Genomic DNA, 243,793 nt, shown 5'->3' with positions numbered 1-243,793 from the left:
TATTAACCCATTAGTTAGTTCGTTAGTTAAGGTTAAAAGGATTACATGAAAACACAAGACTGTGGTAAAGAGGGGAGAGACTATTTGTGACCATATAAGGCTTAATAAGTACAGGAAACATCCATCACCTTCATTTACTTCCAGCTGTATACAGGCTATATAAGCTTATGGAGCTGCTGGTTGACTGCTAACTCTAACGCTAACGCTTATAAAGAAAACGAAACTTAGTATTTTCCTCATTTCTCCGCTGTTTTCCCGCGCTGTTAAATTTACCGAGCAGTGTGTAATATTCGCGCACCCTCAGTGTAACCCGAGTGGAGCGATTTCTGCTGGAGGAAAAAAACAGTCAGGAGTGAAACGAAGAACCTCTGCTCTTCTTAAACTCCTCTCACCTCGACGCCTTCAGCAGAGCTTCAGAGCGCAGCACAGAAGATGGCATTCTACCAGCAGGAGCCCTTCTACAACCCTGTAAGTGTTTACAGAATTTACCAGCTCTCATTTTGTTTCATTTAGCTGTTTTTAAAATAATTGTAGGCCTACTCAAAGCATGCAACGTTATACGTGCACAGATACGCAGCTTTTAATGAAAAGTAATAGTTTAATACTTTATACGTTTAACGTTTAATTTTTCACAACAAGTTGCTTTAATAATTGATTTGGTCACGTCACTTTGTTGCACAATTTCCTGCTGCCACAATTCTTAAAATCTACAGCTCTGGAAAAAAATAAGAGACCACTTAAAAATGATGAGTTTCTTTGATTTTACCAAATTGAAAACCTCTGGAATATAATCAAGAGGAAGATGGATGATCACAAACCATCAAATCAGTGGCAAAAAAGTTATCCAAAAGCAGTATGTAAGATTGCAAAGATGCAAAGATGCAAAGATGCATTAAAACTGTGATAAAAAAACAGGGTTATTCCAATTTTTATATTTTGAATTTGGGAGAATAAAACAACAAAGTTGTACCTATAAATAGCAAAATCAGAGAAACTTATTCAGAAACTGAAGTGATCTCTCTCTGTATTTTTGTTGTTTTAGCTGTATGTAAAATATACCTGTTCTGTATACTTATGGTGCATATAGACACTCTAGCTATACCTTTTGCAACATGCAATGACATAATGGTGCTTAAATAATATAAAAAGCAGCAAGAATCAGGAATGAGCAAATTTTTTTAATGCCCGCACATTTCCTCAGCTATTTACAACTGTTGTTTTTTTTATTATTAAACAGAGAGTACCCTTTACTGGCTCTATTCAAGGAGGTCTGCTGGAGGGAAAGAGTATTATTATAAGTGGACGAGTCTTGCCAGGAGCCAACAGGTAAGACGCAAAGCAGGAATTGCATTTTTCATGAACACAGAACAGGTGACAGAAGTCAGGCATTCCTGGAATTGTTTGTGTAGTCATTTGCGTTGCAGAACAGAGGTTGAAGGTTGGAAAAAAAATTAAATATTTCAGAAATCTTTTTTTTTTAATCAGAGTAAATTTTTAAACCAATTTAAATGCACTCAATGAATAGAGTTGGACTGGATTATTGATCAGATAAATTACAATATAATTATTATGAGTGCAGGTTAACACGTCAAATGCATAAAAATCATGCACCTCAGTGCAACATGTAAGGGATGGCCACTTTAAAGCAAATAGACAATAGACTAAATTCATGATACATTCATTGTTAGATTTTTTGTGACAGACATTTTCAAAACCAAATTCCATGAACCTCACAGACTTCCAACACTATAACAATGCCTTTTATACTAAATTTGTTGGTCTATATCCATTTAAACAGGACTAAATCGTATCTTTGTAGTGAATCATGAAGTTGTTTTGTCTTCTTTAAGTACTGATGATATCCACATTATGCTAAGAAGTGCTAAGGAGAGCATGTTGCTTATCATGAAAACAACATTATCGTTGTATAGCCGACCTCCGTGCTGAAGTCCATGAATTACAACACATAAATGCTACCGCTTACTACTGGCTGTGACAGTGTTGAAAAGAGTATAAAAAGCTAATAAGCGGCTGGCACACAATACAATACACTTCACTTATCAGTTGAGCTTATGAAAGTCGCTGTACTTGATATATTTTTGTAATATAGTCACTTGCAGTCCTTTTTATATATTTTTTGTCATCTTCAACATCACATTTATGCGCTTTTTTGTCTTCCAATCCACCTGTTGTATTGAATCTGTTGATAATGAATTAAACGTCCCTTCAGAGTGGCTGTGTGTGTGATAAAGCAAGAGATTCACTAAAATGTGCAAGTCATGGTGCCTCCAGGACAGTGTTTATGAAACACTACCATATGGGCTTGAAGATTAAGGTTTTATACATGCCAGTTCGAGTTGTTCCTAAGAAGTAGAACTTCCGCTTGTTGGTTGATTAGGTCAGATTTCAGGTTTCATTTTTGCAGAAAAACAGGTCTCAGACTTGTAGGTATTATCAGCAGTGCTGGCACTCCTCCAACGGAGCTTTACGCATAGGGCACCAAATGCCTTGGGAGACACCAAAAGAATCAGGCTAATGAAAAATCATCATCATAATAATGATTATCATAATAACGCCATGTTAAATATAAAAAAATATGCAATCGTGTTCATAGATATAAGCACTACAAAAGTAACATATGTAGAACAGTGTAACAATTTGAAAATGCAAACCATTCTCTTATTAAAAATTAAATATAAATTAGTTTTCAGGTTAAATCCACTATATATTAAACATTTTGTATATGTTTTAAGTTATATTACTGTAAAACATTTGGAGTATTAGGGAGCCAAAATGTCTTGGGTTTTGCATAAACCAAATTTTGGAGTCCTATAAAACCATCAAATTAACGGATCATCAAATGACACCATAAAATCTTTGAAGAAGCCTTTCTGTACTATTAATGGCATAGGTATTAAGTGATATTACTGTAGCAATTTGGAGTAATGGGGAGTCAAACTTAGAAAAAATGTCTATTCTGTTTTGCATAAACCAAATTTTGCAGTCCTATAAAACCAACAAATTAAACGATTATCAAAAGATGCCATAAAATCTTTGAAGAACCCTTTCTATACTATTAAAGACATAAGTATCACATGATATTACTGTAGCTTTTGGGAGTAATAGGAGGTCAAACATAGGAATAATGTGTGCTTTGGGCGCCCTAATGGCTAGTGTTGGCCCTTCTTATCAGTATGCCACCTGCATGATTAATGGATCAACACAATAAGAGAAATAAAAGAGAATATAAAGAAAATACATATGCTGAAAATATACTTCAATACAAATAGCATAAAGATTATTTGAAAAAATACTTGTGTGAAGGTGAATTACAGCTATTTTGTTGTAACTGAACTACTCTGAATATAATGTTAAGCCAAAGGGGCTGGTAAATGTCTAACAAAAAGTTAAAATAAAAGGTAAACAAGAAAAAAAGCCTTGAATTGTAAGTTGTCTGCTATACAACATTATGTTTACATACATACATGTTTACATTAGTCAATCAACACATGATAATGCTAGGGGCAGGATTTATGAGTTACCCATGTAGTAGTTATACTTTTAATAAATAGGAAATTAATGCAGGACAAGGCCTAAGAGGGTAGAGCATGTCTCCATGTTGTTCCACTTTGCGTGTCACACTTCAGTGGTTAAGGACTTCCTGTTTCACACCTTACAATCATCTTAGATACTAACACACTTAGGTTCCTTATTCTGATGACTGCATAACTGCAAAACTCCATATTACTTTTATAGTTCCTGAATCATTTGTAGTAGTTAATAAAGCAGAAAGATTAGTAACTAAATATAAGTGTAGGAATTAAGGGGCTTAATCAGAGTAATACAAAAAAAACAAAAGAAAAGGGAAGTAGTGACATTAAATCAGCTGAACCTGTTAAAATAAAGGAAATATGCCAGCTTTTATATAAAAACAATCATACCGCAGTTAGTTCCGACCCTACAATGTGATTGGCTGAGAGGCGTTTTATGAATGCCGTTATCAGCCGGTAATGCACTGTAACCAAATCTATTATTCCGCCACATTACAGTTAACCTAACAATGATGCAGTGCTTACCAGTGCTTTTAACATGGCTATGATTTAACTGCTATTTACATGTTTTTTTCTAACATTTAAGCAGATTGTTGAACGATAAAAATACTTACCATGCTTTTGCGGGTTTGATGTGGAAGTTTTGAAAGCTGACAGCTCTGTCCGACGGGGCACATTTTGCATTGCATGAGGAATTTAATTGAGAAATACTTTTATAAGACTGTTATCATACCACACAAATATCATTATTGCAACACTAATGACAACTTCAGGTAACCGATTCCTCTACTTTCTGTCAATTTCAGGTTCCATGTGAATCTTCAGTGCGGTTCCAGACATGGAGCAGACGTTGCTTTGCACTTTAACCCCCGTTATGACAGCGGGTCTGGATACATAGTGACCAACACCTTACGGAATTCTCAGTGGGGCTCAGAGGAACGGATACATAAGGCTGTGTTGCCTGCTGGTGGGGTTTTCACCCTGCAGATAATGGTTGATCGGGCCTCGTACAAGGTCAGTTTGCTAGTTTCACTTCAGACAAAAGAGAAACTGTTAGGATGTGCATTCATGTGAGGAACCAGAGGGCTTCTGTTTTCATTATGAGATACTGGACCCCACTAAGAAAGTTAATATCCAGAAATATTAAGGATATTGCTTTCAGGATAGTATATTATTATCATTATACTATATTATATAGTACAGCCTGTACTTTGATAAGGGAATATTATCTACCGATTAATTCAATCTGAGCAGTGAATTCAATCACATCTTTTTGGTCACATGTGTTTTCTGTGTGATAGTGTTAACAGCAAAAAATACACTGAATTTTCCATTTTTTTTTTATTTTGAGCAACATTCTTATATGATATTATAAAAAACAATATAGATCTGATACATGGCTGTGCACCATATATACAGCCAGATTTGAGTTTATGTGACTTTTAATATCAAGGCCCTTTTTGAAAAGTAGCAAATATGTATGATACCATTTGAGGAGGTAATATATTTTTGGGTTGCTGACTCTGTTTAATTAAAAGTAGAAGGCATATATCGCATCTGCTCTGTGTTTAAAGACATTTCTTAAGAAATGACCAAACATGGCTACAGATGGATGAGGCTGCAGTGTCAAAGGAAAATAAAACGTTTCCACAAAGTTTACAGGAAGTGTCCATGTATGAATAAATTGTGATTTTTTACAGCAAGCTTAAATTCATTCACTGTGATAAGATGTTTGTTTTAAAATAACAATAAAGATTGAAATAGGACATAAATAGTGATTTCAAATGTATAATTTAAAAAGAAAACTTTGGCTAATTACTGTACACCTATAAAAAAAATATTTATGTTCTGTATCACCCACAATAATTTAATTAATATAGTACTGGTAGATTACTGTAGATAATTTACAATAGGGTACTTAACCCTATTGAGCTTACATAGAAAGGTTAATAACTTCAATACAGTCATTATCACATACCGGGCCTCTAATAGGACACTCAACCCCAGTGTCAGGTTTGATACTTCATGAATTTGTCTTATAATTTTGTAGAGCTTTGGTTTTTTATACTGAACTTATAACAGATCTTCTAATATGTTTGAATAAACATGTCTTTTAACAGATAAGTGTCAATGGTATGCATGTCATGGAGTACAACCACCGTATCCAACTCAGTATGGTGGACACTATTGTGGTGGATGGAATGGTGGAAGTCAATTCCATTGCGTTCCAAAACCCGGTAAGAACAACCTTACACAGAAAATACTGCTTACTTTTACACAAAACTACCTCAAACGTGTCATGGCTCGCTGCGCAGGTGTGCACATATTTCCATTCTTTCGTAATAATTGAAATAGTTTTGTTATATTAAAAAAAATTAGGAAACAACCAAAGTAAATTCCTCTCGTTGCAGCACTTCTTTCCCCAGCCATGTGTTCCAGTAAGTATTGCTGCCCATATGCATGAGACTGGCATTTAGCATGCAATGCCAGGGCTGGGGATAAGTTTCAATTAAGTGAAAGGAAAGGGTAAAAGAAAAATCCAAGAAAAAGTATTTTCCTGTGATTTTGAAAGGAGATACCATAGGCATGCATGTTAAGTCAAGTTTATTATTGAAGTTGATGTTGAAATGTGTTAAAATGGGGATTTTCTGCATGTGAATAACAAGCATTGGCCTGTTTCTGCAGGGGATTATGCCTGGCTTCGCACCAATGCAGGTATGTGTTAACATTAGAGATGCATGAATGCCATGAATAACGATACTGTACTAGTACTGTACTGTACTGGTACCAGCTAACGTACTAGTACCAGTTTGTTCGCACTATAAGGCACAACAGATTATAAGGTGCCCTACCAATAAACGTTTATTGTCTGGTCTATTTTCATATATAAGGCACACCAGATTGTAAGGTGCATTATGGGACACTAGTTAAGAACAGGGGTGACACTAGTAAGGAACAGGGGTGTCGGCATGTTTTCTTTCTAATTCAGCAGGTCTTGCCGCTGGGTGGCAAGTAAAACAAAACTTTATTTCTTAAAAAAAAAAAACATTTTACGCCAAATGAGCGCTGGATGTTAATCTACACAAATTTCTCTCCTGAAAACTGTTTATTTGGGTAATGCCAGGTTCACATTACACGACTTTTAGAGTTGTCAGTTGTAGACAATTTCTCTTCGTGAGAAATCGCCTACTCACCTGGCTGCTCTCCAGGAACATGTATTGTCAAGATAAAAACACCAGAACTAAACACATGAGAGCCAGCGATGCCATGCCCAAGAATCTCTATGCAGGAGAAAATGTATTTGCAATGAGAACAATATGAATGGTTTTGCTCAGTTGCTTCATATGAATGTCTATGTATTTCTATGTTCTGTATGTCCTCAATACAGAACTATATCAAATGTTTCAGTACCGCAGACATGTTTTTTTTGTAGATAAACTGATACTTTTTTAGTAAAATACATTATTCTGTTTTCTAAAATTAAATAAATACTCAGAACAATATTATTTTTACTTTAAAGTTTTTAGCTTTTAGCTCCATTCACCCCATTCATAGAGGACTTACTCATGGGCTCCCTCTAGAGTTTAACAGTCATTTACTGATATAACAGAGGGGGCAGAAAGTGGGCAGATTCTCCATAAACAGCTCTAGTGAGTTTTGGACCCGTGGTTCTCTCGTTCTGTGATCCCATTGGCTGTATGTAGCTCCTGACTCCTAGTCACCGACTGAGTCAGATATTAAACATGTTAAATATTTGCCAGCCATCTGCGACTGGTCGGTGATCAGTCGGCAACTGCTCGGCGAGTGACTTTTAGTTGTTCACACTACAGGACTGAGCAAGCGCTGAGTGATCCCCGATTTGCCTCCGAACAGAGTTTTTGTCGCTGATCAACAAAAAACTGTCAGCGACTGAAAAACTGGGCTAAAATACGTAGTATGAACCAGGCATTAAGTGCTTCTGTTTATTTACAGTAAGCTTAGATTTCCAGATTTCCACTAAGGCTGGGGGCAGCAGCATTACCATTAGCAGCTTACCACTAGCGTAGCGAGTTAGCGGCTAATGCTGTCCGACAGCACTACACTGAGGAACCCTGAGTGTTTTGGTAAACCAGGCTTGATATTAGCTAGTAGACACCTCTGAACGACGAAAGAGCTAGTGTATGTTAACATGCTTACTCAGTGTTCTCCTCACTACCCTCCTTTTTACTTCCCCTGAATGTGTCATCTGAGTGGCTGATGTGGTCCTGACATCACATGATGATGCTGGGGAAATTAACATACACGTATTGAGTAAAACTAATCTCTATATTTGATCGAAGGCTAGCTTTATATTTTTTTTTAAATATGCTTTTTTTAATTAAAGTTTAAAAGATGTGTATATAATGTGACAAATCTCAACATTCACAAATAAACTGTTGCATTGCACTACTTTACACTTAAAACTACACCATTACATAATGCTCCTGATATTGTATATGCTTAATTCTATGTAGGCATCAGTATCATTATTAGCGAGTGCAAAAATACACATACTTGTACTCCTGCTTAGTTGGATAAAAATGGCATTGATGCATCCCTAGTTAAAATATTTCATACTTATTTCTATACATATCTTCAAAACTATAGTGAAATGTTGATTTTGTGTTTAATAGTGTTGTATTATTTTCTTCTTGTACCTTTTGTTATATTTATAGTCCCAGTATGCTTATCCTGTGGGCACTGCAGTAAGTAACTTCTTATTTAAATGTTCACTTTTAATTCATGTTATGTTTTATCTGAAACGAAACTTTAGCAAAAAAAAGTTGTTGCAATTAGACAAATGTTACACCTCATATCTTTACTTTTCCAGTATGCACTGCAATATACTGCAGTGAGATATTAACTTCTCATTATTTCCACTTCATTATCTTTATTGCTTTTATCTGAAGGCACACACTTTACAAGCCCTTGTATTGCTTCTGTTTGTTTTGAAAACGACAGAATATTTTCACGCTAAATCTTTGTGGTGTAAAAGTCGTTCTTCTCCAGAGCTAGCCACAAGCCGATTGTGGTTGCAGCTGTTGTGGTGTGTTCGTGTCACACTAGTCTAATGGGTACCATTGTGTCACCATTGTGTCAAGGTCAGTTATAAAAACTGAGCAGTGTTGAGATGAAAGTGTAGTAGGTAATGATTGACTTACTCCCATAAACTTCTATAGTGGATCACATGCCTCTGAGATGATCACTGTTGCCCTGGCCACAATCTCTGACAGCTTCCTGTTTTTCACTCTCGTTCAGAGTCACATGTCACATGAACTTCAAAGCTGCTGAGTAAAATCAAAAACCCTCTAAAACACCTTGTGTAAAACAACTCTTACTCAGATCATCTGTATCCAGTTGTCCTTATATTCATTTTAAATTAAATTGTCTGTTTTTTAAGTGCCTTAATGATTAACATTTACTATATACAGCTCTGGGGAAAAAAAAGAGACCACTTTAGTTTCTGAATTAGTTTCTCTGATTTTGCTATTTATAGGTTTATATTTGAGTAAAATGAACATTGTTGTTTTATTCTATAAACTACGGACAACATTTTCCCCAAATTCCAACAAATAAATATTGTCATTTAGAGCATTTATTTAAATTACATGAGAAATGGCAGAAATAACAAAAAAGATGCAAAGCTTTCAGACTGCTTTTGGATAACTTTATGCCACTCCTGGTGCAAAAATTCAAGCAGTTCAGCTTGGTTTGATGGTTTGTGATCATCCATCTTCCTCCTGATTATGTTCCAGTGGTTTTCAATTGGGTAAAATAAAAAAAATCTCATTATTTTTAAGCAGTCTCTTATTTTTTCCAGAGCTGTAGATAATTGGGACATCTGTCCATTCATTGTTAATTTAAAATAGAAAAAGAGATTTTACTGCTGTTGTTGGAGTAACTGTCTCTATGGTACAGGAAAAAATAGGAGAACTGCTGTGCAGATTTGATTGCATTCAGTGAAAAGAGCATTAGAGATGTCACAATTCATCCCATCTTATCCGAAGTGTACTGGATAGAGCACCATTATTGTGCCAAATGGTTTATGGTCCCAATGTTTATCTGCTCTAGAGAGTCCTGTTGGCAGTACATCTCTACAGGAACTAGACAAGCTGTGTGTTGGCACATTGTGTCAGCAGTTATTGCAACTTAGCTGAAGTAGCTGAATGCATTTATTAGAAGTGGTGTCTACAAACATGTAGTATATGTAAGTTAGCTCTATTTTGCCCTATTCAAAGAACAAATATGTGCTAACAGTTATCTTTATCACAAAAATGATACCTAAATAATAATAAACTTTTAGAAACTTTGGTACCACTTTAAAATAAGACTACAGCATTTAAAGCATTTATAAATGGTTTACAATTAGTTTATTAATAGATACTAATTAGGTTTTAAATGCCTTAAAAATCATTAATTAACAGTTATAACACATACGTAGAAAGGGCAACAGTATAGATGGCTGTGGGTTCACTTATTGCCAAACAACAGGTCATTGTTGCCCTTTCTACGTATGTGTTATAACTGATTATTAATGATTTTAAGGCATTTACAACCTAATTAGTAACCATTAATAAACTATTGTAAACCATTTATAAACCCTCTATAAAGGTAGTCTTATTTTAAAGTGGTACCGAAACTTTTCATACATCATAGTTGATGCTCAGAGGTTATTTTGATTTGTTTAACACTTTTAAGTTACTACATGATGCCTTATGTGTTCCTTCATAGTCATAGAATGACTTCAGTATTAATTTAGTACTAATGAATGAAATTTTCTCTCTTTTTTCAACACAGTGAATTTTGCTATTCATGAAGTCACATTACTTTTAGGAATATATCCTAATGAAATATTTTGCTTATCTGCAGATGCCTGCGTATCCCGCTGCTCCAGTTTTTGTAAGAACATTTAAGCACTTTGTATGAGTATTTCACATTCTGCTTTACCTTGAATTGATTGACCCTTACTGTGTGCTTTATCAATAGAGCGTTCCTTACAAATCTGTAATCGCTGGTGGATTACAGCCTGGCAAAAACATTACCATCAACGGAGTGGTTAACCATCAGGCTCACCGGTTAGTTACCCCAAGTCTTCTAACTCCCAGCTTCCCAAACCTGATTTTGCTAAATTCCATGCATTCCTGAAAAATGTTTTCTCTGCCTTTTTTTTATATTCATAATTTTTATTTTGGAAGTGTATAGCAAAAAAAAAAAGTTACAAAGCAATCACAATTACACATTTCCATTTTTTACATTTATGAACAATTTCCCATTACTATACTCCACCCACCCATTTATCTCCCCCCACAACACCCCACCTCACTCGTCCCTTCCCGCCCCAACCTACCCATCTCGTCCCACCCCACCCCACCCCACCTTGGTGTTCTACAGCTTCTCGTTTCAGTGTTTTCTCTGCTTTTAACACAACACACATTTCCACTCGGACAGGGAGTTGTTAACGTAGAGGTGGGCGATATGGCCCTAAAATATTTTTTAGGTTTTCAAGTAAAATAAGTAAAATTCCAAGTAAAATAAATAATACTGGACAGATATAATCTGTCTGTAATAGATATATAATGAGAAATGAGAACAACAAACAGCTAAAAACAGCAAAAAAGTATTACCCTAATGTGATAATTAGGTGTGGATGATATGACTCAACATTTCAATGCGATATTATTGCATACGGGATGATAAGAAACACCCCTACTAACTTGTTGTAAATCGTTTTTTAGGACATTTATTTATTACCGTTGTTTAGAGTAATTTACAAAGGTGCTCTGTCATATCCTCAGAATGTATCCCTAACTAATGTGAAGTAGGCTGAAGACACCCCTAAGTTAGAGCTGATACCTACAAACACACACTAGATTCAACGACGCACAATATCCTAGATTACTAGATATGATGATACACATAGTACACTTCATAACAAAATCAAAAGCTAAATAGTGTTTAGGTAAGTTCATAATATTAGTCAGCATTTGACAACACATGGAGGGAGTTAATTCAATTATTTTGGCACTAGGACAGAGAAAAGGAAATGCTCCTTTCAGTCACGTCTTCGGGGAGGTGTAGGTGGAGTTAAGCCATCCTTAAAGCATGTGCTGTGGTGTCATGGGTAACAACGTTGCTCTCCCTGTGGCTGTAGCTAGTGTTAAACTCCCCAGTGGCGCATACACATCAGGCACAGCAGGCACACCACATTACACTAATAGCTTAGTCCATGAGCGAAGCAGTTATTGCTGCATTAGCCTACCTGTGTAACATAATTCAAACATATACAGTACCAGTCAAAATGAATACAGAACAAATAAGGAATCTTGCAGTTAACCTAAATACTCTGTAAAGCATGTATATGAGCTCTGGTTCCTGAAGCTGACTGACCTTCATTTCTTGAAGTAATATTTCTTTACTTACTTGAGTAGTTCCTGCCATAATATGGATTAGAACATTACTCAAATGGAGCCATTCACCGTATACCAACTCTACCTCTTTACAACTTCACAACTGATGCTCTTAAACACATTAAGAGCCAAGAAATTCAAGGAATTAACTCTTGACAAGACACCTCTGGTCTTCCAGGTGACTCCCAAATAAAGCTAGCTGAGAAAATGCAAACATGCAGTAAGCTGTCATCTAAGCAAGAGGCACATACTTTGAAGAATCTAAAATATAAAACATTCTGGTTGTTTAATGTTAACATTGTTTTAACATTTAAGCTGTGACCAAACGTTTGAAAGTTTTTTTTTTATATATAAGGGTGTCAGATAATTTCATGAATGAATTTTATGTATAGATCAGGCTTTGCTCATTTTTATAAGGTAGATAGGGGCTGGTCCACTATTTGGCTTTGTAGTCCAATGTACAGGACACCAATCAATGGCTTCTGTCAACATGAAAGACCTAACTGTGGGTGGGACATGTGTATGGAAAATGCAATAATACAAAAAAAGGAAGAGCCCTTTCTAACCTTTACTGGAGGTCAATATAAAAATATTTCTGAATCCATTTATCCTGAAAATCTGATGCAAAAACTGTCAAAAAATTAGAGGAAAACACTTTGTCCAAAATAATATGTCAAAATTTACATTACCATTGGTAGCACATTCATTACCAAATTGCATACATTAGATTAGAAGTGTGGCTGTCATAGAGATGAGGTGTCTATAGTCTTTTTTTCAAAAGTGGCTCACGAGTGCCACCTGCTGGCCAGAATATAAATTGTCACACCTTTAAGACACACATTTGTCATGTTGTTTTAAAGTGTTTAATTTTTTATGAACTGATGCTTTAAAGTTATTTTTTATTGGAGAATGAACTGTTCTAATATTTACTTTCCCACAGATTCTCTTTTAACCTGCGGCACATGGGTGGAGTGGCCCTACACTATAACCCTCGCTTTGATGAGAACACAGTAGTGCGCAACACCCTAACGGGGGAAAAGTGGGGCTCAGAAGAACGCTTTGGAGGATTGCCTTTTAACAGAGGACAGCCTTTCCAGGTATACAGAGCAGTTGGTAATCTGAGCTTTCACTGTTTTTGAACATACAGAATGTTCATGTTTATGTGTTCCTTAAAGCTAAAACCAACAACAACCTCCAATAGCAATAAAACTAGGGCTGCAAAGATTAGCAAGCATAATCTGCAAACGTTGATTATAAAAATTAGTCGACTACAAATTTCAGTGTTGACTAACTATTCATTTGTAACAGCACTGCACTACACAAAAGTGCTGATGAGAAACAAGTACAATGGGAGAGGGGGAGTAGCTGCTCAGCCAGTTCACACTAAACTTGGTCTCCAAAAGGGACAGACACAACAGATTTACTCACTAAATATCAGTACTTTTCATATTAAAATATCATCCGGGCATTTAAAGCGCACTTAAATCCCACATTCAGCTGTTTCTTTTGTTTAAAGCCATAGAGAAAGCTAGAAACAGGAGCCGTACCAACAGGAAGAGATGAAGGACACGAAATAATTGGCTAATAGACTATTCTTAAAAATAATTATCAGATTATTTAACTTCCAAAATAATTATTAGTAGTTGCAACCCCAAAGATTGAGTGAATTTCGCACTATGAGGCACACCAGATTATAAGGCGCATTTTAAGCAACACTAGAAAGGAACAAAGGTGTCGCCATGTTTTCTTCTAATTCAGCAGGCCCTGACTGGTAGAATTCATACATAAGGCAGACGGTATTATAAAGCGTACTGTTTACTTATTTTATTTTAAGTTTAAGCTTTATAGTGTGAAAAACAGTAAAACTAATAGTAATTTATGTCTGTGTGCTTATTTCAGGTGGTCATCTCCTGCAATCCCCATCATTACAATGTGTTTGTCAATGGCAATCAAGCACATACTTACAACCACCGCTTCACCAGGCTGCATGAGATTGACGTCCTGGAAATTTCTGGTGACCTGACCTTGACCTCTGTAATGGTTTAGTCATTAATTGTTGAGTTGAAGATCCTGTGTAATCGTTTTCAGATCACAGTTTGTTACATTGTATTTGTTGCATTAGAAAGCCATACATTTAGTACAGTTGTGTATTGTATTGTATAACAAATGTAATCTTGCTCATTTTAGATTCTAGGGTAAACGCTTCACTGTCTCTAGTCACACAGATCAGTTATCACATATGCTTATGCTTAAATGTGCTTCTTTTATGCAATACTTGTACGTGTCAGTAGAGGGTAGTAAGTATAAGTTTTAAAAGAACTAGTTGCTGCTTTTCCCTTTTGTGAGACTTTTTCTTTTATATCAGGAAAAAAACACACCAGAAAAAACATCCTCCTCCATGTCATCACTCACAAAATCACTAAAAGGAATTTTTGGGCAGTGTACACTGATATATCCTCTGTTTGAAGCCACTTCTCTCCTCATCTGCGCCATTTCACAGTAGATTCTGAACTTCTCATAGTACTGGATAAAGTTACTTAAAGAAATAACTGAATAAGAGTTTAGAAACATTAAAGTCAACATTTTGTCTTCTGTTGTATAATTAGGTAATATCTGTTTATTTGTTATTTACTTGTAATATGGCACACCAAAAACATGCAGCCCAAAATCCAAATATGAAAATCAGAACTGCCACTGTCACCCACTGACACTGGCCATGAGAAGCAGAAGCCCCTTTCACACATGCACAGTAATCTGGATTCATGTCTGTATCAGTTGTACTGGCAGTTTAGGTGCAAAAAACATTTGGGAAAAGATTTTGTATCTCATAACTTACATTGAACAAAAGTTATACAACAGCATCTGGATATGGAACAAACATTAATAATAAGTGTATAAATAATATATGCACATAAAAAACATTATAAATGATTTAAACAAAGTTGTAATAAGCACGACAATTTTGTGTGGTCAGAACATTTTTTTGTTTAAATATTCCAAAGATTTTAAAATATGTTTTATATGTGAAATATTTTTAAATATGTTTTTGATTATCACTGATCATTATTTCCATTTTTACTTTACTCCTTTATAAACAAAAATATTTTTTTATATTAATACATTGAATGTACACAATTTGTCTTTCACTACTGTCATTAAATATATTCTAAAGTAATGGTAAATCAATGTAAAAACAGTACAGATTTGGCTGTGTAATGGAGCTGTGCTGAGCTGTGAAATAGTAAATGTGGGTCGTGTCTGACCCATGTGGGTAAACTTGATGTAAAAATACAAAAGTTTCTTCATAAAGTAAGCTGAATAAATGAAGATCTGTGCTAAACAAAACAACATGTTTACTGCATATTTGGAACAAAAAAAATATTAATGATTATTTTTTAAAGATATATCATAAAAAACACTCCAGCCATACACGAAGTAACATAGAAAACAGACTTTCTCTGGTAGTTTCTTAAAAAAAAACACTTGAGAAAGAAGTTTAGAATAGATTTTTTCTTGCATATTCAACATCCATGTTGTTTAAGTCAGGGTGGTCTGGCTTGGAAGTAGAACATCTGAACATAGTTCTGATCTCCTGCAGTTACTCTAGAGCCAGGGAACATTAGGTGTAGGAGTGCTGATGAAGAAACAATAGATCCTGTAACTGATTTATGATGTTCAGTCATCCTACACAACTTCCAAAACCCCCAGAGTTCAGGGACAGACTGATTTAGCAGAGAGAACATAATCACACAAAGTTTGACATAAGTACATTGCTTCTTCTTTTTTCTTGGATAGCTTAGTTTTTAAAACAATTTTATTTCAATTTTTTTCCCCATTTTCTCTCCAATTTACATGGCCAATTACCCAACCCACTCACTAGGACTCCCCCATCACTAGTGATGCCCCAACACCAGGAGGGGGAGGACTAGCACATGCCTCCTCCGATACATGTAAAGTCAGACTCCATCTCTTTTCAAGCTGCTGCTGATGCAGCATTGCCGAGTAGCATTACAGTGTGCTCGGAGGAAAGCACAGCAACTCAGTTCCAATACATCAGCTCACAGACGCCTGTGCTGATCGACATCACCCTTTGGAGTGATAAGGGAAGGAAGCACCATCTACCCACCCAAAGAGAGCAAGGCCAATTGTGCTCAATCGGGGCTCCAATAGCCAAAGGCAAGCTACAGTAACAGGATTCTAACTGGTTTAGAATCCTTAATATACCAAAATACGAAGAAAAGGTGAGAATGACTGAAAAAAAAAATGTTTTACCAGTTTAGGTTGGACAGATAGCCATTGTACATCAATAATATTTAAGATACTTACGATACTTAAGAATATAATAGAGAAATGAGTTTCACATACACCATGTTTGTGAAGCCAATGTAGCCTTCTCAGATGTTACTGTGCATTACAGCCCTACTGAAAATTTAGCTCAAGACTTTTTTTAATTTTTCTGAATTCTGGTTTTAGCAGGTTGAAACTGAATTTGGTTATTGAGGTGAGAACATTCTGGTCAAGATGATTAAAGTTGTCCTTAAGATTAACAATTTTACCTCCCAAAAAAATGAATGCTTTCATATGATCCTGACAAACTGACAAAAATTGGTTTAACAATATGACCAACCTGATGAAGCTGGTCATCAGACTGGTCATGATGGTTAACATACTTTGGTAAACACCGCTGACCACTGACAGTGCCCCTACTGGTTCTTAACATATATAACACATCTTGTTCCATACAACCATTTACACATTAACATTACTATACAGCTGCCATGCTGATCAACCAGCTCTAATTATACTGCTCAGTAAAAAGTGGTCATACTGGTTAGCTAGCTTGGTCGGGTTTTAATGCTGGTAAATCAGCTAAACCACCAAGCTCAAAACATACCCTATACTTAACCCGTTTGAACCGACCGCCCTGTTTAATTTTTATCAGATAATAAAAGTGGTTTAATTTTAGGTGGGTTTCTTTTTTCAATAATGTGCCAAAGAACGCAATTTAGATGGATCTATAAAGGTATCCAAATGTTTGGAAGATTTGAGTTAAGTAAGGCTATTTTTGAGATGCTCCTATGTTTCCAGCAGGATAACATAATTAGTTTTTAATGCATAAAAGTGAAAAAAAAAAGATGTTAAATAGCAAAACAAATAAGATAATGAATAAATAAAATAAGTAAATAAATAATAATTATTATTATTTTGAAAGAAAATACAGCCTTTTTTTTGCAAGAAGCTTACACACACAAGATCTACATATCATTTTACCACCACTAATGCAATGAAACCACGTTGATCTCTAATCAGAATGGATTTATTTGTGCACATTGAACGCTTTTATATCTATAGTTTGCATTAAACATAACTTATATTAAATTGTAATATTTTGTTTGTATTCTATTCGTATAGCCTGTACTGTAGTCTTGCGGTGTAGAAAGGGATATTTAAATAATAATTAATAATATTATTACTTTAGGGAAGCACCTTTCACCTAAAACCATTGTGAATGTAGAAGAGTTCAGCTCAACCAATCAAAATCGTCAAAATTTCAACATTAACCAAGGCGCATTAGGCAATGTTAAATTAAGGTTGTCTTAAGGTAGTTATGTAATACACTAGAGGGAGTAATATAACATGTAATATTGGCACTGCTGTGTTGTGGTTGTAGGCACAAGTAAATATGATGTGTTTGGTTACAAACACTCGAGTTAAAGGGCTGCATTGTTGCTAGGTTAGGGTGGTGGCCTCTACATTCGGCCATCAAAATTGTGGAAATCTAAGCTTATAAAAAAACAGTAAATAAAGGTAAGAGCTTTACTCTTTAGACTTTGAAAGAAAATGTTTTTTTTTTTTAAGAATTAAAGTTTTGTTTACTTCGGCGCCCCCCAGCGGCAGGATCTGCGGCATTACAAGGGTCCCCTACTTTACATTCAGCTTAAAATACCCTATATTAACTGAAAAATATATACACTTAATATTTTATTTTAATAATAACAACTCTTAACCTGATTTTAGTGGCTGATAATGTGCATAATAATGCGTAATTTGGAATCGCTCGGCTTATTTGTGGGACCGCGTCTTTGCCTGCGCCGCCTATAGACCACTGAAGTCATGCGTCATTCTGTAGTCCTCCTATGACTTCTGTGTCTAAACGGGTTTTCCCTATGAGGAAAATGAATGGGATTTTCAAAAACTCGCCTCTATCACATTCTGTGCTTAATAAATATGTTAACAAGCCTGGATCCTCTGAATTAAAGATTGTTAGGGTGCTTTCACACCTGCCTCGTTTGGTCCGGACTTTTAGTCCGAACCAAAGTAGCAGGTGAGGAAGGGGCCGCGAACCACGGTCCGGACCAAATGACCAGATTTTGGTCCGACCAAGAGAGGTGGTCTCGGTCCGGATCTTCTGAACCATGGTCCGGTTCACCTGCAGTGTGAAAGCGCTTTTCTGGATGGTTCGAACTTTCGGATCAATTACAGGAAGCTGAGCAGGCGTTCCTCAACAACGGCGCAGAAGAAGAAAAATAACCATCTACTACTGACTGCAGCCTGCGGGAAGGCGGAGTTGGACGTCCAGCGCGTCCAGTCCCATCCACTTTGTCCACGCCACGCCTATACAGCTTGTAGTGTATACACCAGGCCCCCAGCTTTTCCCTTCCAAAACGTGCCACCGGAAGTGTGCTGCTGAGGAATGAGAGGACCATTTGAACCAATAATAAATGTATTTCCAAGCCGTTTTCGATTATGACACGGCCCGTGTTCTTTTCTACAAAGAACGGATTTTCTGCAATTTGATCCATAAGATTAATAATCTGTTCATAGCTTTAGAAAATAACATTTTTTATACAACTATGCTAACGATGACGTAAAAAGACAGCGACCCAAAATACCGTGCTGTAATGTTGGGAGAAGTTGCTCCTCTTCATTTAAAAGTACAGAGCTGATTGAATTAGAGCAGGGTCAAAGTAACCTCTTATTATGAAAATATAATACAACTACTATCAGTTATGGTTATAATGCATTGCAAATAGTAAGATAGTAGTAAATAGAAGTAAGATAGACTATGAGAATTATAATGTATAGATATAACTGTAATTTATATTACACATTTATTATTCTTATTGCTGAGTTTCTAAATGCTTGTTATATAGACAAACTATGAATATTCTTCAGTAAATCCATGGACTAATATTGGATATCAGTAATTCTAGTTTTTATCTGCTGTTTATTCAATAAAAGCCCCATTATGGGACGGAATGGAGCTTTTCTCACTGTGGAGTGAATAGTTCTGTGCAGCTCCTATAAACACTACGGTTGTTTGCACGGCACACGGAAGATTCGCGTCATGCTGGCGCCTGCGCAATCTCTCACTTTCCCAGTTAACGCCCCACGAGAAGCCGATCAGGAAGTGACACGATTGGCCTCACCTGGCTCCGTTGAAATCAGCGGGATGGCTTGGTCCAGTTAATATATACTGTCAATGGTATACACAGAATTTAAGCCGGACGACGCGGCACATTTTATTTAAAGTCCGCTAACTGCCCTGTACATTGTTTACTTCCGTTCAGAGGCGGAGCTAAGACATGATGCTGATAAAGTGGGCGGGACTGGACGGCATGACGCTGACAAAGTGGGCGGAGCTGTACGTCCAACTCCGCCTTTGTGCAGGCTGCAGTCAGTACCCTCTCAAAATAACCGGAAAAACAGGAAAAATGAGCCGTGGATACAGTTGCTTCAGGACAAGCACGTTAGTTTGGCGAATTTGAACTAACCTAAAGTACTGTGCCTGAAGTTGTCAACACCTTTCAGGTGTGAAAGCACCCTAAGAGTCGTAATTAGAAAAATGCTTCAGCGCAGCCGCAGGGATCGACAGGGAATTCTTTTCGGCCAAACATCAGCGCACTCCGGCCGTAACTGCCCTCAGTTGGGCCTTGTGTCTACGACCGCACCACAGCAGTGCCAATATGACTTATAGCACGAACCTATAGAGTGTATTATTGTGATTATACCACAGTTCCATTATCTCTGTTTATTGAAAGATTTTGAGTTAAACAGGACGAGAAAATGCAATCGGGTTGGTTATAAACACTCTGTATGTTAAAATAGTTCCATAAAATAGTTAGCTGCACTGTAAGCTCTTTATTATCTGCTATTTTAGTCTATATTGTGGAAATCTAAGCGTACTGTAAATAAACAGAAGCGCTTTACTCACCCAAATAAACGGTTTTTAGGTGAGAAATTTGTGTAGATTAAAGTCCAATGCTCGTTTGACTAAAAGTAAATGTTTTTTTTTTAAGAATTAAAAGTTTTGTTTACTTCGGCGCCCCAAAGCGGCGAGACCTGCGGAATTACAAGATTTCACCTTTATATTCAGCTTAAAATACCCTATATTAACTCGGAAATATTTACACTTTAGCTTTTATTTTAATAATAACAACTCTTAACCTGATACTGGTGGCTGATAAAGTGTGTAATAATGCGTATTTTCGAATCGCTGGGTTTATTTGTTTGTTGGACTGCGTCTCTGTCTGCGCCGCCTATTGGAGGGATGGTATTTCTGCACTGTGCTTATAGGATCCAGCGCCTCCCAGTGTTGTTTAATGATCTCGCATTTGGTTGGTAAGCGCTGTATCGTTGCTAGGTTACCTGTATGTGGCAGAGTAATACATAGAGAGTTTCGGTGACGGTGCATTATCGGCTAATATTGTCAACGCCATTTAGCCAATCAAATTGCAGGAACTAGTGGTATAATTTGTCCTCCCCTCAGCCAATCACACTGCAGGGTCGGAACTAACTGTGGTATAATCTATTGTAACCCCTGTATCATGATACTTAATTGTTTGGCAATACACAGTCCTGTTTTTTAATATCTGCTTCTACTGTCTGTGAAGAGGAGCTTGAGCTCCTGTAAGGCGGTGGCAGCATTGGCAGCACGAGGAGCAGTGGCAGCAGTTTCATCATATTGCATAATGTTTTTTTCTCTTTTTATAAAACAATAATAAAGAAAATCAAAATTTCCTAAAACTAAACAATATATGGTACTATTAACTACACTTAATATGCACTCATGCTATAACATGGAATATTGATACGGGTGTACTCATCACCCTCTTGTGTATTTTTGAGTTATTGTAAGCTGTTATAAGCATTACATTTAAACTTAGAATCATACAATTAGAATTATTTCCCGTTGCAGATCCTGACATTTTCTTTTAATTTCATATATATTTTCTACATTGTTAAACCTGTCAGCAGTGGCAGCAGCACCAGGAGCAGTGGCAGCGGTGGGGACTGTGGCAGCAGCAGAGTCGCGCAGGCGCAGCTCCAGCCTGGAGAGAAGGACTCAAACTTCCGGTGGTGTGTCATGGCGGCGCGGTGGAGTATGCTTGAAGTGAAAAACTGAGCCCCGCTCCCTCTTTCTTCTCCTCCTGCAAGACTCGGGAGCGCCGCGGGGTGTCTGGCGCGGAGACGGAGGCCGCTCGGAGCCGGGGAGGGGTTGAGCGCGGCGGGGTAAATCCGCCTGACCATGGCGGCGCACAAACCAGTGGAGTGGGTCCAGGCCGTGATTAACAGATTCGACGAGCAGGTAAGAAAGACCGGGGGGACGGAGGATGGAGCCGCCGCCGCTGCTGGAACTGCTGCTGGTGGTGGGGGAGATGCTGGGCTTGGCTGAAGGTGTTTAGGGGGAGACACGGGGCCAGAGGCCACTGGTTAGAGTCGGTGTCAACAGTCAGGAGCCTGGAGCAGCAGCAGCGGCGGCGGCAGCGGCCGGGTATCTGCTGCTGCTGCAGCGGGGTGAGGAGGAGCCGCTCGGCGGGTGAGGACCTGCTCTCGCCCGCGGTGTTTTTAGGGAGCTGAGCGTCGCCGCTGCGAGCCGCCGTGGCTCCAGCTGCTCCATTATAAAAGCTACCCTCTCTTAGGCTGCGAGCAGCAGACTTTACCCAGAGCCGAGTCGCTTATTTGGCGTGTCTTCTGGAGCCTCTCCCGGATGGATGTGAACAAAAGGCGGTCTCAGGGCTGTTTTGGTAGCTAGACACGCACTGGTTTGTTGACAACGTTCAGCATTAGCCTTAGCTAGCTTAGAACCACCGCTCTCTGCTGCTATACACTATTATTAATAACTTTATTTACATAGCTAACACTTTCCATACATAACATAAAAACAATTATAGATATGAATAAAAAGCAACTATATATGAGCGACTAAAATAATATATGAATATATAAAATGAGCTAGACAATAAAGAAAGAAGATTTAAAAAACAATGAGTTTATTTGCAATATAGCTGCGATTCTTTAATCATACCTATATCTGATTTTGCAAAGGAGCTCTTTAGATACAGGTATTAATAAAACATAAATAAACCTAACAATGCTAATCAAAATAAAATGAATAAACCAGATAAACAGATGAGTTAATTTGCAAAAAAAAAAACAGATAGGTGCTATTCTTTAACCATGCCTTTATCTGATTCAGCAAATTAACCTATCAGTAATGGGTATTAATAAGACAAATTAAAGTTTCTAAAAAATAACTTTTAAAATGCTATTTTTGTAACAACACCAATCTAAATAAACGTTGTAATTTGTTTTATAAAAACGAACCATGGAGGTTGCATTACCATTCAACCATTTTATTGGTAAAGTGTTTCACACTTTTGGTAAATAGTTAATCGTTGTTGTATACAATTTCCGGAACATCAAGCCAGCATTGATGATAACCTTGGAACACAATTTGGTACACCTTTTGTCAGATGTTTAAAAATGCATAAAGGTGCTTTAAAATACAGTTAAAGGGACCTACAATCAATTCTAAAAGAAACAGGCAGTGAATATTGTGATGCTAAAATTGCTATAATATCCTCCCTCTTTCTTGGTGGACCAGCTAGCTAACTATGCTAGCTAAATGGATATCTGGAAATCAGAGCAGCGTATAGATCTGATAATATGGGAATACATGCTGGTTGAAAAGTGATGACAGTTTTGTATTAACTAACTGATCCTTGCAAGTCTCCCTTAAATTGTAGCCCACCACTTTGTTATTAGACTCTATATTACACTGGCTAGCTATCATATCATAATGTAGTGTTGTTAACAGGATGTTGCAGGGTATCACATTTTCTCAGCTGTACAAGGATCATACATTATGGTAGTGGTACCAAATCCAGATCTTGCAGGGCCCTCCATCAGCCTTTCCTCAGTTGAAGGACCACTAGCAACAGCTACTTTACGTTATATGTATCGTAAATAGTATTGTAAACATCTGTATATTTCACATGATAATACCTTTTACATTTAAAGTGCAATAATGCTGTGTACAGTGTAAATAAAGTGTATATAGTCTCTATATTCCCCTATTTTTTATTTACCAGGGTTTGGAACCACTGTAACATCCTTCTAAACCTGAGCAAATGTGCTGTTCTGCAATATCTTGTCAATAATTGTTGATTATGTTCCTCAGAACTATATCGCTAATTCTTTATACATTTGTATAAACATAAGTGATGTCCTCTGAACGTTTGTTAATGCTGTCGTGTCTGGTTTCTTTTAATATTTTGCATGCCATACATCTGTTTGTTAACCAAGATACTGAGATAATTTGCTTTATATTTCATTTAATTGGTACAAAAAGTGAGGGTTTCTCTGACCTGCAATTGGATTGGATTGCAGTAACACTTATGCAGCAATAATGCACACCAGCACTCGCATTACTCTATACGTGACTTGTTCAAGAGCATGTGCAGCTCACAAAGCAACTATGAACAGACTAGTCTGTTATTCACATTTGGATTTGAAGCCAGGTTGACTGTACATTAATTTCAGCAGCTGCCAGATCCACTCACCCAGCTCCAGCAGCTAGTGGAAAGCTCAGGTTTTAGTGACCGTTGGCCAGCTCCTGATGCTTGTGTAGGGGCTTAGTGGCTAGCTGAGGCTCATAACAGTTTGATGAAAGTGTAATGAGGGATTTGAGCTGTGTTTATTGCTAAGCCAGTTTAAAGCTCCTTTAAGTCCAAAGACTTTAAACAGTTGTTCCAACTGGAGTAAGTTCATTGGCCGGCCAAGACCCTTCCTCTCTTGGTCATCCACTTCTGTGATTTATTTGTCACGATCATATATCATTTAGGCTTGAAGTGGTGTAATGATGATAAATTGACATTCCATATATACTGTCATACCCCGAAGCCAACTAGTAGGTTATTAATTTTTGCCAAATGGTAAAACAGTAAAAAAAAAAAAAAAAAGTAAACTAAATTAGTCATGGTTGTGTTTTCATGCTGTGAATAAGCTCTCGGTCTGTGTGGATTTGCTCTTTTCTTGCATGTGATAGTCCTCAGCGCTGGTTATTGCTATGTCAGCAGTGTGAATGCAGAGAGCACCTTGAAACAGTGACCTCCCAGATGCCAGTGCATGGTCATGGAAAACCAATCTATCCTTTCTGAGGAAAGCTTAGACAGCTGAGGAATGGGAGCTGGTTGATTTTGTATTCTTTAAATGCCATAATAGACAGATTCAGGATAGGCCTATTCAGGATAGGTGTCCACTAAGCATATTGTATAAAGTTGCACAATGTCCCAATTTCAAGGCATTTACAATGCTATACTCTTTTATTAAACAATTAAATTATTTGTTATTATTGGGGTGAACAATGATTTTGAAATTATATCGTTGTCAGCTGATCTTTTTTTTCTTCTTTTTTTTAAAGAAACATTGACATTGGCTGATTTGGCCAATATTTTAAACTGATATTTACTAATGTGTTTACCATATGCCAGAAAAGGGTAGTTGGTCGCGCTTCTACAACTGGCCAACACTGGCCATGCAACTTTAAAATCTATTGATTTAAGCTAATTTTAAGTTAATTTTATTAGTTTTAAATAAACAAAATTATTTTTTTCTGTTCTCTGCAAAAACATTGTGTTTTTATAGCATAATTTAGTATTAAGTATTATGATGATGTCCTTGGTTTAGAAATTTATGCATTAACATTTATGCATTATGATATGTCCATTTTAACCAAGTGTGACAATTACAGTGCTCTGTCTCTCACTTTAACTCATAAAGTCTCTGAGTGACACATACTGAACATCCTGAGACCATCACAGGATGGTGTGTGAATGTGTGATCATCTGAACTTATTCACATAATCAATTTGTGCAGGGTAAGCAAATGCTTTAATTAAATATTTTGTGTTCTTTATAATATGCAGAACTGGGCTATGCTTATGGGTTAAATTATTCAAACAAATAATATGATATTGTATTGGGTCCCCATGTAAATTGTTTTCTTGGTATTCTTTTTGTTGATGATATGTATTGTGCAGTGCAGCTGCTCTAACGGACAGTGTGGTAATTTTTTTGCAAAGCCTAGAAAACTAAAATCAATAAACAGTATCTATTGGTAGGTGTGTTTTTGTTATATAATTTTTGACATACATATACATTTCTGGAAATTTCATTGGTATAATCAGTGCTTAGAAACACTGACCATTGGCACATTTCTTTATAAAGAGTGTAACTAGTAGAGATGCAACAACCAGGGGTTAATGGAGGCGATCGCATTCTGCTTATTTAATAGGGAGATTGTTATAAAAAGGAATTTTCTCTTTTATTTAGCAAGTAATAGTATTTTAGACATTATTAGAAGTTAATTGCTCTTTAAACGAGTAATTGCATTACTAGACTAGAAATAATGGTGTGACGGGTCTAGTACTAGGTATGGGAATATTTTAATTGCAAGTTTTTATTATCTTCCACTACTGATGCATTTTTATTAGTGATTTGTATTTCTTCATTTATTTAAAGAATATTGAGATTATTTTTTGCAGGATCGCCCAGCCCTAGCTATAGCTATAAAATTTTCATATATTTATGAAAGTGATAATTTGAAACAAATTTTCAAACTGTAATGTCTTTATACCCAACTTTACTACAGTGTATGTACAACTGGCACAATACAGGATGAGTAATATTAAGTTAAATTTGCAGAGTAAGATATAGACCATTGTTGCTTGGGTTCAGCTATACATATGTATTCACAAATTCTATTGTCAGATTAATTCTAATTTTTTTTAAGCAGTGTGATGTGCAGAAATATTACATATGATGTGCCATTCCTTGAACGATTTTGTATGTTCTGTCCATGTAAAATCCATACAGCACATGAGTGTAGCAGACTCTGCCAGAGTGCACATAAGGGAAATGATTGGTCCATGACCTTTGTGGAATTTTAAACCGTGCCTGGGAAACAAAGTGCTCACTGTCTCTTGGCATCCTGCATTAAAATGGATGTCAGCAGGGCCAGGCTCTGTGTGTGTGTGTGTGTGTGTGTGTGTGTGTGTGCGCGTGTGTGTGTATATATGTGTGTGTATATAAGAGTCAGGCCGGAAGCCTGACTCTTCTCTGGTCTTGGGACTTTCATTTGCAGCCACGCGCTTTTCCCTTAGGGCTATGGAGCAGAGGCGCAGAGAGAATGGGAACCCCAGGGGCCTCTCCTGCTCCCTTCCTGACATGTTCAAAGACACACTGGCCATTTCTATAGCTGGCCCCCTCCGAGACCTCCGCTACCCCTATCTCTGTATAAAGCAGATACAGGGCTCAGAATTTGCTAAGGCAAACAAAAAAAAAAGCTACTAGCTTGTGTGTTTGCCAGATGTTCCCAACTTTTATCTGTTAGCTAGATCAACTATTGCCACAGCTGTTCATTTGCTCTGCAAGTGCAGAGGGATCAGCATGCAGAGAGTGGTCAGTTAGTTTCTGTCTCTGTGTATCTGAGATGCTATAATACCTGTTCTGGTTCTTTTCCAAAGTACCAAAACTGAAACCTTGAGCATCAGCTGTTACCAATGTGTTATATGTGTTCACTGGAAACTACCTTCTCCTTTACTGTGAAGTATTTACACACAAACCACAGAATAGCAACTCCCTGACACGTAACAGTAGGCTACACATGGCTACTGTAATCAAAGGGCTTGCATTGTTAAGTGGTTCTTATATTTCAAGCTAAGTTTCTTACAGAATCAGATCAGACACGGTTTACACCTGGCAACTTTATGTGACAAGTATCTGGGTATCCTGTTAAGGTTTTAAGCTGCTTTAATGCTTCTTCAATAATATTGCATCTGCACTGCAATAATAGGACTCAAAAGCATTTAAGAAAACACCATCTAACGTGGTTTGAGTGACCAGTATTGTTTTTTAAATGTGTTTTGGATTCGCTTAAAAAAATAAATGCGATTTCGAAGTGACTTAGGCAAACTCTGATTGGATCAAGTTAATACGTTCAGGGGGCAAATACTTTTTCACGTAGGCCCATGTAGGTTTTAATATAGTTTTTCCCTTAATAAACAATTGCTGAATTGTGTCTTGATGTGGTTTTTGAGCAGTTGCATTTGTGTCTGTTTAGATGTGACCTGAGATTGTTTACACTTGCCTGTTTTTCCATTTCAGATGTAGTGACAAGAATCCCGTTTACACCTGGCCACATCATGTGACCAGTATATGGATTGTATCTACGTCAGATTTTAGCCTTTTTCTGCATTTGGTAGTCAGATACTGTTTTGGTTGGTCAGACTGGAATCAGATTACTGCTTCTTGTGTAGTGCTTATTAATTCTAGTATAGAGTTTTGGTTGTTAAATGTATCTTAGAGAGGTTGAAGGTGTGAATGAATGTGTTCACACTTCTATAATGTGGCTCAAATGCGTCTCAGATCACCTCCTGGAGTGTGATTAGATAGATTTGTATCTGGTTTAAATGCCCATTGGGTGTGTTTACACTTGCTTTACGCTATGCAGATATTATACTGATACTAGATAGATAATAGATAATAGATGTTCGAAGTGATCAGGTGTAAGCTGATTTCTTTTCTTTTATATTTGATCAAGCTGTGTATGCTCATCTTGCATTGTTCTGCATGGTAAGAGCATGGAGCTTACCATACAAAATGTAAGCAGACTGCATGTGCTTTTGATCCAGAAAAGAGAACTAAGTAATGCAATGCAAAATAAACTCCACATCAGGGAGCATTTAGTGGGAAGAAAGTCCCCTCAGACCCCCCCCCTTATAGTCTCCTCCATGGTTCATTAACACAGGCAAGGCCTAGTGTTCTTTCTTTCTTTCTACAATACCTCTGAACTTGCTTTACAGCAGGTCTGGCTCTAGCTCCACATACATTACATCCTGTGTGTGTGTGTGTGTGTGTGTAAGCAGATGTGCTGGCTTGTGCCTGTGCAGCCTTGCTCCTGGGTTGGGAATCGGAAGTCTGGAGCTCTTTGAATTCTTTGTTTTAGCACTTTAGGTGTGGGAGATTTGGCCTGGATTGCATGGGTGGGTCTAGAGTAGTCTCAATGTGTCAAGCACAATTTCCTTCAATTCCATACCTACACACCATGACTCTCCCAGTGTCCAGAGTTATGCACTTGAGCTGTTTCATATGGCGTACTTGCTTTCTTATAGAGACTCCATAGACCCATCAATCACCCAAACATGTGCTACTATGACCCTGTCTCAGATGTTTCTCTTTTCTCGTCTCACCGTCTCTCTTTCTCTGTTTGATTTTTTTTTAGCTCCCCATTAAGACCGGACAGCAGAACACACACACCAAAGTAAGCACAGAGCACAACAAGGAATGTCTGATCAACATCTCTAAATATAAGTTTTCCCTCGTCATCAACGGCCTGACTAACATCCTCAAAAATGTTAACAACATGGTGAGTTCATGTGTTTTTTATGCCAGCTGTCGTTTATGTATTTGTAAAATGAATAGTTCATGTAATATTTATATTTCATATATACAGCTCTGGAAAAAATAAATTGACCACTTAAAAATGATTATTTTACCAAATTTAAAAACTCTGGAATATAATCAAGAGGAAGATAACCAGGGTTATTCCACCAAAGAATTATTACTGAATTCTTAAAATTTTATAAACATGGACTTGAATTTGAGGTCTGAAAGCTCTGCATTTTTTTTGTTATTTTAGCCATTTCTCCTTTTCTGCAAATAAATGCTCTAAATTACAGCATTTTTATTTGGAATTTGGGAGAAATGTTGCCCGTAGTTTATAGAACAAAACAACAATGTTCATTTAACTCAAACATATACCTATAAATAGCAGAATAAGAGAAAATTATTTAGAAACTGAAGTGGTCTCTTAATTTTTTCCAAAGCTATATATATATTGAACCAATATAAATGCCCCAAAATGAATAACATGATTCTCTATATATGAATGTACACTTAAGAGATTAAACGATCACCTCTGAGGCTAAATAATGTCTAGACATTACAAACCTGATGCAACATGATATTTGTGGAGTTTTTTTGGATTGTTTTCATCTCTGATAAAAAAAAAAACAACAACAAGATGAAGGTCTCCAATGTCTAAGAAAAAAACACCTACATGGTTGTTCTGGACGGGAATAAAATCACTGAGGACCTCAGTACCTCCTGAGAAACTAATTCTGTCTGGATAGGGCTTTACAGTGTCAGTTTTGGCTGCATCTTTTCCAGCGCACTGTAATAATTATGCTACAGCACTACAACCAAGTTTTGACCAGCTTGTAATTCCGGCTATTAATATTTAAATAATAATGAAACACATTTGTTGTTGCCCTTGTTTACGGTTTAGACAATCAGCAGGCAAACCCAGTAATACAACTAAAATTATATATATAAAAAAAAAAATATATATATATATATATATATATATATATATATATATATTTAGTATTTTAGTAAGGTAATTTTAAAGACGCCTCAAAAAGACTGATTGATAGATGTGATTATTTTGGCCAATGTAATCATAATATTAAACTTTAATGTTGTTTCACTTAAGTGTACACAGTGTTTTATGACTAATGGTTTGATACATGTTGTTAAGTCACTTTGATTTGTTTGGCAGATTAAAGGCTTTAGTCTGCCATGCAGATAGCATATGTTGGGATTCTGTGCCCAATCCACGATATCCAAAACCTTATGTGTGTGTCTTGTTTTTCCAGCGAATATTTGGAGAAGCTGCCGAAAAGAACCTCTACCTCTCCCAGCTCATCATCCTGGACACTCTGGAGAAGTGCTTGGCAGGGGTAAGAAGCAGCCAGCCATGTTTCAGTGTCAGTTATGTTCATCCATGTGCTCAGCTGGTCATGTACATTCCAACTACATGCAGACCTTTAGATTTAGCAGAGTTTGAGTAGTGTTTAACTAAACTCCACAGTGTCTTGTATCTTCCGTTTTTTTGTCCAAATTCAGGTGCAATCTGTCGTAAATCTTAACTCGTCTTGTCTGGATCTCAGTCACAAAGGTCTGCTGATGCAATTAACGCTTGTGCTTTCTCCTGGTGCACAAAGAAAACTGTGGGCTTGCCTCCGCAGAAGATTACATTTGCAGGTGTTTCCTCGTCTTGAGTTAGCGTTCTCACTGCTTCCAGTGGGATCGACAAACAGGGTTTTCCTGTGCAGATATTTCATTAATATGCTGTCAGATGTGAGACAGCTGCTCAATTTCCTCAACTTGTCGTTTCTTTCTGTGTAGAGTTTAGAGTGTAGAGTTTACTAGGACCCAATTGGACTCAATGTCTTTTTAGGTTCATGTAAATAGCCTTCCAGAATGGTTTACCAGTGTTGTTGCTACATGAGTAGTGATTGATCGGTCAATGCTGGCACAGATTTAGTCCTCTGGCCTCATCAGTGTGAGTGCATTGATTCATTAATGTGTTTGGTGCCCAGTCACTGATTCATTTCCTCTGATGGTCTTTGGGCATCAGAATAGACCTGTTGGCCTTAATTTCAATTTTTGGCTTTTGGTCGCTTCTGCTATGAGAGTGTTACAGTTAAATTTCCATTCGGAATTCTTAAAGTTAATGTTAAAAGTGCTTTTAACAAGTTCATTGCAGTGCAGTCTCATTTTATAGTGGATAAATCTGGCAATTTCTGTTTTTTTTTTGGTTTATTGATGCGTGAATAATCAGATTAAGACTGAGTTTGCTGCTGTGATATTTCCATGTTTGCAGGAAACATTTTCGATTAAATATGAGTGCGATAGAAACTTTTATTAGAAAAATTAGAAATCTTGTTTAACTACTCTAGCTGACTGAGACTACAAACGATGTGTGGATCTCCTTTACCTATGGCTCCAAGCCTTTAGTTGGCATACTGCCCCACATTAGAAGGTAGCAACTGGACAACAAGGTAGACCCAACTAATCTATTATTGAATTAGTTGCCAACTATTTTAATACTCAATTTTAATTGATTTAAACTGCCCTTGAATCAGTGTTATTAGCAGCACTCAGTGCTGGATGCTCAAATAACCAGTAAAAACCATTGTGGCCAAAATAAAATGCTAGGAAAGCCTACCAGACCAGTCTGTTATTAGAATGAATATATTTGGTTTTACAGGGATGGATGGAGAAGCATATTGATGCCATTTATTAGATGCCATTTACTAGTCTAGTCTAGTCTAATGATTCAAATTAAAATGGTAGGAGTCAAAAATACATTCATATTTTCCATGAAAGTGTGTGTACATTTCTGTATTTGATGTGTAAGTGATTTTAGAGTATGAAGCATTTTTGTTTCTCCATTTGATGATGCCTTACATTGGTAACCTGTGAGTACTGCGCTCTATATGCCCAAAAGTATCCAGACCCGCCATCTAATTGATGGCATCTCGGTGTATTTTCTAGTATATCTTCCCTTAAGCAATGTAAAATCATTTCTTTCATATTGCTCATTCATAATCAAATGACTTAATGTGATAACAAACAATTTAATTGGTTTCATTCAGCAAATACCATTGCTTTGGATGAAACAGTTTGAGATAATAAAAATGTCTGTCTGTGTGTCCTGCAGCAAACCAAGGACTGCTTGCGGCTGGATGAGGCCATGCTGGTGAAGCAGTTACTCCCAGAGATCTGTCACTTCCTGCATTCATGTCGTGAGGGTCAGCAGCACGCAGCTCAGCTGCGCAGCTCTGCCTCGGCTGTGCTCTTCTCTCTCAGCTGCAACAACTTCAACGCCGTCTTCAGTCGCATCTCCACCCGGTACTGCCTCTCCTCATGGCTCATGTTGATTGTAAAAGTAACAGTTTGTCAGTTTGTTTAGGAATGGTTTACACTGCTTGAGATACAGAGAACATATCTGCTGTTAACAGGCTTGGGATATTAGGCTACTTTTTGTTCCAAACAAAGCTTAAGTAATGCTGAACACTTTAGAATGATAGAAAGCCACCCTGGTTTGTTTTCTGTGGCTGTCAGTCAAAAGTCCCCTTTCTGTCTCAAGAGTTCAGTTCTTCACCACATAGAATGACAAATCTAATCAGATTTACTTTGTGTATTTTGTGCTTTTGAAAAATGATTGATCTCTAAAAAAACAGCAAAAACATGCATAAAGTACTGTAGTTTTTCATTATTACATTGTAGATTAATACTAAAGACATCTCAACTGTGAAGAAAATTACATTTCTTGCCCTGTTAATGTGTTTGAGAGCATCAGTTGTACAGTGTATACAGTGAATAGCCCTATTGGAGTAATGTTCTAAGAACTACTTAACTAAACTAAAGAATACAAATTATTTTAGAACATAAAGGTCAGTCAATCCAAAATAAATCAAAAGCTTTGAAAGTATCCTCAAGTATACCATCAAAAATGTTATGATTAAAGGATCAGGAAGAGGAAGACCAGGAATTATTAGGAGTAATTTGTTTTTTTAAACCTCTAAGTTTACTACATGTTTTCTTATGTGTTCCTTAATTATCTGTGAGACTATGATTTCTATATCTATATATGTACAGCTCTGGAAACAAATAAGAGACCACTTAAAATTGAGTTTCTTTGATTTTACCAAATTGAAAACCTCAGGAATATAATCAAGAGAAAGATGGAAAAAAACCAAAGCCATCAAACCAAGCTGAACAGCTTGAATTTTTGCACCAGCTTGAATTTTTGTTAATCCAAAAGCAGTGTGCAAGACTGGTGGAGAAGAACATGCCAAGATGCATGAAAACTGTGATTAAAAATCATGGTTATTGCACCAAATATAGATTTTTAAACTTGTTTTCTTGTTTGCATTATTTAAGGTCTGAAAGCTCTGCATCTTTTTGCTATTTAAGCCATTTCTCATGTTTTGCAAATAAATGCTCTAAATGACAATATTTGTTATTGAAATTGGGAAGAAATGTTGTCTGTAGTTAATAGAATAAAACTACAATGCTAATTTTACTTAAAAGTATATCTATAAATAGAAAAATCAGAAAAACTGATTTAGAAAATGAAGTGGCCTCTTATTTTTTTCAGAGATATATATTTGCATACTTAAATATAAATAAAACAAACAAACAAACAATGTTTTCTGTTTAATGGATGAGCTAAGCATTGTATTTACCAAACTGCCACACTAAACTCCCCTGGAACAAAGCAGGAAAAAACACTTGCACACACCCTTCTTGTGTGGTGGTGGGTGAGGTCCAGATGCAGAATGCTTTTGATTGTCTCTGATGTCTTGGACTGGACTATCTTTGGAAATCTATTTGTGTTTGTCAGTGTTTGTGCACATGCGTTTGCTTTTGTCCCCATTTTACTGACTGACGTGTACGTGAGAATTTGGCACACATTCGTGTGGAAGTTATTCACTTAGAGGAGTTAGGTTTATTTGGAATAACTAAACAGCATATATTGCATATTAAATTAATCAAAGCATGTAGTGTGTGCTCTTATAACGCTCCTTTTTTAATCTTTCTCATCTCTATAGGTTACAGGAGCTGACCGTTTGCACAGAGGACACAGTAGACGTTCATGACATTGAGCTGATTCAGTACATCAATGTGGACTGCTCCAAGTTAAAGAGATTACTTCAAGGTAAATCAAACTCATTCGGTTATTATTATTGTAATTATTTTCCAGTAAGTTTTTTTGCATTAACAAATGATTCCTGTATCCCCACAGAAACTGTACTGAAATTCAAAGCACTGAAAAAGCCAGCACAGCTTTCTGTTATAAATAGTTTGGAAAAGGTATGTGTCTCTTGTGTATGTGTGTGTATGTTATATTATTAAAAAGCTAATTAAACTTTAAACATTCATTTTATAATTGATTAAATGCAGAATATGACTAATATGCGTCTTCACTTTTGTGGTGTTCAGGCTTTCTGGAACTGGGTGGAGTTTTACCCTGATGAGTTTACGATGCTGTATCAGAGACCACAGGCTGATATGGCTGGTAAGTGAAATGTTAAGGTTACTGTAATTTCACATTACATGAAATGCTTGATTTTGAGGTCAAGATTTCATTTGTTTTTCTTTAGTTTCTAACATGTTCTCTGTGGACAGCTGATTTTAGCCTTTGATCAAGTTAAAATATAGACCAATTTATATTAACATCATGCCATTTCTCTGTCATCTGCTGAATAGACTCTGCTGAGAAGCTGTTTGACCTAGTGGACAGTTTTGCAGAGAGTGCAAAAAGGAAGGCAGCCGTGTGGCCTCTGCAAATCATTCTCCTGATCCTGTGTCCTGAGATCACACAGAGCATCTCAAAAGAAGTAGTGGAGGACAGCAAGGCCAATAAGGTAAGAGGTCTCTCTAATTCATTGACTTCCTCAGCTCATTTAGTTTTTTTTTTACCATAGTATTGTTTTCTTTTAACTGTTTACATCTGTAGCCCTTGTGCTAATTTACAAAAAAAAAAAAAAAAAAAATCAATTTTACTGGATCAGCTGTACACAATTCATGAGTCTGTTTACACTGTAGTTTTAGTCTAGAGTTATGCTTGATGTTTGGCCTAGCATTTACATAATTGTAACTGTTCACATACTTATGCCAGTGTACTATGAATATTACTAGAGCCTTCCACTAGAAGGCAGACCAGGAGGGGGAAATGTTAAGACCAATTAATACTTCTGCGTCGAACCTACACCGTAGCCTATGTGTCGCTGCTACCCTACGTTGTAGCCTACACTGTATTTCGATGGGTATCTCCCTTGAAATGTAACTATGCATTGTGCGGCACAGACAGCTACAGCTGTGATTAGTCTGCTGGGCCTTGCACCCCCCACCCCCCCCACCCCACACACACATTCACGCTTTTGTGGTTTAAACTGCACAGCCGCTGATGCATGCACACAGAAGTATAAACCTTCTCCGCTGTATAGTGCACTATCGCTGAATATGCGTAGGCTATGTCGTAGGGTCGACGCAGAACTATAAATTGGCCTTAAGGGCTACATGACCCTTCAAACAGAGGGCTGAGAATTACTGGCATCGTGGCGGCACAAGCGACCAAAGAAACCCGCAAATTTGAGTTTTGTTACCATATATACCATAGTATAATGTGTAGTTTCAATGTTTTATGGCCACTGTCTTCATAACAAGCATGAAAAAGTTCTAGTGTTTGGTCTCAGTAAAATAAAAGTTAAATAAAATAAAGCTAATTTCAGCTCCCCATCACAGAGGAATTAAGGAATGGACAATAATAATTAACTGCTGCAACACCTTCCCTCCTTTCTAAAGACATACAAGATATGATGCCCTAAAGTTAAATAAGTTAACCAGCAGGTTATTAAACTTATACAGCACTCCACTGCTATATATCTGTATAGGGTGCTTGAAGAGTTGTCCCAATTCACCCTTTCCCCTTGTAAGTCTGGGGTCAGTTCTTGAAGTTGATGTTATAAGCAGGAAAAAATATATAATGATGGGGAGACACTATGCTGTTAAAATAATGGCATTTCGGTATGTTTTTTTGAAAGCTTGCAGAATTTATCGATCCATTCAACAAATAATTGACCACACCAGTCAAGTAGTTGGTACTAGCGTAGTGACCATTGCAGTGTCATTTGAAAAAAAATGGAGGATAGAAGTGAAAATAAAAATGGGGTTAATAGATATATATATATATATATATATATAAAAAAAATCAAATCAGTTTCAGGTTAGGTTTGATTTAAATAAATGTGTTGTTTTTTTGCAGAAATTGTTTTTGGATAGTCTGAGGAAAGCCCTTGCAGGTCACGGCAGCAGCAAGCAGTTGACTGAGAGCGCAGCCATCGCCTGTGTCAAACTGTGTAAAGCTTCAACATACATCAACTGGGAGGATCATTCTGTCATCTTCCTGCTAGTGCAGTCCATTGTGGTGGATCTTAAAGTAAGTGTGTGAGATCTGCTGATTGATAGAATATTTTTTTTGTTCTTAATGTTGTGGAAAATCTGAACTACCTCTCTGTATTTCTGCCACACAGGCTCTCCTGTTTAACCCAACTAAACCGTTCTCACGGGGCACTGGATGCCAAAGCGCTGACGTGGACCTGATGATTGACTGCTTTGTGTCCTGCTTCCGCATCAACCCACACAACAACCAGCACTTCAAGGTCAGCCTTGCTCTTGCAGAGCTTACTCACCGATGGCTCTCACGGTTATGACTAATATTAGCATAGCATGCTGTTGTGTAGGGACCGGTCAAGGTTAACAAACCTTTGCTGCTGATTTCTTTGTGAATGTACAGTAGAGTGGTGTTCAGTTTCAGATACCTGATGTACAGTTGTTGGTATCACTGTGTGTTTAGTAGTCGTACGTTTTTTCCATTTCTTCTAGGTTTGTCTGGCCTCTTCATCTCCTCCTACCTTCCATTTCGTCCTGGTCAACTCTCTGCACAAAATCATCACCAATGTGAGTACTGAGGACAGTCATTTATCAGTAATCCAATCAATGTGTTTATATGAACATATAACACCATGAAAGCTCCAAACTTTATGCTGCAGCTTTTTTTTAGATTCCACAATATAAAAAAATACATTATTTAATACATTATTTAACTTATTTAAATCTTTCAGTTTTAGCATCACTCTAAAAAAGATTTGTCTCCATCTCACAGGTTCTGTGTTAAACATTGCTTATTATTTATTTTTGAGTCTGAGAATATTCCACTTAAGAGTATACATATACTAGGACTCTGAGTAGTCCTGCGGGCTAAGCGCTGCCACTATGATCAGTTCGAATCCTGTTCATTTAGCTTGCCATCGGCTACTGGAGCCCTAAGGGAACACAGTTGGCCTTGCTCTCTCTGGGTTGGCAGATGGCGCTCTTTCCCCACATCACTCCAAAGGGTTATTTCAATCAGCACAAGGCATCTCTGAGCTGATGTATTAGAACAGAGTCGCTATGCTTTCCTCCAAGAGCGCTGTGATGCTACTCGGCAACGCTGCATCAGCAGCAGTTTGAAAAGAGGTGGTGGCTGACTTCACATGTATCAGAGAAGACATGTGATAGTCTTCACCCTTCTGGTGTTTGGGCATCACTAGTGACAGGGGTAGTCCTAATAAGTGGGTTAGGTAGTTGGCTCTGAAAATTGGGGATACAATTATATAAAAATTAGGGGGAAAAAAGAGCATACATGTACTGAGAAATATAGTTACTGAGCTAAACTCCAGATTTATCTTTTTATTTTTATTAAGGGAGTGCGTAAAGATAATCAGAAGGGTAGAGAGACAGGACAAATCTAATGAGAAAAAAACCTAAACAGTATCTGGTATTACAGCACAGAAATGACAGATAAAAAAATACATAAATAATAGTGCAAATACAAATTTTGGTATTTTTCATTTTTCCACATTTTTCACCCTTTCCCGTTCCATTCCCAAATTCGCTGTTTAAATGATTACTTAAGTAATCAGATAACAGCAGTAATTATATAATTATTTTTATTACCATAAATCGGACAAGGAAAAATGTCCATTTAAAAAAAAACTCTCAAAGAGTTTGTAATCTCTACTAAAGAGTTATAATATAATCAGCACAGCATGCATGCGTTGTCTTTTATTACTTTTCAGGCAGAAATTTAAAACTTAGGTTTCTATATGAGATTCATTTCTGCCTCTTTTTTTTTTTTTTTTTTTACAGTCTCACTTGGACTGGTGGCCAAAAATCGATGCCATCTACTGCTACTCAGTCGAGCTGCGTGCCATGTTTGCAGACACACAGGGCCGAGTCGTCCAGAGCCACAGTGCCCATCAACCACTGAGGATGACCCCGGTAAGGAATGATCTTCTTTTCACACTTGCTCATAAAGTTTAGTTATATTTTAAACCTGTCTTTTTTTCTCACAATACAGTGTATAGTAGTATGTAAAACTTTGGGCAGCCCAGGTCATTATTTGTGACTAGGCATAATTAAACGAGAAGGGTTAAAAACGAAATACTTAAATTAAGGCTGGACTAATTCAATGGATGTTTGTAGAAGGAATGGTGCAGTATAAAATATTTATATTTATAAGAAAAGAAAAAAGACCTCTGTTAAGCACAGTGGATTGATTGTTGTTTTCGGCTTGTGTTGCAGTTAGTGGCACATAGGAACATTTCTCTGCTAGAATGATTGAAAAAAATTATTTCCTCTGTAAGTAAAAAAAAGAGGTTTGATTAGAGGGGTGATTTTGGGGGGGGGGGGGGGCAGTTAGGTGTTCTCTGCTGCAGTCCTGTTAGCCAATCAGAGGTAATATGTTTGCATGTATAAATAATCATGAGCAAGAGCCTGTCTTTATTCAGAGACCAGAAATTCAGTGATCTAAAGCAGGGCTAAATAGAAATACCTGAGCACTGTTTTTTTCCCCCACAAACAATGGCTCACATGGCATTAATTCATACTAGAGACCACAACTAGACATTTTAAATTGAATTTAAAAACGATGGAATGAGACCTTTTAATGGGGTTTTGCAGGATCAAAATGCAAGATCCTGTGACATCTTGCAGTACTTCAGCAAAGTTTGGCTAAAAAAGTTGTACCATTGCTGATAAAAACAAAATAGATTCTACTTACGCTTCATCAAAGCGTGTTCAATTTTTTTTATCAGGTTATGTTTTTTTTTGGGATGAAGTACAGCTTATTACTTACTTACATTTTTCTCCAAACCACTTTTGGATACTGTCTTGCCTTATTTTCCTTAAGATACCAGCATATAGAATGTATTCATTTATATTCATTTATTTCTTTATTTATCTATTTTTTTTTCCACAGAGTCTAACGTTCAAGGAGAAGATGACGACTAGTCTAAAGTTCAAGGAAAAGTCTGCAGATATGGACTCTCGTTCTCTCTTGCTTGCTTTGGTGAAACTCATCCATGCTGACCCCAAACTAATGCTACATGTGAGTACACAGAGTCCTTCAAAGGCAAAAATGTTACTATTACACGTTTAACAAGCACATTTCTTTCTTCAAAAACTTTATTGAAACAGATATAACTTGATTGATTGAAACAGATAGCTTATTAATCATAATGAATGATGCATTTTTAATAGTTAATCTTTTGTTGAAGTTGAAGTTCCAGTTAGGCCTGTGACTGTGGGGTTCGACCACTATAGGTTTCCCAGAGCTATTATTTGGGCAAAGAGCTTAGTGTATATAAGGGGATTTTCTTTAATTAAAGATTTTAAAGATTATAAAATAAAAATGATTGGTGAATTAATAGCAGGGCATGCAAATTGTAAGGAATGTGTTTTTTGTGTGTATATGTCTGTGTTGTGACAGAACCCTGGGAAGCAGGGAGTCGAGATCCAGAGCAGCACAACTGAGCTCATCATCGGCCTGGTCCAGCTCGTGCCCCTCACACACGCGTCAGAGCTCTCTCAGGAGGCCATGGAGGTATCAAATATGATCTGTTCTTTCTCTTTCCTTCTCATTCTGTTTCTCTTGCCCTTGTGGTGAAGATGGGGGATGTTATTTGATATGGTGATGAATGCCTAAGTTGTGTTTAGAAGCCTGAATCCATACCCCTGTGAAATTGCTGTTACTTCTTTGAAGCAATTATTCAAGTAACGCACGTTTACCTAAAACAACTTCAGAAGAAGTACAAAATCATCAGTTCCCTTAAGGCACAAAAGGAATGTCTAAGCACACCCAACACCTGTTTACATAGAAACTACCATTTGTTTGATGCTTTCTGATATTTAGGTTCCTTTTGTTTGAAAAATAATATATGTTTTAACCTTAAAGTGTGAAAAGCAATTCAGAATCTAATCCAGTAGAACAGAACAGTCAAAGGATGGTCAAAACCTGGTCCACACCTAATAGTCCTTCGTACTTTAAACATGTCTTGCCTTGGCTAACATTTCATGATATTAAATGTCTCAGAAATTACAGTAAATAAATTATACATACAGCACTGGAAAAAAAAAATAAGATACCACTTCAAAGTGATGAAGAGTTTCTTCGATTTTACCAAATTGAAAACCTCTGGAATATAATCAAGAGGAAGATGGATGATCACAAGCCATCAAACCAAGCTGAACAGCTTGAATTTTTGCACCAGGAGTGACAAAACATTATCCAAAATGAGTGTGTAAGAATGGTGGAGGAGAACATGCCAAGATGTAAAAAAACCAATTCCACCAAATATTGATTTCTGAACTCTTAATGAAATCTTTATGAATATGAACTTGTTTTCTTTGCATTATTTGAGGTCTGAAAGCTCTGCATCTTTTTGTTATTTCAGCCATTTCTCTTTTTCTGCAAATAAATGCTTTAATCGACTTTTTTTATTTGGAATTTGAGAGAAATATTGTCTGTAGTTTAAAGAATAAAACAACAATGTTTATTATACTCAAACATATACCTATAAAGAGCAAAATCAGAGAAACTGATTTAGAAACGGAAGTGGTCTCTTAATGTTTTCCAGAGCTACCAATGAAGTGTGGTGCTGCTTTGAGCTTAATGAGTTAATGATATGAAGATAATGATTTCTTTGCATGAGCAACAATATGCCCCTATTACTAGCATTGTAAGACTGGAAGCATCGGCTAAAAAACCCTGTTTTCAGAATTCTGGAGGCAAACAAAGGTGGGCTATTTGACAAAAAATCATACTATCATGTTTCAATACACCCCAAGTCCATTTCACACTGCTTTTCTTGTTGTAAATAGTTGGTCCTGGGTATCGTTTGGCTTAAATGTAGCTTGAATTCTGGGTCTATCTGACGTAGCCTTAGATTTTGCAGATGAATGACTAAGCACTTTTATCAGTCGCTCTGGATAATAACTGAAAGTTAAATTGAGTTAAAAAATTATATGACTCTTGAAAAACACACACTTATCCATGCTATTTAACTACATGTTTGCAGGTAAATATAGATGTCTGTATTTTTTTTATCTGCCAGGCACTTTTGGTGTTGCATCAGCCTGAGACCATCGAGCTGTGGAACCCTGATACACCTATTGAGACTTTCTGGGATATCAGGTCAGTCATCAACTGAATTGCCTGATTGGTGTCCCTTATTCCAGTTGTGCATCTGTTTAATCTTTTAATCTCTTTGACCTGCATCCCTCAGCTCTCAGGTCCTGTTCCTCATATGTAAGAAGCTGACTGGCCACCAGATGATCAACAGCACGGAGATCTTGAAGTGGCTAAGGGAGATTCTCATCTGCAGGAACAAGTTCCTCTTGAAGAACAAAGTAAGTACACACCCTCTATCTCACAACAGTGCATAAATTGATAGGTGTCAGCTTTGTTTCCATCACTACTAATGGCACGACATAGTCTGAAAATGATTTCCCTGTTCAAACACTAGTTTCAAGGTTTACTAGGTATGGAATGTATTGACTGAATTGATCTCAGGCCTTTATAACTGAATTTGGGCTCCTCCTGACTAATAGATTTTCTTCTCACAAGACATTTTATATTTTTTAATGACCAGAAGAGGGCACTGGAACACTTTAAATATTCTGTACAATTATGTTTTCTTCTTCACCCATAATGAGATGGATTTCTGTTCTGCTACAGTTGCAATGTTTATATGTACAATCTTTTTTTTGGCAAATAATCCAATTTTACAAACTTATCTCAATTAATGTTACAAGCAGTACAAATCAACATTGTTTCAAAGGCCAAATACTAAACACATTCTTTTTCAGGTTTTCATTTATTTTGCCTCTTCTTTCACTATCGAATTACATAAATAGCCTAGATTATGGCTGGGAGCTTAATCAAATGAATTTAAGTAATTAAAATACTGTTTTACTTACTGTTTTTATAAATAGAAGCTGGCAGCGGGAATCTAGATGGACATTTGCTTCCTTCAGAAACTTTTATGTGGCAGTGATGTTTTTATTATAAAAGATGCTTGTAAGGTTGAAGGGGCTGCCTTCTATGAAAAAAGAGATACATTAAATGTAAAGGAAAAAGCTTGTGTATTAGGGTTATGTAAGAACTAAAAATATTAATCTAATATCACCGAGCCCTAGCCTAAACGTATTTTTTATATTGCTTTATAAAACTGCAATTTAAACATATTTTTTAGGTTTATTAGCAATATGTACAACCATTTAGCTCTTCTTTCTCTACAATAAACCAATTAGCTAGGGGTTGAGTAATTTGTACATTATTTGTATATTATGCGTAACTGTCTATACATGCAAGTATGCAAATATTAATTGATTTGACATTTTATTGGTTTTATTACGAAGATTGTTTGATGGAATTACACACGGGAGGAGTAGCATTGTACAGAGATTTTTTTTTTTAATATTATCTTTATCATCAGGAGAGTGCCACACAGGGGAGTTTGATCCCCATTAGCAGACAAGCACAGACCAAGCTGGAGGTGTGTCTGTACTCGTTCCTGTGGAGTCCGGACGCTGAGGCCGTGCTGGTGGCCATGTCCTGCTTTCGGCACCTGTGTGAGGAGGCGGATATCCGCTGCAGCGTGGATGAGCTGCCTGTATACACTGTCCTTCCCAACTACAACACCTTCATAGAGTTTGCTTCCGTCAGCAACATGATGGCGACAGGTTAGTTTTACAAACAGCACGGAGAGCTGCATAGTTTAGTTTGATGCTCTTGAGATTCTGTTGCAAGTTCTTATGTGATTGTATGTGTGTGTAGGCCGTTCTACCCTACAGAAGAGAGTGATGGCCTTACTTAGAAGGATAGATCATCCTACAGCTGGAAACATAGAGGTGATGTGAAGTGTTAAAAGTTAAAAGTTTCTAAATGTTCAGTGTTTTAATAGTTATGCTGTTTTAATTTTTACTTTAACTCATCTCTTTCTACCATCAGGCTTGGGAGGATACTCATGTTAAATGGGAGCAGTCAACCAAACAAATACTAAACCATCCCAAGAACAAAGCTGAAGATGGACATGTAAGTGATTTCAGCTTTTTTTTCTTCGCTTATTTTAGTTTGAACACATGTTCAAGTTTAGAGTAAATGAAGCTTTTAGGGGGAAGCTGTTGTTAATGCTGATATAATGGATCACTGAAATTGTGCATCGTTCTGTAATCTCTGTTATGCCCATATTTGGCATTTCAGGTCTAATGTTGATTTTTCTGGGGCTGGAGTGATTGGGTTTACAAAAATATAATAAAATATATAAATATTCTAATGTATAAAAAGCATTAAATCTATCATGAGATATAATACAGTAAAAAAGATCTAATTCTGCTTGGTGACTTTTTACCAGGGGAGCATTGAGTGCACACTGAACTGTCATTAGACTACAGTAACTTAACCAGACAAACCAGCAAACTTCCGTCATTGTAGTCAAATGTTGGTACGCTCAGTCTTAGAAGCAGTTGTTTACCACACAATTCTGGGGCTTAAATAAACATGTGATGATTGTGATTTTAGGGCCATATCACCCACCCCTAATTGTGATTTAACATTAGAATCCATTAAGAACTTTATGCCCAAGTGAACATGCTAATTTTTTTAGTTTTCTGTCAGATGTTAATTAATTTTTTTTTTCTAGAGAAATAAATAACACTCACTTTCTTTTGTCCGTCCTCAGGAGTGGATCAGTATGACTGGTTTCCTGTGTGCTCTGGGTGGTGTGTGTCTGCAGCAGCGCAGCACACCCAGCCTGGGCACCTATAGCCCTCCTATGGGTCCTCTGAGCGAGCGCAAGGGCTCCATGATCTCCATGGCCTCGGGTGAGGTGAACAGTGAGACGCCTCTCAGCAGGTTTTTAGAGCGGCTGCTGTCCCTCATGGTTTGCACTCATGAGAAGGTTGGCCTGCAGATCCGCACCAACGTGAAAGACCTGGTTGGTTTGGAGCTGAGCCCCGCCCTCTACCCCATGCTCTTCACCAAGCTGCGTAACAGCATAGGCCGCTTTTTTGACACCCAGGGGCCGGTGAGTAACAACAACTGCAAATGTTTCATTGTTTGTTATAGCATAAAGTGGTTTAATGGGAATTTTCCTTATTTTGTGAGAAATTTGCAGAGCATTATAAATAAAAATATTTTCAATCTTTTACACTGACACATGAAATTTAAGGTTTTTGACCACAAGAGGGCAGAGGAGTTATCATGGTTTCTAAATGCAGCATCACGTCATCAGAAATCTGAAGCCCTGTAATTTATTAAATATGGATTTAAGGTTTCAGATTTCATTTCGTCAGTGATTCTCAGCACACATCTATGACTTCATTTCTTATTTCCTATCTGTGTGTTCTCCTTCAGGTGCCCATCAACGACACAAACACACTGTTTGTGGAGCAGACAATTGCCATCATGAAGAACCTGCTGGACAGTCACACAGAGGGTAGCTCTGAGCATCTTGGCCAGGCCAGCATTGAGACCATGATGCTCAACCTAGTCAGGTCTGGCTTCCTCTCATCCCATTTTTGATTAAATGGATGTACAGTGGTGTTTGTCTCTTCGTTATTTTTTATTTTATTGCATGTTTTTAGCTCTTAAAGTTCAAGTCTAAAGTCAGTGCAGTGTTTTCCCTTCCATTTGCTGGCAACTTTTATGGAGATGCGGATTTAATTTTCCAGCAGGACTTGGCACCCTGCCCACACTGCCAAAAGTACCAGTTGGTCTTATCTAATATTGAAATTTTCTGAGACATTGATTTTTTGGTTTTCATTGGCTATAAGCCATAATCATCAACAATAAAAGAAATAAATGCATAACATGGATCATTCTATGTGTAATACATCTATAGAATATATGAGTTTCACATTTTGAAATAATTTTTTAATGATGCTTAAATGAGGTGCACTAATTGAATTGAATTGGTTTTGTTTTTTAATGTTTGTATTTTCCCACAGGTACGTCCGCATTTTAGGAAATGGGGTTCATGCCATTCAGATTAAAACCAAGCTATGTCAGTTAGTGGAGGTGATGATGGAGCGCAGGGATGATCTCTCCTTCTGTCAAGAGATGAAATTCAGGTAAACATCTTATTTATTGTCCTAAGTATTTCATGTGTTGCTGTTTTTTTGTAATACGATAAATTATTATGTAATTATTTTGTTGCTGGTTTTATAACAAGATCATAATGTGTAGTGTCTTAATGCCCCTTTCAGAAATAAGATGGTGGAATATTTGACTGACTGGGTAATGGGGACTTCCAATCAAGCCGCAGACGATGATGTTAAATATCTCACACGGTACAGTGCCTGAATATCACATTCTCTCCCCAGTTATTTGAGATTTTGTTCACTGTGTTTACACACTTCTTATTGCTTGTACTTGTTACTCAGGGACCTGGACCAGGCAAGTATGGAGGCAGTAGTGTCGTTGCTGGCTGGCCTGCCTCTACAGCCTGAGGAAGGAGATGGAGTGGAGCTGATGGAGGCCAAATCTCAACTCTTCCTGAAGTAGGACAGCCCTTGACACAGATTTAAATCACATAACCTGTTTTTTATTTTAAATGCATTGCTAATATAGCAGCAGGTGGCTATGCATAAGTGGTAGAGATTTGCAGAAGTGACACATTAAAGCCTGTCGTCACAGCTGCATTTTCACCATTTCTCTCTTCATCTTAACTTTTGTTTTATCAGGTATTTCACTCTGTTCATGAACCTGCTGAATGACTGTAGTGAAGTAGAGGAGGATGGCCAGCAGGTGGCTGAGAGGAAACGAGGAATGTCCAGACGTCTTGCTTCCCTGCGCCACTGCACCGTGCTGGCCATGTCAAATCTGCTCAATGCCAATGTGGACAGCGGCCTCATGCACTCCATAGGTGAGTGCCCTAAATCAATTTTAGCACTAGTCCCTAGTCCCTCCACCGTCACTGTGTAAATTAGCTTATTTGTACTTTAACATCCCTAATTCAGTTTAAGAAGGCGGTTGATGGGGCTTCTAAGCAGTGCAGCCATCTAAGCATTGGCCATATTTTTAAGTTTGCAGGTCCAGTCAAACCTAAATGATGCTGTGGAAACCTTGGTGATGCTGTGGAAAAAATGAGACCACTTTAGTTTCTGAATCAGTTTCTCTGATTTTGCTATTTATAGGTATATGCTTGAGTTAAGTGAACATTGTTGTTTTGTTCTATAAACTACGAACAACATTTTTCCCCAAATCCCAAATAAAACAATTTAAAAGCATTTATTTGCAGAAAATGAGAAATTGCTAAAATAATAAAAAAGATGCAGAGCTTTCAGACCTCAAATAATGCAAAGAAAACAAGTACATATTCATAAAGTTTAAGAGTTCAGAAATCAACATTTGGTGGAATAACCCTGGTTTTTAATCACAATTTTCATGCATCTTGGCATGTTTCCTCCACCAGTCTTACACACTGCTTTTGGATAACTTAATACCATTCCTGGTGCAAAAATTCAAGCAGTTCAGCTTGGTTTAACGGCTTGTGATCAGCCATCTTCCTCTTGACTATATTCCAGAGGTTTTCAATTTGGTAAAATTAAATAAAATCTTCATTTTTAAGTGGTCTCTTATTTTTTTTTCCCAGAGCCGTATTAATGGCAGAAAGTCTATGGGTGGGCTGAATGGCCTCCCCCCAAACCTATATCGGAGACACATGCTAGCTTCTGTGCTCGCGGCATTGCTTACATTGTATGTTAGGAGTTTAGACAATTGAGATAAAATACTATGATCACCACTATGATCTGAGGATGGCCAGTTTGAATCCTGGATCATGCTGTTTGCCATCAGCAGCCGGAGACTGAGAGAGAACATTTGTCTGTGCTCTTTCTGGGTGGGTAGATGGCACACTCTACTCATATCACTCCCATTGTGATATCACTCCCATGTCAGCATAGGTGGCTATTAACTGATGTTTTTAAGCCACTTTGTTCTGCTTTCCACCAAGTATGCTGGCTACCTAGTGATGATTGATTCATTGCTGCAGTGCATCACCACTGCATGGGTTTAGATTTCAATGTAATTCATTTAGTTTACTAAACGGATTCAGTATTTCTTCACGAGAGAGAAAGTCATTATTGTGTCTGTCTAAAGGGCTGGGCTATCATAAAGACCTGCAGACGAGGGCCACCTTCATGGAGGTGCTCACGAAGATCTTGCAGCAAGGAACGGAGTTCGACACCCTGGCCGAGACTGTTCTGGCTGACCGCTTCGAAAGACTGGTGGAGCTCGTCACCATGATGGGGGACCAGGGGGAGCTGCCCATCGCTATGGCTCTAGCCAATGTGGTGCCCTGCTCACAGTGGGTAAGTAACCAATGTGCACTTGGTAAGCTGCAGAGCTTGAGAGGCAAGTTCTTACTGGATATTGAGAGGTTGTTTCTCTGGTCTTCAGGACGAGCTGGCCAGGGTGTTGGTGACACTGTTTGACTCCAGGCATCTGCTCTACCAACTGCTCTGGAACATGTTCTCTAAAGAGGTGGAGCTGGCTGACTCCATGCAAACTCTTTTCAGGGGAAACAGTCTGGCGAGCAAGATCATGACCTTCTGTTTTAAGGTAAAACATGTCAATATTGGTGCTTATTTTTACTGTGTTTGCTACAGTTTTTCTGAGACGTGTCTGACTTCAAGATTATGCATAAGCTGAGTTTTTGTAAGAGTTTTTACCACACTTTCTTCATGTAGGTATATGGAGCTGCTTATCTGCAGAAGCTTCTGGAGCCTCTGCTGAGAGGAGTAATCACCACTCCTGAATGGCAGCACATTAGTTTTGAGGTGGACCCCACCAGGTAGGTTTATACGGTTCAATTTACAGATCCTTTATCAATTTTTTATGAAAATTGCTTCTAATGAATGCCTTCAACTACTTTAGGTCACCCACCCCTAATTGTCACATCAGGGTACTACTTTTTTGCTGTTTTTTAACAAAAGAAAAATTCACAATGTTCTACAGAATTTACTACAGAAAGATTGTTTCTGTCCAGTATCATTCATTTTACTTTAGTCCTAAATATATGGAGATATGATATTCTGGATCATTGACTTCTGTAACAAATATGATAAAATTCTTGTATCTCATTTAGGGGTGTGCCATATAATAAAGTTTAACTTTCATTTTTTTTGCAGTAGTGTGTTCTTGAAACAACTTTTTAAATTCAGTGTTTTGTCATATCGCTAAAAGTATCGTAAATCTAAAAAAAAAACATGAAATATCATGATATTATTCATATCGCCATATTGCCCACCCCTACTCTCTTCAGCAGATTAACTTGAACCAACTGACATCATGGTGTGATGGTGATCCATCCAGTACTTTAACTCTTGTTACTGAATGCAATCAGGTCCTCACAGAAATTCAGCAATATCTATTAGATGAGCATTTTCTGGAAAGTAGGAACACCAACAAATGCAGGATGCAAATGCAACTGTTTTTTATATATTATTGATTTCAGAAAAAAACAATGGATGAGCATGTGTCCCAATTTTTTTTCCATATACAGTATTAAATAGAACGTTCCAATATATAGCTACTGATTAGACCCCCCCCCATCACATATAACTTCTGTGGAGTGATTGAGCACCATTGGAACCAGTGAGTAGGGGTGACATTAGTGATGTACGGCATCATTACCCATCCTTGCTAATGTTCCTGTAGCTGAATACAGTCAAATCCTCACAGCATTGTTTTAATAACTTGTGCAAGGCCTTCCCAGAGTAGTAGATGTTTCTGGAGATATAAATATTACATAAATAATAATAATTAAATTTGAAATCTTTAAGTCTGATTGTGTTAACAACATATAAAACTCTCCACTGTAGGCTGGAACAAACTGAGAACCTGGAAGAGAACCAGAGAAATTTGCTGCAAATCACAGACCGCTTCTTCCTGGCCATCATCAATTCCTCCAGCGAGTTTCCCCCACAGCTGCGGAGTGTCTGCCACTGTCTGTACCAGGTACACACTGTTCTCTTATTCACACCGCCTGGACAACCATTCCAAACTACTACTTCACATTTACCGTGCCCCATCACCATGCTACTGCTTGCTCTCACAACAGAGAGAGTGTGTTGAACAGTCACAACTAACTCGTACACTCACACTCCTTTGGCCTTCCTGCCACCTTTTTAATAAATATACAGCTTTGTTTTTATCTGCTTTAATTATTTTTTTTTATTCCCTCATGCTGGAAACACATTTGTCAGTGTTGAATCAGATTGTGAGAAAACAGGCTTTTTTGCTTATCGGTTGCTGCACTGCTCCATCTGGTGGACGTTAATGTTGGTAAAAGCTGGCGCGTTACTCTACAAGTCATTCTGATTAATTGCTGGCTTCCTCCGGTTCTGTGTATTTGAGTAAAACCATCCTTTTAGTCATTTCTGCAGCATTACTGTGTATGTATGTTTGTGTGTTTTGATTGAGGTAAGGAGAGGAGTTTAGAGAAATATTTAGTTAATAATTGATCTTTAAAAAGCAGAGATTGTCTTAAAGGGACACCAGGTAGGACTTTCTTTATTATTCATATTTTTCATTAAAAAAAAAATAAAACTACAGCTTTAAAATCACTGCACCACTCTATTGAGGTGTAATGGGCAGAGTAGCATCCCTCTCATGCCTGGCCCAGCAGGCTCTACTGAGGTGAAACCAGGTGGTGTAACTTCTGTAGGCCGGGCGCGACCGATGCTCACGAGAACTGCATCCCTTTTGAGAACTGTAAACTGCTTTACAGCATTGTAGTTCTAACAGTACTACAAGGACTACAAATATTAGCCATTAGAGAAGCAAATACAGAAAAGGCCGGCTCAGTTCTTCAATTACAGAAGAATTATGGCAGCAGATGCAAATAGACCAAAGAGTGTTCACTAATGAAAGTTTAGATGGTGATAAACACAAACTGTGCAGGAACAGATGGGATTCTGTCTCTGACTCTACATTTACAACATGGGGCAGCTAAGTAAGAATCTAATAGAGTAGACAGTGAGTGTACACAGTGTTTAAAAACTCCAGCAGCACTGCTGCATCTGACCCACTCGCACCAGCACAACACACAGTACCACACCACCACCACCGTGTCACTGCTCTGCTGAGAATGACACCCCACCCAAATAATAAAGTATGCAGAAAAATAGACCGCACTACAGTCTGTAATTTTTAGCACTACAGAGTGCTGTTATATAAGGCTGAGAAGATAGACTATGAATTTAGTAACAAAGGAGCTGGTTTTAATGAAATGGTTGATGTATATTCTTTTACCCCGGAAAAAGTGATTTAGTTGTGTTCAAAAAGTAGTTCTCACACCAAATAGAGATTTTCTGTAAAACATGATGAATTAGGTAAGCAAATATGTTATTAGAAATCTGTGTGGATTAGTAAAATATGGTTTTACAGTGTGTGACACTACACAGTGCAGTACTGTGATATGAGTTTGAGTCGATTGGGAGATTATTTTACTTCTAATAGTGGACAAACTATTTGTGCTTAACAGCATTAAAGTCCAGTACACGTAGGCTTTTTTCATTACTGTTACAGTTAAAAACACAACACTTGCTATATATTTTAATTAAAAAGGAGTTGATGAAGAGCAGATGCCAGTGCATGGCACCTCATCAAAATTACTTGTTGGCCAAGATAAGGTTGTAGAGAAGAGGATTTTGTGTGCGTGTTTGTGTGTGGTTGTGTGCGTGTGTGTGGTTGGGTTTCCTGTTGAATTTTATTTTATTTATTTATTATTTTTATTTAGTGTCCTGTCTCAGTGAACTTCACAGTACGTATTGTCGCTGTCACACAAACCTTGTATCTTCTTTTTCAAATAGTTTACATCAGGGCTGGGAGGTTAATCAAATTTGTTTTAATGAATCGAATTCTGGATTTAATGTGATTTTCAAAATATGATATTCAAGATTGTACATCTTTACATTTAAAAGGAGGGCATCTCGGTAGATAGATATTTGCTTCTGTCAGAAACCTGTAAAAAACTTCATACAGTATATCGAAATTAGAACTGGCTCATTTTTTTTAACATACCGCCATACCACTAGAGGCACTGTGGAGCGCATGCATTTGGAGCACTTGTCTACCGTTATATGTTAACTGGAGAAGAAGGGAATTGTGGCTGATTTTAACACTGTAATGCCATTAATGGCTTCGGGAATAACATATCGTACATTGAATTAAAACTTATGTCTTACTTGTTTAATAGAGATTTGAGAAATATCTCTTTTGAATACTGAAATATAAGGAGGTTATGTAGACTTAAAATAAGGAGTGACCAGTGCTAGTTTTCTTAGACTATTATAAGGAGATTCATTTGACATGGGCTTGAGTAAAATGTGTTGTTTAGGCATGCAGTTCACAAGCACTAAGCTTTCATTTTTGGGAACTATATTTTCCACATAGCTCCAGTATCTCGAAGTTCTTTAGTTTACTAAATTACATAAACTGTTATAAACTTACTACTATTTTGTGATGTTTGGGGCTCTGTCTGTCTGTGTGTGTTGGTCTGTTTTAGGTATTTGTGAATGAACAGATTTCTAGGCTGATATCTGTGGAGCGAGGGTGGAGATTTTGGTTTGGTTGAGACTGCAGGGGAAGGGGAAGTGACCTGGCTGCAGCTGTAATTTCACACAAAGCTTACAGTGTGTGCACCTTGAAAGTAGCTCTTTGTGAGAAGGAAGAAGTGACCCAAGCCTCGCACCTACTGCTTGTTTCCTTTTTCCGTTTACTCTGCATGTGTGTTTTTCTTTGAGCAGCCCACCATCTTCTCATCTTTAAAACACACAGCCACTCGAGTGAGTCACTCATTGAGCTGCTCGCCGCTGTACAGGCCTGTGACCCACGTGCTTTGCATTCTGTCATTCACACTCACCACCTTCAGCTAAACTGCAATTCCACAACTCATACTGTCTTATTATTTTAGTATATAAAGACCATGTGACTCATGACGAATATAACAAATTGTTATTTTTATAATTAGATTTGCTGTAATAGAATTGTGCAACAGTATGTAATTTATAACCTTGTATTGCTGGTAAATAAAGCAATTTTAGAGCCAATTTGAAGCAAATGAAGAGGTCAGTGCTCAGGTGGATACTGTGTGTATGTAGGTCTGAATGTGTGTGTTGTATGTGTATGTGTGTGTGTGTGTGTGTGTGTGTGTGTGTGTGTATATAAGCATAATGGCTGTGTGCGCTATGCTCACTGTTTGTTGTGTAGCCGCTGCTGTGACCTTTCTGTGCCCATCTCTGCCCTGTAGGCTACTTGCCACTCCCTACTGAATAAAGCCACTGTTAAAGAAAAAAAGGAAAACAAAAAATCCGTAAGTCTCCCAGAACTTTTAATTTATTTTAATTTTTTTAGCCATTTTTGGTTTGATTTGTTCGTTATAAAAAACACTCTTTATTTTTTTTTTATTTATTTATTTTTTTTTTTAAAGCTTTTCTGTAGTCTTTTTTGCCTCCAAACATGTTCATAAGCAACTCTGTGCACAATCCTATTTACACCATGGCCTTACTAACCTCTTACTAACTCAAAAGTCATGGTTGAAACAATGTGGCTCTGTGGATCACCAGTTTGATGACTCTCTTTCTGGTCTGGATTGAAATGTGAGAAGGCTAGTTGTGTGGTGTACTCTTGGGACTGGTCAAGCTTTTCCATCTGTCTATCATGTCATACAGATGAGATTACCCTTCTGTGTTTTCTCCATTGCTGAGGAGAGGCCTCCTCTGCCATGGATGTCCTTGCACATCAGGAGAAGAACTAAGGACTGAAATCAAATGTTCACTAAATAAACAGTGTGACTGGGCTTTAGGTGTAAGCTTGTAGACGTTCCGCCATTTGTTGTAGGACATGAGTGCCAGTTTCATCCACAAATGGTTAGTGATTGCAGGTTTTTATTCATGATCTCACTGAAATGGAAACCTGCAACTACACAAGCCTTTTTCTTTTAAGATTAGACAGCTCTGAGGAAATGATGTATTAAGTGTGTTCAGTCTTTATCCATGCCACTACTTTTATCAGTGAGTTTTTACACTGCTTTTTTACTAGATTCACCTAGCACTGTAAGTGACTGCTAAATATGTAAAACTTAACACTTATTGTTATAATTATTAAAAAATTAATTAGCACTTTCAACATTTAACGATGTTGAGTCCACTGTGTACAATCATATACAAATTGTGAGTTCAAGGTAAGAATCAGTTGATACTTATTGCTAAGGTTTGGGTAGAATAGTAATAGTTGCATGTTTAGCATATTTTAACAGTACATCTGTCAAATTTGTAACATTTAAACAATTGTAATAGTCATTTAATTCATGTTAAACATCATATCTGACTGATTTTTGCAGTTAAACAGTAGTAATAGTCATTTAATAAATGTTAAACAGTACTACTGGCAGATTTGTGTAAGTTAAACAAAAGTAGTAGTCATTTAATAAATGTTAAACAGTATGTCTGAACAATTTGTACAAGCTAAACAGTAGTAATAGTAATTTAATACATTTTAAGCAGCAGGTCTGACCAATTTGTAAAAGTTAAATAAAAGTAATAGTCATTTAATGAACGTTAAACCACAATCTGACCGATTTTAGCAGTTAAACAATAGTAATTGTCATTTAATGAATGTTAAACAGTATATCTATCAGATTCGTAAAATGTAACAGTATTAATAGTCATTTAATAAATGTTAAACAGTACTACTTGCCTATTTAAAAGTGTGAATCTTTGACCAACCTTAAATTAGATTTTTTTTTTTAAATAAATAACACAGGTTGGAAGTCACTTAAAACATACAATTCTATGAAATTTGCACAGTTTACACTACTACCCAGCCCCAGTAATACTGTATATCATGGTAATATTTTAGGAGATAAATTATATATAGATTATAATATGAATTTCAAAAAAGCTGCTTAGTGACCTTACACCTGGTGTGCAATGTTGATGAAGCATGCGCTTGTGTGTTGAAGAAGTGGGGATTATTTCAGGACTTTCATTACTCCTCATACAGGATGCATGTGCTGTGCAGGAGTGTTGAACATGCTGACCGTTGCTGGAGTGGTGGTAAATGTTTTTGGTGAAAGATTGTACAGTGTGTTGTGTTTACACTGTTGGGTATGCACATCTTGCCACTAAAAGAAATTTGGTTGCATGATTTCTTTAAAGATAGATGGTGTACTTAATTTGTATTTGTTCTTTTTGAAATACATTTTTATATTTAGTCATTGATGGTTATTTTTATGTATTTAAAAAAAATTATCCACACGTCTTACTGAGATTGTTTTGATTAAACACGTTTAGTGGAGGAACAAAAGACAGCACAGTGATTGGTCAGCATGTGTAAGGTAACATGAATACTGTGCCTTGTGTGAGTAATATGGGAAAGTATTTTCCCATATCTTGAAAAGAATGTGGATGTAGGTTTGGGTGTTTGTGGTGGGCTACATACACTTATGTCATAGCGTCATCAACAAGAGTGATTTTCTTACATTTTTTTTTCTTTAATCATATCTGTTTTGCTTTTTTTACCACAGCTAAACTCATTGTGTTTCAATATTGAAACGTGTGTGTCTGTGTGTGTATTTGTGCTTACAGTGGCTGTGTTGTGAGGTAGTAAGATGGCTAAGATGAGCATATTCACTTGCATGTTTCCCATTATGCAAGGTGATGGGGCTGAACAGAGTGCTTTACTGTGTTTTGCTCATTACTGCAGATTCACTGAGCGGTGTTTCATTTAGGTTTTGAGTAAAACCATACTTTCATTTACAGTCTCTCTCTCATTTTTCTTCCCATGTGTGGGAACATTGTCCATCTGATCTGTTTATGAAGGATTTCACTCATTCTCTTGCATCTTTCTTCATGATTCCTTTTCCATATATTAAAGCCACTTGTACAAGGAAGGCTAGATTTCACAGAACTTAAAGAGAACAGTATTTTGTTATTTTGTTGGTTTCATTTGACACACCTGTCTTTCTTTCTGTCTCTGTCAAGTTGCATTTTCCATGCTTAACTTTTTTCCCCTATTTTCCCTTTTCTTCTGTTCCTCTATCTACTGTTTCTGTGTGCAGGTCGTCAGTCAGCGTTTCCCCCAGAACAGCATAGGTGCTGTTGGCAGCGCCATGTTTCTGCGCTTCATCAACCCAGCCATAGTGTCGCCTTATGAAGCAGGCATCCTAGACAAAAAGCCTCCTCCTCGGATTGAACGAGGCCTCAAGCTCATGTCTAAGGTACGGCATTAAAGCAGCAGAAATCGGATGCATTAGTCACTGTCCTCCTGTATTAAAGGATACTCTGAATACTAGCGAGAAGGAGAAGCTTGGTTTCACTTTTGTTTGTTCTGTTCTTTAGATTCTGCAGAGCATTGCTAATCATGTCCTCTTTACTAAAGAAGAGCATATGAGGCCCTTTAATGATTTTGTGAAAAGCAACTTTGACGCAGCAAGGAGGTACGTGTGTGTGTGTATGTGTGTGTGTGTTTTGCTTCAGCTGTACTGTATTGAAAATTTAGCATTTGTAATTGAATTTGCTTACTGTCCTCTGCTAGATTTTTCCTGGACATCGCATCTGACTCCCCACCTAGTGACTCGGTCAACCACAGCCTGTCCTTTATCAGTGATGGAAATGTCTTGGCCCTTCACCGTCTTCTATGGAACAATCAGGAGAGAATTGGACAGTACCTGTCCAGCAACAGGTGTGGTAACATGCTGGATAATTAAGGATTGGAGATAAAATGCTATTAGTTTCATATTTTATAAGAAGAGAGTAACTACGCTTTTACACTGCCCGGCACGTCAACAGACAGTGATTTATCCCAATTATTTTCAATGGGGAAATCGTCATGTGATGCGATAAAAAGTTGAGCTAAGGTAAACTTTATGCAAATGGATCCATCCACGCGATGCCTCTATCCAATCAGAGAGCAGGTGTTTGCCTGATCATGTGCTCAGCGCACTGTATCAAAATATTTTATTTCTGCTGTCAAGAGATGCATGGAAGAGAAGTTTCAGGATTCTCTGTCTTTTATGATAAATTCCTGCTGATTTACAGGGACTCTGATCAGCCTAATATAGCATGGTGAAAGGTTGCTGAGATTTTTGGGCTCTCTGCTAGGTTTTGAAAATATTAATATATAGTTTAATTGTAAAAGTTTGCTTTTGAAAGCCTATTTGCTGCACACGAGACAGTGTTATAAAGCTAAATTGAACAATTATATTTATTAATATATATATATATTTATATGTAGAAGTTTAGAGGAAATAAAGCTTATATTAAACCATTTCCCATTTATTAAAACTTAAATTTAGTTGGACGACGCAGGCAAAGCTTTTGTGATGCATACATGCGACCAGTTGTAAGGAGGCAGTGCGTTCATTTGCGTTGACGCGTCAAAGCAGTGCAAATGCAGCGTAAGACCGCTTAGAGGAAGTTTACAGCTTTTGGTCTAAAGCTTTTCTCTATTTTTGCACCGCCTGTCTTTAACTTCCCTTAAATGATTGTGTCCTTTCACCCGTAAAGCCTGTCTTAAGTTTAGTTTTTTTGCGTGTGACTACACACTAGACTTCTGTCATTACAGACTATAGATTTGTCTGTCTGATAAAATTAATTCATTAATCATTTATCAATATTCATTAATTTCTGCATATCAGGCCTGCAGCACATTTTCAAACAAAGCTGACAATTTAGGGCTAGTAATGAAATTTATTTAAAGTTATTGATCAATGTCCAAACAGGTGATGGAGATCTAGAGTTGATTGTAATTGTGATTTTAAAACATTTGTTAAGCAGTACAGTGCAGAGTTACATTCACAAATAACACTTAAAAGCTTTAAAGTCTTAAGCCTTATGTTACAAATATCCAGAAGTGTGGTTTTGACTTCTTTAGGCCTGGAGCCTATGATCTGTGATGGACCATCAGGAATAAAATGTGTATGAACTAATCAGTACTCCAGATCTTTTTTTTTTTTTTTGAAGACACTGAAGCCATATAGGTAAAAACTAAAAAGGACTATTGAAACGGTTATCAGCAACCAGCCCAAAAGCCTGGGTCTGTCATAGTATGGTGTTTTTTTTCAGTAAGTTTCAGTGATTCTGCATCAATGCAGAAAGACACATTGATATATTAGAGCAATATATGCTGTCTGCAAGATGATGCTGTACATTTGTCAGGCATGTCTATGCATTTTTCAACAAGACAATGTAAATCCACATGCTGCGCACAAATCATAATGGCTGGGCTTTTAACTGTCTTCAATAGAGAGTGTATGAAAGTGTTTGCAGTAAGAATGAGAAAGAATAACATGAAACACATCATCATCATCATCGTCGCTTTGTTTTGATGGTGCCCAAACTTATTTTAAGAATAGTGAGAGGCAGTGTCAACATTACATTATTAGTGGTAAATGCTTTGGCATCTAAACTTTTTTGCATTGTGTTGCAGGCCTGGAATGCATTTTCTGTAATGTGGTTCTCTTATAGTAACTGTTTTCCGAAATGATGCAAAGATGGATCTGTTAAGCCTTTATGTTTGTTCAGTTTCACCTAATCGCACTGACCTGATCCTGATGAATATCATGACTGTTTTGTTTTTGGCAGAGACCATAAGGCTGTGGGTAGGAGACCCTTTGATAAGATGGCCACCCTCCTGGCCTACCTCGGCCCCCCTGAGCACAAACCTGTAGCGGACACCCACTGGTCCAGCCTCAACCTCACCAGTTCCAAGTTTGAGGAGTTCATGACCAGGTAGATTCATTGTTTTGTTGCTTTGCATTTCTAGCCAGTCTATAAGTCCTGTACAGTTAGAAACTGTTCTGTGATGTTTGTGTTCCTCTGGGGCACAGAAGGAAATTAGCTTGAGATAAGCACAGACTGTGTTGTAATTATTACAATTTACATTGTGTAAATCTATCATTGGATGCGCTTTTTAAAATGCATTAAAAAGTGCACTTACATTTCTTTGTAAATGGATGTTTGTAGTGGAGTTACATTTTATATATACATATTTTTAATATGAATGTAAGGTTCTCCTTCAGCTAGCAGTACTAAGAGTTTTCACCTTCAGTATGCCACAGAGACCACTATAAAATTACAATTATTTAGAAGCAGCTAGGCATGGTTTTTAAAGGTTGGAAATGGGGTATATTTTATTTAAGTGCACTCAATTTCAGAAAAGGCTTAGTCCTAAAAGCTTTTATTACTCCTCTTAGGCACCAAGTCCATGAAAAAGAAGAATTCAAAGCCCTGAAGACACTAAACATATTTTACCAGGCAGGAACATCTAAGAACGGCAATCCTGTCTTCTATTACATTGCTCGCAGGTAAGAACTCATTTAAAGTTTGTCTGATATCTTGAGTACTAACTTGAGTCAATACCTCAAACATCATTTAAATTTTGGCACTCTCCATTCAAAAGGATTTGATTATTGGACAAAATCTAAATAATTGCAGCAGTATTTTGTACTTTTTCTTTTAACACATAAGAGCCCATACGCATTTCTGAATGTTGGTTCCAATTTCAGATTGAATCTGACCATTTTTTATATCTGATTCAGTTTGATGTAACATAAATAGTTTAAGAACTTGTATTTTTTTTTTTCTAGAAACCGAGTCAGAACTAGTTATATGGTTCGTGAAACATTTCATTAAAGTGATTCTGTTGTTAAAATGGTTGGGACAGGGCTGTTGAAGCAGAAAATGCTCTTTTAAAAGGAGCTAGTTGTTCTCCAGCACTAACCACGCAGACCTTCATTATATGAAAAGGTCAATCTATCACAGTTTTACACACACTGTCCTGTAGTGATGCTCTTAGAATGTTCAGTATATGTCCCTTAGGGAATACATGAATAAAAGTAAAGGACAGAGAGCTTTGAGGAACTTTACACAGATTTTAAACAGTCAGTACCATGGGATTTTTTGCGTTAAGACTTCAATAGCATTTAAAAGTGGATATGTAAATGTTATAAAAATAATAAATGTGAAACTGGCAGAATGGAATTATATGTTAGTATTTTCAGTTGCTTAAAGAATGAATTGACTGGAATTTTCTTGTATTTTTAGAATAATAATGTAGTGTGATTGCAAACACACAAGCCTTTTTTTTACTTTATTATAACGCCTCCGGGTGGATTTGATTGTTTTACATTTTAACTTTGTGTTAATGTGCTGAGTACAAGTTTAACATCAGGTGCGTCTGAGAGACCAATATATAGTTATGAGATTTACTTCACTTTTCAGCTTAAATCAGAATTTATATAAAATGTAGCTACCTCCTGAACTATAGCTACCTTCTGAACTCAGCAGTAGCGATGAAGTATTCATTTTGATGAAGAAAAAAAAAATACATCACTAGGCTCTGTCAACTTGATCATGTGATTAATTTGCATTAAGTCATCTCAATAAACGTTACTGATTTAATTGTATGTGTTGACATGTTAACACTGACATCACTCATTGTAATGTCTGTTTCCTTATAGAATCAGTAGAGTCCAGATATTTTTACAGAATGTCTCATAAAAAAGAGAATCTCCTTAAATAATAAATGCTTTGATGTGGGAATATTTTATTATAATTGTTTTAAACAATTAAATGACAGTTAGCACTTTTCCACAGTCTTTTAAAATTTAGATAACATTTTATTTTCTATTTTAAGGTAGTATTCTCACTAATGCACATGTGAAAATGAAAATCATTTAACATATTATATATTTAAAAAAGTTAGTAAACATATCTCAAAAAAGAAACTCACTCAGATATGATTGTGCATGTTTAAACAGTAAAGTTTCTCCTACTTATGTTTAGTTTATTTATTGAACATATCTGTGGCCCTCCTTGATAAATTAATAATTTTAGGCTGTATAACTTGTTCATCTAAAATAGTTATTTTTTTTTATCTTATTTTTTTGGAAGAAAGGTGAGGTTTTGTGTCCTTTAAATAATTCTAAAGGAATAGACCTTTAAGGGTCAACACTTAAGGAAAATTATGCAACACTTAAGGAAAATTCTATAATTAAGAGAATATTTAAGGCTTTCCCTTAAGAAAGCCCTTAAATAACACTTAAGGCATTTTTTCTGCAACATACTCATCTAAGGGAATGTTAAGGGCAAATTTATAAGAAAAAATTCAATAAAGGTGTTTTATGCAACTGGGCACAGTCCCTACTATGTTTTTAAAACCATAAAGTAGTTTATATACCTTAAAGTTACCATTAATGTAGTACCTTGACTGAATTTGTTCACACAGCTTGAAACAAGCTGAAGTTAGAATCCAGCGTGATGTTATTAATATCCTGAAAGTGTCTGATCTTTTTGCAAAGGCAGAGTCCCATTGAATATGGAATAGTTATAAATGACAGTCACTGCATGCTGTATTCAAAACAGTTGTTTTAATTGTAGGTTGTAAACCAGTTGTATTGTTGCAATGATTGAATCATTTGTTGGCAGGAGTGGTTCATAGCAGCAATGAGGTTCATGCTTACCATCGGTATGGAAAGCGAGTTCTGCAAGCATTGTAAGGCTAATTTCACATGCCAGAGAAGGAAGATACCATAAAATGACTGAGTAGATAATAATATCCTCTGCATATGTGTACACTGTAGGATTTTTTTTTTACTGTCATTCACCTGTATCACAAATTGCACAGTTACTTGACACACTTAGCCTTTTTTCGCCCTCTTTAAACAATTATTCTGTGTTGAGCACTACTATAAACTGCTTAGACTGGATTTGCAAGAATTGTTACTCCTTCTTTTTCTGTCCCTAAATCTGAGGATTGGTGGATGACCATTAGCATTGGACGGAGCAGTTTTACACAGGACTGTTTTTAGTTTTTTGTCACTGTTTTCACAAGAGAATGATCTATTTGCTCAAAGAAACAGAGCAGTGTAAAAGCAGTTTTCCTGTACTGTTGCCCTGTTCCTCTTATTCTGTCTATTATTAGCTAGTCCCATGCTGAATGGAAATTGGCTCAGGTATTTTTTTTAGCCAATGGAAAATATATATATTTTTTAGCCTGACTTTTTAGCCTTTATCAAAATGCCCGTCAAACATACTGTACAGATAAACATAGTTTATCATAGTTTATGTGGTGCTCTTATTCTCTCATTCTCTCTAAGCTCCTACAGAACTATTCCCTAGTTCTAAATGCTTGCATGAGCTTTATGATGCTTTCAGCTGATTGGGAGTAGGCGGAAGGCTTTCACTGATGTCAGCCTTCATTTGGTCAGAGCACCAGAAGGAAGTGGCTGGGCAGCCTTGTTGACTCTTGTATTGAGTGAGCAACCACCCAGGAATTGGTCCGTTAGCAGACCCCTGGGTCTTATTTATCACATCCTATTATTGCTGGGGTAAGCACTGCCCACAGCTCCGTATACATGCCACAATCTTCTACAGCCAGGGTCACTGTTTTACTCCTCTCTTTCCTCTCGAGTGACCAGCTTGAGCTTATACGGCCTTGCTATCTAGATCCTAGCACAAATCCACGGCTAATATTTAGAAACATTTAAAAACAACTGGCAGGTCTTTCCTTTATTCTGCTAAAGTTTAAAGACTGGCAATGACTGTTTGTAAATGAGAATCTCTGACACTTGATCTGCAGTCATCTGACTTTGAATGTTTCATTCTCTATTCTCTATAAAATCAAAGGAGACTACAATCCAGAAGTTCCAGTTTCATGTCATTTAAACCAATGAATAAGCATATTACTAGAGAGAACAGCCAAGTGGCCACATCAGGAATACTGTATTGTCTGTAGCATACATGTAGTTTGGGTTTCAATATGAATACGCACAATAGCCACATTCAGTAGAGAGACTGGTCGGTTGGTTTGAAGCAGAAAGAGAATACATGGTGTGTGGAGAATACCCATCGAGGCACTAAACAGTCAGGATATGAGGTTAAAACCAAAACGTTAAAACCCTTCTTTTTTTTGACAATCTTTTGTATCAGCGAGAAAGTCTAGAACAATTGTCTATTCCTGGTCACGAAGTAAAGCATTGATTCAGAAGGTACTGAGGATAAGGGCAGCAACCATAAGGTTCAAAGCGACAGTATGTAGGTTGCCTGTATGAATTTGGATGCTTGTGCTGCGAGCTTTGCCAGCTGTTGCCTTCTTGGCGCTTTGTGTGCGGATTGTTGTGCTTGATTGGGTGGAGAAGATGTAGGGTGTGGAAGTCAGATGCACCCCACCCTTGGTCAATGCTTGCTCACCTGCTCCGGTGCCATTCCCAACGCTACGGTTGTGTGGCAGGTTGAGCATTGCTGATTTGGACAGATACCCCGAGGTGACCGCATGTAGGGGTGTTCTGTGCCCGGAGCCGCGAGTGTCAGCACCCAGTGGAGGCTCAGTATAAGAGGCTGAATGCCAGGTTCTGCTGGTGGCCAGGTGAGCCTCCCCACAAGTGGGTCTGATGTAGCACGGGCAGCCCAGAACTTTGGCGGGGGTCTGATGCACCCAGTGCAGCAGGTGGGTTATGTTTTCCTCGTCCTCACAGGCCCAGGGGTTATCCCCCAGGGTAAGGAGCTGCAGCGATTCCAATCGATTGAACACGCCCTCGCTCAGCGAAGCAAAGCGGTTAGCATGCAGGTAAAATCGCGACAGCCGAGGCAGGCGATCCAGAGAGCCGGGCAAGATCTGCAGCAGGAAGTTGTGGGAGAGGTCCGCCATCTCCAGGTTGTGGGGCATATTTGTGGGCACGGTCCAGAACTTGTTGTGGCTGAGGTTCAAAGCTTGCAGACTTGGTAATGTGTTGTTAATGAAGACCACTCGCTCCAGCTGGTTGTTAGAAAGGTCTAGAGACTGTAGGTTCCAGTGGTAAGCAGTGTCGTTCTTCTCCAGTTGCAGAATGTGATTGCTTGAAACATCGACATCCCACAGCGCCCTAGGCAGACCGGCCGGAAGGTGGCGAAGGCGGTTATGGGAAATATCCAGAGTTCTTAGGTGGCCAAAGTGGCTTAGGAGCCCATCCAGATTCTGCAGTCGGTTGTGTGACAAATTGAGGAAATGGATGTTGTGCTGCAGGCTGTCCGGCAGTAGGCTGAGACCTCGGGCAGAGCAGTCCACTATTCGGTGGCCCCTGCCACAAGAACACATCGGTGGACAGATGGCTAGCGTGGACCCTGCACAAATAAGCAGGAGGAGAAGGCTTGCCACCATCGACGATGACATTGTGTTAGCAATCCTAGGATGCAGAAGAAAAAAGAAAGTTGAATTATAGGTCAATCGGGGGAAAAAAAGGATGGAGGAAGGGCTGGGTAATAATTCAATATAAATGTATGGTGTGAAGGAAAAGGTTTCAATAAAGGTGATACTGTACATATATTATTTACTGCATCCATTACTGATTGGTGTTCATTACAGGACATATTACAGATGCTTGCAGGTACAGACCTCTGTTTTGGGCATTTTCCATAGTTTTTCTGTGGTTATTACATTGTTTATATTGATATCGAAATTATAGTATCGACTGAAATTAGGAAATACATTGATCTATAAACAAATACATTCAACATGCCAGATTTATTTTTCTTCGCAGCCTCTCTACATGACATGTTTATTTTGCAATGTTGACATCAAGCTTTGATATTAGCTACTTCATTCAGCTTCTGTGTAGCTTGTTCCTGGCTCCAACACACTCTGTCTCGGTCACTCTCACTTTCTGGGCAATTCCCTCATTAGAAAATCTTTACTGGCTGAATCAGTGTGTATAACATTAGATAGCTAAGCACTGCAGCACAGAAGGGAGCATATTAACCATGCACTCCCCATCTGCCGTCCTCTAATCGGTTCCCTCTGGCAGTCTTCTGAATGCTAACTCCCCGAAAGCACCAAAGCTCTTCTGAACATGTTCAGTGACTGGTGATATTTGCCAGTTTGTCTCGCATTACATCAGTCTTCAGACCACGTAGTAAAGTTATGTAATTTTACTACTTAAGTATGCAGCTGGCTGACCCAGTGATGTGAGGTTATGTGATCGGAATATAGCTTTAATCATTGATGAGCCATTCTTCAAATATTTACGCTAGAGTAGCTAGGAGAGCTGAGAAAGCTTAGTTACATGCTAAGCTAAAGAAAGAGAGATGTATATGGGATGTATGTGATTTGTCAAATTTGTCGCAAGGACATTCTTTGCGTTTGGTTCTGGATCTGCTGCAGTTGGATAAGGCACTGTGGCTGTACTGTTTGGCACGGCTAGGGTTTGAGTGAACAGAGCCCGCTCAGTGCTTGCTTACTTGCTCCCCCTTGCTTGCGGTGTGGCTGGAGTTTGAGTCCCTGCCAGTAGCTACTCTGCCCTGCTACTGCTGCTAATGCTGCTGCTGCTGCTGTTGCTGCAGTAAGCCGTTAGCCTGGATACGAGCGCTAGCATCCTGTCCTGTTCTTTTCTCCTGTCCCTCATTAGCTGCAGGCTCTGTGGGGCATCTGAGGACAGTCCATATCCATCAGCCACTGATTCTACTGAGATTCTAGAAATTTCCTCTGAATCGTTCTCTGCGTGTTTGATGCCTGGCAAGATCACATAATATAACATAACTGTGTGTGCACAAATCCATGCATTTCTTAACCACGAGGGAATGGTAGCATAAATATAGCACTGTATGCTCTATATGGGATGAATATGCTTGCAGGCTTAAAAGCGGGCGGCTTGCTTATTTAGTATGGAGTCTTAATCCTAACTAAACATGTGCCACTGTTATGGTATTATGTTGAAAGCAACTTACCTTAACCTTTTCATCAGTTCATGAGGCATCATTTCGTTCCTTTTTCTTTTTTTCTTTTATTTATTTTCTTTTCCACTCCTGCTTTTTAAGCCACACTGCAGCCGCCGCTTCTTCTTCTTCTTCTTCTTCCCATGCTCTTCTTTTTATCTAGAGCAGCAGAGGGCAATTTCAGTAGCTACCTTTTTTTCTTTTTTATTTTTTTTATTTTCTGGCTTCTTTTCTATTCTCCTCTTGCTTTTTCATCGTTCCTTACCTGGCTCCTTTCACTCTCTCTTTCTTTCTCTTTCCACTGCTCTCCCCAAATTACCCCCTCCATCAACCTCAGTCCCCCTACCCATCCACCCTGCCACGCACCACCCTGCCACCAACCACCCTCCCCCTTCCTAACCAGTAGCCGTCAGTTTAATAGGTGGAGCTCTCTTCTCTCACTCACCCATGGCCGGGCTTCCCTCCTGGCATGGCAGTGCTGGGGGTGAGTGAGTAAGTGAAGGAGCCCCTGAGCTCCCGATGGCTCTGGCCCTCAGTGCTGCGGCCGCTCTCTCTGCTCACTGTATCGGCACTCTGTCTGAGGCAGCTTGTGGAAAAGTAGGGGAGAAATGAGGGGTACAGGAGGAGGGAGGTTAGAGAGCGAGAGAGAGCGGTAGACAGAGAGAAAGAGAGAAAGCGAGAGAGGGGGGGAAGAGAGGGGAGTGGAGAAATGCAGCATAGAAACAGTGCCTACTGCTGCTGAAAGGGTTGGGTGGGGGGTGGGGGGGTGTTGGGGGTTGGAGGGGGGTGGGTGAGGCTGCTGACTCCAATCTTTTTATAATCAGGATCCGCACACTCAACGAAATCATCTCTCTCTTTCTCTTTCCTCCCTCTCTCTTCTCTCTTGTTTTTATATTCTCTCTCTCTCTTGCACATGTTCTCACGCTCTTGAGTCTCTCCACACATGCTGTTTTTCACTTGTATCATGTTTATGTACACACAAGCACATGCTGCGACTCATGTGTCTGCACTGCAGAGGCAGTGTGTTCAGTGTTCAGTGTTGATGCATCTGCTTTCTAAAACACTGCTGCTTCTTCTACACCTGCTGTCTCTTTTTCTCTTTCAGACAGGGTGACATTGTACCTGTTCACAGCAGCAGCCGTGTGCATGTTGTGCAGTTCATCTCAGAGCCTGCCTCATTCTGGGGCTGCTGAGATCTAGAAGTACATTTAGTAATGTTGTTTTGCTGTAGATTTCCTACTTTCTTCCTGTTCAAGATCAGCACATCGATAAAAGTAAAGCTGACTAATGGTTGAGATTAATGCACTTAGTCGCGTAATGAAATATGACACGTTGTTATAATAGGCATGCTTCAAAAAGTACAAAACTTTCAGTGTGTTGCATGCACTTACAAATCTGTTCATAATCAGATTACAGCATTTATCTGATTCAGGCATAAGTTTTTCAAAATAATTGTAGGCGCAGACATCCATTATGGGTGTACTTGAACGTTTGTCATTCCCTTTTATATTGTTCATGTCATAATTATATTGTATCAACTGAAATCATGAATTATAGTGTTCTATCAATTTGGATTACATCATCCAGCCCTAAGCTAATTGATCAAGTTGTCATGTTAGAAGCATACACAGATATCATAGAATCATAGAAGAAGTTTGATAGAGAGTTGGATTTGATCCCAGTAATCAGATTACTAAATTCATGTTTATTCTGAACTAGAGTATTCTCACAATTCCCAGTTTGCGGAACCCTGGTCTCGGATAAATAAGTGTGCAGGGCTTAAGATGGCAACAAAACACATTTGGATCATGTACGTGTGGCTCGATGTGTTTGGGTATTACTTGATATTAATGTAACATCTTATTTTAAGAAAATATCTGCCTAAATCTGATTATTGCCCGAGTCGTCATATAAATTCTGAGTTTTTCCCAATATCTGGATAAATAAATGATTGTAAACTAGGGGTGGGACAATATGTTTGTTATACAAAATATTGTATCGTTTTCCTTTGCAATATGTTATCAATATGTGGCATCAAATATCAATATGTGTATCTACTAGTGCATTTTTAAAAATAAGAATATCATTGAAAAGATAGAAGTTCAGTTCATAATGTAAAACTCCTATATTATACAGATGTGTTACACACAAAATGATTTATAGTAAGTATTTCTTTCTTCTATTGTTGATTCTGGCTTATAGCCAAAGAAAACCCAACACTCAGTATAACAGAAAATTAGAATATTATAGAAGACCAATTGGTACTTTTGGCAGTGTGGGCAATGTGTCAAGTCCTGCTGGAAAATGAAATGAGTATCTCCATAAAAGTTGTCAGCAGACTCTGGTCCCTTGATTTTCAGATGAAATGCAACATTAACTGATGTTCAGTGATTGTTTGAGAGACATGTCTTCTGCTGGTGTTGGTCCACTGTGTTAAACAAATTGATTATATTGCTTATGAACTCTGATGATGCAGTAATTAAAAATGTTCATAATGACATTCTTTCTCTATGTATATAGATTTAAAGGTTTTTGAAGTTGGCTTAGCAAATATACTGATACTAGACAGACAGACAGACAGACAGATACTTTACTGTAGATAAAGGACCAGCCCTTGCTTAGTTTTAGCTGGGTGGTTGACGTCTTATATCTTCAGTCTTCTATACTGACTATAAAATGTGAAAGGCACCACTTTGCAACCTGTGCAGCCATAAATCGATCGTTTCTCCCTCCTGTAATGATTCATATACCCTCACTTCTCCCTCCCTCTCTTGTTCGGCTCCCTCATTTTCCTTCTCTGGGCCTCTGTCTGGCCATGTTTCTTTGTCTTTTTTTCTCTTCCTCTTTTCTTTTACTCTCAGTATGTCCCTATATCCCCATCTCCCTTCCCTCCCGATGGTGAAGTGGTAAACAACTGTAAAAAAAAAAAAATAGATGTAGCGATAGTTCAAAATCATTTAGGCAAACATTTTAAGTTGTGTTAAGGCTGTGTATTAACAAGAACCAGGAAATAGATTTTTTTTGTATTGATAGCGAGATTATGATGCAGTGTTTTAAGATACTGTAAAAAAAATACATTGTTGCATATTTTTCTTTTTTTGGTCACAGTAGAAAAAAACAAAACACAATTATATATCTAGTGGGTTTAAATCGTTGCCTATAAACTGTAAATCAAAAATAATACTGGGTTTTGATTATCTGCACAATAGCGTCAAGCCAAATGTTGCAATACTTTAATAGCAATATTTTAAGGTTAGATAATCCTTAGATTAAAAACATATTTTATTGGTACCACATAATGGAAACTCACAGATTACAGTGGGGAAATTTCCTTACTCATAGTTCAGACAAGGCAAAGCACATCAAACTAGTGGTAGGCGATATGACCTTAAGTCAGTATCATGATTTATTGGACTTTTTTTTACTTGATGTTTAAGTGTTAAGTTGGAGTTCTCCATGTTGTTTTCATGTCATGGACTGAATGGCATGGAGTCACATGAATACATATACCATAGTAAGAGGAATGTAATTTAAGAATCTGTCAGTTTCACTGTATCAGTTTTTTTTTTTTATTTATCAATTTAATAAAAATCTAGTAAGTGAGAAAATTTGTGACAAAAAATAAATGTAATAATAGTTAAATAGTTAAACATATATCATGTGTATACTGAACACTGTGAGGAGTATATGGTTTGCTTTGCCATTCCTAATGGAAGTCATTTTTATTTTTAAGTATTACAAGTATAGTATAAAAATAGTCATGCATGTTTCATCGCATTAAAACTGACCAGTGAATTTACTGGTCAAGTAAGCCACAACCCAAGTGAGTTTTTTTTTTTTTTTTTTCCTCCCTCTCCTTTCTCCACTCCCCTCTGTTTTAGTGCGAATGTGATGAAATCAGCAGCAGCATCTCATTTCTGTGCGGCAGTGTTTGTTTTCCTGTCTCTTTGTCTCCTAGCAACAGGAGTTTGTTTTTTACTGCTATTTGGTTGTGCCAAATCATTCATGTCCGTTCCAGTATTTCAGTTACCAAATAATAAGTGGTAGCTAGTGAACTTAGTCATAGTCAAGTCCTGCCCACCAGTGATTTCCAGCCAGATAAGACTAGGTAGGCTGTGATATCTTATTATCAATGTGTAAATTTGAAAATATTTAGAACTGAAGGTCAGATTACAGTTTGAAAAAATATATATGTAAATAACTAATTAAATCTTAAATAAAACCTAGTTAGTTGGTTTGGCTTAGTAATCGACTTGTTTTATCTGCTGCACTTGCTTAGATCTCCACATTGAAGGGAGGTTTCTTCACTAGCACTACATTGTCGTCAATCCAGCTTTACTCCCATCATTTATTTATGTTTTGGCTTTTTTGTTGAAGAGTGGGATTGTAAACAGATCCCATTTTGAGTGTTATGAGTGGTCATATTTTAACCACTGGCAAGAGTAGATGCTGCATAATTTTATTGTAGCATGAAATATGTTATTATATGTTATATGTGGACACAACATTTCACATTTTGGGTTGTCTAGACCACAACACTTAATTTTGCTCTACAAGGCCCTGGTGTCCTCATATGAGGCCATTATACTGTCAGCTAGTGATAGATTCAATTTTGTTCAGCAATTTAAATGAACAATAAATACAGTAAATGTTTTTTACTTTATATATTCATGTTGAAAGAACCATATTGCTTGTTGTTTCTACTTTTGTTTTGCACTAAGGAAAAAAAACGCTGCTGTGTTCAGGCACAAAATAAATGTTTTGCACATCATTGCAGTCACAATGTCCGCGGCGTCGGCTACAGTGTGCTGCACCATTTGCGTAGCGCGAGCTTGCGTAGCTTAGAGGGAGGGATCGTCAATCCTCTTTTTGACTTCGAGGCTCAAGACCATGACACAATTTTGATCGATTTCGATAAAATTTCTAAATCGCCCCTAGTGGACATAATTTTTCTTAGAAAACAAATTCTATAAAAAGAGATTTTTTTTGTTTTTACACGAATCAGGTGCCAATTAGCAACTATATTGCTATGTTGTGTTATATGTCACAGAAAAACGTATGTGTCATAATAAGTAATGTGTACAAGTGTGTGCAGAAACAAAATTCTTTTCTTCCTGCTACTTCACAGGATCACACATGCTATCAACACATCTTTTTTTTCCTTTTGTAAATTGAGAGTAAAAGTGGTAAGCAGGGCACATCCACACATAGTTTGCATATTTTATTAGCCTTATTTCCTCTCTATTCTGAGAATTATGAGCAGTGTCGGTCACCAGCTTAGCGGGCGGGTGTGTGAACAGCACTTACAATAAACCTGCATGTTTTTACACATTTACTGTTTACGGACAGCATATTTTCTGTTTGCGTTATTAAACTGTGATTAGCTTCCCATCATCACAGTTTTCATGTTGTAGGTCAGCTGTTGGCAAGTTTACAGTCACATATAATCTTTAAACAGTTAAGATTGGTTTAGTTTAGCTGCCACACAGCAGGAACTCCAGAGGTTATCTTAGGCTCTGGTTACGGTAACCACAGAGTTTGTTTTCGTTCAAGTGAAACATCCAAAAAAAACTCGTCTTGTGCTGCGTTTCCTATTCAACTGTGGCATTTCCTATTTTTGCTCTGCGCCATATGGGCACATGCACTGTAAGCAGAACTTAAAAGTGCATGAAAAAGAAGACGTGTCACAAGTAATACTCGAATGATCGTTTCATGATGTAGATTTTTCAAGTAAATCCAAAATGGCAGTTACTTATCTAGTGTATTTTACTTTGGGAATGCCTAAATGTTTCAGAAGTGATTTAAATATGTTTTTAAAATAATTAATATACAAAAATCATATTATGTTACACTAGCTATTGCTACAGAGATAATAGAGAATATTATTTTATACAATTATATTTTTATTATTTTACCTTGCTTGGATCTGCAGGGAAGAGCAGAGCACAACACCACACTTTTTGTGAAGCAAGGTTTTTTATTTATATTATTTATACCTAATATTTAGTACCAGTGGAAACTTCCAGCACCTACACATTATCAAATCAGTCCTGCATAGATGGAATTTCATGGAAATTCATTGCAACAATCACTAAGAAGCTTAGCGCATCAATCGAAATGCCCTTAATGTATGTTTCACACTATAGGGCGCACTTAAAATTCCTTAAAATTTCCCCAAAATCGTCAGTGCGCCTTTTAATATATGTATGAATTTTAACAGTCAGGTTGTAAGGAGCAGTAAAGCCACTCTGCTAAATTGCAATGTTTTATATAGAAGTTTCAGTTTGGGGCTGGAGTAGCATAAGCATTACAGTCTCTTAAAATCTGCCTTATAATCCAGTGTGCCTTATGTATGAAAATAGACCAAAATTTAGACATTCTTTAACAGTGCGCCTTATAATACACTGAGCCTTACAGTACGAAAAATATGGTATTTTAATGTAGTTTTATGCAATAAATGACCTTTCCAACTAGTCCTGGATGATTTGACTTCAAATCAATAAAACACTTGATTGAGCATGTGTGATGGTATGTTCTTAAAGTGAATTTTTTTGAAAAAAGCGCTATATAAATAAAATATTTAAATAAACTAAATTAAGGGAACAGTACATAAAAATTGATTTGTAGAAAGCTTTTTCAAAATCAAGGTTCTGAATGTCAGTTTGGATTAATTTGTGGTCATTTTTGATAACCTTTTAAACTGCCCATCCCAATTTTAACATAAATTAATTAATATCTGCATCAGAAGAGGCTGAGTATAGACTGTATACAGTATGTCAAAATTTATTTAAACCACACAGTACTAGTACAGTCAAATATCAGCACAAATAAATGTAAACATGTAAATAAAATGCATATAAAATTAATACAGTTTATGTACATGAACACTTCAGAACAGTGAGCCTTCTTGAATTTGGCATTTACATTCTGTTCTACATTAACTTTGTCCATTTCATGTTAAAGTACACACCGGCGAATTAAACGTCCCTGTTTTCTCGTTGACTGACTTGTGTCGGTGGGGACACACTTCCAGAACCGGTGCTCTGGCTGGGCTGTCTGGATCATGAATCACAGGTTGTTTGCTGCTCTGAAAAGCAATCAGATGCTGAAGCTTGTGGCACTGCAGTAACTCACTCAGACCGTTTCAGCAGCACTTCACACATACACTCGCTCACTCTCTCACCCTGTCTCTCTCTCATACTCACTCTCACTTGGTTTCTCACCTGCTTTTGCACTCCACACACACCACACACACAGACACACACACACACACACACACACACACACACACACACACACACACACACACACACACACACACACACACACACACACACTAGGTTCTGGGATTTTATGTGCACTGTCAGCTTGAGGATTGCAGGCTTTCCCATTCCATGAGCAGAAGCAGAGAGTGAGAATAAATTGCAACCAGTATAGAGTCTCTCTCTCTCCAATATCAATCTATTCTAGAGTGTGATGCTGCAGTGCAGTAATCTCATTTTTTTTACTGACCAATACATTATAACATAAAACACATACAATCTTAAGTGTCCAAATAAAATTTAGCATGTTTACACACTTTTTTTTTTCTTTTTTTTTTTTTTTTTTTTTTAGCAGTGCACTTAATGTTCTTAAAGGTCTTAGAAGAAATCAATCAGTAAGTGAGAATTTGCCTTAATGAGTTGGAGTCTTTTATTACTCTTAAGCGGAGAAGGATTTTTTTTTTAAAGGAGCTAATTGACAAAGCTGTTGCAGTTTAATCAATATCCCTTAAACACAATAATACAAATCTTTTTTTTAGGTTACACCTGTTTATGCAACAGGCATTTTGTTTTGTGTGAGCATTTACCATTTAGAGTGGAACGTTGCTGGTTTTGCTTGTTGTAAAAGCAGAAGAGTGTCTATAGATTTTTTTTGTTTGTTTGTTTTCTATTTTCATTCTTTCTATTCTGGTTAGTGGTTGCTGGTGAGGAAGTGGGTTTCCCATGTGACCGAGTTTAGGTTTGTGGAGCAGGCGAAGTATTTGCAGGGTTTGTTTGAGGAAGACTAAGATCTACGTCCTCAAATGGTGGTGGAGTCGGCAGGGCAGCACTGGTCTCTGTGGATGGAGATGGAAGTGAAGTGATTTCTTCAGCAGGTGTAGATGTAGGTTGAATAGTCCCGTTGTCAACAGGAGCAGCAGGCTTATCCACTGTCTCAGGAGCACCTGGAGCTAAAGAAACCACATCTGGAGTATTGGCCTCTGTTAGTTTTTGCTCCTGGCTCTTGTCCTGGTCCTGGTCCTGCTCCTGCTCCTCGCCCTGCTGTACTGTTGGCTTCCCATTCTGTGAATTTTCATTTTTGCCAAACGTGCTGTTTACTACCATGTCGTTCATCTGGACGTCTTCCTCTACCAGCAATGAAAGTCGCTGGGAGAGCCTCTGGGGAAGAAATGAATGGAGGGAGATCCTTTTGGTGTCACGTTTGGTTGGAAAGAGCTCCTCATCTCCCTGTTTCGATGAGTTAGGGTGGATGTCACTGTCAAGGAATGGTGAGGGACCGGCCCAGTCAGGATTGTCCAGTTGTCTTTTCTGCATTCTGCGTTTTCTGAACAAAATTACAGCGATTGCTATGAACATTAGAACCAGAGCACTGCCAATTAAAGATGCCACTATAGGACCAGTGTTGTTCTTTTTGGCATTGCTTTGATCCTGAGTTTCTGGAGTTACTGGCAGGATTTTTTTATTGGTTGGTTTCTTGGTTGGTTGAGTGGTGAGGGAGGATGTGGGTGCTGCTGTAGGTGTTTTTCCAACCATGGTCACACTAGTTGTTACTGTTTCATCTGTGACAGGGCCTGTCGAGGGGCCTGATGAGAAGCCTGTTGAGGAGCCTGTTGAGGGCCCTTTGGGTCCTGTGGTGGGTCCTGTAGTTGAACCTTTGGAAGGGCCTGTGGAAGCCATGGAGGTGTTTGGTATGAATGTGACTTTAGTTGTGGAAGTACTGATGGGAAGAACACTGCCACTTGTTTGAGCTTTGCTTGTAACCTCTGAAATGTTTTTACTTAGCTTGGTTGTGTTTGGTATCGCAACTGTTGTGGAAGCAGTAACCCTGGTTTCTCCGTTTTCCTGGGCTTGTGGAGACCCTGCTGTAGTTTGTACTTTTGTTTGGTGGTCAGCTGACACTTTTACAGGCTCATCTGTAACAACCCTTTGAGTGGTGGGTAACTGGGTGGTGGTATTGGTCTGTTGACTGACTACTTTCTCCGTAGAGTTTGAAATGGTCTGCTGAAGGTTACCTGTGATGCTGTTATTGTCCGTGGACTTGTGATGGACTTCTTGTGATGTTTGATGCTCCTTTTCAGCAGTTGTGGCGTTTATCACGTTCAGTTTAGCTGGTGTGGTTGTGGTTTGGTTGTTTTCTGGGGTAAGCAAGCTCCTTTTTGTATGTTGTCTCAAGGTGGACAAGGAGGAAGAATGTGAAGGTGATTTGCTTTTGCCCGTGGTGATTTGTATCTCACTAGTTTTGCTTTCTGGATGGCTCATACTTGTCATAAGGAGGTTACCCATGATGCTTGTATTCTCCGTGGACTTTTTTACTTCATGTGATGTTTGATGCTCCTCTTCAGCAGTAGTGGTGTTTATCACATTCTGTTTGGCTGGTGTACTTGTGGTTTGCTTGTTTTCTGAGGTGACCAAGCTCCTTTTTGTATGTCGTCTCGAGGTGATCAATGAGGATGCATTTGAAGGTGATTTGCTTTCGCTCATGGTAATTTGCACCTTAGTAGTTTTGAGTTCTGCATGGCTCATACTTGTCATAAGGGCCTGTGAAGTATCTGCGGACTGTTTCGAAGAGGTGACACCGGTTGTGCTATGCTGATTATGATCTCTTGTGGCCAGAATTGTAGATTCTTTATCTGTAGATGGCTCTTGAGATTCAGTAGAGTATTCCAAGCTCCTTTTTGTCTGCACTTTTGAGGTGGCCAAAGAGAAAGTGCTTGAAGGTGACTCATTTTCTTCCCTGGTAGTTTGTATTTCAGTGTTTTTGTGCTCTGAATGACTTGTATCGGTTAGGTTCTGCTTGGTTGGAAAGTGTGTTGGCTTTTTTGAAGATGAATCACCATGTTGAGGTCTCAGTTCTGTGGTGGGCTGATCACTTCTGAGCAATATGGTGGGTCCTCCATTTTTTGAGGAAAACCTTTGACTTTCAGCAGACTGTCCATGCTGACTGGGGGTACTTGGGCTGAGGAAGGTAGCATCGTTAAGTTCACCATGTTCAGGTCTCAATTCTTTGGTAGGATCATCACTTGTGATCAATGTGGTGGGTCCTTCACTTCTTGAGGTAGACATGTGACTTTCAGCAGATCCTCCATGCTGACTGGGGGTACTTGGGCTGAGGGACGTAGCAGCGTTAAGTTCCCAAAGAAGTAGCAGAACTAAGAAACATGTGGTGAGAATGGTTCGCATGATGTGCTCCTCTTGATAGATGGTGCCTCCTGAAACTGAACGACGACAAATGTAGAGACACTTAGTCTTTTTAAATGAAGAACATTGAAGTTGCAGAAGCTGTAGACAGATTGTGAAATGTTCCCCATTTGAGCTTAGCTAATAACAGACAAGTAAAGTGTTCCTTTTCTGTGTGACACTCTGAAGGAGTAATAATCACCAACCATAGAGATTATATTGTCGTTTTTATTATTATTAGAATAAGTAGAATGTAGAAATAAAATGTCAAGTTCTTCGTATTCTGTTGTGCTTTTAAAAAATGACCATTAACTAGATTACACATAAAATAATCACAAAATACACACACATGAGTATTAGACAAAAAATCAAAGTGTTATATGACTAACATTTAACCTGATAAGGCAAAGCAGAGGCTATGATACATTTTTAGACAGATAATACTTGAAATATAACAATTTCTCCAATTCTCCAAGCACATTATCAGTGTGTTTTGCTGTTTTATAATACAATTCCTCAAAAAAAAAAACATATTTTTACTCACCAGTTTTCGAAAAGTGATCTAATGAAGTCCAGACATACTTCTGTCCTGTAGATTTACTCTAAATATGTGTTTTGTTTAGACCTTCTACATTAGTCTGATGCCGAACCCCCCTTAAAACACTGTGTGAGAGGGAGAGAGGCATTGAGCTGGTTGAATACGGAACTTGCGCATGTTTCTCTGACAGGAAACGAGAGCTGTGAAACCGCTGTGTTCTCTCTTCAGCTAATGAGCAATTTATTCTGTCTTAAGTCACCATCCCTACAAGCAGAACGGTTGTGAATGATGAAAATAATCAGGTTTAGGAAGATGTTGCTTACCATAACTTAATTACCACATCTTCCTCATTGTGAGCTTACTAAAGAAAGTGTAGAAATCTTTATTTCCATTTCTTTAAAGTTTTCAGTTTTATCTTTTATGTATTAATACGATAATTGTACTGTATGTGAGCTTCAAGAGATATAACTCTGCTGCATGACCTTGTATGCCACAGTTTTTCTGTTTTTAAGTGTTTCTAATGTGTGTTTTATGTGTGTTGTAGTCAATTTTATAGTTTGTGTGATTGCTTTTTTTAACCATCATCAATCTCCTCGCTGCTTTTGTTGCGCTGGTACTGGTATTGATTCTGATGCCTCTTGATGAGGCTGACAGTGCTGACTCTGACAACACAGAGTTGTATGAAGAACAGAATATACAGCATATCAGAATTACTCACTCCAGAGAGTTTTTACTATCTGTACAGAATATTAAAAGTTGCTGGAAGTCTGAGTGCAGTGTAACAAAAATAAGAAGAGCCCTTGTATTACTTTTTTTGTTTTGTAGGTTTATAGTAATTAGATTGTTGATTTAAAGGTGTTTTTGTAATGAAAAAATCCTTCATTTCTTTGTTTGTTTGTTGTTTGTGAATCCCCAAAAACACTATAATGTAAAACTTAGTGGTACGTGTTTCTCAATTTGGCGTATACTCTTATTTACACTGACTTTAATGATTTAATCATCAACATTTTTTAAAAGCAAAAAGTGCTAAAAATCTTACTCAAGAATCTTCACTTAGAGTTTGGTGATTTAACTGAAAACTCAGAAATGGCAATATGTGATGTGATATAAGGAAAACCTAAAAGTTTACTGGTAAATTATTAGTGGTACATTTTTTTAAAACATAAGACACTTTCACTGTTTGTTACATTTTATTCTCCAAAAAACAGGATTTAGCGGTATTGATTATTTGAAAATAGGGATTATAAAGTTTAATTTAAATGCTAACCAAACCATTTCCACATAAATGCCCATGCAAATTCCTTTCGAATCAAATCACACACCACTGTTAACCACTAAGTTAGGTTTAATAGTATGAATAACTATTACATTTTTTTCATGTTTTCTCAGGTAGAAATTTGAACTGTACTGATGTAAGCTGTTATTCTACTTAATAAACCTTGTAACCTCTAAGGTAAATTGTAATATAGAATTGTTGACTTCTTAAAAAATAGGCTATTCATTTTCTACTCTGCTCATTTAAATCTAGAAATTAAAAAATCTGCATGTCTGTGTTATTGGATATGGTTTGTGTGTATGCTATATAAACAAACATGCTCATTCAGTGCTGTTCTGAAATCAACAAGAAGTTTTTGTTTTGATTAACTGTCCAGTGCAGATTTTCTTCTAGATATTTGAGCATTGCTGTAAGGATTTGGTTGAAATAAGTGACAAGGGCATTTAGTAAGATCAAGACGTTAATGATCAGCTGACCTCATCTTACATGTAACTCCCTGACTCCTCCCTAAAGTGTCTATTCTATTGGCAATACTGCACATGGGTCAGCAGGGGGTGCAATAGAAATTAGCTAAGTGCATTCATCAGAAGGAGTGTTTTCTCAAACCTTTGTACAGATGTATATATGTATGTATGTATAGTGTATGTATGTAGCTTAAATATTGTAAGTACTACCACACAGTTTAGGAAAGCCAATGAGTCCCCTTTAAATAAACTAAAATAAATACAAATACATATCATAGGATAAGAACTATTATTGTGACTCATCAATTTTGGCATGTCCGTGTATAATCAGAAAGCTTCTTACACGTAAGACTTGAGTGTTAAATGAAACACAACAGAAAGATACAATAAAAATACAGTACAGTGGGTTATAATTAGTCTTTAGCTTTATTTGTAATTTGATGGTATACAAAGACAGAGTTTTTGACAAAGAATATTATTTGAGAACAATGCAAATTTACAGTACACAGTAGTACATATTGACATGCACAGAAGACTTTAGGGTGGACTTTGAAACTTTTGTGTCTGGAGGTTTTAACATTAAAAAGTGGTTTCAGGTAATTGGCCACTTTTACCATAATTTTAAAGAGTTTTGTTTGTTTATATATTTGACTATCTAGGTAATTTTGTATTTGTATTTGGAAGAGAAAAGGGCTGAATATGAGATAATGAATAATTTGTGACAAATTCCAATTTGACATTTGAAATTAAGTCTACTAGGTTGATGTCTACATTTTCTTTATGGTGATTTTTTCCCTACTCCCTTATGGCATGGTGTTGCCCTCAGGCAACAAACCACTTTTTGTTTATAACAGCAATCTTTTCATTTTTGGAATAATTTTTGTTGGTTACTAAATATCACAAAATTTCACTTTTTTTGTGTTTTGTTTTGTATTTTTCTTTTCTTGCCTCTTGGCAACATTACGCAGTTAGACCACTTTTCTATGCTACAGCAGTGGTTTAATTGTGCCTCATCATTTCAGTATCCCCAATTTTATATAAGCTTTAATAATTTATGGTTAGTCATGTGTTTACAAAATATTGTAATAGGAATATAATAGGATATACACTTGTTACATGTAAAGAAGTATAAGTAACACCAACATTGTATTTTTTAAACAATCCAGTAATGCATGAGTTTTTTAAACAGACTAATACTATAGTATTTTAGCTCAGTTAATATAACAGTAATTTAACATAATATAAAAACACCATTACAGATATTGTATCTAAAGTAAAATCGTCCTGTTCTAATTTCGTATCAAATGCAATGCTAATTAAAAAAAAGGGGGGGGATAAAAATCCTACAGTTTGTACCTATTTGTAAGGCCTGGATCTTTGACCTGCTGCCTCTAGTCTAAGCTCACACCATCAGAGGCATGTTCTCCAGCTCCTTAGGATCTATGCAGGAATCTCTGGAGGTAGAGGTCTGCATTGTGACCTGGGCATTCTCTGTACCCATGTTAGTGGTGGGGCAGTGGTGTACGATAGGGTCCTCCACTTCTTCAGGCAACTCGTCATCCTCCGCGTCGGTCCTGACTTCCTCTAATAGAAGGTTTGTCTCGCATGGTCCTACAATGCCTCCTTCGATAGTTTCAGTGCCCCAGTAGCCAGTTCCGCTCACCAGGTCCACATTACTGCGGGTTGGGCGTCGGGACTGGCACTGCCGCTTCAGGGCAACAACTTTACAGGCCAGAACCATGGTCGATATCAGCAGAATGATGATGAGACCCATAGAAGATAGAGCCACTATGAACGCCAGTTGAGGGTCAATTAAGCATACTGGTGTGCTGCCGTTTGTAGGAGATACACTGACTGGAATTTCAGTCAGGTTCTCGATATCATCTGTGAAATGTGTGCTGCTCTGTTGAAAACCTGTTGTAAAGCTTGTGGTGGACTCCATGCCTGTTTCAATGTGGAGAAACAAGAAACAAATTAGTGTAGGCTAGTGATTTTATTTACGTGTTTTAGTTTGGTGGATAAAAATAAGGTAAACCATGTAGATATCCACGTAGATCTTAATACATGCATAAGACAAAAATCTCTAAAAACATCTTCACCTGACCAGTAACAAATATACACAGAACAATTTAACACAGTTAACACACATGCTAGTATTATATAACAATATATACTGTATGTTGAATATTTACCTTCGTCAAGCTTTTTTCAGTGGATCTTGAAAGGTGTGCTGAGTGTGATGAACAGCTTAAGAACAGAGCAAGTGAAGCAACAGACTGAGATGTAAAACAGTCACTTCCTGTCCATCGCTGTCTCGATTTATTTGGGGGTCCTTGAATTTAGAAACGTGTCACTTGCAGCTGTGAAAGAACAAACACCAGGTATAAATAACTGAACAAAAGCCTGTGTACCACAACTGTACAGTGAATAACTGTGCTCTTGTCCTATTTAAACTTTCTGAGTTGGTAGACATTAAAGAACCATATATAAAGCAATTTTAACGTGCAAAGTTGTAGCACTCGTATATACTGTACGAATTGTGTCCATGCTTATTTTATTTGGTCCTGTTTACACCTAGTTACTTTGTGTATTTTGAATAGCATCAGAATTAAACTTGGATGAGACAAAACAGCATACAAAAGGTGTAAATACACTCAAGACACATTTAAAGTGGATACATATCTAATTATTTAAACTGCTGGGTGTCTCAAGTGTCATTTTGAACCTCTCCAAGTATCATTTTGGGCCTCACGAAGTGATAATTTCGTTAGCTTCAAGTGTCCTTTTGGACAGGATGTCATTTTGGACATCTAGGGCATCTCATGTTTGGTATATCTGAGTATCATTTTGGGCATCCCAAATTGTCAGTGTCAGTTTCATTATCTCCAAGTGTCTGTTTGGGTATCGCATTTTTGGTATCTCTGAGTATCTTTTAAGCATCTCAAAACATAATTTCGGACATCTCCGGGCATCGTAAGTGTCACTTTATACCATTCCATGTGTCCTTTTGGATATCTCCATTTTGGAGTGCCAATTTCAGTATCCTCAAGTGTCCGTTTGGCCTTCTCATTTTTTATATCACTGAGTGTGCTTTTGGGCATCTCAAAAAGTCATTTTGGATATCTCCAATTGTCTTTTTGGGCATCTCCAAGCGTCTTAAGTGTCATTTTTGGTATCTCCAAGTGTCCATTTGGATTTTTCAAGCATTTTAAGTGTCTTTTTGGTACCTCAAATGTAATGTTGAACCTTTCCAAGTGTCCTTTTGGGCATTTTTTATGTGTTTAATTTCAGCATCTCCAGGTGTCCTATTGGTCAAGATGTCACTTTGGACATCTCCAAATGTCCTTTTGGACTTAGCTTCACTGTAGCTTCAAAAGGCATTTGACCGTAATTGATGCACAATGAGCAAAACTGCTTATTATGTCCCACACAGAAATCAGGTTTGATTTTGATTCACTGGAGATTTAAATGGATGGAATTAAATTCCAGTTGTAAATGCATGTGGGTAAAATCTAATCAGGATCCAGAATGGAGTCACAAAAAGTGAGCAGGTGTAAATAGGATCTTTGACTAGTAATTTTCTTGTAGGACAAATTCAAAAGTTCAAAATTTACTTTTGGTTTCTTACAGGTTTAAAACGGGACAAATCAATGGTGACCTCCTGATCTACCATGTGCTGCTCACCCTGAAGCCATACTATGCCAAACACTACGAGATAGTAGTGGACCTGACTCATGTGGGCCCAAGCAACCGCTTCAAGACAGACTTTCTCTCCAAATGGTTTGTTGTCTTTCCAAATTTTGCTTATGAGAACGTGGCTGCAGTCTTCATCTACAACTGCAACACCTGGGTGCGGGAATACACCAAATACCATGAGCGGCTGCTGACCGGTCTCAAAGGGAGTAAGAAGCTGCTGTTCATTGATTCTCCTGCACGACTCGCCGAACACGTGGAACCTGACCAGCAGAAGCTTCCTGCTGCCACCTTGGCTCTGGAAGAAGACCTTAAAGTTTTTCATAATGCCCTTAAGCTGGCTCATAAGGACACTAAAGTGTCTATTAAGGTACATGTTTCTGAAAGCTTTATGAAACACTACTTTTTTTTAAAGCATTATTGTTTGAAATCTCTTTCCAACTTCCAACTGTTCTCTCTTTTCTTTTTCATTCAGGTGGGCTCCACCGCGGTGCAGGTGACTTCAGCAGAGCGTACCCGTGTTCTAGGCCAGTCAGTCTTCCTCAATGACATCTACTATGCTTCAGAGATAGAGGAGATCTGCCTGGTGGATGAGAACCAGTTCACTTTGACCATTGCCAATCAAGGCACCCCCCTCACCTTCATGCACCAGGAATGTGATGCCATTGTTCAGTCCATCATCCACATTCGCACACGCTGGGAGCTCTCGCAACCTGACTCCATTCCTCAGCACACCAAGATCAGGCCTAAAGATGTTCCTGGCACCTTGCTTAACATTGCCCTTCTCAACCTGGGCAGTTCCGACCCCAGTCTGAGGTAAGAACAGTGATTTTTTTTTTTGTTATGAATGTTTTTGGCATGATTTGCTTTGGATTTTTTGTGCCCTGTAGTCTAACTGTTCGGACAGTCATAGATGAGAGCGCCAATGCATCTCCCAGTTCTTATTGTAACAATGGGCCTTCTATTAGAAAGCTTCTGTTTTTGTTGTTTTGGGCTGATTAGAAATGCTAATAGTGGCCTTGTGTGTCTGTAGTTTAGCTGGCAGGCACTTGAACCTCTTGTCCTCAGTGCAATAAAAAATACACATTTGAGAGCCAAGGATCTGTTGCATTTTGTGCTTTATTGCTTTTGATAAATCTTTTCCATTACTTTTGGAATCATTAAAACTGCACTTCTAAAAAAACTGTCAACAAACATATAATATACTGCTATAAAAAAAATAAGAGACCACTTATAAATGATGAGTTTCTTTGATTTTACCAAATTAAAAAAACTCTGGAATATAATCAAGAGGAAGATTAATGATCACAAGCCATCAAACTGAATCTGAACTGCTTAAATTCTTGCAGCAGGAGTGGCATAAAGTTATCCAAAAGCAGTGTGTAAGACTGGTGGAGGAAGAAATGTTGTCCGTAGTTTATAGAATAAAACAAAAATGTTCATTTTACTCAAACATATACCTATAAATAGCAAAATCAGAGAAACTGATTCAGAAACTGAAGTGATCTCTTATTTTTTCCAGAGCTGTATATGTTAGCTATATTATTTTCATATATTTATTTTCTGCCGTCACCAGGTCTGCAGCATACAACCTCCTGTGTGCCTTAACCTGTACCTTCAACCTCAAGATTGAAGGGCAGCTCCTGGAGACATCTGGCTTGTGCATTCCAGCCAACAACACGCTTTTCATTGTGTCTATCAGTAAGACATTAGCAGCCAATGAACCCCATCTCACCTTGGAGTTCCTGGAAGAGTGCATCTCTGGATTCAGCAAGTCAAGTCAGTGTCATACATGCAAATGTCGAAAAAGGAAATATTGAGATTGAAATGTATCTTTTTCCTGATTGTGCGAATCTGCTTATCTCCACAGGTATTGAACTGAAGCACCTGTGCCTAGAGTACATGACTCCATGGTTGCGGAACCTGGTGCGCTTCTGTAAGCACAATGACGACGCCAAGCGTCAGCGAGTCACTGCCATACTGGACAAGCTCATCACCATGACCATCAATGAGAAGCAAATGTACCCCTCAATTCAGGCTAAGATATGGGGCAGCCTGGGACAGGTATGATTAGTAAACCAAAAGTTTAACATTGAACTCAGTGTCCTGTTTCTATCATACTGCTGCGTTTATTTTTAAAAAAGTACTGAGAGGATTTTGGTCTTATGTACTTTTGACCTTGCTCCTTAACTTAATTCTATCTTCTATCTTTAGATATCAGACCTGCTCGATGTGGTGTTGGATAGTTTCATTAAGACCAGTGCTACTGGCGGCCTGGGATCCATCAAAGCTGAAGTAATGGCTGACACAGCTGTGGCTCTGGCTTCGGGAAATGTCAAACTGGTCTCCAGCAAAGTAAGTCCTCTGCTGCTGAACTGATATGATGTGATGTGTCTAAACTCAGTGACAGGTAACTGCTATCTCTTCACATATAGGCGCAGAGCATGCAGTACAGTTGCTATAATGGTTTTAGGCACCTGAGCTCATTGTTTAAACCCATTTGTCTTGACAGTAAAAGTGTTTACTTGTTAACACCATATATCAGTTTTTAATTCAGAAACAAAGTATTTAAAATAAGTAAACCTATTGTAAAAGTGTGTTTAAAGGAGAAATCCAGTGTGAAATGGATTGTGTAGTGAATCATGATGAGTACAAACAAGCACTTTTAGCCAATGCTCCCAAAAGATTTACAATGCTAGTGATGGGGGCATAGAGTTGCGTATACAAGGAAATTTATATTTTTAAATCAATAACAATTTCAAAGAAGATCCACACTTCATTGGTAGAATTTTAAGAGCCCTGACAATAAAAACGAGGCACTAAGAGCTTTGAAAGTGCACAGATAGTTTACAAAAAACACTGTTAATGCACACAAAACCTTCAGGTACCCCTAGTGTAAAATAAATGCAAGTTTTCATGTGATCATCATCAGCTGTAGTTTAATTCATGCTCATCAGTCAACTTGGACTTACACTGAGCTTGTTAATAGTTTAAAAATTGCCATGGGCTAGGCTATGCCCCTATCACTAGCATTGTAAGCCTGTTGGGAACATCATCTGAAAGCGCTGTTTTTCAGAATGCCGAAAACTGAGGTAGGATATTTAACAAAAACTTGTACTCCTTATCATGTTTTACTACACCCCAAGTCCATTTTACACCAGATGTTTACTTTAATATTTCTCCTAAGTGTCCCCTCTGCCAGCACATGGATTTAATCCACACATGAAATACCCTTAGCATTACCTTTGCTATAATATTACTGTGCACTAATTAGCTAAACCACACAAAAACTACAAATAATAATTCCATCCTTATAGAGGTGTTTAGCAATGATTAAGCCAAACATTTAATCATATAAAACCACTTGTTAGTGTTTAAAATTATTTTACACTAGTATTAGTATTCACTTGTGCAGTATGTAGTACATAAGTAAAGCTGATTTGTCTCAACATTAATTGTAACTGATCCCAGACATACTTAAACAGATGTATCAATCGCTCGTACTTTCAGTATGAAATCCTTACTTAATGGCACCCATCAGATTAAATCTACTTTGAAAATGTTTCTCTGACCTAAAATATGTATTCAATTAACTGTACATTTACATTCAGAAGTCCTCACTATGTGAATATTCTGATCTCAGTTTTATTATGATATAAGCATAACAGTCTGAATGCCTGTAATCTTATACAGATAATCTTTACACTCCCTCTCTGAAGTGCAGGTTGACTTACTTTTGTTGCTGCTTGCCTTTTGTGCTCAGAAACCATTTCTCTTCTAGCTTCACTGAACTTATCCGACCTCGTCCTCCTACTCCATTATCTCTAGTGTTTGTACACAAATGCTTGCTCCCGATCCGTACATGAACACACTCAAACACAAACACAATAGTAAGCCAGCCAGCCACTCTCTCCTATTATATGAACAACTGTTAGTCATTACAGTGAATGGACTGCATTGTCAGACGGCTGAGCGTAAGAACGGTGTTTCTGATTTAAAGTCCACTAACCTCAAGTGTCTCGGGCATTGCGGTCTTTAAGCAAAGGAGCAAAGGTGTTGGGATTCGTCTTCTTATCTACTCATCTCCATTTGTCATGTATTTAGCTGTATTTTCAGCTTTATAGCCACACTGAATGGGTGCTGAGCCCTGTTTGACTAGCATGTGCCAGCCACTGCTGATGTCACAACATGCCAGTTTAGGAGCACAAGGGCAGGCATTGTCCAGTCATTGCATCTGCCTTCTCCCCGTCTCACACAGCATTTGGGGTCAAGTACAGCCCCAAACATAACCTTATATTGAAGAGGTGGTACGTCTCCCTACGTATGCAAGTAATGCTTAGGTAAATGACACAGAGGGACAGTGATACATTGTTAAAACAGTTAATAGGCTAACTTAGAGTTGAAGAAATTGACTGAATTTAGAGAGCAGATCATTCATGGTTTTTCTTATTGTGGGAACGTGACTGTACAAATATTAAGGTTTAAATCCTGATGTGACAAATTACAGCAATTTTATAACTTGTATTTTAACATTTTGTTCTAGAAATCATATCAGACACACTTTATATGAAACTTAATTTAAACAGACCTGTAAAAGCAAAAACAAAATACACTTTTAAAAGAATCTAGTTTTATCTCAAGGACTAACCCAGCACTCCTATATTCTGTAAACAAGGTCAGATTAACAAACGCAGGTTCACACACTGTCCTATAGTGATGCTCTCAGGATGTTCAAGATGTGTCATTTAGGGACATCATAAGTTAATATGAAGTACAGGCTTGCCAGAGTGCTGTACAAACTTTCCACATTTTTTAAATGAAATAAGTAAATATTTTCTTTCACCCGTAAAGTTAAAATTTCTAAGGTATTGTTTTAGACATTTTGTAATTAAAAAGGCACAGTCAGTCAGGTCATAACATAAAATTACAAAACTAACGCAGGACACTCTTTAAATTTATAAACCAATATGAATTTAACATAAAAAGTATCAAGGTAATAAAAGTAGATGCTCTAGATTAAAATGTATGCTTGGCAATATGAAAAGACTTAATTAAATATTATTACATATTTAATTCATGTTAAAATAAACTACTGCAACAAAATGTTAGTATGAAATAACAGGTCCAAGCATTCAGTAGTATTAAAAAAAAATACATATTTTAGAAACATTAACTTAACAAGACGCTGATTTTGTATTAAATAATACTTGAATAAAATAAGAGAAATGTGTTTATAAGTAGAATAACTATTTTTTTTTTTAAAGCCAGTAAAAAAGTATTCAAACTTGTGTTTTTTTGCCTATAACAAAAAAAATTACACATGACTGCTAACTAAACTAGAAATAAAATAAACAGACAGGCATAATATGTACAGATCTGAACATCTCTCTCCAGGCATGCCTCCCTTAAAGCAGGTAGTGCCCAAAAACACACAAGAAAACAAAACAAAAAACTGCTACACGGAACAGAAGCAGCAGACATGCATAGGAAATGATGTAACTGGGCTTATAGCATTAGTGAAAACAGTGATAGCAACAGAATCACTCTTACTGTAAAATATCTTGGATCTTTAACTTTATCGCTAGTAGTAAATGTTAAATGCTCTTTTTGGTAATGTTGGTGTCTGAGTTTATAGCCAGTGTTCTTAGTTGTTGAATTTGCACCCCAGGGCAACAGCATTTTCTTATTACAGGTCATTGGCCGCATGTGCAAGATCATCGATAAGACGTGTCTCTCTCCCACTCCAACACTGGAGCAGCACCTGATGTGGGATGACATCGCTATCTTGGCCCGCTACATGCTCATGCTCTCCTTTAACAACTCTCTGGACGTGGCAGCTCACCTGCCATACCTCTTCCATGTGGTCACCCTGCTTGTGGCTACAGGACCCCTCTCCCTCAGAGCTTCCACCCATGGGCTGGTGATTAACATCATCCACTCACTCTGTACCTGTTCCCAGCTCAATTTCAGTGGTAAGAAATTACACTACATACTGAGTGATATTTCTGTTTTACCAGCCCTGTTACATAATCAACTGATCAGCTAGTATTTGATTGATTTAATTAATATTTTTTAATAATTAGTTGGGGATTAAAATGCGAGAAACTAATTTGGTGTGAGATTTTAAAACACTTTTCAGTAATATACCGTATTTTTCGCACTATAAAGTGCACTTAAAATCCTTTAATTTTCCCAAAAATCATCAGTGCGCCTTTTATTCCAGTGCACCTTATGTCAGATATTAAGGAGCAGTCTAGCCTCTCTGCTGAAGTGAAGCGTTGTATAGGAGTTTCAGTGTAGTTCTCCAGCACCGGGGCTGGGGTAGCATTAGCATTAGCCACTAACCACTATTTCACACCCGTTCAGAAGTGAGTATTATTGGCCTGTAGCCTGCGCCTAATCCTGGCTAGCACTGCTGGAGCAGCTTTAGCATTACCTGCTAACCGCGCTAACTCTTTCCTCGTTCAAGGTGAGTATTTTTGGCTTGTAGCATGTTGCTAATCCGGCTAGCATTGCTGAAGCAGCATTAGCATTACCTGTATACGGTTAGCCGCTAATGCTCTAGCCTCAGTGCTGGAGAAATTTGGGAATCTAAGCTTACTGTAAATAAGCACAACAGTGCTAGTTTAAATTTGTCCTTTATTACTACAGTTTTATTCACTTAGCTTTACTTTACTTAAACTTATGTAGCTACAACGTAGCGTTGAGACCTGCATGAAATAGAAGTTTCTTATTGTATCTCTCAATCTGGTGTGCCTTATATATGAAAATAGACCAATAGACGTTTACTTATAAAACAGAGCTCCTTATAGTGCGATACAGTATTTTGCTATAACTGAAGTCTTCAGTCCACATGGTGCAAGGGAATCAGACACAGCAGTGCTGTTGGAGTTTTTGCTGCTTAGTTTCTCTGATGGGCTGGGAATGGACCACTAATCAGAAATATTTATTAAAAAGTGTCCTGTGAACGCTGATTAACTGGAGGATGACAAACACAAACTGTGCAGAAATAGTTGAGCTTCTGTCTTATGTTCTAATTTATCATCTACAAGGTGGAGTAACTAGATAGGAGTATCTCATAAAGAGGAGGACAGTGAGTGGATACAGTGTTTAAAAACTCCAGCAGCACTGTTGATTTACTGTGTTTGATTTACTTATACACACAGCACAACAGAATGAATGACCCACCACCTGTGGGGTCCTGATCTGTAAGAAACGGGGTAAAATGATAAAGTGTGCAGAGAAACAGATACAGGACTTCAATCTGCAATTAGAGATCTACAAAGCGTCTCTATATGGTCAGTGGAGCTGATAAAATTAATAATGCGTGCAGAAACAAGGTCATAATGTTGTGGTTGTTCAGTTTGTGTATATATAAGTGCTATGTTTAACAAAAAATGGCATCTTTGTTAAAGATTTAAAGGAGTCACTTGGTCTCTGGTAGGTATATAATAAATCAAAGGCTCTTATTTAGAAATGTGTAAAGCACAGCAGTTTTTATTTGCTCTCGTAGGGGAAAATCACTGAATCAGAGCGTGACTAACAGGAGGAAAAACGCCTCTGTATTAGCCCAGTTCTTGTTTAAGGTAGCCTAATGACTGCAATGTATGCAGAAAATGAGATCAAGACAGTGCCATGCATTACTGACTTTATTTTATGTTTATTAAATGGGTTACAGTACATTTGGATGAGCATCTAGAATATACCACCTGGGAATGTTGTATGTGTGGGCAACACAGATTTGAATTTGGAAATATCACCTAACAGTATTTTTATTTCTTATTAATTTAATTTGTTGTTTTATCTAACTTTTTCTTACAACCACAAATCAGAAAAGTTGTGATGTTACCAAAAATGATGATTAAAAAAAAACAGAAATACTTGCATTTGATGTTAATTTTATATTACTGCGAACAGTATGGACCCAAGAAATTTTTTTAATTTGTTTTTATACAACCATTGTTGCATTTCAGACCTGCAACATCAAGATGTTCCAAAAAAATTCTTACATCTTTGTAATGTTGCCATTTCTCCTAACCCTTGCAGATCTGAGTTAGCCGCTAATGCTAATGCTCCAGCCTTAGTGCTGGAGAAATTCAGGAATCTAAGCTTACTGTCAATAAACGGAAGCTCTTTGCTCACCCCAAATAAACAGTTTTCAGGAGAGAAATCTGTGTTGATCAAGTTGATCAGCGCTCATTTGAATTTGTCTCTTTTTATTATAGATTTGTTTACTTATTCTTGCACTTCATGCCTGCAACATGTTCCAAAAAACACCTTTTTGTAATGTTGGCATTTCTCCTAACCCTTGCAGATCTGAGTTTTATTCCAGTGATGGAAAAATATAAAAATACAGTGTTCTGCCTGTAATGCACACAAAAGAAGAATCGAATACCCTAATATGAAGTCCAGTTAAATCCAATTATTAACTAAAATATTTAATTGTTTTTGTCCATAATATTGGAATCCTATGTTTAACATTTTTATTTTATGTTTGATATTGATCTTTTAGCTCACAAACATTCCTACACAGTAAAATAAACATGATTGAAGTGTCTAAATCACATAAAAGCAGCAAAGAAGAGCTCTTATTACTTTGCCTTGTTGGTTTTAGAGTGCTGCCACAATCTAATGCCTAAGGTGCTGTTTTTTTCCAGTGAAGTATGCGCGGCTAAGCTACTGTTCATTAGCTTGTAAACTTATTCATTGGCTGGTTCATGCTATATTCTAATGGAAAACAGTGAGGCTTAATTAGTGTTATGTGCAACACAACATTAAAAAAGGAAATGCGTGATGTTCATTGTAATGTAATGGATGCAGGGCTTAAAAGGGTTAAAACACTTAATTTTGACAGCACAGATTGAAATCGATTGAGTTTTCAGGTGTTTTTTCCTATTTTTTTCCTACATTGTGGTGTTACACTTTTTCTCTGCTAGGGACCGGTTAAGGACTGCAGGCAGGCCGGACATTCTAGTACCCATACCCTTTCCTTTAGCAGCCATGTCTGTAATTTGTGCAGCATGTGGTTTTGCCTGGTTAAACTGTTTTTTTTAAAGACCAGCGTCTGATTTGGGCGTATACATGCCTCAGTTTTGGAACTATCCTTGTAATGTGTGGTCTTTTTCTTGTTCTCTTGTAGAGGAGACTAAACAGGTGCTGCGCCTCAGTCTGACTGAATTCTCCCTGCCCAAGTTCTACCTGCTGTTCGGCATCAGTAAGGTAAAGTCAGCAGCGGTCATCGCTTTCCGCTCCAGCTACAGGGACCGCTCCTTCTCTCCAGGCTCCTATGAGAGAGAGACCTTCGCCTTGTCCTCTTTAGAGACGGTCACTGAAGCCTTGCTGGAGATCATGGAGGTTAGTGTGCATTTTCGCGTGACAGATGTTGCATGAGTGCTTTTGGTGATTTTATCCATATAGGTCACGTTTTACAGAAATTGAACCATGATGGATGATGGATCCCTTTGCTAAAATGCTCAATAATCTGTCCTCAGGCTTGTATGAGGGACATTCCTGGATGCAAGTGGCTGGACCAGTGGACTGAGTTAGCTCAGAAGTGAGTAAATGCCATACAACAGTGATTTCAGTACTAATATTGAAACCCTGATTCCTTTATTAAGGTTTATTGGAGCAATAATTTCACATGTATTTTTGGTGTGAATAATCACCTCTTTAATGATTCTTGTTGTGTTTTTTCTTAGGTTTGCTTTCCAGTATAACCCATCTCTTCAGCCTCGTGCCCTGGTGGTGTTCGGTTGTATCAGTAAGCGTGTGACTCATGGCCAGATCAAGCAGATCATCCGAATCCTGAGCAAGGCCAGTCCTCTTCTCAGCATAGATCGGGTGAGCTGCTCTTACACTTACACTTTGGTCGCGTGTTTCCACGGAGATCCATGTAAACACAACAATGAGTGGAAATGGAGGAGCTACTGAACGTGATGCCTCCTGTTTTTTTGTATTGCAGTCCGGATGGAGGAGTTTTATCACTGAGTAGAAGTGTACAATATTTTTCACAGACGTCCCCTAAAGAAACTAATCCCGTCCGGATAGGGCTTAATGTTATTTTTCAATGGTTACATTTTTTTTTTCTATTTATTGTAATACGTTGTGTACAGTTGAGATAATAGCTTAAACTAACATCACAGCCTGTTGCTACATCCTGTAAATTGTTTTAATTATTTTTCTTGTACTACATTAATGGAAAATATAGTGTCAGTGATTGCTGTTACTATATATTATGCCAGTGATTAAATAAAGAATAAAGTTTTAAATCTAGCATTTAACTAAACGTATTAAGACATCATTTAAGGTAATCTCATTTAAACATTTTAAAGGTTTAACATTTTTTTAGTACAGTTTGTACTTTGTTTTTAAGAAAATATATTTAAAGAGAACATTGAAGTATTAGGAAAAATATTCTCTTTCTCAATATTATGGTTATTTTTTAATCAAGCTTACACACACAAAATGAATGTAGTAGTCATTAGATTAATTGACGAATCGAACATATATTCATTTGGTGCAGCCCTAAATGAAACAGTACAAGTTTTCAATTTAGGAATGCAGCGACTACAAAGCTCCATTAGCAGAGCTCTGTTTTAGTCAATTCAAGCCACTGAATTAGAGCCAAGTTTTCTTATCACTCTGAGTGTGATAAATGGGCTGCAATATGTAGCTTAGGGTGTTTAGTGCTGTCATTCTCTGTGTTTTCATCAACGGAAATACCTTCCAGATTATGCTAAGTCATTATTCTGTCTTTCCTTAGTAAAGCTCAGTCATTTTAAGCGTCTCTGCTCTTTATCTTAGCTTCTGCATCTGTATATCATGGTCCCTGTTTTGGGAGCTGAAGTTTAGACAGCCAGCTTTTTTCCTCTGCAAAGCACATGAGTGTCAGGGAGCCCTATCTGCAGAGTGCAATGTGCTGGAGAGCTGCTGTAGTGCCATTCACTGTGGCTGTGTATCTGTAGCTGCTGCTGCCGCCGAGCTTCACTGGTCAGCCTGATTAATGCTCTTCCTCTGCAGGGGCTGGAGAGCTGCTTAAAGGGACCGGATAATTACAACAGCCAGGTTCTCATTGAGGCCACGGTCATCGCACTGACCAAGTTACAACCCCTCCTCAGCCAGGTACTGTACGGTTATAAACTGAATGGTTACTTAACAGCAACATTTTTTTAAAATTTATTATTATTTGTTTATTTTTGTTATTTTTTTTTTTTTAGGTCTTTTTATTCAGTTATTTTCTAGAATCACCATTAAGCTGAAGAGGTTATTGGTATCTGGCAGAGCACTGTGAATGACTGCAAAGAGTGTGTGTGTGTTGTGTTTAGGACTCTCCCATGCACAAGGCTCTGTTCTGGGTGGCAGTAGCCGTGCTGCAGTTGGACGAGGTGAATCTGTACTCTGCTGGAACTGCACTGCTGGAGCAGAACCTGCACACATTAGACAGCTTACGGGTTTTTAATGACAAGGTATTAATCATGTATACAAGTGCAAAATCCATAATCCATACATAAAGATATACTATGTAGAACTTTTGATGCAAAAATATTATTATCCAAAGTTTCATCAAATTTCAGTGCTTTTAATTTTTTGTCCTATTTTTTTATGCAGAGTCCTGAGGAGGTGTTCATGGAGATTCGGAAGCCTCTAGAATGGGACTGTAAACAAATGGACCATTTTGTGGGGCTCAACTTTAACTCCAACTTCAATTTTGCACTAGTGGGACATTTGCTAAAAGGTAACAGTGGAACAATTAGGGACAGTATCACAGAATCAACAATAGGCAAAATCTGAAGACAGTTAGTGAGGGATTTCTGATCAGTCAGGTTGTTAGGGATGAACTGGTAGTATTTTTAGGTGTGATGTTGAACGTTTAAACAGCTCTGTTATAGTGCTTATAATCCCTCATCCCCCCTTTTTCTCCTTTTTATTGCTTTTATAAATGACATTATGGTCAATAAATGTTGGCTTTTTTAGGGTTTGGTTTTTTTTGTTGGTTACAGAAAGCATGGACGGAATCACAGAATTGAGCAATGAATTTAGATATAAACACGGAAATGCACAGAATTCGAAAATCTAAAAATAAATGACCAGCAGTGACCGGCACATCAGCCCGGTGCATGTCTTGTAATACTTTACCTTGCAATTAATGCAATTAATTAAGCTAAATTGATCACAGAGCATGTAATTAGTTAGGTTATTTTAATCACCTGACAGCACTATTTAAAAAAAAAACGTAAAAATCTAAAATCTGGCAAATAAAATAGATCTGGTTAAAATTAAGAGACCATTTCATTAACAGACAACATTTCTCCCAAATACTAAATAAAATATTGTAATTTAGAGCATTTATTTGCAGAAAATGAGGAGAAATTACTGAAATAAAAAAAAAAGATGCAGAGCTTTCAGACCTCGAATAATGCAAAGAAAACAAGTTCATATTCATAACGCAAGTTTTAAGAGTTCAAAAATGTATATTTGGTGGAATAACCCGGGGTTTTATTCATAGTTCTCATTCATTTTGGCATGTTCCCCTCCACCAGTTTTACACCACTTCTACACTGCTTTTAAATAATTGTATGCTATTCCTGGTGCTAAAATTCAAGCAGTTCAGCTTGGTTTGATGGCTTGTGATCATCCATCTTCCTCTTGATTATATTCCAGAGGCTTTCAATTTGGTAAAATCAGAGAAACTCATCATTTTTAAGTGGTCTCTTCTTTTTTCCAGCACTGTATATAAAAACAGAAAAAAATGGATTTCAAAAGCTCCTCCTTTTTAATGCAAATTCATTTCTATTAACTGACCTAATTCAGCAGAGGTCCAGGAATTGTCTGCTGGCAGTCTGACAGTTGGTGTGTATAGAGATCAGTCAGTATATAATAGAGTATGTAATTGAGGTTAATCAGTATTACTAGTTATAAATACATCATGAAGAACTAAAGAACACTCCACACAACTAAGAGAAAAGGCTATTGAAGAGTATAAATCAGGGGATGGACAAAAGCATCCACTGAAAATCCTCTCGAGTTCAGTTAAATCCATCACAGATCCAGCATCTTTGACTATTCTCAATAATCAATATTAGATTTAATCTGATGCCAACATTATTTGTACATTTTTACTAAAAATGATATTGATCATGATTCAATTTATAAAATCATTTAAAGGGCACACATTCAAGGGGGGTGGATACTTTTTATAGGCACTGTAAAAGACAACAAGGACCCAAATATATCAAAACAAAGTTTTGCCTCCTGCATTTAACATGCTTTCCTCTTCTCTGCCATTTTTTCTCCTGAAGGTTACAGACACCCATCCTCTGCCACAGTGGCAAGGACAGTCCGTATCCTCCACACTCTTCTAGGCCTTGTGGGAAAACATCGCAACTGTGATAAATTCGAGGTGAACACACAGAGTGTGGCCTACCTGGCAGGTGAGTAAAAATTAACATAGCTCACATACAACTCCACAGAGGGTTTCGATTCTTGTTTTATATTTGTCATATAATGTGCGTGTGTGTGCATTTGTCTTTACAGCTCTGCTCACAGTCTCAGAGGAGGTGCGCAGCCGCTGCAGTCTCAAACACAGGAAGTCTTTGCTGCTCTCAGATGTTACTATGGAGAATTTCCCTGTGGACACATACTCAGTGTATCACCCTGAGCCTGGCTGCAGGTAAGCGAGGGGAGGGGGTTAAAAACAGCAGTGGGGAAAGAATTAAAGAGACCTTTTTGTGCTTTTGAGTGTTTTAAATGGGCTCAGGAAATATGTATTAAAAAAAAAGAAATCTTGTGATATGAAAATGAGAAATTCATGTACATATTACTAACTTTACATTTTAACCATGTTATAAAGTTCTGCTCTGGCTTAAATGTAGGTCTAAACAAAATAATCGTAATTTACATGACAATATATTTCATAATTTATATAATAATAAAAACTTCACACAACTTCTTTATCTATAAATTTTCCAGTTCATGCTGTCTCTGTAAAAAACATCAGTCAGTTACATGTTCATAAATAATGTATGTTGTGAAAAATATAAAATTCACTATAAGGAACTATTATTATTATCATTATTTATTATTTATTTTTTTACACACACCTGGTTACCTTTTATAATGTACTTTAATTAGAGAAATACTTTCAATATAGATATATTTCCATAGAAACTATAATATGATTTAATGATTAAACTGGCCCTGAGGTGACATATTGCATTTCATATATTATCTCTGTCCAATGAAAACAATTATCACCAAAAGAGAGAGAGAGAGAAACTTTCAATAGAAGTCAATGCAAAAAGAGTTTTTCAGGTCAATTTGAAGTATTTTGATTGGTCTGTTCATAAAAAAATAATTGGCACAGTGTTAAAGACAGTTTAGTTTGTCTTTTCAAAATATGTAGTAAACTAACAATAATGGAGATTCTTGTTTTTCATTTAACAGCGACGATATATATACATTTGATATCAATTATTTTGTCATTTTTTATTATACTTCTATTCATATTGGTTTAATTATACTGTATAATGTTAATGTTGGTAAATGTGCAAAATTAATTAACAGAATACATAAAGGTAAATAAAAAATTTACATTATTAAAAAAATCAAAATAAATTTTTTCATATTGGATTATTGTCAAGCTGTTCTTAAATGCAGATCATCTTTGTGCTTTATATGCATTTCCTTCAATAGTGTATACTGCAAAATCTCAAGACTGACAGCATGTGATTAGTAATTTTAGTTTAATTAGTCAGTTTATTTTATTTTGTCCAGGTACTACTTCACTTATTTAGCTTTAAAGTGTTGTTGAGCTCATTTCCTGTCTTTTTGTCATTTCAGGCCATTAAAAGAAAGTCAGCCTTGGACTTCTCCTAAAGTATCAGAGCGCTACCTGGCTGCTTACTATCCCACAGTGGGGCAAACCAGCCCCCGCACACGCAAGTCCATGAGTGTGGACATGGGTCAGCCCTCACAGGCCAATGCCAAGAAGCTACTGGGTAAGGAACGCCCAGCGAGAGGAGCTTCTGCACGTAATATTGCTTTTATTAGTCAAGTACACTTAGATAATGATTTACTGTAATGATTACTCCTATTTGTGTATGTTTTGATTATGTTAAATGTTAAGTTTATGAAGTTGTAAAGATCTTTTTTAAACCTGTTAAATGATACAACATACAGACTTTTGTGACCTATGTAAAGCTAAATAGTCCTATTTTTTAATGATTCATTAACTATCAATGTAGGATTGAGAAAACTAAGATGAAGCTAAATTAAGAGATGGTCCATGTAAAGTTTTTTTTTTTTTTTTTGAGTAAACTACCAGGCCTAACTTATAGATAAAAGCTTAGAGAGCTGTAAATTAAGTTAAGTTGTATTGAAGCACTAAAACCAAATTGCTTTTTTTTAATAGGCACCAGGAAGAGTTTTGACCATTTGATATCGGACACTAAAGCACCAAAGAGACCAGAGATGGAATCAGGCATCACAACTCCTCCGAAGATAAGACGTGTGGCTGAGAACGATTACGACATTGGTGAGCGGATCTAGAAAGCACTGCACATTATCAGAGAGAGGAGTGTGACTGGAAAGGGAAGTGTAGACTTGTCAGTATAAGACTTTTTTGTGACTTTTTGTGAACTAACCACACTGATGCTTATTATAGTGCTCGAGTATTTCAGTGTGATGAAGCAATACACACCGAGAAGCCAAAAGTCATGGGATAGCAGTGTTGTGTAGACATATTTGTTCCATGTTCTGTGTAATATGACATTTGGCAAATCAGTGAAGTTCTTTCTGTGTGTATACTGATTGTAGACTGTCACTTAATGACCAACAAAAGTGGCAAACTTAACACATTTTATCCTCTTTTTGTAAATTCTGTACTTATTAGTTTTTATTTTTATTATAATAGTTTTTTATTTTTATTTCACAAAAACTGTATTTTATTCTAGACTGGATACTTTGCTTGAACATGCAGCTGTGCATGTAAAATATAGCCATCTGTTTTTTGCTATCAAAACTGAAAATGAAGTACATGGAATATACAGCTCTGGAAAAAAATAACATACCACTATTATGAGTTTCTTTGATTTTACTAAAATATAATCAAGAGAAAGATGGATGATCACAAGCTGTCAAACCAAGCTGAACTTGTACCAGGAGTAAAGGCATAAAGTTATCCAAAAGCAGTGTGTAAGACTGGTGAAGGAGAACATGCCAAGATGCATAAAAACTGTGATTAAAAACCTGGGTTATTCCACCAAATATGTCTTAAAACTTTATGAATATGAACTTGTTTTCTTTGCATTATTTTAGGTCTTTTATTTTTATTTGCATCTTTTTTGTTATGTCAGCCATTTTTTCATTTTCTGCAAATAAATGCTGTAAATGACAAAAACATTTTGGGGGAATTTGGGAGAAATGTTGTCTGTAGTTTGTAGAATAAAAAAACATTGTTAATTTTACTCAAACATAAACCTATAAATAGCAAAATCGGATAAACTGATTCAGAAACTGAAGTGGTCTCTTGATTTTTTTCCAGAGCTGTAAGTATTTTTTTGGTCAGATAGAAGTCATAACTTCCTTTGGAAATTCAAAAAAAGACTAAATATTACCAAACATTTGTCATTGAGCACTGAAGATGACCTGACAGCCCTCTTAATACAGTGACTAAAATACCCCCTTCTCTTTTTCAGAAACCCAGAGAATTGCCAACTCCCACTTGCGCAAGGTCTCGGTGTCGGAATCCAATGTGTTGCTGGATGAAGAAGTACTCACTGACCCAAAGATCCAGACTCTGCTCCTCACTGTGCTGGTGAGAACTTCTAACCTGCTGTCTTATTTTTCTATCTCCATTGTTTTCTTAGCCTTACATAGTAGCAATATTTTTTTCATCCATTTTTTTTAATGCTATAAAAAGTATCAAAATGTACAGAAATTGTTCACAATTCTTTTAAGCATACTCTTCTTCTCCAGGGTTTCTCTGTTTTGGTCATGATGTTGACAGTAAATGCTTTAAAGTCTTGATTTGTGTGAAAAATGACATATGATGAAGTCTATTATGTTGCAGGCAACTCAAGTGAAGTATACCACTGATGAGTTCCACCAGAGGATCCTCTATGAATACTTGGCTGAAGCCAGCGTGGTCTTCCCGAAGGTGTTTCCAGTTGTGTGAGTGTCTGGGCCTCCAGGCCACGTTTTTTTAACACATGGTGCTACAACACAGAAAGAGCCTGTCAGCCATGTTTCAGCGCGTTCTTATTGGGCTGAGCTTAGGAGGCTGACACTTACTAGTGTTTGAGTTCCCATGAGTGAAGGTTCAGTGAAGTAAGAGAAATAAGGCACTGAGGCTTTTGCAGTCTAGGATGCTCTGAAGTAGAATATTTTAGCCCTTCCTATAAATTTATATTGTCATACAGCTATGACAAAAAATAGTGACCACTTCAGTTTCTGAATCAGTTTCTCTGATTTTGCTATTTATAGGTATATAGAAAATGAGGAAAATGAAAATTGTTGTTTTATTCTATAAACTACAGACAAAGTTTCACCCAAATTCCAAATAAAAATGTTGTCGTTTAGAGCATTTATTTGCAGAAATGAGAAATGGCTGAAATGACAAAGATGCAGAGCTTTCAGACCTCAAATAATGAAAAGAGAACAAGTTCATATTCATAAAGTTTTAAGAGTTCAGAAATCAATATTTGGTGGAATAACCCTGATTTTTAATCACAGTTTTCATGCACCCTGGCATGTTTCTTCTCCACCAGTTTTCCACACGGCTTTTAGATAACTTAATCCTGGTGCAAAAAATCAAGCAGTTCAGTTTGGTTTGATGGCTTGTGATCATTCATCTTCCTCTTGATTATATTCCAGAGGTTTTCAATTTGGTGAAATCAAAGAAACTCATAATTTTAAGTGGTTTCTTTATTTTTTTCCAGAGCTGTATAAGATATATCGTCCATTTGAAATCGCTTCTTATTTTCTTTTTTTATTTTAAGTACCTTTGTTAAATGATAAATATAAGTTTAAATAAGGCACTATTTAGTTTTTTTTTTTACATAAGAACTTATTTCTCCCAAAAGGGAACAATAGGAGATATCTCTTTTTTTGTTGAAAGAGCTCAGTTGTATAGAACATGAGCCAGTCAGTCAGCCAGCAATGGCTGCTGCTTGTGGCTTTAGTTAAATGCGTTCTTTGAGAAGCCTCAAGCTGCTCATCAAAAATAGAGCTTGACATTTTCCATGCTTATCTGACTTCTGCGCTCTACAAGTATTGCAGCATCTGTAACTCATGTATGAGTCAAACAGATCATTTCAGATTGGTGAGAGATGTTTGTTCTGTACTCTGTCATGCAAAAGTTAATATAAATAGTTCTATGTAGTTAATATATTGTCCACTAATTTTAGCTATGTGTCGTGGAAGCGAATGAATGCTACACTGACCTGTGGGATATACCTATGGGGCCTTCTGCAGGGACAGTTGCCTGTCTATTTGCAGACATTTTTAGCCAGATGGTACTTGTTACGTTTATTACCACTCACTGTGCTGTCCACCGTGAGTGGTAATGCCTTCCTATGCCCAGTTCACACACATGACAGTGTGAACCAAGACATTTTACAGATTTGGAAATGGAATGTACCAGGCCTCGCTCAAATTTCGATAATTTCTGTGGCCTTAATGTCAGTACACTAGTCAGTGTTTAAACTAACTTGCACAAAAATAACAGGTGTTAGTGTTTCCAAGCTCTCCCATGAAGTGTGATTTCTTACATTTACATTCCTGGGTATACATTTTGTGCTTTTCTCACAAATTTCTCCTCTGTGGCTTTCATGCTTCAGGCACAATCTTCTGGACTCCAAGATCAGCACACTGCTGTCCATGTGCCAAGATCCCAACCTCCTAAACCCTGTCCATGGCATCGTCCAGAGTGTAGTCTACCACGAGGAGTCACCCCCTCAGTACCAACCTTCCTGCCTTCAGAGTAAAACGCTTATTCTTTCTCTTCTCGTTCTTTTTTATCTGCTCCCCCTGTGTATCCTTGCTTGTAATAAATGCTAAGAAAGAACATGTTTTAAAGCTAAGAAAAGACAATCTTTTGAGTTTGTGGTGGAGTCTTTAACTGTGCCCCAATGGGAACACTTTTGAAATGTAATCTTTGACTGCCGAAGTTCTTAGTATGACTAATAGAAAAGCATTTGGAAAGAAATAATGTTTTTGTCTTAATTGGAGAAGAGGTCAGTGAATCTCTTGAAGTAGAAGGCATGTGGTTAAGTGGCGTTTAGTTAAAAATGAAACTAATTTAATGTCTAAGGTCTCGGTCTGCTGAGAGTATAATTTTTTGGCCCTTTTCCCCTTTCTATTATTTCATCTCTCATTCTATGTTCCTCTCTCCTGCTCTGCCATTACCCTACTGTCACTTCTCTCTCTCTCTCTCTCTCTCTCTCTCTCCCTTTCGTGTTCTCACTCTCTTGCAGGCTTCGGTTTTAATGGACTTTGGAGGTTTGCCGGCCCCTTCTGTAAGGTATGATTAATTGTCCTTATATTAGCCTTTCATTTTCCCCAGGAAGTACAAAATTTAGCCTGCTAAGCAATTGCTTTCCCACTGAGGTGTCTGTGGTTTGCCTGCATTAATCGAGCAAAGCGTTCAGACCCCCTTCTGCTACTCCCCCAAAGCTCCACTTGCCTTTTTCCCCCCCACGTACACACTAGCTCAAGGAAAAGATCTACAATTTATGTACTGCTCATATAATCATGTGCAGTTCAATACTGCTATAGTCTTACTTTTCTATAGGGCCTTTCACTGGCCTGCTGACAGCTAATAGGCTGCAGAGTCATGGCGTATTGTTAGTCTAAAGACAGTCAGAAGGAGTTTCTCATTCTATTGAACCTCTTACGATCAATGATACCATCCATTTGCTTTAGTCTACAACTGAAGCAACAAGTGTTGTGTGCTTGTGTAAGGTCAGCTTGTCCTTTCTGTGGGTCTTGATTTTTGTCTATAATATTTATTTGGCCACTGTGTTGAAGTTGAGTATATTGCTGCGAAAGAAAATTTGAATAGACACAATTAAGAATAAATAGATGGTGCCAAAAAATGATCTAGTGCCTCTGTTCACTGGTTGCAATTTGACCTTTAACCCACCCCAATACATTTTGATAGAAATCTAAATTGCTTTATAATAAAATACATAAACTGTTGAAAGATTACAATTACAGGACAAACTGGGTATCCTTTAGGCGGCACTGTAAACTCAATAAAGGTGGTCTGAGACACTTGCTCTGGGAGAAGGGAGCAGGCTTACTAAATACATAGATGTTTTTGGCTTGGCCTCTGGTCTCTTATCCACAAACACTGGTTGCAAATTTTAAAACATGGCATTTAGTGGTTGCTTCATTTCTATAGAACAGAATAAAATAGAACTATGTGTCTGGGCCGTTTCAAGGCATTTGGGGGCCCTAAGCAAAATGGACATACCACAAACCATATCCCCCCTCCTCAACCACAGAAAAGCAATGGTATAAAACGCACTGTAACCACCATCTTTGCTTAAATGTTATATTGTTATTTGACCAAGATTGAGGCAAAATGCACTGCGCCTTGTCTCTTTGCGGAACTGAACTGGGTTCAGACAAAACGAGACCACAAACATAACTCAGTTCAGTTATATAAACTTAAGATGATGAGTAAGGACATGTAAAGTTAGTCAAATATTGTCAAATATGAAGGATAGGTTGAGGTTTCGGTGTGTTGTTTCCACGATCAGTGAACAGCTGGTGTGAATAGATACTGCTGAACATGTTCCAGTCTGGTTATATTCTACTGTCAACAACTAGTGGGAGGGCCCCCCTTAAAAAAAGGATTCTGATCATTTTTAACAGCCTCTCACACAGTTTGTCATGTTGTCCATTTTTCTGTAGATGTTATCCCATAAAAAGTAGTTCCAGCAGAAAAAGATATACTAAAGGTACAGAAAAACAGGAAAAGTAGTATGTGTTATAATGAGTTTTTGGCCTGTTATTCTTTTCTTTGCAGCAAACCCAGATTCCTGATTATGCTGAGCTGGTGGTGAAGTTCTTGGACGCTCTGATCGACACCTACCTTCCGGGTATTGAAGAAGAGGGAGGGGAGGAGTCCCAGAGAACGCCCACCTCTCCTTATCCCCCTAGTGTTCAGAGCCAACTTAGCATTACAGCCAATCTCAACCTCTCCAACTCCATGACCTCACTAGCAACCTCACAGCATTCACCAGGTGAGCAGATACACGCACAAATACACACACACAGATAGTATAAGTGTGTTAATTATTAACCATTTTTGAGATTTTGATGTTTGTTGTAATGTTGTAATGCTGTGTTGTGTGATGGAGGTTGCTTTTGTGTCCTCTGCTGCACTCTAATGCAAGGCTTTGTTATGCACTTTCACCCATTACAAACTGTAACTGTATTTGTGTGCTTGTAGACTTTTTAAAGTGTGTGTGTGTGTGTGTGCTAAGTTGGGTATGTGTGTTCTCATCTGTGTGTTTGACTCTACATTAACTTCACTGCACTCTCTCTTCTTTGTTTGGGACGTGCTGTGAATTCAGAGGGCCCTATAGTTTATAGACGCTCCCCGACTTTGTCTCATGCCAGGACAACAGAAGAGATGCCCCCGAAAACCGCTGGTACAAGCCTAAACTATAGAGCTGTGATGGGCAATTAATGTCCAGTTCTATAGTTTGCAGACTTTGGTAACTGGTTTAAGTGCCTATGGCTTCTGTAATTTTATTTTTTTTAGTGCTAGTAGTGGTGATAACAGTAACGATTGATTTTCCCAGTAAAAGTAAAACATTTAAGTCAATAATAAAAAAAATAGTAATAGCACTGTGTACTATAAGGCTGTCAATGATTTTCAGTATTTATTCATTTCTTTTATTTTAACATTGGATTGGGTCCATCATAAATTCATAATTTCAATTAATTCCCCTTGTTTACTACTAACTAACTTTTTAACTATTAGGGATGTCCCGATAAGCTCAGTTATTTGATCCAGACATTATTTAATGGATCAGTAAAGCCTTTTAAAGTCCTATCAGGTGCCAATCATTAGTTTTGTTGGAGCAGAGCATCCTCTTGCATTTTCTAGGCACAGTTAAGGAACATGATTTTCAGCTACTGCAGTGAGGAACCTCTCAGACAGTAACAAACCAGTTTAGAGTCTGCAGTGTGGACTATTTTAACCCCAATTTCCACTTGTGGTGAGTCTGTGTTAGATGGCAGCTGGAGCTGGTGTTTGGAGTGAAAGTCGTGCAGTGTATGATGGGCTGAGACTTAATTTTTAGCCTCAAAATTTCATCAGACTTCAGTCTCAGAAAATTAAACTTTTTGGGTGGAATCTGGTAATGTAAACTCTTCAACTGGAGTCTGAACCAACTCCAGCAGCAGCCAATGAAAACCGCCCTTTACTAAAATAACCGTTTATCTATTACAAAAACACACACTGTGGATCATATAAAAAGTAATTGCAGCCTTTTTCCCCCCACTAAAGTGAATTAATTCTTCATATAATGTTAGCACTATTGCAGCACCTGCAGTGACCACTGCTGCATCATATGTAGCCGCCTAATGTTTTGCTTAGCTCCAGCTTGTGGTGTAATGTGTTATTAAAGGTATATTAAAGGTTGTGTAGTTAATCCAGGGCTTTAGACATGCGTTCCTAGGGGTCTCCGGGTGGGTCAGCAGACTGAGACGCTGACGCTGATAGGAGGCATATTCTTTTAAAGCTACCCAAAGTCCAGGTTCATTTGTGACCTATTTATGTCAGTAAATAAATAAAAATATCTTTATTTTAAGTGATTAGTAAAAAGTTACCTATCACTCAAAAAAGAGTGTTTAACTAGTGTTTACCAGTCTTAATTAATAGGACATTTTACTCTATGTTGTCAGACTGTATTATTTGGAGAAACCCAAAGATCAGCATGGATCAGTATCAGATGAACATCATCTGCATTGGGGCTATTTGAACAGATCGTTTAGCAAAAAACAACTTGGATCAGGACATCCCTAACTATTATATGTATAAGTAACAGTAAATGTATTCGTCCAATTTAGTTTACATGCGTTAGATGTATGTTTTACAGTCTATAAAGGATGTAATAAGGAAAGAATCAGCTATCATTTTTGTTTTAAGTTCAGTTTATACCATTCATTGTCTTTTTCTCTCTTTTTTTGAGTTGTGAATGTCACTCATGTCTGCTTTCTTTTCCACCCCTCTTTGTGTGTGTGGATGGCGTCTGTGTGTGTTTCTCTGTGTGAAGCCTCTCTGCCTTGCTCTAAGTCGGCTGTGTTTCCACCACACCTCGTCTTTCCAGGTATTCATCCGTTGCTGCTGTGTGCTTAAAGCTGAATTAGAATTTTTCCTTCTGCTTTTGATCTGTGATCAGCTGCCCTTTCTGCTTAAATAAAATGCTCAACTAAATTGTAGTTTCAGAAGCTAGTCCTGAGGATAGAGTAGAGCTGCAGAGAATAGCCCTGTATTGACAAAGTAACAAGCACAAATATCTTCATTTGAAATGATCCCGAAACATAATCTTAATCACAGCTTTCTCTCTTTCACTTATTCACCTTAACTCTTTTTGTTAAGAGTAATGGGTTGTTGCTTTTTAACCCATAAGAGCCCAGCCCATTTCTGAATACTGATTCCAAATTCAAAGTTGAATCACTTGTACTGTAGGCATAGTCATCACTGGATTTAAAATGAGAATTAAGCCTAAATGTACATTGCAAGCCTCATTAATGAGTTGGAGAATTTTTTTTGCTCAAGTGCGTACACAGATACTCCACAAAGACTATTAGAAATGAGAAGATCAGTCACTGGTATAGGACACAACATGCTATCTGTTAACTGGTAACTCCTGGCCTTTCAGCTTGCTGGTTATTCCCTAACCAGAGAAGGGTCCAGGTGTTATTGTGAAAGCCTTCCTTGATGTGTAGTACCCAGTAGCCAACATTTTGTGAATTATCAGCTAACTGACTACAAATTATTTATTTGTTAAAATTAGGATTTTATCAGTTATTTAACATATGTTTAAAACTGTAATTAGGCTTTCAGTTTTGTGTATTTATGTCCCTCCAGTTCACATCCACAGAAATCAGAACCTGGGGTTCTATATAGAGGCATGCATTATGGCAAAAAACAGATTTGATTCACTTCAGCCTGGTAAAGGGTTATAAGTGATGTTAGACTTTGTGAGCATTTTTAGCGTCTACCTCACTGCATAACTGTTGTATCATGAGCCACCTTCTGGCTGATAAGGGTATTAAAACCAGTTTCTATGACTGACAAGATTTAATTGCAAATTTCTGCGTGATTTTTTTCGTGAAAAGGGGATGGATGATATTGCAAAAAATGATTACTGTGAAAATCAGTATACATTAAACCCACTCCTATTAGGAGCAACCTATTTACATTGATATTTATAATAATTTTGAATTATTACTTTTTTCCCCCGTTAGTAGACAGTGCCATTGTGCTACATTGATTTATGTTGTGGCCTTTAGCAGGTGCTCTTATTGAGAGTAACTTAGAAAAGTGCTTCGTCATTCACTCAGAACATCCAAAGCTCATATTGGTGCTTTAAGATTTGATACTACCACACAATATGAGCCAAGCAACCCATGTTTAATTTCACTGAATGGACCTTAAATTTTTAATGTTTGGCACATATTTAATTGTAATAAAAGTGATATTCAGTTATGATAAATAATGTCCACCCTTTTTACACGAGTACAAAGTTTTTAGATAGGCCAAGCGCAATTTAACTAAACTGTAGAAATGTGAATTAGAGAGATTGTTTTTCTTTGGCTCTCTTCGCACCTCTGTCAGCATCCAGGTAAAAGACTGTTGCATAATATCTAATAGTCTGTATATCTAACTATAAAATCTGTATAGCTAACTATACACTAAATGGACAAAAGTATCTGGATACATTCTCATTTGTTGTTTCTTTTTTCTTATTTGTTTTTTATCCGTTCAATGTTCTTAAAAGAAATTTGAGGAACTGTCTCTAATTTCCAGGGAAGGCTTAGGTCATTATGATCATGTTAAGAGATCACTACCCCACCTGATCCTCTCTCTCCAACTCCCAGACTCATTCCTAAAATACTGGATGGAGCACCATCATTCCAGAAAACACAGTTCCACTGCTCCACAGCTCAATGCTGGATGGCTTTAAACCCCTCTTGCCTAGCCCACACCTGCCAGTAGGCATGATGGCTGTAGGTTAATTTAATTCCTACAGAGAGTCCTATTAGCAGTACTTCTTTGCACATCTGTATTATCAGCAACTTTAGGAGGCAACTTTATGAAGCTGAATGGACTCATTAGAAGAGGTGTCCACAAACAGAATTTAAATTGGACACATTTTAGTGTCCATTCATGTCCTCTTGCTTGGTAGGAATGTGTGGAGTTTGACCTGTATACTTTGTGTCTCCTCCTCCTTCTCCTTCTCCTGCAGGTATTGATAAAGAGAACGTGGAGCTCTCCCCTACCTCCAGCCTGTGCAGCGGCAGCCGAGCGCGTCACGGTTCAGCCAGCCAGGTGCAGAAACAGCGCAGCGCTGGCAGCTTCAAACGTACCAGCATCAAGAAGATCGTCTGAACACGCTCCGAGACCAAGCTGTGCATTCAGGAGGCTGCATTAATTACCTTTCTGCATAAATCGTTTCTGTTGCTCCGTCGACCAGTCTGAGAAGGTTCCTTGCGTTTGAGCTTCATTTTGTTTGTTAAGGAAGCCAGAAATGGAAGAACAGTGTTTACTACCTGTGTGTTTGCATGTGTGGAACAGCGATCTAAGAGGCGAGGTGTGATGGGCCTGAACCTCTCTCTGCACTACAGTTCAGAATCGGCTCTCTTAAGAAGCTTTGACTGGTGCATGAAGAGAAAACGTTGTAAACTGCGTAGTATCTCTGTGCAGTTAGCATCCTTTTTTCCCCTGATGGCTTTTCAACTTCTGCTTTGAAAGTCAGGGGAGCCTGAGGGAACACTCAAGCGAGGATGAAGACACTGTCTGCTGTTTTCTCCTAATCTTCAGCAACGGCACAAGATTGTGTGCAAACTGTATGTATGAGGAACAAGCTTCAAATGTTCTCTACGGTTTTTTGAGACCGAACACTTGAGACTGTAGGCCTCAAGGAAGCTTCTGGAAGAATTTTAAATATAAATATATATATATATATATATATATATATAAACAACCACTACAACACCTGACCAAAACTGACTGTGGAGAAAGACAACCTCAAAGTGTTTGGCAGGATTTTGCTTGGATCCTTTTGTCCTGAGAATTAGCCAAACCTGGTGATCTGAGGATATTCACAGTTAAGCTTGATCCAGGTCTAGACTGGCAATTGGATGTCATTCTAATACCAAGCAGATATGTGTTTGGTGTGTGTGTATATACGGAAACGATAGAGACGACGACGATGATGATTATGATGATCACACATTTTGGGTTGCCGTTTTGTCCATTGTGTGCCTTTGTCAGGATTATCAGCTGTGTATAGTTTGTAATATAAGCTGAGGAAGGGAAAAACAGGTACTACTTATATAGAGAAGTGTTCTTCTTCACATATACATATGTCCATACTTTGCTGCACTGTAAAGAAGTAAAAACGATCATATGTTCTTCAAATATATAAGTGTCATTACTTGCTGCATTTACTGTAGATATTTATTCTGTCCAGGTAGATAACTCAAATTAAATGAAGATAAATAGCTCTTATTCGCTGTTCTCCTATAATAACAACCAATTATCATTCAAAAATAATATTAACAATTAAGAACAGTCATATACTGACAAGAGTGCTACAGCTAACTGACTGTCACATGATTCCTGTAGTCATTGTGACAATGATAAAAGTGATAAAACATGAGTGACTATTTGAGAGCTTTTGAAGATATTTAGCTTCAGCTTAGTCTCGAAGTTATGGTGTGCCACCAGTAATTTATATTTTTTCTGTTTAGTTTCAATACAAATATGCTGTGTATGTTGTTTGGTCTATTTTTAGGTTTATTGTGTTTTCAAAGGGTGGGCATAGGTTAAGACAGAAAGGGAGATGAGGTGGTCTGTGTGCGCACCATTACTGGAGCACAGCATCCATCAGATCCATTATCCATCAGTATTAATCTGTACCAGGCCCCCACCCCCCCACCCTAAGTTCCAGGATATCAAGAGGGAGGCATAGTGATATTGCACCAAAGGATAAATCGCAAGAAGAAAAGAATGGACATGTTGTGAAAACACCTTGTTTCTTTTTCTCAAATTCTTCTAGATCTTCTCATATGTTTACCATTGTAGGTTATATATGTCTATTATGATGACACCTTCTTCTTCCAAAATGGTTTTGGGTTTGTTTTCCAGGCCGTTGTTGCAAAGAAGGTTCTGTCTTGTAGCTACTATTTACACTGCATGCTTCATGTTCATGCCCCCCATCCCTCCACCCATTTCTATGGGTGCATTAAGACTAGTGTGCCGTTTCACTCACATTCATTCATTGTAAGCAAAATACCACTACAGTTTACTCAAAATAACGAACGCACATGACTTGAGGAGGTTAGCTGATGACGTGCAATATTCTCTGTTCGTACACGCACCACTTTTTCTTTCTTTTTCCAGAAGATAAGGTGGAAATCTCATGACTATACACTATCATACTATATTTTTTCTTTATTTTCTCACTGACAGTGTCTTTTTCTTTTTACTTTTCTTTTATTTTTTTTAAAGGGAAATCGCACTACAAAAGAAAAAAGAAGGGGATCAGCCTTCTAATGCGTGAAGCATTACCGACTTCTTTTTTAAGGAAACCAAAGTCACTTATCTGTTGATTACAATTGGTTGTAATATTAGTTTTCTGCCCTTCAACCACTAAACCTATTCCTATATATCTCAAACCACTGCATCTCCTAAGCATTAATTGCCTTAGTAAAGGGTTTATTCTCTTGTGTCACTTGTGATTAGTCAGTCTAGTTTTGACAGTTATAACAGTGCCTCCTGCTTTTCTTTCTTAATTGGGACCAAATCCGTCCTGCTTTCTCATTTTTCTATTGTGTTTTTTGTTGTTTTTTGTTTATTTTGTTTTCCTTTATTATGTAATCCATGTAGCTTCAGTATTTTATGTTTTCCATTTTGTTACCCTGTTGTCTGTACATAAGTACCATTTTAGAGTGCAAGAGTAGTAGTACCGATAGTTCAAGATGGTGACTATGCCGAGGCTGTCCAATGAAACATTGTACAATTTTTTTTATTCACATTTTAATAACACCTACTACACCTCATGCAAAGGATTGATATGTGGGTGAAAGATGAGTTTCAACTAACCAAGACTGTAATCTATCTATCTATCTTGCGCTTTCTAAATCCCTCCTAGTTCCACATTCATTCACTAATCCCAGGCTTTGGCTTGATGGTACACAGCTAAATTAAATTGTGTAAGTAAAGTTCTCAGGATATATGGAAGCCTAATATGTACAGCTATAGATGGAGGTACGATGTAGGGGATGGCCTGCTGTTCTCTGCAGTTCATTGGAAGCATGCTTGCCCTCCTGCCTTTGGAAATGTGTGTGTGTGTGTGTGTGTGTGTGTGTGTGTGTGTGTGTAAGAGAGTGTGTGAGAAGTATGATGTAAGATAAGTCTTGCTCATTTTGTGTCACACCTTGTGGTTAAGGAGCACTGCGTACATTGAAAAGAAGTAAAAATGTTTATTATATAATGCGAAGCTGTGTTTGGTTGAAGCATTTACCACATTTTAATTGCACCAGTCATCTGTAAACAGCACATTTGTCATTTGTAAATATTTTTGTGTAAAATTGGAAGTTATATGATTGTAAATATGACATTGTATTGCTTTTTTGTAAAGCAGTTAGTTGCTGTACATGTATAACATGGCAATTTAAATATACCTGTGTTCATAATAAAAGTTGTCCACCACCCTGTCACAGTAACATTAAATGTGGTATTATTTCTGTCAAGTCTATACTATACTATATGTTACCCCACACACTTTTTTGTGTGAGGCTGTTTTTTTATTGACATTATATAATAATAAAAAAAACAGCTATACTGGCAACGTATTAATTTGATTAAGTTTGGCACCACCTTTCCTCTCATTCACTTTTTAACACAGCCTGGTGAACTATTATCATCTTTATTTAGCGATGTAAACACAGTGATGCTACGGTTACAATCAGAGGTCGATTATATTTTAATTAAGATTAAATAAAATCTGTCTGTATGAAGGTTGGTAAAGCTGGAATATTAAGGAGTTACATACCACAATACACTATTATTATTATTATTTATTTATTTATTTATTTTTTTACCCCAAAAATACTGGGAAGTGCCATTTGAACTTACTTAATGGATTTAATCAGAATTAATAATTTTTTTTTTATTATTCCTACCATTTTTTAACCATTACTAAAAATATGATTTACTAACTACATTAATGTATACATAGTCATGTAATGGGTAAAGAACCACAAAGATAATACAAGTTTAATAATTGTGCAAATGTATTCACTTCTGATGTCTCTATGAATTTATTTATTTTATTTTTATGTATATATTTATTTTTATTCTTATCTTAATATCTGCCCATTTTAATAACACCAGAACAATCAAGAAATGTAGAAAATTCTATAACTGTGTCGGAAATATAATTAATGCTGCATACTCAGTCATGTCTGAGTACATGTTTAGTTTCTGACAGTTTTCTTCAAACACTTCTCAGCAATTTTGTAGTGCTTTTTAAAATCTTAACAATACATTATATTCACTATGTAGTTTGCTAAAAAAGCACCCAAAATGTTGTGTAAAGATGGTTTTGTTGTTTGATCGTTCCCTAATCATAGTAAATGCTACATAATGAATAGTGCGTAAACCATTTCAAACACACTTAGGGTCTCCGGAATGTTTTTCTGACAGCTTTTGCTGGTTAACCTAAGATCCCTGAAGATCTGTGAGGCAGCCAATGGCGCTGATGCAAGATATACTGTGAACATGGAGATATCAGAATGCAGTATTTAGCCCTATCCGGATGGGATTAGTTTCTCAGGGGGGGTGTCTGTGTAAAATATTTTACACTTTTACTCAGTGATAAAACTCTTTCATCTGGACTGCAATTAAAAACAAACAAACAGGAGAAACAGTGAGTTCTTCGGCTTTCTCAATCACGACATCGCATTCAGTAGCTCCTCCATTTCCACTCGTTCTTGTGTTTACGTAGATCTTCGTGGAAGCGCGTGCCCAAAGTGTAATTACTGTGCATGGCAGTGGACAAATAGCTATTTTATAAAACGCAAGGAGACAAAAATCAGAGATGTGCGTCCAGACCGGAATAAAATTACCAGAGGACCACAGAGTGCAGCGGAAAACAGTAGGTAATTCAGCCTGTAAGGACTAATTTCTTAACATCTCTACTTTATTTATTTTACTTCTGCTCAAGCACATTTGTGAGGTAAGGAATGTAGCTACTTCTTACTTTTTTATTATTATTAATTAATGACCTTTAAATACTAATTCCTTTAGATGTTCTATGTTTCATTCTGCTTCTATTGTAGCTAATAGCCAACACACCTTTGTGCTTTGTGAAGTTTGGAAACCTTCTGTGGGAGCCTCGCGAGAGCCAAGGAGTAGCGCAGTTGTCGCGAGATTTGATCAGCTGGTGCGTCTGTGTTTTAGTGTGCTTCGGTCGGTCAACACGTGGGGAGGAGAGCGAGAAAGACACACAGAGAGAAAGACACTGAGCACAGGGACACGGCCGGGGTGTGCTGGGCCCAGAGGACAGAGGAACAGTAGCGGAGCTTTATTTATACGGGTGTGCGGTTCACCGTGGCGGCGAGAAGGACGTGCAGACACGGTGAGTGTGCACTGCTCTGTACGGTGGAGAGTCGGGCTCAAACCGGGGGACACTGGCGCTAGCTAGCTAGCTAGCTGCTTAACATAGCCCGCTAGCGCATTGCTCTTCTGTACATAGCTAGGCTAGTGCCTCAGGGTTGCCCTCTACTTTATGTAGCTGGCGGGGATGTTAGCGAACACTAGCAATCATCATGTTTTCTTTTTTCTGTTACTATTTTCTTATGTTGTCTGTATGATTAGTGACATTTAGTTAGCTAACGCTATCTGTCTTATGCTCCAGCGCCTCTCAGCAGCTAAAACAGAACTGTTAGATAACTAATTATGGCTCCCCAGCCAACACACGACTTGGCTGCTTAAAGCTGTCTCACTTTGCAGCCCAGTCAGAGTGTTAGAGCTAGTTTAACTAATGACAGGGCTTTCTAATTTTAGCATTCATTGTTAGCTAGCTAACCTAGGTTAGCTATCATATATAGGTTAGTTATCCTAAGTTATAATCCTAGTCAAGCTAGTTAGCTATTTAAGCTAGTTTGACAGTTTTATAATTTAATATAACGTTAATATTACCAGGTTATAATTTTTCAGTGTAAAGTAGCCTTAGCGTAGCTAGCTTCAGTTATGTTAGCCAGCTAGCTATGAACAGTCAGGACTCGTTCATTTACGCAACATTAATATTTAGCTATTAAGCTAAGCTAGCCCAGTTCACATTGTGTCTGTGTGTGGTGCAGGGCTGGAGCTTATTGACGTTAAATAATAGGAACGGTAGCTAGCTAATATGAGTAGTAACTTTCATAACCTATATATATATATATATATATATATATATATATATATATATATATATATATATATATATATATATATATATATATATATATATGCTTATACATCAACCGCTAACTTATATAGTTACTTAGGTTGACCTCAACTCGAGTAGTTCACAATATAACAAATGTAACTAGTAAAAGGATAAAGCTGCACAGAAAATATGACCTAGCTAAATAGTTAACTAACGTTACATGGCTAAAATGCGTTTAACGCATGGAGCGACCCTCTCTCACACGCACACACACACTATTACTGCAGCGCTTAAAACTCAAACACGTTCAGCGGAACGAAGCTCGTGATTGGGCACGCGTGCTGCTGTAGGTATAGCTAACCTAGCTAAAAGCTGTCATTTACAGACAGATTTAAGCGAGAATCCACTTGATGGCTGTCGATCATTAGGCTCGTGAAGTAAGTTGGCCATGCCGTTCAAAGTCACGCAGCGCTGTGGCTTTTAGCTGCTTCTGGATGACCTCTCTCTCTGTGCAGCTAATGGCTCTTTCTGCACGGTATTAATTCATCCAGCGCTTTTCGGCCTTCCGTTAGCTACTGTAATAAACACGCTGTAGGTCAAAATGAAGCAGTTAACGTTAGCCAGCCAGGTACTTAGCGCTAGCTAGCAGCCCGCTCATGCAGCTTGCCCCACTTATTAGCTAAAGCTGAACGGCGGACATAGCTTGCTAACATGTTAGCTAGCTAGATAACTATGATAGTCTGTACTCGTTTGTTTTCCATTTTCATGCAGTTTTTGTGACTGTAATGTCAGTCGTGCTTAACAGTAGCCAGTTGGCTAATAGCTTAGCCCGCTAACGCAACCACACTGAAGTTTGCTTCTTGTTCGTTAGCTCGCGTTAACTTAGTTAGCTAGCGTCTTGTAGGAGCTGTTCGGTCCACCTTAACTCCTAGGTTATATTTTTAAAACTCATTGTAACACTTTTTATTTTCTTCTTAGTTTAACGTTAGTTTATTTGTTAGTTATTTGTTGTAGGTAACGTTAGTTATATTTGCATTCTTTTGGTCCACAGTTTTAGCTTCATTTTACTTTTCTTGGTTGATTTTGTTTGTAGGCCTGTCACAATATTTGTTCTCGATTTATGGTATCGATATAAATAGTTAAGCTGCATCATCTATGGTTTATTTAAGTTAGTTTTCTGAAGATGAGCTGGTCAGCACTGTAATTATGGTGTAATTGCATATTGTTGCATTATGTTGTACTACATTACATTAGTGGCAAAAATATTATTATTGTTATTGTGACAAGTTTTTTTTTGTAATTTTGTCCTTTCTTGGACCTTTCTTGTTTTAATAATTTTCACCCTCTTGTTTTGAAGATACATTTCCTTTTTTTTCACATTAGTGGCATAACATTATCAGTTTGGCAGCATTATTGTTTATTACAATAGTGAATAACAGCATGTCGCACGAAAATAGTTATTGTGACGGGCCTTTTATTATAATTTAGGCTTTTTAAACCTATTTGTTTAAAATATTTTCCCCTCCTGTTTTAAATCTGCATTTTTTTAAATCTTTTTGATCATTAGTGACATAACTGATTAATTTGGCAGCATTATTGTTTATTACAACAGTGGTTAACAACATATAACAAAATAGTTATTGTGAAAGGCCTTTATCATTTAGGCTTTTTTTTTTGTTGATAATTTAATAATTTTTTTCTTTTGTTTTAAAGTCACCTTTTCATCTTGTTTTATTAGATAAATCTCAATGTGATATTTTTTCTTTACAAACTCACAGAATGAAATATATATTTTTATTTTATCTTTTTCTTTCAATCCCTGTCTATTGTAAATGTACCTTCAGGTAAAAATCCAGATTAAGTGAGTGAGTGGGTGCGTGAAATGCTGTAATAGCGCATGCGCAGGGCAGTGAACAGTCGGAGGCATTTAAGGTAGACTGGACAGTTTGAATGAGAAGTCAACTTTGGCTTCGTGCTAGTTAGCTAACCTAGCGCACATGTAGCAGCGCAACCTCGAGGTAACAGACCCACACAACCATATGCGCCAGATGCCCGTCTTAATTTCGACCCTGCACAGCTCTATCAGGAGATAGGTTTGTTGTAGATAGGCTAACCTATTTCTTTACAGTCTCTCTGTCTGGTTACTGTTGATGTTGGTCGTGTTTATTGAGAGATTAGCGAAACGATAAGTGTCATTTTCTCCAGCAGTGTGAGGGAGAGCACGGCGGGCTGTGTGCTGCTTGGTGCGTATATTAGCTAGCAGAGGCTCAGTGCGGCTGTTTTGTATTCTAAACGCGGACACGCTAACTGGCTAATAAGCAGCTTAAGACGCTTCTTCCAGTCGCAGTGCTCGCTCGGCGTGTTTGTATCGTGTGTGAGAAGTGTGAAGTCCGGTGACCCCCGCCGTTATCTCCCCCCAAGGTCGTACAGCGGCGCTCCGTGATTCCTGACTCCCTGCGTGCAGTAAAGCGCCCAGGCCCCTGATAACAGCCAAGCCTGCGGCCGGCAGACACTTCACACGCCGTTTATTTAACCTCCTCGAAGGTGAACGGTTTGGCTTTGGCAAAACAAGCACTGGCATTTTCTGTTGTCCAAATTGCGCACGCTCAGGAGTCTCTCTCTGCAGCCTGAGACATGTGACTGCTCTCACACTGAGAGGGGGACTCTCCTGTATGACTGCCATGAGGAGATCCATCCATCCATACATACATACAGAAGAAGGTCCATACATACAGGAGGTCAACGGTGTAGATTAACAATTAAGGATAATCAGGATTGGATGTCAGCGTGAAGTTTTAATTATTAATGGAAATTTAGCTGCGTTCGATTACTGCTTATATAGAATAAATATATTAGACTTCAGCAGTGAGAATGAAAATTACAGGGCATTTTACAGTATATTATAGAGATTTAATGATCTCATGATACCATGATTCTGCAATACTCAATATATTGCAGTCATTCATTCCACGTGGAGTAATGAAGCAGTAACAAAAGACAGAATTAATTTCTCAGGGGATCCTGGGGTAATTTTCTTTTTTTATAGGGGTAATTTTAGTACTGTCCGGATATCTGAGTTTTGTTTCCTTGTATTTAATAAAATAGAATCTGTCTACTGCTATACATCGTAGGTACACTTTGGACATGCGTTTCCACAAAGAGCCACTTAAACACAACAGCGAGTGGAAATGGAGGAGCTACTGAACACGATGACGTGACTGAGAAAGCCAAAAAACTCACTGGTCCTCCTGCAAGAGTTTTATCAGTAGAAGTGTGAAGTGTTTTTCACTGATGTCCCCCTGAGATACTAATCTTTTCCGGATAGGGCTTTAGTCAAATTAGGTGGTGAGTCTTAGGGAGTTTAGAGTGCCTATTTTCAATAAAAACATAGATGTTTGACATCCCATGTAAATATAGTATTACAAACAAAAACAGTACAATGTTGTGTCTTTACATTTGGCCAACAGTTTAGAATGTCACTTCACAAAGTTAAGAATACAGCATCATAATTTGTTTGCATGAAAAAACTGTAAAGAATTGCAACTCCATTTGTTTCTTTGTTTCTCCCATAAAAATACTGGTCATTTTTCGCATTCATCTGCTATCATGAACACAGAGTTAGCAGTCTTGCACATAGGCTTCTATTGATGCATTTTGGTGTGATTGCCCAAACTGAGACACAAAATTTAACTAATGCTATGCAACAGTAGTACTTGATTATGAAAAATAGTGTACCATATTACATGTCAGAGGTTATGTATACTTAACATGTTACAACATGACCAAGCATTTATTAATGTTTTCCAGGCTGGGAACATGCTTTATAATCTGATTTGTATGGATTGGAAACTCGTCTTTCAAAACAAACTGAAACACTTTCTGAAGCAAATGTTGTGGTTTGCACTTAACTATCAGGACCTGGAGCCCCAGATCCAGTAGGAACTGTTTTATGGGCGTTGTTGAATGGAAATGAAGCTCATTGTCTATCAAATATGATTCTCTGATCTTGTTTCTTGTGTCTGGTAGTTATTGTTATATAGGTTTAGTTATTAATATAAAACCCTAAAATCAATGAAATATTGTAATGTTTGTTTATCTCAACAAAGGGTCTAAGCTAATGGCTTCATAAGTATAAATTCAATATATTGATTGAGGCAGCAGGGTTAAGTTTGAAGGTGAAACAAAACTAAAAAGTAGACCCGAACTAACAATCTTTGACCCAGGCCTGCTCGTTGTGCTTGTTTTGTTTTGCTAAGATGATGTTGAACAGGAATGAGGCCAGGGGGGTCTGTTGAGATGGGGAAATTCAGGGTCATTTAATAGACCATCCTTCTCTCTATCCCCACAGTTGAGGCCTTTCTCCTTCCAGTTCACTGGTCTATAAGGACCATGCACAGAGTCAACAGCAACAGAAATTCCAGTCCCTGGATGTGAGGCCTGTCATTTATAGTAAAGCTGTGGCTGATTTCACAGACTGTGTTCCTGGGAATGTTGGTTTAATGGTTTTGTAAAAACTGACCATTGCACAAGCCTTTTTACTTGTTTTGTTAAATAATTGATCTCCATAGCCCTTATTTAAGGAGGGACTAACACATCTTACTATTCAGGCGTCTCTCTTAATCCACCGTCATTCATAGCTGAGCCTCTTATGGGTGTAATCTCGGTAAACAGATCCTTCGTCCATGTTGTGTGAGGTCTTTCATTGAGAAGAGAAGATTGTAGGTCACAAAACTTTCAGGCCAAGTTTTGTGGGCAGTTCACGTTTTTAATATAGGAAAGTGCTCTGCATGTATTTTGAGTGTTCCTTATTAACAGGGAAGTAAATGTGTTTTTTAAGTCTTAAAATGTATTCATAGACATGCCCACCATTAGCAATTTTATACCTACTTGCTGTTTAAACCCTGTGCAATGTACCGGCTCCTTTCTGTCAAGCCCACTTCATTTCACCTTACCTCATCGGACTTGTTATACATATAAGCCCCTGTGTATTTTTGTACTACCTGCAGGTATACATGATGAATATGCTACATGCCCTTTAAATGCACTAATGTCACTGCAATTAACTTGTTGCTTTCAATGTAGAACATCTCTAAAATCCCCTAATTTAATAATTTCACACATTGCTATTGCTTAGCTGCATTTTATACTCATTCTACCGTGGCACATGGTCGGTATCCTTCCATTAGCCAGGGTTAATGGCACTTCCCAGTTCAACCCATCTCTATGGGGTCAAAGTCCAAGTACAAAGTGTATTAGCACTGTGTCCTTTTTTTATAACGTGCCGTGTAGAGAGGAGCCATGTTGCCCCCTCCAATACATTCTTTTCTTTCCACAGGCTGGGCTTCTCTGGCTCAGTTAAGGAAAGGCATGCTTGGGTGTCCTTTTTTAAACATGGGGCGGCTGCTGGCCAATAAGTGCAGGAGGGTCCTCTGCACGTAGTCCTGTCAGCCTGTTAGCTTTTCACTGGAGTCCTGTGACTCCTCCTTTACTGCTCCAGAGTAGTACACAGAATCCTCCCCTTTTCAGCAGGCTTGCCTGTTCCTCATGTCTGCTGTGTGAGTGAGCATAGCCATGCTGGCTCATGTGTCGTGAAGTATCTGTTTTAGGACCGTTCAGAGATTAAACAAGAAGTATGTACACATTTTCATTCATTCATTTCGTTCGTGAATTTAAGGTAATATTTGTTCTTGAGCTCCACTGTTGTGTATTTGTGTAGAAGAAAACGTACTGCCGTGTTTTTAAACCTGTGTGTATTTAACTAAGCCTTTAATACAGCACTTGAGAAAGTGATTTAGATTTTACAAACAAGATTCAAAGAGTGATTCATGTGTGCTTTTACATTTTCAAAGTGATATTCTTCTTATGACAAGTGTATATATTTGAGACATCGTTTATGTAGTGCTATCATTTTTGTTTTATTAATTTGCTGGTATGTGAAATGTTTTATTAATTTTGCTATGCTATTTGTGTCATTATGTGTCAACCCCTCATTTCATGTTGTCCACTAAGGAGAAATTAACTTGGCAAGTGTTCCTTAGCATTCAGTACTACTCTGATAAGCTGTAGCATTAGCTCTTTAGCTTCTTTAAAGAAGTACTTTAAAGCAGTGAACTTTTAAGTGTCGTTGCTAATGTACCAAATCAACTCAAATCAAAGTTTGGCCAAAGCTTGTTTATCCAGATAATTAAAGTATTAATTGAAGTAATGTTCTAATTCCTGTCTTTTATTTTTTCTGTTTGCAGGAGTAGTAGCTAGGGTTCACAGGAGATGCCGCTGAGGTTTCGGTCCTTTGTCCCGTACACGCTTCCTGGTGTGCTAGCGCTCATAGGCTGGTGGTGGTACACCTCACGGAAGAAAGCGCGAATCACAAGCCACAAGAGTGAGGAGGGACATGCCATGGGCTTGCTGGCTTCACCAAGTGAAGGGAGCAATGGAATGGTGGATAAGGGCTGCCCTGCCGCCAGTGTTACTCATGACAGATCCTGTCAAGACAGACCTAAAGCCAAAGAGCAGAGGCCTGTTGAGCAGGAGGTCATAGCACAAGTTCATGTACCAGCCACAGAAACCTCTGTAGAAGAACCAGTTTGCTCAGCAGTCACGGTTACAACGTCCAGAAAATTGGGCGCTCCCCCTTGCAGCAATGCAACTACAGACTCCCACCAGGCCAGCACTGAAAGCATCAGGCAGACTACCCCACTCTCAACATCAACCCCATCAAATGTAGTAGAGAAATGTTTTCAATACAACCAACCAGGGGCAGCTGCTGTAAGCTCTGAGTCAAGCCACCTGCCTACAGAGGAGGCGCTGGGCTCAGCCATGCAGCCTCAGGATCAAACAACTGACAAACGGGAATCTGACAGTAAGAAAGTAAAGCCTGCTGTTGTATCCTCCTGTGTGAAACTGGCCAAAGCGGAGCGCCCAGAGCCTGAGGGAGAGGTTGCTGGCAACATATTGGCTGTGCCTTTTGCTGAGAACGTCCAGGTGGACTTGGTAAAAGACAGCCTTTCCTGCACCAAAGATGACTTGTCCTCCACTACGACCGCGGCAACTCGCACTGTCGGCCCGGAAAGCCCTATGGTGTCCGTTTCATTTCCCCTCTCTGCCAGCACACCTATCTCAGATGCTTCTATAGAACCCCACCACCACGAGAATGGGGGAGTAAGCAGACCAGCTGAGACGAGGGACAACATGGAGGAACTTCAGCGCTTGGCTGCCGGTCTCATAACTGAGGTCATTTCGGCGGCCAAGCAGGAGGTCATGGCGGTGAGCAGCTGCAAAACCTCTGAGGCAGCTAGCAGCAGCACACCTACTTTTAATGGCAAGGGAACCACGGGGGATGAGGATGTTCATGTATCTCATGTGGAAGCCCCTTCTCAAAGTCACACAGATGACATACAGCAACAGGCAGCACAGATTGTAAAGGAGGTCATCAATGGCTGCCTCAGTCCTTCTGTATGGCAGAAGCCAGAGGAAGTGCCGGAATGTTTGGTCTCCTCTCGAGGACAGTTGGAATCAACCCCAGTACTTCCCAAGCTCCAGGGTGAGGAGACCATAACTGCAACAGAAGACTCTGGATGTAGCACATGTCAGTCAGAAGATGGAATCAGCAGCGAGGACCTTCTCCTCAGCACAGGTTTGTCCTCGGCAGTGCCGGAGAGTAAAGAGGACCTTATTCAGATTTCAGGGATCTCGAGATGTTCAGAAGAAAAGGAAGACGGACTGCAGGAGAGTTCAGATTTAACAGAATTGGAAGAGCCAACGCTGACTAGAGAGCATGTTGCTGCTGTGTGTGAGGCAGCGAGGCTCAATGGGACAGGCTTCCGGAACGGAACCAGTGAAGCAGAGGCCGACCAGTCTGGAGGTGAGTGCCATGATTCTTTAAAATATTGTATGTGGTGTTCACAGGAGAAGAGAAAAGACTGATAGACATTTAGATCTGTGTTTTATTTTTTTCATCTTCTCTTCACTTATTGTTTTATTTATCTTGTTTAGTATCTCAACAAGATAAATTGATGAGGCTTTGTTTTTGTTAATTATACGGCCACGTGAATTATGTAAGAGAGGCTGCTAATTGATACGTTTATACTGAAGTTTGTGGGAGTAGACAACTTATACAATGGGTCTATTTAAATAAATGTACACAAATTTACATGCATATATTACTCTGTTACAAGGATATATTATAATAGTGTGTGAAGTTCTCATGTTCTAATGTAAAATGGCCTGAACTGTGAATTTCCCATAAATGCATTTAGAATTATGGAATGTTAAGAACATATTAAAGTGTTTCCCCAAACACCATCAAGAATTTGCATCTGTGTTGGAAAAGCACTGCTAATTAAAATCTTAACCACCAATTTACACACAGTTTCTTATGTATTTAATTCTTACTTGTAGATCAAAGTATCATCAGGAAATAACTGTTAAAATATTTGTTTAAAAAAATATAAACTGGTATAAAAACATACAATGTATTTATTATTTAAATCTGTACATGACCAAGTTAAATTCTTTTTCGTTTGAATTGTATGTTTGGATCTCTGGGGGGAAAAAAAATTATAACTACATACTTTTTCAAACTAAGGACCTTCACAGTGGGCGATATGGCTCTAAAATAATATCACGATATTTCCGGGTATTTTTGCGATAACGATATACTTGGCGATATAGGAAAACTAAAATATGAGGAATATATAATAATATATAATATAATAGGAATATAGTATAATAGTATAACAGTATAATCATAATGTGACAAAATAAATAATATAGCATAAAATAATATAATGCAGCAAATAATATTGCAGAATATTGAGTGCATGCACATAAACCACAAACTAAAACAATTATACAATAAATAAACCTAAAGCTTCACAGTAAATAATAGACTACTTTTAAGACAGAACAGCCCTATTATCATGATATTTCTCTCACGATATATTGTATACGATATAATATTGCCCACCCCTACTAGGTACTAAGTAATTTAAGTTGGTAGTTTTGATTGCACTGGATGTAGTAGAGACATTTTACAAATTTATGCTAACGAATATAAAGGTACTTTTATTACCTGTTTAGAACACTTTAATGACCATTCATAGTGGATACATTACATCACAATAGAGCTCCCTCTATTGCTGTGTGTGGGTAATTAAATTTGAGTGTACTGTTCTTCAGTGTTCTCACAGCCGCAAGTGTAGGTGATACAAAACAGTAAAATAAGTAGTTTATATTCTGACATGTTGCCTGTCTGCTGTCTATTCCACTTAATATTTCAGATGAGTAAGAGCAATCAAGCCCACATTTTGCTTGTTTGAAAATAGCCATAAAACGTAGACAGCCATAAAGAAGTGAAAGGTTTGGAGGACATGAAATGTTTGATTTGTGTTCATGAGTTTGAGAATGAACCAATTTTAGGACTGTTATTCATTATATTTGATTTTTTTATGTACTTCAAAGTTTTAAATATGTTCTATTACAAATTGGGTTTCAGTAATATTTCTTATCAGACATTTAACCTTTTATGTTAATAATGCTTTAAAGCCTGTATAGAAATCCTCAAGATATAGGCGTGTAATAACAGGCAGAAAATGTGTTTTTGTTTAATTCTTTTGCAGCAATGGTAAAAGAATTTACTTGTCTCAGTGTACCTTGAATATGTCTATCATTGTTTGTAGCACATTGTATGTTTTACAGATCTTAAACCACTTGAGGATATATACCCCATGCCCTTTTTTCTGTGGTAGAGTGCGGATTGTCCTGAGTTTACTGTATGTGTGTAGTCTGTGGAAACAAGATCTCTGGTCTAAGGGCTACCCCTTTTACAGTGGGCCAGTGTAGTTCATATACCATCAGACCCATGGAAACCTCAACTTCTCAGATTCCCAAACAGTGCATGTTACATGAGGAGAGCATCCACTTGCACATTCTTGGTGCTTACCTCAGCAGTAGCCCCTTACTTTTTTCTCCCCCCCTGTTCCCTCTTTTGGCAGTGGTTTGAAAGATTGCTGCTGCAAGCATTCATCATGATGATGTATGTTGCTGTTCTGTTATTCTATGTATAAGTTGATTTAATCAGCTTCTGTATGTGATCTCCTAAAAGAGAGGAGGTGTTTTACTGTTTTTATGGTATGGTATGGTCATCTTATTTAACACTTGGCAAAGTGTGAAAATTGCAGCAGGTGTTTTGTGATCTTCCTCTGCCTGTCTTAAGAGAGGTGTTTTTTGTCACAGCTGCTGGTCATTTGCTTTAAACTGCCTGCCACCTTTTCCCACTCCCCCTGTCACCTCTCTCAATGGGACAGGAAATGCTGTCGTAGTCCTGTTTAGGCTTTTATGTCATGTGTCTCAGGCTTGACTGCCTCAGCCAAAGTTAAATTCTATATACAGCTCTGAAAAAAATAAAAGGCCACTTTAAAAAAAAAATTAAGTTTCTTCGATTTTACCAAATTGAAACCCTCTTGAATATAATCAAGGGGAAGATGGAATAAAACATTTTTTTGCCCTAGGAGTGGCTTAAAGTTATTCAAAAGCAGTGTGTGGGATTGGTGGAGGAGAACATGCCAAGATGCATGTTTAAACTGTGATTAAAAACCAGGGTTATTCCACCAAATATTGATTTCCGAACTCTTAAAACTTTATAAATATGAATTTGTTTTCTTTGCATTATTTGAGGTCTGAAAGCTCAGCATCTTTTTTGTTATTTCAGCCATTTCTCATGTTCTGCAAATAAATGCTCTAAACAATATTTTTATTTGAAATTTGAGAGAAATGTTATCTGTAGTTTATAGAATAAAGCAACAATTTTCAGTTTGATCAAACATATACCTATAAATAGCAAAATCTGAAACTGATTTTAAAAAATGAAATGGTCTCTCTTTTTTTTCTAGAGCTGTATTTAGCCATTTATTATACTGGCTTTCTTTCTAGCAACACTTTTTTGATACAGATTTCCTTTTTATTGTTATTTCCATCAGATTTCATGCAATTTCTGACTGGATGCATATAAAAAATCCTAAAGGCAGAAACAGTTTAGTATAGACAGCTATAGACAGTGGGTTTCATGCTTTGAAGAACAGTGGCTTTAAGTATTGTTGTCATTGGTCTGTATAGCATGTGTTTTAGTTACACCTGTTGCTTAGCAGACAGGGATGACTTGCATAAGCCTCTATTTGTTGTTGATCTTCAAAGAAGTTCTGTGAAGGCTTTGAGGTTAGTTATAACGATGGTGTCAGGCAAATGTATAGTGTGTACCCGTGAAGCACTACTTCAGTAGTTGCTGATTAGTCTGTGAGGCGGAGGTTTATAATTACATATTGATAAAAATAAGTCTATGTTTTAATTTAAAGTTCTTTAGCGTTGTATAGTCTTGACAAATGTATGGTCACTGAATGAATATGAACCTTCTTGATTCAGGTTCAGATGTGAACAGCATGGATTCAGTGGACAGCTTCTCCACTCTGGGGGCAGGAGATGGCCAGCTGAGTGGCAGCCAAGCCAGTCCATCTCAGAGTTCTGAGCTGATTGTGTGGGAGATAGAGGTGCCAAAGGTAAGCTTTTCCCGCACTACCCCTGATGTTTGATGTGAAATCTGACTAATAGCAGTTGAGAACTGACATCCCATTTCTCTTTTTGTTCCTCAGCATCTAGTCGGTAGATTAATCGGCAAACAGGGGAGGTATGTGAGCTTTCTGAAGCAGAGCTCAGGTGCAAAGATCTACATTTCAACCCTGCCTTACACTCAAGAATTTCAGATCTGCCACATAGAAGGTGAGTGAGCTGTAAAAGCCATTGTTGTGTTTGACTGATGATGATTGATTTCTGTGTTAAATCTAAAAAAATAAATAAATAAATAATATTTCTTCTTCTGTTCTCAGGCACCCAACAGCAGGTAGATAAAGCGCTGGCCCTGATCGGCAAGAAGTTCAAAGACTTGGACCTGACCAACCTGTATGCGCCCCCACCGCTGCCACTCTCACTGCCCTCGCTGCCCATGACATCCTGGGTAATAAATAATAGAAAGAATAATAATACAAGTTTCATGGGCACTGACATGCCAAATGTCATATGGTAGGAGCTAGTTCATGTCCTGTGGAAAGAAACACCTTGCACTGACCTGTCTGTTATGTGTGTGGTGCCTCCTGCATTGAATGTGGATTTTATTCAAGTCACAAACATTGCCATCCACTGTACTATCCACGGTGGGTGGTAATGCTTCCTATGATGTGTATTAGGGTGTATAAGGGAGTGATGTCTTAAAGTTGATGTTTAGGGATCTCTGAATGGTCCAGCGGATCCCAGTCATGTAGCTTGCCATCAGCTGCAGGAGCCCTGAGAGAGCACAATTGGCCTTGCTCTATCTGGGTGAGTAGATGACATTCTCCACCAATGGCATCTGTGAGCTGATGTATTGAGCTGAGCAGCTTAGAGGGCGTGATGATTGGCATAGCTAAATTGGAAAGAAAAGCGTGATGAAAAATGAATGTATGCTTGTACAGTGGTCTTTATGGATTTAGAGGTTTGGTTTGACAGTTCTCAGACTATGTTCAGACAGCAGCCACTCATTTTTGCAAGTGTTTAGATCAGATTTGCATGTCTTGACATCACAACAAACTTATCTGCATGGGTTGTGATGTTTGGACCCCTGCAATTTACTCACACTTGTCACATTGTCTGGCAAAACCTATTGAATCGAATTTTGGCATCCAGACTGTGATGCATCTGAAAAAATCCAGTTTCAAAACGCCCCCAGAAATGTGTTTTGGGTCTGAATTGCAACAAGAGACCCAGATTTTATGTGTTTTCTTGCTTCATTGAGGATTGGTACTATTTTTGGATATGCCAAAAATCATATTTGGTCTGGCAGTCTGAACATAGCCATAAGCTTTGCCCAGTCAACCATCTTGTAGAACATCTTCCCCTGCTATCATTTTGCATACCAGGGACCCCCTCCCCACCTATATTTTTCGTGATGACTCATCATACTGCACACAGGTATAACCGCACACTGAGTGATTCCCAGTGCCAGACCTGAAGACCCTGTTCTCTGCGGTTTGTTTTCTCTGCTGTGGTATTTGAGAGGCTTGTTAAATAGTTAATGATTTGGATCCGATATGATGGATGAGACGACAGAAAATGGTGCAGGCTGTGAGCTCTCTGGGTTGGAAATCTAATAGAAACGGAATGGATTGTGTAAACTTCATGCATTTGTTTGTCCTGCAGCTCCTCCTTCCTAATGGGGTGACAGTGGAGGTTATTGTGGTGAACATCGTCTCAGCTGGCCACGTGTTTGTCCAGCAACATACCCACCCAACGTATCACGCCCTGCGCAGCCTGGACCAGCAGATGTTCCTGTGCTATTCCCAGCCTGGAACGCCAGCTCTGCCATCTCCAGCTGAAGGTGAGAAATGCTAACTGCTGAGAAGAGTGGACAACCCCAGTGAATGTCTTCTTGACTGAGCTTATCCTTTACCTATATAACTAACTACGTTTTTCTTCTTCTCCATAGTTGGTGTGATCTGTGCAGCTCCCGCAGTTGATGGTGCTTGGTGGCGAGCACAGGTCATCTCCTTCTACAAGGATTCCAACGAAGTGGAGATCCGATACGTGGACTACGGTGGCTACGACAGAGTGAAGAGTGATACCCTTCGTCAGATTAGGTTACTGCTTCTTCTGCTTGGGTGTTGAGTATGACACCATGGGGATTTTTTTTTCTAGCTTTCCTTTTCACTTTTCTTAAATTATTTCTTGCTTTCAGGTCTGACTTTGTGACGTTACCATTCCAAGGAACAGAAGTGTTGCTGGACAACGTGGCTCCTCTTCCTGGTAGGGATAGTTTTTAATATTTATTTGTTCTGTTTTATTTTATATAAAGTCTGTTTGCCTTCTGTAATAACTTTAATAACTAGTCTCTTCATATCCTCTAAAGGAGAGGATCGGTTCTCAAGTGAAGCCAGCTCTGCCCTGGAAGAGATGACACGAGGAATACCATTGCTTGCGCAAGTAAGTGCTGAAGAACTTGGACCTTTTCTTTAAGGATTTTCCGATCTGGTGAATCAAACACTAAAAAATTTTTTCTTTTCTTTTTTTTTTTTTCAGGTCACAAACTATGACAATAACACAGGCCTTCCGTTAGTACAAATGTGGAACATGGTTGGAGAAGAGGTAAGTCAGTTTTGGCGTTTTATTCACTGAGCTTACTATATAGATAACTACAAAACCTATTGCCAACCCCTAGTGGCACAGTTGTGATATACATACAGTACGTTTTAACGGGTAATTCTAGTATCACTGTAATCACACGCTTGATGCAGACCAAAATTATAATGCTAAGGCGACTTGAGAGATTGTTGTGGTGTGCTCAAACAATCTAAACTAGGGAAAACATGTCCACTAGCACTTTTCTTTATCGCATTGCGCCAATCTATTTTCTGTATGTGGCGTGGCTGGCTACTCCACCCCGATTGGCTTGACCTAGCACTGTATTCAGATTCATTTGATTACAGTTTTTAAAAAATATATATATTTATTTATTTTCATATAATGCATATAATTTTCATATAATGCAGTGAAACCCAGCATACACTGCAGTATGCGACAGCTCTCTCTATGGAAAAGAATAAGACGCGCCGAGACTAAAGTGCTAGTGGACATGTACTGTCAGATTACAAATTTGTTACATGATTTGTACCAAAGCAAATGAACTGTAGATGTAATGACACCCTAAAAACCTACAGCTACTGATTAATTTTGTTAGTATGTCCAAATATTGGTATAATTGTAGTCTTATGCATTGTTAAAATGTCTCCTTAAATATTGTTATACAATATTTTTACATTATAGCCCAGCACTATGTACCACACCTCTAATTTACAGCCAACATAATTTTGCCTATAAAATAATATAAAGGCCCCACTTGTGTGATTGTAATGTACACGGTTATGATTTTTATTATTTTTTTTATTTTCTTAATTTCTCTCTTTCTTTGCTTCACATTTTCAGCTGGTGCTGCTGAACCGCACTTTGGCAGAGCGAGGCTTTGCCACCTGGGTTGACAGCTTCTGATCCGTCTGGTCCCTGCACACCTCTTCCCCCTCCTCGCCCGACTCCTCCTGATCACCTCCTCACCCCTTTTATCTTGTGTCAGTGCAGGATTGACCTGCGCCTCCTCCACCTCCACTCCCATCCTCACCCCCCCTTAACATCCTCAGCCTGAAGTGCACACCACTGACTACGGGAGAATTACATTTCAGTTTGGGTTTTGAGTTTTTCTTTTCTTTTTTTTTTTTTTTTTTTTGAATTATACTCCCTCTCAAAAATGAATGAATTTATGAAAATGCAGGGAAAAAAGTGATAAATTAATATGAAGCCAAGTTCTGTGAGAAATGAATGAGGGAAAAGCTCTTCTGATTGCTGTAATGAAGAGTGCTTGTAAATGTAACGATACCTAAAGAAGAGAATACAAAGCAAAGAAAAAAAAAGTGGTAACTGAATAAAAGTTGATCAAGTTTTCCGTCCAACCAGACTCTTTCCAGCACAAATAATCTTGACTGTGGATAATTATGCCATGGATGTAAAAGCTGTAATTATGTGAAGAAAAAAAATAATGTACATTAAGAGTATAACTATGATGCCGTCAACACTTAACGTTGGTAGCATTTGAAAGACTGTAATGTTCGGTTTGGGACTGATCTTGACACCCTGTGTATACTTCCGTTTTTGTAGCTCTGTCTCAGTAGTTCATGTGCTGATTGGATTTGTTTTCTGACGCTGGTGGTTCACTGAGGCTGGCTGCTTGTGGGAGGGCACAGCCAGAGTGCTGTCCACTGTCCCAAATGCCTCTACAGGACTCGTTCCAGTCACTTGAGGGTAGGGAAACTACCACTGCTCCACAGATCCTGTCTGATCGTCCACCCCAACTTCTCTCTGTACAGCAATGTGGCCTTATGGGGGAAACGTGACCCCTCCCCCTCCCCAGCACTCTCTCTCTCTGTGGACGTGCCCTGCAAATTGCCTTCGAAGTGAACAGGCCTGGCGTCACGCGTCCTCTCAAAATGCAGCTCGTAACTGTTGCCCATTATTCAAGGAGACACTCACTCTACAACTTGCTCTCTGGGCCGTTCCTGGGCTCGTTCCTCTCCCAGTGTCTGGAGGAATAAATACACTAAGGCATGAGGTTGTGCTTCACTGATACAACATGGCCTCACTACAGGTTTTTTTCCCCCTGGACCAGGACTTCTAAACCAGAACACTATGTCTGTGAGAGGGGCTGATGTGTTTTTGGGTAGATGATTATAGTAAGACTGTATGTCTGCTGTATGCATGATCTCCTATTCTGAGCACACCATTGGCTTAGTCCTGTGTTAACTCACCTGTCATAAAAGAAGCCCACATTTCACTGTATGTAGTGTGGCTGGCTGCCTGCTAGTCTTGCTTTAAAACATGCCAGAGGGAAATGTATCACTCCTCATTTCTCAGTTAGGTTTCATATATCTGTGAATGGTCTTTGTGGTCGTCTGTAGCTGTTTTTCTACATTCTGTCAATTGTTGTTGAACATCAACCCTAGGCCTGTCACGATAAACATATATTTGTGACTAGATTTTGTCTTAGAACCGATTGGAATCATTTATATTGTGGAAAAGCAAAATTAACATTTGTTAGTAATTGAAAGTTCGGTCAATGTTCAGATGATGGAATTTGAATGTGAAAATAGAAAGAAATATTAAGAAAAGGTTGTAGGTTTGCAGGAAGTAAGTGTAAGAGAAAGGCATTAACCTCAAAAAGTTTAGATAAGGTCTATCTGTGGGTGCCAGCTGGGTGGGATTAATTTGTGGATTCTTTGATCCACAGGGGCAACCTCCATAGAATTTAATTATTATTAAAAAGATCATAGAATTGTCTATATGAACAGACAAGTGACTGGCAGAAATTACATCCACATTCAATTCATAATGCCTCACGACTTTTGTCTCACAAATAAAACCACTATTTCTAAACAAAATACACACCCTTCACCATTCACTGTAACCAGATCTGCTGTAGACAACAGAAAAGATTGAGGTCATGCTCATATATATATATATATATATATATATATATATATATATATATATATATATATATATATATATATATATATATATATATATATTGTACTATAAATCAAATGTAATTATCGTGACCGGCCTACGTAAATGCCATGTTGAATTGCTAGTGAGATATAGTGCTCACGGTGGGTTTGTAGTGAAAGATTTAAGAAAAAGGCTTTAAGAAGTGTCACTCATCTAGGGCTGGACAATAATTCAATATCAATTTATATCTCAATTTAAAATGATTTTTAAATACATTTCTTATATTTTGTTTTACATTATTCATTATTTACAGCATCTGTCACTGACTGACGTTTATGCAGGACACATTGGTGAAAATTTTTTTTGTCTCATATGTTTTGGGCATTTTGGCAGTTTGACTGTATTTTTTTTTTATCATTCATATCAGTATTGGGGAATTATGTTGTGAAACAAATTCTGGCCATATGGTCCAGCCCTACTGACAATTATTTTTCTTTCTTTTTTGAGTTGATTTGGTGGACAGCCCTGTGATATTGTGAGCAGAATGGAAATCACTGGGGCGTTTTCATGTTTTGTTTTTATATTTTTGTCATTGATGATGATTATGATCTCCGTTACACTTGGGTTATATAACTGACATTTCAGCCAGGCCTCTTGCGCAGGTTTCTATACCACTACTATTCTCCTGATGTTGGCAGTTCCAAACCTGCCTGATTTGTGTTCTAATTGGGCAACTTTTACTACAGTTTGGATTGGGTCTGTTGGGGTTATTTTTGGTGAGCACTACTTCATTAATTTCCACTATAATTACAGTCTTGTACGGTTGTATGTGTGTGCTGCTAGAATTCTGTCTTTTTTGAGAATCACCCAATACAGCTCTCACTGGGGTCTGCTCGTATCACAGCTTGAGCTAGTGGTGTGATACTGAGCGTTTTATATCCACACGTTAGACGTCTGATTTTAACGTTTTCAGGATGAAGTTCAAAAGAAACCTTGAATTTATTTCTTCTGCTTTCTTTTGTTTAAAGGAAGCTTACAGGTCACTCCCTTTGACTTTAAAGGATGTGTAGTGACGGTTAAAGGTCCCTACAGCCATGCAGATACATAATGTAAACTGGTGAGGGGGGGTATGCTTCTGTAGAAGTTACTGCAGAGGGGAATGCACTTTTCTACACTACTCATTGCAGTATCCTCACACTTTCTGAGAGCTGAAGGTACTGTAATCTCTATGCTGAGTCTCAGGAATGGGCTTTCCCTCCTGTTTGCTGTGTTTCGTGTGTTGTCTGAATCTGTGGTAACGTGTCCGTGTCAGGCAGTGTGGTACTAGATGGCTTGCATAATGATTTTCAACCTCTTATCACTCTGTGGAAGTGCAGCTACCTGCACTAAGCAGACCAATGGATAAGAAGCCACAGTGACCCAACTGCAGGAACTTTGGACTGTGTGGGGTTTTTTTTTTTTTTTTTTTTTTTTTTTTTTTTTGGAGCGGGGTGGTTGGGGTGGGCTGGGGTTTTGGGGACGGATAGCGAGTTCATAGTTCATGGTAGAGTTGTGACCATGGATATCTATATCAGTACTGTCAGCTCATGTTTCTGCTTGAGGCAGTTTCTATTCAAGGCAAATAGAGTATTGTAATAACCTCTACCCCTCCATTCCCCAATCCCATAATGCCCCATCATCACACTGTATTTCTTGACTTGTCCAGGTCTGTGTAAATAAGATTTCACTGTACTTTTGTATAACACTGGGGAGAGTGTAGGAAGCAAAGGGAACATACTTTTCTTTTTCACCCCCCCCTTTCCAAAAATCTATTCCTCATTCTCTGTCGGTAGGACTGGTTTGAAGTGTTTTGCCTAGCTAGTTTATTAATAATTTTTGATTCATGTGAGTGTAAGCAATCCTGCCCAAGAGCATAGACATGTACAGGTCAGTTTTTGCTAGACTCATTAAAAAGGTTTGATTCTTGGTTGTACAGATCTATTAAAAAAGAGAATAAAGTTATTAAAACTTGCCTGTGTGCTTCTGTTTTTTTGTTTGTTTGTTTTTATTGCTCTGACATGCACTCCTGTCCCATGACTTTTGCTCTGTCTAATTAAAGCCAAAAAACAGTGTGCTGACACTGGTGGTCACAATCATTACCACACACTGCACCGTTCGGGTGGGGTGGGGGGGGGGGGGGGGGTGACAAAGAAAAGTTAAATAGCTGCATAATGTGAAATTCTTTAGTTTTGTTATTTTTTAAAACTAATCCATGATTATAAATGATGAGAGGCAGCTGTTAATTATAAAATGCTTCGCACTACACATTCTGCCCTGACTAAAACATGTACACTTCCAGCATGTAAACAAACATGGCGGATGACAGTCACACTAGTTGTGATCTTTCTGCACCATGGTAAAACCATGGTAGAAAAAAAAAACAGATGCCAGGCATATATACTGCCAACACCAGCTGGAGATACACTACCAGTCAAAGGTTTTTAAGGTCCAGTGAATATTTTGAAATGGTACAAAAGTTATCAGTAAAGTGTCAGGGCCTTTAAGAGAAAAAAACACACAGATAACTCTTAACAGTAACTATTAAATATATAAGGCATATATAAGAGAGCAGTGAGTACTGTTTCATACACCTGCAAAAACTCTGAGAAACTGGAGAAAACTGGTACAGGAAGAGGTAACGCCTGGCTGACCAACTTCGCTAAAGCCCCTTTTAGCTCAGCTTAACACTGGACTAAATCTCAGTTTCAGCACTGAAGAAAAGACTTGGTCTGATATCTGTTCATAAAAAAACAGTAATTTTCTGGCAACGGGATACTTGAAAAAGATTACTTCTACAGACATTTTCTGGCAACCCAGCTTTCCACAGGACTTTTAAATAACGCTTTTTATTTTATGGTTTCTTTAGAGAGACTAAAACGTGAAAGCTTTTAAAAATAGATAATTATTGTATTACACTTTTGCAGTATTTTTTAGCTGGAAAACTGCATTTTGTGTAAATGTAAATGCTTTATGTGTTTAAAAAAAAACAATACATTTTTGGCAAAAGGAATACTTGAAATCGCCACTTTTTAAAGACATTTCTGGCAACACTGCTTCCATAACCTTTTTTTTTGTTCATTTAATATTATATTTTCTTGTTTTCTTGCAGTTATTCACAGGAATTAAAAAAAGCTTATTATTTGATGGGTTGTTTCTGAAAGCTGAAAAGCTTTTTTAAAATAGTTAATTAAATGTATAAATCTTATACATTTTTTTAAACCTAAAACACATTTTAATAAATGCTATATTCTTGTAATTTAAATTTAATTTCCAGAGAAATAAAATGTACATGGAAAATACTGCTTGTAAAAATGTTTTTTTGTTGTAGTTTTTACAGAGTAAATAGTAAAGGAAAATTTTCTGTAATTCTGTTAGTGTGGTATTGCAGATTTCACATTTACCTCTAGATGGAGCAAGAGATCCTTTAAAAATATAAAATACTGCAGTATCCACCTTGTACACGTTTAATACATGTAATAAACAGCACTCAGGGTTCAGATTGAAAAGTGTGTAAATGTGTTAATAAGTGTATCTGAGCTACAGAGTGGTGTTATAGTGTTAATTCAGTGGGGTGTCAGAGCTACTGTGTTTTAGAGCAGGTGATCTGTGTGACTGCTCTGCTCTGCTCTGAGACTCTTGAGTCTGGGGAAGCTCCTCTGTCCTGCTGGTTGGAGAAGCCTCTGGTTAAACATTCATGTCCTGCTGTGAGTGTGCAGGGCTTTGGACGAGGCGGCCTGTCTGTGAACAGCTCTTTTCTCTGTTTCAGGAGAGCAGTGAGGTGGCTCTCAGCGGGCTGCTGCTCAGTACTCCAGCATTACCCAAAGAGTCACTCTCTCTGTACTGCTGAGAGCAGAGGAGAGAAGAGGAGAGGAGGCTGACCCACAGCTCCATCAGTTCAGCTCTGCTCCCAGAACAGCTTTCTCACCCCGGGGAACGAACAGGCTCTGTAGCTGTGCTGTTTATGAGCTGCTGTTTTCTCCACGTCAGCTTTTGATTTAGATTGCTTTTACACACAGGGGACACAGAGTACTGCTTTCTAGTTTGTCCTGCCTAAGTGGTGGTAAAAAGTAACAAAGTAGGCCAGTGGTCAGTAAAATGATTAACTGATTAAAACATTCATTCATTGATTAATCACTACAATATTCTGTGAGTAACTGTGATTAATCACACTTGTTCTTCATAAGATGCAAGTTTTCATAGTGAGTCTGTCTGTCGCTTTGCAAGATATAATTTTTTTATAGTTTGTCCAAACATGCTTTAGAATGGATGATATGGGGCATATTTTGCCCTTGCATCTAAATCGCTTTTTGCACTGTTATCTAGGCTCAAAGTATCTCCACACCTCGTTGCTAGAAGCCGGAGAGCCCTGACATTTAAAACGCACAAGAAGTTTATTAAAAAAACACTGTTTCCAACAATCTTTTACCTTTATATTAAGATGGCAGCACCTGCAGCTACAGAGATGTAGCTACTAGTGTTAGTGTTTTACTACAGTCAATTTTACACTGGAGTTCTCCTTTAAATGTAAATAAAAGAATGAAGGCAAGACTAGTATACTAGTATCACTAAAATCTAGTATACTAAAATCAATGTGGGGCACTGGAATAAAGAATGTAATGTAAATTTCCATTTGATATTTTTCCTCAATATTTTTCTTCACCAATGTGTGTAACCAATCTTCTAGAAAGTCTCCTCCTCCTATGGACATCTCTGTTTCCAGATATATACCATAACACCCTAAATAAGCAGCTCCCTCAGTCCTGTGAAGGGAGAGAGCAGGAACATCGAATTGGGCAACATCTCTCTCCAGGGCTAGCCTAGGACCACCATGAAGATATTGACTTGGTCTTTTTGTAATAAATAATTGTAATATACCTAAGGCAGTGTCTGCAGGATCTTCTTCCTCATCTTCAAGCATCTTTACAGTAAAGAGACAGAGATAAACGACAAATGCATCACAAATTGAACAGAGGAAACTTTTTTTTAGTTTATTGTAAACATCTCAGCATGGTTATAAGGATTTCTGAATTTCAAGCACAGTCACGTTGACCGGCAGTGCGGGGGCGGCCAGATTACAGCGGAAGTTGGCCACTAGTTGGCACAAACTTGTGCCAGAATTCGCTAGTTGCATGAGACGACGCTGCCTATTTCCGGTCTACGACTGGTAGGCGGAGTCATTTCCGCTTTTCAGCGCCGGTCAGCAGACAGTATGGCTTTCTACACGCGATCTCTCCAGGACTTACCAAAAATAACTATAAATGATGTACAGCGCCCAGGAGTAAGAGAGAATATATATATATAAATATTATTTTTGATCTATTTTTAAGTTATTCCCTGTGTCTAGACCCTCTGTAAGTTATAAATATGTATAATGTATACTGGCATCGGGATATATATATAGTTGTTTACTATTGTATATCCTAAGTTTCAAACAGTTCAGTGTGTGATTAACCCAGAACCCATTATTAATAATATATTATATATATATATATATATATTTTATATTTATATTTTGTATATATGTATATTTTATATATAATATATATATATATATATATATATATATATATATATATATATATAATATATATATATATATATATATATAATATATATATATATAATATATATATATATAATATAAATATAAAATATACATATATACAAAATATAAATATAAAATATATATATATATATATATATATATTATTTATAAATAATTATGTATATATAGATATAGATAGAGAGAGAGATAGATAAGTTCTACCCTGTGTCTAGACCCTCTGTAAGTTATACTGGCATCGGGAGATATATAGTTGTTTACTATTGTATATCCTTAGTTTCAAACAGTTCAGTGTGTGATTAACCCAGAAGTTCTCTAAAATTGTTTGTTAATGTTTAATATGCATTTATATTACATTAGTATTCAAACCGTAAAATATTTGTGTTCCCTCATTATCCCAATAATATGTAAACAACGTTTGTTTTACCTGAATCAATTTTGTATTTTTTTTTTGTATTCAAAACTGGCTCTGGATTCTTATGGGTCAATTTATTTATTTTTATTGAATAAGCTTGTAAATATGCCTTAAACTTTTCATGTGACCAACAGTAATGAATTTTATAAAAGAAAAACTGGCCCATTGCCTTCGTTATTGGAAATAAAGGCATGAAATAGTATTGTTGTTGAATTTAATTTTTTTAATTTTATTATTAAAATATAACAGTTTGGTATGTTTCCCAGTGTCTCCAATTTTTATAGAGGATCCTTTAATTATAAAAATAACACAGTCAGTTTTTTTTGTTTTGTGTTTTTCGTTTCTCCTTAACTTTAAAAACACTCATGGTCGCTTTCACTCTGTACTCCTGCCGGCAGTTCTCCCCACAACAACTCCAACCGGAAACTAGTATACCTACCACTCACTACCCGGAAGTTAGGTGGCGCCATCTTGTGCACAGAGCCAATTAATTTGCATAAAAAAATAATGCGATACTGATTACGAATTAATCGCATGCCTTAACGCTGTAATGTTTACAGCTGTAATTAAAATACACATCACTGAATAGTGCTTGTCAGAGGTGTGAAGTAAGTAATTAAAAATACTTCACGTTACTTGAGTAAAAATGTTGGTTTTCTATACTACAGCTTAGATCGGTCCCAAAAAATCCGCTCGAGCCCGTGCAGGTTCCGCCCCAGCCCGACCAATAACAACGCAACTGCTCCAGTAAAAACAGCGCTCATTAATAAATTAACACAAAAACAAAGTGTATTCTATTAGTAATGTTAATTTGTTTGAGTTTTATAAAACACACAATACAGTTCCAGTAAGTTTTTTTTTCTCCTTTTAATTACCGTTTTTTATTAGTTTCAGTTAACAAAAAAGTTTTCATTTTCAGTTTTCATTTCGTTCGTTTTCGGTAACGATAATACTTGGTTACTTAGCTATATTGTGATTATCACGCTAGAGCTTTATAAAAAATAAAAATAAAATTAAAAAACAGATGCCTACATCTCAGAATATATTCTGGAGCCCAATCCGACCCAGCCCGTTGAATGAGGTGGGAAATCTCGGCCGAGTTCGGGTCGGGCTTCGGGTCAGGTCGGGTTCGGGGATAATAATAATAATAATAAAATAATATTATATTATTATATTATTAATTATAATAATAATAATAAATACATTAATTCTCTTTATCCAGATTGAGAGTGAGACTCAAGAGAAATCGAGCAGCAAAATGTCACAACTAAGCTTTTTAAATATTTGCATTACACTCAAATGCATTCATTTTCAATGAGAACATGTGCAGCTAAAACAGGGAACCTAGTACATCCCAAATTTATCAACATTTTAATAAAGCATAGTCATTATAATCTTTTAGAAAAAAAAAATTAGGAGAAGGGAGTTGTGCACTATAGACGCCTGTGGTGTGGCCTAAATGTTTGTCCTCAGTAACATTTCCCCCCCCCTTACATTACTTTTGTATTTCAAAACTTTTATATGTTTTATATGTTTACGTGAGTTCAAAGCTTGAGTTTAATCCCTAGTATTTTTACTTCTACCTGAGTAATGAATGTGAACACTTTTGACACCTTTGGTTCTTGTAATGAAATACTAAATACCCAACCTTGAGTAATAGTATACACACACACACCTGCCTCTAGATAAAAGGTTAGTGTTTTTAACCCTTTCAAGTCTGGTGATTATAGCCTTGTAACTGGATGTTTTTACTTTGTGTTTAAAGATAATTCTCTACATTTAAGACAGTTTCTGGGGACAATTAAAATGTAACACATATGATGTGATGCAAGAATGTTTTGAGCAGTGGACATTGAGTGCTTATTTGATATTGTGGCGAAACCCGCAGCCAAGCAAGGCCGAGTAATTAATAAACTAAGTTAAAAACGTTTCCCGCCACCACCTTTGTTGAACCCAGAAGGTCCGGGTAAGAGGAAGACACTGTCAGGATAGAACCTGATTTAAGAATCACTTTATTAAAACACATATTTATATAAAAATACAGTTCCTTCACTAGCCCATCTTAATAAAATTGAACCTTAAGCCACAAACCGTGAAATAAACCCACTTCAAATCAACAACTACACATTACACGTGCTTCTCAACCCATTCAAACACTGCACACTCAAGCAGACACTACAAACTGAGGTTACTAAATTAGGTGAGTAAATATAAGCAGTTAAGCAAACAGAGACGATACACAATAAGTTGAAACATAAAGCATACATTAAAAATAGAGTAGCACAATGGTCAAAATCAATTTACACACTAGGGTAGAAATAAAGAATAGGCACTTGCACAATGGAGAGTTTCAGTCCAGCACATCACAGCACTGATCGTCGCGTCTGTATCCTCTCAAGACCCACGCCGTTTAAAATACACCTGGAGTTCCCCCAGGAGCATGACAAACCTGGCGTCTTAATCAACAGCACGTGCCTCCAGCCGCGCTCACCTGCTGAACCCCCCTAAGGACCCCATAGCTGTCTCTTTTATCGCCAGACAGTTTTAGTCACGTGTTCACTCCTTGGTTCACCACAATAGACCACTGAAGTTGCGCATCATACTGTAGTCCTCGAATGGTTTCCGTGTCTAAGCGTTTTTTCCCCAAAAACTGGCCTCTATCACATTTTGTAGTACATAAATAGGTTCAGAACTCTATGTTTTATTGTATGTATATTTTACTCCTAAACATCACTGGATACTCTGAATTTCAAGATCGTTTAAGAGTCGTGATGCGGCTGCAGAGATTGGCAGGGGACTCTTTTCGGCACAACACCAGTAAACTCACTAAACACATGTTCACAACATATTACAGCTGATCCAAATAATGAACTAACTGCCTCACTGAGGAGAGCTGAGAGTGTCACAGCAAAAAAAAAAAAAAAAAACTAACCCCAGAGCACAGAATTACCCCAGAACCAGCTTTTAACGCTGTAACATGGTTGATTGTTGTTTATTTAAATTCATTAAAAAAATTGGAAACAAGAGAAAAAACTGAATGTGACAGAAAATTAAAATAAACTCTAAAAACATTAAAAACATCACTAGCTTTCACAGAGTTTCCCAAGCATTTTATGTACCAATTTAATTTATTCCAATTTCTAGTAGCAAAATTATAATTACCTTTTACTGTTGCTCACTTAAACAAATTAGTGAAGGGCCTCTGATCTTAGGTATCAGATATCTCTGAACTTCTCTAAACATCACACAGGCAATGTTATTAGTTAGTGATTCCAGTTTACTTCCAAACTTTAAGTTTCAGCCGTCCATAAACATCACCTTCATACAGACAAAGAGAATATTACTGATGTACAGCTTTGTTAATTAGTTACTAAAACGATGGAGCATGATGTTTATCAGTAACAGTATTTAGTTAAATAGCTGGATCATTAGCTGCTAACAAGCTCCACACGAATCCGAATATTTTTCTAAACGGAGGTTTTTGCCTCCGTTTTATAAAAACTATCTTCGTCCACACGAGCAGCGTTTTCAGAAATAGGATTCAGGAAACAGGGATTCTCTAGACATTTGGACGTTCTCATCACTCCTCAGCAACAACTACTTAATTTTCAAAATTGTCCCACCAGGTGCTTGTTGGTCCAGGCTTGGACCAGAATCTCCGTTAGCGGTAACTTAAGGTTTGTACCTTCGGAAAAGGAAAAGCGCAAAAAACTGCACTCAGCGCATTTCAGTAACGTTACCTCCGGTGTGTTTGATAATGTGAGAGTAACAATAAATTAAGCCATGAACATGTTAATAATCCACACTCATTCAGTTCGCTGGACCTGAGAAACAGAAGAATAATCATCAAATAATCTACTTCATCCATGAGATATTCTGTTTAGAGGCACTGAAACCTAAGTAGCTACATCTTTACCATACCTTAAGTTCTCTCTGGAGTACAAAAAGCATTTAATGTCCATTTGGGTCACCCAGGAACGAGCACACAGTTGTTCCCCCCCCCCCCCCCCCCCCTTTTTTAGTTTCTTCAGCACAAAATCGCTTCCATCACGCAAAGGGCTTCGGTAGCCGTGATTTTCAGATTCTGTACTTCTCCCCCGCGATGACCTACGAACTCACGCGAGGACGCGGACGATGATTGGTCGGTGACTAACGTTTAGTGTTGCCAGTCCCCTGAGAACGACGCAAAACGAAAATAACTGCTTAATCTGAAATGCCGTGTAGTCTGAGTTTGGCATAATGCTACACAAAAAGCAAACATGCGCAGACTCGCTGTGTGACGTCAGCGTTTTCAGAAAACTCCGTTTCCCGTTCTCACAGCTTCGCTAGGAGCAGAGTTTTCAAAAATCTCCTCTTTGAAAGGCTTTTTTTTTAAAGCTCCGTTTATAGTGACCGAAAACGCCGTTTTCGTGTGGACGGGGCCTAGTTAAAACAATAACAACATCATATTCATATGCAGCTCTACTGCTATAAACACTTTAATCGTTCTGAAATGACAGATACCTGAAACTGCGCTGTGGCTGAACTCTGGGAGACAGACCTTTTCTCTCTTTTTCCTCCTACATGTTGGATTTGGTCATACAGTTACTGGCAGCGGCAGAATACAGTGCGCGGGCGGGGGGCTGTAGGTTGAGTAAGGGGTTGTGTTTCAAAAACTGTGCCTGTTTCAACCCTCGCGCCATGTAGGCTCCCACCCTATAGCGCTGCATGTTGCTGATGCCACAAGAGAGTAGAGTTTAAGGAGACAGCAGGGTGTGATTTGGGACGGGGCCTGTAGGCTCCCACCCTATAGCGCTGCATGTTACTGATGTCACAAGAGAGTAGAGTTTAAGGAGACAGCAGGGTGTGATTTGGGACGGGGCCTGTAGGCTCTCACCCTATAGTGTTGCATGTTGCTGATGTCACTAGAGCCAGCTGATAAACTAAACGTTACAGATGTTTGCTGGCTTTCTGAATCGTTCGGGACTATATCACTGGAAGCCCAGGGATAATAAGGCTATTTTTAAAATGTAAAAGGTAAAAAGTCTGAAAAATTATTGCTCAAAAAAGCATAGATATCCAAAATTTCTACTTAAGCAAAGTATTTGTACTTATCACCTCTGGTGATCAGTAACTTTTTCTGACAAAAAGCACAATCTACATCCACAGATTCAGAATGGGTTTTGGATGCTGCTCACCATCACAATGCTGTAATCACACACTACGGTCACTAGATGGCGGTTGAGTTCAGGATTTGAGTCCTGAATGAGATCATCAGCTTCTTAAGCAGCACTCCTCCTGATGCATGGAGTAAATTAATGAACTTTCTGCCTGTCTGATCCCTGTGTCAAACAGAGGAGGTGTGTGGCCTTATAAAGCTCAGACAGGTCTAATGAGTGCACTCGACCACATATGCTGTTCATTCAGACGCCTTAAATAAAAAGCCAGTGTTAATTTTTTCTCATCGCAAGATCAATTTGCTTTTTAGAGGTCACTGCAGGCTTTTTATTCAACATTTCAGCTCCTCGCCGCTTAATCCCACACAAATAGTGAGATACAATAGAAGTCCAGACATCTTCATTCAGGCGAGAGTTACATATTCTTCATAGTCTTTCTCTTCTGTGGGTAAAGCATTAGTGCTGGGATTGTTCTGGTAGAAGATAGAGGCTAATGAAGATGATCTGAGGGTATATTGTGCTCCAGGCCGTGACATTACCTCTGCTTTTCTGTATGATCTATAAGAAAAGAAATTAGTGATTCATCACAGTTTTCTACATAATTTTATTACGTTTTTGAAAGCCCAGCACAGCTTGAAAGAGAAACTTTTTTAACTAAATTGTTTTGTTTTACTTCAGCAATAAGACAGTTCCTGTTTTGCCTGTTATAAAACGCCTTGTCCTTTATTTTATCTTATAAAACCCCTAAAGCTAAAGAAATTATACATAAAATATAATAACTTCATATCAGTAAATTAGCTTTTCAAAAATATAAAAGTTCATTTTAATATGAACATCTGTTTCTTCTGTAGAAATAAAATCTTCAGAGCATTTTTCTTTTTTTGTGTAAATTTATTTAAATAAATTTGGAAGGATTGGTTATTATTAGGATTAAATAGCTAATATTACTGAGTTTCAGTTCATTTCATTACCTTGTTATTTAGCTAGATTATATTTTCCTTGTATTTTCATGCTGATTATCTCAGTATTTACATTTGTATGTCAAATGCAAATGTTTTTTTGAGAGTAAGAACAACAACAAAAAACAATTAATAAAAAAAATATTTATTGACTTTCTTCATAATGTCCCTGGGTTAGTGTTTTTCCACTATCAATATTATTGTTAATGAAGTTCATGTAAGTGCTTGATTGTTTAAATGGGGTACCAACATGTCCCACACCTGTATTTTGTAGTAAAAACACAAACCTTAATTTGGAAATTGTATCATGATTAAAATGTCTTTTACCTTTTAAACACTTACAATATACACTTATCTTAAAAATAAATCAACCCTATTCTTTTTTGTCTTATAAAGTGAGAAACAAGATGTTTTTACAATAGTTAGTGTGTTTTTCTTGTAGTATATTTTAAGATATTTACTAGAATGTTTTGTTTTTAACAACAAAAATAGTTAAGAAAAAAAAGTATAAAATTCAGTATTCTCCACTAACGAAATTATGGCATTCCATATATTCAAAGAACCATTAAAGCCTTCAAGTCTCTTTTTTAAGAGTATACCTAATTAATCATAATCTGGCCATAAACTCAGTAGCATAAACTCACTTCACCTTCATGCTGCTGTTCACTTAGTTATAAAAGACTGCAACCCATTTAAATACTATTATTATAATTCCATTACCTTAAAATCACAGACATTTATGTATTGGAATGCTTATTATTACTATTATTATTAGTCTTTCCTGGAAAGCCTAAATACTTTAACTCTATGGAACCACTGGCAGTTTATGGCCATATTTATTGCATTGCTTTGCATGTAGTTACTGAATATTAATCCTTAGGGAGCAATAAAAGTCACACAGCATAATTTATTTACAGATATACTGACTGTACTGACTTACTGGATATGCGTGTGGGACCTCCTGCACTGAATAAGGAAGTTAATACAGATTAACTTCCAGAGCCTCATATCTGTGTGCATGGACGGGTTTATCCAGGAACAACTGGTCACAATAATTACCACACACTGTGCTGTCCACTGTGGGCGGTAATGCCCTCTGTGATGTGTTTCTAGTATGGAATGGTATGATAAATGCCTGCACACCTTCACAATTTTGGTACCAAATCTGAGGCCTTGCTCCAACTTTGATAATTCACATTTCCATTAGCAAAAAAATAAGAAACCACCTAAAAATTATGATTTTCTTTGATTTTACCTAATTGAAAACCTCTGGATTCTAATCAAAAGGAAGATGACTGATCCCAAGCCATCAAACCAAGCTGAACTGCTTGAATTTTTGAACCAGGAGTGGCATAAAGTCCAAAAAGCAGTGTGTAAGACTGGTGGAGGAGAACATGCCAAGAACATGCATGAAACTGTGATTAGAAACCAGGGTTATTCCACCAAATATTGATTTTTGAACATCAAAGACATTATTTGAGGTCTGAAAGCTGTGCTTCTTTTTCTATTATTTTCTTTATTTTTCATTTTCTGCAAATAAATGCTCTAAATGACAACATTTTTATTTGGAATTTTGGGAAAATGTTGTCCATAGTTTATAGAATAAAACAATAATGTTCATTTTATTGAAACTTATACTTATAAATAGCAAAATCAGAGAAACTGGTTCAGAATTTTTTTTCAGAGCCGTATTAGCTTTAGAATAACAGCATTAAAATACCAACTACTGCTCTGGTCAGCCAAAACATGGCTGATCCAGCATAGTCGAGCTGCATTAGAGGCCTCTGATATTGTGTAATCTCTAAAGGTACAGGTAGAGACTGAGGGTGGTGAAGTGCTACATAGGCTTTGAGCCTCAGTAACTGTGAAGATGCACATAAAAGCATGTGAAGGACCTTCAGTGCTGCTCTTTACACCAGGTGCTCTCGTTCACCATTGTTCTGCACACAGAATAAAGCAAGCTGCATGTCCATATGTATCAGATGCATGTGCATATGTGTGTATGAGTGTGTGTATGAATAGACATCTAAAGGCCGTTTCCAGGCCTGTGAATGGATCGGCCTCTTCCTGTAACTCTTTGAGGGGCGATCATTAGACGGATCGCGGACATCTTTCATTTTTTATTGTGCTTGATGTGCGAGAGGTGTAAAGCGATGGAATAAAAGAGGCACACTTGAGATCAGTGAGCAGTAAAAGCTTTTATAGCAAAAGAATGAGAGAGAAGCTCCAATAATGTAAGAAACTACAGCTTCTCAATCACAAAGCTGTCCCATGACTTTTGTCACACTTTTGTCAGGTGGAAGGTAAAGAGACATGCCAAAATCATGGGATATCAGTACGTAAATGAATCATAAAGTGTAGCTTTATTTAAACTCCCACACCTGTTTAACTTGTGTGGTGTTATCTTGTGAGTAAGGCTGAGCACTGGCCTTGGTGCTGATGGCAAGGCAACATTCAAATGAGACCTGAAGATGGGTGGCATATTGACGGGACATTTCTGCCATTTGTGAAGTTGTGTGTGTATTTAACATTCCTGAATCAACTTGCTGTAACAAGTTGGAGGCAGGATGCAAATGCAAGCTGGTTTAATTTTTAGACATTAAGACAATTAAGATAAAACAAGTAATTAATCAGGTTTTTACAAACAAAAAAGTGAAATAAACAAACAAAGAATCAAACAATATAAAGAAAACGAACCAGGGTCAACAAACTGCAATAAAAAAACACCCAGACAGGATCAAACAAAAAAAAGCACAACAAAGTACAAAGCAGCACATGGGGTATCTATGCACAGGCACAGACAAGGGACACCCGGACTAGTAACGAGTGGGCGGGGTTACAAATGAGACAGGAGGGATTACAGATGACCGGGCAGGGCTAAGGCGGAGACAAGACCAAAAAAACAAAACAGAGCCATGTGCTCAAGGAGCACATGAGGAGGAAAACAAAACAAGAGAACAGAGGACAGGAGCAGGAAGGACCAAAAAAAGAAGAAAAAAAACACAAGACAGACACAGGCTAAGGTGTGACACATGCCTTCTATATGTGTACCAGGAACACATCATAGACGGCATTACCACCCACAGTGGTCAGCACAGTGCCGCCAGTGATCATGATCATAACCAACAGCATGTGGCTAAAGTTTCTCATCCAAACAGACAAGCGGTAGAAATCACATCCACATTCACTGCAGGAAACTCCACATACCGCACATACGTATCCTGTGGGTCAATGTGCAGCATTCTTTAGCTTCCATGGGATATGACAAAAGTCACGGGACACAATACAAGTTCTGGTTTCTGTTCCTTTTACTTTCAATATGTCAGTCTATTGTTTTTTTTCTGTAATTCTATTACAGATTTTTTCTTTGCATAGTTATAGTAGTTATAATTACTCTGAATAAAGACATTCACATCTATTCCTCCACTAATACAGAACAAGACAGATAGGAAACCATTGTAGAAACATGTAATTCAATACAGACTGCATGAATTATCTATTTAAAGACATGTTTAGTTCATTATTGGTTTATTACCCAAGGTCAGTGTGACACTTGAAAAACAATAAGAGCACTCCATTCCCTCCATTGGTTTTATTGATTTTTTTTTTTTACCTCTTCTGTTACACATGCTCATTTTTCTAATAGGAACACGAGGGATTATTGCTTCTGCTTAGCTTCTGTTGTTAATTGGTAAGCTTGATCTGGGATGGGATGTGTACATAGAGCATTATGTCTAATTAGAAGAGCTATATTATGCGTATGTATGCTCTGTGCAACTGGTGCTGAAGTATAGAGAAACTCATTATCTTGAGATGATATTAGGAGTGCCCCCCACCAACCACTTCCATTTGTCAGTTTCTATCTCCATGTCTTTCACGCTTGGCAAGGCTTGGAATCCTCTTTATTTTCCGCTCGTAAATGTGTGATTAGATCTCAGGCATGTCAGAGGGCAGAGGAGAAGAGGTTAAACGCTGAACTTTTTCTGGACCAGTTCAAATATGTGCACTTTTTTTGCTTTACAGCATAAATGATAGGCTAAGATTGCTAAAAAAAATACTGGGCTTGAATCAATCTCAGCTCAGTAAATACATGAATAAATTAAACCTACACTTTTAAACCTGTACAGACGAATCTAGACACATTTTAGCATTAGTTAGAGTAACATTTTTTAATATCTTGAAGGATATCATACCCTTTAAATATCGTGCCATATCACCCACTACTAATTATCACATCAGGGTACTACTTTTTCTGTTTTTAGCAAAAGACAAATTCACACTGTTCTCATTTACTGTTATATATCTACTACAGACAGATTATATCTGTCCAATATCATTTATTGTACTTTAATTCTGGATATATGGAGATATATGAAGTGCATTATTACTATCATGACATTCTGAATCATTGACTTCTGTTACAAATCTGATAAAACTAAGTTAGGGGTGAGCTATATCATATCATGTGCAGTAATAACATTTTATTTTCATTTTGTTGCAACAGTGTATTCTTGAAATAACGCCATGAAATATCATGATATTATTGTAGGGTCATATCGCCCACTCCTAGTTGACAGATACGTTATAAATCGGTCCAACACAACATTCCCAGTTAGAAAAGCAGACCAGACCAGTTCAGCACCAATAGACACTCTGTACACTCCTACAAATAAAAGACAAGCACTTATTTGGTTTACAGCATGGGTGTACAATATCATACCATATGTAATAATAACATTTATTTTTAATTTTGTTGTGGTAGTCTATTTTTGAAATATATATTTTAAATTCAGTGTTTTATTATATTGCCAAGAGTATCATTATTACAAAAATACCAGGAAATAGTGTGATATTATTTTAGGGTCATATCCCCCACCCCTAGTTGACAGAAATGTTATTAATATGTGTCTAACACAACATTTCCAATTAGACAAGTACTTATTGAACTTTACGGAACTATCTGAACATCTAAAACATCATTCCCAAACCTAAAATAATAATAAATGATGTACAATACAATTAAATACAATACAAATATTGATAAAACTGATACATGACTACAGTGGTATATAATAATTGAATAATGAATAAGATTAAGATTAAAAATGTTGGAGCATTTTTAAACAAGAAAATAGTACTTTCTAAATTTACACTGATAAAAGAGTTAAAATTATGGCTTTTTGAATTGCATGCTTCTTTAAATATACCTACCAGATGTTAAAAGTTCATATATGACTTGGAAAAATGTAACATATATATTAAAAAGTTGTGAAAATGTGACAGATTAAACGTTCTAATAGCCAAAAGACTTTAGAATTTTACTTATCAAAGATCTCTAGTTCACATCATTTATTCACAGAAAAAAAAACAAAAAAAACTAAACTTTAAAGAACCAGAACAGGTTTAGCTATGGCTTCCCTCCAAAGAACCCTTTGTAGCATCTTCTTTATCTGTGAGAGTATAAGCATATTACTCATAATGTCATTCATTTCCAAGTTAGAGCTTCCCCCTCTCTACTTTTGGTTGTCAAATTGGCCGATTTCCGAGACGTAAGGCACATTGAATTTTCCTCTAATTGTGAAATGCACAGTCTCTAATTGGGCCGAGCTCTGATGTGCACTTAGTCTTTGCTTTAATCAGGAGCTCCGGTTCCACCATCTTTTCCGCACTGTTTCTGAAGACTTAATGGACTTTTGGAAACATTAAATTTAAATAGATAATGGTGGGCTTGTGGCATAAATTAACGCTTACTTTATAAGCAGCCCATGCAAATGTATGCACTGAAATAATCTCCTCATTCATGCTTCATTTACATTCATCAAGCCAATCACAGCGCAAGTTATGTCGCACATAGCGTGAATATGCATGGCATGTACGATCACACTAGCGTACTGTACGCTACAGCAGGAACGCGAGGCCTTTGCCTTACTGTGTTACTGTGCTTCTGGAAAGCTGTGCTCTGTGGCTGAGAGAGGGCTAGACTCAAATAGAGCTGGGGTGGGTTTCCCGAAAACGATCAATCTTAGCGAATAACGAACGAACTAACGAATGACGTGAGTAAAGAACGAGCCAGTTCTGCGAGTGTTTCCCAAAGAGCTTCGCAACGTGAAAATTAACGAACGAGGTTAAAGAACGTCTTTGTTGACTCCTCCCCCGAAACAGCGCGCTCAATCGATCCACAAATATCGATTCAACACTGCAATATGCAGTATTTATTCACTATTACACCATAAAAACGTAGAAATGTGTTGTAATTAACAACATTATACTCCTAAAGATACATATGACTAAATAAATACTCGAAAATCTAATCTATTTTAAAACATTAAACTTATTTTTACATTTTTAAAACTATTATTGTTAATATATATTATATTAATATATATTATACTAATATTATTAACAGTAATATTGATAGTAATATTAATTTATTATTATTCTAATTTTTAATATTATAAAAATAATATAATAATACATATGTTCCTGTGTGTGTATATATATATATATATATACATATATATATATATACATATTACATTTTAAACCAACAGAAATATGTTTTGTACTTTATACTGTGAAGCTCCAGCTTAACCTAAATCACCATCTCAGTTGGGTTTAGGTCAGGGGATTGTCAAGGCCATGCACCTTTTTGTCTACTAATTCCATTTGCGTCAATTAGTTTTCATGGTTTTAATATTAATCGACAATGTAAAAACAAAAAAAAACATGGAATGAGACGTGTCCAACTTTTGACTGATATTTGCGAGCTGACACACCCCAGAGTTTGCCCAGATGAACTTGGTGACTTTGCAGCTTTGCTTAGACCGTGAGCATCATCTGCAGGAATTGACTGATTGCATTTCTTGCAGCATTAATGTCAAGACTTCTATCATCGCTAATCTGGATTTAAATAATTTACTCGTGGGTTTGATTGCCCAGTTAGACTACAAGCCACAGTTGGCATTATAATATAATATAATATAATATAACTTATTCACTCATTTACTCACTCGTCAACCGCTTTATCCGTTAAGGGGCGCGGGGAGGGGGGGGGGGGGGGGTCGATCCTTGGTGGCTGGAGTCTATACCAGCTGGCATCGGGCTGAAGGCAGTATACACCCTGGACAGGATGCCAATCCATCACAGGGCAGACAGACACAGACAGACACACAGACACATTCACTCACACCTAAGGGGCAATTTTTATCCGACATCTAATTAGCCTGAACTAATTTCTTTGGACTGTGGGAGGAAACCGGAGCACCCGCAGACACGGGAAATAATATAATATAATATAATATAATATAATATAATATAATATAATATAATATAATATAATATAATATAATATAATATAATAATTATATAATATAATAATAATTATATAGTAATATAATTGATTATAATTAATAGTAATATAATATAATATAATAATATTAATAATTATATAGTAATATAATTGATTATAATTAATAGTAATGTAATACAATTGCTTCAAACACGGAAATTATCATTTTTCTTCCTCAAAATTGGCGGTCCCTGGTGTTTAAGGTGCTGAACTGCAAGTCGAGATCCCCTAAAGAAGCTCGTTAAAAATAACGACTGGGTGAGAGCACTCGTTAATCTGCGATCGAGTTTACGTAGTACTTTAGGTACGCACGGGTTTGGGAAACACTCTTTAATTAACGATCAATCTTAAGTACGAGTTAACGAAGTTCTTAGCGTTACGAAGCTTTCGGGAAACCCACCCCTGTTTAGTAAGTGAAATTACTGCTATTCTCACTGCTATATCACACAATTCTTACTCCAAAACGCATGTATGCAGTTCCAGACCATCAGACCTAATGATCTAAAGACAATCAAGCATTTGTTTCATACCACTTAAACATCTACGCACTGTAAAAGCCCTTCATTCCACATTCATGCTCTCAAATTGGATGCTGGATGTTATTTTCAGGTTAATGCTCAATGAAAGGGGACCATTCTAAACAAAGTACGCCGCTGACCATTAGGCTTATCAAATCTTATTATGAAATTATGTAATTTAGATTACTGTAAATAGCCCGTAAAACACTCTGCCAGGCCTAATCTGAAATGTAATTATGTATTACATTACACTGAAACACAGCAGCGGTGCTGCTGCTGCTGCTGCTTATTTGTATTTGAATTAGAATAACATTACAGGGAGAAGCAAAATGAACTAAAATGAACTATTTGAATATAATTTCAATGGCAGATCTCTCACTTCTCACATTTTAACTCATTTCAAACACTAGTTACAAAAAACTATGTACTAATATCAATGTAGTAATTAAAGAAAGGACATTATTACAACATCAGTAACATATTTATAAGCAGAGCGTATTTATATTGAAAGAATAAAGCAAGCAGAGGCCACTTCTCCTGCTCAAAAATGACAAAGATTATCACATTTAAAAAAGTAGCATCCCCTTAAAACTGTATAAAAAAACTGAATCAAATATTTGTCTGTTAAAATATATATATTTTAATATACTCTTAACTGGATCAGCCGATATCACAAAATGCATTAGTACATCAGAATATCAACCCAGAGTAGTAGTAAAAGATTTTCATACATAGCTGAGAGATGCAGTCGACATTTGGAGAATTTTCAAGAAGGCATTTGATGTATCTTCTTTAGCCCTCAATTACCCACAATTCTCTGAGTATAAAAAACAGCAATATGATAACTGAGTTAAAAAAGTTCATTTTTAAAGTTAATTTTAATTACTTTATACTTAAATATTAGAAAGTTTTGTTTTAGCATTGCCATCACAGTGCAATAATCACATCCCATCACATGTGCAACATAAAAAATGTCCAGATAAACTGAATATTCACCAATTTAAATGATTTGGACACAATAAAACCAGTAAAAAAAAACAGCCCTCTCAGGCTTTTTTTTAGTTTGCTTTTCAGACAAAACATAGTTTTGGAACATTCCTAGAAAATGTTTTTATTTTTCAAAAATAAAAGACAATATAATGTATTACTTTCCTATACTGGTCACACCTTGGGCACTATTAGTGCATGTTAGATTTTGAACCTTTGGAGAAATCTTGTGAAACTTCCTGTATGTTTAAATATTACATCACACAACCATTGGAATGCAGCTATGATGTCAAATAGGAAAACCATATGTGTTGACTGTTTGGGTTCAAAGCTAGAAGTGCTGTTAAGTGAAATACACACACAACCAGCCTGTCATGTACTCGAAAAAGAATTGATAAAACAGAGGCAGGAGGTCATACTTGCATTTCATTTCATTGTAGTGCAAAATTAGTGTGCTTTTTGATTTATAAATAATAAACAAATTCTAATTATAAAAAACTTTAGCGTTGACTCTCTATTGTGCATTGACTAAAATTAGTTGTCTGTAGTAATTTATTTGCGTCTAGAGATTGCATTTCCTCTTAACGTCATTTTACCAGACGATTTAGTGTCTTTTTTTTCTGTTTTTACTTTTTAACATAATTTGAATGTGTTTGGTACAGTATATTGTGACTATTGCATAATACATGGACCAAGAGAAATGTTCCAGATTTGATTTTGTCTATGTAATCCAAGAAAAAGACTACTTACTCTTTTACAATGCAGTCCCTGTTTATCAGTAATATAACACAGCACTGCTATAATTGCCTTGATATTTCAGTAAGCGATTAATAAAACCCGAAAGCTGGTGATGAGCTGAGCTGCGGCGTACGCGGCCTCTGAGGTGTTTTGCTGTTTAAAGTCAGTGGAAGCGAAGGGGGAAAAAGAAAGAGACTGGGAAAGGGAGAGAGATGTTTTGCTTCAGGGCTGTGCCCCACAGGTGCCTGTGTGTCAGTTTATCAACAAGCAGCCTGCTAGGCAGCGCGGTGAGACCGTGGGGTTCACCTGCCAATCAGAAGCACTTTAGCCGGCCCGCTCTGGACGCTGGCTGGCCTGATGTGGGCTTTCTCTCTCCGCCTTCTAGCAGCGAGTCTGCCGTTCAGAATATGTCTCCGGGTGGGGTGAGCTAGGGTGGGATGGGATAGAATGGGGGGACAAAGATGAGCTGTCTTCAGGCCATGGAGTCTCGCTTTAAACAGAGCTGCAGGAAATAAACAGCAATCACTGTAGCATAACTGAGCCTCTGCTGAGCAAGGCCCTTAATTGAGGCCTTTCTCTCTCTCTCTCTCTCTCTCTCTCTCTCTCTCTTTCTCTCTCTGTTTCTCTCTCTCTCTGTTTCTCTCTTTAGTGCAGAGATCCCTGCCTCCACCTCTCGCTGGGTAATAAGCATGCACTTCCATAGCCTCTGGTGAAAGGATCCCTTAACCTTTTCCAAATGATTTCTTTATATTTGAAACTATTATTAAATGTATTAATGTGTGATTTCTCAGAGTTGTTAAGGCCTAAGTAGTGTTAGAGGACATGGACACTTCACTCATGTTCATTATTACACCACCATAGCTTGATGTCACATTTGTTTAAAAAAATGGCTATGCATTTTTTTTTTCAGTTTTTCACTTTTTGATAAAATTATCTTGCAGTTTTTCTTTTTTTTTGTGTCCAGATTTTCAGATTTTGTTTCCTTATGAATTTAATCATGGAAATGCACCAGCATTACTTGGAATACAATCTTTGTACATTATTTGACATCCATTTACAAGGTTTTTGCATGACAGTGACAATGTACTGCACTTATTTGGAGATATGTCTTTACATCACAAACTTTTCTGTATCTCCATTTGTGCATTTGTGTGTATTTTGTTTCAAGATAAACTAAGCAAATCCAAAAAATTACATGGAAATAAAACTTTGATCATCCTCTAAAAGTGTAAGTTTGTTCTTAGTTAAAATATATGGATAGCATTGATTTCACTCCAAAAACCTTGTATCTCCAAAAAGGCAACCTTACAGAAGAAGGAAAAAAAGTTATTTTGGAGCATTTCTGTTGGTCAATTTATCAATTACTGTACATCTGATTTAATGAAAGAACAACAGCAAGATTAACTTTATGTGAGTATTTTTACATGACATTTGCATTATATTTAAATTATATACAGGACATAAAAACAAACTATATACTATAAAAGGATAATGTACATGAAGTTGATATATGCATGTATTTCTTCCATCACTCATTCACGACTGGAATTTGAACTGGGCCCTTAATTGTGTGTAGAGCTGTGGGAGCTTTTCGATGAATGGCTATTGCATCAGACATCATTATATCAGCAGTAAGTGACCACAAAAGTAATTAAGGCTGGTTTTCCAGACCAGAGTAATTAATTTCACAGCTGTTCAGCTGGCAGTATTTATCTGTTTGGAATATATTGTGCATATTTTCTCTTGAATAAAGAAGAACACCTCTGTAGTTTGCAGTATTTTAGTCTGACACATTATATATGCATAATTAATTTCTCTGCTAGTCTACTATAGGTTTCTATATTTATAGACTCTTTATCAACATTATTATTGTGGTGGCTGCACTTAAAATAGTTAACGCTCAAACCCAGTGCCTAAATTTAGTACATATTTAATATAGTGTCGATTGGTGTACAGCAGGACTGCTTCATCCTGGTTTCTGGAGATCCATCATCCTGCAGAATTTAGACGACCTGATCCAGGTGACAGAGGCCCATCTATCTATCTATCTATCTATCTATCTATCTATCTATCTATCTATCTATCTATCTATCTATCTATCTATCTATCTATCTATCTATCTATAATAATATGTACGACAAATAGTTTGCATGATGTTGGTTTGTTGCCTGTATTGGTGACGTCATGCTTGTTTGGCTGGCTCTTCCCACAGGCACATAAAGTACACACACACACCACACACACACACACACACACACACACAAACTGGTTCTAGCATACTTGTGAGGACCTTCAACTGACAGGGCATGCCACAGTAGCTCACTATCACTGCACCTAACCCTAATTCAGTAACCAAAATAAATATATATTTTTTTATTATTTAATGTACCAGTTTTTATATATAAAAAGGCATTAAAGCTCTGTGACCACAAAAAATTGTACCAACTGTGTGGCAGTACAAATGTGTTCTAGTTGTAAGGTACAACCTAACATTGTATTTACTATGATCAGATTTACACATTATTAAATCAAAACATAACCATATGCAGGGGTAATAAGTATGATATGGTAAAATATGGTAATAAATGGCATGCTCTGCACTAGTCTTTCACAATACTTTTGGGTGACCTTATACCACTCCTGGTGCAAAATTCAATTTAGCGTTGTTTAATTGCTTTTGACCATCCATCTTCCTCTTGACTACATTTCAGAGGTTTTCAATGGGGTTGAGCTCTGAAGGCTCTGCATCTTTTTTGTTATTTTGACCATTTCTCATTTTCTGCAAATAATTGCTCTAAATGATCTAACTTGTATTTGGAATGTTGGAGAAGTTTATAGAATTAAACAACACTCTTCATTTTATTCAAACATATTCCTAGAAATAGTAAAATCAGAGAAAGTGATTATTTTGCAATGGTGTTTTAATTTTTTTTGGACCTGTATACATGTGTGTGTGTGTATATATATATATATATATATATATATATATATATATATATATATATATATATATAGTTAATGGTTTCATGATGTAAAAAAGACAGAGTTTGCCTTGGTGCATTAGTTGGTTGTTACTAGTTATTACACAATAATAACTGTGTTAAGTGTTGAATAAACATGTAATAAAGACTTTACACGCAAAATCGGTGCAGCCCAGCTCTTGGTCCTTACAAACACAGAAAAACACGCGCTCACACGCACACACTCTCACTCTCTCTCACACACACACACATGCACGCATGACACTGGTGTTGTGGACTGAACTAAGGAGTGGGCGGGGCGTGTGCGATGGCGTCAATGGGCGGGGCCAGGTGACGAGCCCCTTCTCCGCCCCCCGTGTGGGTCCAGGGAGGGGGAGGAGGGATCCAGAGCTGAGCTGATCCCACGTGTGACGCTGCTTTCCCCGGCTCGCCACTGTTCTGTTAGCGGGGTCTTCGGCTACAGCGGGTCGGTCGCTCTGCAAGCCAGCGAGCCAGCAGCAGCAGCAACAGCAGCAGCAAGCAGCAGCCAGCCAGCGAGCCAACCAGCCAGCCTACCCACCAACCAACCAGCCAGCCAGCGCTCCACTCACTGCCTGCCTGCGGTCGGTCGGCTTCAGCTATGGAGGCGGACGGGAGCCAAGCCACATCTGGGAGTCCTAACGATTCACAACACGACCCGGGGTAAAATAAGCTTTTGCTGCTTTGGATATAATTATAGATTTATATATATATATTTTTAAATATATTTTATTATCCTATGTTTCCCTCTTTTTTATTTAATATTATTATTACTACATTATATTATCTCTTCAGCGTAAACACTTTGACTTCATGTTTGACTGTCATGCTCTGTCATTTATTCGATATATCCTACAGGGATATAACGTTATATAAGTTACATATATATATATATATATGTATATAAATATGTATGCAGGCTTTTTTTTAGCTAGCGTTAACTAGCATTATATATATTTATCAGCTGTAAGGTTAGCGCTCGGCTGCAGTTTTATCGCTTTTTATTTTGTTGCACATGTTTTTATTTAGCTAGATAAAAGCTGCTCTTTCAATTGTATCCAGCGTTATTTCTGTAGCTAGTTTAAGCTCCCTCCTTTTGTTTGTTTGCCGTGTGCTGGAGAAAGAAGCTGGCCTGCCCCCTTTCTGGGAGCCGCAGCTCGGCGTAGAGCGGCGGAGGTGCGGGCGGTGCGGCGGCTCCGTTTTCTCCCGCTACTGTTTTTCTCCTCTCTCTCTTGTTTATGTGTGTGTGTGGGGCTAGCTAAGTAGTTAACGTTAGCTCCACGTCAAAATGGCCGATCTGACATCTGGACTCACTTCTGCTCTGTTTTCTTATTGCAGCAAAATGTTCATCGGTGGCCTCAGCTGGCAAACTTCACCAGGTAAGCGCGCCGCTCCGCGCGGGGCTGGGCTGACCGGGCTGGCCGCTAGCGGGGCGCTCGGAGGCGGGCTGAGACGGCTCCGGCGTACCGCTGGGCTGTGCGAGTGTGTGTGTGAGAGAGTGTGTGTGAGAGAGAGCGCGGTGTGTGTGTTTGTGCGTGTTTTTATGTGTGTGTGAGGCTGTGTGGAAATGTGTGGTTGTTGAGCGAAAGCTTCTTCTCGTTTCATTTCATTGGAAAAGTCCTCTATTCGACCCCTACATGCGTTGGATGGGGGCGTTTTCAAAACACACACACACACACACACACACACACACACATAAATAGCACTTGCCTGCCTGCCTCACTGACTGACCCACGGACAGACCCAATCTAATCCGCCTTTTCTCTCTCTCTGTTTCTCTCTCTCTCTCTCTCTCTCTCTCTCTCTCTCTCTCTCTCTCTCTCCTGTTTCCAGACAGCCTTAGAGACTATTTTAGTAAATTTGGAGAAATCAGAGAATGTATGGTGATGAGGGATCCCACGACCAAACGCTCCAGGTAAAGAAAAAAAACAAACACCAGCATATACATCACTATAAGAATAATAATATTATTAATAACCATGATGATGATGATGATAATAATGAATGGCTGCTGCTGCTGTTGATGATGTTTAGCTGGGAGCTCTCAGTGCCATGCGGCGATCCGCTGGAACAGCCAGTGCCAGAATGCAGGGTGACATTGGGTCCAATAACACACTGCCTGCCTGCTTGCTCTTATTTAGCTCACTGGTTTCTCTAAGCACTCCTATATAATATTATTATTATTATTATTATCATCCTCATCCTGTTCCTGTGTACAGCAAGCACCCAGTCTATAAGAGTCTACTGGGAATAATGATAATAATGATAATGATGCTGATGCAGATGATGATGATGGAGAGGAGGATGTATGTTGTGAAAAGTTGTTAAGCTGAATCTGCATGACAACAATTAACCTGTTCATGTCCAGATTAATGTAAGGCAAGGAGATATGACTTATGAGCCTATACGTTACTTATATATGCTTTAGATAAATAGTGATATTCAATGCAGTATGTTAAAATGATTTATTTGTGCCCCTCACAAAAAAATAAAAACAGGAATGCTGTGTATATATAAGTGTATATCCAAGTAGTTTGTTTTTCTAAATTAATAAAAAAAAAATAAAGACTGTTGTACTCTCTGTGGATTATGTTGTTTGCATGAGAGGGTAAAATAAAGACGTCATGCTGCTCCTTTAATTGCGATGTTTCTGCAGCACAGTTTACAAAAGGCTGAACTCTCTTTGAGTTCTCTGTTGAGTGTCATCTTTTGGACACTATCCATGCTTGTTTTTCATATGGGGGGGGTTAAGGGGTAATTTTAATCTTACATATAAATTGATTTTAAATCTATCACTATTTACAAAATACTGCCCATTCCTATTTCAGATATGAAAAACTATATTTTAAATGTAAGAGTAGTGTTTCTACTGTGTTTCCCTTCATATATCTTACAAGTGGTATGGCAAAACAGTGCTTCAGTGCTTGTCTTTTCTGCATTAGCCTACCTTTTTTATCATTTATAATGTGAATTCAATTATAGATTGTAGACAGCAAATTGTAGATAGATAAACAATCATAGAAACACATGCTTTAATACCATAAATAAAATTACAATAACATTTGTTCTAATTTTGTGTTTGCTATATTTTGTATGGTGTGAAATGTTGGAAGAATCGTATTATTATTATTTTTATTTATGATTACTTATATCATAGATTAACTTGCAGCTTTTGGTTTATGAATGCTTTCTTTTTTATAGAAATGCATACTTTTGCATTCTGTATATAAAATGAATCAATTTGTTTGTAACTGTAACTTTAAGTTTAAACATTTATTTTAAAATCTTCCATTACATCGGACCTTTCTTTTCTTTAATGTAACATTTGCAATCCCTCAGGGATGCTTTTATGGACAATGAATAAGCTTAGTCTAAATTGTCATCAGTAGTCATGCAGTGATTTACCATTGGACACTCTTTTTAGTTAGTCTTTTTAGTTAATCTGAGAAACTGGCTCTTAAATTATCATATTTAGATTTACTTTTTTTGTCTTTCAGCCACATGGAGCCATGTATAGTTTTGAAGTATATTTTGGGATGTGTTAAAAATGCATAGAAAAAATAAATTGTGATTATGAGTAAAAGCATAAAAATGGCATTCAAAAACCCATAAATCTCGTTACTAATAATTATTACAAATAGATGTTTATTAGATGTTGATGTTGGTGAAACATCAAAATGTCATTCGATTTATCTCTGTGGCATTATGGAATAAGTTGATTAAATGTTGGATGTGACTGGGTTAAATGATTACATAATGTCTGACTGAAAACAGCAGAAATAGACAACAGGAATGAGAAATGAGTAATGTATGATGGGTTAATCAGTAGTTTTGATTCTGTTGTGTCTCTGATCTAAATGCCATTTTCTGTCTCTCCCTGTCTGTGTGTGTTTGTGTATGTGTGTTTATTTTTCCAGGGGATTTGGGTTCGTTACGTTTGCGGATGCGGCCAGTGTAGATAAAGTCTTAGGTCAACCTCACCACGAATTAGACTCAAAGACGGTATGTTTGCTTTTTTCTAGCATCCTCTCTCTCTCTGTGTCTCTTGTAGTGCTGTTTATATTTCTCGGTGTTCTGCACACACACACACACACACACTTACTGTCCTATAATACTTTCCCATTCCTGTCTGACGGCTCTCCATGACATTTCTCATTGTACCGCTCACACAACAGCAGGCACTTGACGTAAATAAGTGTTCAGGTAGTTATCTCAGTCTTACCCCTCTCGCTGCCTAGGCGGGGGTTTAACCCTGCGTCTGCCGGGACACTCGCTCTACTCCTCTCTGAGGTGTTCAGACGGAGCACCTGCTGCTCTGAGCTTTTGTGATCAGTACAGTTTGTGTCTCAGTAAGCGATGGGCGCTTTTGACATTAGTGTATTCAGTCATTATTGCTGCCTTGAACGGGTGCCAAGCCAAACTAATGTGCACGGAGACAGTGATGCATTACTTTATTGCCTGCATTATACTGTACTAAGCACTTAGATTGGTTGCACATAAGTGACTTTGTTTTGCTAGTTATTATTGTTTTTACTGGAGCGACTGAATCGTAAAGATGTTTTTATTGCTCCTCTGGCTCAAGACTCTTTCTGGATTGGATTTCTGGATGGAATTTGTTTATTGGAGTGTCCATATAATTCCTCTCTATTGGTGCAACTGCAGTGGATATGTTTGAGATTAGTTTGAGTAATAATACTCTAATAAATAAAACTGTATTCATATATATATACATTTTTAAATTTTATATTTTGCTGTTTGCTAGTTTTTAAAGAGAGATGTTGTTAATGACATGTATGTACCTTTCTGATTTTTACCTTCATTAATCATTACTGTCATTAATCATTTGCTGTGATTCTGTTGTGGGTGCCTGAGAAATATGAAAATGCAATTATAAATAAAAATAAAGAATTACGATTTCCCCAAAACTTGAACCCATATATTGGTGTTTTTTCTTTAATGGATAGTGATAGTGGGAAGTTGTTTTCATCAATGTCTGATGTGGTAACCTTTTTTACTCTTAAAAATCACACAGCTGTAGCTCAAATTCTCAAGTCTCTTTTTTAAAGTGTTGAATTAAGTTTATGCATTTTCTAGCCTCCAAAAATTCAACTTGGACAAAGTAATCACAAACATAAACATCAACATTGGCAAGTGTGACAGGCAAGTTTCTCAGGATTCTCTGTAGTGACAAGTAGCTTATCCTTTGAAACCTGCTCCACATTTTTCTTAGCAACACTGTCAAAGGCAGATTTTGCCGACTTCCTGCAGGAAAGTGAATTTCGTAGGATTATTGGACGGCTCCTTTTTGAAAAGTGCAACAGATACGCTCTGACATTTTCCCGTTGCACATCTGAGGGGCAGTAGACGTTGTACCACGTATCAATAAGATTTGTGTAGATATGTTATTTGGATATTGCTCATTGAAAGTCAGCTGGAGCACAGACAGGAGGAGCTGTTATTTGGAATGGCTGGGCTCGGACATACCGCATTACTTTTACCGCGCTGTTTTAATGGAAGCAATGCTGCTGAAAGCCCATAAAAATAGACAACCTGTATATCAGTGGTGTTAAAAGAAATTTGAAGTGCAGCAGGACTAATGGTGAAATCAGCGAGGGGCTCTTTTGCTGATGGTGTTTTTGTAACCTCAATTCTCAACGCTTTCCATGTGATAAGTTTTTATGAGTTTGACAGATTGGGTATGAGCTGTATTTTCAAGTATGGCTGCAGATGTAGAGCGTTATATAGCGGTTAAAGGAGGATACTGTAATAATCTATAATAATTAAGATTCTACGGTCTGCAGTGTGTGAAACTCTAAACAAATAGAATACCATCCTCATAGTGAATAGCAAACTAGGGCTGCATATTACCGGTATTAGAGAAAAACAGACCTATATCAAAATAAAACATGTATTAAAAAATACACCAAAATATAAAATGCCAGATTTCTTCATAAATTAGTAATACTACATGTCGTTATATTAACAATCTAACATTGGAGTAAAATTAATGATAATATTGTGTAGATATAATCTGGAAAATAAGGATACAAAGTTTTATTTTCTTATTTTTAATCAAGCACCAAAATATAAAAAAAAAAAAATATTGAAATTTGCATTGCACACAACTAATTCACATCCTGTAATATGACATTTGTGCTTGTATGCATTTTGCAGCACTAGTAGTCTGAACCCAAGTTATTTAAACCATTTTTTTCTCCCAGTGTGTGCATTGTTTACATGTGACGAGATGTAGTTCCTTAATTTGCTCATTGGAGATCAGGGAGCTAATTTGGTGGACAGCAGATTAACCTGTTAAACTCCTTGTCACCCGCACATGGTCGAAGCTAGATTACTGTGGATCACTTATTTTAATCCAGTTAGAGGAGTAGAGACTCTTTTAAATCTTCATTTTTACAGGATTGATCGATTGACGTATGTGAGAATTACCAGTGTAAGCAATATAAATAAAAAAACTGCTGTGTTTTTTGGTTTGGTTTATATTGTTTAAACATTATCAAGGACTGCAAACATTAACCTCAAGTGAGAATTGGTTTTGCTTTGCACCACCACAGTTGGCCATGAGCTAATTTCCATCTGTGCCCATCCATTTTTCCACAGTATAATGCATGCAGCATGCTGATTATGTTGTTGTTGTGGAAAGTCATATAAACACATTTAAGTCATATTTAAAAATCATGGAAGTCAGCTGTGATTTATGAGAGAACATAAGTATCAGCAGGAAGTATGAGAAGCTGTAGCAAGTATGTAGCATGAGCTACGTACATATCATAGGTCAAAGAGCACACGGTGCTTTGGAGCAGCGTTTAAAGCTAATTTTAATAAATGAGCTCTCGTGTCTGTTCGTGAGTCTTGTTCCAGTCTGGTATCTCGGACGAGTTAAAAGTGGGCCAGTTACATTACATAATCGCTCCATACATGTGTAACTCTAGCATTCTGGCTAAAAAGTAGGTCAAGGTTTGACATTTCAGATGTTTCTGAATGGTGGGGGAAGAATATAGAGGGGGGAGGAGGGGGAAGAGAAAGAAGAAAGGGAAAGGAAAAAAGGAGCGAGTGTTAGCATTGGCGGCGTTGTGTCCAGGATTGGTAGAGATTGGGATCACGCGGACAGCAGTGACGGGGCTAAAGCAGGGATTAACGGGCTGTGGATTGTGATGTCACACTCGCGGCCGGAGAGCCGGCTGAATGGCTCGGCGCTGAGGCGTGACCTCGGTGATAAAGGTGAACCCTGCAGCTCCTGCTCGAGGACACTGGCTCAACACTTGTGACGAGAGCTTGGCACAAAAGCAGCAATAGGCGTACGGGGATGACCCCGGGCTAACCTCTGTTATCTAATCTTCCTGTTTGTGAGGAGTAGTAGCTGCTTCTCTTGGCTTTTGATGTTTGATGTTGAATACAGTACAGTACAGTGTTGGGTTTGTATTTTATTTCCTGCATCTTTTTTTTTTTTTTAGCACAATTGATCTTAGTGTTTTCTGGCAGTAACTTCTAATAATACTATAATACTGATGTGCTAGAGCCGGGGATGTGGCCCTTTCCTCTGAGAGATTTGACTTACCACACATGCATTGGAGCAGGCTCTCTCTGGTCTTCACCCTGTTAGTGTTTAGTTTTAGGACATTACGTACTAGTGTTGGAGTTCATATATATGAATATATCGGTGTTGGGTCATCTGCTTTTCGAATTGGATGGAAATTGATGTAAATGCAGTGTAGTGCAGCAAGTTTCAAGAATTGCAAGTTCAAATTTCACGTCATGATCTTTTACCCTCAGCAGCCAGAGTCAGAGACAGTGCTATTTATTTGTCGTATCCTCCTTGGATGGGTAGATAATATTGTTGTAAAATTAAATGATGAAAAAAAACTTTTAGGATGTTTAAATTATAGACTAATGAGTGTAAAGGCTCATTTATACTCCCTTTACGTAGGAAAATGAATGAATGTCCATTTTAAACAATGTGACAATTGTTACCACTACTGACCACATACTCAGTAGTACATAAAAGGTACATTCACTAGAGGGCAATTGTGATACTATATTTATTAAAAATAAAACAAAAGGTTTAAAAAAATATCTGCTAGCTTTTTATTATTTGTCATGATGAAAAAAATGAGTTTAAAGACTAATTTGTACTCCCTTTACTTAGGAAAATGAATGAATGTCAATTTAAAACAATGGGACCGCCACTGCCCACATACTTATATGCATCCTCTACATTGACATGTATGTCAATAGTACATAATTAGTACAGTCACTAGAGGGCAGTTATGATAATGTACTTATTAATAATAAAACGAAATGTTTAAAGGTTTGAAAAAATACAAATCTGACAGCTTTTCTTATTTGTCGTGTCCATAATTTAGTTCATATATTTGGGTTGGGTGATCTGCTTTTTTTAATTTTAATGGAAATTGATGTAAAATTAAATGATGAAAAAACAAAACAGAAATTATTCACATCGCTGACTTTTAGGATGTTTAAATTATACTAAGACTAATGAGTGTCAAAGCCCATTAATACTCCCTTTAAGAAGAAATATGAATGAATGTCCATTTTAAACAATGTGACCGCCACTGCCCACATACTTATATGCATCTTCTACATTGGTATGTATGTCAATAGTACATAATTTGTACATTTACTAGAGGGCAGTTGTAAAAATGTACTTATTAATAATAAAACAAAAAGTTTAAATGTTTGAAAAAGTACAAATCTGACAGCTTTTCTTCTTTGTTATGTCCATAATCCAGGGTTTACTGCTTCAGCGATTTCCTGTGGCTTCTTTTTTAAATCTAAAGCATAGCCTCTGAATACCATATGCATTCACCTACAGCCCTGGTATGATTCATACCTTCCCAGATATGTAACTATGTGTCATGCCATAATTGATCCCCTGAGCTTCACACTTTTAAATTGTAGAGTGATTGGGGAGTAGAAACCCACATGCTTGCAATGTTAAAATGTAATTTAGCCCAAGTTTCAAGAACTGCAAGTTCAAATTTCAGGGCATGATCTGTTGCCTTCAGCAGCTAGAGCCCGAGACAGTGATTATTATTATTTTTTTATCGGCCAGGTCCTCCTTGAGTGGATAGATTGTGCTCTCTACCCTCATCACTCCACCACTTTGATACTGGCCAGCACAAGTGTCTGTTGGCTTGTGTGCTACAGTTGGGTTGGGATTTGGTGCTTTCCTCCAAGAGCACTGGAGAAAAGTGATGCAGTGAAGTGATGCTGCATCAGTGACAGTTGAAAAAGTGGTGGTGGCTGATTTCACATGTATCTGAGGAGGCATGTGCTCATTCATCATCACTCTCCTAGTGCTGAAAGAATTGTTGAAACAGATAGGAGGTAAGTGGGTAATTGGGTGGATTAATTGGCTCAGCTAAATTGAGGAGTGAGTACACTGGTATATATTAAATGTACTGAAAAACTTCACCTGCTCTTTACTTAAATAGTTTTTTATGAGCTGTTACATTTTTAAGCATCTACTCAAGTTGTTTTAGAGGCTTTCAGAGTTTTGTCTTATTGTGCAGTGCTTAACACTTTCTCAGTGTTCTGTAACTCAAGTACGAGTTTAGACAGCTCCACCCAGCTCTGCTGTTGCTGCAATAAAGAAAGCACATCTAAAGAACAAAAAGACCCAAAAGAACAAAATGTAATAAACACATTTTTTACTGTTTTGGATGGATTCCAGTCCTCTCAATTTCATAGCCTTCAGCCCAAATGCAGTGGAAGCACAGTCATTTTTTATATTTGTTTGCTTTTTTTCACTGGTACGTATTTCACTCTTCAGTGTTTATTATTTTATGCTTTATAAAATCCTTTTAAAAAATCTAGATTCATTCCATGTAATTAGCTTCATTCACAGTAGATTTAAAAAGGAGTAGGTGTTATTTAAATCTACTGTATTGCATTTTTTAATTCTTTTGTGTCTGTTTTTTTCCCCGCCACCTGCCTCGCCAGCGTTTGGCAGTTTCGGAGGTATTGAATGTATGAGAATAAATGAATATGAGCGGAGCAGAGCAGGAAAATTCTTGACACACTTTAATATTTCACATTTGATTAAAACGGTTACGTAAGCCGCGGATGTGAAAATTGCATTGTGTTGTGTTGACACTTGTTTGCCTGCTGCAGTCCTCTCTAAAAGCAATCTGTTTTAGATTAAACACTTTTCTGGATGAATTAAAGTATAATAAAAAACATCATCGCTTATTTTTTCCCACCGGAAAGGCTCATTTTTTTAATGGCAGGCCATATTACAATTGTATTCAGCTCTAATTAAATTTTTTTCAGAGGAAAACCCATCCACGAAAAGAAACGTGCATTTTTCTCAAATGTGCATGTTTTTTCCTTGGCACATTGTCATTCAGTTTTTTTTTCATCTTCATTTTTGTAAGTTTTTGACAAAGCACTAAGACACACTGCACTGTATATATTCAAGTGCAATTTTTCACTAATGGATTTTTTTCCCCTAAGTTATTTTTCCATTTGATGCGAACGCTGGAGAGGCCTTTGCACCGTGCCCATCCTTGCATGCATGATCATTCGCCATCCTTTTAGTCAACAGGGTATATTAGTGTGCTCTCTGTCCAGCCTACACCTGACTTTTCTCCTTCTGATTTTTACCCTCATATTTCTGCTCAGTTCAGTGTTAGCTGAGCTGCTTCTAATTATGCAGTGCTCTTACCCCCCTGGATGTATTAAGAATATGATCAGATATCTGAATGTACAGTAGACATGGGCGATATGGTTAAATTATTATATCATGATATTTAAATATTTAAATAATTTTATCATGCACAATATTTATCTCCATTCACACTATTACAGCCAAAATACATTAGTAGATTCAGATAAAAAAAAAAAAAACTATGTTTAATCCAGTTACACAGGGCTAATTACTCTCTTTGTAATAAAATGATCAGTTGGATAATTTTTTAAGCACTGATGGGAATTCTCAAAATGCTTAAAAACGATGTTGTGATAAAAATAAAAAGATAAATATAATAATAAAATAAAATATTATTATATTCCCAACCTCCATAAACATCAAAATCTTCACCTGCTGACCCACTTAACTAAAATAAGTGAGTGTGTGTTTTTTAGTGTTGCGCTGATCTGATACTCAGTATTGTTATGATTCTGATACTGGCACAAAATGAAATTATTCTAAAACTAAACAAAATGAAACAGCTGGCCTGAAAGTTAAATACAGAACAGTTTTTCACAGGTTTTTATTAATTTTGACATTTTCCTTCTATTTAATAAATTATGTATTGTAAGTAATTTGTAAAAATTTGTCTTGCTTTTCAATAAATTAAAAATATTTATTGAACAATGAACATTTTTAACATCCCAGTAGACATAACAACAAGCAAAATATGTATATATATTTTTTTAAGCTGAAATATCCATATTAAGACTTTTAATCTTGCATAACATAAAAAAGACAGAAAAAATGTTTTTAATGCTTTTCTTGTTGACTTAATTAAACACTATTTTTTGCACAGACTTTTGTTAGCTTTTTTTTCTTAATTAAATTAATTAAAAAATGTATATATAAATGTTGGAATCTTTTATATTGTGTAGCGCCACCTGGATAAGAAAATACTCTTTTCTGCAATTAATGTAGTTTTCTTTTTTTTTAATAATCTTTTCATTGGGTTTTTCCATTATTTGCAGCAATGTAAAAAAATTTAAAAAGTATACCGATATAGTATAGTACAGATGATAAAATAAAGTTTGTGTCTCATATATACATATATACAATATACAAATATACGAGCATCATTTATTTTGGTGCCAGGTCTAAACACATAAGGGACATATAAGATGTGAAGGTAACAGATACAGTTGGAGAGGGGACAAGATTCTGGTTAATCTTTTATTGCTCTGGTGCAACTCGTAGGTTAGTTTTTCCATAGGTAACCATTTCAATCTGCTTCAAATACATCATTTTTTTGGGAAAGGTATGTCTGTTTTTGATCATAATAACAGAATACACTATCTGGCTCACTATCTCAGATAAAATTAAATATGTAAAAGACTAAAGGTATCCTTGCCAGTGAGGAGCCTTCAGCATTTAAGAGAGACAAAATGTAACAAAAATATGCCATTTATGTTTTGTATGGCCAAATGAATTTCCTTCCTGTGAATCTGTAGTTTTAAACATGACCAAGAAACACTTCAGCAGAACATGTAGTTTTCCTTTTTTTAACTAAAAAAAGGGTAGAGAGAAGTTCAATAATGCAGGTGATCCTCTATCTCACACCAGCATTCCTTTCTATACCGTCTTCAGATCAGCTGATTTGATCAGTTGAGTTGTGAAGATGAATGATGTTGGATTCCAGCGTTTCCAGCATTTGCTCTGAATTATTAAGGGAGCTCATTTAGTGTCAGACAGTGATGGAGGTTCAGCCTCCTGTATGTATAGCAGTGTATTCTCAGTTTGTGAAGTCATTAGGTTTTTGCTGTAACACTGCGTGTACTGAGTGATGTAACGTTTGCTGGCATGTTTATACTATAAGTTTACTATAAGCTTCCACCGCTGATCTTTAAGATGAGGAATGTCTCGGGCAGATGGTTGCGTGGACCTTTATTCAGGAAGTAACTGCAGGAAGGAGTCACCAGTAATGATGATAATCCCTCTAGGGGGAGAGAGGTTGTGTGAGTATTGATCTAATGCCCTCTCATGATTCTTCACAAATCTACAGCCTTCACCAATACAAACTCCGCCATGTCAGACTCCGCTCCCCAGGGGCCGCAGAGCCCGTGCCCATGAAGCTGCTGAATTATAACTGGGGTTTTATCTTCTGGTGAAACAGTACTTTAATGTTGGTAGTTTAAAGCAGTTTCTGAACTCTGCTCACTGCCTCTAAATTGTGTGTTTTCCACCGGATCCAACTGATCAGCTAATAAACCATCCTTTACTGAGTTTACCTGTTAAAATCCCTTAGCCCACTGTGGACCATAACTCAATCATTATGTAAATCCAGCATACCGCCACCGCCCGAGCTGTTTTTGTTGCCTGCTAGAGAAATATTAAATAAAGATGATTAATTGTGTAGACCCCTTAAAACTGATATTTATGGATATTAGTTTTAATAATTTGTTCATTTGTCTTATAAAAGGTAAAAAGAAAAATCAGAAATAAGTGAATTGTTTACATTATTACATTGCTACATGAAATCCATTGTTGGTGTACTGTTTTGCATACTTTATTGAGGAATGGATTCACTGATGGAATATATTTGGTCCATATCCTTTAGTAAAAGCTCATTTTGCAGAATTTGTGCACCCTTTGTTCAATTTTAAATCCATTTAATAAAAAAAATGTAACAAAAGAGTGCATTTCTGACAGAAAAGTGAAGACTTCATGTAAATATCTAGAAAAGTGTTTTCATTTAGGCTGTATTATAAGAATTACATATGTAGGAACGTCCACAACATTTCAATGTCAACAAAGGTAGGCCTATTAGATCCTGAGCATCTTGCTGTAGTTTGTAAGTGTTTCACAGGTGGTTATTTTAGATTTCTTGTAAACCTGTCTTAAAATGTAAAGGAAACTGACCCTTAGTTGAGCTGGTGGGACGGCTCAAAGTGGGCGGCAGAAAATTTCCCTTATTTTTAAATTCAAAACTTGACAGGTATGCAAAAGTAGTGGATTTACTCAGTTAGTAACTCAGTTACTTTTTTGGAGAAGTAACTAGTAACTATAACTAATTACTTTTTCAAAGTGACGTGCCCAACACTGGAAGTAAGTAAGGAATGCATTAATTAACAGATACTTAAAACTGCACCCATGTGCACTGACACACATGTGCAAGTGCACTCATATAGCTTGTTCAGTCCCTGTAGAAGTACAGAGGTGTATTGTGGAGAATTGATAGTGTTACTAGTGGAGACAGTTACTCTAACAAAAGCAGGATATACACTTTTAAATTCAGTAGCAACAATGAATGAGTATGTGTCCTAATACCTTTTTTCTTTCGCATAGAGTATGCAAAAAAGCCAAGATTTATACTAATAAACTGATATTAATTCAAATATTTTATGAAGAATTTTATTTTACATAAAAATATGGACTAATTGACTAAAGAAAATACACTTGAGATTTGTAGTATCTACTATATAAAATGCACTGATATATACTGTAAATGTCAATATTAAAAAGGTATAGTATGGTATAGTACAAAATATAATTAATTACTGAAGTATTCAATTACTCTTTAAATTAGTGGACAAAACATTGTCACCCAAAATTATGAAAAAAGGATGGTTATATTATACACACATACTATACACTATATAATGGCAGTACACTTGTATAGTACTAACATATTAACATATATAAATGGCAAATTAAGAAGTGAAGAAAAAGTTAATGGAAGTCAATGAAAGAAGTCATTTTCGAGTATGTCTATTGGTCAGTTCATTGTTAAGTATTGACACAAATGTAAAGAATTGCAATTGATGCTTTTAAAATTCTCTGAAAATTAAGATATACATGTTTTGTTGTGCGTTGAGTTGTGCAACTTTTAAAGGCTGAAGGCTTACTGAAGGCTTACGCTACTTCCCGGCCGCTGCGCTCCTCCAATGAACGTCGCCTCGCTTTACCAAACATTCACACAAAGCAATCCAGACTGTTCTCATACAGAGTTCCCCAATGGTGGAACAAACTACCTTCCACTACCAGATCAGGAGAATTTCTTGCTATCTTTAAGAGACTCCTGAAGACAGAGCTCTTCAAAGAGCACTTACTCTCCTTACACCTCTAACTAACTACCTTCCACTACTAGATCAGGAGAATCTCTCACTATCTTTAATAAACTCCTGAAGACAGAGCTCTTCAAAGAGCACTTACTCTCCTAACACCTCTAACACACTAACTACTTCTAACCTCATTTCCTTCTTCCCCTCCTTCACTTCTCTATCCCTTTATTTCCCTTCGACCTCCTTTGAGCCCTATCTAAAATGGTTTATCTTAATTCCTATTACTTTTGTACTTCATTATTGTAAGTCGCTTTGGACAAAAGCGTCTGCCAAATGTAATGTAAGGTAATGTAATGCAACTGACAACATGCAGTGTAGAAATATTGTAAAATATTTTGTATTAATTCTTTCTTTCTTTGCTCTGTTTAGATTGACCCTAAAGTTGCCTTCCCAAGACGTGCTCAACCCAAGGTAAGAGAACGCTGTTTCTTCTGCTGTAAATGTGAAGCTGCATGCTGATTTAGTGCTGAAGTGAATCTCTATTGATTTGAAAAGCGTTTGGTGGCATTGGTTGATTGTTAAATGTGTTGTTTAGAATAATATTCTCAGTGTTGCTTTAACGTGCGTCACTTCTAGGCTGTGGCTTGGTTAGACTTGGCCCTGGATTCTGATGAGGTTGATTCGAGTGCTGATTGCCTATTAAAGCCGTGTTTAATATACATGCAATAAACTGCAGAGATACAGTAAAGACTATCTTGAGGACACTAAGGGGAGTAATCATCTCTCACTACATGAATCTAAAGGTTACACAAACCTCTGAAATGCTGCAGTCCTTACTTAAACAGGAGATCATTAGTGGAGCAATAGCTCCTAGTTTTTTCTTTCTCTCTTCGACCCAGATAGGTGAGCGTCGCCCTCGGCACGTTCTTATTTTTTTTTTAGTTATTCAGCCATTAGTGTTTCTTGTCCTGCCTGTGCTGGCCATGTTGGCAGTGAGCGTCCTGTGGAGGCTCTCCAGTGCAGACTGCAGAGTCAGCCAGGTGGTCCGTGCCCCATTTTTAGCGTCTGCTGCTGAGCACTCGTGTCTTGGCCTTCGTGCGCTTGAGCTGGGACTCTTCCTTGGCTGTGCTCTGGGCCGCCAGCAGTGCTACCCACTTTTGCGAGCACTTCCCATGACCTGAATCAGGTCTGTGTTTTTTGTGTTTTTTTTCCTTTCTCCTTTTAGAAGGCTTGTGGGAGTTTTTTGTGAAGAGCAGATGAGGGTGATGATGATAAAATTGTGTGTGTGTATTTATTTATCTATAGTTGTTAAACCGATGTATTATATAATAAATGGACATGACCTCAATAATATGTGATAATTGTGATATCTATTGTGTCTATTGTGTTTATTTGTATCTTTGATTTCACCAAATTGAAAACATCTGGAATATAATCAAGAGGAAGATGGATGATCACAAGCCACCAAACCAAGCTGAACTGCTTGATTTTTTGCACCAGGAGTGGTACAAGGTTATCCAAAAGCAGTGTGTAAGACTAGTGGAGGAGAACGTGATGCCAAGATGCATGAAAACTGTGATTAAAAACCAGGGTTACTCCACCAAATATTGATTTCTAAACCCTTAAAACTTCATGAATATGAACTTGTTTTCTTTGCATTATTTGATGTCTGAAAGCTCTGAAGGCATCTTTTTTATTTCAGCCTTTCTCATTTTCTACAAATAAATGCTCTAAATGACTAAATGATTTTTATCTGGAATTACGGAGAAATGTCTGTAGTTTATAGAATAAAACAACAATGTTCAGTTTGCTCAAATATTTTCCTATAAATAGCAAAATCAGAGAAACGGATTCAGAAACTGCAGTGGTCTCTTATTTTATTTCCAGAGCTGTATATTTATTATAACAGCTGGTCTACTGTTCCGTCATCATCCAGTTCTAGTTTTTTGGGGTTTATTTATTTGCTGGATTTAAAAGTTACTGTTATGTCTCAGCAGCCGTGTTTCAGAGTAGCGAGAGAGAGAGAGAGAGAGAACCTGAGAGGTGGCAGGTGTCCATAGCACACTTGTCTGGCTAATTAAAATAAAGAACTTTTCCTTTTCGGCCCAGAATGGGGCTGAATCAGTGGAGGAGAAATGCCACTCTCTTTCTCTCGCTCTATCGCGAGCACACATGCCAGCCAGGCCGGTCCAAATGCAGGCCGCAGGGCCCCAGGCCTAATGCTGCTTTTTGGCTCAGAGTGAGAGCGGGGATGAATGGGGGTATTAATGCCGGCAGGCTTCGGCTGCAGCAGCAGCTTCTACTACTGCCTCTTGTATACACTCGCTGTTCCGCAAGCCGGAAAAAAACAAAACAAAACGGCGAATAACAAATGTGTAAGAGATGTAAATGCATTAATACCTTCTTTTGCAATCATGAGATGAGAGAGTAGACTCGGGGGTAGAACACTGGCAAATCGTAAAGCACGATGCAAATGCATTACAGGCGTTACAGTCTTCTCCTCCAGCCCAATGGCAAGAAGCGTGTAAGTATGAGCAAATAAAGAAGAGCAGCGAAGGAGAAAAGGCTCTAAATAGCTGCGCTGTTTTGTCTTTTTCGCGAAGCTGGCCTGCTTTTTATTTCCCAATGAAGGCATGAAAACTGACAGTGGCTTGCTTTTTGTTGTGATCGTTTTTAACGGCGTGGACGGTTACCGCAGACAGAACTGGAGATTTCTTTTGCTGCTGTAGCTGTTGTGCTTCTGCTGTTGTTGTTGTTGTTGCTCGTTTTCTTTTATTTTATTATATTTTTCTTTTTTCTTTTTTTTTTCTCTTTTTTGTTGGCTCTCGCACCACATTTGCATAACACATCTTTGCGTGTCCTGACAAGATTTTAATTGATATTCGGAGTGAGGTCACTTCAGCGGGCGATGGATTGTGCAGATAGGCTCTTCCCTCAGAGGAAAAGCTGTCATTACCCCAAAACCTATGTATTCTTTTTAATTAAGCCACCGTGCCTTTCTAACAAGCCCGTAGGAAGGAGCTGTCCAGGTTGATCATATTTTTATCACCGCGGCCTTCCCTTTTTTTTTTCTCGCTCGCTTCCTCGGATCTCTTCGTTCTTGGTGGAATGTTGTAAGGTATTACTATTGTCTAGCCTCCATTGTTTCCATGCCCTTGAGCAATTCATTACTGTGGGGACAATGCAATATGGAAATATGGAAATATAGAGTAGTACTTTGTGTATTACCACAAATACACCTCTTATAGCTTTTTATAGACTCGTGACTGAGTTAGGGAGAGATGGAAGGAGAGAGGAGTTTGTTGAAGAAGCAGCTGACTTTGAATAAAAAATAAAAAATAGTAAATTTGTAAAAATCTGTGTTTTTACTCACCTGACTCCAGACTGATGTTCCAGATCCAGCATTGGTAGGTGTATGTATTGGCTGATAAAAAAAGACACATGCTTGGCTTTGACACTTTTAGACTTTTAGGAATTTTCCTTGAAATTCGGCCCTCTGTTTTTCCCCTTTTTTCATGACCCTTCAGACTTCCAGACTTCCAGACCTCCAGTTCTCCGTTCTCAGTTCTCTGTGCCTTTGGCTACCAGCCACTCACCCCCCATCTCCTCCCCCTCCCCCCACCAGCCTTTAAAAGATTATTGTGTCATTTCGCTGACACCAGTTCCAAACACTGTTAGACGCTGTATAATGAGTTTGCGATTGAAGGCTCCGAGCAGCCACCCCTCTGGTCCTCCGACTTTATTTCGCTGGAGTTCTCACCAGCGAATTCCATGCCAGTAGCTATAATCATCCTAATGAGTGACATTATCTACAAAAATGGGAGCTATACTTGAAGTGCAGTGGAATGGGGCATGCAGGAATGAGGGGGCAGGGGGAGGAGAGGGGGGGTGCAGCATACATGGGAAGTAAAAGGCCCAGTACACGGCATAATAGGATCCTTCAGTTCCAGCAGCAACAGCAGCAGCAGCAGCAACAGCAGCAGCGCAACACACAAGCAGCCTGAGCGGGGAGACGTCCTGGCATTTACCGCCACGAGAGCTGTCAAAACAATGCCTGCGCTGGTCGTGTTCCCTCAGCTACATCCAGCAATACAGCAACGCTGCTACAGCCCAGCAGCACGGGATTCAAGCGAGGCGCAATCAGTGGGGGTAGAGAAGACTGAATTGAGTTTACTCTCATGTCATGTCCCGTGTACTGTCTCTGCTGCTGCGCTCCGCCTCACCTCACGCTTGTTTTAAGTAACAATATTTGCACCTAGTGCACAGCCAACCCCACCAAACCCCCAAAGCTGTCGGGGCCCACGCAGCGGCCACTGGGGGTGGGAAACGACGGGCCAAGTTTTTAATGAAGTCCAAAAGGTGCTGCTGTGTGAAGTGGCACGGCCCCTCGCTGGCACTGGGGATGCTCGCTGTAGCTCTCACAGAGAGAGAGAGAGAGAGAAAGAAAGAGAGAAAGAGAGACAGACAGAGTCCAAGAGATAGAGACGGGAGGCAGCTGAAGCAGCTCGTAGAAGACCCCCAATCCCCCCCACACCGCCAAACAGCCCACCGCCGCTCCAACGCCAATTAAGAGCCCGGCGAAGGCCCGGCTCAGTCCCACTCTGCCGTCACCGCTGCTTTCATTTCGCCCCTCGCAACTGACAGCTTGGCAAAGTGTCTATTTTCTAACCCCCTTTTTCTAGCTGCAGTATTTCAGCAGCTTTTTTTTCAGCTGTTTTGGGGCTGTTGGGGAAATAAAAGAGGGTTCTGGCTAAACCCGACACATGTCTTGTTTGATTTAAATGTTATGTAGGATGTTAAATGTAAGAATGTGAACGGGAAGGGAGATTTGCTGCAGGGCAAGATGAAGGAATCTGCAGGTGATGCCTTCTCAAGCTCTGTCAAGCATGTGTTTGTGTGAAATATAACAGACAAATTCAGATGTCAAATTCTGAAATTGTTTGGTTTAATTTTTTATAGGGTTTGTGTGAAAAAAAATACTGAATAAAAACACAAGCAGCCTTCTTGCAATACCACCATTGTCTACAGGTTTAAAAGTCTGAACTAGTGATGAATGTGTAATCAATCGTTTTGTTTTAAAACCATGCATTATCTTTTGTGCTGAGCACCCATAAAGGAACAGCGCATGTAATTACAGATGTCTAGTCAGAATTAGGAGTGTACAATATGGTCAAAAAATCAGATGTGTGATAATGCTGTTGGATACTCCAGTTTTTATGTGAAACATAATGACTTAAAACAAAAACTTGGGTTGGCTGCACTCATTTGTTCTAGGCCAAGAAGTAGTTCAGGCTGTTCGTTCACTGTGAACCTCTACCTCACTTCGCCTCCAGCCACTTGATGTCATGTGAGCACAGTCTTTAGATTGAAGAGCTTCCTCTGTTGATGCCTGCGGATAATGCAATTTGGGTTAGCCTTTATTCACAGTGTTAGCACAGTTCTTTTGATGTGTATCATGAAAACTAATATTGAGATAAGGAGTAAAATCCCTGATCTTCGCTGCAGTTTCTAGTATATTCATTGTGAAATATGACACCAGCGTGGTCTGGTAGATTTGTTGGATGTACTTACTATTAAATTTTGATCAGATTTTATAAATGAACAAAATTAACAAAAATTGTATACTTTGCAGAGAGGTCTTTAAAAATCCCCAAATTCCCAAACCTTACAGACTGTCACTTTAAAGTCATTATCTGAACATCACTTTAGTGGCCAGACAGAACCTGACATTTATCATTTGGATCCTTATTAATTATGTTTTTAGTAACAACTAAAACTTGTAACGCCACAGACGGGAGTCAGACGCTTGCGGTAAAAACAAAACAAGGCTTTACTACAGGGCACGTTAACCGAGAGGGTAGTCAAATAACAGGCGTGGGTCAAAACCAGAGAGACAGCTAACCAATACATCAGAGCTGAATCAAAAACCCGAAAACAAAACCATGGGCCAGAAGCAGTGTTCAATAAACCAGAAAATCACAAATATACACAGAGCAATAGCAATAGGCAGAAACGTAGTCAAAAGAACAAACAAAGGTCATACTTAATTCAGACAGAAAAAAAATGCTCAGTAATTTGCTGGAAAACAGGGAAAATACCTTGCAACAAAAATGAAAAACAAATGGTGATTTATATTATCAGTAAATGACAAACACCTGAACGCAATCTAGAATTCCGGTGATGTAAAACGTGCGAGTGAGTGTCAGGTGCATACTGGGAAGTGTAGTTCCCGACTGGGGTTTGTCCATAGACGGGAACGGCAGAATTAGAGATAGGTACTAAAGAATCTGTTGTAGGCATGACACAAATAAACAATTACAAATAAAACTAATGTGTGGTGTTGTAATCAGAGAATATTGTTGCTGTCCAGTGAAATACAAGTATTTCAGTTTTGTTGATTTTTAGTTTAATTCATAATATGAACACAAACTGTCCCTTACTTTAAAAATCTTAAGAAAGTCTTAATGTTTTTCCATTGACTTCCATTAAAAGTTAAGAAGGTGTTATCTCTGTCCTGTAAAGTTGCTGTTTTGGAGATACATGTTTTTCATTGAACAGCGATGGTATGTTCTGTCTAACTAGTGTGTTCTTTCATAGCAACTGCTATGCAGGCCTGTATGCTGCAAAATTCCTTATAAACACTTATAAACACTTTATAATCTAAAGAGTTAAACACACATTTAACTCTTTCAGCTGTATAGTGGTGAATAAGCTGCTTCAGTATTGTGCTGCTGCCGCAGGCCGTGGCATGTTGAAGCTCCGCACGCTGATGTTTCTGTCTCTTTCTCAGCGAGGCATCTTTTGAGAGCCTCAGTCTTTCCTCTTGTGTTGCTGGGAGACTGTCTGAGAGCAGAGGTGACGTGTTCGCACGGGCGCGGGCTCAGAGAGGAGAATTTGGGCAGGGAGATGCAGCGGCCGGCCTCTGCGCTAACTACCGTTGAGTGACACTAATGAGGGGACCAGGCATGGAGAAGAGCGGAGAATCGTGGTGCACTCAACATGGCCATTGACAAAACCCCTTTTAGGTTCCAACACTTGCAGCGATCTTTCCCAAGCCACCCTCCCTTACACCCCCACCTTCCTTTGCTCCTTCTCAAAGGCTAACCTTCACAAAAGACACTCAATTACCGTGGTTCTGAAGACGTGGTTCTGTGGAGGCTTTCCTTTGATTTGTTTTGATTAGCAGAAAGAGCTGGATCTAATGCAAGTCCGCTGAGAGTGTGGCAACATGTCTCAGGCAGAGCCAAAACAGCGACTGCCGTGAGAAAAGGGTAGGTGAGGATTAATTTCACTTGTGAAGGTGCCGTACCTTGGAGTCCTAATTGCGGACGGCCTGCGCGATAAGGGTTTGCGGAGAGTTACCGAGCCGCCTGTCTGCGGCTTTCCTCCTCAAAACCCCTTCGCTTCAAGCGCATCTGAAGGTCAGGGCCGGGAAAAAATGGCCGCTGTTTGGTGTTGCAGGAATTGTTGTAATTGTTGGCTACACATCAAATAGACAGCGTTGCTTTGAGGTCTCCATTTCCCTGTGAAGTAGACGAGGTAAAAAGATTTCTTTGTGCAGAATTCAGTGGCTGGTGGACCAGAGGTTGGCTTTGTGCCCGAGTTCCAGAAAGACAAAAAAGAATTGTCGGTCAGGAGGGAGAATTCTGCCTTACTTTTTACGGGGACATTACCTCAGTGATAAAGCAAAAAGTACAACGGCGACAGAGGTTGTTGTGTTCTGCCTCTCAGCCAGAGACAGATTGAGCCCAATTGTTTTTCCTGAACTGTTTCTTTCGTCTACGGTATACCGAAGGCCTAAAAAATAAAAAAAGCTTAGAGTGAATGTATTGTTCCTGTTGCCCTTGTCACTGAATAAAACCTAGTTGCCTTTTTTTGTATCTGTGTTCTCATTAATTTTCCTTTTGGAGTAAAACAGTACAGTAGATGAGTGGGCTCAGTACACACTGCTAGACCTGTCAGGATGATAACACTTATCATTTTTTGCACAATTTAAAACTATCAGCTGTTTTTTTACATTGTTTTAGAAATTCATAACAAAGGGACCAGTAGAAATACTCCAAAATTAATGCGCCAAGGCGCACCAAAAATCCTTTGATTTTCACTAAATTCATCAGTGTTTTTACCAGTCAGGTTGTAGGGAGCAGTAAAGCCACTCTGTGTCAGTGAAGTTTCTCCAGCGCAGAGGCTGGAGCAGTATTACCATTAGAATAGTCTTTTGCCGTTAAGATGTAAGTGTTATTGGCCTGTAGCCTGCTGCTAACCCCAGCTAGAACTCCTGGAGCAGCATTAGCATTACCTGCTAAGCACTAGCTCTTTTCCTGTCCAGTAAGTATATTGGACTGTAGTTTGTGCATTTACCCTGTTAAAACAAGCTATGTCAATATCATGAACCGCTAGCTAATATCATCCTGGCTTACCGGAACACTCAGGGTTCCATAGTGTAGCGCTGTCAGGTGGAATAAGTGGCTAACCAGGGCTAGCCTTAGTGGAAACCTGCAAATCTAAGCAAACTGTAAACAAAAGACTTGTTTGTTTCTTGATTAATATTTTTTTTTCAAGAATTACAGTTTTGTTTACCTAACTCAATTTAGCTTAATTTAGCTTAGCTTTACAGGTCTTGTAGTGCACAAAAAAGGGAAAATAAACTTTTTTTTTTACATTAACCTTCACTTAAAGGAGATACAAGGTTTTTGCCTTTCAGCAACACTGTATTTGTGATGTTTGTAACACAAATGACACTAAATAATCTTAAAAAAAGAAATGAACAAGGATGTAAAATGCACTCCTCATAAAAGCATATTAGCCTTGTTCGAACATCATCATGGGTGGTGCATTATTATGAACTTTACTGTACTAAAAACACTGACATCGCAAAAGTCTAGGGAACAGCAGTTTGTAAAATGATCGTGAAGTGTTACCTCATGGGACGGCTTGGGAATTCCCACGTCTGTATAAGGTATGAGGTGTTATCTTGTAAGTGAGGTTAAACACTTGACAGGAATTATCAGAATTGGACTGAGTTGGTGGTAATGATCGTGACCAGTGAGTCCTGTCCAGAATTTTCCATATAAAATGCAAAAATAAGCAACTGGCAAAAATCACATTCACATTTAATGTAAGGGCATCACTTGCATATCCCACAGGTCTGTGCAGTGTTAGCTTCAGGTCTTAGCTTCTCTTGGATATGGAGAAAGTCATGTGACACAATGCTCTAGCACTAGCACTGTAGAAGTCTATGGATAACACATCATTAACATTGAGTACAGGACTTAGACTATTAGAGCTTTTGTATAAAGTAGATCTGGACATGGAATTGGACGTAAGCTGTTGTAATTGAACGTTATGACACAAATAATTGTAATCATCAGAGCAGTTTTTATTGTGCATAAAACTAGTACAAGTTCTGAAGCCCTGATCATTCTCACAAGGTTTTATTTGTAATAATTGTAATAATTGTAATTGCTGTTGCCCAACATTGGCAGTTGATGTCATTTTCATGACACTTGCATTATTTCGGCACAATTCCTGACTTTTTCTGGTGGGCTGTCAGGCCTGGAAGCATGTCAGCGGCGCAGGCAGGTTATTACACAGTGACAAACTCAGTTTGGAGCATCCTGGAGCTTTCATTTAGGGTTTCTTCCAGAGTGGAAAGCTGCCAAGTGCGCTCCAGTCCCTTGTAGGAGCAGACAGCCCTCCAAATCCGCCCCTGCAGACGTCGCTTTAAAGCTGCTGTTAGCTGCCGTGTCATACGCACTGTAGTAGTGCTGGGGTTATCCGCCCACTCTCTTCTTTCTCTGATAACCCATCTCTCTCTCTCTCTCTCTCTCCTTTTCTTTTTCTCTTTTGCCTTGTCATACATTACCTGCTCCTCTCTCAGTGCTGGCGCTTGCTGAAAGGATGCCTTGTTGTTTATTAAGGATGCACATTAACATTTCATGGCAGTCGTAACAATCAATACATTAGTTAAGCACAAAATTCATCACTCTCCTGAGCCCTGAGTGAAGCGAGTGCTTTTGATGGACGGCTAAAGTTGAAGTACAGTATAATTAACACGGTCTCTACATTTCTTACAGTTTTAGAATAGCTAATAACTAGTTTTTAAGATTGTTGCTGATAAATTGTGATTCTGTTATATTTCTTACTTATTGAAGTTATTATTGGAAATAATGCAGGGCATAATATATTATGCAAATAAACAATCTAACCAATTAAATTAAATGTTTGCTTGGAGAGAACACTTTAAATCAGATTAACACAGAACAAAGATTCCTTATGTGCCATAAAGTGTTAATCTGATAAACATACTGTACTTAACTAATACTCACTTTAGTATAAACTACACTATAAAGCTCTATCCAGACTGCAATTGAGTTTTCGGCTTTTTCCGTCACGTGACATCGCGTTCAGTAGCTCCTCCATTTCCACTCGTTGTTGTGTTTACGTAGATCTCCGTAGAAATGTGCACTCAAAGTGTAATTACCGTGTGTGGCAATAGACAAAAAGCTATTTTATTATACGTGAGGTGATGAAACTCAAAGATGTGAATCCGGACAGAAATAAAATTCCCGGAGGACCACGGAGTTCAGTGAAAAACAGCAGGCAATTCAGCCTGTAATTTTCTAAGTGGACGTCTGCAAAAACACATACATGCTCGTTCTGGACAAAAATAAAATCACAGAGGACCCCATATAAAGGGAAAATTATCCCAGGACCCCATGAGAAACTGATCCTGTCCAGATAGGGCTTAAGCCTAAATGTTTGTGGACACTAGGGGTGTGCCATATTGTATTGTACGCAATATCGGCAACATTTTTAAATATTGTGAACTATATGATACCCTGAAATATCACCCACCCCTAATTATGACACGAGGGTGATACTTTCTTGCTATTTTTAAGAAAGAATAATAAACACTGTTCTTCTCATTTCCCATTATATATCTACTAGACACAGATTATATCTGTTCAGTATCATTAATTTTACTTTAATCCTGGATATATGGAGATATTTGTTTGGAGTGCATTATTAGTATCATGACATTCTGGATCACTGACTTCTGTTACAAATCTGATAAAATTCTTGTTCTGTATTTTTTAATATATCAGTTAGGGTTGTGCTATACCAAATTGTATGCAATAATAGAATTAAAGTTTTATTTTGTTGCACTAGTGTATTCTTGAAATATTTTTTTTAATTCAGTGTTTTGTCATATTGCCAAGAGTATCGTTATCACAAAAATACCATTAAGCCATATCGCCCACCCCTAGTGGACACCGCTTCTAATGAATGTGTTCAGCTACTTTAAGGCTAACCCAAATGTGCAAAAGCACACATAGCTTGTCCAGATCCAGAAATGCGAAGCATTTTATTCCTGTATATGCAGCCTTTACAGTAGACGAAAAGGGGGAAAAAACTTTTTTAACATTCATTGGACATTAGTGTGAAAAGATTTTACTTAAATTGCTGATAGAACATTTCTATTGGTCCATTAAGAATCAGATTTTGCATAATCTAAATAACAACAGCCAGATTTACATTGCGTCCTCATGTCAAAAATAAAGATATTACTTTTTTTTGTGTATTATTTTTCTGTAATCCATCTAATCCGCTTGTATTTGGCCCTATTTTTAGTTGTATTATTATTCATGTTTACTTGTCAGTATTGACATATTGACAGATGTGTATGTTTACAGTAAGAAGCCCACCATTCTCTTGAATGACAGTGCACTGTATACTGTATGTTCTCTCCATAAATACACAGCACAGAAGATTTCCTCTCACACTGACAGTTCTGACAGTGTTGACTTCTTGGCTGCTGCACCCTCACACCAACACATACACACACACACCCACACACACGTGTGTATATATACATATTCCTACCTACCTGCTTGTGTATTTGAGTGTGTGGGTGTTTGTGATGTGTGTAATGAGTGCAGAACTGTTAGTGTGGCTGTAGCTGGACTAAGTGCTGTACTCTGGTCCTGTGTGTGCGTGTGGGTGTGTGTGTGTGTGTGTGTGTCCTTGTTTCGGGATTGTCCTTCACTCCACCGCAGTGGCTCTGGCCTCTTTCCTCCGCACCACACAGACACTTATCTACCCGGGTGGCTGATGGGCCTTCTTTTTTCCCTCCCTCTCACACTCTCTCTCTTTTACCTTCTCTTCCTCTTTTTTATCTTTTTCTTGTTTCTTGCTCTCCCTTTTCTCTCACTGTCTCTCTATTTTCTTCCTTCTCTTCCTCTCTTTTTCTCCTTTTCTCTCTCTGTTTTTCTTTTTCTCTTGCTCTCTCTCTCTTCTACCTTCTCTTCATCTCTTTTTCTCTGTTTTTGCTCTGTTTTTCTTTTTTTTCTCTCTCTCTTCTACTTTTTCTCCCTCTATTGTTTCTCTTTTCTCTCTCTCTCTTCTATCTTCCTTTCATTTTTTTCGCTCTTTTTTCTCTTACCCTCTTCTCTCACTATCTTTTTCTCTCTTTTTCTACCTTCTCTTCCTTTTTTCTGTCTCACTTTTCTCTCTCCCTCTTCTCTCACTACCTCTCTCTCTCTCTTCTACCTTCTCTTCCTCTTTTTTCTTTTTTTCTTTTTTCTTGCTCTCCCTTTTCTCTCTTTTTCTCTCTTTTTTCTCTATCTTTTTCTTTTTCTCTTGCTCTCTCTCTCTTCTACCTTCTCTTCCTCTCTCTTTCTCTCTTTTCTCTCTGTTTTTCTTTTTTCTCTCTCTCTTCTCCTTTTTCTCCCTCTATTCTTTCTCTTTTCTCTCTCTCTCTTCTATCTTCCTTTCATTTTTTCTCTCTTTTTTCTCTCTCCCTCTTCTCTCACTATCTCTTTCTCTCTTTTTCTACCATCTCTTCCTTTTTTTCTCTCACTACCTCTCACTTTCTCTCTTCTCTCACTACCTCTCTCTCTCTTCCACCTTCTCTTCCTCTTTTTTTCTCTTTTTCTTTTTTTTTGCTCTCCCTTTTCTCTCACTATCTCTCTCTTTTCTTCCTTCTCTTCCTCTGTTTTTCTCTCTTTTCTCTCTGTTTTTCTTTTTTCTCTTGCTCTCTCTCTCTTCTACTGTCTCTTCCTCTCTTTTTCTCTCTTTTCTTTCTGTTTTTCTTTTTTCTCTCTCTCTTGTCCTTTTTCTCCCTCTATTTTTTCTCTTTTCTCTCTCTCTCTCTTCTATCTTCCTTTCTTTTTTTCTTTCTTTTTTCTCTCTCCCTCTTCTCTCACTACTTCTCTCTCTCTGTCTTTCTTTTCTCCCTTGTCTCTCTCTATTTTCTCCCTTTTTCTCTCTTTATCTGTCTCTCTCTCTTTCTCTTGCAACCACCCGCTTTGATTTTTTTACTCATTTTTTTATGATGATTATTTTAAAAACGTTTAGTTTGTCTGGTCATGGATTGTCCTGTGTTTTATGGAGGGCAGTAGTAGTGTATTCCCCCTGCTTGCATGTGTGTGTGTGTGTGTGTGTGTGTGTGTGTGTGTGTGTGTTTAGAGATCTGCCAGTGGCTTTCTCATTGGCTCAGCCCTTGACTAGTGATGGACAGCTGGGCTTAGGCCACGCCCCCTTCACTCACTTTCTCTCCACCCTCCCTGGGTTTGCTGGAGCCTCTCTCCTGCAGCATGATAAATCTGATGCTAAATTTAGAGGCAGTTTTTCTCGCAGAGAGAGAGAGCCAGCAAGCGAGAGGAAGAGAGAGAGAGAGAGATTACTGGCAGGGAGAGAGAGAGTGTATTTGCGTGTGTGTATGTGTGTGAGAGGGAATGAGTGAGTGTGCATGTGACGGGTTTCTTTTTTTGAAACGTCAAATACCTTTTTTTTCTTTTTTTTTTACAGTTTAAAGGTCCTTCCTTTGCGTTTGATTTTTTAAATGTTCATTTAATGTTTAACATGTTGGTTGTTCTTGCATAACCGTTATGTGTTAGGACTGTTCAATGCTGCACTACTTTCTGTGTTTGGACAGGCCTTCTCTCTCTGTGTGTGTGTGTGTGTGAGGGAGTGTGTGTGTGTGTGCACGCACAATAATTTCCTACTGGACAGGCACTGTGATCCTAATGCAGCCTGTCAGCTCCAGTTTTTTTCCTCCTCTGCTGAATGTGCTTAAGTTCACAAAAGTAACTAACTTAAACTAACTTTAGCACAACTCCTAATCCCCGGTGGGCAGCTTTGCTCCTGAGATCAGTTCACCCAAATGCTTCAGTTTATTTGTCAATAGAGTGAGCGGCTGTGGTGGTTATGTAACGGTGAGCTTGCAGACGGTTGCGCAGGCAAGCGCCTCGTGCGCCGATGCAATCACCACCTCGCTATTTGTTTCATTCACTTCACTCCACGAGTCCCTGTGAAACCACTTACCTTTATTTTCCAGCCAGACACCTTAACGCCGGAAATAACGACATGCAAACCTCACGGATTTGCAAACAAAACAACTTCCAGCTCTCCTTCTGCCTCTACCAGGACTCAGCAAATTCAGAGTTTAGTGTGTTATTATTAGGCATATGACTGAAAAGTGGGAGATTAGCCTGAGTAACAGGGTTGTGAAGCCGTGATTTACAGTTTTTTCTCAAATGTTTAAACGCATTTCTAGAAACTTGCCTCAGTTTCTCAAAACTCTAAACACACTCTAAACTACTTTGTTGAAACCAGAGACTGTAAAAAAAGATGGACGCCGTGTCGCCGTTCCCATTCATTAAAAGAAAATGAAGCCAAAATCTTCCGCCATGTTTGTGATCCTGATACCCGATTCTGCGCAGTAGAGACCAGAGGAGGGAGAAAGACTGTGGAGAGACAGCCTACGGTCTGTTATTGGTCCCGCCCATAAGCAGCCCTTTTACAATAAGCACACCTTATATAATATAGCTGTTTAACATTTTTAAAACGAGTTCTGTGGGGATATAAAAATTTGACAATATAAGCAGAGGTTACACTAGCTGTTGCATTTAAATGATGGAGGAAGAATTACAGTATATTAGAAAAAAGCTGATTGAAAGTTCTCTGTTTTGCCATTGAAACCTATGGGGATGGGTGGGGTTACACAGCTTTCTGAAACGGAACAGCAGGGGGCGCCCGACCTGTGGTGGCTTCACTTTTGAGAGACGATGCTCTGTCCAGCTATACACAGTCTATGGTTGAAACTCCACAGATCTCTAGCAAAACTGATTCCTTCCACCAAAACAACAAACACAGCTATTTATACACTTATTATCCATTACAGAGCATCAAATAAACAGTGACAATATAAATTGAAAGCACTATTATCAAAAGTATTTGGTTATTTGTTTTTACTTCATGAGGCCACTGTACAAATTCCATGGAAATATGTTGGCTTTCTGTTCTTTATATTTATTTGGTGCGGTGTAGGACCCGTATAGCATTACAGTACTACCTGTATATGTGACACTAATGTGAGCCATTTTTACTGTATGTAGTTTGTTGCAAAAGTGTATTTTTTACTTATGTAAGTACAGTGAGAAACATGGCAAGGAAAATCTGTTTACATACAAAGAGGTAACAAAAATGTATTTATAATTTATGTATTTGAAGGTCAGTGATTCTAAGGTGACCAAGGTGTACTAAATGATGCAATTTGTGTTTAGCGATTTGCAAAGCTGTGCTTTAGAATGATATTTGAGTGGGAACATATTGAATTGTGTGTAGAGTTTAGCAGTTTGGAGTCACAATGTTGAAAAACTGTAAGGCTACAGTTGGGCAGTAGGATAAAATATTTTTTATTGTTTTGTTTAGGGCTGCAACTAATGATCATTCTGGTAGTCGACTAATCTGATGATTATTTTTCATATTTGTAGTCAATTAGTCAAAGATTATTTCTGCCATGCTCTCCATATCTAGTTGCTGTGGGTACGGTGGGTAAGCTGATCCTAGCTTTCTCGCTTTATCGCTTTTTAAACAATAGAAACAGCTAAACATGGGAATTAATGCTGTTGAAACGTCCAGATCATTGTCGTTTAAAGGTGAAAAGTACTGCTGTTTAGTGAAGAAACATGTAATCTGTTGTGTTTGAGCACTTTTGGTGTTGCACTTTTAGCGTTGTAAAATCAGTGAGCACATGACTCTTTTTTCATTGTGTTTCTGTCACTAGTACTTTGTGTAGTGCTACAAATGAACGATTAGTCGAAATCTCCCGAGATAAAAACAACACAATATTTCTCGGCAGGTGATAAATGCTTGCGCACAGGTAACCAAAACAAATGTTTGATCATTTTTCCCGTTCCATTCTGTTTTCCCGCCTTTACAGTTTTAACCATAGAGCGGCACGGAATCACAGACACATGGGGAGGCAAAATGTTGAGATTTGGTGATAGGTTGCCAGGTCTGTATAAAACTCTCAGTGGGAATTGCCAGTTGAATACAGAACCCTCTCTGAAGCGATTGTGAAAATGGTTCTGAACAGGTTTGAAGAGGCTCATGTGAGATCATACAGGAGAGAAGTTGTTGGGTTTATTGTAAAATCACCTGTTCTGTCTTTTACTGCTTATGATAAATCATTCGTAATCAGAATAAAAATGTATTGACATCCATTATAAGATGATATATGTTTTCAATTGTTTATGTCAAGCTTGAATTAAGATATATATATAAAATTGTGTACCTTTGGTGTTGCACTTTTTGTGTTTGTGTCGACAATTTTTCATAATCGCATTGTCGATTATATAGACTAATCGTTGCAGTTCTATTATTGTGAAATATTTTCTTGCATTCTAAACAATATAATTTTAAAGCAGCAGTGTTTATACAGCACCCAATTTACTCAACATTTTTTTGGAACAAATTCATTTATTAGAAAGAATATGAAATATTAAACAAATCATATTGCTCACTGTTGGAAAGTATTTGAATAATTGTTTTTTAAGGATATGTCGCTACTCATGTATAACATTGAATATTGAGCAATGTCAAAAGGTCTTTTAAATATGTAACGCAAACACACAAAAAAAACCTGCGTTTATATGGAGCTGGCAATGAGTGTTCCTCTCCATGCAGATCCAGCTGAACCAATAGGAGGGACAGCGCTTATGAAAGGTCTGTAAACTGACCTGCTTTACCCCCCAACAGCCAACCCCCCTCCACCCCCCCTCCCCCTGCACACTGAACACTCGCTGTGAAGCCAAAGCAAACTCTTAGCTTTACAGGACTGGAGCCATGTGGTGCTTTCAGAGTTCCACACGGCTACACAGGGGCACAGGTGTTTTCAGCAGTACTGTCCTTTCTCATTTTCTCTTGTTGCAGTCACGCTCCGCTAGTATATTAGCCATATGGGCAGCACTTGGTCACCAGCAAGTGCCTGCTACTCTGAGCTGCCGGCGGAGTGTGAGTGTTAGCTGTTCGGAAATGGTGATGCATGGTGCGCTCTGGCCCCAGGCCTTTACTGGCACTGCATAGTGAACACTGTTGTTTACATGCTGTAAGCAGCTTTTTGAATTGTATAGCTGGCTAGCTGAATAAATGATATGGGTTGCCAGTTGGTGGTCCAGTGGAAACCATAAGCATTAGGTAATGACGGTAGTGATATTGATTTGCTGATCTCACTCTGAGAGCAATGATTTGCTTTAGAGAAAATGTCATAAAGCAGTGAAATCAGTCCCGCTCAGTGCCTGAAGTTCCTTGTACTTTTATTGTTTAGTACTATTGGTCTAATGGCCAAGGGATGGCCAATAGGGGTGTGACTAGATCTCTGGAAAAAAATAAGAAAGAGAGCACTTCAGTTTCTGAATCAGTTTCTCTGATTTTGCTATTTATAGGTTTACGTTTGAGTAAAATGAACATTGTTGTTTTATTCTATAAACTACGACAACATTTCACCCAAATTCCAAATAAAAAAATTGTCATTTACAGCATTTATTTGCAGAAAATGAGAAATGGCTGAAATAACAAAAAAGATGCAGAGCTTTTAGACATCAGATAATTCAAAGAAAACAAGTTAATATTCATAAATCAATATTTAGTGGAATAACCCTGGTTTTATTCACAATACTTTTAATGCATCTTGGCATGTTCTTATCCACCAGTCTTACACACTGCTTTTGGATAATTTTATGCCTTTACTCCTGGTAAAAAATACAAGCAGTACAGCTTGGACAGATTGGATCATCCATCTTTTTCATGATTATATTCAAGATGTTTTCAATGTGGTAAAATAAAAATAAAAAACTCATCATTTTTTAGTGGTCTTGTTTTTTTTCCCAGAGTATGTGTATGTGTCTTTTGCTGCATATGATGAATCATATATAGTACATAATTAGAATACAAATTGATTGACATCCATTATAAGATGATATGTTTTTAATTATTTATTTTAAACTTTAATTTAAAAAAATATATGGCTCCTGTTTATTGTTAAAACCTTTCTCTCGTCAACCCAATATCTTGTCTCTTCTCGTAAGATGAGTGTATTGTCACACCCCAAATATGGCCAAATATAAAAATATTTTAATGTGTTAATATAATACTTTTTATTGAGATGCAGCTGTATATATATATATATATATATATATATATATATATATATATATATCCTATTGTGGATATATAAAACACTGGAAAGCTGCACGTTTGATTACAAATATTATTAGTCTAGCAGCTATTTTTTGATCTTTTGGTACATTTTTCACAACATCATGTCGGAATAAGCATGGCTAATTAATTGAAAATTGATAGAAATATTGACCCTTAACTCCGCCCTGCCTATTCTTTGACATGGTAGACAATTCAAATACAGAGCCAACTAAGCAAATTAAGCAGCTTATAATAATAATGCATTAATCATAACCAGGGTTACATATTTAAATCATCGTAATAATCATTTCAGGTCATATCAGATTGGAATAATTATAATCTTATAAAAAAATGCATATTTTCAAATGTCACTCGTGTATATTTTTTCTGTAGGCTTCTGCCTCTTCACAGTGGTCATTCCCTCAGTTTTCATGGTAACTGCATGAGGAATGTTTAATGTCACGTTTGATTTGTTGAAGAAACGTCTGAAAGCGGCTGAAAACGTGACATTGGTTGGCCTCCCTCAACTGTTCTAGCTTTATCTGTGAAATTCAGTTTGAAAAAGGCAAAGGCTAGCAAGTCCCCAGTGTGATATCCATCTAGCATTTTAATACTGCCCACATTCAAGCCAAGAACACTGTAGTGTAGAGCAGGGGTCTGCCTGTGTCATCAGTTCTGATCCAGCCTGGAGTCTCAGTCTAGCGTAGTGTGGTAGTTTTCACTCCTACAGAACCTGCCGATTAAAGGATGAAGAATTGGGTCTGCCTGAGCAGGGAAATCACTAAACACTGAATATTTTTAACCTTCTTCCGAGCTTAGATAAAGACATTCCTGTTTTACACATCATAACTCGTTCGTGGAGTCAAGTCATATTTAATTTCACTGTGGGGGTTTTTACATCTGCTGTTGTTACAAAGCAAGTGTACAGAGATCCTGGTCTGAGCCACTAGTGAGGGAGCCTAAGGCAGTGTGAAGAAACATTGAGAGGAATGATTTACTAGGGGAACCCATTCTCCTCTGCCTGACACTGGATAGCAAAACAGTGTAGCACGCAGGAGTCCTTGAATAGTGAATAAGTAAATGAATGTACTGTGTGCTCATCATCAAAGAAGAAAGTGCTGGATTGCAGGAGTGTTTTTCTGCAGGAAAACAAAGGTTACCAGAAAAAAATAAATGAATGCATGAAGTTGTAGAGGTTCCTAATGGTATTCTGTACTACTCTACATCACTAAGTTTAAATCAGTATACACGAAAAAAGACCAAAGTGTACTTTCACGTCTCCCATATGACAATGACGATATGTATACATCAGTCTTTATGTCACAGTAGAAGGAAAGAGACAAACAGAACTTTGGGTTAAGTGAGGTCTGTCACTGTCTTACAGGCAGCAACCTCGAAACCGAAACACAGCTAAAAATAAAACTGCACACCATTGACAGCTCCAGCACTCAGGGCCTTTTAATGGGCCTTCATAGGTTCACCAGAGGAGAGGCCTGGATGCAGAGCTTTTAAAAAACTCAAAGGAAAATCTTCTGACAACACATCCCTACAAATAGTTGAAGATGGGTTGGAGACTAGAGGTTAAGAACGACTGTGGCGTTTGTTTGTCCTCGGTCATCAAACTTCAGAGCAATGAAAAAGAATGAAGTAAATAAATTCTTTAGAGTCTAATTCATATTATTTTAGATTAACCTATTACTATGGTGGGCTGTTCAATAAAGGGTTGTACTTGTCATCATGTTTGAATATACCCATATATATATCCATTGAATATATCCATTTTACACCAGAGTTCTTCTTAAATGTAGGTATATAAAATAGATAAATAAGACCTGAAGGCAACCAGGAATAGTAAAGTCAACTTTAAGCTCTCCGACTTTTGTGTCGTGTCCAACACATTGTGATGTTTATTGTATCACCAGGTACATGAAAGTACATCATCAAATATTGATTTTAAATGTCAGTGCGTACTTCTACAAAAATCTCCTCTCAAAGCAGTATCTGCAGATACAGACATGCTTCCAGTTTCCTACATCTCCACCATTTTGGTTCCATTTCTCCATTTTTCTTCATTTATTTCAGGTGCGAGACAGGGACACTCACAGGGTAACTTTTCTTCCACAGGTTTCTCTTGCTTAAGATTGAGCCACGTTTTAATGTGACCCCTCGGTACGTTTTGGAAAGAGTCCTCCTGGTGAGCAGCTGTTGGGTGTCAGCTCGTGCATCAGTGGCTCCGCTGGATCCGTCATGCTGATGAACTGGAGCGCCGGGCCTCAGGTGCTCTCGGTTAGACCGCAACACTGGCTCTCTGTGCCGTGTGCTGATAATCGACAGAATAATTGCCAATCAATTATGAATGAAAAGGAGCCACCTAACACACAGGACTGCCCATCTCGACATCAAATTTTAATTATCAATCACGGGGAGGCGTGAGTGCGCATAGCAGGGTTCTAATGGAGCTGTCTGATGAAGAGACTACAGTGATCGCTGCGAGTAATGCTTCTGACCCAGCTACCCTTTGCTGCGGTGGGAGACACGGCTCCGTTTGACCTTTCCTCTTACTGTAAAGGAGCCCCGGTCACTGGGCCTCGGCACTCGGAGAGTTCATTAAATCTCGCTGATTTCCGCATCGCGCCGCAGACTTTTTTTCCCTAACTCCCTCGGATCGGCGGATTCGTCGATTCGTTACTCGGGCGAGGGCAGGTCTAGATATTGCCTGTGTATTGCGCTGCCTTCTTTACCCCCAGTTCTCTTTTGAAAGCCTCCGAGGCTTATGATGCCTGTTTAGCTTGATCTGACAAAAGCACTGTAATCAGTTCCTCAGGAGCAGGCCTTTTCACGGTAATGGGAGAGGCACACCTCCGTGCGAATGCCTCGCTTTGCTGAAAGCGAAAAAGCAATTACAAATGTGGTGTAGAAGCAAGGGAGGGATTGGAAAGGCAGGGATTGTGGACTTCCCTGCCAGCATTGTGGGCTCAGAGGAGTAAAATGTCAAATCCCTGTGGTATGTAAGGGTCACGTGACCCTGGTTGCTATGCTACCGTGTTCGTGTGCAGGTACAGGCCTCCTCCCCAGACGGGAAAAGAGAACCTGAAGTAACATAAGTGCAGCTAATAGCCTGGTTAAAAACGTAGAGGCTCTGTAGAAGGGCAATTTGTTAAGTTCGGGAATCATCTGGTCTAGACTAGTATTTAGAAATAATATTAAAGTCAAGATTGAATACCTTTTGGAGCGTTCGGCGAAGGCCTCGAACAGTTCTTTAAATAATAACACCATTAAAGGAATTGCATCATCATTTTAAAGCGATCCTAAGAGCCATTTGGGCAGCTTCTATTGCAGCGATATGACACTTTTACCGGGAAGTTGTGCTGCTCTGACGGCAGTAGATGGTCAATGCTGGGCGCGTAATGGGAAAGTTATGAGGATAAATGTCTGGGGGAGTGTGGGATAGTGGATGGGAATATAGATATAATGTTCCCACTGACCACACAGCTCAGATGTAAATGTCTATTTGATAGCAGCGATCCATCCATTCCGCAGGCACACACTGCTGCCTTCAGGGCAGATTAATTTTGGCCACACTGTATGGAGTAGGATATGGCTAGGTGCAGGACTGCACATATGTCTCCCATTTCCCTCTCAGCAACAGCGCTCACCACTCATATCGCTGTGCGTTATTAGACTAGAGTCCCAGGAAAGACAACATATAAGTCCATCTTCTTGTGTTAGGTGGACAGACCACTGACTTTCTTCTACTTTTTATAACAGTGGCACAATAAAAGCAACAGTTTTGATGCTTTGTAGAAGAACCTTATCCAACAGACTTTGAGTTTGAGTTTTTTAGTTGATTTGTTCTATTTATAACTGTTGTCTTTACTGAAGAACCCCAAACAACACAAGGTATACAAATGGTACCTAGACCAGGAATTGAACTCTACATATCATGAGGGGGACTAGGGTTCAATTCCTGGTTTGGGTAACTGAGGCGCTACACCAACAGCAGTCCTTGGGTGAGACTCCTAACACTAAGAAGTATCTGTGTATTGATTGAGTTGATAGTCTTGCCAATGCATCCCACCCATTTTCAGTCAGGGATATGTCTGCTGATGTGGCTTAGCATTGGTTTCTTCAAGGCAAGCTCTTCAATAGGCAGCAGTGTGTGGATGAGCATTGTCCTGTTGGAATAGCACAAAGGAGTATGCATTCAGAATAAGGTAGGACCACTGTCAAAGGTGATCTGTCATCATACATAGTAGCATCCCTCACCATGACGCCAGACCTCCTGAATGTTTAACATGTGATAACAGTGATTTAAATTGACAGTGATCATTGTGTTTTCTGTGCACGCTGATTTTGCATGTTTCCCACCACATTCCAGACCTTTTGGCATGAAGTTCATCCCTTGCAGCTTGAATATTCACTCATTTTCAGCCTGGCATGACCAATGGTTGATTCCTTCTTGGTGCCTTAAACTATTTACTAGAAATTTGTGTAGTAGTATCAGATTAATAAGACTATTATTATAGCTGTATCTAAATGGAGTTCACCTTCAGACCACTGCTCCTCAGCTTCCTCCGGTTCTCAGCTCAGACGCAATATCATGCATTCTGGCTTTTTCCGGTGCGCTGAGGCGTTTATCATCAGAGGCTATTGATTGCAATGTTCGTCCATGCTCTCTTTTCCCCTCCCAGAGTCTGCAGAACCTACAGAGTCTCCTCTGCTGGAGCTCAGCTCCCCACAGCTGTGGCCTCTCTGGCCCTGTTGCAGATATGGGACCGCTGCCCCTGCCGTGATGCCTGCGAGCAGCAGGGGTTTGTGTGCGTGTGTGTGGATGTGTGTGTGTGTGGATGGGAAAGGGAGGGGGGGGGACGGAGGGGAACTGGCCCCTCGGGGAGCGCTTGTTTGTTGATTGGTGACTGTAGCGCGGCCATTGTTTCCACAGCTGCTGTGGTGGAGGTTTTGATGTTCTTGAGCTGACCTTGGGGAGCCTGGATTTCGCTCAGTCCTTCAAACGTTCAAACGTGGACGAGGTTCGGCGTAGACTGCCGGGTTCCGCTTGCGATAGGATGGCCAAAGGACGCGTTTTTTTTTCACGCAGGCCGGGTAGAATCGGAGAATTAAACGCAAAACAGCAAGTTGTAGCGGGAGCGTTGTTTACTGTATAGGCCTGTGCCGCGGGGAAGCTCCAGTATGTAGTTTGTCCTTTGAAATGCTGCCGCATGAATTCTAGTTTGGAGCTCTTCCCTTTTGAAGAAAGCGAAAACAAACAAGGCACGGTATTCGACTTCTTGCTTAAATTCAAAAATAGCTGTTGGGTTGGTTGCGGTTTTATTATTAATTTTTTTCTTTAAGTGTTTTATTTTTTTCTTCACCTCGAGCAGATTATTAGAGTGCTGCAATCTGAAGGGAATATGTACAGGACTGCGCTATTATGTGTATCAACAGGGAGCGTTTGATTAAATTGATTCATCGAAATTCGTCCTAAAAAAACGAGACGAGACGACTTTCATTTAGGCCAAACACACATCTGACTGCATTAGCGAGTCTTGAAGAATGGGTTTATTTTGAACTATAATTATGTGCGTGAGCCTGGAATTCCCAACCTGCTTTTATCTGCTTTTTTATTCCCCCAGTTTCCATCTCTTTATTCTCCACATGTTCCTCTCAGCTTTTTCCGAGTCTCTCTTTCTTGTGTTTTCTTAGCTCTCGTTCCTGCGTGTTCATCTCACCTACTCTACCCTACCCTCCACCACTCTCCTCCGGTCTTCCCTTTTCCCAAAATCCCAGCTCTGAACGCCGGGGTGTGAAGACTGTTGTTCTGACTTCCCGACGTCTCCCATCCGATTTTCATTCCAACATGCTTTTACGGTTCATCTGAGAACACTCTGAGAGATCACAGCTCTGCTCAGAAGATGAGGCGTGAAGGAAAAGTTTACTGGAGGGGGGAAAAAAAGCAAAGGAGGAAAGGTGTTGCACGGAAAAAATAAGAGAAGAGAAAAGAAAAAAAAAAAGACACCACTGACACTTGAACTTTTGATTGGCACCATTGACTGGCTTTGAGCCGTGCTGACGATGCGCATTCATATCCATGAAAGATATCGAACTGTTGACGTTGTTTTTGGAGGGAAGCGTGTGGCTCAGAGAGGCAGCTGGCCTCGGTGTTGTGTTCTCGACGCAGCTAAGATTAATAGCTGGCAATAGACAGTAAATGAAAGTTAATTTATTGCTCATTATATACACTGCTGTGCAGCTCATAGAATTACATACTGGGGTTTTAATACCGCTATGTCTATCAAAAGAGGCAGCTGATGAATATTGGAGCAGAAATTATACAAAGTAATTAACATTGAAAGACCACAGGTTTATAAATGATCTTGCCATTAATTTGGCCCACCCGCGGTTACAAAGAAGCTCGGACTGTCGGCAGTTAGGGGACAGAAGGGAGAGATTATTGAGGAGTGATAAACTAAATAAGGATGCTGTATACTGTAGCTTTGTTTATTGATGTGGCCTGTCAATCCTTTGCCCATTCATTTATAGTCATTTGCAGCAGCTTCTCAGTACAATTAGCGGTAATGTATGACTTAGCAGCACCTTTTAAAAACATCACCGCGCTGTGTTATCTGTAAATGCTGGGGACTTCCTTATTTTATTTTATTTTAAAGCATTGCTCAGTTTTAGTTTATTCAGAATGTGGCTGTCGAGGTATGAAGCACGTATTTGGGTCTGTTTGCGGAAACCTTTTTGACACTGGTTTGCGAAGTGAGACGCCTGGTCTGTGTGATGTTAAGCATACTGAATTCAGTATGCCACGTTCAGCAGCCTCGTACGTTTCTGTTTGAACCATAGTCAATATTGTTTATAGTCACACAAAACTCGCCCTATGCATGCGATGTCCCTGAGCTATCGCACAAAGCCTTTTGTCTAGCTAGAGCCCATTAGCGCTAATGGCGCTGGTTTCCAGTTTCAGAAAAACCTGGGCGTTCCACAGGGGTCTGTACGAGGCCCTATACATTTCCAGTGTTTGCATGAATAATGCTGGTGTTACTGATTCAAATATTCATTCAAATCTGCAGTAGGCAGCTCCCGTTGTCAAGTGCTTCCTGCTGCTTTGAATGGCAGCATAATTTGCAGGATCTCCTTTTATAAGCACATAGATTTTATATGCACATAGATCTGCCAGCCTATACTATTACTGCTGCACATCTAACTCTTTAAAATAGCAGCTCGCTGTATCAACCCGGACTCAAGTGGTTTAGTTTGCATATAAACTCTTAACTCTATTCATCTATCCTACTGTCATTTTTCATTTTTTTGGAGATATCCTCTTACTACGTTTGTGTATTTTTTTGATCCAGAAAGGGCCATAATCAGTTTTCCAACCTTTTTTATTATGGTTATGATCACATTATCAGACTGACGTGACTTAAATATGACAGATCTGAATTTTTCAGGGCTGTGTGGACACTTTGTGGTCAAATTAATATGTGGTTCTAAATCAGACATGCATTTGATTTGGGGAGAAGTTATATGACAGTCACTTTTTCAATGCATTTTATGTACTTTTTACCTCAATGTGACACAGATATGAATTTATTAATAGGGCTGTGTGGACATACCAAATCAGATTTTTTTTTATTCAGACTCTAGTCACTTTCATATGTGCTTCTATATTTAATATAAAAATCAGGGTTATTCCACCAAATATTGATTTCTGAACTCCTAAACCTTTATGAATATGAACTTAATTAAGCTCTGCATCTTTTTATAATATCAGCCATTTCTCATTTTCTAAAAAAAAAAACTATTTTTATTTGGAATTTGGGAGAAAAGTTGTCTTTAGTTTATAGAATAAAACAACATTGTTCATTTTACTCAAACATATACATATAAAGAGCAAAATCAGAGAAACCGATTCAGAAACTGAAGTGGACTCTTAATTTTGTCCAGAGCTGTATATTGTATCATTTATCGTATTACATTTTCTAAATGTGAACTGTCAAGATATCAGAATCTGATAGTAAATGAGGTTTGTAATGTGAGAATAGGCAATGTTTGTTACTGTGGCTCTAACACTGTATGTACATTACCAGTCAAAAGTTTGGACACAACTCCTCTCATTCAATGTGTTTTCTTTCTTTTTATGATTTTTTACATTGTAAAGGTAATATTGAAGACATTAAAACTATACAGGAACTTATACAGGATTGTTAGTGTTAAACAAACCAGAATATGTTTTATACTTTAGACTCTTCTAAGTACCACATTTAGCTTTGAGGACTGATCTGCACACTCTTGGTATTTTAATCTCAGTGTTTTTATGAGGTAGAGTCACCTGGAATAGTTTTCTCAGCGTCTTGAAGGAGTTCCTGGAGGTGCTGAACAATAGTTGCTGCTGCTTTTCCTTCATGCTGCTTCAAGCTTCAGCTCATCCCAAATCATACAATCAACTCAACAGTTGATCAGGTTTAGATCAGGGGATTGTGGAGGACAAACACTTTTTTAGTGTTTACTACATAATTCTTTCTGTTTTCTTTGATTGTTTTAATGTCTTAAAAAAATAAAGAAAAACTTTGAATAAGGAAATAATGTAGAAACTTTTGACTTGCTTATATTTGTTCCTGTTGAATATGGGAACTGGGAAATCCCGTTTTGTGGAATATCTTTCGGCTAATCACAACAAGCAGCAAAAGTCCCCTCTAAAGCAAAGCTGGCTAGTTTTACGCAGGTATAAGAAATCACTGGGTCATTGTTTGTAGTAGTGCACCTCGGTATCTGTGATGAAATGACTGTTGGGAAGCAGCAGGTCTGTTTTTTCCTTTGTGATTGTAGTAACTGTAATGATGCCATCTACACTGCGTGATGTCCTCACTGCTCAGTGTGCTCATGTTCTCGTTTGTTGCCTTTCTTGTAGTCTTTTTCTTCATTTCAAATATATATAGTACAGGCCAAAAGTGACTAAAAATATACAGTACAGGCCAAAAGTTTGGACACTTCTCTTTTTCAGTGCGTTTTCTTTATTTTCATGACTATTTACATTGTAGATTCTCACTGAAGGCATCAAAACTATGAATGAACACATGTGGAGTTATGTACTTATCAAAAAAAAGTGAAATTAAAAACAAAAAAAATGTATATTCTAGTTTCTTCAAAAGAGCCACCCTTTGCTCTGATTACTGCTTTACACACTCTTGAGGGAAGGAGTTCCCAGAGGTGTTTAACACTTGTTGGCCCCTTTGCCTTCACTCTGCGGTCCAGCTCACCCCCATTTTTTTGTTAAGTACATAACTCCACATGTGGGGTTCAGGAGTTAACACGAGTTAACCGCATGACCTCCATCCACATGGTTGGGCACATGCTTGTAAGCGCACGTGTGGAAAGCTGTGCACCTCAGTCCAGCACTGTTTTGCAGTGCAGATATTTCCAGTTATAGCTGAATTCACGCTTTTAATACCAGAAAAAAAGCTCTTATTTACCTTTTAAAAAGCCATTTAAATGCCTGATTAAAGGGCAGATTACTGTTGTTTTGCTGTTTTCCTTGGGTTTTGAGTGCTTGGCGCTGACTCAACTCTTGATTGATCCGGACGCGAGACCTGGGCTGGTGGCGCCATGGGCCTTGTATTGTTTAACATTGTGATATATATATATATATATATCATTGAATAAAGAACATTTGCAATGTAAAATGTTTCCAATATCGTGCAGCCTTAAGGCCTCGGCATACTTTCAACAAAACGAATTTCGCGCGCATTGAACGAAGTCATGCGCGCTTTCGAGCTTTCGAGCTGGCATACTTTCTGAGGCTTCGCTTTGCCTGTCTCGTATGCTCCACAACTGCAGGTGGTGCTGTGACATTAGTAAAGTTAAGTTTTATGACTACCGGAAAACTATCACCCATCGCGCTCTGTCTAGACAAGCTCCGGTATGTATCTCTATCTATATAAACATAAAGGTGACGGTAACGCTGTACCTGCTCAGCGAGCCTTTCTTCGAAATCATCCATGTTTGTTTTCTTTGCACAGCTCTTTTTAAACGACCAATCACAGGCGTTGTCGCGTTGTGTGTTCGGCCGTGGAGTTCGCCCAGCTTCCATGTGCACGACACGGTGAACGAAGCCCCTGTTCGACGTCTGCGGCTGTTCGTTTTTTCGTTTTCCGCAATTACGTCACATTGTTTGCTGAAGCCACGCAAACGTCGCCTCCTCATGAAGTATGCCGAGGCCTGTAGTAGAAACTACAGGTCAGTACACTGGATGGATGGATGGATGGATGGATGGATAGATAGATAGATAGATAGATAGATGACCTCGCTCAGTCCAGCACAGTTCACAGTCTATTTAAAGAAAGCACTTATTGTAAAGCAACACTCTACACTAGACCCTAGTAGTCCCTTTTGTCCACATGCAGTCATTACTGCCAGCAGCACCTTGTGTTAGCTGCTCACACGTCGCCTCCGTATTAGCTGTACGGGGAGCTCCGCGTGCGAGCGGTGGAGCGGCCGGCCGCAAAAAGGTGATAGGTGATGCTCTTAAAGCAGCGGCGTGTTATTTTCACACGTAGAAAATAGGTGATGGGGACCCGAGCCCGGGGCATCCTTCAAGCTTGTAGTGTGGAATCTATCATGTTGTCTTTTTTTCTGCTCCTAGCTCTGGGGATTGGTGAGATCTTGGCTTTTTTCGTGTTCGGGGCAGTGAGCGAGGCTCTAAATCCCTCATCGTGAGTGCTGCCCCAGTCCCCCCGGTTCCAGTAGACTGCGAGAGGGAGTGTGGAGGCTTATGAGGCTGCTGATTGGCTGAATGGTGTTTAGTGGACAGCGGGCTGTGAGCTGGGAGCGCAGCAGGGCTTTCTCTTGTGCTCTCCTCTCTCCGCTGTGAGCCAGGCTTTATCAGCTGCATCATCTGCAGCTTAAACAAACAAGCACGCTCTCGCCCAGCTTTTAAACCAACACACCTCGCCTCGCCTCACACAGAACCACCGCCGCCGCCGCCGTGCGCGAGAGAGAGAGAGGGAGAAAACAGACTCTCTTACAGCCTGAATTCCTCACGCAGTGACGCCTAATTTTCACATTTTATCTGCCTTGATTTGGATGATTTTGCACTTGTGCACTCACTCACTCTCTCACTCACTATCTCTCTCTCTCTCTCTCTCTCTCACTCTCTTTATCTCTATCTCTCTCGTCCTTTACTCGGATGCTTGATCAGATTTGTCTGCTGTGGTGGATGAGAGAAGACTCCCCTCTGTGCTGCTGCCTGACTGATCTCTCTCTCTTTCTCATCTCTCTCTCATCTCTCTCTTTCTCTGTTATTCTGTCTCTTTTGGTCTCTCACTTTTGTCTCTTTCTCATTTCTCTTTCTTGTTCTCCTCTCTCTTTTCCTCTTTCTGTCTGTCTCTATCTCTCTCTCTCTCTCGTTCTCTCTCATCTTTCTCTTTCTTCTCCTGGATTTCCTGCTTTTCTTCTCTCCCCTTTTCTATTTCTCTTGTCTCTTATCTTTCTCTTGTTCTTTCTCATCTCTCTTATTTTTGCACTCTCTCATTCTTTCTCTGGTGCTTTCTCTTCTTCTGTTACCTCTCTTATTCATTTCTTCATTTCTCTCTCTTTCTTGCAATCTCTTCCTCTCTTACCTCTGTCTTTCACTTGTGTTTCTTTTGCTCTTGCTACTACTCTTCCTGAGAATCATTATCAAGTCATCTTTCTTACCTTTCTGTCATCTCTCTTTCTCGCTCTTATTTTTCTCTCATCTATTTTTCTTTCTCTTGCCCTCTCATTTGATTCTTCCTTTTTTCTCTTTTTCTTGCTCTCCCTTCTTCTGTGATCTCTTTCTCTTTTTTTCTTTATTTCCTGCTTCTTTCTTTCCCCTATCCCCTATCTCTCTTTTTCTCTGACTTGTTCTCTTGTCATCTCTTTCTTCTTTATTTTCTTAATGTATCTCTCTTTCTTATCTCTCCCTCTGTCACCTCTACCGTTCACTTTTCACTCTCTTAATTTTCTCTTTCTTTTTCCATCTGTTCTTTTTAATCCTGCCAATGCTCTTTGTGAGAGTCACTTTTCTGACATCTTTCTTTTTCTTTCCCTCTCACTCTTCTGCCTGCTTTCTTTTTCTCTTGCTCTCTCTTACTCTTCTCTCATCTCTTTGTCTTTCTCATGCCCTCATTTAATCCTTTAATTTTTCTCTTTTTCTTGCTCTCTCTTCTCATCTTTCTCACCTTTTCTCTTATTCTCTTGCACTCTGTCTCCTTTTCAGCTCTCTATTTCTTTTGTTCTATTAATCACTTCCCTCTCTCTCTTGCTCTCTTATTCTATTAACTCTGTTTCTCTCACACTTTTTGTCTTTGGTATTATTCATTCATTATTTCTTTCTCTATTGTGTACTTTGAGATATCCCAATTTTTCTTTCTCTCTTTCTTGCTTTCTATCACTCTCTTTCTATCTTTCTCTCTCTCTCATTGTAAGTAGAGTCCAGGAGCACACCCAGAGTTGAGGAGGAGACGTGCTAAAAGTAGCTGTCCTTGACTATTGAGAGGGAGAGTGAAGTACCCTCCCACCTACCCTCCCTCTCTCACTCCCTCTCGCTCTCTCTCTCTCTCTCTCTCTCTATCTCTCTCTCACACACACACTCACACACACACTCTCTGTGCCTCTCTCACTCCAGCCTGGCGACTCTCCAACAGGGACAGCAGTCAATCCAGCCTCAAACTAGAGGCCCTCTAGAGGCTTCTCTCTTTCACCACACGCTCCCTCCAGAGCGATGCACTCTCCAGCTTCTCCTGAGCCACTAAACCTCACCATAACCCGTCTTAGGGCTGCGGCTTTCTCTCAGCACTTTCCGTGTCGTTTCAGCCTTGTTTAAACAGAGTGTTGTTCTTAGGGCTTCTCAGACATTTAGCTCTTAGGAGGCGTCCAGAGCCTCCGTCATGCAGGACCTGGGCGCAGAGAGTGGACAATTTTAATTAGGCTATCTTACTTTCATGATTCTATTTTGCATATTTTAAGGTTGTTATTTAATTTGTCCTTGTCAAGGGCTGGGTTTGTCTAGCAGCGGCTAATCAGCGAGTCGTCCGCCGAGCTCTTCAAATTTATTTTCCTCCGCAGCGCTGAAACATTTTTCACGTTAAGTAAAATGCAAATGCGGGGTAGTAAAATGAGGAATTGTGGGGCTGTCGTACACGGCGACTCCATTATCATTAGGTTGGAATGCATTTCGATTTTCTCCGTCAGTTCATTTAGCTCTGCATAATAACAAATAGACAGCTCTTCTTGGGGCTCACTAACAGCAGTGCTACCTCTGCACAACAGCTGGGGGCAAGATTTACAGCCTATGTTTACCACTTATATTATGCCCTTTCATTCGCCCTGTTATTTTGTGGGGGTTTCATCAATGAAATAAATAAATAAAGAAGGGAAACTGAAAGTGTCTTTAGCAGTGGTTCTTCTGACACTTGTGAGTGAGGGAGAGACAGAAAAGGAGAGAGGGAGAGAGAGAGAGAGAGAGAGAGAGAAGAGGAAGACTGCCGGTGACAGTGACAGCACATGACTTATTCTGTAATTGTCATTTTTATTTATTTACAGTACATTGTCGTGATATTACCTCAAGTCACAGGATTTGTGGCAGGAAAATGGAAGCCGACGCCACTGGTGTCGATCATTGTCTGCAAGTTGATGTAGTGCTCTAAAGCTTTACCAATCAATGTTTATTTCAATTATTCCTGCTGAAATTGTGCTGGAGATTACTGACGGGCTTACTCCAGTCACTCAGGAACAAGGTCATTCCTCTCTCTCTCTCTCTCTCTCTCTCTCTCTGTGGGTGACGTGCAGACTCCCAGTTCCTGTCAGGTCTAGACTCTGGTTGTACTCAGCAAAGAGTTGTTGTGAGCCATGACTGCTGCTCTGCTATTGGTGGAACCGTCAGACAGATACATTCTTCTACACTTTTGTAGAAGTAACTGCCTCAATTTAGTGTACAATGGCTGTGAGCGAATAATGATTAAGACTGAGGTCCCACTTTATAATAAGTGTCCTTAAGTACTATGTAGTTACACGGTAACAATCTATGTAACTACAGTGTAACTACTGATGAAGTACACATTGTTACAGATTTACTACAGAGGTACAGGTTATGTAATTACACATGTTTATTAAGGTTTATTTTGACTTGTGTAAGTACACATGTACTAGGGGGAGTGTACTTACACATGTAATAGAGCAAGTGTACTTACACATGTGTAACAATGTGTGTGAACTCAATCATCCCTAATTACATACTAGACAATAGCTGTTGGATAAGTTTATACTCAACTTATCACACACACTATTACATATATGTAAGTACACACACATTGTTACACATGTGTAAGTACACTTGCTCTATTACTTGTGTAAGTACACTCACCCTGGTACACGTGTGTACATACACAAGTCAAAATAAACCTTAAAACATGTGTAATTACATAACCTGTACCTCTGTAGTAAATCTGTAACAATGTGTACTTCATCAGTAGTTACACTGTAGTTACAAAGATTGTTACCGTGTAACTACATAGTACTTAGGGACACTTATTATAAAGCGGGACCAAGACGGATAGCTTAGTAGCTGTAGCTCTACTGTCTAAGGCTCAAATCAAATCGATTCAATAATTTTTTTTTTTTGCTCAGATCAGATTTGACTATCTTGACGGTTCACATTCACAAATGTAAGTGAGCTGTATCTGTGAGAAATGTGAAAAAATCGGACCCTGAAACGCCTCACATGCGAATATTGATACCTGTATAAACGTCACCTTTTTTACCAACTACAAAAAAACGTCATATACGTATGCAATATAGGACCACATGTATAAGTAACTCGAATCTAATTTGAAAAAATCAGATTTGGCATGTTCACACAGCTATTAAAAAATAAGATCTGAGCCACATTGACTTTCATCATGGGACAAGATTAGTAATGATAGTGTGTTTATAGAGTCTAATAGAACACTAACTGGACTATGTGCAATAATTTCTATTTCTAAAGACTGATTAAGACATACCCAAACTATGTGCAATATTTTTTAAACTGAGTGCAATAATAATAATAATGTGCAATATCTCTCCTGCTGGACTCTTGTATATTGTATATTGTATATATATATTTAGGTTTGGGTCCAGATCCAGGTCCACAGTGAATGCATACACCCAACTACTTCTTAGCCCGGATTTTATTTTATTTTATTTTTTTACACTGACAACTGGATATTCAACAGCATTATCGCATTTGCATTGTTTGTCCATATCTTACAATGCTAATACACACTACCTGTGTGTAGACTACAGCAGTGTTTCTCAACCTAGATAAACCTGAGGTCTATCTCTGCTTTCCACAAACCCGAAACAAGCCACTTAAACCTGAATACCTGCTACAGATATACTAGGAGCTAAGTTAATGCAAATATCACGACTGTCTGGTAGGCTTTGAGGAGGAGGTAGAAAAATCTTGGCCTATAGCGCACACACACACTTACACACACTCATCTATCCAGACACTCATCCACCCACCCACTCGCTCACTCACTCTACCACCTACCTACACACTTCACTGATACTCCAACCAATAGCCCAGACAGTCTACCACACCAGCCTATTCCTCCTGGCACCGTCCTCTTGAGCGGCAGGTGAAACCCACATGCCAAGGTGTATAGAATATGAAGGGGACTTGCTTGCCATTTGAGACTCCTTATTCACACTGTGGTAAATCAGGCAATTTGTAGCCCCCAACCCCCTCCTCCCCTCCACTCATCATCACCAACAACTCAAGCACCATAATGGCTACAGCATTACTACTCCAACCTTTCAAAATGCGCAATAATGGAAACTGGGAGTGAGTCAGTGCAGTCAACTGCACTTCTTTCCACCGCCCGGAATAAAGAGCGGAGCTGGCCGATAAATACCACCTCCCCCCCCACACACGCTCCTCTTGCCCTTGGTTTATTATGTCTGAAGCAAAGTTGAGTTCAATTACTCCTGTGGAAAACTTCCTGCAGCAGCAGTCTTTCCTTGTGTTGCAGCGCTGAGCAGAGAACACGGCGGCAGACAAGTCCGGGCTTCAACGAGACGCAAACTGCCAGCCTGCTCCAACCGCTCCATGCACCACTCCATCAACTCCATGCATATCGCTGGTGCTTATATAACCTACAGAATCTCGTCTTAAATCAAACCGAGCTCGTGTTTGATGGAAAAACTCGAGTAGCTGACTTGTATATCATATCTCTCACATGATGGACAACCCCACTTACCTGTCCTCCATGAAGAAGAACATGTGCATAAGCAGAAAATTGATCAGGCTTTCATTTACAGGAGCTGTTACACTCACGTATAAGATGAGGAGACAATCTAAGAAAGTGTGAGAAAGAAAGTGTTTATAGAGAAGGCCATTTAAGTAGCGGTGGAATGGCATATATTAGTAGCTCCATATCAAGTGAAGGACTCGAGTGTTGAATACAAAGATGGACATACCGAGAGAAGTTGATTAAAGGGATGGTACAGCCAAAAATGTAATTTATTAAAAAAAAAAAATTCTATCAATGTCAATTCTAGATAGATAGATAGATCTTTATTGATCCCTTTGGGAGGTTCCCTCAGGGAAATTAAAATTCCAGCAGCATCATTACAGTAAACAATTAACATACACAAGGAAAATTGGAAAGAAATACATGGCGCCTTGTTCAGTGGGTATTCATTTTTTTTAATATCCTTGATTTCAGAAGAAACAGTGCAAGAGCAGGTGTTCTAATTCTTTTGGTTATGGATTGGGACAGGGCCAGGGTTTTGCCCTTGCCCACTGAAACTCTGTAAACGCAAGAGTTTTGGGAGGATGTAACACCAAATACTTTTATGGCATGTGACTTCTAGGAATCTTCAAGGAAAGTCAGGTTTTGTTGGGTCTTTACTTTTTTTTTTCTTTTATTCTTTTACATTTATTTCTGATTTTCTCCCAATTTGGCTATCCAATTGGGTATCCTTTGTGTGTCCTCATCACCAGTGGCGCCTGCGACCCTAGGATATTGTTGGATGAGCACATGCCTCCTCCGGGGTAAAGGGGTGAAGTCAGTCACCCCTTTTTTCAAGCTGCTGCCGGTGCATCATTGCCTGAGCCGCTAGCAATTTTGCTCCCTCTGGGCGCCGAAAGCTGATGGCAGAGCAACATAAATGGGATTCGAACCTGCTACCTCCCGTTTATAGTGGCACGCAGTAGACCGCTGGACCACTCGGCACCCTGGGTTTTTACTTTACTTTGTTTTTACTTTGGTCCTAGTTTGGGCAGATGTTTGTTAATTTTGCCCTTGATTCAGATCCAGAACTTAGTGCTGTGGGTCAGGATAGTCTTGGTCAGAAGGTTTTGAGAGTTTGAAATATCAGACACAATAAAAGCTAGCAGAGGATATACTGGACGCTGAATGCAGGGTGCTGGATAGTTGGGCTTCTTGGGAGGAAATTTGGGTAATTGAGAATCGAATCTGCTTCATTCTTGGTTTGTTGGATGTTTGGTTGGTTTGGTTGATATACCTGTGCATTATCATCATTTTTAACATAGCAACATTTTTGGCGAAGGTGAATTTAGTTCTGCCGTGTTTAAAAATGCGCTATTCTAGTTTGTATTACCTACTTATTTCCTGTTGTGTTTTTTAGTTTCACGACTTGTGCCAACACATAGCCGGGACGGCGTCTCCCAGGCCTACTCAGCAGAACACGGAGGTCTTTCTCTCAGACGCTGACGCCGTCCTGCCTAGGCTCCTGCGATCCTGCATGAAAGCTACAGATCAGCGTCTGATGACGCATGGCACAGACACTCCATATCAAGGGACTTCCTGCCATCACAGCCAACTTCACACGAATTTCGAGTAGTGCACCAATTTGCTAAACAAACGAGTCTGTTGCTTTCTCGTGAATTCGGAAACACGACTTTTTCCCAAATGCTCTTTGCAGAGGCCCCCCGCAGTCGGGGCTGTAATTGCTCGGGTGACGTTAAAAGCGTAGAGCAGGAGGGCTCTCTCTCAGCGGTGACGGCACGGCGGCGGCAGCGGCGGCGGCAGCTGTTGCGGGGGGAGAGGAGAAAAAAGATGAGAGGGAAGGAAGCCAGTCATCCACAGGTGCGGCGCGAGACGCTTCACAGACAGCCCGCGTTTGTTTTCGCCTGTTGTTTTAGTAAGCAACACTGTGTTTTTCAGCCGTCACCGCCGCACGCATCAAAGCCCGAATCACGCCCTTGAAGTTGCCTGATATGGAGCAGCTCTCAGACAGGAGAGAGACAACCTCCACGTTCCAGGCTGTCTTTTTCTTTATTTATTTCCGTCGCATTGTTTCCGCTCGTGTGTGCAGCCTGTTCAGGAAAAAAAGCAGAGTCGACCTGCCGGGGTGGGGGAAGTGGAGGGAGGGTGGGGGAGGGGGGGTTCTGGCTTAGCCGTGATTGCTAATGGAGCTCCGTGCTTCAAAGGGCCTAAAGCCAGAGCTGCTCTCTCTGTCAGGTCACTGAGGCAAGATTAAAGCTTCACGGAGGTGGTCTGCTGGCCCTGGACTGCATCTGCAGATGCATCCTGGGATATGTCAATAGGCCCAGAGCATCTCTCAGACAGACAAGCCGCAACACCTGTTAAGTCAGGTGGCGTTAAAGTAGGCTGATGTCATTTTACTGAAGTGTTGTGTGTGTGTTTGTCTAGTTGTTTTAGGTAGGAAGATTTACTAGTTTGACAAGACCTAAATTGTTATTAAATGGTTCTGATCCCAGAATTGTAGTGTATTGTATTCATGTGTTTTATATGTATGCATATGTTTGCGATGTGTTTGAATTTGAATTGAATGGAAATTGGGATCTCTGCTTATACATAATGTTTTTTTCCCCCATGCATTACTCAGGTAGACTGAAGTATACATACTAGGGTTTAAAGTATCAACTCAAGCTTTTAATTAAAGTAAAAGTGTAAAATAACTGTATATTTTACCTAAATATAAAAGTATAAGTAAGGTAATGAGAATACAAATGCAAAAAGAGCTTTAAAAAAACTTTTTTTTCTAAAAGCCATATTGACTATAAAGTTATATTAAAATGTAAATATATAGCACAAATTGGGATGCACTTATCTGCCTGCTTTAGGTTAATTTATGCCCATAAAAAAATATGCATTTTAGTACAGTGCAAATATATTAGAAGCATATGTGCAGGTGTGATGAGTTATGTATAAACCAGTAGGGTGTCTGAATAGTTTTAAAATGTTTATACTTTTCATCCAACCACAATCAAATTCACCGGATGAAGATATTTATCTGAATCTGATTTTTTTTTTTTACAGATGAAAAGCTAGAATAAAAACAAGCTGAAACAAGGCTTTTTTTAAATATAAGGAGTAGAAAGTCCAGATAGTTGTATGAAAATGTATGAAGTAGAAGTTAAAAGTTGTCTCAAAAAAATAATTACTCCAGTACACAAGTATAGATAACCAAGATTTCTTCTTAGGTAAAGCAACAAAGTTTGTGTACTTCATTTGTATACTTTACATACAAATTATAATTATTCTTTTTGTTGGACGTGTAAAAAGTATAATTTATCCAGACTATTTAAGACTGGTTACCTGTATTGGGGTATTCTTGATATCCCTGATATCGGTAATTTCCAGGTAAACTTTGGACCTTCCTCAATCTCAAAATCTTGATTGATGATGTCGTAATTGTTAAATATTGTGTCTTGCCTTTTTTTTTCTTAATTTATTAAAGGTTTTTTTTTATATACTGTGGCTTATGGTGGCAGGTAAATGTAAAAAATTGATGTGTTGGAAGTGTTTCCCAAAGACTGTTTTTGGTGTACCAGAAGCATGTATTTCCAGAACAGGCAATCTGACTTATAGACATATATTTAAGATGATGGGAATGTCACTTATGTCTAATAATATAATTTGCATGTATAGATTGTCTGTTGTTGATAAACATGGGTGAAACGAGTGCTCAGAAAAGCACCGTCTCTCTGAACCCATTACCCTCTATGGCCCTGCGTGCTCCCCTCAGACTGCTTCATGGTGAGGACGGGAAATGAAAAAGGTGTGTAAAAGAGATTAAGGCCTGAATAATCAATAAACAGCGAGGCATACCCCGTGTGCAGCGTTTTTTTGTTAAAAGCTCGTGCGCGGGTTCCGCGTGTGTTTGTGTGCGTGACCCAGTTCCGGTGCAGTGCCTGTGTGGCCCGTTCTGCCGCTGTGAGTTCTGGGCCTGAGCGATTTCTCGGCCTGTCCGCCGTAACTGGAGCCCTGGGTAATTTGCAGCCCTTAAACACAGTGCATCCAGTCAATGAATCCCCTGGATTCCATTACCATGTACCGAGCAGCAAGCTGCACTAATTAGCAAGGAATCGAATCAGAGGGAACTCTGTGCTTGGACTCGGTTGCCTCTTTTCAGTCTAAAAACTCTTGTCTGTGAAGGAGGATTGCAGGGTGAGGGCAGAGGACTTGTGCTGTGATTGTGGTACCAGTGATGCTGTGATTTGTAACATATCTGGATTAGAGATTAACCCTTGTGTTGTCTTGCAGGTCAAAAGTGACCCACTACCATGTTTAGCTGTAGAAAAAAATACCTTAAACCATCTTTTTCCAGCTTAAAATTTATGACTTTTCCTAAACACATGTGGGCTGTTCACCACTAGGGTACAAAGATTATCTTATGGGTAATTTTTGACCCGTGAATTATAAAAGCCTTTAAGCACCAGAAAAAAAGTGTAAAGGCCACACACTCTCACAAACTCTCTCAAATACACACAACATCAAACATCATAAGATAACTCCAGGGCCAACAGTTCCCATTAGCTTCCTGTGTCTAGCACATTTTATCCCATCCAACTTTCCCCTGTTCATCACATCTAATTTCTTTGATTTTACCAAATTAAAAACCTCTGGAATATAATCAAGAGGAAGGTGGATGATCACAAACCATCAAACTAAGCTGAACTGCTTCAGTTTTAAAGTTATCCAAAAGCAGTGTGTAAGACTGGTGGAGGAGAACATGCCAAGAGGCATGAAAACTGTGATTAAAAACCAAGGTTATTCCACCAAATATTGATTTCTGGACTCAGTCAGTACACTGACATGCCGGATGTAAGCTTAAGAACAACAACACCTGTATACGTTGGGAGGTATTATCTTGTGAGTGAGGTTAAACATTGACCAGCAGGCTCATGGCAAGGCAACATGAATTCTGATAGTGGTGCACCAGTGGGATGGATGGAACATTCAGTTTCTAAAGTTGTTCAGGCATTTTGACAAAAATCTCTATCCACAGTGTCACATCTGTATTGGGAATATGTCAAAGAAGCCACTACCAATATCAGTGAACAGTACAGCTGCTACCGTGACCGGCGGCACCTGGCTTGAATTGTCCGTGCAAATAGATTAGCATCTCTGGCAGAATCTACATCCACATTAAATGCAGGAAACCACACACACATACACACACACACACACATCCCACAGGTCAATTTAATGTTGTTTAGTTTCCAAAGGACTTAACAAATGAAACAAACTGGAGTCTAATTTAATAGGACTAAAAAGTGTAGGTGTAAAATAATGTTAACTATAAAATACCAGACCCAGAAACACCACACAGAAATCCTCATCTCATCTCACCTCATTCTCTTCTCTGATTGATTAGAGGGCTCATTTACATATCTTAGTCTTATCGTAGTCTTACATATAGTATTGTATATGATATACCATCCAGCCCTTTGGCTTTAAGTGTTTTATTATGTTGTTATAAAACACTGAGAAGTAAAATATTTGAGAAGCTCCATTTCCTAATAGATTATAGTTTTCTTTTTTCTTTTCATTATTTTGTCACATTTTGAGTCTCGGGGAAGGCTGTTGTGTTGGTTAACGAGTATGACCATTAAGGTGAGCAGAGGTCCAATCAGAAGCCTGACTGTAACATCACACGAGGCAAGTTTTTTTTTTGTTGTAATATTTTTTTATTTAGTTGCCACATGCCCCTGAATATTGTGTAGGGTGTTTTTTTTTTTTTTTATTATTACAGCGAGGCTTTCCGTCTTTGACATCTATGTGGAGCAGATAGGACATATTAGTGCATTATTTGTTGTGCTGTTGCCTCTCCATTTACCGTGCGCGGGGCTGTCACTGCATAATGGTGTGCATTCTCAGCTCTGCAGTCCCTCCAATAATGATGACTGCAGGAAAGGGAAACTAGGTTATTTTAGGCTGTTAGTGTTCCTATCAGGGAAAGCGTGCTGAGATTCTTTGTGCCAGAGAGGGTGTTATTTACCCTCGTGTTTATGATATGATTGCCAAGGGTAACAGCATATCAGATGTCTCTGAAATAGATCATTTCCAGGCGCAATGAAGAACTTGAGAATTCTCACTGGTTTATCCATTACACGCGGCACAAACGTTGGTTTGAATAGATGAAAGGCGTCATTGTGTTTGTTTAGATGCGATCCGGGCGGAATGTATAATGCGAGCCCATGGGCTCGGCGGAGTACTGTATCACGCAAAACAATGTAAGGCTGACGCTGGTGGGGGAAACACTGAATCAGAGGGTTTGGCTTGGCTTGAGTTTGCTTTTTTTATTTTTATTATTTTTTTCCCCTTCCTCGCTTAAAACCAGCCGCCAAGCTGTTGCTCTTTTCGTCTCCACAGTCACCGGCAGGTGAAGGCTAAGTTAATGGACCTGCTGGATTTTGACGTAATCATTTCCACCGCTCGGCCACTTCTGAAATATGGATGCCGTGCTATTCTGGGACTGAATGGGGGGAAAAGGGCAAAGAGACCAGGAATAATTGAGTGTGGGGAAGCTGGGTGTTTTTTTTTCTTCTGCTCAGTTAATTATTATTTTAGGAAAGTGCCTGTTCTGTTCTGTTCTGTTGCTGCTGCTTCTGCTGCCGCCGCTGCTGCTGCTGCTGGTTTGGCACGGCCCCGTCTCTCCGGGCCCTGTGGGAGGAGGAGGAGAGGAGTGTCATTAGGAGGAGACCGGCTCTGCCAGAGGAAGGCCGGGGCTGTGGTCTCCTGGGTGTCTCCTCTGCTGGAGGAACTCGCCCACTAAGGTTTCCACTGGGGCCCGTTTGAGATTATGACTCTGATCTCTCTCTTAAGATGTGCAAAATCATCTCTGGTAACGGCTGTATGAATTATGCACGCTTCTCAATCCCTGACTAATCTTCTCTCTCTGTCTCTTTCCTTTCCCCTCACTCTCTCTCTCTCTCTCTCTCTGTGCGCTCTCTCTATTCTATCTTTTTCTCTCTTTGTCTTTCAACCACTCTTTCTCTCTCTGATTCCCCATTTTCCCTACCTTCCTACCTGTCTCTCAATCCACCTCACTTTACCTCTTTCTCTCCCTTACTTCCCCCTTTTTTACCTTTTTACCTGTCTCTACCCCTTCTCTCTCTTCTTTTCTCTCATGCCCTTATATTTGTACCTTTTTCTCTTTCTCTCTGTTCTACCTCTTTCTCTCTCTCTGTCTTTCAACCACTCTTTCTCTCACTGATTCCCACTATTCCCTAGCTTCCTACCTGTCTACCACCTTCTCTCTCTCTCTCTCTCTTTCTCTGTGTGCTCTCTGTTCTTTCTCTTTCTCTGTATTTTAACCTCTCTTTCTCTCTCTGATTCCCCATTTTCCCTACCTTCCTACCTGTCTATCACTCCCCGTCACTTTACCTCTTTCTCTCCCTTACTTCCCCCTTTTTTACCTGTCTCTACCCCTTCTCTCTCTTCTTTTCTCTCATGCCCTTCCTTATATTTGTACCTTTTTTCTTTTTCTCTCTTTCTGTTCTACCTCTTTCTCTCTCTCTGTCTTTCAACCACTCTTTCTCTCACTGATTCCCACTATTTCCTAGCTTCTTACCTGTGTCTACCACCTTCTCTCTCTCTCTCTGTGCTCTCTGTTCTATCTTTTTCTCTCTGTTTTCGAACCACTCTTTCTCTCTCTGATTCCCCATTTTCTCTAGCTTCCTTTCTGTCTCTCACTCCCCCTTACTTTACCTCTCTTTCCCTTACTTCCCCCCCCTTTTTTTTTTACCTTTTTACCCGTCCCTACCCTCTTCTCTCTCTTCCTCTTTCTTGTGACCCTTCTTTACCTTTCTACCTTTCTCTCTTTCTCTCTCTCATCCTCTTTGCATCTTTCTAATTCTGTCTCTCACCTTCCCCCTCTTTACCCTTCTTTTCTCCAGCCTTCCATCTTTTTTTCTACCCTTTCTCTCTTTTGTTCTCTCCCACTTTCTTTCACCCCATTTCTCTTTCGCCTTCTTCTCCTCTTTTCTGTTCTCTCACTACACCTTTCCCTCCTTCCCTCCCCTGTTCTCTATCTTTCTACCTTTCTCTCATTTGCCGCTCTTTCTATTTGAATTCCTCTATTATATAGCTTTCTTCTTATTTTCTTTTCTGTATTGCTATCTATCTTTCTCAACCTTTCTACCCATCTCTACCTTTACCTTTCTCTCACCTTCTCTCTTTTTCTCACATCCCCTTGTGTCTTTCTAATCTGTTTCTCACTCCCCCCCTCTTTACCCCTTTCTCTCTCTTCTTTCCTATTTTTTGTATCCTTCTAATCTTGTCTCTCATTTCCTCCCGCTTTACCTCTTTCTCTCCATCCTTTCCTCTTTTCTACTGCCTTTTCTCTCTTCCTTTCTTTCTCTTGTTCCCCTCCACTTTCTTACACCCCAGTCTCTCACTATGTTCTCTGACTACTCCTCTCCCTCCTTCCCTCCCCTGCTCTCTATCTTTCTACCTTTCTCTCATTTTCCGCTCTTTCTGATTCCCCTTATATAGATAGAGATAGAGCTTTTTACCTTTTTTTATCTTTCTGTATTGCTATCTATCTCACCGCCAATTTCTCTACATTTTTACCTATCTCTACCTTTACCCCGCCCCCCCCAGTCCCCCCCCTCCTCTCTCTCTCTCTCTCTCTCGTTCTCATTGCGGTGGGGTCTTGCTTGATAGATCCCGGGCTGACTTTGGAGTGTAGTTAAATGAAGTGTATCAGCTGCCTCCTCCTGTGCCTGACCCTTCCGCCCTTCTCATCACTTTTTCTTTCCAGGCTAATAAATGCTGTCAGAAAAGCCGCAGGTCGGAGGGCGGGAAAGGACAAGGCTGAAAAATGAACTTTTCTCTCTCCTCTTATCAGTCGTTCGTTCTGCCTCGCGATAATGAGTGAACTATACTCTCACTCTGCCTGGCAAGACCCCTCCTCCCCTCCTCCTCTTTCTGCTCTGTGCTCTGTGACTGGAGGCTGGGTGGCCTGAAAATACCCGCTGCCCAGTGACGTGGGCACTGGGAGGTGTCCAGTGCTGCTGATGGCTGCTCTCAGTCTCTCTCTCTCTCTCTCACTCGATCTCTCTCTCTTTGCTCCGTGACTTTGACGCCGCATGGAAAAAAGTTCTAAATTTAGCAGCGAGGTTTGTTGCTGTGGCTGTTTGCTCCAGTCACCGGAGTATTTATATGTGAAAAGCTCTTAGGTGTTAATGATTGTGTGGCACAGGGGAAAGCAGAGAGGGCGAAAGAGGCTCTCTGGCTCAGCGCTTCACGGGTTTTATCTGGCCTGTGCGCTTTCCTCCTTTCCTCGCTGCTGTTTCCTGTGTGTTCTGGTTCGTTTACCTCTCCTCCGCACCCGTCCACCCATCCACCCATCCTCCAACCTGCAACTTGCACCCTCCCTTCTTCCTCCCTCGGTAACGCAATCCAGCGTACGCTGTCAGAGAGAGCGCTAGCAGGCAACATTAGCAGCACCTGAGGAGAGGCCGTGCCCCCCCCCCCCCCAACCGCACCGCAGCCGCTCTCTTCTCCGTGATGGACTCTGTCAATGGAGCATATGGCTTTTCTGCTAATCAGCACTTCTGCCCACTCTCTGCTAATTTCTACCCATTCAGCACATGTGCTTCACGCCAGCCTGCCTGATTTCCTTATTTATTTATTTCTGCACGCAAGTTTTTTTAAACCAGTCGTTTTGCTGCTTCGGTAGACGAGGATCCTCGTTTCCACACGCTTTACATTTTGTAGCTTGGCTGGAAATTGAACAGGTTGATGAGACGGCTTCTTCATCATGCATGGACAGAAGCATCATGACCCATCGGGCTGTGTGCCAACTGATGCTGTGCTGCATCAGTTTTAGGATTTTTAACATTGAGGATTTGCAGCCTATTCATGACCTTGACTCTTTAGGTAGTGAAATATAGAAACTCTAGAAATGCTTATTATTATTATTATCATTTTTTTGTAGCGAGACTGCTCTCTATGAATCTGATATAGTTACACTGACATGCCAATAGTGATGGGACATCAGTATGAAAACTGATCAAAAATATGTATTCCAAAGGACAGCTTGGAAGTATCCATACCTGTGTAAGTTGTGAGGTGTTATCTTGGTGTGAGTGACACTTTGATCGAGGCCTGATGGTGGGTGCCAGAAGGATGGGACTTTACATGTCTGACATTGTGCAGGCATTTAACATTTACAGTGTCACATGCATACAGCGTTCTTTAGCTTCCTTGGCATAAGTCATGGGACATTATACTAAAAAAAAAAAAACATGTACACTTTGTGTGAATGTTAAAGATTTTTTTTCTTCTCTGGAGTTTTTTTTTAATTACACAGGAAATTTGGCAGTGTTAAATCAACACTGTTAGTGTTAAATTAACACTTATTAGTGTTAAACTTTACACTCTCAGTGTTAATTTAACACTAACAGTGTTGATTTAACACTGCCAAATTTCCTGTGTATGATCTCTCCAGGTGCTGCATTTAAGGTTTGGCAGCTGAACTTAATTCATTGATTAATTGAAGAATTGCATTGTGGTGTGAAAATGTGCATAGCTGCAAGAGAAGGAAATTGAGAAACAGACCATGAGCATTTATGAGGGTTTTGGGGTGTGGAGGAGTGTTCTTTAAATATATATATGGACGTCTAAACTCATCCCAGCCTTTAATTTACTAATACGTGGTTTAAACAGCAGAGCGGTGCAGAGTCACTGATATGTGCACACAGAAGTATAAACGTACTCCGCTGCATAGCTCACTCTCGCTGCATATGCGAAGACTATGGTGTAGGTTCGACACAGAAGTATAAATGTATAGTAAGTATAGATGTATAAAGACACTGATTTTGCCTGATTTTGTCTTGTGATCACATTTCTGAAAAGCTACTTTGTGACATCAGTTGTAAAAAGTGCTATACAAATAAAATTCATTTGATTTGATTTGATAAATTGGCGTACACATGCAAAACAGAGGGATAGAACTAAGTGGTAGGGTCAAGGGGTGAAATAAAATTGGGCCTAAATGTACTTGTAGAGACAATGAAAGCATAGCATATATGTCTCTTTTTGAGTCTTAACATTGAACTGAACACCAGTCTGTTAATATGTAATTTAGCTCAGCAACAGTCAGAACCATTATTTGATTAATGCCCCACCTCACTCTACCGTTAGCATGTTGCTAATGTGGTAGAATTCCTTGGTTTGTTAGCATGAGATCTGTGCTGTTTGGCAGGCAGGGCTTCTGAGGGGAACAGAGCAGGCTTATTAATGGGGGCTGTGAGTTTTGATGGACTTTTCTGGTCCTGCACCTGCAGCAAGTGCTGCTGGGAGTAGCGCCAAATGAGGTCTGGGCAGAGGCTGGGTCAGGTTAGCACAGGTGCAGGTGACCAGACAGGCCAGAGCCATGATGACACTGCTGTTTCAGACCATGGATGACGTAGTCTCACCTGAACCTAACTCAGAACTAGCGGAGCCAGCAACTTCATCCATAAGTGCTAAGAATGAGCATTCATTCTATTCTTGCCATTTAATAAGGTAAAAATTTGATAAGTGAAAATATTTGAATAGTGAGTGAGCAAAAGAGTTTTTTCCATTGTTATAAGTAACATTACAAGGGCACACAGTGTCATTGATGTGTAGCACCACTGTGGCATAGATTCCCTGTATTAATATATGGGCAATATCTGTAAAAAAAAAGTGGAGCAGGTCCCAAGAGATTTCTTGTTGACGAAATAAAACTTAATGCAAGTTTGCTGCAGTTTTAAATACACGCAGATTATTCATAATATTAAAACCACGGACTGATTAAAAAATATATATATATATTTTGCCCATGATAATGGTGATATCATGATACTGTTATTCAGTATATCGCATGGCATTTCTCTTTGATACTTCACAACATCAGTGTTACTGGGGAGAATAAAATACTCTTTCATAAACAAATACCAGAAACCTATTTGGACCTATATATGTGTTCAGTTTCAGAGAGCTTGACAACCAATTTTCTTTACTGTAGGTTTACCCTATTCATTTTATTAGCATCACCACGTGGAATAATGAAGCAGTAGCTTCAGTACGTCAAATGGGGGGAGGGGGTGTTATAGGTAGTTAAGAGAGTTTTGAAATGCTTCGACATATCACAAAAACGATATTTTGTCCCTCCCAAAAAGGGGTTCAAAGAAAGGCCCCCAATGATTGATGAGATCCAACTTTCAGGAGTTAAAGGACCTGCTTACTGCTAAGGTCTTGATGCCAGGTCCAACAGGACACAATGTGGAGGTCTTTAGTGTTTTTGAGATACCAGATTTGTTGACCTGTATGCTTTGTATAACAGCATTGCACTTTGAAGTCATTAATGGGTGTCAGGTCTAGGTTCAGCAACAGTATGTGCTGAAAGAATGAGGTCAGCTGACTACCTGAATATACTGAATATAGAGCAGGTTATTCCATCAATGGATATTTTTTTCTTTCCTCATGGCACGGGCATATTCCAAGATGACAATACCAGGATTCATGGGGCTGGAATTGTAAAAGAGTGTTTTTTCAGGGAGCATGAGATCATCATTTTCACACATGGATTGAGAGAGTTCACCACAGAGTCCAGACCTTAACCTCATTGAGAATCTTTGGGATGTGCTGGATGGAGAAGACTTTGTGCAGCTGTCAGACTCTACCATCATCAACGCTGCTGCAAGATCTTGGTGAAAAATGAATGCAACACTGGGTTAAAATAAATTTTGTTACATTGCAGAAGCTTATCGAAACAATGCCACAGTGAATGCGTGCTGCAATCAAAGCTAAAGGCGGTCCTTTTTTTTTGGCCATCAGTATAATATATGGACATACTGAATGCTGAACTACGCTACTGATTAACTACTCTTCTGCTCTTTCTGTCATTTCATGTTTGAGTGAATCTCAGTGACAGTATTTGAGAATGCCCCTGATTGTACCTTATTGTTGAACATCTGCACTCGTCTAATTGGTAGAGCATGCTTCTTCTAAGCTTCTTTGCACAGCCAGTTTGAGATGCACAAAGCAAGCCTGAGAGCAGGGCTGCATGGTGCTGTGGATTCAGGCTTGAATTGATATGTTGAATGTCTGGCTCTACCAAGCAGGTATACGGCGGGCAGAGTGGGCTAATGACAATGTTAGCCAGAACAGTTTGACAAATGAGTGTGTGCTTCAGGCAAAACAGCACGCGGGGCCTGACAGCGCGCCCGTGGTTTATGAGGAGACATAAAGCGCTCACTGCAGCATTTAGTCGCGGGGAAAGAAGCGGCACCCTCTCTCGCTCTGCTGGAGCGCCGTGCGAGAGCGCGAGGTGCTTCACTTCCACCTTTAATCACCAGCTTGCACCAGACAAACAGCGCAGCTCGGGCTGAAAGCGGCTCTTTAGGGAGCGCTAATGATGCCTTTACACAGTCCAGCCATGCCCTTCAAGTCCACGATGTGCTTTTCCTCACATATTACCTTACAAACGCATTGTCTTCCGTTTTGCTGAGCGGGGCGGAACCGGCTGCCGCGGCCCGGCAGGAAAAACGAGCCGGCGCGGCTTGGCCGCCGGCTGGCGCTCTGACGTTCTTTCCCCCTATTACCAAAGCTTGACATTTGAGAGAATGGCCTTTTCACTCTAGGGTTCTCTGTCAGCGCTTACAATTATGTGTCCTCTGCTGCCTCGCGCTCCTGTGTTTTGCTAAACTTAGCCCCTCACGAGCACAGGTTGACATTACACGTCTTGAATGGATGAGTAGTCGTCTTGTTTCCGCCGGTGTATTTGGGTGTGTTTTTTTCATGTGTGCTTCTTGGTAGGCTGTGGTAAACATGCCGCGCTCCAGTACAACTGTGTTCAGATCCCCAGCAGAGTAGGGAACAGACATCCTGCCAAGGCAGATGACGAAAGAGAGCGAGCGAGAGTGAGCGAGAGAGAGAGAAAGAGTGTAAGAGAGGAAGAGATGGATAGATTATATTTGAATTTTACATGGAGAAAGCTTGAAAAAATACACTTTCTCAATGCATACAGATTGAAATTGCATTACAAGGGCCCAATCTATTCTGATTTAAATACAAAAAGAGAAGGTACACTGCTTGGCTAAAAAAAAAAAGGTCAAACACTCTTAATATTTAGCTTTGATTGCAGCACGCATTCACTGTGGCATTGTTTCAATGTCAGCTTCTGCAATGTCACAAGATTTATTTCACTCCAGTGTTGCTGGATAATTTTTTCTCCAAGATCTTGCAGCATTCTGACAGCTGCACAAAGCCTTCTCCATCCAGCACATCCCAAAAATTCTCAATGAGGTTAAGATGAGGACTCTGTGGTGAACTCTCTCAATCCATGTGTAAAAATTATGATCTCATTTTCCCTGAACCTCAATGCTCTCTTTCACAATTCCAGCCCCATAAATCCATGCATTGTCATCTTGGAATATGCTCGTGTCATCATTGAAGAAAAAAAATTCCATTGATGGAATAACCTGGTCTATATTCAGTATATTCAGGTAGTCAGCTGACCTCATTCTTTCAGCACATACTGTTGCTGAACCTAGACCTGCAGACCAACTGCAGCATCAACCCCATCATTTACTTACTTAAATCCAGGTGGACACTTTTATTTATTTATTTATTTTTGACTATTAAGCAGTCTTAAAGCTACTAGGTAAAGTTTACGAATATTATGATAACCTGTATGACCAATGCATAATTCAGCCTTTGAACTAATGGAGACAGAAAACTCATGTGCATTCATCTGTGTTAGTAATAGACATTCAGTGTTTTTTTACTTTGATTAGATAAACAAATCAAAGTATTTTACTTTGCTGTAATCAAAAATCAGAGGAGATGTATAGTAATGAAATAGAACTACTTCACTACAGTTCTTAAGTACTAAAATGCTTTATCTGTATCTACTGGAGTATTACATTGCTCTCCTACTTCCTCTTATACTTCACATATTTTATCTTTGTTTAACACTGTTACTCAACTACATATATTTAATGTGCTACATCGATACGCGTTACAATTAGAAACATGTTAAGAATTAATTCCAAACCCACATTATCACTAAAGCCAGAGTGAGTAGATGCTCTGCACTGTCACCAGGTTTAATGATGTAGCTCATCACTGAGTGAATCAGAGATCAAGCTGACTTTATGTAATAACTACATAACAAAATACTTGTGCTTTTACTTTCAGCAATTGAGGAGTAGTACATTTTAAAATAAACTACTTGCATGCTTAAATACAGAATACGTTGAATTCTTTACTTTTGTATTTCCACTTAAGTGTGAAGCTTAAAGAACTTTATACATGTCTGTTAAAAATCTGTTAAAAAGAACACACAGGCTGTGACCGAAATGGCTCCCTACTCCCTCATTAGTGTTGCGCTATGTAGGGAGATACTAATTAGTTCACTAATTAGTGGTAAAATTTAAATATCATTTTTGTAATCAGTGATATTTAAGATATTTATGGTATTTTAGTTAAGATCATGTTGGAATAAACCCTGTAATATTGTTAATATGAGGAATATCAGCTGTTTGGGTGGTTTTCTCAGTAGTGGATCTGAAACACGTTTTACCCTGTGACTTGGTTTTATCTGAATCCCACTGTAACAATCTGGCAACCCTGGTGGCTCGCTGTCCGCTCCGTTTCTTCGGCTGTCTGTTGCTTAGTAGCGAGACCCGCAATGCATTTTGGGACACATTCAGCTCGCTTAGTAAGCAGTGATGTTTACTATAAATCATGATGCATTATGGGAGTTTTTAGTGCCCTCAAAATCCCCCCTTATGATTCGGACACTCAAAGAAAAATGGCTGACATACTGAATAGTGCCCTAACTAGTAAATAGGGAGCCATTTCGGTCACAGCCACAGTGTCACTGATGTAAAGCACCACTGTGGTACAGTTTTCCTGTGTAAGTGTATAGGGGAAAAATAATGTAAAAATGTTGAACATCCCAAAATGTTAGTCAAAAGAAGTCAAATGAAATGCCAATAATAGAATGAAACTAAATATAACACAGCCATAACATGGAGAGAGATTTTTTTTAGAAAAAAAAAATATATATTTTCTCAATGCCAACAGATATTTCTAAAGGCCCTGTCTTTACTCTCCTAAATGCAGAAGAGACGATACAAGCTACAGGGTATAGTTTACGAATAATACGATAACCCTGATGTATGCCTTACGCATCCTTTTCCGATAAGCAGCAAGCATAAGTAACATATTCCCCTCTGGAAAGATAAGGCCCTTTTTTAAATTATGGGAGTCTCTCGAAAGATTTTTCTTTCCCCCTCCACGATCTGTCTTTCAGCCGGGAGATACTGTAGGATACAATTTGCCACAACAGATTCACCATAGGCAACAAGCACTTTAAGTGCGCTGAACAAGTATTGAGAGAGAAAAATCAATTGGCATGGTAGAGTGTGCTGGGCCAGGAGAAGAAGAGGAGTGTTTCCTAACCTGACAGCTGGAGGAGGAGCTTGGATTGCAGGCCGCTCTGGAGAAATCCCACTTTTTTCCTTTCTTTGTTGTGATTCTTATAGTGTATCTTTTCAGATCTGAATAGAAAATGATAGCGCTAATAAATAACAGTGAATGCCTACCTAATTAATATTACATTACCCCTACCAACACCATTATCCTAATTCTTTATTTAACCTCTAGTTTACATAGAGTAGGCCCTCATTTACAAAGGAGCTAAAAGGCACAACTCTCAATTACCCCTGGAAAACATAGTAGTAAACATTTAATAGTAAACTTAAGTAGTAAAAAAAAAACCTTTGAAGAAAAAAATCTTATTTTTTAAGGAAAAAAAAAATCATGTTTATAAAACCTGAGTTTACTTTTTATACATTAATACAATGATAACAGAATCTGAAGACAGACTACAGCACTGCTGTCCAGTGGTTTGGGTTTAGACCATAGACTGTGTATAGCTGGACAGAGCATTGTCTCTCAAAAGTGAAGCCACCACAGGTCGGGCGCCCCCTGCTGTTCGGTTTCAGAAAGCTGTGTAACCCCACCCATCCCCATAGGTTTCAATGGCAAAACAGACAGGGTTTTTTATTGTCTATAAGGCATAATCTTCACTCTGTGTGTAATACATATATTTACATCTATATTTATCAGTTTCTCATTTTGAACTTAATTACTGAAATAAAGTAATTTAAGATGCACTAGTTCGTATATATGGTGCTTTTGAGTTTACCCTGTTTCTTGGATATACATGTCATGTTGATTGAGTTACTGTCTTTCAGTTCACTACTTTTAGCTAGAATTGTTATTTTGTAGACATACAGCTGATTGACACATTTGGATCATGTAAATACAATGCAGCATGTTTCTCAGTGTATACAGCATGAGTTTCCCGCTCTCTTTCTGTCTGTCTCCACCCCCCCCCCCTCTTTCTTTTCTCTCTGTATGGTAAATAAGCTGCTCCCTCCTCCTCGCATGAAGTGCAGTAGTGATGGATTACTCCGAGCGCTCTTTGTGGTTGGACCAAATGGGGGCGTAAACACTAACTCAACAGCTGAATATTAATTGCTATCTCTCCTAACTATGAATCATTTATATGGCAATCCCCCTGGTGCTTGTAGAGTAGTTTATACTGCGGCCCGGGGGCATGTTGTGTGCACTTATACGCAATCGTACACGAGGAGCACTTCATACGAAACCCTCATAACTCCTGCATTACCACTACATTGCGGCCGTATATGTCCGGCTGTGATGTGGCTGGAGCGTTCTTTATTATTGCGGCATGGCAATAAACCGGCCTGCAGATAAACTGCAGTCCAGATAGCACGGTTCTGCTGCTGTAAATAAACAGGGGAATGATGAAACACTGTGAACTTGATAACGGCAGCTGAAATCTCGCAAAGTACAGTTTCTGACTCCTGTCTGCTGGGTTTCCAGTGCAGCGTTTGACTGCAGCAGAATAACAAAGTTGAAGCTAAAGTTAAGATTTTAATTTATTTCTTATTTATTTACTTATACAAAGAAGGATGAATGTTTTTTTTTGCTAGGGCTAGGCAATATGACTATTTTATTTCTTGCAGCATATTTTTTCATTGTAATGCACAATGTATTCTTCTAAAAATATATTGTGATTAAAAAACTCTGACCAAGTTTACTATAAAGGGTGCATAACTGCCGCATGCAATTTGCATAAATTTAAAGCCAGCTTCAAATCTTGGGTCGTACTGCCTCGGCATCAGCAGCTGAAGCTCTTATGTATGAACTGTACCTGTCAGGGTAAAATTCAGTATAACCAGTGCAGCATTAAACAGGAGTTTCTCTTTAGTTCTCCAGTACTGAGGCAGGAGGAATATTAGCATTAGCCACTAAGCTCACCAAACACTAGCTCTTTCACCATTAGCCACTAACAGCGCTAAGCGCTAGCTCTTTCGTTTACTTATCTTAGCTTTACCACCACCCAGTGGCGAGACCTGCTGAATTAAAAGGAAAACCTGGCGACACCCCTGTTCCTTACTAGTGTCGCTTAACGCGTCTTATAATCTGATGCATCTTATGTATGAAAATAGACCAGAAAATACATGCTCATTAATAACGCGCCATATAGGGCGAAAAATACACTAATTATTTCACGAGGAAGTGATAGAATCCATATTTGAGCATAGATTTAGACTGTTCTGTTCACTCTGTTTAAGGTTAGAGCCCTTACATCAAATAACCATATTATTTTCTTTACAACTGTAAGCTACTGTATTTTAACTGCCTTTATGAATTAATAAATAGTAAGAAAGAAAGAAAGAAATAATGAATGAACAGATTTTTTTCTAAAAGGGAAGAATGGTTGGTATATAATTGAGGTGTCCAAAGTTTTTTCAAAGGAGGGCAGTTTGGATCATATTGGAATATTTATTAGTTGGTCTGCCTTGCTAAAAATATTATATTGTCATCACTGAATGCCATACTGTAAATTATTTTAACTTACTGCCATAACGTTTTGGGGCAACATTCTGCTGCCACTGTGAAGTGGCCAGAAAAACTGAAACGTGCTTGTGTACCACTAATATTGTATTTTTACTAGAGATACTGCTGACCAATTCCTCTCTGTCTAAGGTGTACGGTTCTATATTGGAAGGTTTCACTTAACATCATCATTACCTGTTCTGCACAGGCACGTTAAAGCACCCTTTTTTATGGGCCGTTTGATTTGATTTGATACCTGACCTGTTTGTTTTGACGCAGAGAGGTAGGTTGGGTAGTTGTAGAGCACAGGCATGCAACCAGCCATTAAATCCATTCAGCTCCACTTTGTCTACAGCCTGTAGTTTAAAAAGTCAGTCTCTCCCTGCCTGTAAGCTCCGCTGTAGCTCTTCATGAACTCGTACTTGCCGAAATGACACGCAGAATTACAGAGTGCTGCTGCTTCAATTGGACTCTTTGTACAAATATGCCTGTGTGTTTTTATCCTTCAGATGCAGCTTAAGTGAGGTGTCAATAACATTTAAAGATAACAAAGGAGCGCCCGGCTCTTCTGAAGGCTCACTTGCCTTCCGCCATTGACTTCTTTTGCACAGAGGAGCGCTTTATTGTACAGATGCTCCATGGACCATTTGTTGCACTCGTTTCTCCTCTCTTTCAGTCTCTCTCTCTCTCTCTCTCTCTCTCCCTCCCTTCCTCTCTCTTTTCTCGCTCGCCGCTGCCTCGTTCTGCGTCTAACCTTCAGGTTGTTGGTGTAATTAGTATTCGGGGGCAGAGCTGTGGCCTGTGGAGGTGAGCCGGACGCCCTTCGCCCCTCATTAACGAGGTCACTCTGAGGAGTGGACGTCTGTGACACGGTGCGTGAGGTGGTAGCTGGGGGGTGTGTAGGGGGATTGTGCGGGGGGGCGCTCTGTGAAATGTAATTAGAGAGGCCTTCAGGAGCGTGGAGCCAGCATCTCTGCCAGCATCACACACCTCTTTCATTGTTATTCCCCCGAAGTGGCCAGGCTTTGGGGTTAGCAGACAAGGGAAGGGTCTTGGGGCTGGTCTCGATGGAGTCGTTTATGATATGCCCCGAGCCTGTTTCAGCTTAAACGCAGGTGCAGTTGGGCGATGTGGAGGTCGTGTGGATGAGCGGGAGGTGATCCGCTGTGCTCTTTGGTTCCGTTTGCCCTCCTTTTTATTTATTGGAAGCCCCTTTTTGTAGCATTGTCGGTAGGGATGGGTATCATCACTGTATTGTACACATAGTGTCTCCCCTTTTTCTTTATTATCCATTATCTGTACTTGCTGTAAAATTGGGAAGGAGAGTAACGTAATTTCAATTCTATGTATGTCCTGTACATATGCAGCATTGACAATAAAACTACTTGACTTGACTTGACTTGATTTCCCAGTTCGATTCAGTTCCGATTCACATAGTCCCGATTCGATTTAAAATCAATTAATTTAGGTAAATTTCAGTTACAATAAAAATTGTAGCTTAAATTTGTAGCTGAAATGTTGCAATTATTCAAGGAATAATTCATACATTCAAAAAAATATTAGTGTTTATATTATATAGACTTAACACAACAGTTGCATTCTTCTTTTAATATAATTTAATGTAGTTAGTTGCCACACCGTGCTTCTCATCTGTATACATTATTACATATATTCTTATTTATTTGAGAAAAAAAAGGGTGAAATTTAACCAGACCCACTAGCTCAGATGTGATAATATAATAGGCATAGTGATCATAAAAAAAAAAACAACAAGCTAAATGAATAATGTAAAGAGAGAAAACTGTATTAAATTCAAAGGAAATATAAGAGCCTCTTCCTCGGCCGGTAATCCAGTTCATCCATGCGGAAAAAATAATCTGAATTAGTTACAGCTCTTCATAGAGAACACAACAATAACGCCATTATTTACACATTAAATCACTCAGTTACAAGATAAACTGGGAAAATGGGCTATTTCTAAAGATCGATTCAGGTTTTTAATGAATCGATATCGGATCATTCAAATTAAGATCGATTTAAATCAAAGAATCATTTTGACGGAGGGGTGTGACCAATTGGCAGGGCTACAAGACTCTTTTATTTTTATTTTTTTATTGTTATTATTATTATTAACCAGTGATGTTAATTATAGCTGGAATGGTTTGTTTCCTATGTATGTATTGTGTCCCATGACTTTTGCCATGTTTCATGGAAGTTTATGCTAAAGAAGTACTAAAGATATCAAAGAATGCTGCACTGACTCGCTTCCCTTGCTTACAGCTTTTATGGACATACACATTTCATTTTCCAGCAGGTACACTGCTTAGCACACTGCCTACTCTGGTCTTATATAACTGTTATAGTCTTTTATCTATATATTATTTAAATTTTCTAAGACACTGGATATAGTTTTTTATGTTTGTAAGCCATAATCATCAACAATAAAATAATTTAAATGCTTAAAATAGATCACACATTTTGTACTGAATTACTAAAATATAGTAACTTTTCAATTATTTTAATTTTTTTTTTTGAGAGGCACCTGTATAAGGGGGAACCCTCCTACTCTGATCAGGCAACTTAATTAATAAATGAATGTTAAAAAGTCATTACACAGCTTTGGAAAAAAATAAGAGACAACTTAAAAAATGATGAGTTTTCCAAATGATGATTTTACCAAATTGAAAACCTCTGAAATATAATCAAGAGGAAGGTGGATGATCACAAGCCATCAACCCAAGCTGAACTGTTTGAATTTGTGCACCAGGAGTGGCATTAAGTCCAAAAGCAGTGTGTAAGACTGGTGGAGACTTGCATTACTTGAGGTCTGAAAGCTCTGCATCGTTTTTCTTTTTTATTATAGCCATTTTTTAATTTTCTGCAAATAAATGCTCTAAATGACAATATTTTTATTTGGAATTTGGGGGAAATGTTGGCTATAGTTTATAAAATAAAACAATTGTACTCATGTTACTCAAACATATACCTATACATAGCAAAATCAGAGAAACTGATTCAGTAACTGAAGTGGTCTCTTATTTCTTCAGAGCTGTATATCCACATATATCTTATACATTCAGGTGAATAGGGGTGGTCAGGTGGGCAGTTAATAACAGATCTGAATATAACGGCCCAACCAAGGGGAGAGAGCCAGAAGGTAACGTAGACACGGAGGCACCCTGAAACACTGGCATCCCCCCAGTGATTGCGTGCAGTGGTCAGAACAACAACACCAGCATCTCAGTTTACCCCAGCAGGTGGTTCTGCCTTATATTATGTGTTGTATTATTTTTGCAGTACACACATGACCCTGTGAATTGAGAAATGTTAAATGCCCACACAACAACAGCAAACACTCATTTACGTATACAGTACAGGTGTGAGCATTCACACAAACCTTCCTTTGGGGTAACAGTTAATAACCTCTTCACATATTGCCATAAAAATATCTTTATACTCACAGTAAGCTATGGGATTATGTGTATTACTGTGATTTTACTATAGATAAGGAGTAAAGAAAGGTTTGAAGGGGAATAAAAACGTTGTGATTATGGAACAGTCACTAACACATGGTCTCTTGTAGCCTGTTGCTTTTTTTTTTTTGCTTACGGCAGGAAAATACACTTGTTCAGTGTTGAATAAATAATACAGCAGTGTTGAATAAATAATTTAATTGGCTATTATTAATACTGGCACTAAGCAATTCTTTCACCAAGCAATTTGTTAACAGGCTGTGGTTGCCAGGCACCGTTACAGTCAAAGATGATATTTAATAACTTGCTGCACCGTGACCCTGACTAGGAAGACGTGGATTGAGAAGATCAATGAATGCTTACTGTAGTTGCACGTCTTATAAGAAAGAGTATTATGATGTGAGTACACTCATCCCATGAGTATTTGTCGCACTATAAGGCGTACTTACAATCCTTTAAGGAGCAGTAAAGCCACTCTGCTGAATTACAGCCTTATACAGGAGTATACTGAGTGAAGTTTCTCCAGCACCAAGGCTGGAGCAATATTAGCATTAGCCGCTAACCACAGCGCTAGCTCTTTCGTCGTTCAGAAGTGAGTATATCGGACTGTAGCCTGCAGGTTTACCATGTTTAAACAAGCTATGTGGAACGAACCACTAGCTTGAAGCACCCTGGTTTACCAGATCACTTAGGGTTTCTCAGTGTAGTGCTGTCGAGCAGCTAAGCACTGCTAACTCTGGCTAGCCCTGCTGCTAACCGCACTAAAATATTGGAAATCTAAGCTTACTGTAAAGAAACAGAAGCGATTTACTCATACACAAACAGTTTTCAATAGAGAAATCTGTGTAGATTAACATCCAGTGCTCGTTTTAATTGGCAATACCATTGTTCCTTACTAGTGTTGCTTAAAATGTGCCTTATATAATAAAGTAGACCAAAAAATAGACATTCATTGACCATGCACCTTAAAATACGTTGCAGCTTACAGTCCATAAATTGCTATTGCTATAAATATATTGCTCATTTCCACAGTTGTACACTGAAATACCATGATATGTCATGGGACATGGGACTAGTTTTGTATCCCATGACTTTTACTATGTCGCATGGAAGCCACTGGTTACAATCAATGGACCACCAAATGTGGTTTTTACTGTAGGTGGCTGGTAACGTCTTCTACAACACACAGCACCTGTCAAAAGTTTCTCATTTATTGTTGCTGTGGGTGTTCTCAACCTGTCCCCTGAGGTAACACTACATCATAATCAAGTTACTGTACATACTGCTATCCCATGACTATCGGCACGTCATTGTGTCTGTATACATCTGCACAATGCAAGGGGCCGCTAATAGGGGTGCGCGGATCGATTTAAAATATCAATAGTATCGATACTAAAAGCTGGTATTGGGTATTGATCCATACTCATCACAGTAATTTACAAGACTTATTAATTCAGAAAGTCACATAGAGAATATATTCAACAAGTTGAAATAAAACTTAAAAATTATTTCACTGGAACTGAAAAATATATATTCTATCTACAAAAAAGATATAGCTATGCCTTAAATCTGAAATATGAATATGGCTGAATACGTATTATATGTTAACTTTCAAAGGAGCTTTAGAAAATAAATATTAAGTCCAATATACCAGCCCAAAAGGGAAATTTAAGTTTCTATAAACATTTCTGAATTACTTAATAAAAGTATTTTTATTTGCCTAAAAACGTTGTACTGTGTTTTACTATCATCATAAACATGGTTAATTAAAGGACAACTTACAAAATAAAAATTTAAAATAAAAGATTTCATTCAAATTTGCATGTTGATGATGCATTCACTTAATAAAGTATGATACATTGCTCTCCCTTACACAAAAGTAGGTGGTAGTATTAAAAAGTATCGGTATCGGTATTGGTATCGGCAATATTGGCCCTGTATTTACTTGGCATTGGATCGATACCAAATTTTGAAATTTTGCAGTATCGCACAGCCCTAGCCGCTAACTTTACTCTGGTAAAAAAGGTATGAACAGCCAATGCTGTTTAAAAACAATTACTTTTAATATTTACTTAAAATATTTTTTAGAACCAGTGTCATCTTCAAATGATATCTGATTGTAATACAAAAATAGCCTTAAGATTTTTGTTTTAGCTGAGGTTGAGGTACTCATGAGACACTCGTCTACTCATCTTCAGAACTGAGAGTTGGGGAGGGGTGTATCCAGCAGTTTCCTGCAGTAATGTAATTAAAGGAGTTTCAGTTGTTGCACTACTTTGGATCCTGTGTGTTGGGTCCCCATCCTAGAGTGACTACAATTTGATGATTTTCCTGCTCAAACATGCACTACAATTAACTGGTGAGTAGCCCAGGTGTGTGTAAGCAGGGGAAGCACCAGACTGTGCGGACCTGCAGCTCCTCCAGATCTTGGAGAGAATATCTTGTACCTTCTGAAAATGCGAGAAAAAGGGAAAAAATAGGATCACATATAAAAACCTCAAGATCGTCTAAATTCCAGCTGCTGTCTGAGTGTACACACACACACACACAATTGCCTCACTTTTGTCTGTTTTTAGGTGATTTAGGTGATAGAGATGGGAGAGAGAGAAGTTTAGAGCAGCATCTATATGGCTGAAGTCTTATAATGTTTTGGTAAAGTGGTGGTAACTACTCCTGTCGATGTATGATGATCATATTCAGAGGGATAGAGTACTGTATTGTTGGAAGTGTATTGAATATCTATTTGAGAAAGGCTCAGCTCAAAGACAGTCCAGGCAGTAGCAGGGTGATGCAGTATTACAATGTATTACTCTTAGTGTACAATTTAATTTGTATTTTATTTAATTTTTTTAGCACGTAGAGTTTATTTGGATTTTTTTTAGCACACATTATACATATCTGTCTGTACAAAAACAAAACAAACTTTAGTGTATTTTATATTGATTTTATTTTATTGCAGACAGTATGAACCCAACATATTTCATGTCATTCATAACTGGAATTTACTGTATTTATGTTTCTTCGGTTGCAAAACACGATCTTAAAAGGCAGCGAAAATGTCCATGCAGGAACGCACGCTCTCCCCAAACACAAAACACGGGTATAAATGTAGATAACTGATGGTGATCAGCCCAAGCAGTTAGAACTACTTTTCCCTTTAAAAACTATGACTTTATTCTCGTAATATTACAACTTTAATTAGGACTAAAAGGAGGGATAGATCAGTAAATGCTTTGTTTTTTTAGATATAGCTGTGCAGTATCCTTAGCAGACTGGAGAGCAGACGTCGATAGAAAGCTCATTACAACCAGAAGTGACTTGAGACTCAATTCAAACTCTGACCCATGACCAAAGACTCAATCCCTGACTTGGACTTGTGCCCAAAGACTTGATACTCGACTCGGACTCAATTTGGACTCGTGATCAAAGACTCACGACTCGACTCGGACTCGTGCCCAAAGACTTGAGACTCAACTCGGACTCGTGACTAAAGACTCTAGACTCGACTCAGACCAAAGACTTAAGACTCGACTCGGACTCGTGACCGAAGACTCGATACTCGACTCGGACTCGTAACTATAGATTCTACACTCGACTCAGACTCCAGACCAAAGACTTGAGACCAAAGACTCGAGACTCGACTCAAACTCGTGACTAAAGACTCAACACTCGACTCAGACTCCAGACCAAAGACTTGAGACCAAAGACTCGAGACTCGACTCGGACTCGTAACTATAGATTCTACACTCGACTCAGACTCCAGACCAAAGACTTGAGACCAAAGACTCGAGACTCGACTCAAACTCGTGACTAAAGACTCAACACTCGACTCAGACTCCAGACCAAAGACTTGAGACCAAAGACTCGAGACTCGACTCGGACTCGTAACTATAGATTCTACACTCGACTCAGACTCCAGACCAAAGACTTGAGACCAAAGACTCGAGACTCGACTCGAACTCGTGACTAAAGACTCAACACTCGACTCAGACTCCAGACCAAAGACTTGAGACCAAAGACTCGAGACTCGACTCGAACTCGTGACTAAAGACTCAACACTCGACTCAAACTCCAGACCAAAGACTTGAGACCAAAGACTCGAGACTCGACTCACACTCGTGACTAAAGACTCTATACTCGACTTAGACTCCAGACCAAAGACTTGAGACCAAGGACTCGAGACTCGACTCAAACTCGTGACTAAAGACTCTACACTCGACTCAGACTCCAGATCAAAGACTTGGGACCAAAGACTTGAGACTTGTTTTTTTTCCAGAAGAAATAGATTATTATATTGCATTATTATACCTATATGTACCTATATGTCTACCAGATGAGAATTTACAGCACAGGATTTTCCGCCCTGAGCATGCAGTGTCACCGCCTACTGTGAAAACGTTTCCCGAGAAAGTTAATGAAATTAACACTAATGTGAAACTGCTTATTGTATTTTGCATTGCACAAATATTAGTGCTCTCGTGTTGGGGTTGGCAAAGTGTCTGTCTGCTTTTGCCGGAGAGTGAAGTATATGCGGTCTGGAGGCTAAGTGATTGTTGTGGTTCACGAGCTTTTGAAGAGAAAGAGAGGGAGAGAGAGAAAGCAAGTGAGTGGGAGCGATGCAAAAAAAAAAAAATCTATTACAATTTTTGCCTCTAAATGGAGCTTGATTAAAGTGTTAAGTAGAGAAGTGTCCCAAAAGGTACCCTTCCTGTCACTGTGGAAACGGCGCCGTGGCGCGCACCGTGGGCAATCTGCCGTGCCCTCATTTCATCTGATTTGCATGCTAGAGAGAATTAGGTAATTGGCATTTATGCAGAACAAAAGAGGAGCTGCTCTCTCGGATAAAGGAGAGAGGGCTTTTCAAGTAGAACCCGATGTATGCGGCAGCAGGCCTCTTTTTTTATGCACCACTGTGCGCGCGCATTCATTTCAAGCATAGAACAGTTGTACCTTTGGCAGTTGGGGGCGGGGGTGGTGGTAGTGGTGTTGGGGGGGGGTGTTTGGTGGGGAGGTAGGGAGTGCATGTGTGTGTATAAAGTGTGTGTGTGAGGTGTGAGAAAGCATGGCGTTTGTCACTGTTGGGTAAAAATTCCCCCTCAGCCTCGACCGTCCAGAAAATATTTAGGTGCGCATGCGTGACAGGTTTGATGTGCCTCTATTAGAAGCGGCTCGGGATGGAAATTGAAATATGGCGCAGGAGGCAGTGAGGCTTGAGGAATCGGCGGGAAACCTTCTGCAAATCACTCATCCAAATATTGCACCCATGCCATTTAAGCCCCGGTTATGGAGTGCCATTCTCCTGCTGCAATTATACAGTGCAGTAATCCAAGAGCAGGAGAGAAGGGCTTTGCCCCTCGCTAATGGCTCCCTATTAGAGAGAGAGAGAGAGAGAACGAGGGAGAGAGCGAGAGAGAGAGAGAAAGAGGGCAATGGCTCTTCCTCTCACAACTGCTCTTGAAATGGGTTTGAACAAGCCGTATCTGGCTAAGGCAGAGCCGCTCGCCTGTTTGCTGTGTAAACCGATTGGGGGGCTCCGGCATGTTGCGCCCGTGTGTAGAGGTTTTTATTAATTAGAGCACCCATCCTGTTTGAGCTCCAATCATTCTCAAAGTCATTTCTTTCCTATTGCTTCCCCCCTCTCCCCCCCCGTCCCCCGGCCGATATCACAGCGTAACAGATGTTAAATTAGAGGCGCGTCGCATTCCGACTTCTCTGGGGGAAGAGGCGAGTCGGAGCGGAATGGATTTGTAGCACAAAATCGCAGAATCAAAATGGACTGCGAGGGGATATGGCAGGTTGAGCGTTTGTAATGCCTCTCAAAGCCGTACTGATCACCTCCAAAGTCACTCAACGGAGTGACTGACAGCTCCTGCAGCGCTCCTGGGGGAAATCTTTGAGATGGACCGTAACCCAGTTTCATTCCCTCCCAGCTCTCATAGCACTGGCATAAACTAAGATTAGCACAGGACAGAGCGCAATCTGATCATAATAAAATTATACTATTTCTATACCTATTCCATTCCATCCGTTTTTCAGCTCTACTGAGCATATACAATATGAGCACCTCCAAAAAGCTGGTACTAATTGAGTGGTGGGTCATTCTCAGCTCTGCAGTGACACTGAAATGATGGTGTTACTGTCCGCTCTACATCTACAGAGCTAGGTCAGCTAGGAACACAGTGTTTAAAAACTCCAGCAGCACTGCTGTATCTGATCACACACCACCACCACTACATCAGTGTCACTGCAGTGCTGAAAATGACCCTCTATCCTGTGGGGTCCTGACCTTTTTAATGAACAAGGTAAAAGGATGACAGCACAGGATGCAGAGAAACAAATCGACTGAAGAGCTCAGTGTTCTTCAGGGTAGCGCTGCTAGCGGTAAGCTGCTAAAGCCTTAGTGCTGGAGAAATTTGGAAATCTTAAGTTTACCGTAGCTTATTATAAAAAAAGAAAAGAAGTGCTTTACTCCCCCGAATAAACATTTTTTAGGAGAGAAAATTGTTTTTATTAACATCTAGCACTTTAAAAGACTTTAAAAGAAAGTTTTAGCTTTACTTAACTTAATGAGCTACCCCCCCACAACCACCACCCAGCGGCGAGTCCTGCTGAATTAGAACTTCCTTGTAGTGTCTCTTAAAATGTGCCTTATAATCCGGTGTGCCTCATGTATGAAAATAGACCAGAAAAAAGTTGTTTATTAATAGTGTGCCTTATAATCTGGTGCACCTTATAGTGCAAGAAATACAGTACTTTTATTATATTCTGTACCTGATCCCAGTATAGAAAGAAGAGCACAATATGGATGCAAAATACATTGCATGATTAGCACTCTTATATATCACAATATTAATGTGGAATGCGATAAATTATTTTAAACTCCTCAAAGGTTTTTGGCACTTGACTGAGCTTCTTTTTTTGTTTCTGGCTGAGCAGCAGTTTGGTGGGTTGGTTTGTTCACTGTTAACCTCTGCCTCACTCTGCCTCCAGTTGGTCATGTGAGCAAACTTTAGTCTTAATATTGCAGCTTTTTCAATGTGTTTACCGTGAAACTCACATCATGCTCATTATAAAAATAAACATTTTCGCCCAGCCCCATACTCTACAATGTGTTTTTGATGTTTGTGAAAGTTTTCTCTAGGATATACAACACAAGCCAATACACTTGTTTCAGCATAGCAGTGGAAAATGCATGGGAAACAAGCAATTCCTTCAGAGAATGGATCAGTTAATACTGGAATGGAGGGCTGCAGCTCAGTTTGCTGATTTTTCCACTCTTACACACTGACTAAGCCTGGTAATTGAGTTGTGAGTTGAATCAGGTGTGGCTGAGCAGGGAAGTCATTTAACTTTGCTGGACTCGGGCCCTCCAGGGCCAAAGTTGGACATCTTTGCTTTAGATGATTTAAAAGCAGGAAAAGGAGGCTATCAAAGATGGATGCTTCCATCTATACTTGGTCGGCCAAATGACCTGAGATCTTCTCTTTGGATATTTACATTTCCGCATGGTCTAGATTACCTTCTGGAGAAATCAACAGTTAAGTTGCCAAGCTGAAAAAAATAATACACTTCTTGACGGAACAAATAACATCCCAAAAAAATGATGTAGACATAGAATTAATCATCTAAGTACAATAAAAAAAAGAGGCTCTAGTGCTCTATTGTTCCACCTCAATCCTCGATATAAGTCGTGATACAGTTGAGGGCATGGAGGCATACAGCTTCCCCATGTCATTGTGTGGCAAATTTGCCCACATATGTTGCAGCTGTGCCTGTAGATCCTGCATACCCATGCTTTGCTAAAATTGGCATGCCAGTTGGCCGGAGACATGCTTTGTTGATGAAAACCAAGTGACCAGGCAGAAAAATTCCTGGGAAACACTTGCTGTGTGCGGATAAACATTATCCTGCTGAAAAATTCAAAACTCCAGTTGGAAGCCCTGCCGTGAGAGGTCAGCTGTGCTGTGCTGTGCTGAGCTTTTACTGTCTCTCGTATCACTTTAAGAGTTCAGAAATCAATATTTGGTGGAATAAACCTGTTTTTTAATTAGAGTTTTAATGCATTTTGGCATGTTCTCCTCCACCAGTCTGGCACACTGCTTTTGGATAACTGTATGCCTTTACTCCTAGTACAACAATTCAAGCAGTTCAGCTTGGTTTGATGGCTTGTGATCATCCATCTTGCTTTTGATTATATTCCAGAGGTTTTTAATTTGGAAAAAAGCAAATCAACTCAAAGCAACTCATCATTTTTAAGTGGTCTCTCTCTGTATATATAGGCTTATGGTGCTTATCGTCTTGAATGGGGGTGAGGTGTTTCCTCGTGCTGCAGACCAACAGACTGGCTCTATGTGGAGTCAGGACTGTGGGGGGCGATGGTGGTGGTGGTGGTAGGGTGGGGTGTGTGCGAGTTCCTGATGTGGGACAGCAGCTCCAGCGCAGTGTGGCGTGTGAGCGGGGCTGGACTGAGAGTAATGGGGTGTTTTTCAGAGGAGAGGAGAGGAAAGCAGCACTGCGGTCAGAGAGGAAAAACACTCTGACGCTCGCGCCCCACCACAGCCCGGCCTGCAGCAGTGCAGAGGCAGGTCACACATGGATGAACAAGCCTGTGTGTGTGTGTGTGTGTGTGTGTGCTCTCGTTTGAGAACATGTGCTCAAGACTCTGCTAACATTCTGTTAAGATGTACAACCCCCACCGCAGAATCTCTGTTAAAACCCAGTCAACCTGTACAGCATTAGTGAAATCACAAACAGCTTTCTGTCTACATGGTTGAGGTAGATTTGCTGCATAATCAGTGAAGGGAAGCAAGATTTTCTGCAGAGAGCAAAATTAAGTGGATTTTCCCCCCGTTTTTTTCTTTCATTGCATTCACTTCATATATAGCTGGAGGTTGGCTGACTAAAGCCATGTTTGGTCATGTGCTTTAGCCTTACATAGATGATTATGGGAACGTTTATGTGCTTATGCATTGCTGGGAAAAAGGTTGGGGACACTTCCACACATTGCCAAGTGGTTTCAGACGAAATATCAGTTAAAATCCAAGCAATCCAAGCAATCCAGTCTGTTCTTATACAGAGTTCCCCAATGTTCCCCAAACTACCAACTACTACCAGGAGCGTCCCCCCCAAGATTCAAGATTCAACATTCAAAGAGTTTATTGTCATGTGCACAGTAAGAAACAAGTCGCCAAATATGCTGCATAAAGATAAAAGTAGAAAAAATACAATAAGAAAGAAATAACTAAATATAAATATTAAATTGGTGTTAAATTTACATCCAGGAAAACAGTAATGTGTTATGGATATTATTTACAAGTAAGTACATGTTATACATAAGTAAGTACATGAGCTACAGCAGTGGAATATGAAAAAAGTGCAAAAAGTTCAGTAGTGCAATTATAAAATTGCAGTAAAGTGAGCATGCGCCTCTGAGAAATGTCCTTGACATGTAAACATGTAGAGAGTAAGGTGAATGGTTATTTCTGAGGTAGGAGAACTTTAAAGGAGAACTCTGGTGTGAAAATGACTTTGACTGCACTTTTTAGAGATCCAGTATTTTGTGCACTTTGCCCAAACAGGCTTTAGAATGAGTGAGTCAAATTTATTGTACATCATAGTTTGAGTCACATTGGATAAATGTGGTCTCTAAATGCAATGTAATGTAATCTTTTAGATTCTTCAAAGTAGCACCTCTTGCTTAGATGACAGTTTTGCACATCCTGGTTGGATTTTCTCAGTCAGCTTTATAAGGTCGAGTCATCTGGAGTGTGAGCGTTCAGTTAACAGCTGTGTTGAACTTCTCAAGAGTTAATTACTTGAATTTCTCGCCTCTTAATGTGTTTGAGAGCATCAGTTGTAAAGTTGTGACGAGGTAGTGTTACAGGTATACAGTGAATAGTCCTATTTGAGTAATGCTCTAATTCAGACTATGGCAAGAACTACTTAACTAAGAACTTTGAAAGTATCCTCAAGTGCAGTTGCAAAAACCATAAAAAAGTTTATGATGAAACTGGCTCTCATCAGGACCACACCAGGAAAGAAAGACCAGGAGTTGCACATCTGTGTTGCACAAAATAAGTTAATCAGAGTTACCAGCTTCAGAAACCATAGGATTATCTTATCTTTAAAATCACTGTACTTAAGATGAGCAGAGTTTTACTTAACCCTTGTGTGGTGTTCATATTTTTGTTACTCATTTACTTTGTTACTTGTATTTAATTCAGCAAAATGAAGCAATTTTACATTAAAATGCTTTACACATGCTTGCTTCACCTAAATTGCAAGCAATATAAACAGCTTACATGGTTAATATTTGCCCTTTACCTTTCTTATGTTACATTTATTTTAAAAAGTGCTACTCTTTTTTTATTAGTTTTTTAATAAAATGTAAAAGAAAATGGGGGGGGGGGGGGTGTACAGTGTGTGTTTATCGAAAATGTGTTTTATATATGTTTTTTACAAAAAATAAGCCAATGCCAATGAGTTTGAGTTAGAAAAAATATTTTTTTTGTATCATTTGATGAAAAATGAAAACGGGTCCCACCCCGAACACCACACAAGGGTTAAGATGAGAAATGATATCAATCCAATACTGATTGCATTTATGTCATTATCTATCTTCTTCTCAGACTTAGTGTCCAGTATATTAAAATATATAAGGATTTTGGGACTCACCAATTAGTTTTACAGTAACACACTTACTTTTTATAGCTAGTTATGAGCTTATTGTAAGTCCATGAAATGACAGCTAACAAAAAAAGCGCACCGGTGTCTAGAAAATGTATGTTTTCCTTAATTATCCCACATATCTCACTGAAATATCAGAGTACTAATATTACCAGCGTTAGCAATTGATCACACAATGTACAGAAAGAACAGGCAGTTTTTTTACCCCCACCCCCAAAAAAATAGTGAATAAAACTGTGACCTTACAAGTTTAAAAGACTTTAATCAATGCTTGTGTCCGTTGGTGTGTGTGAGTTTATGAGCTTATTGCTTTGTGATGGTGTTTTCAGTTATCTGTGGTCTTTGAGGAGGTGGGCTTCAGCTAATCACTGAAAGAGGCGGAGGCCTCCAGGATCCTCAGGCCCTTCGGAAAAACATGATTGTCTGGACACATGATATGATGAAGATCTTTTTCCATGGAGACGCAAAGCTGCTGCTTAGGGCAGAGAAGTTCCATATAATAACGTGCGCTCACACACACACACACACACACACACACACAGAGTATGATAGCATTTCCGTGGCCCTGAAAGCTACAGCATCTGCACAGCATGCTGCCTGACAGCAGATCAGCCTCTCACTCCTGAAGGCAGAGGCAGGCGTAAGAGCCATCGTCCTAATTGCAAGTTAATCCCTCGCTCCAGGTTCATTTATCCTCTCGCTGCCTAGTAACAATGGGAGGAAACGCTGTTTTGGTTACTCTCGCCCTCAACACTCACGGGATTGTGTTGGGAAGGCTTTAAAACCACATGTAAAACCTCATGTTGAAGTTCTTTTGGGTGGGTTTAGGTAAGAGATGGTTCTGAAACTGATACAGTCATTAAATCAGTGGTCTTCATTCTTTTTTCATGGAGGGTCATAGGTTTCATCTTCTGCCTAAATCAAACACAGTCAGGGGAGTCTTCTTAAAACAGTAGGTTATTGGAAGAGTGAATTGTGGTCTGCACAATATATATATATATATATATAAAAAATCTAACATTTTATATACAGTTTACACCCATTTGTGCCATATTTGAGTCTTTCGAAACTCATTGTATTTAACGACATGATAACAATGATGAATTGTCCAGCCCTAGTTGGATCCAATGGATTGAATCAAGTTTGAGACTAGATAAGAACCGATAACTGTTTTCAGGCCAATACTGATTGCCATCCATCTTTTTTTTTAGCTGAATCGTTTATTTGTTGTTACAGTTTGAGGGACAGGGATGGATGCTGCATTAACATTTCCAGACTGCATTGTGCAAGGCATCTATAATGCCATGTCTCTTAATATGAAATGTGCTTTATTATTTTAAAACGGCTACAATAAAAAAATATATATTGCCACCCTGCAACCTTTTGCTAGCTCTGCTGTGTTCAGGTTCTCTGCTGATTTCTGTACTCTTGAGATGGGTGTCCTGTTAATAGTGTGGACAGGCTTAACTTGCTTCCTCCATAAGGGATGTTAACTTTACACAGTTTTTCTACAAATGTATCAAATGATCTGACAAGGATTGGCAAGATAATCAAATTACCAGTTCCTTTTGGCTGAAAATTTAAAATCCAAGTGCAACATGCAAACTTATTACCAAATTCTTTGGTTACTAAACCCAGACATTTTTGACAAAACAACATGACATACAAACCTGGAGTTTCTTTTTTTCATTCAGTCAAGCTAAAAACACTATTGGAATTGATGCTTGTAAAAAAAATATGTATTAAACATATTGTGACATTAAAAAATACAATAATTGTAACTGGAAGTCACCAGAAGTCAATATTGGATTATAATTAATTATATTGGGCAGATATACTATTTCCAGATATAATCTGCCTTTGTTTGGAAGGTTGTGGAAAATAAGTAAAGTGCATTTTTTTGCATCCAGCAGCAAAAACTTTAGTATTTTGTTCATGATTTCGACCATTTCTACAAAGAAACAAATTTTAATGTAATGCTCAAACATGCTGTCAACAATTTGCTGGTATTGTAGAGCAGGTTTTTAACAGAATCTGTATAAATTTATCATTTTTTTCCCTCTGATCCAGCATTTTCTGATGTTATCTCCTCGACAGTGACGCTGAGTATCGGATCAGTGCCATCTCTGCTTTAGGTTAGGTGATTACATCTGCCAAGAACATGTTTTTGCTGCTTTCACATCTTCCCTTCATCTTCAGATCTTGGTCGTTTGTGACACGGCAATCTAAAGAGGTCAAAAGAGAGATGCATGACAGCGTGATAACGTCATGCTCTGTCATACGTCGGCTCAATAATCCTCGCCGTGCCCCGTAACGGCCTTAATCTAGGCGGAGCATGGCGTCTTGTATGCGCTAGGTTAATGCTGCTACATCAATAGGGATTATGTAAGGGTGAAATCTCCTGCGCGGGTGCAGCGCGGTGACGGCGGAACAGTTTATCGACGCTCTGTGTAAAAGTCACGGAAAGGAGGTGGCAGAGGAGAGACCGCTGTTATCAATCAATCAATCTATTAAAGCCAATGTGCCCTCTGCTAGAGCCGTCACACCTGCTCACACTGCACCTCCCTGAACTCTAAACACAGACTCACACTCCTTCTTTCTGCAGCTAACTACCCAAAGCTGGGAAAGCAGTGTTTGCATTATGCAATTACTGTTGGCTTCATTCGAGGGTGTGTTGAAGTGTGTGCTAACAGCTTTACAAGACAGACTGTTAAAAAGATTCACTTCTATCTCTGCTTTTCTCCATTACGTCAATCATTCTGCTGTTTGAGGATTTCAGTGGAGAACCGAGGCCCTGCCTGAGTACTGCTTTCTCCTGCTCCTGCAGTGCACCTAAAACAACTAATAAACCAGTATAGGACAGGTAGCAAATAATGCATTTTAACATTTAAAGGATCTCTTGTGTAGGGGTGCAAATTATGACTATTTTAGTAGTCGACAAATCTGATGATTATCTTATTTTTTCAATTGTAACAATTGATTAGTCACGATTATTTTGTTTTATCATGCTCTCCATTTATGTTTGGTTTCTATTGTTGAGCCTCCAGATCTTTACAAACTGTGTGTTTTACTGTATGTTGACAGCGAAACCTTAAGGGCCCTAAACAGATTTTCATAGCTGATGTACCTATATTAACCTAAATATAATAAAAAGCATATTATTGAAGACTTTCAATGGGTTTTTAAAATACCTCTTCTGTGCTTAAAAGTAGTGAAACACTCCTTTGCAACAACATATGTGAAATAACTGTTTTATAGTATAGCACACTATAGTAAAAACTCAAATTATTTCAGTTTTTTTCTTTTCTCTTTAGATATGCCCTCACTAAGCTTTCCTGAGTCTTTCTAGGCTTTCTTTGTATTTGTCTTGTATAAAATATTTTAAATGTATATTGAAATATACAATATATTGCCCAATATGTAAGCATATTTATTTTGATATCTAATGCCATTTAATAGTAAAAAAAAAAAAGAGAAGTGTTATCAGCTCGGCTGCCAATAAGCAGAAGTCAGTGCGGTGCAGGGAAACAGCTCATGGCAGCTCGTGTGCTGGACAGCGTATCCTGTGATAGGGTTAGGATTTAAGGGATGTCTGAAGATTGACAGTGTTTTCGTTGCTGGAGGGAGAGAGGGAACATTCAGAGGGAGCTTTTTGGCTTGGGAGGATTTGGCAGAGTCATCTTGTGCAGCCGAAGCGTGCTTGAAGTCTTCCAGTACCTGCTTTATCTGTGATGACAGATCTATAAAAGGCAAGAAAAAACTTAGCGATGAATGGAAACCTGATGACACACATCTGGGTCTGTGCTGAGCTCACGTGACACTTTCAGTGTATGATGTCTCTGTGTGTAAAAATGCAGCAGTGTATCATGTTTAGACAGTGTGAATGTGGTAATAGTGTGAGATTGTTTTTGGTGTGCTGCAAAGCAATGATCAAATTGTCTAATTGTTTGGTTTAATTGTTGGATTTGGGCTTGTATACAACTTTTTGATGATAAAACCAGTTTGCTTTTAGTTAAATGAGATATACTAAAGGCTTGGACAAGTCTTAACATCTTATAGGCATATAAGAAACAGTTTTAATGAAAATAATTAAATTAAATAAATTATTAAATACATTAATGAATCAAATAATAAGTCCCGCCTAGAGCTGCAGCTATCGATTATTTTAGTAATCGAGTACTCTACTGAAAAATCGATTTGATTAATCGAGTAATCGAATAAAACATATTTGCTTGCCTAAAAAGCAATTAAAAATACACAAGAGAAAAGAAGAAATTTCACTTAATAATAAGGTTTAATTTTTAAATTCACAACATACATTTCCACATTGCAAACACAAATATAAATAAATAAAACACAAACTACAGATTAATACCATAAGTAATAATTTAATAATTAATAATTGTATAAATGAAGTTAAATTATTTCAACTTTTAATACTCTCTCCACTCCAAAAACCTCTCCACCTGCGTCCTGTGCGTGGGTGATGTAACGCTAAGCGCTTTTTCACATTAAAAGTCTGCGCTAAATTCTGTGCTTTGAGTTTTTTAATTAATTAAATGATTCCTTGAGGCACAGAAAATGAATCGATCAATTTTCTTAATCGAGTTACTCGTTTTACTCGAGTAATCGTTTCACGCCCATCACCAAAGACGTGCCAATCAGCTTGCTGCTTACACTGTAAGCACAGAAGAGGAAAGCCCGCTAGAGGAGAAAGATTCCGCCAATGAGGAGAACTGCGCAAGTGCAGCAGCCATAACAAGCTTTTCACAGTGGATTTTTGTAGAATTCTTTCCAATAGAATTGAATGGCATGCACACTTCAAATGTCACTATGATTCAAATACACTAGTATCACCGAAATAACCACATGGAGTACCACAGCTACCACTTGTCAACACCTGAACAACCACCTTAGACAATACATACCAACAGCCTAGCAACAACCTGGAGTACCATAGCAACCACTGAACGTAGCCACACTGAGGCATGTAACAAAAGGTGCTCAAAAGTTCTGACACCCAAACAGCCACAGTTTCCACAGTAACCATCTGCGCAAAAACCTACAATAACATAGCAATACCATATCAACCACTATGGATACCCAATCAACATCTCAGCAACACCAAAGCTACCAGATCTTCAGTAACACTGGAAACAAGTTAGAATACCAAAGCAAATACTGTACATAAAAGCAGCCTAGACACTGTCTGTATAAATAATTTACTTTTTAATCCCCACAAACAAATTAGAATTTCCTCTACGATTTCTTTAAATAAAAATGATGGATAGAGATTTCTTGATTTATTAAATAATTTACTAAAGAATCTTAACAGAACACAAATATTTTTACACCTTTAATGTGGAGAAATGCATGCAGGTTTCTGTAGTGGGGGTCAGTGGGCGATTTTGTACGTGTGTGCGTGTGCACGTGTGTGTGTGCGTGAGCATGCTGGCTGGAGCAGACCTGACTGTCACTCTGCTCCTCTCTCACCACACGGCTTCCTCTGACCAGCTGGGCCCTAATTACCCACAGCCAGTCACACAGCCACTTTACGTGCATTGCTCGCTTTTATTGGGAAACAATATTGTTTTCCTTCACATCAGTTCTATTGTGTGTGTGTGTGTGTGTGTGTGTATCTGTGTTGACCCTTTGGTTGTTGGGACCCCATATGAAGCCATTTGTTTTGGGTACTGAGATACATCTATGGCTTGTACATCTCTTTAAAATCTTGTAGACTGATCACAAGTCAGTATTAATAAAAAAAACAAATCAATTAATTAAATTAATAAGCCCCACCCATTACCAGAAAGAGCCAATCAGCTTGCTACTTAGGCTGTAAGCTCAGAAGCTCCCTCGGTTGAGGAGATCTGTAGTAGTAGCCATAACAGGCTGAAGAATCACTGATATCAGATTTATTCAGGTAAAAATTGTTTTTGAAATGGTAATTTGACCTTTAGTTTCCAGTATTTTGGTGTTTCCCCGTTCATTAAGTGGTCTTGTATTACTGGACAAAACTGCCCATAGGCATTTCAAAGTTGACCGCCAAATAGGACTGGGTCAATACTGGAATAAGGTTTTATAAAACAAATATGTTTTCTAATTTCAGTTACAAAATAATTCCGATATCAATATGAATATAATGAAACTCCAAAAAAAAAAAAAAAAGATTTTTTTTTATTTATGTAATGCACCCTGTAATGAACAGCAGTCAGTGATTCATGCCATGTATTATATATATTTAGAAATATCATAAAAATTCTTAATTGAATAAGTAACACAAGGCCAGCCTTCACTTAATGAATAAGAAAACATCGAAATACTGGAAACTTGCGGCTTCACCCTCGCCAGTGTGCTGACACTTGATTGGCAACCTGATTGGCTCTTTCTGGTAATTAGTGGGACTTAATTTAAATAGTTAATTTATTTTTCATTTATACTGTGAAAGTTCTTCATTTTTATGAAATAATCCTAATTAAAATATTTTTATTGCAGTTAATCATTATTGATTCATTATCCAGTTCTACTGCAGAATGAACAGACTTGCCAATAAATACTTAAGGCTGATTCGTTTTTTTTAT

General features: G+C 38.4%; 6 protein-coding genes across 32 annotated transcripts in view; 4 read left to right on the top strand and 2 right to left on the bottom strand.

Moving 5' to 3' along the window:
• Positions 1 to 260: 260 nt before the first annotated feature.
• Positions 261 to 14,310, top strand: LOC103021895 (galectin-9). Of its 2 annotated transcripts, XM_007236858.3 has the most exons (11): positions 261 to 468; positions 1,238 to 1,326; positions 4,358 to 4,565; positions 5,672 to 5,788; positions 5,963 to 5,989; positions 6,237 to 6,266; positions 8,246 to 8,275; positions 10,440 to 10,469; positions 10,557 to 10,645; positions 12,918 to 13,074; positions 13,877 to 14,310. In XM_007236858.3, the coding sequence occupies exons 1-11, from the start codon at positions 433 to 435 to the stop codon at positions 14,021 to 14,023; spliced, it is 960 nt and encodes a 319-aa protein (XP_007236920.2). In that variant the 5' UTR covers positions 261 to 432; the 3' UTR covers positions 14,024 to 14,310. The 2 variants fall into 2 exon arrangements, with proteins under 2 accessions (XP_007236920.2, XP_007236921.2); XM_007236859.3 differs by lacking the exon at positions 5,963 to 5,989 and having other exon boundaries at positions 263 to 468.
• Positions 14,311 to 21,299: 6,989 nt separating this feature from the next.
• nf1a (neurofibromin 1a) lies at positions 21,300 to 110,127 on the top strand. 8 transcript variants are annotated; one of them, XR_002649582.2, is made up of 59 exons: positions 21,300 to 21,566; positions 28,544 to 28,687; positions 29,979 to 30,062; positions 31,829 to 32,019; positions 33,726 to 33,832; positions 33,920 to 33,987; positions 34,117 to 34,192; positions 34,384 to 34,541; positions 35,942 to 36,115; positions 36,210 to 36,338; positions 36,562 to 36,636; positions 37,867 to 37,998; positions 38,978 to 39,106; positions 39,488 to 39,601; positions 41,112 to 41,191; positions 41,283 to 41,406; positions 42,495 to 42,741; positions 42,836 to 42,909; positions 43,010 to 43,093; positions 43,740 to 44,084; positions 44,414 to 44,553; positions 45,007 to 45,129; positions 45,265 to 45,348; positions 45,442 to 45,558; positions 45,742 to 45,923; positions 47,159 to 47,370; positions 47,459 to 47,620; positions 47,749 to 47,852; positions 48,883 to 49,018; positions 52,314 to 52,376; positions 55,125 to 55,283; positions 55,405 to 55,502; positions 55,601 to 55,747; positions 57,649 to 57,795; positions 58,260 to 58,370; positions 81,100 to 81,532; positions 81,638 to 81,978; positions 82,739 to 82,941; positions 83,033 to 83,226; positions 83,377 to 83,517; positions 86,855 to 87,134; positions 90,302 to 90,516; positions 90,654 to 90,715; positions 90,861 to 91,002; positions 92,182 to 92,283; positions 92,487 to 92,627; positions 92,770 to 92,896; positions 94,461 to 94,592; positions 94,696 to 94,831; positions 96,001 to 96,191; positions 96,572 to 96,694; positions 97,857 to 97,975; positions 98,231 to 98,331; positions 99,999 to 100,141; positions 100,635 to 100,681; positions 102,194 to 102,410; positions 102,744 to 102,887; positions 104,454 to 104,507; positions 106,653 to 106,687. XR_002649582.2 is itself a non-coding variant. In XM_022666922.2 (59 exons), exons 1-59 carry the CDS (start codon positions 21,507 to 21,509, stop codon positions 106,793 to 106,795), a joined length of 8,412 nt encoding a protein of 2,803 aa, XP_022522643.1. In that variant the 5' UTR covers positions 21,300 to 21,506; the 3' UTR covers positions 106,796 to 110,127. The 8 variants fall into 8 exon arrangements, 7 of the variants coding, with proteins under 7 accessions (XP_022522643.1, XP_022522593.1, XP_022522707.1 ...); XM_022666922.2 differs by having other exon boundaries at positions 96,001 to 96,158; positions 102,744 to 102,821; positions 106,653 to 110,127; XM_022666872.2 differs by having other exon boundaries at positions 102,744 to 102,821; positions 106,653 to 110,127.
• Positions 61,031 to 65,038, bottom strand: omgb (oligodendrocyte myelin glycoprotein b). The gene is made up of 2 exons (XM_007236861.4): positions 64,765 to 65,038; positions 61,031 to 63,227 (listed from the first exon to the last, which is right to left on the bottom strand). The coding sequence occupies exons 1-2, from the start codon at positions 64,794 to 64,796 to the stop codon at positions 62,048 to 62,050; spliced, it is 1,212 nt and encodes a 403-aa protein (XP_007236923.3). The 5' UTR covers positions 64,797 to 65,038; the 3' UTR covers positions 61,031 to 62,047.
• On the bottom strand, positions 71,520 to 75,920 carry LOC103022924 (mucin-17). The gene is made up of 2 exons (XM_007236860.4): positions 75,736 to 75,920; positions 71,520 to 75,229 (listed from the first exon to the last, which is right to left on the bottom strand). Exon 2 carries the CDS (start codon positions 75,192 to 75,194, stop codon positions 72,750 to 72,752), a length of 2,445 nt encoding a protein of 814 aa, XP_007236922.3. The 5' UTR covers positions 75,195 to 75,229; positions 75,736 to 75,920; the 3' UTR covers positions 71,520 to 72,749.
• Positions 110,128 to 111,877: 1,750 nt separating the features above from the next.
• On the top strand, positions 111,878 to 131,928 carry akap1b (A kinase (PRKA) anchor protein 1b). 3 transcript variants are annotated; one of them, XM_022667531.2, is made up of 11 exons: positions 111,878 to 112,052; positions 119,090 to 120,708; positions 124,263 to 124,396; positions 124,490 to 124,616; positions 124,724 to 124,851; positions 126,069 to 126,246; positions 126,355 to 126,505; positions 126,604 to 126,671; positions 126,775 to 126,848; positions 126,945 to 127,010; positions 127,848 to 131,928. In XM_022667531.2, the coding sequence occupies exons 2-11, from the start codon at positions 119,115 to 119,117 to the stop codon at positions 127,908 to 127,910; spliced, it is 2,583 nt and encodes an 860-aa protein (XP_022523252.2). In that variant the 5' UTR covers positions 111,878 to 112,052; positions 119,090 to 119,114; the 3' UTR covers positions 127,911 to 131,928. The 3 variants fall into 3 exon arrangements, with proteins under 3 accessions (XP_022523252.2, XP_022523338.2, XP_022523289.2); XM_022667617.2 differs by lacking the exon at positions 111,878 to 112,052 and adding an exon at positions 114,878 to 114,940; XM_022667568.2 differs by lacking the exon at positions 111,878 to 112,052 and adding an exon at positions 118,356 to 118,477.
• A 23,076-nt stretch (positions 131,929 to 155,004) lies between these two features.
• The window catches only part of msi2b (musashi RNA-binding protein 2b), a 404,741-nt gene continuing 315,952 nt past the window's right edge, over positions 155,005 to 243,793 (top strand). For all 17 annotated transcript variants that reach the window (XM_022668128.2, XM_049466952.1, XM_022667858.2 and 14 more), the window contains exons 1-5: positions 155,005 to 155,302; positions 155,978 to 156,018; positions 156,473 to 156,554; positions 158,557 to 158,641; positions 169,799 to 169,840. In XM_022668128.2, coding sequence (XP_022523849.2) covers positions 155,241 to 155,302; positions 155,978 to 156,018; positions 156,473 to 156,554; positions 158,557 to 158,641; positions 169,799 to 169,840 — 312 coding nt within the window. In that variant the 5' untranslated portion in view covers positions 155,005 to 155,240. The remainder of the gene's footprint in view (positions 155,303 to 155,977; positions 156,019 to 156,472; positions 156,555 to 158,556; positions 158,642 to 169,798; positions 169,841 to 243,793) is intronic.

This window comes from Astyanax mexicanus, chromosome 18, assembly GCF_023375975.1.
Source record: "Astyanax mexicanus isolate ESR-SI-001 chromosome 18, AstMex3_surface, whole genome shotgun sequence".
NCBI lineage: Eukaryota > Metazoa > Chordata > Actinopteri > Characiformes > Acestrorhamphidae > Astyanax > Astyanax mexicanus.
This window is presented reverse-complemented; position numbering and strand designations above follow the sequence as displayed.

Coding starts and splice junctions, on each gene's coding strand:
- LOC103021895 (XM_007236858.3), top strand. CDS start 433: ATGGCATTCTACCAGCAGGAGCCCTTCTACAACCCT. Junction 5,990..6,236: donor TTCCCCAGCCATGTGTTCCA/GTAAGTATTGCT, acceptor CTGTTTCTGCAG/GGGATTATGCCTGGCTTCGC. Junction 10,470..10,556: donor ATCCCGCTGCTCCAGTTTTT/GTAAGAACATTT, acceptor CTTTATCAATAG/AGCGTTCCTTACAAATCTGT.
- LOC103022924 (XM_007236860.4), bottom strand. CDS start 75,194: ATGCGAACCATTCTCACCACATGTTTCTTAGTTCTGCTACTTCTTTGG.
- omgb (XM_007236861.4), bottom strand. CDS start 64,796: ATGATGCCTCATGAACTGATGAAAAGGTTAAG. Junction 63,228..64,764: donor GAACTGATGAAAAGGTTAAG/GTAAGTTGCTTT, acceptor TCTGCATCCTAG/GATTGCTAACACAATGTCAT.
- nf1a (XM_022666872.2), top strand. CDS start 21,507: ATGGCGGCGCACAAACCAGTGGAGTGGGTCCAGGCCGTGATTAACAGA. Junction 43,094..43,739: donor ACAAAGCTGAAGATGGACAT/GTAAGTGATTTC, acceptor GTCCGTCCTCAG/GAGTGGATCAGTATGACTGG. Junction 94,832..96,000: donor CACCCTGAGCCTGGCTGCAG/GTAAGCGAGGGG, acceptor TTGTCATTTCAG/GCCATTAAAAGAAAGTCAGC.
- akap1b (XM_022667531.2), top strand. CDS start 119,115: ATGCCGCTGAGGTTTCGGTCCTTTGTCCCGTACACGCTTCCTGGTGTG. Junction 126,247..126,354: donor TCTGCCATCTCCAGCTGAAG/GTGAGAAATGCT, acceptor TCTTCTCCATAG/TTGGTGTGATCTGTGCAGCT. Junction 126,672..126,774: donor CAACGTGGCTCCTCTTCCTG/GTAGGGATAGTT, acceptor TATCCTCTAAAG/GAGAGGATCGGTTCTCAAGT.